The sequence below is a fragment of the Motacilla alba genome, chromosome 2 (assembly GCF_015832195.1).
Source record: "Motacilla alba alba isolate MOTALB_02 chromosome 2, Motacilla_alba_V1.0_pri, whole genome shotgun sequence".
Lineage (NCBI taxonomy): Eukaryota > Metazoa > Chordata > Aves > Passeriformes > Motacillidae > Motacilla > Motacilla alba.
The window spans coordinates 44,554,827-44,843,184 of NC_052017.1; the positions used below are offsets into that span (position 1 = coordinate 44,554,827).

Consider the following 288,358-nt stretch of genomic DNA (forward strand, 5'->3'; position numbering starts at 1 on the left):
TTTGATATTACAGGGGTTTAAAATCATGCTGAAGTCTTCTCGAGAGTGGGAGTAAAAAAAAATAGACCATTTGTTGTCATGCTGCCTAGAAGAAACATTGAATCCTTCCTGTAAGTGTACTATTTTTTTTTTTTTTCAATATTGGTTGAAATGCATCAATGGGTTCAAACCTGTTAAGAGGTGAAAATAGTGGTGAGACAATGAGAAAAAAAAACCACATGAATTCTTTACAGCTTGCTCTAGAGCAAATGCTTTTAAATGTTTTGTTAGAATCAGAATGGTTTGAGTTGGAAGGGACTTCAAAGACCATGTAGTTCCAACCCGCCTCTGTGCCCAACCTTTCACTAAACCAGGTTGCTCAAAGCGCCATCCAACCTGGCCTTGAACAATTCCAGGGATTCACAGCTTCTTTGGGCAACCTGTGACAGTGCCTCACCACCCTCACAGCAAAGATTTTTTTGCCTAATATCGAATCCAAATCTACTTTCTTTCAGTTTGAAGGCCTTTGTCCTGTAACCACAGTTCCAGATGTTGCCCAAAAGAAAAGGGATTTTTCAAGGGTCTTACAAAAACAAAACCAGAAAAGGAAAAAATGGAAAAAAAAAAAAAAAACCAAAAAACAAACACCCCCAGATTCCCAGAGAATGAAAAAAACAAGTGACAACTCCACGCTGTTGTTAAACATAGAAAACGCTTGTTTCAAGGACTAAACTTTGTCACAAGAAAAGAGTCTCTCAATTAGGCTCCTGCAGAAGGCCATGGCAGGGCTGAGGACGCTATCTGCCGTGCTGACTGTGAAGGTTGCGCAGAGCAGCCCCACCAACACCGGCTGCCGGCGGCACCCGACCTTTCCCGATGGACACGGCAGCCCCCGGTGCGCCCCACACCATCACCCGGGAACTGCCCTGCCACCCTCCCCGCTCGCTACCCGGTGGTCCCGCCCTGACGTAGGCGCTCCTGAGCCCAATGGGGCTCCACTCTGCTTCCGGCGTCCGGCGCCGTCTCCGAGATACGGGCGTGGGGTGGCGACCATGCGAGTAGCGTGCGGGGGGTGCGGGGACAAAGCCCGGTGGGATCTGGCGGTGCGTTCCGGCTGGGATAAAGGACAGCAAAACGCTCCGGGGTTCCCGGAGTCACCCTGCCTGCTGAGCCGGTGCCTTTCTCGCTTGTCTGTATTTTGTGGCACGCAGGGACCAGTATCCCGTCCGGACACTGCCACCGGGGCATGGGAAACTCCGTCCCGGAGGCGGGGCTCCGTCGTTTCGGTTGATGGCGGCGGCGTGGCGGTGATCCAGCACTACGGCTGCCGTTCCCATCCTTTCTCGCTGAGTCCATCCCCGGCACAGGTGCGACTGTCGTTCCCATCCTTTCCCGCCGGGTCCATCACCCGCGCAGGTACGGCTGTCGTTCCTTTCCTGCTTTACCGCCGCGTGCATCCCATACACACAGCTTCGGCTCTCGTTCCCATCCTTTCCCACCGGCTCCATCCCCGCACACAGGTACGGCTCTTGTACCTTTCCCCCTTTCCCGCCGGCTCCATCCCCGCACACAGGTACGGCTCTCGTACCTTTCCCCCGGCTCCATCCCCGCACACAGGTACGGCTCCCGTAATTTTCCCCCTTTCCCGCCAGCGTGCATCCCCGCACACAGGTACGGCTCTCGTACCTTTCTCCCTTTCTCCCCGGCTCCATTCCCGCACACAGGTACGGCTCTCGTACCTTTCCCCTTTCCCCCCGGCTCCATCCCCGCACACAGGTACGGCTCTCGTACCTTTCCCCCTTTCCCCCAGCTCCATCCCCGCACACAGGTACGTGTCTCGTACCTTTCCCCCGGCTCCATTCCCGCACACAGGTACGTGTCTCGTACCTTTCCCCCGGCTCCATTCCCGCACACAGGTACGTGTCTCGTACCTTTCCCCCGGCTCCATTCCCGCACACAGGTACGTGTCTCGTACCTTTCCCCCGGCTCCATTCCCGCACACAGGTACGTGTCTCGTACATTTCCCCCGGCTCCATTCCCGCACACAGGTACGTGTCTCGTACCTTTCCCCCGGCTCCATTCCCGCACACAGGTACGTGTCTCGTACCTTTCCCCCGGCTCCATTCCCGCACACAGGTACGTGTCTCGTACCTTTCCCCCTTTCCCGCGCACGTTCGCGGCCGTTAGCCGGCGGAGCGCGCGCGCCCAGCGGCCCCTCACCGCCCCCCCCCCATCCCTCACCGCCCCCCCCCCATCCCTCACCGCCCTCTCGTTCCCTTCGCCGCCGTCCCTCGGTCCGAGGCGCGGGAGCGGACCCGGGGCGGGGCTGGAACCCCCCGCTGGAGCGCTGCCGAGACCCCACGGCCCCCTCCCCTGTGCTGCTAGTGGGTCGGGAGGCGGCTGTGTCTCCGGGGCCGCCGCGCAGCGCCTCAGGCCTGACCGCCCCCCACGGAGGTGGGAGCGCAGGAGATCGCGGGTCGTGCACCGCTCGGAGTGGTTTGGCCATTCCCTCGTAACGAGAGGGAACCGCGTCTCCTTGGTGTGCTGGTCCTGTATCCAACCCAGAGCAAATCGGTTCCCTCGGTGCCTGGAGGCTGCTGCTTTGGGTGCTTCTGTGGGGGCTCACACCTGCTACGTTACAGGTGGTGGCTTGGGAGGCTTCCATGATGGCCTTCTTACCTCATCTTTTCACCTTTTGTATCAGTTTAATTGATCTCTTTTTACTTTATCTCAAAATCCATCTGTTGAAATTCTGTTTTGTGTGTCAGAGCGGCTGTGGGTGTCCCATCCCTGGCAATGTTCAAGGCCTGGTTGAATGGGGCATTGAGTATAGTGTTCTAGTGGCATGTGTTTCTGCCACAGCAGGGGCATTGAAACAAAATGATCTTTAAGGTCCGTTCCAACCCAAGCCATTCTATGATTTTATGATTCTATGCTCTGTTGGTTTATGTGCTGGAATAAAGACATAGCCATTACTCTTGAGAATCAGAGACTATTCTCTTTTCCCTGTAGCCTCTTGCATTTTTACAGATAATACCATTTTGAATTTGTACCTACTAGCCAGTCTATTATCTTTTGAATAAGATTTTTGGAAGTGTAAAATTCACCTTTTCAAAATTTTGATCACATTTCCTGAGAGGAGGTCTTCTGCAAAGCAATTATATTCAATCTTTCTGGACATACGGAATCCTTATTCATGGTAATGGGGAGGGTGACTACTATACGTGAATGGCCATTAAATTTGAAGGCTTCCTCTTTCTCCTCCTTTCTTTAGGTTTGTTTATGAGACTAATGCCATGTTTCCAGTCTGTTGCCTCTGAAGCATCCTAAAGCATGGAGAACTTTGTTTTGTATGAGGAGATTGGAAGAGGAAATACAACAGTTGTTTATAAAGGAAGGAGAAAGGGGACAATTAATTTTGTTGCCATTGTTTGCAGTGATAAATGCAAGAGAGCTGGAGTAGCAAACTGGGTAAGTAATGGGGTTTCTTTTCCTGCTAAATCTAGGAAAAAAATACAGCCCACAAAATTCTGGTTGCACAAGTTATAGAAAAGTGCCATGTGCTTCTTTAGATGGAGTTTGTCACGTTTAGACCAGCTTCTCAAGACTTTAAAAGTTCTTATTCTTTAAATACAATCTTCTTTTAATGTATATATTTCTTCGTGTGATTTTATTGGTTTTTAGATCACATGCATAAACACATGTTTACAGTCTTACTGTTTCTGTGATGTGTTAGTGAACTTGTAAAAATAGTTACATGTGATGGTTTGCTTTATTTTGTTATTAGTTGTGCAAGTCCAGTGGTAAGAGTAACTTCCAGTAAACAATCAATTTCTTGCTTAGCAAGAAGAAATTATTTTTGATGAAAGAATATAATTTAAGCTAAATCAATTCTTGTTTGTAAAACCTTGGCAAAGCTTTAAATATGATACTATCTGGAAAGAAAACTGATACAGTTATACAGTTCAAATATTTTATTTTTCCAGTAGGTACATTTTGTTTCTGTAGTGGGTTAACTTTGGCTAGATGCCAGGTTCCCGCCAAATCCTCTCTATCACTCCCTTCTTCACCTGGACAGAAGTCAGAAAATACAACTAATAGGTCAAGATAAGAGTAGGGAGAGATCACTCACCACTTGCCTTCACAGGCAAAACAGACTTGATTTAGGGAAAGTAATTGAATTTATTGCCAGAGTAGGATAATGGTAAATAAAACCAAGTCTTAAAACACCTTTCTCTCACCCCTCCTTCTTCTTGGGCTCAGCTTTACTCGCAAATTTCTCTCTATCCTCCCTTGCCAGAGATGCAGGGAGATGGGGAGTGGGGTCAGTTCATCAGATGGTGTCTCTGTTGCTCCTCTCTCTTCATGCTCTTCCCCTGCTCCAGCATGGGGTCCCTCCCATGGGAGACAGTCTTCCACAACCTTCTTCAGTGTCGGTCCTTCCCACAGGCTGCATTTCTTCATGCACTGCTCCAACGTAGGTCCTTTCCATGGGGTGCAGTCCCTCAGGAACAGGCTGTTCCAGTGTGAGTTCCCACAGGGATACACATTCTGCCAGCAACCGACATGGGCTCCTCTCTCCATGGGTCTGCAGGTCCTACCAGGAGCCTGCTCCAGCATAGACTTCTGAGACAGTCGCAGCTTCCCTCAGGTTTCCTCCTGCTCTAGAGTGGGGTCCACCACAGGCTGCAGGTGGATCTGTGCTCTGCCATGGACCTCCATGGGCTGCAGAGGGACAGCTTTGCCTCACTGGCCTTCACCAGGGGCTGTAGGGGATCTCTGCTCCAGCTTCTGGAGCACCTTCTGCCCCTTGTTCTGCACTGACCTTGGTGTCTGCAGGGTTGTTTCTGTCACACATTCTCACTCCTCTCCCCTGCTGCTGTTACACAAGAGTGTTTTTCCCCCCTTTTAAATGTTATCCTGGAAGTGCTGCCACCATCACTGATGGGTTGGCATTGGCTGGCAGTGGGTCTGTTTTGGAGCTGGCTGAGATTGGCTCTGTCAGACACAGAGTGAGCTTCCAGCAGCTTCTCACAGAAGCCAGTCCTGTAGACCTCCCCACCTGGATACTGAAACCTTGCCATACAAAATGGATACAGTTTCATATTCCCTCTCATTGTTTCAAAGATCATTTCTTGGGAACTTTTTTGTTCTTAGGAGTGTATTGGCCTACCAAATCTCTTGGGGATGCCTTACATACCACTCTAGCAAGAAACAGGCTTCTGTAGAGATAAGGCCATGTAGGTGTTATAGAAATACAGATTTTCAGGGTCTGTTGAATGGTTTTCTCTGTCTGATAAAATTAAGGATGATGGAAAAGCTTCTTTTCACTTCTTCTTGCTGTATTACCTCCCATTTGTATTCTTATTGAAAAAAAAAAAAAAGTAGGAGTGCAAGTTTGACTCCAAATTCTGATTTCCAGTTTATTATTTAGTGGTGCAGGAAGGCTAAATAATATTTATAATTTTTAGTTGGGAACTTACTAGTTTTTTTTCCTGTATTTTAAAAACAGGTGAGTTAGGCAGGGTTTGTGAGGACAGTTATATTTTCTCAACATACATGCAACACTAAAATATTTGAAGAATAATGTTAGTGCACTAGAAAAGGCAAGAGAACAAGTCGCTAATCTAGAGTAGATTGTATTGTTTCTGGTTCCCATGCCTCAAGTCCATATAAATACATTTATATCTTTCTCCCACTTAAATATGTTAAAAATGTCACTCTAGGTTCGTCTGACTCAGGGACTCACACATAAGAATATAATGACGTTTTATGAATGGTATGAAACAAGCAACCATCTCTGGCTTGTTGTGGAATTATGCACAGGTAAGATAAGCTCAAAGGTAAACATTTATGGAATGAGTATTTATAAGAGATTTCTTGCAGCTTCTCTACAACAAATGCTTAGATCTTTGAAAAAGTGTACTTATCTGATTATTAACTGAGAATCCTATTTATGTATAAAAATGGTTTTGCTCTTGGAAACAAAAATTTTTAGAAATCAATTGAAATGATGCTTCTCCTCTGCTTCACTGTATGCCTCTTTGAAAAGTTAGTTGAGTTACATAATGCTGATTTTTAAGAGCTGAAGAGAGGAGGCCGATCAGGGGACATAAAAGCACATTGTGAATAGTCAGAAGGTAGCTCAGTAAAAATTACTTTAGAAATTTTCTAAGGACTGGCAGCTTTTACATTCTCTTTCAAAAGACATCAAGGAGCAAATCAGTTCCAATGATTTAATATTATTCAAATTAATTTTTATTCAAAGGGCAATTCAGCACCTAAAGAGAATGATTTAAATTTTTTTCCTATTCAGTATAAGTATTTTGATTTCCATGTTAAAATTATAATTTAGAAACTCTGAGAACCCAGAACTGCATTAGGTTGTTCACTTAATTTTGGTAAGTTCTTATCAATCTATTAAAGGAATCTTGTAAAGCTTTCTTTAATTGTGATGGCTGCATGTTTTAAACTTCTGACAGCATGCTTTTCTCCATATGGGAAGGAAAGAAAAGAGAGCCATTGTGCATGTGATGCATGTTAAGATTTTGGAGTTTGTTCAATAGTAAAAGTCCATGTTACACCCAGCCCTTGTATTTATCCAGATTCTGTTTGAAAAATTACTGAAGAAGAGAACTTACAAGTTCTGAGAAAAAAATTCAGATCATTCTTTCAGTGATTAAAAGTGATTTTAATGGCTCATATGGCGGCTTTGGTCTACTTGCTTAGTCTGACTTTGGGGTACCTATTTAAGTTTTTACACAGGCAGCCTTTTATTGTTGAACAATTATCAGGTGTTTTCTCTTGCAGTTTTATAGTTTGCTGCAAGGTGATGTCCTGGAGCTAACTTACGTAGAATAAGATGTAGATTTATTCTTAATTTTGTTGAGACTTGAAAAACACTTTTGAAATATGGGAGATTCTCTCACTTGTCTCAAAGATAAGTTCTGTTTTCAGATGCAAAATATTTTTGTGTTGCTGGTTTCACTGTTTTTTTTTCTTTGTGTATTGACCATATTATGGAAACAATTTAACTGGAAAATGGCCTGCCCTTAGTTTTAGCAATTGTTCCTAGAAGTTGAGAGCCTGCTGTTGGTAATTTATTCTTTTTAACTTGTGCAGCAGGAATCTGGTTAAGGAATTTTAATAAAAGCATGGAGTACTATTATGCTGTGAAGTGACACAGTTTCTGGATTTCTTTTTTCCCTTCTATTTTCTTTGTAAAATAATATGGAAGTAGTTTTGAAGTCATGCAGTCAGTTTTATTTCAGATAAAATTAAGATTTTGTGACAGTATTGAAAATAATTTTTTTCTACATCTTAGATTTTGTAACTATTAGATATCAAGAAATATTTTTAATATCTACTGATACTGGTTTTTGATTGACATCTTTTTGAAGTTTATGTATTTGGTCATTACTTGTGTGATGTCTTCTTTATATGCACTTGCTGACTATGTGTATTTCAGGTGGTTCTCTAGAATCTGTCATTGCTCAGGATGAACGTCTACCAGAAGATGTGGTGAGAGAATTTGGTGTTGAGCTGGTTGCTGGTTTATACCATATTCATAAGCATGGGATTATCTATTGTGAATTGAAGCCTGGAAAGGTGAGGAAGGACACTGGATGTTACTTTTCATGCCATCAGCATTTATTTTATTATTTGTATTTTACCATTTGGAAGTAGCTTACCTCAGTTGCGAGTTTTATAATATGTGTGAAGACAATCAGAGACAAGTGTGTACCTTGAATATTTTATGATATAATTGATTTCTTTACTTGGTATATATTTGATACAATGTGATACAATCCTTTTGATTTGGTGTACTGGTTTCATTTAATGGAAGATTTTAGGTCTCTATCCTTGGAGACATAAATTTGTTATTATTCTATCATGCTGCAGAATATTTTGCAGTCATGGAAAATGCTAATGACAAAGTTAACTAAAGTGTCTTTGTTAAGATCTTTCTATATTGTTTGCACATACCATGGAAATTATCATCTTATTCCTGTATAAAAATACAAGTCTTGAGTAGTTTCTCATTTTGTGTATGTGTGTATTTTATGTAGAGGTTTGCTAAAGTCTGTGTTTGTTTTTAATTCACGTAGTCACCAGAATAGAATTGACTATAATAATTTTTTTTTGCTTAATAGTAATTTTTTTTTTACCTTGATCTATAAATGATAAGTTGCCATTCTCTGAATTTTTGGTAAAATCTTCCACAATTCTACTCAGTTCCTGTCATTTGAGGATGTAAAAGCACTAAAAATGCATACTGTAGATGATTGAGAAGTCTTCCAAAGAAGAATGCTGTTCTTTGGTGCCCTGCCCCCTGCTTCTGCCTGAATGGGCTATTTCTCTAAACAAGGTTTCTGGGATTATGAAGTTTTTAGTTGCAAGAATAGGCAGAATAGGCAGTGACTGGCCATAGAAAACTCTCATCATCATCGGACAAAATCTGTGGAAGTTTCTGCTATGCCTTTTTTTTTTCTCAAACGAAGCCCTGTTTGTATTTACTAGACTTATATTTTCCTATGCAGTTTTACTCTAAGTATCTTTTCTCTAGTAACATCATTGTTTATTTAGATTTAATAATGAGTAAACAAAAGTGTGTATTGAACCTCTTAAGAGTTCTATTGGGGTACTTTTGGTTATAAGAAAAAAGACAGTATTGGCATTGACTTAAAAGAAAAACTTCAGTGTTTTTGGTTATAGTGATCCTCTCTATGTGCTTAAATGGTTTGAGATTGTGATTATTTTTATAATAAATTATTTCATGTTGAAGATTTCAGTTTTAGTATATGATACTAGCATATTGGATTTTGTTTGTTCTAATAGATTCTACTGGAGGGGTCTGGCACTTTGAAATTCAGTAGTTTTTGCTGGGCTAGAGCAGATGGTGAAGACTTGGAAAAAGTTTTTGCTTTAGCTGGAGCTGAAGAAGGTGAAGATATTAATGAAAGCCCTCCGCAAAGATACTTTAAAAATATAGTTCAAGGTATGAGATTTCTGCTAGCCAGAATTAACTTAACACCAAGGAGACAGAATGACAGTTGGAATATCAATGACTATGATAAAGAGAAATTATTTAGAATTAATCCTCTTTTGTTTCAGAAAAAAATTGAGCTATGGAATTATTTATGGACTTTAAAAAAGTTTGTGCTGCAGGTGCAAGTCTGAGAAAGTTACTGTGCTTCAGTTTCAATAGGCAAATCCATACAAATGCAATAGACTGCAAATACTATGTTTTTTTTTCTCATTAAATAAGAATTCAGAAACTTGTTTTTAATCTTCTGAATCTTTTATTAGTCATTATCTTGGAACATCTCATAGGCCTCTATTTCTAAGATAATGATGTCCCATATATCAGTTACTTTTATTAGAAACAACAGAATTCTTCATAATATTTTATGAGAACAAAGAGAGCTCTCCTTGCTGTCTCCTTCTGAAAGTCCACACTGGAAATAGTAAGTCCAAGATCAGGTCTTTATTCAGGAAGAAATACAAATCCAATCTCTTTCCTGTATCTCTTTGGAACTGTTTTGATATGTATGGTAATGACCTTTAGTCACTTAAAAAAATAAAACCCAAGAAGAAAAGAACCCCAAATAAACTTTTTAAGGGACTATGGAGTTGGCACTTTTACTGAGATCATGTAATTTCTTTGGAGATTTTTGAGAGCTGATGGGAATTACTGTAGAAATAGGAATTGTATATTTTATTCCTGTATCAAACAAAAGAGATTTGTGACTAAGCTGCTATAATTTGATATGTGATGTTTTAATAGTTTTTTAGTGATATAAGAACCATAACTGTTTAGATCAGTGACTTCATTAGCTAGCTACCTTGTTTTTTGTAACAGAGTTTACTAAGTTTGTGAAGGTTTGTTTCTTGGGATTGCTTTAAAAAAAAGAAATTCCAAATCTAATGCAATGTAATTATTCCTGTTACTCACATGAGAATGATTTACCATTCTGGTGAAATTGCTTGGCTTTTAAAGCTGTTAAAAAAAATTCTTAAAGCAAATCAAAACATTCTTTGCATTAGTCACTGTGTTTGAAAAGTGCAGCACAAATCAGTTTGGTAATTGAAGTGAAATAAACAAGAAAGTAGTATATATAATCCTACATAATCCAGTGAAAGTATAGCAGAGAAGTTCCTTGGAAACTGCTTACATTTGCTATTTCAGTTTTCCTTTATGTTGGGTGAAGATAATCTGTAGCTCGGTGAAGTTTGGAGACAAAATTTGAAGTGTTGAAAAAGATGAATGCTGAATGAAGACTCCAAGTGCATTAATTATACATTCTGTATTTTCTAGGCTTCCCGCTATACACAGCTCCTGAAGCAATAAAGGGAGACAACTTCTGCAAAGCCAGTGATCTGTGGTCCCTGGGATGTTTACTCTATGAAATGTTCTCAGGTTGTAAGTTTATATATCTATTTAATATCTGTGATAATGGAAACATAGTTTATGGTCCCAGAGTAAATTCTTATGATCTTTCTAGGGAAGTTAGGACATAGAAATACTTGAGACAGGTTTTGAAGATTTCTTGAAGAGCATACTAACTGTGCTTAAAAGACAAAAAAAAGTGTCTTTAGCCAATAATCAGGTGAAACAATACTGTTAAGTGGTCCTGCTGACAACATTACTAACCAACATGTAGGGTTTAAGTACTATTATTTAAAATTGTGTGCAGCCCTCAAATTTTGACAGTATAGTGTTTTTTATCTCCTTGGTATTAAACTCTGTGTGCATGATTTTAACTTTTGAAAGAGATAACTGCCTCACTATTGTAAAACTAGAGTAATTTGGTTCCCTGCATATAAAGTACCCATTGCTTCAGCTAGAAGGAAGCTTCATCACAGAAGAGAATTACACTGCAGCCTTCTTAAACCTTAAGCAAAACACTGATCTGTTGGATCAATACAATAACACAGATATGAAGATTTCTGTCTTTTCCTGTTTTGTGTCTGATTCACACAGGGCTATCATGGTTACTTCCATCAAGTCATCTTTGGTGCCTCTTCTGTCTGTGGTTTCTTTTGCTGTTCATGATGAAAAAATTTAATCGAAGATTTGGAATTTAAATTGACAAGAAAATTTGATAAATCATACTCAGACTGAGGTTGTTTATTTCTTTGGATGCTTTCTCAGGAGAATGAGCTCATGATAAATCATTGTACCCTACAACCATTTTTAAGTTTGCCTAATCTGTGAAATATGCTTCTGTTTGTAGGAAAACCACCATTCCTGTCAGAAAGCCGTTCTGAATTAATTGAAAAGATTTTATCTGAAGATCCATTGCGACCAGGACCAGGTTTCTGTTATTCTTTAATGGATCAAGTCACAGTAATACTTACCAAGTTAAAGCTTTGGTTTGCCCTTTTTCTTCTGAGGCTGGTTGCAGGAATCAAAGTGAATGTTAGCAATGCCTTCCTGTGATAATTCCCTGTTAATGATCAATGCTTGTTTCCCTTTTGACAGTGACATATATAATTTACTTTTAATTGTTAACACTAAATCTACCTACTGGGGTGGTATTTTTGATCTTGGTCATTCTGGGCATCAGTGTTATTCACAGAGATCCTTATACATTAGTGGCTCTTTTTCAATTTCTTAATTTCTTCCTGATGGCTATCTGATAATTGGTGGGTGATTTTTTTTTTAAAGTTACAAATTTTAAAAAAATTTATTCATTTGATGTCTGAGCATTAGTAGTTTGTTTGTTTTGGGGGTTTTTTTGGAGATTCTTTGACATGCAAAGAGTGTATATTAAAGATTCTTTATACATTGAGATTTGTTTTCAGAGATTACTATCAAGAAAGTTTTTTAGCATGATCTGTAGAATAGTGTGGTTTACATTAGTTGATGATTGTTTTTGCTATCCATTACTGATCTAAAGTGCTTCTATTTACAGGTTCTGCTTTTCACAAACCATCTGCTGAGTTCGTAAGTTTGCTTGATGGGTTACTTCAAAAGGATCCTCAGAAAAGGTAAACTGTCTAATCCATGACAACTGTTTATATTGTCACCTCTGGAGAAAATAATTATTATGGTACTGTATGTATAGTATTTTGTAGATGACTATGACTGCAAAAAAAAAAATCATCCGTCATATAAAAGAGCAAACTGTGCTTTTTGTTAGGTGAAGACATATGGAATTAATGTTTTCATTAAGTGCTTTTTTTTTTTTTTGTTTTGTTTTAATACAAAACAAACAAACAAAAAAAGCTAGTGTTAAATAGATAACTTTGTCACAGAATAATAGGCAGTTTGGAATTGGATGGCTTTGCTTTTCCAGAACAATGGGCACTTGTATTACATTAGGCTTTAACTTACACCTGATACAGTTCTATTGTTAAACAATTTAGGGCTATAAGTTGTCGGGTATGTCAGATAATTTACATATGGGAAACTCTGCAGTTTCCTTCATTCTCATACTTCTATTGTGTGAATTTTCCATTCTGATTTAGGGCAAAAGTTTGTCCTGTAAGAAAACCTGCTTGTTGTCCAAATAAAAGCAAACAACAGGATTAACTGTTCTGTAGTGTCACTGTGTTCAAAACCTACTCTGGTGTGTCTCTGTGGAGCTGTACTTAGCCACTGTTTTTACAGTTTGTTTCTTGCTTTTCTAAAGGCTGAATTGGACAGACCTATTGCAGCATCCATTCTGGAAAGGATCCCTTAGCCATTGTGGTGGTGGTTCTACAGACAGACAGGGCCCAAGCTTGAGGTACTGAAAGTTCAAGGAAGATTTCTTTTAGTAAATATAAGCAAAGATAAAAAACATTTTATTGTCTGTATATTTTATAACTTTTGAATTTTTCCAACAATTTTCATTAAATAATGAATGGAGTTTTGCACCATTCTGTAGGTGGTTTTTGGCGTTTAGGAATTGTATTATCCTATTAGTGTATTGCACTGTCCATTCACTTTCAACTGAGTCCTTCCTGCTGGCTGTAGAATGTGTTGAAATTCACTTCTAAGCTAAATGCTCTCATTTTTATTTATATATTATATAATATTGTTGTATGAATCTGACTTAAAATTTTTTAACGCTTTTGTAGAATCTTATAAATATGGATCTGTTTTATCTTTAGTAAGTTTTTTGTTTGTTTTTATGCATTAGGCTTAGAGCCTCACAAAGCCTATCAGTGCATCTTAGAGCTGTGGTTCAGCCTTATAATCTTGCAAATGCAGCTGACCCATATTCTTTGCTTATGACATGATGCATTAATCTAATAGTAGAGATTTTTTTTCTAAATATTTAATACTCTACACTGCTACATATGCAGAAATGCCAAAATCTGTTGTGCAAATGGTTTTTATGTAAATAAAAGGTTAGTTTTTTCTTCTAGACTCCTGTTACCTTACTGGTTTTTGTGTTTCTAATTTTGAATTAGGATATTTAGCATTGTTTTTTATGTTACATTGTTACAAATGTTTGAAAGATACTTCAGGTTCCAATCTGGGGATCTAATGTCAAGATAGTTTTAGAATGCTAAGTGTTTTTTGTTATATCTGCTTCAAAATTTTCTCTCATGTTGTTTAATACCTATTTCTGGTACCAGTGCTGCAATATTTTTGTTATTAATGTTTCTTGTAGTTTGAGATACAGCTGTCTTCTAATTTTATTACTACTTTCACCTGCAAAAAAAATTTACTATTTAAAGTTTATACTGTGAACTAAGATTTTATTCAAGATTTTAGCAAGACTTATGTCAACATCCTGATAGTGCTAATTTTGGGGAATTTTCGGAGAACCAGAGGAACCTTAATCCCCTACAGAATACTGGGCTATTTAGCCATATTCTTGAGGTTTTTCTAAGGCCTCTGAAATATCTGCTGATGTGTGCACTAACTGACAAATATGACAAATGTAAAACATTGGCTTGACATGCAAAGGAAGCTCAATACTCTCTCTTTCCCAACTGTGAGGCCTGTGTATCTATTTTCTTCACAGTGTGGGTTGAATTAATATTTGATATCCTGGAGAGCCTTCATTAAGGTTTTATGACCCACTTCCATGTGAATAATATAAGGACATGTTAAAAAATGCCCAAACAACCAAAATCAATAAAATTGCATTCAAGTGTGACAGTGAATCATTACACACCCAAAAACGGGGTTTTAATCTTGGCTACAGATTTCATTATAGGAGATAGGTTTCTTGTGACGTTTTCCTGTGAGGGTTAAAATGTCTGTAATGCTTTTAGTATTTCTTTAGTATCTCTTGTATTATGGGGTAATAATTTAACTTTTTTAATGTCTTTCATTTAAGTTCCAATGATAGAATTTTTAATATTCTCCAAGTTACTTGCTGTAAACTTATTTTTCATCATTGCCATGACCAATATAAAAAGTATGTGCAACACATATTTAAAGAGTGTATTGTTCTAGAGAATGACAGTTAAACTGTATGCTAACAATTGCAACAGATAATGGATATAATATTTTTTTTATTATATAATCAATCCTCTTTTTTAAAAATCTGTAATTAATATCATTTTTTAAACAGCAGAGAAGACACAGAGTCATCAGTTTCTTGTAGTGCCAAAGAGTCAGTGGGTGATCATGAAAATCTAGATAACCTGTCATCCTCAAGGGCAGGTCTTAAATCACCAAGAAATTCTTTCAAAATAGGTAATATTGCTCATTATGTTATTTTTAGTTATTTTATCAATCCTACCAACATATTTACTCCCTATGTTTTGTTTGATTTTAACCTCTGAATGCAAGTTCATATTCTCTCTTCGGTAGAAACTCAGACTGAATTGCGGCCCAAAAGTGTGGTTGATGGTAAATCAAATGAATCCATATTTCTTCTCAGGTATGAAAACCTTCTTGTAATCCTGTATCTTTGGTGTTGGTTTTTGTCTCTTCAAACATTTTATTATTATGACTGTAATGCTGTGCCTGTGTTGCCTTTTAAATTTTCTATTACCAGTTAATAAGTAGTAAAATACATTTGAAGAGCTGTGAAAACAGTGTGTGCAGTTAAAGCTTGTATGACTTTATTACTCTCATTCTTGAAAGTAAACTTTTGATTATTTAACTGTCTGTCTAAACAGAAAGCTAAAATTTGTTTAGATCTCCCTTTCCCTCTCCTTTTCCCTCTCTCTCTCTTTCTCTCTCTTTCTCTTCTTTCTCTTGGAGTACGGTTGCTTTAAATACATAAGAATGAGCATTCAGTGAATGATCTGTTAATAAATTCTTCCTGCAGCTTTTCATTGCAAGGTATTGGTAAGAGTCTTTAAAGTACTACATGTGTATTAAGTAAAAAAATAACGATTGATTTAACAGTGATTTGTTTTAGTTGAGGCCTGATTCTGAAACTTTGTACTAGCTTTTAAACCAAGAAGATTGTCTAGTGAAATACTTTCCTTGTCAACATCAAGCAGAAATATTCAAGTTTGAGAATACTCTTTTAAGCTTCTGGCATAACCTCAAATAGGGCTTTTGTACACCATACTGTATATTAAAGTTATTTTCGTTGGTTTTAATAAAGTACTAATTATCATCTCACTTATATTTTTTATCATCACAGCTAAACATATATTTTTAGTAATTTCAAGTAGCATTTGATTTGGCAAGCTGCTCAGAAGAAAGGCTACAATGGTATTAAAAATGGAATCCAAATAATATCTTTTTAGCAATGTAATTTATATATAAGTACATTGAATACAAAATTAGAAATGTAATGCAAACAACTAAAAAAATCTGTTCTGAAATTCTCTTTGCATCAATGATATAACTTCTGAAAACAGTGTATGTGATGTCTAGTAAAGTATTAAAGCATTGAAGTGAAAGAAACTTGCTTACCTGGCACTTGGCATCAGAATTTAATTAGCTGCTGGAGTGGTTAATCAGCTTTTTACAGCAGTGGCTTCTTCTACTTGTGCAAATGGAATAGATCTCATTCATTTTAACTAGTTTAATTCAGCAATCTCTTGTCTTGTTTTAAACTGAGAAAACTTTTGAGAACTGAAAAAATAGGTACTATTATCTGTATCTCAAACATAAATGAAAGCAAATCAGTTGAATTGATTGAAAAAAATATATTTAACAAATCTACATGTTTGGAATAATTTGTCCAGCCTTCTAGCTAGAAATCATGGAATTTTTTGGTTTAGGAACTAAAATTCCAGGCACATTCTGATACTTTTTTTTAACCATAAATGTCATATGTTTATCAAATATTTCATATTTCATGTAGGTAATATTTTGGCATTCCTTCATTGTGCCCTTTAAATTTAAATTTCTGTTGAAAATAGGTGGAAGATGAGAACAGTTATGTTAATCATTTGATCACTGATTTCCTGAGTGTCTTCAATTTTGTTTGGTGTTTGTATTTTTAGTTTAGTTGTTTTTTCTAATAAATCTGATTTGCAACTTAATGTGCTTATTACTTTCTGCTAATCAAGAAATCATGTTCATTCAAAATTGTTGATTTAACTAGTTTCCTGGCCTGCCAATCATGATAATTCTAAAGTTGATTTAAAATGTTTTAATTTAAGTTATTGTGTACTATAAACTCCAAGTTCACTAGAAGCATTATGACAATTGCAACATGGCAGTATTCTAGTCTCTCTTTTCTTCATTTTCTAATTAGCTGACAGGATTTTAAAAAGGAAAAACAAAAGGTAAACCCAGTTCACAGTGATACACAAAAATTAGGAAGTTTTAATTTCCATTACTTAGCCAAAACTTGGGTGTCAGAAGAGAATGACATGAAATAAATTGCAATTTTTTGTTAAGTTAATTTGCTTTGTATGTTTCTTTTATTAGGACTTAAGATAATAATGGTTTAGCCTCCAGTTTGTAGAGTCATTTTGGGTGAGAAAGTAATCAAATTACATTCATTTAATAACTACAACAAAATATCGTCCTCCCTTTTCTAGCCAGCAAAGAAATCCTAACTTTGTCAGAACATTTAAAGACAGAAAAGTCATGTTTAGTTAACATGGATCAGGCAGAACATAGTGCAAGTTATGTTAGTCAGCTTTGAAAATTTGCTGTATGACATGAAAGTTTCAAAAGAGAAACAAAAAAGTTGTCTGCAATGAAGCTTAATCTGTAGTCTTTATTGGATTTTAATTATTTTTCTATTTCTTTTGCTGAAGTTCTCGTCCCACGCCTAGAACTAACTCTGCAGTAGAAGTACATGATGCTACTACTGTCCCAATCAAAAATTCTTCACAAGGAGATTCATGGTCGAAAAAAGTGAGTAGAAAGTTTATATTGAGGGATGATAGTCTTTCTAGTTAGAATTTAAGCCTAAAGTCTGTGACAAAGTTAACTTTCTTTTGCATCCTTCCATAATTAAGTGTGCAAGTTGATTGAAAAAAATACTTGCAGAACTTCAGTTGTAGGAGTTAAGAAGTATTCTTAGTCTCCTTTTTCTTTGCCCTAGTGCATAAAAGGCAAGTTGTCTTCTTTCTTCTCAATCTACATTTTGACCTAATGCTTTTTCTTCCAATATGTTTCTTTTACCATAATTTGTAGTTGGTCCTATCTGCTACTATGTAATTAAAAAGCAAGTTAGAATATGTTTCCATGGCCAGACTGCTAGGGATAATGTTGAAATGAAATATTTTGTGAATAAACATGATTAACTCTTTTTTGGTAGAAAACAGTTTTCATAAAAACCTTATTCTTGTTCTAGGCTGAAAATGTGTGCTCAAGTCAGCAGGATATGGAGTCAAAATTGAAAGAGCTCATTTACACTGAATCTGATCTTGTCGTGACACCAATCATTGACAATCCGAAGGTATAGCAAAATAAAATATAAGATTCAGGAACTTGTGGTTGAGACTATTTTTGCAGATTAATTTTTAATCAGGGTGCAACTCCTTTCCTGTACTTTATAATTCTCATTTTAAAGCAGTTCCACCCAATTATTTGGCAAGGTCTCATGCAATTTTTTGGCAGTCTTTATAATCCTATTGTGTTGCTTATTTGGAGGAATGAGTTATTTTGGGATCGAATAATAGTGTTAAATAACATCTTACAAGAAATAGACGCTACTAAATGCTGTGTTCAATGCTTTTGTAGATTTGTTTTCTGATAACTTGCTTTGATATCTGTTATTTAAATGAACACAAAACTTTCATTTGTTATACTCTAAACAAAGCTATCTATGAAGCCTTCTAGATTAGGAGTTAGACAATTACAGAATAACATGGGTTACTCTTTAGTGTGATAATGTTTCTATTCAACATAAATTTATTTTCCCTCCTAAAGAACACCTGAGGTTGCAAGAAATGTCCATGCTATTTCTGTTGTATGGATTCTAATGTGCTAACAGTTTGTAACAAGTCTCCTGAGCAGGGAATCCACACTTAAGTTTGACTGTAAAGAGCAAATAATAAAAGAATCAGTGCTCTCCACTGCAATGACAATGTAATGTGCATTTATAGGCAGATGTATTGGTAGAAAGAATGATACGCAAGAGCCCCTTTATTCTTCCTTTTGTTTCTGTGCCAGAAAAAATTTAGCAAAAAAAAAAAAAAATTAAGCCAGAAAAAAATAGCAACTTTACTCAGTAAATTGCTGCTGTGGGGAATGCAAGATTTTTCCTTGGAAGTGTGCATCTAAACTCATTAGGAATGTCTTACAGCTTTTAGTTGCTGTATTGCTTTAGTATTAACAATTCTTTTGGTTTGTTTCTTAACACTTTACAGTTTCAAAAACTAAAAATCTTACACAGCTAGATAAGTAACTACCAAATAATACTCTTTTAATATGTTTGGGGTGAGAGACATCCTTCCTAGTGGAGACTTGCAAAGGTAATTATATGTTTGAATGCTACCACTGTTAATTTCTCAGTTCTGTCTCAGGACTCTGACACAAAGCCTTAGTCCTTCACTGCTTCTCTTCTTACTACAAGTATAAGAGATGAGATTAGGGGTAGGTGCACATACTGATGTGCACATGTAGACTAATCTCCTTACCATGCAATGCCAGACTCAGAATTAATGCAAAATAGCCCGCTAAGTTCCAGGGACATGTAATCAGAGTCACTGCCTGCTTGGTGATGACTCTGTAGTCTCCTTTTCAGACTTAAGGATGATACTGACACCTGGTAAATCTGAAGAGCTTGCAATTTAATCTCCGGGAAAGGGATTTGCTAGATGCTGGCAGAATTTTAAAAGCTGAAATGTCAGCTTAAATTGTAAAATTTCCCTGTGTTCTGCAGATCTGTGGAATTGAAGACCTTTTTAAGAAAATAACTCTCTATTTAAGCTTAAACTTCTTCTGTCAAAGGCTAAATTCCATTACAGAATTGCCTTTTTAAAAGTTCTTTATTTACTGATAATCACACTCAAATGCTCAGTTACTGAGCAGTCATCCAATTTCATGATCTACAAGAAAATGATGGTTTTGCAGGGAAAAAAGTCCCTATACCTTATTAATGATTAGCTGTTGATAATATTTTTCTATTCAGGAGTGGTCTAGTGTATACATGTATTTACTGTATGGCAATGAATGGCTATACCATTTTGTGAGCTGTCACCTGCATAATTCCTTTCAGTAGCTTTTGAAACCCAAATGCAAGTATTTTTCTGCATACAAGTAAGATAAAAATGTAAACTGAAAAAAATCCTGTGATTTTGTAATCCCATTAAAAAATCACTCAAATGGAAATACCAGCAATATAATTATATAAAAAACATAGAGTTAAATCTCAGATATTTGCTTGGAAGAAATACATACCAGAAAACAATGGAAAATTCCTCAGTAGTGAGCAGTAGCATGTACACCCATCCTGTACAAATTTTGCATCTTTGTATTCTCACATTCAACTACTTAGAGATTTTCTAGGAAAGTATTAAAACTAGCTATAATGTGTCTTTTTTTTTCCAGATAATGAAGCAAGTACCGGTTAGATTTGACCCGAAAACTTTACATATGCCAGCATATTCAGGTATGGATCTGCTGAATATTCCAACAGGTTCTGCATGTGCTGCTGTAACTCACTGTTGTAAGACCTGTAGCCACCCCTTGCAGATTATACATGATGACAGTTTCAGAACTCTTAATTATTCTGAAACTATTGTTGTGTATGCAACATTTTTACCTAGACCAATTTTGACTAGCCTTTTCAAGTACAAACACTTAAATGATATTCCTTTCTCTTCTTCTTTCTTGAGTTACAAACCCCTGCTCAAAAATTTTGCCATCAGGCAGTCATCAGTGTTTAGTGTGGGAAAACCAGCCTATTTTTTTCCAACTGAGAGATTTAAACTGAAATAACCAAATATATTACAATTTGACAAATGGAGGCAAGAAAGTGGCAGCAAGATCTTAAAATGTTCAGTGTTGATCAGCCACAATACTAGGCAGCCTTGCCAGTCCCACCTTTAATTTTGAAATGTTATGGCACTCATGTCCAAAAAGGGAATATGAAGTTGTCTGGGGTTTGGTTTTTTGTTGTTAATTTTCAATGTCTGGAAATATTTCTGAAAACGAAAGTCAGCTCATTGTCATGAGCGTAACAATTCTTCCCGTGGAACATTTGCTGTAGTCTTTTTAAGGAAAATACTGGACTGTGCTTGAAGAGGGATGTCAGCCAGATATGTAGTCCTTCTAGAATTCACATAGCACTTCTTCCTAGGCATAAGTTCATCTTTCCTTTCTACAAAGTATGTATTTTGAAGACTTAATTTGTAGAAGAAATTCTGTATTTGGAAAGAACACAACTCAATCTCCCAGTCAAGACTGTAACCAAAAATATTTTTAAGTTTATTCATCCAGAAATGATCAGATTCCACAGCATGAGGGAAATAGTATGTTTCATATTACATTTAAGTAGTTATCACACTGATGTTCTGATATGTCTAACTCTTGTCAGTATTTATTTATTATGGGACAGTGTTTCTTATGGTTGTGATGCTTTCAGAGTTGTAGCTTTCTTCTCAACAACTTTCTGATTGTTTTTGAAGATACTGAATTTGACTGCTTGTCAGTAAGGATTAAAGATAATATGGAAGAATTAAAATGAATACCTGAAAGCCAAACCTGTTTTCACCTCTGCTAATGTATATTTGCCTGCATTATAAGGTGTCATTACTTAGGTGTAAATTGGGCTAAAAGACAGAAAACATGCTTTTAAATAGTCTATACTGGAGCATATCAGGGTGGCAGATAAGTTATTATTAAATAACTACCAAAACAGAGGGAATGTGTGGCTGCTAGATTGAAATTAACTGTTGAGACTGATAAGGAAGTCTGAAAAAAATCACAATTCCTATGCAGTGGTCAATGAATCAAACCACAAGATATATGTTAATTGTCCATGTGACTTGATTTCTTTGTGCTCTTTCAGAAGTCATCCATGTCCTGATTTGCTAAGGCTTAGCTAGGCAGATACCTACCTGTAGGACTGATTATACATGTTTTCAGTTTATTTATTGTGAGCAGATTTCACTGATTTTTGTTAGGTTTTGCCTCAAATTTACTTACAGGAAACTGCACTTATTTATTAAGAATTAGTAATGATGAAGGACAGCTGCTACCTTTCCTAAATATAATGCCAATATATGTTTCCCTAAGGGAAGGACTTAGCAGGTTTGCACTTTCAAAAATGTTTTGAGGCTTCCATTGCTGAATTTTTATCCTTTTTTTCCTTCTTGCTTCCTTTTTGATTTCTGTTACCTTCAGACATGAATTCTAACATGCTTCTTTAGCATTTCAAGTTCTAAAATTAGATTTAAATTTTGGAACTTACTTATTCATGGTGATCTTACTTATCAGTGTGTTAAAGCTCTATTAAAGATCCATTATCTTAAACTATTTGTTTTCCTCTCATGGTTAGTTGAGAAGTTGTCCTCTATGAAAGATGTGGACTGGAATAACTTTGTGAAAAGAGTGTGTTCCCTGCTTGAATCCAGTGAGAAGAATACAGGAGCAGCACGTTCTAAACTGAACTTACTGTACTATCTGTGTACTTTGGTTGTCCACAAGGAGATTGCAAACAGGCTAATTAGCTCTCAGCTGGTAAGTAATAAAGCTTTGAAGGAATCAACATGGTTTACATATTTGCCGTTGTATCAAAAATTAGCTGCTTTTAGTTGTACTTGAAAAAATCAATGGTGTACTGGCAAAAATATGATGTTGATTAAAGTAAAAAAAAAAACCCCAAAAAATCATTAAATTCCATGTTATGTGTTTTCAAAGAGCTTAGGAAAAACTAATTCTTTGTCTTAGATTTCAAATGCATTTACAAATAGTTTTGTTGTATTAGGGAAAATGTTGGAGTAAAAACTAACCTTTATGAAGAGTGTAAAATAATTTATGATGAAAAGTTAGTCTTTGTAAATCATTAAGTGGCAGAGGATACTGTAAAGAGTTCATGTATGAATTAATAAATTAATTTTATTTGGTCATATGTCTGTAAAGCATAGTAAGAAAGCTTTTTAAAGAACTGGCAGTAAAACTTTAATTAAACAGGCCTTCAACGAGTGACCATGTTCTCTGAAGAATCTGTTTTGGGTGTCATGTTTCAAAAACCATTTTCTACCAGACAAACAATTTTACTAGTATGCTTTATAGTGATTTAATATATTTCTTCAAGTCTTGCATGTGCAGAAGAGAAATAGGCTTGTTTCCCCCTCCCCCTTATATGAAGACATTACAGAAGCTATTCTAAGATGAGCACTTTTTATTTTATTTAATGGGAAGTAAACTACTTTGCTCTCCTACATTTGTAATAAGGTACCTAAGTTAAAAGCTGAGATGTGTTATTGTTGAGTATAAGATACTAAAGGGAAAATTGCACTACCAAAAAACTGGATGAAGATCATTTAGGTTGGAAGCAGTGATAGGTCTTAGGCCATAACATTCTTGTGAAAACCAGAAACAGAATTGCTGGAAGGTGCATTCTATTATCATTGGAGAATTTGGAGCCAGGGGCAAAATAATCCAGTAACTGAATAGCAATTAACAGAACATTTTAGAAATTAGTTCGTAATTATGCAGTTTGGTTCTTAAATGAAAGAATCAGACCTTTTTTCTTTAAATAATGTTATTCAGAATGAAAAAAATCTGACATTCAGATATATGTTTAGTAGTTTAGTTTAAGGCAAAAATTTAGAAAAATATTAATATTTTTCCATTCAGGCTTTTTTATTTTTATTTCTTTACTCACTGTTTGCACAATATCTGCAGTATTTGTCCGTGATAATTCTCTTAGCAAATGTTACCCAAATACATTTTTATGAAATTACTGATATTTTGATTTCTTGTTTATTATTTGGAGCTATCAGATCACTGAAATTCACTGATGTTTATTTGTCTTCTTTAAACTATAGTTTCCCACATTGATACAGCAGTTGCGTGCAGCTGCCAACTGGGATATGTAAGTAATACCTATTGTAAATTAATATGTTCAAATACAGACTTGTCACGGAATTTTATTAAAGATATTTGTTAACAGGTTATTTGAGGAGTTTTTTACCCTGTCAGACTGCTGTTGTATCTGATTGGGAGTATGATATAAAATGGAATTTTTTCAGCATTGAATTAATATATTAATTCTATAGGACCAAAGATGATAGAAAAACTCTAAAATTTTATGTAGATAACATAGAACTTAGTGCATCAAATAGAATCACTTAAAATCACTGAATAAAATAACTCCATGCCACAATAGAGTAAAATAATGGCAACTCTCTTTTCCCCAATACCTCTCAGGAGTAGTTCAATGTGATAGTGCCCTCTGCTGTTTCTTTCATAGACGTTGATTTTATTGTTCCAATTTTTTATTTTAATGCAACATTAGAAACTGATTTGCTGATACAGATTTAATTTCTCTTTCGTCAGCTCTCCTGAAAAGTCTAAATTATCTGTAGGGGTTTTCTGTATTATATAAAAACTGAACATGAGCATGACTATTAGTAATCCTAACAAACTAAAGAACTCTCACACTTCAGAGTGAGAGGAAAGAATTGTCTTTATGCATATATTTACTGCTAAATTGGGCTGAAATACTGAAATAACTTGTTGATACAAAGAAATGAGAAGAAAATCTGAGCTGTAAATAGGACATCAAATTTTTCTGCCCTTAACAACCTGTATAGAATATAAACAAGATATAATTGTTTTTGTAGTATTTTGTAAATATATTTCCTGAACCTACAAAATATTTATTTGATACACAGACGTGCAAACATTGCTCGAGTGATTGGTTTACTGGCGTTACACACATCTGAACTTGAAGAAAATGTACCTGTTTCTGAGGTAACTTCCTTTCTTTTTTTCCCAGCAGGGAGTTTTTTAATGCTTTTACTATTCATGTCAGAAGCTTTCACAGAATTTTTTGTCTTGACCCCTGCTTTATTTTTAACTCATATGTGTAAAGTGTAATATAATCAATTAATTAAATCTATAAATTTATGGGCTTATTCTGTGTAGTTGTAGTTCTGGTCTTTACTAACCTGTGGCCAGCAATGATAAAACTAGCATTTTTCTCTCCTTTTCATAAAATCAAGTAGTCACTGTCATACTTGTTGTGCATGTAGAAGAAGAAACTGTTGACACATTTGGTTATCCTGAAATTTAATTTAATTTTGTAATTAGTATAAAATAGTACAACTGTGTCTTAGATAATTTTTTTCAAAAAATAATATATTGAGATGGGAAAATTTGTTGAGAATTCTTAAAAAATAATTTTTTAATTTGAGGCTTCTCACAGTTCTTGAAGTATGTGTGTAATGAAGAGCAAGTAATTGTCTTTGGAGAAGAATTTCTTGTTTAATATTACATGGTCAGTAGTTGACTTAAACAGGAGACTGATTAGATTGTCTTTCTGTCCTTCTCTTGCACGTGACACATGCACACAGATTGTGAAATCTTGACAGAATGTGCTATTTAATGTCTGTTTCAAGTGTGAATGTGGCATCATTTCTTCTTCATGAGGTGAAGCCAGAACTTCAATTTAGTGGGTGTTTGAATGTAAGACCCAACTGCTAAACACAAGCTGTAAACAGGCCTGCGTGCTGTGCAGATCTGGTGTAGGAAGATACAATTAGTGGTTAATACCTGACTCTTTTGGAAATGTAGCTAAGGAGGTTTTTGCTGGTTTAGGTACCTCTGGTTTCTTCTTAATGAATATTGGAAGTGATTGTGATTATCTTGCTATGTTGCCATTAACGTTGCTGTTAACATTGCCACTCTGTAGTGAAAGCTGAACTCAAAACATTATTGTTGTTACCTAGTGTTTGCTGTTTGTTTTGTGAAGTTCCAAAGTGAGGCAGAAGTCCTTATAGTTACAGTCACTGAAGTTTGGTAACAGTCTCAATACTGACAGTTTCACAGCAATTGAGTTCCAGGTTACAATTTAAGTATGCTCTTTTATGTGGCAGATTTTTTTCTGATATTTAACTTTTTAAAGTTAAAATATTCAAAAGTTTTTTTGAGATGTCCACATGGCTTTTGGCTTCAGGTGTTTGTTCAGGAGGTTAGCAGTAATATATTTAGCAACAGCTAAACACAACAATGGCTAAACATATTTCCCTAGCTTCCTATTTTACATCAAGAAACACATATCAGAGTCAGCTTTTGTATTTAAAAGCAATAGATTGAAGTAGTTATATGTTGCTGCAGGCCCTCAGCCAGGTGATAATTAGCATTGACTCCATGATTCGCAGAAGGCTGATCAATCACTTTATTATTCTATACTTATTAAGAAACTCATCACCCTTACAGACAGTCATGATGCAGGTGGACCCAATTGGTCCTTCCATCCAAACACCATCACCATTGGCCAATTAAGAAACCACCCTTTGGTAAACAAATCTCCATAACACATTCCACATGTTCACAACAACAGGTGCAGCAAGAGAAGATATGAATTGTTTATCATTCTTTTTCTCTGATCTTCTCACAGCCTTCCCCAGGACAATGCCTGGGAAAGTTGTGCATTGCTTTCTGTGGCCAGAGAGCTGCTGCCACAGGGCGAGCTGGTTATGAATTTCCTATTTGCACAATTAGGAGAGAGACCTGTGGCCAGAGAGCTACTGCCACAGTTATAAATTGACCTGTAATATTATTTTGTTCAAAATGTTTACAGTGCTTTTTTTTTTATTTGAATTTATGAGTATGAGTAATTCACAAATGGAATTTAGCATTTTTAGAAGTATCCATATATGTCAGGAACCAAGTTAGGTCCAAGACCAGTGATATTTAAACTGAAGAACTAGAATGGAAAATTAACTTTCATTTTAACTTTCTGGCCCTATCCTTATGTTAAAATTAGTTTTTATGTACATTCATTGAGAAAATAAGGAATTTTTAAAAAATTAACAGGTCTGAGCTAAAATTGTATCTACTGTGCTTTATTTAATGATATTAATTCCAAATTTTTTTCTCTCAAAGTAATATCTCTGAACTAAAAAATATTTTAGTGCTTAAATGAAATTAGAATGATGACAAAAACCATCGAATTCTAATATTTTCATGTGTTCAAATTTATTTTTGCATATATAATGTAAAATCAAATAACTGTAGGCAGTACACAAAACTCAATAGTTAATTTATAGGAAAAATAGGAAGGAGTAATTTAGGAATGTCTCATCTAGAGATGTATTCCCCTCTGCTCCCTTCAGAGAATCTGTGGGTTGGTTGAACATTCTTGTTAACTGTCAGCTATTTTATGTTGTATGATGCTTAAAAAACCCCACCACAAAGCAAACCTCTTTATCAGCATTATATACAGAATTAAATATAATGCTGTAATTTATCCTCTCATATGAACCACCTGATGCTCCAGGTAAAGTTTATTAGTGGCTGTTGTGATTTAGGAAATGTCAGAATCAAGTGTCTTGAGCTGAACAGCATAATCTAAAATGACATTCTGTGATCCAGGTCTTACAGTCTGAAGATATAGATCTGTCTCTTGGTAGGGTTTTTTGTGTTTTCCTTCCTCTTCCATTCCTAGTACCTTCTAATTTGATTTGATATGAAATTTGTGTGAAAAGTGTGAAAAGTCATCTGAGAACTTGTGAACATGTGATTCTGGAATTATTTTTGGCCCATATGTGTACTGTGCTATTTATATCAAGTTTTCTTTCCAGTTGTTATCAGTCTGTCAAGGCCTCTTTGCAGTTTTTTTGTTACCTCACTATAGAGTCATCACTTATTTGTGATTTTTTTGTGCTTTCAAAGTAGCACAGGACCTGGTACAGACTCGTGCTGGTTGCCACTGCTGGCCCTTACATATTAAAAAGCTAACTCTTTATTTCTACCCCCTACTGCCTTCTACCCACTTAGAGGAACTATCCTTAAATAAATGTCTATCCTTGAGGTTGAATCTGTACCATTACGTGTTTGTTGCTGTTGTTGTTAAAATGGTTTTATAAATAGTAGTAGCATTAATCCCTCAAGAGGCAGAAAACTTTAGAAAAGAAAGAAGCCCCAACCTAATTTTACAGGATAAAGTAAACTTTCACATAATGCATGCCAAAAGCCTTTAATTTATTTGTCTTTGAAAAATTAATGTTTTGGAGTTTTTTAAAGTTTTTTTTTTTTTTTTCAAGCAAGCAGGGAACAGCAGTTTCCTTTGAATATAACCACCAGAGGTCACTAAAACACAAAATAAAATGCTAGTAAACTACTATTTTACAGGCTGGAGAAGCATGGAACTGTGTACTATCTTTATTCTGCTGATGTATTCGAGTATGTAGGTCATATTAGAAAAAATTAGAATAAATGAATATTTATATCTGTAAATTCAATTGCGGTTGATCTATTTCTGGTTAAGTATTTTTAAGAAGTATATTGCATTGATTAGAAAAAAATGACACTGATCTTAGAATACAATAGGGGAATTGATCTCTTGTATAACTGCAGATGAAGATGTTTTATGTGCAATTTCTTCTATTGTGCAGCTGCAATAAAAAGATTTTAATAGGTCATATGTTTTTTCCTGACTTAATATAATTTTTTCCCTCATAGAATTGCCCTTTATAAATCTGAAACATAATTTCCTCCTATTTATTGCTAGTTATCTTAGGAAAACATCTAAACTTTAAAGTTTTATTTTTGTATTTAGATTTTGAAACTGGTTAATAAAATTCAGTGGAAAAAAACCCCCCATTCTTTCCAGGATTCTGTTCTTCATCTAACAGGAAAAAAAATTCTTCCATAGTTAGGAGGGCTTGTTTTGACGCATATCTAATTTGGTGTATTTATTAACAGAAGCTGTTGTCCTTTCCTTTCTGTGAATATACGGGGCCCTCTGCCACCTAGGATGCAGCCACTCTGATGTGACATTTCAGACTCAGTCTATTATTTTACTAAGAGATGATAGAGTAACTTAACAGTTTGCCTCCATGTCAGGGAGCAGCGTCCTTTTCTGTCTGGAAGGACACCACCCTGGAGTTATTCCCTGTCTTGCCTTTTTGGTGGCAAAATCTAATCCTTTTCCTTACCTTTCTGAAATTTGCTAAATGGGAATAACGATCTCACCCTATGGCCTAGGCAGTTGTGCCTGTTTTTTAACAGACCTTGATCCACTGCTCTGCTGAGTATTTAAAGGGTTCAGAGAACCTGGTGCAGCCTTCACACTGCGAGCTTCTTTGCAAAGCCTTTGGCTTAATGTATTCCATGGCCAAGTTAATAAATTACATAGCCCATGAAGGATGACAGCATATGAGAATATCTTCATAATACTGAGCTTTGATTCCTTTGTCAGAGTGGTGAAATATCCAGATTTTTGTTTCCATCCAAACTGAAACGCCATATAATTTGAGCCTTTTAATTTCTGTAAACTACAATTTAGTGGCTGTTTTCCACAGCTGGAAAGCAGCTGTATTATTACAGGTGTAGTCTTATGACCTGTAACTCTTATATATACTCTAGCCAGCTCAGTGTGTCTACATTGCTCAAGGTCTACAGTTTGTTGTCATTCAAATTCTTACAGAATGCCAATTTTAAGTCAATTTCCTAGCTTACCTCTCTGATAAGTCCTGTTTCTAGGCCTGTCATGTCTGCTCATGTTGTAGTGATTTCAAATAAAAATTGTTTGATTCAGCCATTTATTCTGCACCTATTTAGTTTTAATGTTGTTTTATTGTAAAATGACTTTATAAGTCTTCTCAAAAATTATTATAATTTCAGTGTATCCTTGTTTTCTCCAAGGGCCTTTTCCTTGTTTTGATCTGATATGTCTCACATGGAAAAAAAAACAACATGGAACAAAACCCACCCAAATTTAAAAAATCTGTAGTTAGGAGATAGAATCTGTAGGAGAGTGTGTGTGAGTATTTACACATGTTCATATACACACATATTTTGTAACTTGCTTAAAACCTTACAGTTTTCTTTCTGACATAATCAGGATTGTCACTTAATACTTTGGTAACAATGAGAAGGGTTCAATTTAAGTTTTTTGAGTGACTTCTAGTAAACTTTCAACCTATATAATAAATTTATTCAGTTTATTTTCAACAACCTGGTTATTGAATTATAACTTGCATACTTGCCTGGGGCACGTGGCAGGAAAACAAATGAAAAATTGACATTTCTCAGGTAAATTAACAGAAACTCATGGTGTGTTTGAGAAGTTCTTCTGAATTAATAAACAGAAAATGGAAATATAATTAAATTAACAGTGAATATATCAAGCATGGCAATTCTGGATTATTGAAGAAAATATTAAGACTTTTTATCATAACTGAAGATCCTTCTTTCTCCTCTCTCAAAAAATTATTTTTATCAATCCAATTAATTTGGCTTGCTTTATGTTTGAAGTCCTAAGCAGGCTGGTAGTAGAAAACAAGGAAATTTTCACCTAGGAAGGAGAAAACATACATTGCTGATTGCAGGATTAAATCACTTTTTGCAATTTTCTTAAATTAATTGCCTGACTGAAGCAAATACTCTACCATTCTAAAAGATATTTAATTGACACTGTTTTCATAGTCCATTAAATTTACTCTATTTTCTTTGATAGGTGAAATAGTACATTTTTCTATTAAAATTATATCAGTGGTGCTGCCACTAGATACGTTTGTAGTTGTTTTCAATTTAGTTCTTATGTTAGTAAAACTGCTGTGTTGTTTTTAGTTTTTTCTACAATTCTGTTATTTTTGGGATGATGATCTGTGCCTCCAGGATCCTTTCTTTCTGCAAATAAATATTTATGTATCTGGAAGTTATACATACATATATATATATATATATATGTATATATATATATATATATATATATATATATATATATATATATATATATATATAACTTCCAGATACATAAATATTTATTTGCAGAAATGTATGTATGTCATGTATGTATGTCATATTTGTCATATACACTGAAAATACGTTTAGGGCGTGAAAGGCTAAATGAACTAGATGGAACAGAGTTTCTGTAGTTAAAATAACTTAGCAGGAACATTTTTCTTTTTCTGTGGAAGACGTGAAATATTTGCTTTCCTTACATTGCTACAGTGTCAGCAGAAGCATCAAATACTAACAGGAAGAGAAATGTGCAGTTGTCATTCTGTCCATGAGCAAGAGAGACCACATGGAAAAAAATTTTGTGCCTCAGCTTCTTGACATGAAACATATTATTTTTTCCATTAGCTTTGAAAGACACATGTCTGTGTAAGGCCCTAAATATGTCCTGACATTATTCTGATATTGTTTATGTGATGTTTACAAAGTCACATCATATAATATTGCAATTCTTTGTAGTATGCTGTAAGTTTTTTTTTTTTTTTAGTTTTTTTTTTTTTTTTTGTTAGATTTTGACATAGCTGAGAATTTGGCTTTAATATATTTTTGGTACTTTAATTTTTTTACACAAAGCAACTTTGTGGCTATGGAAGTTGTTGTACAATTTGCACACTGAACTGTGCAGTTCTTACAACCAAGTGCATACGCTAAAGAATTAACCTGAAAGAGAGCCCTTGTTCCACCTCCGTTTGTCTTGCACTTGTGAATTGATCCTATCATAGGCTAGGAACTGAAGAAAATAATCCAGCCTTTTCCTCTAAAGTGCTTACTTGATTGACACTATTAGGCTACAGCATGTTTTTGTGATAGAGTACACTGGTAGTAGCTGGAAAGCCTAATTTCCTACTGCCTTCTATTCTTGCACTAAAAGACACTCAAACCAGGCTCATTGTCAGGCAAGATCACTTGTATATTAGTTGTAGTCCTAGCTTTTCTTCTAAGTACCAGACCTTTTAGCTATCATCTGTGGGGGAAAAAAGTTATTTTAGTATGAATCACATTTAAAAAAGAATTATTTAGGGAAAAACTGTTGTTTTGTCCAGTTCACATCTTCATTGAGCAGAACAAAATAATTTGCAGTACGCAAATTGAACTAATTTCAAAGTAAATTTGTGGAAAACCCCCTTTTTTTTTTAATATGAGATATTCTATGTAGAAATAATCAATCTAAAATATTCTACATGTATATTTTGTCAGTGGGTATTGGTCTTTGAGTGTTGTCAGCAGGGCTTCTAAAAAGTGGATAAAAGGCCTACTGCTTGGAAAAAGATGACTTAGAGTAACTTCAAATCAGTTTATGAATAGAGTAAAAACAAGGAAGGGAGGAATAAAAAAAAAAGAAAAATATCATTGCCTAGGATGGTCCTGCTAACCCTTATTCTGTGGAGACTGATTTCCAGTTTCAGTTTGCATTTTTAGATGTGAACCATCTTCAGTTGGTTGCCTCTGACTTGAGTTTTGAAGGGAAAAATCTTTGCTTTTTGGGCTCCTAAGCAATCCTTTTCTTTGCTTGCCTTTGACAAAGTAAAAACAGAATGTCTTTGCTGTTAGGGGCAAATATTTTTACCTAGTCCTTCCTATGATTAAAAAGCTTCAAACTTAAGGGCTGGGGTAGAAATCAGATGTATTCATGAACATCTGCTACTGAGCTCATGCGATCGATCCTATGACTGTCTTGATGGGCTGGGAGAAGTAATAACATTTTTCTTCCTTAAAAATAAAACCCAGCACCCAAACAAACAAACTCCAAAGCTTGTTAAAAGTACTTTTATGTCTGTTTTTTATTTGTTAGTAAACATACCTGATTTATAAGTTAATTGCTTTTATTTGTTTCTGATTTTATCCCTTTGGGACCTTGAATTGATTCCAAAGTAAGCTGAATCTCCTTTTGAGTTCATGACATCTGATTTGACTACTCATTTACTAAGACCTCTTCCTCCAGCAGTTACAGAAAATTTGAAAAGATAAGAGTTTTTATAATGAGTCAATTTTGCATTGTATCCACCTGGAAAATGTTACACTTCTGCCTTCTTTTTTTTCCCTAGAGGAGTTCTACAGGAGTTGCAATATGTTGTTCTTGGGGTTTTTTGTTTGGTTTTTGGTTGTTTGTTTGTTTGGGTTTTTTTCTCCCTACATTCTGGACAGCATTAATGCCACATCCATAGTCTGGCAGTCAGTTTTCTCTTCAGTCCTCCTTACTTCATGACCCACTTTGAGTCAAGATGTTCAGAGAAAGCTGGCAGGTTTTTTTTTCATATACCCTTTTAAAGATGAGTACTTGAATACTACTCTAGATTCTGTTCTGGATAGTGGCACTAAAACCATGGCATAGTTTCTCAACCTGGTGAGAGTGCTTTTCTCAGAGGAAAGTCAGATTGCTTTGCCATTATTTGCCCACATTACATTATGCATGTGTACTCACAAAAAAATGAACTAAAATATAATTTCCATTATGCTTGAGACATAGACAGCTTTTATCACTGTAAGGGTTTGCAGAATTACAGAGATATTTTAATTTCCACTAATACTTGCAGACAATCCTATTAATAGATCAAAGATGTAGTAATGTTGGAAATCTGTACATTGCCACTCTACTACTTAAGTATAAAATACCTTCTTTTTTGAATATGCTGTAATTTTCACTTCTGCACTCTTGAAACAGCAGGGAAACTTCTGGATACAGCTTGAAATAGATTGAGAATCTGCCACAGATAATAGATCAATTCCACACACTATTGTTGTAAATTAAGGCAATGACTGTCCAGATATAACATTTTCTTCTTTCTTTTCTTTTTATGGCTATACTATATCCACTCAGTTTGACAGTTAGGGTAAAAGGTGTAAGTAATTTATTAAATTTAAGATGCTTTTAATAGACAGTGTAGGACTTGCAGTTCATTACTATTTACTTCTATCAAAGGGAAAGTGTAGGCTGGTTGAAAAGAATGTACTCTAGTTAAGAAGGAGACTTTGTCAGTCTGTAGTTAAAATAAATTTGATTTTTCTGTTGTGCATTTTCCCACATAAACTTTGGTACTTTCTTTACCTAAAATTTATACCACCCTTTAATACTGCATCAAAGTGTCCAAGCAGAATTTTTTTTCAGGTCTTATACTTTTTCTTTATTAAAGGATGAAAGAATATTTTAAATCTTGTGCAAATCAGTCTTATCGAGATTAAAAGTGTCCTGTCAAGAGCAAGAAACAGTTTTGTCTTCCTCGTTTTAGTTCATTTAAAATGTGTTTGTGAAATTATGAACACTTTATATTATATAACATTAAATTTATTTTTTAAAAATATTTGTGTTTCCGTATAAATGTGCTTATAATGTAGATAATGAATTACAGCTTCCTGTTCCATAGCTTCCATTGCAGAGGACACAAGAAGATCTTAAATAGGTTATTGGCACAGACACTCTGCCAGTTCAGAATGTGACATAGTCAGTGAACCCCATTTCCTGCACTTGTAAAATATTTGATTATTTAATTGTGTTCAGTGAAGAGAGGGAAATCACAGGGCAATTCTGTACTCTGTGTGCTCTCTAGAGAAAATGGGGCCATTATCTGAGTGTGGTAAATAAAGTCTTGTATATAAGACATTATGAGTGTCATCTGTAATGTGTGGTGACTATTTCATGTTCAGTGCCTTCTGCCGTAGTACTTAACTCTTCTTATGGATCTTCTTACAGTTACCAAAATTAACCCTTAATGGAGAAATTTATTATAATATATGAAGATAAGAATGATAGGATTTCATGCTACTTCTGTTTCTCTTTAACAAAGATGTAACAATTTTAGTACAAGTCAGTTACTAATAGCTCAGATTTCTTAAGACATATTTTCCCTCTTTTTCAATAAAAGTTTTTTGTCAAATAAAAACTTGAATTTATTGCAGTGTTGTCTAGATTTTTGGCAAGTTTTTTTCTTAGTGCACAGCAAGAAAAAATACTTTTTAATTTTAATTTTGTTAACTCAGTTTTACCTCTTTTTTCATTCATATTTGAGGAAAGAGTAGGAATTGGATTATGATTACTTCCTTATCACTTTAGAATAAAAATAATAACTAGAATCTCTTCAGAATAAGAATAACTTGTCCTAGAGTCTTGAAAGAGAGTGAGAAACAATGATTTCTGTTCACCAATATGAGATATTGTTCTTGGATTTAATCTTCATTCATTTAAAATCTTAAATTCCTAATTTTAATGGTAAACAAACAAAAAAAAAACCCAAAACAGAAGATGGATAATCTATCCAGTATATTTAATGTTAATGACTGTTTTGTTAAACTTTGATTGAGCAGTAAGGCAGCCAAACAGAACTTAGAACAAGTGAATATAGTGAATATATAATTTACTACATATAAAGGTTAATTCATGGTTCTATTTAATAGAATATAAGATTTAGAAAATTGTAGAACTGCACACATAAATGTATTTAGATAATGTGTCATCAAAATTTTCAAATACATTAACCATGCTTTGAGAAAACAAATATTGCAGGTGCAAACCAATATTTGTATTGATATAGGGTTGTCTGCTGGTTGAGATTTATCATTAAAACTGATAATTTTCAGCAGACTGTCTTGATCCTCGACAGCAGATGTACAAATTGATTTGTATTTTCTTCAAGTTCTGCCTGCAGACAAACAAGTGTAAATTAGGTGTCATGATGATTTGATGTCCCAGGCTAGTGCCTAGCTGGAAATATTGTCAGCAGCTTGTGTTATCATACAGTTCATCAGTTTTGTGTAGTTAAATACTGTCTCATGGTAGGTTCACCCTCAGTCTAAAGAGGCGAAGTTGAGGGATGTTAACTGGGTATGTGTAATCTCTGTAATGCCACTGTGACAAGGTATTTTTGATGGTATTGATTCCACGGTCAAAATAGTTCTCAAAATATATTTCATTGCAAAAGCAAGAGTAATTCTGCATAGCTGTAGAAAGGAAATGTAATAAAGGTGAAAATGCTGTCATTATGTGTTCATCATTTGGTGCAGAATTGCACTTGAATCAACTTGACTACTACTTTCTCAAGCAGACATATTAGAATCTTTGAAACCTACTGATATGTTTGTTTCTTAAATATTAAAGTAAAGCTCTCTCTGGAATGGCAGGCTAATTAAAGTTCCTGAATAAAATTTGTAGAAATGCTCTGAAAGCAGTTTAAAAAAACCAGTTAATGAGCATAGCACTACTTTAAAAAATGGAGAGAAGGTCAAAGTTTGTTTAGTAGATCTTTTTGCTTTGATTTGGAGACTGCATTTCCAGTTTTGATATGATTTTGCTGTACAAAGATTGGAGTTATGAAGCTGCTGAGGTCAGAAGGTGAAGTAAAACAAGGGAAGTTGAGGATAAAAACTCCATGGTGCTCCTAAGAAGAAAAAGTGCTTTACTACCAAATACTTTTGCATGGGAAAGTATTTTCTTAAATGGGTCACCTACATAAGATGAATCAAATTTTCTAATTTCCTTCCACCTCATCTTTATGAATAACATATCTATCGATCTATCTATCTACATATATATATGCACACACACACGTGTATATGTATAAATGCTTTGCATACAGAAGTTCATGAAATATGAAAAACTAAAATTATGTGTCCAGTTCTAACACAGTAAGTCACCTGTAAGCTTAGAAGACAAAACTTAAATAGTTCTTATCCTTTGATGTGGTATCTACACAAAGGACATCATTAGAGGTTTCTTGTTGTTTGTTCTTTTTGTAACCTGATGGTGAGAACTCCCAGATCTTCTGACAGAAATAAAGGAACTGCAAGGAGGCTTTTATTTTCCTGGAAGATCTATTTCTGTTGTCCTGAGGGAAATGAAAGAACAGATAATTTGTCACCTTGACTAATTCCTTATTGCATTTTTCTCCATATTGCATATATAATGTTTTGTAATAATTATTTTTTCTTTCCTTCAATGCTTACTAAATCCCTTGCAAATGGCTCTTCAGCATAAGTGAAGAGTGAATAAGTAAGATGATGTTTGAGATAAAGCTTTTTACCTTTAGCAGTATGTTTTGCTTGACAAAATACATGAGTTGATCTATTGATTGATTTTTTTAATTTAGGCAATTACACTTTTAACTGAGCTAATCAGAGAGAACTTCAGAAACAGCAAATTGAAGCAATGCTTTCTACCAGCACTTGGGGAGCTGCTTTTTCTCATAGCCAGCAAGGTAAGACTGCAAGTGATCCTTACAAGTTTGGCAAATGTGAAAAAATTTGCCATGGAAAACTAGACCAAAAATCAAATTAGTTAGTCATTTATGTAGTCAACGGTTTCTTGTCCTGTCTTCTCTAATAGTTATTCTGCTTTAAGAAACATGCTAATCCAATAATTTATTTCATCTGAGATTAATTAAACAACATTCTTCATGTGTAGAATTTTAACTTCATAAAAGGATTTAATCAACCACCATAAACACTGCTGGCGTCTAAGTGACAGATCTAAGGGTTCAAACATCTAAGCTAGAGATGTTGATTAAATAGGATGTATGAGGACAGTCTATAATATCAATAAATTAATGTATTAGTGTATGTACATATCTGTAGATATATATATCTATATATCAGTGTATCTATATGTCCACATTAAATCTTATTGTAGCATGGTTGGATTTGCAGCACAGTGGAAAAGGAAATGAATTTATCCGGACTAATTTCAAATGGACTTGTGTTTATTCCTGATTAAAACTGATTTAAACCTTCAGTCTAGAAATAGTAGATTTTCATTCAAAGTAGTCAGAGGTTATTTGTAGAAAATAAATACTGTCAATATTAGGAATTGGAGTTGACAGATCCTTTAAACCATCACATTTGTTTTTCCTTATTCTAAGAATCAAATACTTTTTTACTTAACAGAAACAAAAGTGTCTTCAAGCAGAAAAAGTCTGACCTTGGCTTCTCTGAAGCCTTTGTATTGTCTGCATCATCTAATAGCTCTGAATGCTGGCACGTTAGTTTAACTAGTTTAAGGCAGTTGGTAGTGGAGCAAATGTGGCAAATGAGTGGCTTAGTTATGACTTTCTGCTGAATTTCCAGGTTTTATTTTCTTTATCCTCTAGCTGCTTTGCATGTTCCACAAGATGTAGTGGTTGCCTTGGTTTTTGTAGAATAACAAGCATTGTCCTATTTTTGTTGGACAATTGCCAAAGTATTTGTCAAATACGTGCTCACAGAACTTATAATGTGAAATTATGTTCTGAAAAATGCATCCACAGTCACAGTTTATATGTTTTAGTACTTGCTCTGTTTCCTCAGGAGGAAGGACTTGTACCTGCTATCATCAAACAAATGAACTTAAAACTCCAACTTGAAAATTGTATTTGGCAGAAATATTTTGCATGCCTTGATTTTATTTTGAAATTAAACTCTGATAGCTTAAACAATTCTGTTAACACTGGTTGTATAACACCAGAATGATTTTCACAGATTTTTTCCATCTGAAAATGTGACCTGACAAATTTTTCAGTCTGTGTATGAATTTCACAATGTTTGAAACATTACAACTTGCATATATGTGGCAACTCTGTCACTTTTCAAGGTTGGTTATATATATATATACACACACACAAATATTAATGAGTTGTATTATGTTATAGCTAAGAAATGAATAGAGTGTAGGAACAAGTATTTGGACATATATGAGCTCAAGACACCATGTCTTGGTAAAATTTCAAAAATATCCATGTGATTTGTATGCTTGAAAATACTAACCATTCAATTTTTTTAAGAAAAGCACTTTTCATTTTTCTATTCTCTATGTATTTAACATCAGAATACTGTAGTGTTGTAGGCATTTTGTTGCTTATTAAACTGATGTACAGTAATGCTGAATAACCTTGCCAAGATCATATAGCAAGTCAGAGGTAATATAATAAATGAAACCAAAAAGTTTATTGCCAAGTTATATCTTTAAACAGCAAAGACTTATGACTTGGCTAATAAAGAAAAATAAGTAATAACTGCATCTAATTCATTAAGGACTATACATTTGGGTTTTTTTGTTTCTATCCATTTTGTGCTTTCTTTGGTCTGCTTGATTTTTTTATCAAACTGCTAAATATTTTCATTTGAGCTGTACGTTTTTGAAGGCATGTCTGATTTTTTTATTCGTTTATTCCCTCTGGGGTTTTTTGAAGTGTTTCTAGGTCCAGCCACAATTTTTATATGAAATAATAATAAAGATTATTTCTTTTTCATGTGAACATTTGGTAAATCATAAATTATCAAATACTTCAAATCAAGTTCAGCTGTTTAGGTGCAGGATGATTAATGAAGTAAAATACATTATCACTGTTTACACTTCCATGGCTTAGAAAATACTGGGAAATGTCCAGATAATCATAAAGGTCCTGTGCATTCCTAAACTCTGATATTGTGTGTGTACTTGCTTATGAGATCTCATAAGCAAGATCTTACACTACATCTCTGCATTTTTATTCCAAACAGAAGCCAAGAGCAATTTACAAGTAGCATGAGCAGACTCCAAGGAGCATGTTTTCATACTCTTGAGTGGATTGCCTTGGGGGAAAACTTTCAAATTCTATGTAATATTTTTATTAATTTTGGGTTGTTTGTGTTATTAGGGTGCAGAACCTAAAGTTTAATCAAAACCAACATGGGCGGTGAGCAAAAAGTAGGAAGATTCCCCAGTGTTTGGTGATATTTAGGTTTACTATGTGTCAAATGCTGTACATTTTGTTTATGTAATTAAGAACGGTACTAAGGTTCATACTCCATTTGCCTTTTTAAATTTCTGAATAGAGAGTAAACCTTGCAGAAAGTCTTTCATCAGTTTGAAGAATGAAGAACTATTAATGTTTTAGGATTGCGCAATTTCTTAAGTCTTTTTATTTTATATCACATTTAATATGTATGGTTGCAAAAGACCTTGAAAGAATTTCTGGTTAAATTAGGTGAATACAATGAGAAACAGACCCATGGTAGTTCCACCATAGCTTGTCATTTTGACTCTGTTTTGACTTTTAGTCTTGTCCTGCTTCTTTCAGGTAGAAAAGATTCCGGTTTTGCCTGTTTGAAAGTAACCTACTTTTACTTTCTTGAAACTTGGGCTGTGTTTTATTAAATTTATATACACAACGCCTTGGAAGGCAAATGGTGATTACTTGTCAGCGCGTTCTTTCTCAGAAAAGATGGAGGAGATAGAATGAAGTGGATTTGATGTGTCTGTTCGATGTCCAACCACTCTTGTTATTACTGTTTATATTGTCCCATACATCCTAATACAAAGTTAGTAGAAGAAAAGCTTACAAATGGGACATTTAACAGACTCATTTTCTCTACGGCTATATGTGGCAAATAAAGTTTTGTTTTCTATAAAGAAGGAAAATTAATTTTACTAGACAATTCAGTAATTGTCTTCCATAGTAATGTGCCATGCTTTAATTAAAGGCCTGAAATGCTCATATCGTATATATGTTGAATTATTGTAAGCCAAGCAGAAATCAGCAAATTTAGAAAGTGTAATTTATTTCTGCATCATTAACCCCCACTTTGCCTATCCTATCCCTTTTATTAAAACCAGTTTATTAGAATGCTAAAAATAATTTGAGAATATAATTAATAGAGTTCAAAAATTGTGTAATTTCTGAAGAAATTACTGTTTGTCATCCTTTGTCTACTTACTAAAACAAGTTTCTCATGATTTCATGGCCTGTCACCTTCACACCATCTAATACCAATTATTTCTTACTTTATTTCCCAAAAGACGTTATATTTTTTCCTCTTTCTAATAGCTCTGTGTTACTAGCCTGGATATGGGAGTTGTTGCAGTTAAATCTCAGTGATATCCAAGTGTTCCATTTTTAATTTAAAATTTTACCATAGGCTAGGGACAGGGGGATGTGAAGTTCACTTGTAGTGAAAGAATTAAGCCCTTATTCAACTAGTAGTGAATTAGCCTAGCAGAGTGATTTCAAGGAAATATACAGTAAGATCTTCAAACAGTGTTTATATGTACTGAAGGCTATACCATACAGTGAATTTTCTTAAACACTTGGTATCTCTTTGTATGACTTTGAACATTTTTTTCAAAAGAAGGTTGACTTTTTTCTTTTTACCTACCAAAAAAATGAATTTTGATTTTAAAGACAAGCATTTTTGCGCTTAATAGTCAGTTATCACTCTGAAGTACTCAAAATGGTTGAGAGGAATGAAAGAACAGACACTTTTTTGTGTCTGTATGAATTAGAATGAATTGATGAAATGCAGAAATATTAGGACAAACTCTGTTATGGATTTTGGAAACTACCTAAATAAGCTAATAAAATATTGATCTCTGTGCTGCACATGAAATAATATTAAATAGTAATAATGTCCTGAAATTTAATATATTTGATTGCATATGTTAATTTGAAATGTGTGTAATATGAGCCTTATTAAGAACATGCTACCCATTTTTTATGTGACTGAGATTGTTGTGATTTTTTTGATTTAATTAGTTGTGCCGTTGGCTTCATTTCAGGAGGAAAAAGGGGAGCACCCCAGGGAATGCTGGGCTGTTCCCTCAGCTGCTTACACTGTGCTAATGAGGTGTCTTCGGGAAGGGGTAAGGCTCTTTCATGGTCCTCAGTAGAATTTCTCCCCAGTAATAACCCTTTAGGCATTGTGTGAGGATTGTAGCCTGCAGCATTGCAGTACCTTGTCAACCAAGCATTGCTCTTGAATTTAAATAATCATAAGACTATGACCTAAGCAGGAGATTAATGCAGTGTTGTTCTCTGTACATTCAACATTTATGTATTGCTGCTTGTGTTGGGGGAAATGGGATAGTAAATATAAATTACTGTTAATAAATGTGAAATTTATTAATGAAGTAGGCATCTTTTGAGAAATGTTTTGACAGTTTGTGCTGTCCTCTTGCAATTTGATTTTCATACATCTTTGTAAATTGTTGAGCAAGATTTAAGTTTCTTTCTTGAAGTGGATGATACACAGTTTTTTAAAACTGCATTGTTATCCTACTGACTTGTCAGCATTCTTTTGGAGGCAAAAAAGTAGTAATTAGGTTTATTCTCATGCATGTGCTTTACTATGTTCTTCATTGGTTTTGGTGATGGCTTAGCTGTGCTAGAAGAAAGGAAGAAAAATATGCATATAGTTCCATTTTGAAAATGAAAAAGAATTGAGTGGAGGGTTTACATTCACTGTTTGTATGAGACCACGTTACTTTATTTTTGCCCAAGGCAAAGCTCAAGGCAGAAAACATGTCAGAGGTTGCTAGAAGGTGGAAAGCAAAAGGAAATATCTTTTTTCCTTCCTTTTTGAGCTCTTTATTGCCTACAGATTGTGATTAATAAAGGAAGAGCCTAGATGCATTTTAATATCTTCAAACCTTCATGTGACCAAGAACACAAAACTGAGTTTGTATTGTGCACAATTTCCAGCTCATAATTAGAGTAAGATGTCACTGTAAGGCATGCAGTGAAATGCTATTTAATTATAAATTTAGTAATGGAAGACTTGCTGTTTCTGAATATACAGTGTGCAGAAACTAAATCAAGACACCCATAAGACACTAATTTATTCCTATTAAAAAAACCCACTTCTTAGTCCTGAAACATGTCAAATTTTTCTTCATAATTTATCTTGATTTATTTTTTGCTGAAAAAATGACACAAAATAGAAGTACATTTGCCATACAATAGTTCAAATTAAATTTAATTGAGCATAAATTGAAAATTATGTCTAGACTAGCCAGCTACATCTGTGCACTTCTATACTTTCTGCTTGTGAGTATGCTCATTTTTAATGTAGATATATATATATTAAAAATATGTTTGAAGCTGTAAAACTATGCAAGACTTGAGGATGGCATGGACCTCTGGAGGTCATCTAATCCAACCTGCTGTTCACAGTAGGTCTAAATACATCAGCTTGCTCAGGAACATGTCTATTTATGTCTTGAATATCCCTAATAACTCTGGTCCCACAATCTCTGTCAGCAGTGCCTGCATGTCCTTCACTGGAAAAAGTTTTTACTTGTTTATGCTTGGAGTTTTCACTCATGGCCACTGCCTCTTGTCCTGTGGCTATGCAGCTCTGAAAACATTTGTTACCAGCTTTTCTCTATTAAAAGTATGTAAGTTTTTCATTCTTATATTAATAATTTTTTTAAAATTATACATAACTACATAATGAATTAATTGTAATTGTTCTAAGCCCAGTTGTGAGTTAAGAAAATTTTACATCAGGATGTTGTCTGAGGTGATTATGGACACATTGTCTCAGTATTTATGAAAATGGCAAACAAACTTTTTGTAATAAAGTCTGAACTACCACAGTGCATTGTATATGCATTATAAATACTCATTTCTAGTTTTAATTTCCACTTAAGAAGCTTTATTTTATGTATTTAATAAAAATTCAAGAAAATAAAACCAGTTTATATCATTCAGTACTATGGTTTGTATAGTTTTGATTTTTGTAAGCTAAGTTCACTGTTTTGAGTTTTATTATGAACTACTCTGAAGTGTTCTTGGACTTCTGAAGTTTTATAAGATTTGTCATTATCAAAGCGGAACTGCCCTCTGAAACAGAACAGTAGAACAGGAAGAAATTTGAAATGTGTGTGTCCCTTTTATTTGCCTATAAAGGAACAAAATGTTCAGAAAATGCAGGTAGTGTCATTTTCACATACCTTCTGTGCCTGAAAATCTAACAATGATAAAAAAGTGTATGGGTCAGTGAAAGGAGTTTTAGGGTGATGGAAGTAGAAGATTGGGAAAGTCTTTTATCTGTAGGGGAACACAAGTTCAGATTTCCTGCATTTCAGTATTGTTAACTTGAGACAAAAGCTGCTTTTCAACTCAGTCAAAGAACAGTTGAGTTCAATTATGTGTCAAAATAAGGGGATTGGTACACTCATAAATAAGTAAATTATAAGCTTGATTTGACATGTTTAGTCTGGTATAATGTTGTGGTCTATCAGAATGGATGTAGTAAGCATTCCAATATTTATTTGCTAATCTTTTCCAACATCTGTTTCCAACAGTGAAACAAAATGCCTCTTCCAGGCATCTGTATTTGTTTAAGTTCAACTTCTAAATGTTTGTGTGCCATCTCTATGATAGGAAGGTTCTGATTTCTTCTGCTAAAGTGTGTAACTGTTAGAGTTCCTATGTTATCCAGTCATGGAAGATACTTTCTGTTTCAGAAAGGATATTCCTATTTAATATTGAGTACCTAATGCTAATGTGAAAACCATTTTCCTTTACATAAAAGTAAATTATATTGCTTCATTTATTGAAAACTGCTTCATTTACTTAAAACTCTGTCCATACATCCAGGGTTGTCCCAACCCAGGTGCAGAATCTAGGATTTGCCCTTCTCAAACTTCATATGGTTGGTGATTACTCAGACCTCTTAATTTGTCAAGGTCTCTCTGCAGGGCCTCTCTGCCTTCAATGGGGTCAACAGCTGCTTGTAACTTAGTTCCATCAGTAAACTTACTTTAAAAGGATCATAAAATATTTTATCCTAACTTCTAATAAAATGAAGTTATGCTGGTTTTTGGTAGCATGTTTGTTATCATGGTCACTGTAACTTCAGTGCTTCCAAAATTTTTGCTGCACTGTTAAATTTATAACAGTCAGTAAAAATATCCAGTAGATTCAGTTATTTCAAAAACATGCAAGAAGATATTTTTTATTATTATGTTGATTTCCCCCCAATTAAAATGTAAAGACTTGATTAAAAGGAGTTTCTTTTCAGTAGTTTGCAACTTTTTATCCTTCTGGTGTTTGCATTTTCACTCAGGGTTCTTTTTCATTAAGCATCCCTGACTTCACTGGAAACAGATATATCTGCAAATGTTCAACAAGACTGAAAATTAATAGCTTTAAGTGTTCTTTATAAAACTAGTTGAAACCTAAACCCATTGAAAATAAAGTATGTGCTTCTTCTTTTATTCAGTTCTATTCATAGTTTTAGATTTCATGCAGTTCATGATGTGGACAGGGAGTTACTGATACATGGAACTGCTTTACTCATATCTTCAATATCCATTTCTGTTCATTAAAATAGCTTATTTGTTGGTAAGATCACTGGATGACTCCTTTAGTTAAGAGGCCAAATATTAGTTTACATCAGGCTTCCCTTGCAGACAGCTAATAAAGCGGAACATGGTACAAATCTTGTTGCTTAGATAGTGCTCAGGAACAGATACCAGAGGAGCTGAAATGGAAGGTCTCAGATGGCAGCAAATAGAATTACTTTGGCAGCATTGTGGAGCTTTTAGAGCACAGTGAAAATGCATGACCATTTTCTAGTCAAAGTTGCAGGACGATCTGGAACAGGGTATAACCCATCCCATCAGTGGTTGAAAGGAAATAAAGCACGTCTTCAGGACCGAATTTTGCAAAGAAAAGCTGTAATTGTATCTGGAAATTTGTTAACATTAATAATCCACTAAATATTGCTTTGATTATGATTAAAGAATGGGATTATAGTTCATTTATTAAGTGTTTATGCCCGCTTAAATTATGAGTGGAGTCCCAGTTGGTAGTCTAAATAATCATTTCATATGTAAGAGAGACTTAACTTGGCAATTATTTTTCAGTTATGGATTTGATTGTTAAATGCATCAATTTAGTCAATTTGATAAATGCATGTATTTTTACCCTAACTGTACCCCCCCAAAAAAAGACTGAAATGCAGAAGTATAATTCACAGAAAAAAAGATTAAAACTGGACATTATTTATAAAATGTTTTAAGAATTTAAATTTTAGTAAATGTATATGAGTATCTGTGTATTTAGGTTTTTAGTAGGTCAAAATAATGCAATGTTTTGCAGTAATCAAAACTGTAAAAACAAGAAGCCTAAATTCTCTTTGGTTTTATGGCTGCAAATAAGAAGGAAGACCATAGAGTTCAGTGGATTTTTTATATTAGAGTGTAACCACTTTAGATGGAAATTGACTTTGGTATTTCTGTTAAATATTTTGAGTAGAGCTGCGGTTCTTTGGAAGAACAGGAAGGATTATAATGAAAATGATGAATACAACCTTTTTTTTTTTTGACAGCATTATACTAAGTTTTCAAATATTTCTACATCTAAAATCTGTATTTTAGAACTACTAAGTCAGTAGAAGAAAAAGTGGATATTGAATATATTTTAATGAAGCATAAGTTCTTCCCTTCTGCAAGTTCTCCCCTTTTGTACTACTTTCTGAAAGGTTTCATTATCTTGCTCACAGTTGTTGGTGGTTCTGATTGTAAAGATAACTCTCAGAAATCCAAAGCTTAGTAGACTAAAATAGCGATCAGTTTAGGAAAGAAATCAATTAGATATTACGATGAATTATTTGTGAAGCCAGACTATAAGCACGAATTGAATTATAAAAGTTATATTAAAGTTCATTCTTGATAAATTCAAGATGTTATTAAAGACATTGTTGAAAGACTTCACTTTTTTTGTAGTTCAAGACTGAGGTGAAGTGAGGCAATGCACAGCCAAAATAACATCAGCGATGTATCTGCCAGTTAAAGACTCTGATTTTAAGAGGAAATTATTGGGTTAGTACTAAAAATATGAAGGATTCAGAATCTCACATGGGAATTTAGGACTTCTTGTAGTAAATAGGACCTAATAATTTCTCTTAAGCAGTGGTCAGGATTGTCTGCTTAGAAGGGACTTATGGAAAATCTTAATTTGCAAGAAGTCTTATTTCAAAGGAGTCAACAAATCCTGGGATAAAGACAAGAGGGTTCAATGTAGTTTTTTTTTCGCAATGTAACTGAATATCTCATAATTGTACTATTTAGAGCATGTTCTAGTAATGAGTGTTGACACAAATTTGTTTGTTTATAAAGCACTGATCATGGAACACCTTTTACATAACAAAAGCTTTGTAATGACTACGTTTAATTTGGGGTGATTATTTGGAGATTAAAGGTTTTGTATTAAATTATGCTTGTATTAAATTGTCTTTGTAGTAGAACAGAAAGTGGGGGGAAGTAGGATCTGTGAACGTTGTCATCAGGTGAGGTTTTTTGAAAACTTACTTTTTCAAGTATCAAAAAGAATTAAGAACCACACCAAGACAATATACATTGAATAAGATGTGGACATAGGCAGTAATTTACAAAGAAATTAGAAACATTTGCAAATGTGTTTTTCTTCTCCTTCCTCTAGGAAGAGCGGGTAGTGAACCATATAGCAGCAAAGATAATTGAAAATGTTTGTACCACTCGTTCATGCCATGCACAAGGATTTATTACAGGAGAAATTGGACCTGTTTTGTGGTACCTGTTCACACATTCTACAGGAGATTCTTTGAAGATAACTCCTATTTCGGTAAGGAATTTCCTTTTGTGGTAGCATAATGCTTTGGCCTTTAGTCTGAAAAACCTTCTGGATTGGAACTGAAATGTATTTGAGCATGTTTGTGGTAGGTTTGTCATTTTTATATTTCAGACTACATTAAAATGTATTTGAAAAAATTCTGAAATTGAAAAATGCATTTATTACAGTTCAGTGCTTATGAATAGCTCTTGTGATTCATCATTTTCCAGAACATATATTTCCTTATGCTGGTAATAATGAGTTATGTTTGAAAAGTTTAACCTTTCAAAGAATCTATTAAATTCTTGCAAAATTGAAATTTCTCTTTTTTGATGATGTTTCAAATGAGAATCGTTTATTCTCTTTATCAGACTTGTTTAGAAGACTTAGTTGAATTAATCAAATTTCTTTTTATATAACTGTCAGGGCCTAGTCTTTGCCCTGAATTTTTAAGGCAATATAGAATGATAACAAGACAAATGGAGTGATGACATGCAAGGAGAATGTTTGGAACAGAAGGATTTATGAGGTAGAAAATACTTAGCAGGACTGTGAGTTTAACCCAAGAGCATCTAGTGACAGGATATGGGAGAATGGATTCAAACAAAAAGTAAATAGATTTAGATTAGATATTGGGAAAAAATTCTTTATTGTGAGGGTGGTAAGGCATTGGCACAGTGCCAGTGTTCCCCAGAAAAGTTGTGGCTGCCCCATTCCCTGGCAGTGTTTACAGCCAGGTTGGATGGAGCTCTCGCTTTCCAAATGGAAAATGGTAGTGTCACAGTGGCAGCAGTATGCACATAGACACATGTAGCATAAAGGTAATAAAAGAGAGAGAAATAAAAATTCATTTGAAGTGTAGTGGAAGAGGTAAGTGGTTTAATAAATTTATGATTTAAAAAAATATATCTTTTTTTTTTTTTGTCTTAGTGTATATTTGTGGCAGAGTCTTGCCTGCAATATAAACTGCTCAAATATTGGGAAAATGTCTTGACATTTTAGAACAGGAAACCTATTTAGTAAAATAAAAACCTTTGCTCTGTAACATCTGAAATTCTTGGCAAAAACAGTCTTACAACTTTCATGGCTACAGACTAGTCTGTCTCTAAATATGTAAAGTATATGTGTGTGTCTGGCTATTAGGCTGCTTTTTTAGAAAGGGTCTTTTTGAGACTTGACCCATTTGATCTGTGAGTTTTATGCTTAGATCACAACTGCATGTATGGGAAAAGACTGGAGATAACAGTTATGACTTCCTTTACTTTCTGAGCTTTGACTTCCTTTACTTTCTGAGTTTTTAAAGTAGCCTGCTCGATCCTCTCTCCTATCACTACTTTTTGCTACAAGGGTTGTTTGGTATCATGTACTTTCTATTCTTGCCAATCATTAGACTGGGCAGTTGTTATTTGTTTGCTACTAGGTCATAGTATTTTATTTTTTTTAATCTCTTTCAACTCATGCGAAAAATTCTGTCTTGTTTTTCTCCTATCTACTTGGAGGACTTTGCTTTGTCACTTACCATTCCCTTGATTCCTACAGCAGACTCCCAGGGCCTGCTCCATTTATAGGGGCCAGTTGGCCAGTTATGCCTGCCTTGTGTACCACAGCAATCAGCAAATTCTGGAGAACCTGTCTTGATGGCATTCAGACACTGAGCTAAAAGACATCACAGGAGGAACTATCAGTGGCCTTTTTCTTTTTTTTTTTTCTTTTCCCCTCCTGAAAACTCAATTTCTTCTTGGACAATACCATATGCTTGAGGTGGGCAGAGCTTTTTTTCCCTGCTCAATAATATGCAGAATTTATGTATCTGATCATCAAGGATGAACTTGTTATCAGTGGAGATTCACTATGGCTTTCTGTAGCTCTGGGCTCAGAGGTTACTGTCATCAATACCATATGGTTTGCTCATCTTGCCCTTGGATGAGTATCAAGAGACTATGAGAGGAGTGGGTTGTTTTTGTTTGTCCTTCTGCATCCTTTGCTTCTTTTGAGAACCCAGGTCACTGGATCCTCCCAGGTTCAGGTGAACCACTAAGAAGCCTTTTCTTTGTCATAGTGTTTATGCTATGGGCATTTAGCCTCTTTTAAGCACTACTGATGAGAAGAAAATTTTCCTGCTGGAAAAACTGGAAGGTTGCAGAAAAATGTGTAAGGGGAAGCTAAAACATGAAGAGCTTGTTGTAACCTAGTTCACTCCCTTTTTTGTCCTTTTTTTTTTTTTTTTTGTGTGTGTGTCCATTGATAGCTACCACTATGTACTAGTCCAGTGAGGCTTTATTAATTTTTCAGTGCAGTTGGACAGTGCTGGTGTTTGTGTGATCTCTTCCACAAACAGTATCACAGATTGTGAGTTCCTCAGCTGCTTCGCCTCTTGTTCCTGTAGATGTGATACAGCAGCCTGATCGTTATGGGCTTCTTGTTCAGCCAGGCCTGTTAAGTGCACTGAGTTTTACTGAAATATTTATACTCCTAAGTTGAATCATCTAGCAGTCATAGTTTGACACTGGGACTTGGAATGACATTGGTTTTGCCAAGCTCTTAATTCCTGATTCTTTTTCTTGTATTTGAAATCTTTGTATTATAAAACTTATTAGTCTTCAGAAGCTATTCTAGAAGCCTTCTTACCGATGGCATTTGTTAGGATGAAGCAGTGTGTTTTAGGAGATCATGATAGCTGCAATTACCAGAATTTCCTAGAGAAACTCAGATGATTTGTGGGACATCCTTTCAATGGCAATTGACAATCTAAGTAAGAAAGATGGTTTTTATTATTCTGTTACCTTTTCTTTCTCAAAGTTGCTTAGCAATGTGTGCTTGGGTGTTGAGGCTAGCATTTTAAAAAGACAGCCAAGTTGAGTGTGCACACTGAGATCTGCTAAGGTAAAAAATTCTTCAACATTTTATGCATATCTGTGGTATAAATGTACATAAGGACAATAGAAATAAATAACTGTTCCCAACTAATGTTTGTTTCCTGTGAAGGCAATAGGCTTACTGGAGATCATACTTTTCTCTTGTGTACTTACTGAAGTTTCAGTCATGCTGAGGTAGGGCTTGTTCCAAATTCACATATTGGAGAGCTTTGAATGAAAGCAGCTGTGAGGAGAGTTGCAAGAGTAAGACACATTTATTGTTTTATATCCTTGGTGAAACTGCTTTCTTCTAGTTTTTCTGGTCCTCATGGAAATTATTGCTATCCATGTAGCTGAATCCATCTCCTTTTTTCAGTTAGATCATTTTACACAAGTGTTCTTGGGTCTGACTGGGCTCCTGGATTTTCCCCTCCAATGTTTTGGGGATTGTTTCCTTTATCATAAGACTGAAGTTTAATACTTTTATATGAAGTGAATTGAACAAGGAAGCTTCTAAAGTAGGATGCACTAAGGTGATACTTTAAGCCTTTTGCTGCTTTGTAGTGAAACACTAAAGTAAGAAGTAGATAAACTTATTACTCAATGCCTGGCATCAATCATGGTTTATGTATTAATGCTGCTGTGGCATTTGGACATATAATCTTAACTTTATCTGATAATAATCAATTGATATTGAAATCTAGTGCAGGAAGACCTTTTCCCAGCTAAAGTTTATGGAGATTTTAGTGGTATGCTAATTTAAAAAATGAAATACTAATGTATTCTCCAGTTATAGTGTGCTGTATAATTTCTACATTCATTAAATTGTTGCTACAGATATGAAGACATTATTTCCTGCTTGACCACAAAACCTGACATCATCAGTGTCCTATTTCATTTTCTTATGCAGTCATTCCTGCCTTATTTGAATGTATCCTGAAGAATTTATTCTTAACTGACATCTGTATTAGAATGCAAAAGTACATTTCTGTTAAGAAATACGTGTGTCATATCTTTACTTAGACTTAGCAGTCTGTCTGCAAAGTGTATCAGCAGTAAAGGACTATGGAATTCTACTTATGATTATTTCAATCAATAATAAAAATATATCAAGAAGATTCTCTGTCTTTAGTCTCTGGAGTCAAGAAATGATACTTCGCTTTGTCCTGTCTATCAGAGGTGGCAAATGGGGATTGTGTCTCTGTATTTTTTTCTCACTTTGGAGTCCAACATGCCTCAGGTAAATATCATAGATTTTGCCTGTAGGAAAGCTGTGTCTTTTTATCATTTTTCTAGACTCAGAAAAAAAAAAGTCTGTAAGATGTCACAGCGATATTCTGACAAGCTCAGCAGCAGGAAGAATATTTTGTTCCAGTATGCTGAAAGTTTTTTAATTTTTAAAAAAATAACTTACAATTTTGTTTCTAGGAGATAACTTTTTCTGCTGGAAGAGAAGTAACAAGACATAAGCCACTTAAATAGAAATTAATTTGGGAAAGCTCACACAGTCTTTTTTAGGGATTTTGTTCCTTTGTTATGTTTTGTAATTGGTATTGAACAGTTTCTTTCAGAGACTTGTGTATTGCAGATACTTTAGTGCATTAATTCTCAAACTTGAGAGTCATGGAAGATATCATGAAAGGGTGAATGTTACCCAGTCACATGTAGCCTATAAGAATAGAAGGATATGGCAGTGATGATTATATAACCCTGGAGTATCTCTAGTTGGAAGTGACCAATAAGAATCATGAGGCAAAGGTTGGAGCTGCTGAGAGAAGAGGCGCTGGTTAAGGCTCCAGCAGAGAGCAGGGGTGGAGAAGCTAGTTCCAGGAGAAGTTCTACTGAAACCTTACTGTCATTAAGAACATTTCATGTTCCAAGACTGCTGCCTGGAATTCATGGTGTGAGCTCTACTCTTAATCTGTCATATCCGTTTTCAGTTCCTGCTCCACCACCTTTTGACCCATTTCCATCTGTTTTCTCTCAATATTGGATCTACTGAAGTGATTTAGAGTGCTTTGTACTCTATTCCACTTTTAAATTCTGTCTTCTGCTTTTCTGCTGAAGTGTTATGTTCATTCATACAACAGAGCATTCTGTGATGTACTAACTAATGGGAATTTAAAGCTTCTCCCCTTGGGTATTGGTGGGCTGGAGCTTTTCTGCCACCTCCAAAACTGCAGTATTATACTAGAAGACAGCCTATGATGTCTTTCCTATGAGGTTTGCCTGGAAGTAATGTGATGGCCACCCTTGTTTGGCAAGGTGTGTAGCAGAGATCTAAGGCAGTGGAAAATCTGCTAACGCCATGTTAGCACACCAAGTTAGCTCCATGTTGCTTTGGCACAGCCTGTCCATAGGTCCCAGCAGTTCATTGGTAGTATGACCCTCAAGGATGTTTTTAGTGGATACACATGCCTCTTGCCCACTCATTTTGAAAACTCTAAATAGAGGTGAAGAGCTGGATTGTATCCTGGGGGTAATTGAGCATACTGTACTTAGGAACTGAGATTGAGTGTCTGTGTTTAAAAAGAGAGCAAAAAAAATAACGAAAGAAGAAGAGTAAAAGGCTGTAATCAATGTGGTTCCTGGACCAGAAAGGACAAGGAGGAACAGAAGCAGAGTAGATGAACAGCATCAATAAAATGTCTGTCAAGTTTATGATTTACTGTCTTTTATGACTTTTTTTCTTCTTTTTCCTTCTTTTTTAGTTCGTTTTGAGTAATGTTTCTAAGGGCACTGGTGAACTGGACAGTTTCTGGTGTCCTTACATGGAAAGCTTTTCTCTGGTGGTAGTATTCTGTGTAATTGATTATAGTTTCTCTTAAATGAGACCTTACTGTTGAGTGCACACCAAGTAAACAACAATTTCTAAATATAGCTGGTCTGAAGGCAACAAAGAAATCATAAATATTACTTATATTTCACAAAAAGGAGTCACCTTCATAGTTTTTCCTGAATACGAATTCAGATTTTCATGTGAATCTAATATTTGACATCAGCTTTCTTCTATGGTAACAGTATATTCAGGCCAAAGAAAAAGAAATTTATAAAGAGTCTTATTTTCTTTATCTGGAGAGAACAAATGCACTTATAGTATCTTGAAGGTTGCCTCTTTACAGGTATCAAAAGGAGATTGATTTGGAGATGAGGCCACCCTGAAGATTGTTTGGTAATGTTTGCTAGGAAATAGCCAAGTTAGTAGAGACTGAACAGGTTTGTGCTCACTTTACTGGAGCATGGTCAGTATCTACATTTTCTATTAAAATTATTTTAATCACTGATACTTGAAAATCAACTATTTGGACAATAGTTTGCAAGTTTATTATACTAATCATTCCTTCCGAATAAGTACCTAGATCTGAAGTAGTATCTAGAGCTAAGGATAGACTTTAGACACTGAAATACTACATACCTCATTATTGTCCATGAGCAGGGAGAGAGAAGATGCCCACCTTTATGGGTGCCCATAAATTCTGTGGCATGTGCTATGTCTATATTTTCTCTCCCTGGACTCCTTTCTAGTACAGTGTCTGATGATGTTTATATTCCGTACTTGACAAAAGACTCAAGCATGGGCTGTGATGCTCCATCATTATTGTTCTTTAGAGGAAAAAAGTAATGTGACTTTTTGATATGGATGTTGGTGTATGAAATATTTGAATTTCAGCTGCACAGAGTGTATAGCAATGTATTCAGAAGAACTCCAGGTGTCTAAAAATAAGTGGTCTTTCCCCCTAATACTTGTCTTAAAAATGAATCTGTATGCATTTTTTATGTTCCTGAATTATTGGAAAACTCACCACATGCTTTTGTTTTCCAGTATTTTTCTTAAGATAATAGTCTCATTAATTTTTTTTTTTCCACTTTTGTAGGCTTTGTGCAGAATTACTCGTTCCTCACCTAATGCTTTCCAGAGTGTCATTGAAAAAGTGGGATTAACAGCTGTACTAAATTCCTTGGCAAATGGAATGTGCAAAATTCAGCAGTACATGCTCACGATGTTTTCAGCAATGTTGTCATGTGGGATTCATCTACAGAGGCTAATTCAAGAAAAGGTTTGAGTTCAGAATAATATTTCGCTGGCATGGAATTTAATGAAAGGAAAAGTTAAAATTGACACTGCGAGTGGTTTTGGGTTTTCAAAATACGTCTCAGTGACATTTGCATATCTGAATAGCAGGAAATGAGGAATGTGTTTCTTTTATATTTCTATTTGCTTGAAATCTAAATTATAAGGTGTATAGTTTTTCTTTCTCTCATGGATGTTCGAGAAATGGTACTAATGGGTGTATAAATTGTTCCTGCAGCCAGGATTCAATCAATCCAGAATACCCTAGCCTGACCATAACTGATAATGGGCCCTAAGGAAAATCAGTAATGAATCAGTATGGACAGCTATTTGACATAGCTCTCTTAGACATTTAAAAGATAAAATAAGGAGTGTCCTGATTAAATCTGAAACTGTACTTTATGCTCTCCTTAAAGGACGTTAAGTCAATTTGTAAGTGAAATATCTTGCAGGAATTAGCATTTTAATACCTTAGGTTTTTCTTTTTAGTGTCACTGAATAAAACAACTGGTTTTGGTTTATGTGTAATATATTTTTTGGTAGAAGTGGTTAAAAGTTTTATATTTTGATCCCCAAGTTATTTTGTATTTAGAGAAAAAGTGTTTCTTTTCAGCAGTATATCTGCATTGTTCATAAATGAAAGTAATAATCTCCCTCTGTTTGGAAAGGATAAAAGCCACAAAGAAAGAAGGAACTATAGTTCTTGTTTTCCTCAGATACTCTGTTGTAATGTATGTTGTAATCTGACAACCATCTTGGCTATAATAATCTGTTGGGCATTCGTTGAGAGAGTTTTATTTACCTACTTATTGTTTTAACAATTATATTCAAATTAAAACATAATCCCACCCATGTGGCCTGAAATCACTAATTCTCTTCCTAAAATTAATTTCTGTACCATGTCAGAATTGTCAGTGTGTTTTTGTGAGTGCATGTCAGCTGGCCTTAAACTTTCCAGATCCCACAACAACAGCACTAACGGGGCAAATAGTCCTGTAATGCTGCACTAACAATTACTGTGAGTTGATGGTATAGTCAGAGGAGCATGGTCAAAAATCATTCACATGAGCATTCAGCAAAATAATCCAATGTGCAGCTAGCCTATGGCTACAGCATGATGTTTTCTGTGAAAAATTTCTTGTTTATATAGAACATACATTGCTAAAAGAACTCCCATACTGATTCTGAATTTCTTATGGACAATGGCTAGAATTCCCTTTCTGATACTGCAGTTCTTATGATCAATTCTAATCAAATTTTACGGATTAGAAAATTGAAATACAGACAAATGTAGACATTCTTTTAATAGCACATATGAAACTAATGATAGAAGTGGGAATAGTGCCCAAAGTTGTAAGTAAAAAACACTCTACTGTAAAAAGTGATAAAGTAGGTCTGGTTCTACTGCGTGTGCCCACATTTGGTGACTGTACCTGCATTACAGCTCAGAAAAACTTAAATCTCATAGAATGGGGGTTGTTTTGAATTGAGATTAGCGCAGTTGGTTAGAGCTTTGTGGTAATAATACCGAGGTTGTTGGTTCAATCCCTGTGTGAGCCATTCACTTAGGAGTTGGACTTGATGATTGCTTCCAACTCAGAGTGTTCTGTGATCTGGAAATTAGATTGTAGGATTTTGGAAGCTGAAACTAAATTTCTATTTTTCTTGAATAGAATCTAAAAATACAAACATGCTCCTGTATTGAACTGCCAGGTGCTATCACATGGAGTGATATTATTTTAGCTCTGAAAATGAAATTTAATAGTCCATGCACTTTTCCATATTTCATGCTCATGATGCACAAGTCCACCTTAATGAGAGAAGGGAAGAGTGAGTAGTGTTGGCCTACAGATTATTTTGTGTTCTGTAAAATTCTTGTGTAGCTTAAGAGGCAGAAGGACCTCAGTGTCACGCAGAAGGTAGTGACGAAGAAGCAACTCTCTGTTTAATATAGGTGCAAGCAACATATTAAAAGATACTTAAAGATATAAATTCAAGATGGAGATAATTTAGCTTTGTTTTTGTTATCTGGAAACACTCTTAGCTTGTAAGAATTAGGACTGCCCTTGTTTTCTTCAGTCTTCAAGAACAGTAGTAAAAACCAGGTACAAAACAAAAGCCAGAATTGCAGTTCTTTGATCATCTACACTAATACAAAACGTTAGAGAACTACAATAGCCAGAAGGGACTGGGTTTTATCCCTCTCTGATACAGAGACTTTCTGTTTGAGTATCCTGTTTTGGAAACAAAATAGTTGAAATTATATTTTTAAAATGAAGCATGGAAAAAGAACTCAAAATCAAGAATCTTGAATGCATTATAGCAGTAGATTAAAAAACCCCACTGCTAATTACTTTCATCTGGCTGTCAAGATTCACCTTTGGATTAGTGAAAATCAATCACAGCATTTTGAATGCAATTAGGTTCTTCCAAAGGTCAGATAATGTAGTAGGGTATTTTTTATTTGGTGTCTTTCTTCCTCAACTAGTCAAAAGTAAAATTATTCAAATACTTACAGCAATATATTGTCACAACTGCATTGTAAATACATGATAAGCATTATCTTCATATTTCAGGAACTATTTTCAATTCTTTGTCTCTTGCCTGAATGTGGACAAGTAACTACCACTGTAGAGGATAGTTTTGTCAATATCAGTATGAATGAGTAAAAAGATAAAAATATCTTTAGCAAAATCTTTGTAACTCTAAACTTATAATATGGAGATATTTGCAAAGCGTAGAAGGGAAATTTGAAAATATGTAACAATGCAACAAGGGTTTGCTATTGTAATTTCTGTTCTTGTATAGTGAGATAGTGGTCGAGCTGTTTTCCTCTTGTGTAGCCAATTCAAAAACATCATTGCTTTTGTTTTATACTTGCTTTGCAGTATTACTCAGTGTATCCAATATAAAGTCATAATCTTGTTGCAGTGTGTTCACTTGAAATGAAAAGACTGTCCTATCCTGCAGACTCTCCATGGATACATCAAACATTTGCAGGGGAGGGAAGAAATATAGAACAGAGAAATTATAAATAATGTATTAGACAGTATTTGAGTGATTTTTGGCTTTTCTGATACACTAAGTCCTGCAGGTCAGCAAAGATGTGCTTGAGATTTTTCTTTGGATAAACTGTTGCTGTTTTGCAGTCCTCAAACCAGCCAGAAAAGCAAATTCTAACAGGTCACATTTATTAAATAAAAGCAGATTATTAGAACATTCACAGATAAGCCTGATGTAACTAATTTTAGTTGTCTGAACCCATGTTAACCCCCACATGTAGCATTGAGATTGCTTTCTAGAGTATGAGGACTAAAAATAGATGTGCTTTGGCTTGTAGTTGCATGTGTCTTTGTCATGGTGTCCTTGTGCATGGTCTATCAAGTCTGTTTATGTTAGCACAGTCAGTGTTGCATTATATGAACTCTTTGACTATGTCTGAGGTTTTATGGGATTTCTGAACATAAAAACTTTGTTGTTGTTGTTGCTTTGGTTTTTTAACTAAAAAAACCCTTGAAAAACCAGATCATAATTAAAATTCAACCTTTGCATTTATTAGATTGTAATTTAAGAACTTGACTGCTGCAAGTTCATACTGGAGGAGCTATAAGTCATGCTCTGTGAGCTGTTGAAGTATTTAAAGCAGTAAACTTTTAAATCCCAAGACTGAGAAATTCTTCCATTTATGAAATAAGTTATTGATGTACAGCAGGATAGTTCTAGAATAGTTAATAACAGTTTGTTTTTCTGGGATTTCTGTAGTTCCTGAATGACAAATGCTTTTGAAGACAGTGTTAAAGTGGTGTCAGAATAAAATCTAATGGTTACTTGGCTAACTCTTATACTCCTGCTCTTTTTCCATTCTTGGTAAAGATGTATAGTTAATTGTTGCCAAGGATGTCTCTAATAAATTAAAATCGGTGTTGATTTGCAGTTATTTTGCCAGTAATGAGGAATTTGAATAGTAATATGTATGTTAAATGTTCATCACACAGCGGGATTTTTAACTTTGTACGTAACATGCATACACTACTCATCTATCCTATAGTGTCACTCCCTTGAGAATCCAGCTCAACTGTTTGAAGGCAGGTTCTATTGATGAGGCCATTTGTGCTCAGCCTAATTTTTGCATAGAGGCAGTTGACACAGTTTGTAAATTCCAATTCATTTTTTAGTTCTGATTTTGTTTATCCTTCTTCTTTCTTTTCAAGTTCTAATTTAATTTCTTCCTTGAAAAAATGTTGTTCACTTTCTGAATTCAAAATAAGACTAGATTAGATGAGAACAATCAGAGAAGGCGGAAACAATTTTACCATCTATTTGGAGTATCTGATATATAATTTGGTATCTGACGTAGATAAGATTTTATCCAACTAAGGTGTAGTTTTTAATATTCCTGCATATAAGGGAATGAATAGCTGAAAATTTAATCAATTTAATTTAATTAATATTTGTGCTTAAATATGTATGTATTCTGAAAATATTTCAGCTTTTAAAAAAATAAATATATTAAAATATCCTATGTTTATGCTTAAGGTAGGCCCTTTAAAAATATAAGTTTTATCATCTTTTGTAATTTATTTCATACTATTTTGGATGTAGTACATTAAATAGTGTTTACTTTTTACTGCTTCTGAAGGTGTTCAAGGCAGCTTTACGCTGGGCCAGTTAGTCTTGAACAGAATTTATTTTTTAGTGTTCTGTGGATTTTTTTTCCTGTGAGTGACATGAAAATGAGCAAACTTTAAGTGTTTACAGTCTTATAATACAGAGTGAGTAACCTTCATGTGTTTGTGTTTACTTCCACTAAGGATTTTGTGACTACAATTACTCGTCTACTTGAAAGTCCTTCAACTTTTATTCGAGCAAAAGCCTTTCTGGTCTTGCTACAAGTTTTAATTAATAACAGGGAGATGTTGCTCCTCAGTTGTCAAACAAGGTAAGGTGATAGTGGAAGATAATCAAAGATATAGTCTTTAAAGTTATGCCTGAAATACTTGAAAATGTGTGGTAGTTTTGAGATAGTGTTTTAGAAGTTAATAGTTTTGTGTGTAATAGTAGTCCTTTTATTCATGAGAATATTTTGTCTGGGATCAACAGGTGACAATTATTCACAAGGGTAAACCACTGTCTTGCTAGGAAAACATCTTTTAAATTAACTTGTGGTCCCAGTGAGCATTTGCATTTTTGGGTAGGGCAAAAGATATACTGCAACAGCGAGTCGTTGGTATGGTGGGAAAGCAAAATAAAAGGTTCTGTTATGTACCTTCCTCATCTTGGGGTTTGGTATAGTCCATAGTCTCTTCCAGATAATCACTTTCAAGGTAAAAAAATATTTTTTAATTATATGTATTGTGGGAATGATTTACATAATGACCAATAAATTCCTGTGACTTTTACATGAAGTATTTAATTCTTCTATGTTTTAGAACACTTTGCAATAAATTACTGAATCACCAGGGAACTGTTATTTGAAATTTTTTGTCTTCTGTTGGGACAGAAGCATTCCTGTATCAAAGAGGAGCAAATTAGACTGTGTTAGAATATGAATTGTCACCATGTTTTGAAGTGATTGGAGAATTAAGATGAAAGAAATTTTAGTTGGGATTTATATCTTCTACTGTTCTGTAAGAAGAATATTAAAATGAAGTTTAAACATAGTTTTTACAATATTGAAATGGAGCAGGTTTGGAACTGAAAGTAAAAATGGATGAGGCTTGTGAGTAGCTGTAAATCTAACTATATGGCAAATATAACATTATATTTTATATTCATGTTTGAGAAGAATTAGGATGTATACATTAGGGTTAAAGGAAGGGGCAGATGAGTTACACCATGAAGCCACTGTGAGAGACCACCTTGTGGGGTAATAGCATTATATATATTCTTCCACTTGCAAAGCTGTAGGCATCCCAATATTTGTAGAATCACAAACAGTAAGTACTGAATCCAAGGGGCTTTTTCATGTGTACCTTTTTAGACTTCCAGCAACGTTCTATCAGATTATGTGTTCTGGTTAGTGAAAAATGCCTCTAACGATTTGTAAGTGCCTTTTTGAATGGCTACATTTTTAGTAACTCCTGCTATTCATGTGCCTATTACACCACATAGGACTCTCCTGTGTGTTTGGAGAAAAGTCTGACAGAAATCCTGCACAGTTACTGTTTGTTTATATATATACCTAAGATATTATGTGAAGGAGAATAATAATAATTTTATCAACAATTTAATTGATTTATAATGCTTTCCAACCAGCTGTCTTTTTGAAGAGCATGTGTTGTGAATTTGGAATATGATTTTGTATTATGACTTTTGGCTTTATCCTTCTGTTTCATTGTCATGCTCCAGACAGGGCTGATTAGAGACCAATACATAATGTAATACATCAGGTAAAACAATAGGCAAGCCTTATAGCAGCTTTATTGAGCTGATAAACTGTTTTTCTTCATTTGCTGAGTTTTCTTTATAATTGTTCATTAGTGAGCAGCATATCTCTTGACAGAATAGATCATCTAAAACCTTTCTCTTACATCCAGAAGGTAAGATAGCTACAGAGAGGAGAAGTGCCCCATTAAATCTGGAGACAGTTGCATTCATAATATCACTATATAACTCTGGAATAATCTTAAACACAGCAGAGATACTGGATACTCATTGACTTATAGTGTGGAATTTAGATGTCTTCAGTTGTCTGACAGAAAAGTTTCTTCAAAATTAAGACTCAAAAATTCTAAATTGCTAGTAGAGGAAGCAGAAATCAGTTGAATAACTATTGAAAATATTTTATATCCTTAAATTCTCCTTCTGGAGGTGTTTGATTTGAGAAATATAAAGAGCCTGTAGTAAAATGTACATAATTCCTGGTTAACAGTTTGTCTTCAGCAGCTGCAGCTAAAGCCTGTAATAGGATTTATATTGCTTTAGATGATAAAATTTGTTTATGATAATGATAATCAATATAAGGCAATTTTTCAGTGTGCATCACTTAAGGGATGATGCAGATGATAAAACAATAATAACTGTTTCATGGCAACACTGCACTGAAAAATGCTTTTGTTTACTTTGGTAATTATGCTGGTTTTGGCTGGGTTAGTGTTATTTTTCTTCATGGCAGTTACTATAAGGCTGTTTGTGCTGAAAACAGCCCCCTGGGCCTCATGAGCATGGGGACTGCCTCGGGGCCAGCATCCCAAAGGCCTTGCTCTGGAGAGCAGTTCTTCCTTTGTTTGTCAGCAAAGTTGGGGCAGGGTCTGGAGTGCAAGTCTTATGAGGAGGAGCTGAGAGAACTGAGGTTGTTTAGCCTGGAGGAAAGGAGGCTCGGGGGTGACCTTATCACTCTTTGTAACCACCTGAAAGGAGGCTGTAGCAAGGCAGATGTTGGTCTTTTTTTTCCCAAGTAATGAGTGATAGGACAAGAGGAAATGGTCTTAAGTTAGGACATTCGAGATTTAGATTTTATATCAGGAAAAATTTTTTCGTTGATAATTCAGACAATAAAATCCTGTTCCCACTGGTAATCTTTGTGATTTCTATCCTTGGAAGTGGTTTTGGAGCTGAAAAAACTGTGGCATGTGAGGAAAATAACAGTTTAATCTATTTTCATTCATCTCATTGGGAGGAAAGGGTATGGGACAGGGAAAGGAGGGGAGAGAAAAGAGAAGTGGAAGGAGGAGTAAGGAAAGAGGAAGTGCAAAGGAAGGGTAATGACAAGCTTATTTTAGCTCTGCTGGTGTTACCAAAATGGATTTCCTTGTGTTTTTCTTCCAGTTTGTGCACAGGTACCAAGAAATAAAAGGCAGCAGAAGTAGGCACTTGCTAAAACCCCTTTTTATTGCCAGCAATAATGATGCCTCTGGGCTGGGATCATGAGAAGTATCTAGTGTTACCAGTCTTGATTCCTGGAATGCAATCTTGAGACTATCTGCCTATTTTTTTTACTGTTTACAGAACTTATTGGCTTTGGCCATGATAGCAGCAGTTGCCATTCACTTTTGGAGTATTTGTACACACAGTCCCTCATGCCTGTCTCTGTAATGCCTATTGATTAGCTGAGTTTACATAATCTGGTTGCAAGTTTCTTTTTGTCCCTCTTTTCAAAAGTCTCTTACTTACTCAAAGAGTATGGAAACACTTCCACACCATGTGGCCTCAGGGAGGGAAAGAAGAAAGGAATGGCAGGGAAGACATTAGGAGTGATGGCACTTGTCACTTGTCTTCCCAAGTAACCATTACATGTGATGGAGCCCTTTTTTCCTGGAGATGGCTGAATACCTGTCTGCCTATGGGAAATGGTGAATTAATTCCTTGTTTTGCTTTGCTTGTGCTGATTTTGAGTTCTGTGGATGAAAAGTACTGGTACATAATAAGAAATGTAATTTTGAAGTGAATTCTTTGTTCCACAACATTGAGACAATTCACCTGTTACTCTTTTTTCCTACCTGTTCCATGGTAGTTGATTACATACCTTTGGTTCTTCCACATGTGATACAGCTAGAGAAGATTTGAGATCCTTTAGGCTGAAGTAGCACTTGTTTACTTACACTGTGCAAATTAATTTATTTTGCTAATTACACTGAGTTTTCTAGTCTCCTTCATTCGTTCTTGATTTGCAGAGGCAGGCTACCTGTTCTTCAGGGGAGGGACACCTCCTGAAGTTTAATTGAGACTTTCCATTTCACCCTTTTCTGAGCTAGCAGTAATTTCTGATTAGTCTCACTGAATTGTTCTTTTTGTATTTAGATGGTTTCAGAGAATTTCCTAGGTAAACAGAGACTAACTTAGAGATTGAACTTCTCCTCCCAAAAGAATTTATTCAAACCTCTTTTTTATACTGTCTGCAGAGATGGACACTTGTAGAAGTGTTCATCATCCACAGGGTAGTATTCTTGACTCATTTCACTCTGCAGAAATGCAACTATGCACAATGGCATAACCTCTGAGCAAAATCTTCCTGTTTCCTGTGGCCACCTCCCATATTTATTAAATTTTCAAATCTTATATGTGCCCTGAAAGGAAAAGCTTTGCCTAGAAACTTACTACAGTCTCACATCTAGCATAGTGTGTTTGCTTTATGGATCTTAATATTGATCTAGAAAAGTAGTGAGGAAAAGAACTGAAAAGCTTGGTGCTCAGTCAGATGGGAAAACATGGAAATGGAGGACGGGAGGGAACAATGATGTAAGTCAGTGATTTCAGGAAAAAAACCCCAGCAACCTGGTATCAAATTAAAAAATAGAAAAAAGTGATGGAAGGCAAGAAGTAGAGATTGACCCTCCTATTAGCATGGTATGCCATCTGATGTTACGTCTCTCTGAAATAAACACTATATCTATATTAAGTATCCTTTAAAAATCTTTCTCATTTTCTGTTAGCAGAGATTGGTTAATAACAATAATAAATAATAATAAAACTAAGAAATAGTCCTTGTTTTTTTGGGGTAAATGGAGTGTATATGTCCTCAGAGTATGCACAACCTTCTTTAGTTTCATGAAGGTCTGTCATTCTCTGTGAACTTGGTCTCTTTCTTCATATTGATTATTCTGTTAAAAAAACAGTTCTCATTATTTTAAGTAGTAGATCTCATTCCTGTTCCTATCACTCCAGACTGTTAAATGTGGAATTTTCTCTTTTTTGCTCCACTCTTTCACATTTTTTTGGCAGAAAACTTCGGTTGTTTTGCTTTTTTAGTATAAAAGCTCACTGACAGCTATACCTTGCAATACAGATACTTGAATTTATTTTTTTTAAGCAAACCTATGCTTCATAGACAATGGTTTACTCCTCATCATATTTAGCTTATTTATACTAACATCTACATATTTTATCATGTATTGTTGAGTGCAAGACAAACATGCCACTAAATGAATTGAATAAATGTATTTCCATAGGCCTGGTTTTGGCCACTAGAGAGAACACTGAGATTCATCAGGGAATAAAAGTAACTGATGAATTGTTCTACATATGACTGAGGAATTTGTCAAAGGAAAATAGAGATGCTAATGCTTTACTGGCTGCAGAATTTATATCTGTACGGTTTTCTCAAGACAGTGTTTAGTTGAACTGAACTATCAGGGAGAAAATAGTTGTGCATATTTTTAGAAAATCTATGTGAAAGACAATTTTGTGAATGGAAGAACAACATAAAAGAGAGAACTCATTTATCTTTCCTTTCTCAGAATAAATATACCTACTTTGTATCTTTCTCAAATGTGATTATCAATAGAACATGCTTTTATAAGATAAAAGAACCTCCTTCACCCAAAGAAATGAAACCACTCATGTTGAAGTCTATTTGGCCCATTTTAAGTGAAACTCAAACAGATCTAAGTGTATTTCCATATAGAATCAGATGATTGTTAAATTGTGGAAGAGTTTTCTTAAAAAAAATTCAAGCTCTGATTTTTTTGTCATTTTTTTAGCTAAATTTTTTTGGAATAAAAATTGCTTGGTTTCTAATTACTTGGAAAGGCTAGAAGGCCATTTTATTTAAAACATTCAAATTTTTATATTAAGAAGTGTTAAGCTTATAAAAGTAAAATTCAATTTGTAGCACAATGTCAGATTTTTTAGTTATTTTCTAACAGACAAATCAAAATTCCTGTAAAATAATGCAATTTCCAAACATTACAAGAATTAAAGATGACCTCATGGTCTCTGAGAAGTGCAGCTGGATATGTTGTATCTGGGCTGTTGCACAAGTGAAAAGTAGTTATTCAGTGGGTCTTTTGATTTCTCTCTTTGTCTCTGTAAGATAGGTTAGGAAGGATAAGAGTGTAGTAGTATTCAATCATAATCATGTATTGTTTAGACACATAATCCTGTAAAAGATATTCTTAGGTAGTTTTTACTTTGTTGAGTAAATAATCTTTTGGATAGAAAGATGCGTTTCCTAGTAGTTTTGTTATGAACTCTTGAGGTAAATAAGTAATTTTCGTAGTTCTGTAAAAGGGCATTGATTATCAGAAGGGTATTTAAAAAGATAGTATTGAAGTACATACTTAAAATCCAGATCATGGATTTCCCTCACCAGTGATTGATGGTTCTTCGCACAGGACCCGGAGGGAGTTCGAATGTGAAACAAAGATGTCAATAGTATGGCCCTAAAGGGAAGTCTGGCCCTTCTGTCTATTCAAATAAGCATTTTAAAATTTTGCCTGAAGCATTCTGTTACTGGTGTATTATTAAAGCAATGTCTTGTAAGTTAGCCAGTGGCTAATAAATCAGTTACCATTTCACTATGAGAAATGTCATTCTTCAGAATGGCACAGCCACAGAGCACTTACCAGCTGGAATGCATGCACTGAGTTTGTATTTAGAAATTGTGAACACCAGATTTCTAGTGAAAGGATGTAAGACTAGTTTGGGCCTTTATCTCTTTCAACATGGCCGTTCCAACTAGTGCTAACATTTTAATAGGCTGCAGTGTGATCTATGTAGTATGATTTTTCTGGACTGAAAGATTGTTCTCTTATTACATTGACTTCAATTATCCTTGCTTTTGGAATTCTTATGAGTTGAAAATTAGTGTCTGTAGTCTTGCACTTATATTACACATATCAGTTACATATTTCAAAATAAATTTAATTGTAAAATTAATCTCTTTCTAAGTTTGCAGAAAGATTCACTCCTTATGTTAACATCACATATTCATTTAAACTAGTGGAGTTGTGCTTACTTAAAGTAGCTTAAGGGTTTCTTTCCTTGACTCAGTAATTTGTGTTGGGTTTAGAATTGATTAAAAGAAAATTCTAAAATTTCAACAAAATTACTGAGCCAAAAGTAATGTATCATCTTCATTGTAACCACAGATAAAGAAATGTCTGGTTCTATTTTTTTTGAGATATAGTGTTATTTTCTTTGGTATGAGAATTAATGTTTTGCACCTGTTTAAATGTAGACTCATGATGTATATTGAAAGAGACAGCAGAAAGACCATGCCAGGAAAAGAGCAGCAAGGTGGCAGTGAATACCTGTCAAAATGTCTGGATCTTCTCATCTATCACATTGTGCAGGAGCTGCCAGGAATTCTAGGTAAATTCAAGTTTGTTAACCAAACAGATCTTACCTTTGCTCACTCTGTCAAGAAACAGGTATCTCCTTATGTATACAGGTGGAAAGACTGTATTTTCTGATTGCATAAAGTTTGCATGATATCAGCTTCCTGAAATTGTTTAGATATGTCATGATCAGATATTTTGTATTGGAATGCATGATTCCCTATCTGAATGTTTTGTGTTTGTGGAATGGTAAGCCTCACCAGCTCAGTCAGGAATGAAGCCCAGAGGTACAAGAAGTCATGTCAATGTTCTAAAGATCTTGTAAAATCTATAAACATTTTATAATCTAAGAGCAAATTTGACCCATAAAGCAGAGGCCTGGGAGAGATGCAACAGGGCGTATCTCTGAGTACACGTTAATTCCTTATGCTGAAATTTATATATTGAATATTTGCTACAGGCAATATTTCTGGAAAATTTCAGCTTAGATACTTCAGTTGTTTTAGGTGTCTGAAACCGATTTGCTCATGCACATGAGGTTTATTTTCATAAAATTATTTTCTGATGAGATGATACCTGATGTATTTTTCATCTTTTCTACATTATCACTAGGATATTGAAAATGTAATGGTAGCATTGCAAAGGTTAGTAGACTTAAATGTCATGCTGCTATTTTAGAAGAAACTTTACTTCCTCTGCTAATGCAAATTTTTGCCTTGTTGCAAACACCTGATCCCTTTTTCCTAACTAAATATCAGGTTTGCATATTGGCTATATTACAGGATGGAAGTCTCAGGCTATAAATGTTTGAAGCACAAATTCACCTCCTACTGTTTATATGTACTATATGCAACTGACATGGTAGGCTCTGATATTTCCTTAGAATCTGAAAGTTTCAAATACATAGTTGCTATCATGATACATAGTACCTCAGTTGCTTAGACATATAATTACTACTGATTTATAATTAGAATGCATTTTTGAGAACTGATATCAATCGTAATTTCTACACTTTGTTTTCTTTTCCAAGCTGGATCTGTGTGTTGATTGTTTTCTGTAACCTGAAGTTATCTCCCTGTATTTGTCCATATTTGTCAGAAGTCTTTTTCTTTTCATTGCTGTGTGATGAAGGAGCATGTACTGCTCGAGGAGGTGAAAGCTATGGGCACCTAAGAATAATAATCAGATTTGAAAATTGGGACAGTGAAAAGCAGTTTAACTGTTCATTTAGAATTAATCCTACGTGGCTTTTTTAATATGCATTTGTGTAAGCTCCTTACTGATCCCATCTTCTTCCACCAGATGTAGCTATAAACCAAATAGATTAACAAGTTGTAGAAATTGACCTTAAAGATACATTTGAACAAAAGAAATAAATTGTTAATCTTCTGGTTAATTCAAGAAGTTTTTGATTGTTGTAAATAAGAAATTAATTCTATTTCTGCATTTATAATACTGAATCTATTTTTAGGAAGTAGATATAAATTGTTTAGATCATGCTAAAATTAAAGATAACTATATCTATTTATCAAATGCAAAATTACCAAATGTGATGGTTATGTATTCTTTAAAATATAAAAAGAGAGATTGTTCACTAAATCGGTCACTAAACAAAGAGAGGCCTTGTTGAATTACAAAATTGTGTGTAATTCAAAACAAAAAGGTATTAATGAAAAAAATGTTGTGTTTTATGCATTTGAAGAGTTTTAAGCAACACTTTCTTTTCTTTACCAGTGAATGAGTCAAATCTTTAAGGCCTACTTTATTGCCAGGTTCTGCCATTTATGCTTATATTGAAAACTGAACTCCATGGGAACAGAAGAAAAGCATTGGTATTATTCAACATGATTAAATTCTGACTTACTGTGAAAGGAAAGGCCTTTTCTGGCATGAAAAATCATATAAAATATGGAGTCCTATTCTTTATTTGCTTAACATATATTTGAATTCCCTTTTACAGTTTTGAGCAGCTATCTTTTTAGGGGAAAAAATATAACAGCTGCTCTTTCGAGACAGCATTTGGCTTCTGGTATTTTCAGGTTATAGGGACAGAATTTTCCTTCTTTTCATATGAGCTAACTTTTCTCATGCCACTTCTGTTCTTTATGCCGTGGAGAAGAGGTCTTGGCTTTTTGTAGACCATAGGAAGCATAACACAAAGTTAGCATAATGTTCCTTGATTTTTATTTGTCTCTTCTGAGTCTGAAGTATAGTTTTCACTATTGCCATTAAAATTTTGTTAGCTTATGTCTGAGGTTTGTAATGGAGGCCACTAAGTTCTCTCACTGATCTGTTGCTATCTCTTTTATGAGAATTCCTGTAGCTTTAGGTCACTGGTGTCACAGTTAAATCAGTGCATGAGAACGTGTGTGTGCATGGTTGATGGAAGGATCTCTTTTTTTTGGAGGGGAAGGATGTTTGGAGTTTTTTTTTCCTGCTGAACTGTACTGCAGGGGAAACATACTGCTTCAGCATTGTGTCACCCGCTAATCATAGTTCATTTAGTTCTTAGTTAACTGAAAGCTGTGAGAATTTCACTTTTTACTTCACTGGAAATATAACTTCATCCACATAATTTAGCCAGTATAAGTCCACTCTGCCAAGAAGGGGTAATTCCACCTTTACTTCAACAGTCACCTTATACTTCTATCCTCACTGTTTTGCCAGAGGTCACCTTTGCCTGTCCCTGTAGCCAGAGTAGGAAATTGATCTGGTTGAAGACAAAGCTAGGAAAGAAGTGCTGGATTCATCATGAACACTACTGGCAGACAGAGAAGACAGGAGTGAGCAGAGGCTACTGGAACAGAGATGTTTTATATGTCATGTGCTGTTGTTTAGGGATGTTTTTATGTTGGATCAGCCTGAAATGCTGTTTTCTGTAGGTGACATTCTCAGTGCCCTAACTAATGTCTCTGGACGTAAACACCCATCAACAGTTCAGGCCAAACAGCTGAAGATGTGCCTTCCTATGATGCCTGTAGTGCTTCATCTTGTGACATCCCAGGTAGATTCTTTTTCCCCCAAAATTTGATACACAGAGAACAAACTCTTACAGTTTTCCAAAATCTAATTTCTGTCAATCATGATCAGAATGAGTAAAATAGAGATTTTTTTAATGCATAGATATGTTGATGAGTATTCCAGCTGTGAAGCAGCATTTGGTAAATGTGCATTCTGTAACAATGGTAATGACAGAAACAAATGCATATTTTGTCCTCTTTTTTTGTTTTTTAACATGTGAAATATTTTTTTTACTTTTTCTGGTCATAAGATATGCATTTAATGTAATTGTTTTTCTTTGGCTAATTTCAAATAGGTATTTCGTCCCCAGATAGTCACAAAGGAGTTCCTTTTCAATTATGGCATCTTACTTGTGAGTATAAAATACAAGATAAATATTTTTACAAGATATAACTATGCATAAAATTTTGGAAGTTACTTTAATGAAATAAAATTATATTAAATTTCTAAATTGGAGAGAGAAGTTTATTCTGAATGTATATTTTAAGCTTTGGTCATATTCAAAACTTTCTATATAATCAGAAAATATTTTCTGTAGTAATCTATTTATTCAAAGGGAAACTCTGTACATATTTGATAAACTGAGAATTTCCTGTGTGCTTTATTTCTGAATAACAAAGTTTAGTTCTAAATTACATAGAATATTCTCTCTGGAATTTCCTACTTGTATTTTATGAGCAGAAATGAAAGAGAAATTATAATTTACCTGTATTTAATGTATTGTTTCTTCTTGTCACCTTTTTCTTCTTGCCATTACTTCTAAACTGTGTTTAGTTTATGGAAATCTGTGGAGCTAAGATACTGAACTCACGTTGACATTTACAACCTACTTCTAACATTACCCATAGTAAATGAACTTTTTAGCTGTGCCTTTGGATAGTACAGGAGAAATGAAGTAGTATAGTTCTAACGTAATTTCCTCATATGAAAACAATTGTTTATATTAAATGAGAAAAAAAGGGATATTCTAAATTGCATATAAGAGTTAAGCCAATTCTTTTAAGAGCATGAGTTCATAAATGACAGCTAGGTATTTATCTCCAAATAGCATGAAGAAATGGTTTGCTACAAACAATTAAATTCAAGTTATGTGTTCAGATTCACTTCTCTTTCTCCTTTGACTCTTTATTCCAAGAAAATGGGGTTTAATTTAGCTCTACTAAAATATTTGTGTAAAAATTAGCATTAGAATGATGAAAAAAATTGAAACTGTGGATGTTGAATTACAAAGCTCTTTCTCCCTTTGAAGCATTTCTAACTAGGCAGTAGATTTATTAGTAGTTTTCAATCAACCTTCTAGAAGGTGAAATTCTTCTGTCAACAATATAGGTACAATGAAAGTTTTCTTTTGATGTTACTCCAGGTTGATTGAACTGCTGACTGAGGAAGTCAGGCTAGTTTTAGTAGCACAGCTTTCCTCTGAAATCAAGGAGGAGCACATTACTCAGTGTTTCCTACATCTTGTCCTGTCTCCATTGAAAAAGGCAATTCAGGAACTTACATACACTGTTTAAATTTACACATGAAAAATGGAGGGAAAGTACTATATCCAAAAAATTAATATCAAATTTTAATCCATTTTATGTAACTGTGTTATGATATAACTAATATAATTACATCTGCAAGAGTAACTAACCATTCTATCAGGCACTAATCTACTCTGGAAATTTGAGCTTAGCAACATTCTCACTGACACCTATTAAGGGACATACAATCATCACCCTGTACTTTTTCAAAATACTCTGCTATAACTGAGGCCTCTAAGACATTAGCCAGGCAGTCTTTTTGTTTGTTTTGTTCTTTTTTTTTCCTGATTTATTCAATAGTCTTGTTCTTAACAGTAAGAAATTATGCGGAGTGGAAAGATGTGTGTTTGGGATCTGGATGGAAAAGAAGAGTTATTTTCCTGTAGTGGTTGTTCATTGAGAATTTTTTTTTCCTGCTGCTTTGAAGTTACTTCCATCATCACTGTAATTTTCAGTAGTGTTGAGCAAAGAAATAGAGGGAGTCGGGACTGTCCTTTCATGTTTTCTGCTGTGAACAGAAGTACACGGAGGACGCGCCATGCCCCAAAGGCACAGCTAATAGCAGGCTCCTGGTGGTGTGCACAGGGCATAGACTCACCTGTAGCAAAATGCACATATACCATTTCTCTCCATTGCTTGAAAAACCCCAGATAGTTGCATTTTTTTGAATCACACATCTTTTCCCTGTGTTTCTGGTATACAATTAATAAGCATTAGTAGCCAGAACAATTTTTGCACCAGCTATTTTGATGTTTTTAAATCAATCTTGAAACTATGGTTGTGTGAAACTCTAAAAATGAGCAAACAAAATACTTTGCTCTCTTCCAAATCAAGTTAATTAGATAATGCCTAGAAATTTTCCTCAAATGGTCAGTAAGATAACTTTTTTAATAGGAGCACTTGTTTTTTATGACTCTTTCTGAGGTGCTTTTAAATAATGAAATATATAATTGGTTTCTAACTCTATTTTTAATTAGAGAAGAATCCTGCAGATGTTTCTTACATATTGTGAAAAATATAACCCATGTAAAAACTTCTTTCATTTTAATATGTAATAAGGAAAATTTAATTGGTAGTGAAATATAAAAGAATGCCATTTTCCTAAATACTACATTAGTAAAAAAGAGCATAGTACACATTCTGCTGACAATTTTCCTTCCTTAGCAAGTATTAATAGCATCTTTTGCATCCCAATGAAATAAAAAACTATGCATAGAAATGAAAGCAGAAGAACAGTGGGTCTAATTGTACAATATTCACTTAATCCAGATTATTAATATTTTATTGACCCTGTTCCTTAGTATGATGACTAATTTAGGTGATTTTTAATAGAAAGTTATATATGCATTTTTGCATGTTCTCCTGAGTGTAACTGCATCCATAGTGTGTATAGTATGCATGGAGATCAAAACGATGTTGAATAACAATTGAAAAACAATAACAGAAGATTGCATTTTCTGAGGGGTCTTTGGTCATTTTAGTGAGTTATTCTGAAGTAGCCACATCCAAGGTACTTCAAAGTCTTCTAAGAAATTACAGTTTTCAGTTAACACTGAAAACATTTAATTACTGTCTATTTAGCTAGAAATGTTGTGATTTCTGATACTAGTCAGAACAATGATCCTTACTGTACTCCACTTCATTCAAGGTTCCAAGAGCATTACAGACTTGTAAAATTATAACAGCTAGTTTATTGGTACTTCCAGTTTTAGTTAATTATTATGAAAGTTTATCCTAATGTAGGTGCAATAATATTTTGTATTTACACAGTTTTTCAAATAACTGCTTCTTGTAATTATTCAGTGATTATGCTTTTAATATTTTTTCCCAAAGTGTTTTAACATAAATACTGCTTCTTTTGCAGGAGTTCATCAGATCAATAGATTCAGGAGAAACAATCTTGGATAGAGCAATAGGTGGGGTAACCTATGATATTGCAGTACTTTTAGACACAGATATTCTAACTATTGAATTTTAGGAAAGAATATGGTTACTTTTACCAACAGGGCAAGCTGCATCAGAAGAATTGATTAAAACTACTTTATTGACCTTTGAAGCAGTAACAGAGCATCCCAGCTTGCTGATGACGCATCGCTTGACTGTAAGTCTGACAGTAATTTAAATAGTTGCAGTCTGATAGGCCTAATTCCATTTATAAATAGAAAGTTTAGAAACCATTTAAAATATGGTTTAAAATATGTTGTGGTTATATTTGACAGGAAAAATACTTATTGTTTATAGAGAATTTTCAAAGAAGCAGCAAGACATTCAGTTCACTGTAGTTAGTTGAGAAATTAGTGGGAGAATGAGAAGGACTTAGAATTTAGAAATAGTGATTCTTGATTCTGTAAGTGTTTCTTCAGCTTCAATGCAAATATGTTGCTATATATTAGTGAAACTACCACCGCTATTTCTGCTTTTTACATAAACATATGCTTTTAAAAACACCACCACCTCTGAGGATTGATCCCATTCTATCATATGAGAGGGGTAGTAGATACCAGTAGATATCATATCATATAATCATATCATATCTACTGATGAGGTCATCAGGAGCAGTTATGGTGTTGGGGTTCTTCTTTTGTTGTTTGCTTACTTGCTTTTTTAGGTCTAACAGATTTCTTACTTAAAAATTTCATTAGAATTACCAAACATACTGTAAGCTTCTTACATCACTGTGTTTTGTTTTCTTTGAAATTCTTGCTTAAAACATTCTACTGTGAGCTAAGCTAGTTGAAGGCAGAACAATTAAGTTGTGAAACGGTTGTCAGCAAGTCCGGAGGTCTGAATGGTTGAATCAGTGTTTTACAAATCATCATATCCTGTACCAATGCATTTTTGTGCATGAACTTTCACCAAATTACAATCCACCATACTCGCTGAGATGACCATTTGATTAAAATTGAATCTTATATGTTTGTATTGGAATTAAGTTAAGCGCATGCACTCAATATAGCACTTACATCAAGAAAGACATCAGCAAATAAATAAGAATGAGGGATGTTGGGGATTGTGCTAGATAAGAATGGGTGATCTTAGAAATCAAGTGTTTTTAGAAGTTGAATCCTAATTGGTGTGTGTGTTATTTGAGGATTTAGATTATAAAGTCTTAATAAGTGAAAATAGTTAAATGAATCCAAAATATGATTTGGAATTTTAAAAAGTTTAATAGGATTTTTTTTCATGAATGCTCACAAGAGTGGTAATCAAGAAAATGATCCTTATGCAAAAAAACCTAACCAATTAGTAGTCAAAAGAGAAAAAGTACTGTACAATTTATTTTAATATGGCAACAATGTCCTAGAAACGAAATGTTAAGTGTAGGTGAAGTATGAATGCCTGCTGATATCTCCCTACATGCCTGTCAACCTGCTTCTCTGCATCGGTATCCTTCTAGAATCACCTCAGTTTTAAAAAATAATTGCTTTACTTTTGTGAGTTACCAATGTGTCTTATATTGACAGATATATGTACCATTTTTTATGGAGGGTCCATCAGCGCTGACTGAAATTGTGATACCTTGTGTCAGCACATGAAATGAAATTCCTCTACCTGTTTCAACTTTAATGGTCTGGGGATTTTCTCTGGAAGAGACAATTTCTCTTTACAACTCTTCTTCCCCTGTGCCCATCTCCACATTTAGCAGAACTTTTTCCTGAAGCCAGAGACTGACTATCCTAGTCTCTGTTAAGTAACCCATGGGTCACAGTAAGGGAGTCTTAAAGTATCTAGATTTCTGGGGAGCAGTTTACTCTAGATTTCTGGGGAGCCGTTTACTTCAGTTCATGTGTAGGAAGTTTTAGATGTTTATTTAAAATCCATCTCTACATATCAGTTATGTAGTTAGAGATAAAACTTCCTTCCTGACCAGTGATTGTCCAGTAATTCTGACACATACCACTTTTGTAGTTTCCCTGGTTTAGGTATAAAAATGTATCCTTGTCAATGAACAACTTTTACAGCTTTTTTTTTTTCTTTTTTCTCTTTTTTGTTTCTAAGAAAATCTGTTACTTCATTCACTGATTTTCATAAATAGCAGTTCTTGCTAATTTAAAAGAGCCCTCTTGACACTCAGAAAATAGTCATTCAGACATAAAATAAAGTGGAGAAATTGCCTTGCATTTTGTATGTTAAATTCAAGAAATTGTCCATTGTAATTAATAATCTCTAACCACATCTGCCACTAGTGGTGCAAACAGTAATTAGTTTAATACTATTTACGAAGTCTAGTGTGCTAATTATACTTGAATGTACAGCATACATTACTTTAGAGGAAAGTAGTACTTCATCTTCTGTGATGCATACAGACTATTTTTGGAATTGCTGTTGCTCGAGGGATATCTTCTAATTGCTGCTGGCTGAGCATGACTGGAATCTATGAATATAAATTCCAGCACATAGCAGACTGTTGTGCTTTTTTAAAATGTTGAAGCAAGACATGTTCATGGTTCCAGATCAATATTTAAGTAATACAGTGGTTAATAGGACACACTTTTACTGGAGAGAAATTGAAATCCTAGGCTGAGCTCAGAGGGATGAGCCTGGATTGCTCATTTAGGCCAAGTTGTTTACAAGCAGGATTTTAGGGAGTGAGGCTGGGTGAAGGCCAAAACCTTCTTGAGAGGATGCAATTTTTCCTACTCTAACTGTGACATTGCTTTAAAGTCTCTAATCAGAAATTAAATGCATTTCTAATAAAGTTTAATTAATGTAATAAAAAATGGGGCTGTATTGAACAAGCAGAACGAGAAAGTTTTTCATTTGAATTCTGGTTTTAGTTTAACTGAAGTGAAAATAGCTTAAACTAATAGGAATTTAAGAGCAACATCTCAGTTTCATTCCACTTTGACAAGAATTATTTGTTCTGGGTTTTAGTTCATGTTTGATTTACTTTCGTATTCATACTTTTAACAAAGAAAATAAAATAAATTGTGGGTTTCTGTGGTTAAATTTCTGATTACCATCAACCTGAAGTCAATTATTGAGGAGATTAATTTCTGTGGAGACTGACTGTATTAGATATTGCAAAGTGTGATAAAGTCAATGGAAATTGACAGTGCTTAAATGAAAGCCAGCAGTGAGCAGGAATTTCATTTTGCATGCAGGTGTGTGCATTTCTACAACATGTAAAGTAAATAATAACAGTGAATATGACTTGCTAAATTTTTACAAAACCAGATTTTCAGGTATGCAAATATGATGTTGAAGATCATTAAGAAGAGTCTTTATAGACTGGAGTGAAATATTAACTTCAGTTTCTCGAACTGGTACAAGTCCAACTACTTGTTACTTCCACCTATCTAAAATGTGAACATACTTACTAAATTCAGACACTAAGTGTTATAATAATATTGATTTTCCAATTTTGGTTAAGATTTAGATATAATTAACTGGAAGAATTCGTGCTGACTATAATTTGCATTTCTATATTTTGGGTTAAGTATATTTATTTGCCTGAAAAAAGTACATGTGCAAATTCAGAGCACTTAAAACAGTGAAGAAGCTCATGATGGCAGACAGTTCCTGGGGGAGTCCTTTCTATACTTCAACTAGCTCCCAGAAATGATCTGTGTACTACATGTATAATCTTCTACCTTAAACATTAAAGTTGTTCTCTGGTTAAGGCCAAAGTTGTCAGCAGTGACTGTCTTCCTCAAGGTTTTAAAACTTACTTTTAAAAATCAGACTAAAATGAAAGCACCTAGAACATGATGAGTTGCTTAATGGGAAGTCAAGGGGAAAGTCATATGACAGGAAAACCTGCTGTTTGACAATAGGAGAGTTATTAGTTTCAAAAAAGATGACAACACAAGGGTTAGAAACTTCTGCAAGTGCTTTTTTCTTGATTCAGCATCAGTGTTCTTCATCCACAGGCTATTCTAATTTAACCACTGACATCTTAATTTTGTCAGTGTAGGATGTGACTATATGAACATATTGTACAGCAGTTTTTCAATCACATTCCCTTTTTCCCTTTTCAAGTAGATTAAACTACTACACTGCATGTGGCTTTCTGTCTATTAAGCTAATCCAGATGACATGAGACTTCTTCATGAAACTAGTTCTCTACTAATTGGCATATTGAGTCAGTCAATCAGTGCTGTCTCTTCCCAGAAATAAGAAAAAAGCCAAATCCTCAATGAAGATTCTGAAGACTTTCTGTAAAAATTACAGAAGTGTCATGTTTCTTCCCAACCCATTCTAACATGCATTAGGTTATTTTTTCTGTTACATTCTGAGAGATTACTGATGATATTAAAACATTGAGGAGTATGCTGTGCTTTGAGCAAATGGTTTGAGAAGTTTGAAGGCATGAAGAAAGATGATTTGGGGTTTGTGCATATCTCTCATGAGGAAAGGCTGAGGGAGTTGGACCTGTTCAGCCTGGAGAAGACAATTGAGATGAGACCTCATTAATGAGTATAAATATCTAAAGGGGGGGGGGGGGGGGGGGGGGGGGGTCAAGCAGATGGAGCCAGGCTCTTCTCAGTGATACTCATACCTCACTAGTCAAATTTTCTCTGCAGAAATTACTCAACACTATGGAGACAGATGTTCTGGTTCTGGATAGAATACTTGTATTTCCAGAATCATTTTGACAAAGTCATGCACCAAAGACTTCAAATTCATTAGTGGTCTTGCCCTCTTACCCACAGACTAATGAACTTCTAACTAGTTAAAATTTACTAAGTGGGTGATAGAGATCAGTCTTTTAAAATTTAGATATTTTAAGAGTGGTGTCTTAGAAAGGTCTGTTGCAAAATGTGCAACTAATCCAGAAAAGGAAATTAATAGAAAGGTGACAGAACTGACTGATGACACTAAATTATTCACAGTAGTGAAAATTAAAACTGACAGAGAAGTTGCAGAAGGGTTTTAGATTTGACTGAAAGGAAAATAATGATATGCAATTCAATACTGATAAATGACAAGTAATGGACATGGGGAAAGTAATTTCTACTGTAAATATGCAGTGTCAAACTCTAAATAACTTGTAACTTCTGGAAGTCTTTCAGCATTATTTTTCAATGGAAATGATAGTTTTATACTAAGCAGTAAACAGAAAGACAACTAGATTATTAGAAATGACTAGTGAATAATCAGACAAAAATGTTGTGCCATGGTGCATTCAGGTCTCAAATACTGAATGCAGTTGTGGTCATTAAGTCTCAAAGGGAATGAAATTTATCAAGAAAAAGTATAGCTCAATCATGCAAGAAGGTTCTGTGTAGAAAAGAACATCTTGGAAACAAAATACTCTGTATTGTTTGGCATGGGAAAGATGAATTGAAAATAATAATTCATGTTTTTTTGTAAAGTAATAATATTTGGGTATCAAGTTAGCTGCTTTTAAAATAAGCAAGGATATGTCTTCATAAGGCATAATTGAAGTGTAAAACACAGTGCTGTAAGTATTGCACATGCTAACAGTATAAATACATTTAAGATAGGATGGGACAAATATGTTGTCACCTTAGCATAAAAGCTTCATACTCTTGTCTCCTTCTTAGAAAAGTTTTGTTCCTTCTCGGTGTTTCCTCGTGGGCTGCTCCTCAGAGCACTGACTCTTCTTTACCCAGTAGCCAGCTGACTCCAATTTCTTTCCCACTTCAGAGTGTTCCTTCTTAACCAACCAACGCACTCTTTTATAGCTCTCTTCTTCTCATTAGTTACATCTGTGTCCTGTTAAAGTCAGGCCTATTCCTAATCTTTAGTAATTGGCCCAGCTGCAACTCCTTAGGGGTAAGATTGCTTTCTACAGTATCTTGTTTCTATCCCCCCCCCCAAATATATGGGAGAAAAGGCTAAATTGAAAAATATGGATACAACATTAGCTTAGAAATTTCTTAATTCAAGAGGTACTTTTCTAGAAACTAGATGTGTGTTTTGTACTTGGTTTATTTCTCATACTCTTCTTCTATTCCATTCCAGCTGTTAGAAACAGGATTGCCAGGTTTGAGCTATGGTTTTTTTTTTAGTCCTGTACACATATATTATAGTTGAGAAATGTGAATGTAGTGTATATGGAAGTTTCTAGAATTTCATTGCTGTTTTGGGTAGATAACAGCACAGTTAATGTCAGCACCGCCTTGAAATGCTATCATTACAGAATTATGCAGTGGTGGTTTTGTGCCTCTAGGGATGTATCATGAACTGAATGTCAGGCTATTTAAAAGGTGGTAGGAAGTCATCTAGACCTATAATCATGTTCAACCTATTTAGTTTGTTTAGGTGGAAAGAAGAATAATTTCCTTTTTTTGTTAAGCAATCTTAGTGATAAAGACTGAGACAAAAAAAAAACAAAAAACAAAAAAACAAACAAAAAAAACCCCAAACAAAACAAAACAAAAAACCCAACCCTGTATCTGATTTATCTTTGTGTGTATATGGAGATTTGATTCCACACTGATATCAGCAGCCATTCAAAAGAGGAAGAAATAAATCCTTGTTTGAATATTCTTCTAGTTATTTCAGTGCCAAAATACTAGTACCATTCTTCTCTATAGATAAATGACAAACACATTTGCAATTTACTGGTGAATTTGTTAAAAATATTTTATGTACTGTTGCACTTCAGTTTATTTTACCTCAATAATCTTGTGCAAAGTTCATAACTTGTTTACAAATTTATATACACATTAGTGAAAAACAGTGACCCAAATGGCATGGAGAGAAGATTAGGGTTGTGGAGTTAGGAAGTATCTTATTCAAGATTCATATAAAATTTAATATATGCTTCAACCTTCAGCATATGCTTTCTGATATGCCTTTACATAATAAAATAATTTTCCATAGGATTAGTGCTTCATTCAGTTGATCTCCCCAGCACACTGAACTGAGGCAAACACCTTCTATGGAGAATTCCTTTCTAAACAGTTTATTAAAACTGAGGTTTGTGTTAGAAAAAGTTCAGAATAAGCTGCTACAGTCATTTAAGACCTAAAGAGTCTTCTTTACAATGACAGTTGAAAATATATTTATCTTAGAAAAGACTTACGACTGTCTTAACTACATTCACTAATGTGGAAATACTACTGTTAATGCTAGATTAAAGTGATAGAAGATTTTAAGTTTTAGAAATTGAAATTGCATTGTACTGTTGTGTATTGTCATCTTAGTCAGTATAAGTCTGAGTCAACGCTCCTGCTGTTGAGTGATTCATAATATCCAGGTTGGTTCAGATAGTCGAGAGTTGCTTCTTTTCCTCTTTTCTGTTTCACACACTTAATTTACCACTTACATATGCTTCTTCATTTGAGAAGCTTTGCAGTAGTTGAACTGGTTTCTTGGACTGAACGGTCTCAAGTACACACAATTTTTTTCCTACCTCACTGGTGTGTTATAGCTGATAAATTACCATTTGTAGAACAGCTTAGAAACCTGCAATAATGGAGTTGTTGAAATGCAGTGCAGTTTTATTATTTAACCAAAAAGACAATGAAAGATTTCAAAATTATGAAGTGTTACAAAAGTCACCATATCTATGATGTATAGCATTATCTATATAGATATAAAGGCTATTTGTACTTGCAAGAGTAGTTTGGCTTCCACACCTCAAGCAGAATCCTTTTACTTCTTTTATTGAAAGTCGTAAAAAAAGCATTTTGTAGTAGATTTTTTTCCGAAATTAAAAAAAGATAAAAAGTAAATGAGTACCTTATGTCAGAGATTGATTTAACAGAGACCACCAACCAGCAGTGAGTTGCTAACTGCAGTTATTGCTGGCTAGAGGCTACCTTCAGTTAGTGACCCTTTTCATACGTACTTCTATACTTCCGTAGATGTTTTTTATTAGCAGCTGCATGTATCTAGGGAAATTTTATCTTCTCATATTAATTACTGAAACAAAACACACGGGAGATTATAACGCAGTCTTGTTATGCCAAATCCTGTCCATGGTGCAGTGAGAATCTACACAGCAATTTTCTTTGTAGAAGTAAATCCTAGGACAAGGTATGCATCCATGATACATGCTTAAAAATTGTAGGACTGTCCATCCATCCTCTTCTCAAAACCCAGCCATGACCTGTCTATTTTATATTTATTTAAATTATATTTTAACAGTTGTTTAAGAATTAAAAACTCTCTTATAGAGAAGGCTAATAATACACTATTTTTGTAACTGAGCCGTAGCCTAGTTTATCATCAGTTGATTTCAAATGGAGCTAAGCGGACTAGTCCTGTGGCAGATGATAGATTTGTAACAATACCCTTATGGACAATAAAAAGTTGACTGGATTATATTTTTCATCATGCAAGTCTTTTGTAATGTAAATTAACATGTTAGTGGAAGACTGTGTATTACCAGAAGAGAAGAAGTTAAAATATTTTCAGTACTCTATATTAAGCTTAGAGATATTTCCTTAGAGTTAATTCATCTTTTCTGATGTATTTTAATTCTGTGCCATACTATTTTTCATCTGAACTCTATTGAATGATTAGTTTATGGATTAAAACATCAGGATTAAGGTACTCTAATACTCTTTTTTCTTAATATCTTACATCTGCACTGAATTCTGTACTTTAAAAGCCCCTGTCAATGAATTATACCAAAGTTACTGTTTTTTTCTAAATAAAAGTATATTAATGTCTGTAATTTTATGGCAGTTTACCAGAGAAAAATTAACTGGGTGGCTTTATAAGAGTAATTATGGCTGCATTTCTGTGATTATTCAACTCTTTGTTTAAGGGCTCTAGCAGCAAAATAAACATAGATGACAGTGTATCTCTGGTCTATCTTTTTCCTCTGTGAATGATCTAAGCCACATCTTTCTAATTCTCTGTTTTAGGTTGAAGACTCTATCGTCCCACCACTTGTTTCTTTGGTCCACAGTCAGAATGGTAAGTATACAGACACATCAGCTACAGTTTCCATGAATTCCACAGTTTGTTTTAATTATATTTCAGTGTGGTCACATTCTTGGCACCTTTATTTTCAAGTGGAATGGAGACTCTTCAGCTTGCGGTTGCTCTCAGAAACCACATCAGTGCTTTTAAGCCACGAAGTCATGGATGAGGAGAAAGGGGAGAGCCTCAACTCAAACAACAAGCTTCTGTCTCTCATTAGAGACTTACTGCTGCCTCAGTAAGTATAATACTGCTCCAGTAATGGGGAATAACTCGATATGCAAACCATTTTGACAGCGTATTTGTTTTAGCCATCTTTTCTATGTTTAAATGACTAAGTCAGAAGGGGAATAGCAATTAACTGCTGCCAGAGTTCTTTGTCCAACATCTCTTCCTAGGTTTATTTATTATTTTTTCATATGCAAGACAAACACAACTTCTGTGTGACACTGATTTATGATACTGTGTCTCTGGCTACTTTTGGAGCAAAACAGGATTCCCTCTAGCTTTTGGGCAGCGATTTAAATACTTCTTTTTGTTCTTCTAATAAAGTCAGAACATTCTAACTACATATTCTTTGTCTATTCTGGATATTGTAGCTTTATTTAAGATGTTCTGAAAGCATATGGAATGACATAGATACTTTTTTTCAAGGAACAGTACATCATGGATTAATCCTTCATGGTCCACCCAGAGGTTATTGCCTCTAAATTGCTATCCTTTCCTGCTGCCCCAAGTAGCGGAAAAAACCCTACAGCAGAGTAGATGAAACTACAGCCTGTAGGCAAGATGTGGTCTGGAACTTCATTTATGTGGTTTATGGTCAAATGAGGCCTCTTATTTCATGCTAACTTGCAGGTGAGCATAAAGAGAGCTCTCTCTGTTATGCACACATTGACTGTGTAACATCTAGTAACATCTGTGAGTAGAAGGAAGGAACATGAGACAAATACAGTTGTGATGAGTCATCAGTTGTATTTTACATTATTCTAATAATGCTGCAGTGTATTTTCCTATGTGATCCTCAAAAGTTAATAATGGTCAATACTTAGCTGCCCTAAGTGAGACAATTATTCACCACCCCTACATTAAATAAGTGGAAAAAGGCTGGAGGAATGAATGCTGGATTATGATCAGAAACCCAGTGTCTTTTTCAAATATGAGACTTTCTCTGCTAATTGAGTAATGTTCTTACAGTTCGAGGACCAAAGTTTTATCCATGTAAGGTGTGTAAACTTTTCTCTCTGACAGAGAATTGGATGGAAATCTTACAGTTCTGTAGAGAAACTTACTTTAACACCTTTCTTCAAATTTTTTCCTCTGGGCAATGTAGTACAAATCAAGTACAAATCAGTACAAATTAAAATGACAACTGGAAATATTATTTTTGAAATAGAATATATTTTATTATTAAAAGCATTATTAAAAGCTGTCAGATAGTTTTCTTCAGATAGGGGAAGAGACCTGAAGTCAAAGGAGACAGAGTTCTGTGCTTGCTCTGAAGCTTGCCCCTTGTGGACACGTCCATCTTACACAATGTTTCTCATTGAACAGGGGGACGTGTCTTTGGAGGGATGAGTCATGCTAATTACAAACTAGAAGGAAAACAGCCAATTTTTTGTCTCCAAGCTTACTAGCTCAGTGGAGTGAAAGGGCTTGTTGGCCTGAAACTAAACATGATCCTATGTTGGGGACTTAAGTTGTGCCATCTTAGCCTGCGCTGTGTGGCTGATGTATGAAAAGGTCTTACAGCAGCTCAGGACCTTGAATCCAGGGTTTAAGTAATTACTGAATCAGTTTCCCCATCTCATTAGTAGAGATGAGAAGGGAGGGGTTCAAAGAGTCAGAGTAATCTACTTGCGAAGATAATGTAAAGCTCTATCCCAAGAAATATGGGTTACTTGAAAACTTGAAATCTCTTGAAACTGAGATGGAACATTGGAGGCTGAAGAGCTTTTTGCTGATACTGTTTAGTCTTTCTATTGCTGGGTAAGGGATGGGAAAGAATCCAACTCAGCTGGAGGACAGTCAAAAGAGGGGAGGTATGTGATGGTCATTTGTTCATGGGCAGTCTGTGGAGGGAAGCAGATATTTCCACCCATTTTGAATCTACTGAGAGCTGTTGAATATGGAAGGGAGTGACATCCAGTTTTAATATGGGAATATTTATTTAATCTTCCCTTCTTTTTAGGGAAGATTGTAATCTTACACATTTATGTGTATATTTTATTCCTATAAATATGCTTCTCAAATTAATTTGTTTAAATGTAAAACTGACCCTTGAAATAGAATGTGGGTCACTATGCATAAAATATAAGCAGACTTCATTTTGAGATAAATGCAGGAGTGCAGCAATTACTACTTTTTTCTCATCTTCTGCATCATCAATAAAATGGTAATTCCATTACATATTTGTGCATTTATAGATCACAAAGTTAGCTTCCTCATAGAGTTTTGATTGAATTGAATGAAACAGTGTCATTAAATTTCAGTTCATTGAAAGATTATTTTCCTGAACGTTTCATAACCAAAATGAATCCTGCAGCTATAGACAGTGAATAGATTGCAAATGCTTTAGATCCAGATTTTTTAATCAAAAATTGAAACATCAGATCTATTTCATTTTAATTTCTAATATTCATAGTTATCTGTCATTAAAAATTGAGCCAGAATCAGCAGAAAGAGAGAACTGTGTACATAAAGTTATATTTCATTTGAAGGTTTGTGTAGCTTGTTCTCAGTAGACTACCAAGCCAGGTCTGCAAGTATGAAATCCAGGATACTTGACATAATATTCTTTTTTTTAAGAGCTTAAGAAAGTCTACATCCCTAAATCTTTAGTTCCTTTTATCAAAATTGTTTATAGAAAAGATTGACAAAATAACTAATTACAATGTTGTACCTGAATTTCACAAAACCCTTATAAAATGCCCTCTACAGCTACTGTTACTAAACTGTTCTGTGTTAAGTGGCAGTGAAATCATTTGATGACTTATTCATTTAAGAAAGTATCTCAAGCATGGCATATTTTCCCTTCTGAGAAGATTCATATATTCACAGCTCCTAATGGCCTTTATTTAGTCAATGTGTTTATATTAATTGCTAAGACATTGACTCCAGTTATCTGCGTTTTTTCATGTGGTATTTGGTTTGATGGATCACTGCACCTTCCCTTAGAAATATCCTTTCCTAGTATTGTCTTGGGGGAGGAGAGAAGAGAGTTTCAAGGAAAAGGAAGTGAAGTGAGACTCTTTTATTGAACCTCAAGAAATTAGGATGCTAAGTGTGCTAAGTAATAACAGTGTCTCTCAAGTGTAATACATAGAAAGCTTAAAACTGTTAAGGTGGACCCTGTTTAGGGATCTTATTGATGTGTTTATATAAACAAGTATATTGCCAAGTGTCAGATTTTTAAGCTAGCATGGCTGATTCATTTGTTACTGCTGTTAGGAATTACAGTTTTGGAGACTTAAATCCACATCTTATGCAGTGAAGGATGACTTTTGGCATCTGAGTCACCTGATAACATCTTTGGTTGCCTCAGAAGATTAGTTAGGGATTCTGAAAAAAAATAAAATTGCAAGTCCCATTGTGTTTGGTAGGAATATATATTGCTCATATGTAGGGCACTTGGAATCAGTGTCTACTAATGTGTTACAGTATTTTCTTCTTTTATTAAGAGACTTTTTACTGACCAGTGAGAAAGGGTTTTCTTTGGGGAACTGGACTCTGTTCTTTGTGAAAGAGAGAGTTTAATCACTGAAGACCTGAAGCCAACATTGACTTCTAACTGATAATTTTGTAGATACTCTAATGTGGTTTGCAACCCTACACATTGCCCATAGGCTGTGTGCTGTGTAGGAGTGTTAGCCCTTGTGAGCAACTCCCACAGGCTACATCAAGACTGCATGGCTGGTGTGCTTGTCCCTCCTTGTCATAGGCAAGCAAACATGTCCTTCTAGATTTCCTTCCTGCACATGCCAGAGTGCTGAGGTGTGGTGCCTACAGAGAGGGAAAGAGCTAACACATGGTAGGTACATGCTAGCATGAAGGTGGTGGGAAGTGATCCAGATTCCTCAGTTCAGACAGCACTAGGGATCTCAAGATGTGAAGTAAAATTTTCAGTGATTTTGCATGATTCCCCCTTCCTTATACCAGAACACTACAGTTTTTTTCCTTCTATGAAGGCATTTTGTTGCTCGTAACATGGTAATATACCATGTTTTCTTACAATTAATCCTTTCATTTGTTCTTGATTTATTCTTCATGGGGTTTTTTGCAAATGAAGAGATTCACCCTTCCTGTTCTATTACTTCCATGTATTTGGAGTAGGACTAGTTGAAATCAAAGACTGTGTTTTGATATAGCTTAGTCTGTGGTTTTCTATGCTTGCATCTTTCTCACTTCCATTATTGTATCCTACTGCCATCCACATACATTTTTGTTTAAATACAGTAAAATCAACCCCATGTGTTGGGTGGGCATCACTAGAATGTTAGTAGGAACAGCAAAGTTCATTTTATTTTTCAGCAGCCTATTTTCCCCTACCAAGATTTCCATAAGGGGATACGTGGAAATGTTTTGAGGAGGTTTTTCTTGGTTTATTTTCTACCACAGCTCTCAAGAAACATTGGTTTGGAGTACTTTTATATTCTTCTGGTGTATATGACTTGGAGAATGAAAGTATGCTGCAGTGAAAGCAATATTTTTTGAAATTTGAGATAAAATATAAACCTCAATGTGAGTTTCTCTCAATTTTGAGAAAAATGACTATGTATACAGAATATAGAGCTTAATCATATATAATTTGGTTGATCATGTTCCTAAGCACTCAATAAATCTTCTACCTGATATCTTGAGGTTCATTTACTACTTGTCTCTTGAAGAATAGATTTTTTTTATGTATAAAATAGTATAGATCAATAAATAAGTCTTGCACCTCTAGACAAGGTGAATATTTTATAAATATATTTTACTATAATTTATAGTTATAAAACATGAATGTTTTATATCTATAGCCTGAAAATCTATACATGCACACATATATATACAGAAGCTTGTATATACATATTTTATAATCTCTCTCTCTAAAATTGTATTCTCTTATTAATGCTGTTTTTAAATTTAATCTGATGCTGGTTTTAAAGTACTGTTTCTAAGTGAGTCTTGCTTGTTGCTTTGTACAATTTGAAACAACCTCGTATTTCCATTGTAGGTATAACATTTGGAAATGGGAAATGATGGATTTTTAATATCAATTTTTGATGTGTATCTCTTGACTTTTTTTCCCCCCACTGTTTCTGCCCTTTCCCACCTTGCCTTTCAGGTATGAGCACATTCTGCTGGCTCCAGACCCAGTACCAATGTATGCTCTGAAACTGCTGGTGGCCCTGACTGAGCGCAGCCCCGCTTCTGTGAGGTGATACAACTACACATTCTCTGTTGATCTGGATTCCTTCTGTTTCAATTTCTCCTTTCCTATTAGAGATCAGTAATAACAGACCTCACTATTGTACTTCTTTGACTAGCACTATTATTTAGAAAAATCATTGGAGAATTTTTGTTATAGAACACATCTGACATCTTTTGTGCCAATTTTATATGATCCTGGTTATTTTTATCTGGATTTAGCCAATGAAATGCTAGAGACAAAATCTGAAGAATTTTAGCATTAAAATGATCTTTAAAAATGTAAAAGCCAAACCGAACCTAAAATATTATCAAAATTGTTGTTCAACTAAACATATTTGTGACTAGGACAAAGGTGGTGTGTTTGTTAAATGTTTACACAGTCAATTCACTTGAAAACTGGTCAGTTCACCTGCAAATATATCTACCCTTAAAAATTCCTAAATACAAATTTTAATTTTAGGTATAGGTAGACTCAGTATGTTTAGAAGTATCTTAATATCTCTTCCTTCTTGTTCCAAAATTTAGACTGTAATGGACAGAAAAAAAAAAACCCAAACAAGTTTTTTCAAGTTGTGTCATAGAACTTAAACTGTGTGAGTTGGTAGTAATAAGGAAGGATGTCTCTATCTTCCTGGATATGCCCAAAAAAATGTGGTTATTCTTGTCATTGGCCCTTGCCTGTTTGTGATGTCTGGCAGTGTTATGGCTCAGAGGTTGCTAAGCATTGTACTGTCTTGCTTTGATTGATTGAAATGACACAAGAAGGAAAAAACAAGGAAATTTAATTTGTTTTCCCACTTTTTATTTTAAAAGATGAAACATTCTCTTTTAATCTTTTATGATGCTATTGGGAATGGTGCTTTAATATACTAGTAGACTTCAAATTAACTAGGAAATAGGGAGGCTTGAGATTTAAAATGTTTTGAATTGTATAAAACAGTTTTCATTGTAAAGAAGCTGCTTATGCTACTGTAGGATTTTATGTATTCTAGAAACAAGTAGAAAAGCTTTTCATTTTTGGATTTAACCCACAGATATTCTAATACTTTAAGAGTTATGAAGAATACTTCTGTAACCAGAATGCTGGTTATGTTAGCAGCACATTTCCTCTCCCTACTGAATTTGCTTTATTTGAGAAATCATACGTACTTGCTGTTACGTACAGCACAATCTACCAATGTAGGTAGATTGTGGATGCACACTCATCCTCATGGTCATCTGGCATCACACAGGAATTTTTTTCTTAATATTATTAAAGAGCAGCTGTGGTCATTCAATGAACTATTAATAATTTGAAATACCAGTATGTCCAACACTCTTATTTAAGGACTGGCTATCAGATTCCAGATTTTAACCCATCTGTAATTGTGTTTCTCAAATACTTTACAGGTCCTCTTTTACTTTCACTAAATCATGTATTTGGCTGTGTTTCTAAAGGAGCACAGTTTAGGCAATTCCCTTGGTCTATCTTTTTTCTTATTCTTTGGCTTCCCAACAAATTTTGCAGGAAGTAGCCAATGCTTCAAAAGCACAAGAGAGGTGAATAATATATTAATATTCATACAAATTGCTGGTGAACAGAATGGAAACCAAGTACATGCTTTAGTGAACGCTATATGACAATTGGTTCTGTTTTGGTTCAATGAGTAATTAATCAGTATTCACGAAGCTCAAAATTACTCAACGCATATGCTCTCCTTTGCTCCTTTCATTAGACAGATGGAAAGTATCTGCAAAAATTGTGATGGGGAGTAAATAAATAACACTGGACACAAATCCCGGAGGACTTTATTTGTTTTTGGTGGAAAAGCTCTACTGCATTTTAGTAGTGATGAGAATGATGTGAGTCACTGCATTGACTATCTGTGGCTTCTTCAAACTTACATTTTATCCACAATGCCTGGCTTTTAAGGATGGATGCTTTCTCCTGCAGTTTTAAATGAATGAAAGCAGTAGTAGCAAAAAGATTGAAAAATGACAAAATGTTAAATTAGTGTTTACCGTGCTGTTGCAATGTCTTTTGAAAATAGTTATTAATATTATTTTGAAGTAAAGAGTGAACTGGGAGGAGGACAAGGGCTAGTGTGCTTTTGTTTAGTTTGTTCCATATGATAGCTTGTTCTCAGATATGTTCATCTAACAGATTCTTGCTTTCTTGTTCTCTCTTTATTAATTCTACCAATTCTCTTGCATCCTTCTCTTCTTACCATCAGCTCAGGTTTTACCTGTGTGCTCCCTGATAGAGGCATCTGCATTTGAGTAGTTCTTATTTTAGCACTTGAAAGAAGACAGATTACTCAATTTTTTTTGTTTCCTTTTTTTCATAGCTGATACTATAAATTAGCTAAATTGTGATATCAGAGGAAAGACATTTCATTTTCTTGCTGCTATTTTTGGACATTTGTTTTCTATAACAGGTTGTTCGTTATATATGGCATAGACACAGATATTCAAATACAGTTATGTTTTTGATGTTTTTTAAGCTTATGATAAAATACTGTAGTAACAATACATGTTTTGAATTTCATTAATTAGCATTTTATAAGAATACAAAAAATACTTTGTGCTCTTTGCCATTGCTCCACTGTTGAGGTAATTTTTAACATTCTCTGTTGTGGGAGCTCTTCCACTCCATTGCTTTTCAATTTAGCACTGAAAAACTCTAGTGATATCCCATTAGTGTGTAGCAGAATTAGATCTCTCACCAACATAAGCTCTCTCTTGTGTAAAATGGTAGCTGTAAAAGACCCCAACTTTAATGTGTTTCTGTGGACACTTTTAATTATTTGGGCATCTGATCATATAAGCTTCCACAGGAAGAAAATCTACTTTCAGAAATGGATGAGTGTTTTCTTGTCTGTTTTGACCTGAATAGGTTAGAGTATAATTGAATCAGGTACCTTTTTGTACCTGCTTTTACACCACACAACAATTGCTGTCTGATACAACCTCACTTAAGGGTTTGCTTTCTAAGAAAATAGTAGATATTGGAAGAGTGAGCTTTGAACCGAATTTGTCCATCAGTTGCCTGTTTTATACTTGGCTCAAAGCAAATAGTCTGGCTTTAAAACTTCTATTAATATTCTGTTGTGGCTCTCCTAAATACCTATTGCCTTGTCTTCAAGAATTTTTAATGTTTTGTGACAAGAAAAATTGTGAACATTAAAACCAGTGTGACAATTAATAGCAGAGTTCATATTTAGCTATATTGAGACTGCTGATTTCAAAAGAAATCACTGATATGAAGCATAGTTAAGGAAAGTTAAGCTTTAGTTAATGATTAATTTCTGGACTACTGTAAATTTGCATTAGATTTTTTTCCCTTTGCATTAATTGCTCTTGATGAATTGTACCTGTGTGTAAAGAGTTTTTGGAGGAATAGAACTTCTCACAGTGGGAGCAAATGTCTGCAGCAGGCTGAGGTGTGATTTAACTATGTAAAGTCTGCATTCAGAAAGGACAGTATCATAGGTAGCTTGTCCTTTTGTGTGTTTACCAACTTTATGTATAGGTTATATGCATGGATAGGAAGTCAGACATAATACACACACACACACACACACACATGTATATATATATATATATATATATATATATATGTAAAATGGGTTAGGGTTTTCTTGGATCCTGCTTTGAGTCTTCTATGCTCTTTGCTGTGGTCTGTATGGATCAGATTGCTAGGTTTTTTCCTAGTAGTGTGGAGTTTATGTGAATTTCTTTGTTTCTCTTAAAACTATGATATGCCTATACCTATATGATCTACCAATTCACTGCTCTTAAATGTCTTGACTGTTGTAATAGAATCTATACTGTGCTTCTTCAGGAAACTTTTAGTGGATCATGATTCTTAAGTTGCCTTTTTGCCTTACAAAGAACCTTACGAAATGTCGCTGTGTGCTCTCTCAGGCAGCTACTTGGCCTACCTTTAGTCAGAAACTCATAGCATTTGGTGACATTAATGTATCTGAAAGCTAAACCTTCTGAACTATGGAGTTTGAATTTTAGGGGTTGCTAAAATAGACAATTTTGGTTTCAAGGAAGACAGACAGAAAAGGTAATAGAATAGAAGTGGAGGGAATGTCAGATATTGCATCAGATAATGATCATGGAAGTGGACACATTCCAATATTGTATTAAGGGCATTTCCTGAGGGAGAAACACCTAACTGAAAACTAATAGTAAGGCACCCTTCTTAGATGTATGATGAAGGACAGGGGACAAAATTAAGTAACCTTTTCACCTCCTGTCTTTAAAAAGAAATCTTCCAGACAAACATTAGGCTTCACTAAAAAAGAGGGAAAGGCATCAGAAACCAAACCAGGAAGGTCCTGAAGAGCAACGACCAAAAAAAATCTGCTGCTTTTAAACACCATAGATCTAGTACCTGTGAAGATAGATGGATCAACCTCATATGTTGCAGCATATTGTCCTGACTAATCAAAGTAACTGTCGTAGTGTCTTTGGAATCATCCAAGAATTGTCCAGCTTTCAAACTTTCTTTATACTACTTTTTGTGCCTATGCATTATCTGTCAAAGACCATTAAAGGCACATTTTAGGGTTACTGTTAGGAATGAGTTGATAGTCTTTTCATACACTGTTATGATCTACATCAGTGGATCAATTTAGCTACATTCCACTATATTCTGAAATGGTTTAAAATATTTGCCCTTGATTTCCCTAAACAAACAGTAAAAATCCCCAAGCAAACCAAAACTAAACTCTTTGGAGTTCAGTGGGGTGTTTTTAATAGTTTGTTGGTGTTGTGCATAGATTGTCTTTGAACTTGATGTAGTTTCTTTGCCATTATACTAGAGATCTAGTGCTTTAGTGCTTTCCTTGATTAATATGGGCTTATGTTAATTGCTTTAAAAAACTTTGCTCTTCTCATTAATCATTTTAATTTCCTAGTTGAGGGTTGAAATGCTCACTTTAAGAAGTAGGTCTATTTTCTTTTATATTACTTCTCTGTTTTTATGTGCTGTTTTACTTTCTATAATGAAAATGAATAAAAATAAAATGGAGTAGTTCTGATAACAGGTAAGCCTTAGGGCCTAGTCCAGCTGAATTGAGCAGTAGAACTACCTGTAAGAGCTGTACAACACAGTGAGAAAATCGCAATCCAGATGGATTCAGAGAGATTGCCAGAGGATTAAACTGTTTTATTAGAACTTTAGGGAATGTTTATGCATATTTAGGACCCGATTTTGGTTTTGATTATACTAGTTTCATGTCTATGGAAATTGAGTTGTAAAAACCCAGATTTTCCTTTTAGAGAGGTAATGCTAATATAAAACAGCAGAGAATTTTTATGAATTTGCTGTTCCTATTGTTTGGTGTAATGTTTGCATATATGCTACTTTATCGAAAAACATCAAGCAGGAAGACTTGCCCAGAAACAGACTCTTGAAATGTTAAGTTTTGTGTCAGCTAATAACACTGTTGTCAAGTTGCACATCATTGTAATTCATATCAAAGGCAGTGGTCAGAGTTCATTATTGCAAGGGAGTTCTCATAGTCTAGTCATGTACAGACTGTAATACTAATCACCATTTTTAATGTAAAACACAACTCCTTAGTGTTACATTTTATAAAAGCTCCCCTTTAGTAAAGAAATAAGCTATTAACCTTAAACCTGTAATTTTGTTTCCTCTTTCGTGTTGCTATCAATTACTGAATGTCTAACTTGTAAAAATGTGAGAGAAATATTTGATGTTACTGTTAAATGAATTTTTGAAAAGAGTCATGTTGGATGGTTCAAATGATGTAAAGCATTAAAAAGAAGCAAATACCATTCATTCTTGGTTTTTTTTACTTTCAATAGTGAATTTTTTGCTTTGTAAATATAAGTACCATATGAGAGAGTCAGCTGGTTGGTTTGCTACAGCTGGAGCTGCAGACTTGAGTGAATTCAGTTCTGCCATGAATCATCTGTTCAGCCTAAAACAAATCTAAACCACTGTCCAGTCCATTCTCTTGTGTTCAATAGTAGGTGCCCAGAGAAGACTACTGAAAGGAGTCAAGTGTGTGGGAATACTTTCTGGAGGTTTTGTCACCCACCTCTGAGGGTTTTTTCCAGAACCCATGTAAGATGATGTTGTGTTCTGTAGATGGTAGCTATTGAGGAGTAATCTTAATTTAATTTATGTGGACTAAAAGAGATGTTTCACGAGTCACTTTCAGCATAAATAGTTATTCTATAACATAACCACATGTATATAAAGATTTATCATCTTCAGGAATTTTCTTTGTATTTCTTTGTCTGATCTGATCACTTGCCATTTAATTTTATGCCATCATCTTACAGTTAAGAAGAAGCACACTACTTCATAAATTTCTGGAATATTTTCTCCTTTAGCTGTCTCCCCCAGCCTTTGCAATGTGAACAGTCATGCTTATTTTTTAAGAGCCCTTAGTAGGGTTCAAAAATCTATCATGGATTTGACATTTCATCCCTTTAAAATTAATGTCTTGGTTCTCGCTTTGTGCATGTCCACCAGTTCTGTTCTGCAGAATAATTTCTACTAATTTGTTCAGCTTAGAATGTCTGTAACACCCAGATTTCCATGCCCTCCCATCCAACTTTTCTCTAAAGACTCCCTCTGATAACAACACATTTTCTACCTTTTTAAGGTATCAAACCTGTAACAAAAAGCCTTTTGTGTTTAGTGTCCTGGAGTAGGTTTTCTTTTGCAAGAAAATAATTTAGGATTTCTTAGAAAAAACAGATCTCGCATATTGTTGGAAAGCAAAATTGGAGGCACAATCTCATTCTGAAAATTGTTAGTATATTAAAAATTCAGATTGTACTGATAGCAAGTCTTTTGAAATCAGATCACCAGTTCTTTTGAACCAGCACTGTTGATTTATATATAGTTTTAAATGAGATGGAAATAGTTAGTGGTTTTATTTAGTATTATGATTTGTATATGTATATCGTGATGATTCTATGTTTTCCAAACTGGGTAGGACCTAATTTGATATAAATTATGTAACAGTCTATGAAGAACCAAGATACTTCTGCTTTAGAATAACATTCTATGAAATAAATCCCATAGCTAAACTTCTCTTTCACCAGCTTTAAAACAATTCCTCTGTAAAACTATGTAAGACAGCAATGAAGAGTGTGATAAAGTCATTCTCTCACTTGAGCACATATATGCAAAGTTGGGATAAATCAGCTTTAAGCTTTGTCTTAATGCAATGCTTGATGTGACTCTATGCTTTAGCTAAGTTATGTGTATAATTTTCTTTCAAGGCTGCAGCTTTTTTATTGTTTCAATCATAAAGGTTGGCAGGTGACCTTTAAGAACAGACCGATTTGCTCTAGTTTTGTCTTAGCTTATCTCAGCAGAAAGTATAGCTGACTTTGTAGTGCTGTAACAATTGGGAGCACTTCTACTGTTTGAAAACAATTGTTTCATAATTTACCCTCTACCACAAAAGCATTTTTCTAGGTTCTGCCTAAACTAGGATTGCTTAGCTATTCTTGGTATTTGATTGTATTTTACTGCTAATGTGTTCACGGTTTAAATGCTGCTCATGAAGCGAAGTGAGCAGCTTTTGCTGGGGTAAGTAGTTCAAATAAGCTCTAAGCATAAGTAGGCTTGTGCTGGCAACACTTCATTTTGTCAGTGTGATTGCTGTTACAGTAGCTGCTCTTTTTGGGAGTCTGTGGTGTTTAAATGACTTTCTTTACATTCAGTATTGTTATATCTACATCAGCAAAATTCTGTTTTGCAGGCATGGACTAGGCTTTTAATTTAACTGGTAGATTTGGCTCTGGAAATGAACCTCAAATATAATAAGTCTTCCTATCTGTAATCCCGGGACTCTCTTACAACCTGGCTGTGTCCGAGCTGCCATAACTGTCTATTTAAGGGTTCTTAGATGGCCCAGTGGAGATTAGCTTTCATGTTCTCCTGACCTATTAATTTGTTTCCATTGCATATGGAAAAAAATTTCCTTCAATTTAATAAGAAGAGAAAATGTCCTTAAATTTAAGCTTCTAAACTTAGAAATAATGAGTTTCTTTCCTTACCTAAACTCTTCCCTCTGTTGGGTATAGCATTTCTGTATGCAAGAAAAAATGAACACATTTGTTTGAACAAGGCTATTACTTAGTTTTTTTAAATGTCTATATGTGGGTGCATAAAAGGATACTGTTTTTTTATGTTTTGAACAGTTTAGTGAATGTGTTTTACTTGTCTCCAGGTCTACATGCCAGTACAATGCAACAGATCTTCTTCTTCTTCCCACCCTTAACTCATAGATTCTATGTCGTAAAATCATTATTACATTTAGGTGAAGGCAAGGATCAAAGAAATAGAAAAACAGTATGAAAAAGTAAGCCATTATTCATACATAAGGCATATATCTGCATTACTTAGAAGTAATTCTGAGTTATTCATAGATATTGTTGTTCTCTAAGCATGGCTTTTGTTCCTTATATTTCCTTTACAAGATGGGATTCCAGCAAATATGAACAACAGGGCTCTTACAGGTGACATTAATCTAAATGAAGAATTTCTTTTATAACCTTTGGATGTCTGTTCTAGCCCCCTCTGATTTTTTTTTTCATTAAGTTCATAGAGGAGAATGTGAAATTCCTTTTAGCTGCTTCAGTTCACAGTCTAGTATTTTACCTTATACTGTCCATAACAGCTTCTCCTCTTATCTTATTGGGCATGAATAAAAACTCTTAAATGGAACTATGTGATTCTAGGTACATATGAGTTCTTTCTAACAAATAACTTACCAAACAGAATTAAACTGATTATTGTTTTACCAGAAGCCAATATAGAGTTTTACGCAGTAAAGCTTCAAACATGAAATTAAATACTTGTTTTAGTAAAATATAACTGCTATTTATTCACAGTGAACTATGTAATATAACTTGGTATTTTTAACTGACATACTACTGGCAAGACAATTTTGTAGAGTGCTGTACACTAAGATCCCAGACGTGCTCTCTGTGTTTGAGTTCTTCATTTATCACATGGGCTTCTTAATGCAGTCTTATCTTTGCTATGTCACAAAGCCAAACCTACCAATTGTTTATGAAGCACTTCCATGACATTATGGTGACACAAGAAAAAAATTTTGAGACACACAATTGGGTGTTCTCTGCAGTGTTTTGTGAATAGGCATTTAGTATAGTGTGTAAGAAAAGGTGACACTCATTCTTCCAATTAGACACTATAATACAGTAAAAAGCAGTAAAATATAATGCAGTTAATCATATGTCATCGTAGTATGTGAGACACACATGCTTTACTAGTAGAGTATTTTGTGCTCCAACCATAGAAAACATTGCATTAAGGTAAAATATTACTGATTTTTGAGAATATTTTTTTCTTTAAGCATATATATGCAGGGTTTTGTCTGATTTTTGAAATGCAGAAGACTGCATAGACTTCTTTTGGGCCATTACTGCTCAGCGTTGTCAAGTATCTGACAAATGTATCATATACAAGTATGTTAAACCCAAGAAGTTAGTTAACATGGCATTCTTTAAAAAAACACAGTATATTTATAATTTCATTACATGTGCTAAGTCTATTAATTCAAACAGTTAATGGTGCACTCTTTCATAGTATGTATAGTGGTATAGTTACAGCATTTTATTAATTACTGCCATTAAAAAAATGCTAAATTAATTACTGTTTTACTCACTTGAATTGCATCAGTGAAGCAGACCTAGAAGTAATTTCCAAAGCAGTGTGTAACATTGCAGTTTCTGTTTAATATCTGAAATGGAGGTCATTTTTGTTGAGAGCTAGTCAAAGGCTAGGGTTCTGGGTCATGGATCTTGGCAACAGCTATTCTACTGCTCTGTTCTCTCATGAGTTTAGTGTGTTAAATAAGAATTCACTTCCTCTGTTATTAAATAAATCTTGAAATATGTTTTACAGCCTCATGGAAGAAATCAATCTTTTTCCAGTTCTTTTCCAAGTCATCTTGGTAAGTGTAATTTTTAATATAGATATATATTCTAATAGATAGATATCCTATCTCCCAAATGATATCTAACTAGTAACTTTGATTAGCAATGTTGATAAAATGATATTTGCAAAATCAAATGGAACAGTCTAACAAAACAAAAGAATCTAGAATAAGCCGACATTTAGGGAGTTCCCGCCCATTAGTCCACCTGTATAAGAAGTTTCTTCAGGAGGAGGACTTTTCCCCTAAAAATAGAATTAATGAGCTTGATTCCTAATTAGAGCTATATATTTGCCATGGGCATACAAGAAATGCTGAGGAAGTAGCATTTTATTTAATAACATCAAATTAAATTTTGATACGGTGGGCATGGTAGTCTCAAATCCCACTATTTGCTTTTAGAATTTATTTCAATATAAAGTATCAAGGATATGATTTTGGGGTAGTCTCATGTGGAACTTCCATCACTAAATAGAATCTGCCACTTATAAAGGTCATGAAAAATGTTGGTTTTGTTTCTCTGAAATGTTGCAAAACGAATATGTTAATGAAGAAGAGAGATCTTTAGGCTAGTCTGGAAGCTGGCTACTATGCTATTCATTAGTCTTCTCATTGTTAAATTCCAATCTCTTGTTATTTTTTTAAATTTCTAAGTTCATTAAGTTGTATCAGGTAAGTGTCCTGTCTTGTAAATGTATTCCTGATGAATACTAAATATGCTTTATGAGTAAATACACATAATTTATGTAGTGCAGGCAGATTCCATACTTGCTTTTGTATCATTCTTGGAATTCAGTCTATTCAGGGTAGATGAGGTTTATAAATGGGATTCTGAATTAACTTTGATATTCCTTTCTTAAGTTTCAATATTTTAATCTTCACTCTTCCTTTGCAGTGGTTTATTTTACTATCATTTTGAATCTCTTTAATACTGCATACCTAGATAAGCCATTTTTTATTAAAGTAACCTTGTTAGTAATGATGGATTTTTTCCAGCAGCATACAGAACACAGGCTTTATGATATTTTTGTATATATAGCTGCAAATCTATTTTTGTGATAAGTATTGAGAATAAAACCATACATTTTACTGTAGTTCATAGATAGTTTTGACCTAGGATGAGTACAAATTTTAGGTATTAATAAAAGAACAACTCAGTAAAATATGAAAGTCAAATGTTTCATCTTAATATCCTTAAATATTTAGTTAATATTTGAAATGTCTTCAGGTGCTAGAATATTGAAATATATATATATATTTTTATATATATATATATGTGGGTGTGTGTGTTTGTGTCCTAAACCCTAAACCAAGATAATGTGTTAGTCTATGGCTATGAGTATTTGAACATGGTTATGATCTCTCAAAATATTCCCAGGTATTGAAAATTTTTGTATCATGTATGTGTAGTCATGGAATTTAAAATGTGTTTATGTCATACCATGTAAGTAGGACAAGCTGTAGTCAGTCATAAATGCTCCCTCCTTACCTCCCCACATACAGTTTGACCTCAGGAGTTCTAGAAATAGTTCTGTAGTTTTTTAGGGAGTAAAGCAGTTTAGATCTAAATTGTCTGCATGACTAGTGGTGTCTCAAGGTTTCACAGCTCTCTTAACCCTCTATGGGTGTCTTTGAGCCTGTGGTTGGAGCTGAGGAAAAATCGTGTAGCTTTTAGGGAGAAAAAAAATTCCCCTTTCAACATGCTTTGTTCAGAGAGGGAACCTGTAGTTGCTTCAGTTACCATATACAGCATTTGAGCTTTAACAGTGCACTGGCTGTGAGCTGTGGTCTTGTTTGAATCAAGGGATTTGAGATGTAACACCAGAAACAGCAAAGGACGGTGGCAACCTGTTCCTCTGGTTTCCCTACAGAAAACTGAATTCAGCAAAGGAGTGGTAGGCAGTTGGGAAAACTCAGGAGCCAGGACTAAATCAGACTGGAAGGATTAATCATTTGTCTGCTTTTCTTTTGAACAGAATAGATTGAATAGGACAGATTACCAAACTTCTTCATCACAGGTTTCTGAAATAATTTTCAGTCATATGGGTGAAGGGAGTTGCATATAATTTGATTCCCATTATTCTCCATAAACTAATTTTTGTTACTACTGGTTTATTACGTGTTTTTTGTTACTACATGGTTTATTACTACTACTTAATAATTTCTATGCCAAGAATTAATATCCAATGTGTATTTTCTATGTATTATTAAATATAGTTCATGTTATTTTCTGCAATGCAATTGACAGTACATTGGCTCTCTGTTACACTCTGAAGGGAAATACTGTGGGCTTAAAATTGAAAAGCATTTCCACAAGCAGTCTTTGTTTCTAGGCTGTGCTGCAGTCCAAGTGGGATTGAATGTACCAGCTTTAATCTAGCTAGTGCAGTAGCAAGGACATGATGGCTTGTAGATACTGAGCAGTTCATAAGAAATAAGTTTTAATATGACTGCTTTTCACCGCTCATCAGTGTAGAGTTATATTACCTCTTATATTGCACACTACCCAATGTTGTGGTTTAAGCAGTAACACTGATATTTGGCAAGTTTTTTAATCCTCTATCATCTTTCTGGACCAGTTAGATCTCTGAATTCAGTCAAAGCATGCGAAAAGTATACTTTCATGTCACTCATGACTACAATTTTGTAAATGTTATAGTTGCCAAGCAAAAGAACTGGATCAGTGAAAAAAATCTGTTACTGTCTGCCTAAAAAGTTGTTCTAAGAGAATAGCCATAATTTATCTTCACCTGAACTAGGGTTTAGTCACTGAGTTAATTAGTAAGAGGCTTTAAATAGAGTTCCAGTTCCCCTGGAAACCTTCTGCACTCGTTCATCTCTCAACACTCAGTTGCATTTAGGAAGTGCACATTAATGATGTGGTTTGTGAGTATGTGAAAAACCTGAATACAGTTCTTCATTACAGAACTTCAGGGTGAATTTCATGGTTTACCTGAATGCAAATTAATTTCATAGTGCCATGATCCCAGATCCTGGTTGTAGAGGTTACGTAGATTATAAGTAGTCCTACAAAGCAATGTGAAGGTGTGACTGCAATACGAGTAGACATCAATCTTGCAATAATGTCTAATGTGGTCAGTGAAAATGTAGTGATGTGTGTCTGTGGAAAAATGGAGACATATTGACAATTTACAAGTACTTTCAGGACAGTAAGGGACTGAAAAGCAGAAGGAAAGCTGACATCATAATGTGAAAAAATTAAAAGGTGCAAACTCCCCTTGGTAGCAAGATTAAATATAATGAGCTAAATTCCATGGTAATATTGGTTATAATGCCAAAACTTGGGTTGATATAAGGTATAAATATGAAATGCTGCTGTTGATTAAGAAGGGGTTGTAGCAGGAAAAGTTACTGTAGGATATATTTAATGTAGTTTCTTGCTGCCTTTTACTGCTACATCCTTAGTACTTTGTTTCTAGTATATTTTGCAATGTCAAACCTATGCCATCTGTCTTCAATATCAATTTATAATTTACAAGGTATTGATTTTGATTATTATGTTATACTGCTGAATGCGGTTGATAAAGGATTTTGAAGTGTTTACAAAAAGTGCCATTTTTGTAGATTATGGTTATTTGTATTTTACACTGCTACCAAAATTTTGCTGAGTAGCAAGCAATGAAGTTGACATAAGTGTTATTTTCTGTTTTATGTTACTTTTAAAAAGGTAACATCATAAATATTACCTGGTCTTCATTTAGTGTTACCTGAATATAAGCTGTTGCATAGAAAAGAAATTCTGTGTAGTTGGTGAAATTCTATTTTTCTGCTGCTAAGTTTTAAAACTAAAGTTAATGATGCTTGTGATTAGGACTTCAGTGCTACTCTGTTTTTAAAGCTCAGTAGTCAATTCTGTGCTTATCCTATTAAAATTTCTGGTGTAGCTTTTAGTCACTCCAGCATATTATCACAGCTATCAGTTTTTGCTGTATTTTTTTTTGCAAATTTCTGTATCTTAGCAGCCAGTTAAAGTTTAAGTCATATTCTTTCAATAAAAATTACTTTATAGTAAGATTGAAAATTACAGTTTAAAAATGATATCTTCTTATTAAATATGATCTGTAGTAGATAGTGTGTTCATTTCTAAACTGCACGGGCTATTCAAATACAGTGGTTGTTTTACCTATATTGTTATTCTATTCTTAACACAAGCAAGTCCACCTCTTCTGTTTGCATTAGTGAAATAATTAAAATTAATTTGAAAATTACTTATTTTAAATTATTTTCCTTCAAATACAGTAGAAAGCTCTTAGTATGAAAATACAAAATAGATTTTCCTTTCTGGTCCTGTTCATGTAGTTTTGTTTATTTTTCCTAGTTGTGTAGAGGGTTTAAAGTTTTATGCTGTCCCTGTGTATCTTGGTATGGTTGTATTGGACATCTTAAATTAGAGGATCATATAGTACTTATATTTTTGATAGATTGTAGTCAACCTATGCTTGGGCACGCAAAAAATGCTTCAAAATTGTGTTATGGTGGCAGACACTGGTCCTTTTAGAAGGCATGCTTTGCTCACTTTGTTGTAATTGCAGTTGAAAATAGAGTTCAATGTTATCACTAAGGGAGAGAATATGAGCTAAGCATAATTAAAAGAAAAATTTTAATAGTTACATAAGAAATAGATAACTATGCACTTGAAAAGAAGAAACAGGCCATGCCAGTTTTCTTGTGTAACACCTTCTTTTCAAGAAAGCTAACAATATTGTGGAAATTTTGTCTGAATAAAGGATACATAGCCGTGTATAACTAGATTCCTTTGGTATAGTTAGAGTGCCTATTTTTTTTTTTTTTTGCATTTAAAATAATTCTAACCAAAGTACTTCAAGAAAAAAAAAAAAAAAGTTGTGAAAAAGAAGTTGTATAGCATCCAAGTGGAAGCAATGGTTGGATTCTATATTTCATTTTTAATCTTAATATGAGAAAAAAGCCACAGAAAATGGTTATGGTCAGAGATGCCACTCCTTGTGATTAAATTAAAGTAACAAAGCCATCCACTTAGAATGTTTTAAAAATAATATGTTTTATGACCAATCTAACCTGTGAAAATACTATAAAAATGGAGAAAAAGAACACTGGAAAGGAAAAAGAAGACCCTCATCATTCCTATTTTGCTTGGTTTCTATTTTCTGGGGAGAGATTATAGTCATATATCATATGAAGGAAGAGGTAGAGGTATTTTGCTGTCTAGCAGCCACATGGATGGTAAGTATAGAAGAATGTGGATCAGAGGTTATTGCAGCATTTGAAGCATTAGTTTATTTGTGTCTGTTAAGGAAAGCATCTCCTAGTCCAGTGTGGTGCACATCTTGTTGGTCGTCTGAAAGAATGGGAAGAATATTTCAAACTTTTGCAAGTACTCATAAGCCATCCAGGAAGAGTACTTAAAACAAAAGACTAGGAGACTCTTTCTCTTATATTCTGTAAAGAGTACAAGTTTATGCTGTGGAACTCATCTGCTGGAGAAAATTAGGATAGTAAATTTGGCAAATAATAAAAGCTTAACATTTAGTGTGAATGGGCCCTTGGTCTTCTATGCTGTAAATGAGCTTTGACCTAAAGTCAGCTCAGTGCTTGCATGAGAAGATTGATGCTGATTGATTGCTCTGGACATCTCGCTCCAGGCTGTAGGCATACTCAATCCTTAATTTAGAACCAGCTCTGTAGTAGAAAAATCAACACAAAGGTATCTGCTAATGCTTAGTCTACATGTGTTTTAAAGAACAGGAAATACTATTTATTTTAATACCTTCGTATGGGGTGTTCCTATTCCTCTCTGTATTTTTGATGCTGTTACAAAAGTGTTCAATGCAATGGCTCTTTTTGGTATATTTCACCAGTTTATTACTGCTGTTAGGGAAAACCTGCATTTAGAAGGTAACGGAAATTAGATTCTAGGAGTGATTTTTATGGCTTCTACAGGATGGATATTAGTTAAAAACCTTAAATGTATCCATAATGAATATCCATATTTTTTTTCTTTCTCAAAGTAGATTTCCTCAAATCTACTATATTTAATAGTCAAATTGTATGCTGTGGCATACAATTGCTATGTATTTAAAACTGCTGTGACAGATTAGGAGTGTAATCTATGACGACTTCTGAAAGTGAAAATGCCAAAACCCTATTTTAATGGGTAGTTTATAAAGCAAAATAATTGCTAGTTTTTGAAAGGTATTTAATATTCAAAGATGGGTTTAGGAGAAAGTAGTGAAAAAGTGTTGAACTATCTTATAATTTATGTATTTGGAATAAAAAAAATTAGAAGATATCATTTAAAGAAGATAAATGTAATGCAAGTGTAAAATTTACTATGAGAAGAGCACTGCACCAATGAGAATGGTTTAAATCCTTTCCAAACTGACAAATTTCTTACCAATGCATTGAAGTCTTGTGTCAACATTCAGTAAGGTATTATATTTATTCTCTTTTTAATGTAGAATCAAATTAATAGGAGTGCTTCTATACACCAAAGAACATACTGTAAAAGGCACTGTAAAAGTACAGTATGTTAATTTCCAATTTTCCAGGAATAAAATATGGCTCCTTTGGTAGGAATGTTAGGATTTTTCATTACATTGTTAAGTTTTTTAAACACTTTCAGTTTTAGGATGAGATTCCTGAGTGTACTTATCTCTTTTAAGTTGCTGATGAAAAATAGTTTATACTTAAAAGGGATAAGCCTGCACATCTGAGTTTGTACTCCTGGAAATAAACATTTCTATGTGGAGCTCTCCTGAGAATTTTTTTAGCAGGAAGAGGAATCCTGCTGATAGAAAGTTTTATTTTCAGAAGCAGATTTTTTTTCTTTTGTTTTAGAGATCTTTAAGTCAGGAGTTTCTGAAGGTGTGTGTGTGTGTGTATATATATATATATATATATATATATATATATATATATATATATATATATTTTGAATTGGGTTGTTAATCTGTTATGGTCAACTGATCTCTCCAATTATTAACACTGTTCATGGAATGAATTCTTAACAGTTATTCATGTGTAACTATTGTGTTCTTAACAGATGACAAAAAATTATTAGAAGCCAAAATGCTTGGTATAAACACAATTTCTGATTCTGATTAATAACAAGAATCCATGACATCTGATTTCTTTCCCCGGATGTTATGTGATGTGTGGTGATTTTGCAAATGGATAGGGCAATCACAGAACTATAGACTGTCTGCAGTTGGAAGGGACTAGTAAGGATCATAGTGTCCAACTGTTGCTACATTCAGAACTACCTTAGTCATCATATAACTAAGTATTGTCCAGATGCTCCTTCTACTATGTCAGGTGTTGTGCTGCAACCACTTCCCTGGGGAGCTTCTTCCAGTGCCCAGCCACCCTCTCAGTGAAGAATCTTTTCCTAATGTCCAATCTGAGCTTCCCCTGATGCAGCTCCATTCCATTTCCTCCTGTCTTATTGATGGTGACCAGAGAGAGATCAGCATCTCACCTCTGCTGCCTCACTTGAGGAAGTTATAGACTGTGATGACGTCTCCCCTCAGCCTTTTCTCCTCCAAGCTGAACAAGCTAAGTGACCTCATCTGCTCATTGCAGGTCTTCTCTTGAGACCTTGCACCATCTTATTCACCCTTCTCTGGACACACTCTAATAGTTTGATGTCCTCTTACATTGTAGCGCCCAAACCTGCCCCCAGCACTTGAGGTGAGGCCGCCCCAGAGCAGAGCAGGACAGTCCCCTCCCTTGCCCGGCTGGTGATGCTGTCCCTGATGCCCCCCAGGACACGGTGGCCCTCCTGGCTGCCAGGGCACTGCTGACTCATGTTCAGCTTGCCATCAGCCAGGACCCCAGGTCCCTTTCCATAGCACTGGTCTCTAGCCCTTTGTTCCCCAGTGATAAGGTCAACAAAAGTTCCCTTTTGCAGAGGTATTTTCCTGCCAACAGTGGAAGAAACATTTTGCTTTTTCAATATCATTGTGCTGTATGCTAGAATTTCAGTATTTGCTACAACCACTGTGCTTAAGAGTTGTCTGTGCTGCAGTCTGTGTGGCAGCAATTCATGAAGATGTCTCCACCTAACTTTGAGCTAACAGCTGCCAGCTTTAAACAGAGCTGGAATTATTTACTTTCCATCCATCACATTGTGATAATTATTGTTATTGGGGTTTGATATTGGTTTTTTTGAATGGTATTAATAGGCTGTTTTTCAGCCTTTCTTGTACAGTTGCTTGAGTTAAATAATTTTGGCTGTCTTTAATTCAACTTTCTTTTTGAAGTAGTTAAATGTGTATTTGTTACAAATATTTTAGAACAGGTTAATAAAAAAAATGAAAACTTGAAGTACATGATTTTTGGGATGAAAAATAGGCTTGTTGAGAGAGTACTGAGAGAATTGAGAGAACTGCTTCCTATTCCTGCTGCTGATCCAAATTTATTCTTGACTGGGAAAATTGTATGACCCCTCTTTTTCACCATATGCTTGTTATGCTTCTGTCCTTTGGGTGTCCAATGAACACCTTTATTCTGAGAAAACTCAGCAATTGGTTCTCATCATTCTGAAACGAAGCTTGTTTAAGGTCCCACCTGGACCTTATTCAAACAAAATTCTTCAATGATTTTTTCTTATGGTAAGGTAATGTATAAGCTATAAATGTACATCACAAGAACAGAGGGAAGATGAATTCATTAATATTTAGAAGGTATTCAGTTTTTTTTATGAGAAGCACTAAGTAAATATGGACAGCCTATTTTATGGCTGTATGTCTGAGCAGATCTATCCCCAGTAAGATTGCTGATGGAGAAAGAAGTGAGAGGAAGCAGAGCGATCCTTTAAATAATTTTAATGGTATAAATTGATATTATGCATAATAAAATGGATTTTAAAAAAAGGAGAAGTATTGATAAAGCATATCCTTCTATCATTCTATTTCTTATCTGAAAAATTACTTTGAACCAGTGCTCCTGTTAGGGGAGGGAATAAAATTATTTACTGAATCACCTGGAGCTCCACTTCTGAGAGAAAAATTGAGTACACAGCATTTGTGACAACATTATGTTCCTGTATAGGAAGAAAATTCAGCTATTTACATCTTGAAGGAATTGCTTTCTGATGCTAGACACTAATATTTTAGTGTGTATGCTATCCAGCTATTTTTTTTCTATTTTATATGCAATGCTAAGGGACATAAGAAAACTCATGTATAAACAATATTCTTATGTGTTTGTTAGTAGTTATTTATTTATCCTGTCCTAAAAGTTGAAAATTGTACAGATAATAAATAGGAATCTAAAAGACTGTAGCAAAATTTTAAAGCTAGCTATAACATAGTGAGTCAGAAAATCACAAATAGGTAGTGAAGTGCATAGGTATCTGTGCTTTGCAAAAACAGTGACCATGATTACTGCTGATAGTAGAACACATTTCTGAATTTTGTGATGTTGTGACTATTTTCAGTTTCTTTGATCCCACTCTTCATGTTATGTATTACTGGTCTTCAATATGCAGGCAGACATACTGGTTTTATGAAGGTGGTTTTTTTCATAACTGTTTCTGCAGTAGTCCACAGTGGATAGTTATTTTGTATATTGTGGTATAATATCTTACAAGTTGTCTTTTGAAAGAAAATATATTCACAATTTCAAAGTAAAAGCTGTTACAAAGTAATGATCACTGTTGTTCCTTGCATGGCAGATCCATGCATTTATCACATCATTGCTCTGACCATCCCAAGAACATTCCACAGTGCTGCTCCAAAGTGACCTAGAGCTCAGCTGGGGTCTCTGGTCTTTTTGGATCTTCTCTTGATTGGGACAAACAGGGTGCTGCAGGCACACATGGTGATGATGCAGTTTAAGCTCTGTTCAAAGCAATTAATGAGTAACTATAGCTCTAATATTTATCCAGAGTTATGGTATGAAGTATGGAATGATCCCTTCAGGGATGACTTAACATCCAGCACAACAGTTGTTTTAGAGGTGCAGAGCTCTGCACCTACAAAGGCTAGAGCTTCTGCTTGTTACTGTGTGCTGGCCCTTGGCTGTTCATAATCCACTGGGCTTGTCCTGTATTTAGAGGATTGCCTGTTGTCCTTTGGACCTTGCTGGATGCTGGTAGTTGGCACTTCCCTTAAACCCCTCCAGTTAAAAATGCAGTAATAGTGGTTATTTGAACAACTCTTAAAAGTTAGTTTTTCTTGGAAGGCTAAACTTGTTTGGAATATCTGGTTTTCTAATACTGTGTTCAAATACTGTTCATATTGTAAAAGATGTAACAGTGCTTACCCTGAACCTTTGCCATCTTGGAGCAAGCCCACCTTGATGATTAGGGGTTCTAGAGCACATGGCACACATGGAGAGGATGAGACAGCAAGCTTCATACAATTTTCAAAGAAATCTTGGGGGGGTCTTTTTCCTGCCTGTAGATGCCTCATTAGACAGTACAGAGAAGATGCAGCCAGACATGACTCAGCAGTCATGGGACGACAGGATGAATACAAGCTGGAAGATGGGAAATTCCAGCTTGATATAGAAAGAATTTTTTTGCTGTGGGGATGGTGGTCAAACACTGGAATGAGAGGTGGGAGAGGTTATAACATCTCCATGCTTGGAGACTCTATGCAGCCTGAGCCAACTGGTGAGCTAGACTGGAGAGCTCAGAGGCACCTTCAACCATATGTTATTCTGTGATTCAATTGTCCCAGTCCAGTCCACCTTCCTAAAAATCAACCAACTGGAAAAAAAATTACCCCACAGGTTATCACCTAGCATTGTATCCACCATACACCGAGCCTTATTGAACTTAGAGACATTAACTCCTCTAGACTAGGATCCAGGTCAGTAGTCTTTCAGGTGAGTTTGGATTTCTAAGCTCTTCATCTTTTCCTGCTTCCTAATAACTTGTATGGTTTGACCTTTAAGTAAGCAAAGTGGATGGACTGAAGTGGCAATGCTTATTCAGCTAGCTTGGCTTCCCTCCCATTTCTTCTTTATCTGAGCTATCTACATTTTATACTGCAGGAGGGTGGTGTTTTATGAACCAAATCCAAGGCAGACTGTAGGTCAGGGTTGAATGGATGGGTGTATAAAGTCGCTGAGTGTTTCTCCCAACTTGTTTTGTCTCTCAATACACTCGGACATTTATGCAAGGTTACCTGAAATATGAGTCTTGTGGTTTTTTAACAGTGTTTTAAACAGTTTTTTTTTTAATTTTGGGATTGAGTAGTTTGAATATTATTGTGGAGAATTTTTCCTAGTGATTATATTTTTACTTACAAACAGTGCAGCTCTGACCTTTAAGGGAACAAGCTAACTTCAGCTTTACACATGACAGATAAAGCTGATACTGGATTTTATTTATTGGAAAACAAGTTTACTTAAATGTTAACTAAGAACTTTTTTTTTAAAATCAATGAGCTTTAGGACAGTTAAAATTTGTAGAATATTTGAATTACGTAGTAAGAAGACTTTTATAGTATTTAGGTGAAGAAATATGTATGAAAAATCCCCCAGACTTCTAAAATTATGGAAAATACATAACTTTTTGCACTGATAGGGAAACCATTTTTTCTTTTTGTCACTTTATATTGACAGAAAACTTTAATAAAAATTCTTCAGTCCTTCATTTTATAGTACTTTTTTCTGTCTAGCCCTTTCTATCAGGAATGATTCTGTTATTGTTCCCCTAGTCCAGCCTGAAGGAAGAGTTTATAACCTTTTTCCATGCTCACAGAACATTTCATCAGGAATTTCATTTTAGGTGACAGATCGGTCTGTCAGTCTTGGGAATTTAAGGCAGAAGGGTATTGAGCTTATGTTCCTTAGTGATGGATTTCACCAACAGCACCATGAGTGAGAGGTCTGGACTGACCATCACTACAGGCAGCCCTAAGGCTTGGATAGAAACACAATTGGTGCTCATGTTCTCTCCCTCTCACTTCAGCAAGCACAGTCTTTTAAGAACTTACCAAGTTCACAGTGCAGAGGTTCTAAAGCAGGGTTTTCTCCCTCTTAAACAGTATTTGGTTTGGTTTAGGTTTTTTTTTGTTGTCTAGGTTTTTTTGTTGTCATAAACCTGTTCAGCATTGACATATTGTTTTATCACACTTGATTTGTGCCTTTTTTGATAGAAGTTTTGTGGGTAACCTCCAGGATCTTGTGATTATTCATGTAATTAAAATCCTCTCAAGTTTTTTTGACACCTAATACTACTCACTTTCAGTTTCATTTACACCCCTTTTCAAAGCAGATACGAAACCTGTATGTGTTCTGAAGTATTGCGCTAAATGAGACTGCTGTCTAGGGTCACAGCTCTACATATACAGTGATACAAGACGTGTTGCCATTATCACTCAGAAATGAGATCTTGTGGTTAGATAAAAACATCTGTTTAATCCTTTGTCCTGGTCTGGAAAACACACTGAATGTTACACATTGTAAGATGAAGTATTGCAATGGTAGGCAGAGAAACATTGTGTATGCTACTCCATGTGTGGATTTTGGGTTCCCCATCTCAAAACATTTACAGTAGAACTGCAAATAGTGTTAAGAAAAAAAACAGAGATGGTTAAGATCTGGAATGGCCACTGTGAAAGAGATTATCCTTCTGTATGCTTTAATTGGAAAGGTGGTGGTTGATATATATGTACCATAGTCCGGTGAATAGGTAGCAGTATTGCTGTTCACTGTCTCCACTCACACAGGATCTGTATTATAGGAACTAAAGAAAACTTGCAGTTGAGATCTGAAAAATTGACAAAAGGTCAATTTCTTTTTCCTGTAGGGTTATGTTCAGCTTTCAGCTCTGCTCCATGGCATCCTCAGTTTACTTGAATTAAAAAATAGACCGTACAAATTAATGGACCAGAAATACATTGAGAGCTTTTATGTGTATAAACTCTGCTTCTGGCTCAAAGTCCTTGGGCGGTGAATTCCTGGAGACTAAGGAAAGTGTTCAGTATACCTGTCATGTAGGGCTTCTTCTCCTGTTGAGTGTTTTAGATCTGTTGTTAGGGTGGGTAGACCTTCTATTTGAACTGAGTCAGATTCTGCTTTATATACTAAAAATGAATGCATAGGAACCTTTCTGTATTGTGAGATTTTAGTTACTAGCTGTGGAAATTTGTCTTAAAACTCCCATTTTTATATAAGGAACCAGTTTAATTTTTTATGACTTAAACATATTGACTTGTTTTCTGAAGCAAGTTGTTTCTTAGAGAAATTAGCTAATTAAAAATGCACAGCTTTGAGTTATGAGGTTCATTTTCAGTCTGTGCTCTTTATTTGGCTGACTGTGGAATTAAAAATTAACACTAATTTGGGGAATTCACAAAGAAGTTTGGAATTTCTTTAAGAAATAGTATTTAGCTATTGTTTATTAACAAGTTTCAGAGTTGTCTTGTTTAATGTAACACATTTTTGCAGAATTTTTATTACATCATAACATCACTCAGTCATTATAATTAGATGATTTTCCCACTTAGGGAAAAAATATTTGGGAGGTTGTTTGGGATGGGTAAAGAGATAATTGTTCTCTTTTTTAATTAGAGATTTAACTGGCATCATCATCTTCAGAACCCATCTTACTTCTGTCAGACCCTTTTCCTCCTAAAGTTCATAGCATTTACTACCTTTCTCTTACATTTTTATTTAAGCAATGCAACTAAAGTAGTTAATCTTCTAGATTGGTGACTGGTTCTGCTGTGAATAAGATTAAGCAAATTAAATTCTTTATCTTTCGTTGTTCATCCTACCCTACTTTTGTCAGTAACTGATAAATCTCACTTCCCATTCTTTAAGCTTTTTTCCTATTCTCACTGTCTTGCAGTGCCCACACCTTGGACACATTTAATTATTTCATTTTATTTATTTAATTCTTTTCCCACAGTCAGATTGTTATTTTGTAATATTTATATATTTGTGTGTGCATGAGTGTGATAAATAAAATATGACTATATATACATATGTGTGTGGCAATTTCAAATTATTTCTATTAGCGGTCTCGAAGTCTTTGTGACCTTGTAAGTGTTCTTCATACTGTATTGTGTGATGTAAAAAAAGAAGAAATGTTCCTGGTCCCAAGAGTTCTGTGACAGTTGATTGTGAGCAGCAGAAGAGGGAGCAGGAGAACAGCTTGGGGAAGCTGGCAGGGCTGCTTTTGTTTGTAATTTCTGGCTGGAGTGCAGCCCTGCAGCATTCCCTCACACCCACCCCACTCCTGCAGCATTCCCTCACACCCACCCCACTCCTGGGTCATGGCTGGAGCTGAAGGGCACGTGGAGACCTATGGAAGAGAAGGGGCTGTAGTACCATGATGTAAATGTGTGAAAGGCAGATGCTGCCAAAAGGCAGATTATTTCTAACATGAGACTTCACAAGTCTAATACCAAAGTGTGTCCTCTATGACCTTTAACTAGCAAGTTAGAGGGAGAAATCATGACCTTACCATAGTTTCTTTGAATTTTATGAAAAATTTTAAATGGATGATACAGAAAGGAATCACCATCAATGTTCACCCAAGGAGATTAATGCCTACATTTAATTTTTTTTTTTTTCTGTAGAAGCAGTATTAGTGCAAAATCTCACTTCTTCCACACTTCATGTTTGTTAGGCTGATTAAGTGCAAATTGCTAATTTATTGTTCCTACTAATGTAAATGTCAAGGCAAAGATAAGGCATTTAAGGAAAAATATATATTGAAGTAAATCTTGGATGCATATTTTTCAGAGTAAGATTTATTGATCTTGTGACCAGAATTTTACTGTGACATTATCACAGTTCTGTCAAGCAGCTGAGGTAGATCTCTTAGTCTTATCTAAATAAATATTGGCATAGGAATGTGGCAGTTGCTGACTGTACCTTTATTGACCAGCTGCATTCTGATGAGTAAGGTACAGAGCTATTGTGTGCTTCACAATAGAGTTTGTAAAAGAATATTGAATGTCCGTGAATGGTTTCTGGCTGGCAGAGGTTTCCGCATTATGCATCTGAACTCTGATCATTTATCTAGAAATTTGTCTGGTTTGGCCTCAGTCTTGTATTCTTTATGCATTCCTTGTGTTAATGTCTTCCCGAAGAGTTTATATTGCAGGGTGATAATTAGATTTTAGTATGTCAGTCTTCCACAAAGCAAAACAATTTAAATCTTAATATTGTACTTTTTACTTTCTGTTTTTACCTGTAGTCATTTACTCGTTGTAGTAAATGTTTAGGTTCGAAATATATTTTGTTTTGTAAAATGGTTTCACAGGCAAGCTTAAAAATCATTGCTTTGCTAAGGTAGATTCATTAGCCATATGTATGCAAAAAGATTAAGCCTACCATGACACAACCTTAGTTTACCCACTGAACTTTCTAATTACAATTATAATAGAGCATCATCTCAAAGACTCCGCTGAAATTTTGGTAATTTTTTTTTTTCTTTCCTCTCAGATTTCTCTTTTGAGTCCCCTGTTTATATTACAAGGTTCAGTTTCTGCCCATTGGATGTTTTGATCAAGTATTTCTTTACTGATCCTATGGGTACCAGAAGCAAAGTTGTGCCCTCTTTTTCTTTCTATTTCATATACTGGGTTCCTTTCAAATTCCTGACTACCAAATAAGATAATAATCTGTTCAAACATTATGATGCTAAATATGGTGACTGACAGTTTACATTCTGCAGTTTAACTGCGAGCCCCAAATTGATCCCTGTGGCAGATACTTAAGCACTGTTTGGTGGGTGACATTGCTTTTAATTTTCTGTTGCTGTCATGTTATTTGATATGAAGTTTAGCAATAATTAAAGTCTTTATGAAGGAAAATCAGATTTCTTTCAGTTACCTATTGGAGTCAAGTGCAATATTTCTCCTTGGCGCATATTTCATTCATTTGACTAAAGCAGAAAGGATGTGTATGAGGGCTGATAGTTCCTTTCACTGCTACAGAGAGCCAGGGATTATTTTGTAAACAATCCATTTCTGACTGCACATTCTTAAGTTCTACATTTGCTTGCCCTGTGTCAAGTTCTGGAGCAGGATTTAAATTCCCTGCACGTAGCTATCTTTAGGGCTCACATCTGGATGGCACTGCAGGAGCATATTGCTGAGAGCAAACAGACCAGCAGTTCTGATGGTAACAATGGAGTCTGAGAAAATACTGCATGCATGTATAAGGTTCCATTAAAAAGCAGGGAGTGAGAGGGATGTCTAATGTAGTCCATTTAATGCAGAACTCTCCAGAGAGTGAAGTGGGGATTATGCCTGCTCCTGTGCTTTTTAAGGACTAGTATAGAGGGTGCTTGTTGGGCGAATGGTATCTCCATAACAGACGCTCTGATACTCATGAATACATTTCTAATTATATCCTAATGATCTCAGCCACAAATAGGAAAACAAAAATCTTTGTCTCCCTGAGTGGTTACCTTAGTGGCTGCAGGATTGGCAAGGTTTAGATTTTCCATCTCCTCTCACTGATCCCAGGGGGCTTCATTGTGAGAAATGAGACTTGTTTATGATGGTGAATTAGATTGCTGTAAAAGGTTATTTCAACAGACAGTTGGGAAATCATAATAGAATAATTTAGTAAAAATGGGAGCTAAAGTATGCTTAATGAAACATGATTAGATTTAATTTTCTTGCTATTTCAATCATTAAAGGTACATTATGCTTTCTCAGACCTCATTTGGGCTCTTTGCCATGGACCCACTCTTAGTAACAGACTAAAACTTGCATGTTCCATTAGGATATGAAAATGGCTAATGATACTCTGGTCTCCTCTCCCTGGCTTTTGTAAAATTTCTGTTACCAGCTTTTCAGATATATTTTAGCTGTTTTCCTCTTTGATCCTTTTATTCCCTCACATCTATTGTACACATTTTTCAGTATGAATAACTGAACAGTGAGTATAGATTGAATGGAATGAAGTAAAAGACTAATATAGCTACGTAATGATTGTGAGGTGGCTTATTATGAATAATTAAAAATCATTAATTTAGTTATTACTAAGATTCTGTGTTCTAACAAAGTTCATATTTCAATTTCTTCATATAAAACATGTTTCTATGCTGTCTTAATCCAGTGGTACAATTCTTGGGGTTTTTGTGGACTTTTTTTGGTTTGGTTTTTGGGGGAATTTTTACTTGGATATTGGTTTCTTTTTTATTATTTTTCTTTATTCTTTCCTTTTACACTGCAATGAGACACTGTGTGCCACCACATAAGGGCTAAAATTTCTGTCTAGCCTCTAGTGTTATTAAATTTAGTTCTCGATATTTTATGACTCTCTCTTAGCATCAAAATGCTACTTTGATCTAAAAATATCCAACTCCTTTTCAGGCTCTCAATTCATATGAGAATAAAGCCGCTCTTTGCTGATAGATAACTTGGGTAGAGCAGCAGAACCTTGCTGTTCAGCTCAGTGGGTAAGAGCACTAAGGTTGTGGGGCTGAACCCTATATGGGCCATTCACTTCAGAGTTGGACTCAATGATCCTTATGGGTCCTTTCCACCTCAGAATATTCTGTGATTCTGTGATCATGGCCCATTTCTTTTCAGGATTCCAGTCTGTTGTTTGGGGGAGGAAATATAGGGGTTATTTCAGGATTTCATTATGTTATTCTAAGTTGGCTGCATGTTTCACTGAGAAAGGCTTCTTTTGTTCAGGATGAATTTTCTGCCCACAGTTGCATGAGGGGTAGAGGAGAAGGGCAGATCTCAGGGTAGCCAGTGGCATGTCAATCAGGAATACTTTAGGGGAAGGGCCCACATGCAGATCCAAGTTCAAAATCACCCTAGAGGAAACAGCTAACTCTGGGTTTCTGAAGCTCAAAATAAATATTTTGACTACTAAGCAAGATGTTTTGCTAACATCTTTCACCATCTCCTACTGAAACTGCTTCAGTTTTTATATATTAAATTTTCCTTGTCACAGAGCCTACTGATGATGTAGACTTTCACTAAAAGTGAGGAGAAATGAAAGAACTGAAGTCCTCTACATTTCTTGTAAGATAGCAAACTATTGTGGGATACGGGTGGTGTGATAACCTGGTGAGTGTGTCAGTGCATGCTGGGAATTTTTGTTTCGAGTCTTAAATATTTAAGGAAATTGAAAGTCTAGCTCCATTCTGAAACAGCATAGAGTCTCAAGTCATCGATTTTTCAGCATTGCTAGAATAGTTTTATTTGAATTTCATATGTCATAGTTGAAATACTTTATAAGAAAATGTGTGTGTTTGTTCATGTGTCTGTAAATACATATTTAATGGATCCTGTCCTCCTTATAAAGCAATAGATATAAGTTCCCAAATAATTATTTAGTGCCTGTTTACCACTGAAATGAAGGTATATGAAGGACAAAAAGCAAGCCTTCACTCTTTAGGGGGTTGAAGGCACTTTGTTACACTCTGAAGGCACTGGAATCTCCTATGTTTCCAGGCAGTAATTGCCTAACAAGTGAGGAAAATCAGGAAGATTTGAATTGAACCTATGCCCTACATATTGATGTCTGAAATATATCTCTGTCGTTAAGTGGAATCTATTTTCATAAACTATAGCAATTTTCAAACCTGTATTCCTGAAGTTGATTTCTTGAATCAATATGTGGGTATTTAAATAGAAATTACTTTGAGAAAGAGATGGGGTGAGACCATGAAGAAAACTACACTAAATTATTTGAAGATTACCCTGGAAAGATGTGCAAAAAAAAAACAACAACTGTTCAATATATTCTTGATAATTGTAATAACAAAATGCAGTATAACTTCCTGTGTCTTTGAGAAAGAATGAGGACTTGCTTAGGAGAGCCTCCTATTTTGCTGAACTTAGCCATTTCTGATTTTGTCTTTGAACCATCAGTTAATATCTGATGAAAATGGAATACATTAAATGTGGTATCATATTTAGCAGGAAGAGGTATACTTTTTTCAAGTCATAGCATCTGATGCTGTTTTACAAATGCTCATGAGAAGAAGAATTGGTTTCCTTTCCTTGTGTTCTTCTAGATGTGAGTTACACTTTTAAATTGTAAGTTGTGCCATTGCTCTTCTTTGCAATGTAAGAATTGACTTTAGAACAGGTGAGAGTAAGAATTTTCAGAAGTGGTGCTTGGTTTGTGCCAGGCAAGTGCACAGAGTGCTTCAAGGAGTATCAGTGGGGTATCAGGTGGCCCTGTAGTGCTGAGTGAATGTAAATTTTTCAAGCTGTCTACTGCCTATTGCTATTTAGACTGCCACCATGGGAGCAAGGCTCAGGGTAGTCCAAAATTCATTTTGCTATATTCTTGTTTATATACTCAGTGGAGCAATTACTATTTTTTGTCTTTTCTTCTCAGTTTAATATTCTGAGTGGTAAGAACTAAATCAAAGAACCATAGAATAGTTTGGGTTGGAAGGAATCTTTAACTATCATCTAGTTCCAACCCCCCTGCCCTGGGCAGGGATGTCATTCACTGAACCAATTTGCTCAAAACCCTGTCCAGCCAGGCCTGGAACAGTTAGAGGGATGGAGCTTCTACAATTTTTCTAGGAAGCCTGTGCCAGTGTCTCAGCACCCTTGTTGCAAATAATTTCTTCTTTATATGCAATCTGTATCTATTCTCTTTTACTTAGATCCCATCTCAAATTCACAAGAATAATAATCTATTAGCACATAAAAATTTATTATAAAACTCATATTGCAAGTATATTTTGAGTAATAATAATTACTATTTTTGCTATTCTTGTTAGCTGTCATTTCTTTCTCCTTTTTACTTCTTTCTCATCAGTTCTCTTTCAGATGCTGTTCTGTGGTCTAGCATCATCAGACTGTTTCTGGCTAAGGGAGCAATTGTCTTTCAATATCACTGAATTCCAGTGGCTGGAGGATATTAATTCCTGTGCCTGACATTGCATTTATGCTGTTAGTATTTTATAGAGCTAAAATGGAGCTGTCACTTCATATGTGTATTTCTGAAATGTATGTACGTGAAATCTGACCTACTAAAGTGAACTTTGTGTTCACTTTTTCTAGGGTCACAGGTACAGATAAAATAAGAATTAAATGCAAAGTGGGAAGAAAACAAATAAAAGAATAAAAATCACAATGTAATGAAAAAATGCTATTTTTGTCCCCGACCAACATAACCAAGATACATATGCTGTCTTTGGTTCTGGTACCACAGGCATAGCTAATAAAAAAGCAAACTCTGTAGAGTCTGGAAACTGCAGCAATATCCTGGAAAAATTTAAGCAAGGAGAAAGTGTTGTCATTTAACCTTGAAATCCTCTCTTTCTAGTCTCTAGATTCATTTATGTGTTCTTTTTAGTTTTCCATCTTGACTACATCCTGTTCCTTCTGGTAAACAGTAATAAAGCAAAATTATGTTAATCATGCACAGAATTTAATTAGGGAATGGGGTTGGTGGCTTGTTTGTTGGACACCAAGTGAAGCTCATCAGTGGCTTGTATGTCTGTGGGAGATTTTTGGATAACAGTAAATTTCCTTCCTGTTGTGTCTACAAAAGACAGAGTGTTTCTAGTATTTACATAGAATCAGAAACTGTACCTCCTTTTGCTATCTTTTTTTTTTTTATTATCATTATTGTTAGTTCCAGTTGAGAAGTTCTCTGGCTGTGAATACAAGTACCCAAACATGTACCCAAATGTACCCAAACATGGTTCTTAATACCAGATTCATTTCCTATCTCCTCTGAAAGCAATGAAGATTTTGATGGCTATATAAACACTGTCTTTTTAAGGCCTGGATTGTAAAAATGCCTATGTTTGTAAACTGACATTAAGAGAGGTAGAAAATGCTTCAAGTCTTATTTAGCTTAAATATGTATATCAAATCCACTCAGGAGAGTTTTAATCACTGTGTTGCACACGCAGAGTTAACTGCTCTGAATTGTAACCTTGCTCTACTATCATAGTTCAGTTCTGTTCAGACCATTGAATCCACCTCAGCTCCTTTTATTCTTGGAATTCATATCCACAGCCTGGCACAAGAAGAAAATACATTAATCTTCAAGTTCTTGAATAAATGCCAAGATAACACTGTGATGCATGGGGTATGAAAGTGTGTTTGTGTAATACACATACTGTTTATCAGGAACATTAACTTCTGAGAGAATTGAGAATAAAGATTATATACTCCTAATTGATGGAAGAAGAAACTTTATAGAGGTAGTTTGCCCATAATCTCCATTCCTCTAGTTCACAAAGATACTATAACATACTAAAAATGTTTTTTGTTTTCTGGGTTTGTAAGTGTTTAATAATGTGATTATGGTAAAGATTTGTTCGTGCCCATGGTCCTTAATTAACTGATCAAAAAACCCCAAACCAACAAACCTAACGCATACATTAGTCTACTATGCATTCTACTTTTTTTTTCAGTGTTTATTCATCTGATGCCGTGGTCATCAGGGCAGCCAGGACTTGGTGAAGGGAAGGAGAAATCTTGACTCCATGTTTCAGAAGGCTGGTTTATTATATTATGATATATATTATATAAAAAAGACCACACTATAACTATACTACAAAGAACAGAGAGAAAGATTCATCAGAAGACGAGACTGGAATAGAAAGGAATGAATAATAAAGTTCTGTGACTCCCAGAGAGTCCGAGAGCTGCTGCCCCCTTGATTGGTCAGCAAGTAGAAACATCTCACATCGACCAATCAAGAAAGCACCTGCTGCATACTACAGTAGCAGGTAACAAATTGTTTACACTTGAAGCTGAGGCCCTCTCAGCTTGTCAGGAGAAGAAAATCCTAGCAAAGGGATTTTCATAAAATATCCTAACTACAGTCATCTGGAAACAAAAATGCTGAAATGGAGAAGATACCCAATTGTGTAATCTTCTGTCCCTTCTCTGTCGGAAGGGACAAAACTAGTGATTTGAAAGTTGTTGAAATTTAAGTGTTGAATCAATCATGAATTGTCTCATCCTGACCATGGGTATTAATCACAGAAAAATCATGCCAAGTAAAATCTCCCTGTAATATTTCTTTACAGTACACGTGAATTTCACTACTAAGCAAACAAACTTACTGTTTAAGAGATAATATTTATTTGGTATAGCACCACAAAAAACCACTGCAGTCCTTAATATACTTATTTAATAATTTTTTTACACCTAATAAACACAGTGTTTTGCAATGTAGAGTTTTCATTTGCAGCAATTAGTTCACAGTTTCTCTTGCCTTGACTGCGTAGTGTCCTGGTAGGAATATAGTTTATGTGGAGCATAATTGCTTGTCTGTCTAAGCCCAGGACAGAAACATGAAAGAAATGCCCTCTCTCTCATGGGATAATAATGCTGGCTGTGTTACTTTCCAGTATTTCTGCCAGTCTGTTCACTGAGGAATATTGTTTGTGCTCCCCTGTTTTCTGCCACGTGGTTTGGTGCCTTGGTATCAACTAACAGATGTAGCTACTCTAGGAGTACCTTGAGTGGGGAAAGACTGGAAGATGAGTTTCCTAGGACATCCATGCACAATAGGATGTGTACTTTGAGCTGAGTAGATTAATAGCTGGTAGAGCCTGGTTGTTGAGTATGCTTGTTTTCGAAATGCATGTGTCTTGGGAACATGCAAAATCTCTATGAATAGGTGTCTACAAATGAGATGTACAGACTGACTTTAAAAAAAAGGATAAAATATAAAGAGAATTTCCTAGTGTCTTTCAGACTAGTAATCAGCTACTTAAATAATCCCTAAAATAAGTAATAATAGAGATTGAGGAATGATGTATTTTGAAGGTGCCAAATGTAATCAGACTATACCATGATTCTTGCAACAGAAGATTCAGCAGATGTTTCCTTTTGATTTAATAGCCATTCATTTTTTTGAAGTTTAATGTAACTTGAATAAACTAGTTATCAACTTTCTCTGCTGCAATTACAGATTGAGTAAATGTGAAGGTATGGAAAAAAATAATGTTTTTCAAAAGAAATCATTTTTTGAGGGTTGAAGACATAAAGCAAGGCGTAAAGTCAAAAATATTAAACATGTAAATGTGTTTTTCCTGCCCCTTTTGACAGCTTGAATATATCTCTCAACCCAACTAAACTGTGGTGGAGAAAAGCATCCTTTCCTCATTCAGACAGGTTCAATTTCCCTGTACTTCTCTGTCAGCCTGTAGCTTCTTATTCAACATCTTATTCACCAACACTGCTGGATTTTAAGGAAGTCTGTGAGTACAAAGAATAAAACATTCAATTTGAGATTAAGAGGGACAATGGATATTTTTTTTCTATCCCTTTTACTTCCTTGTAAAAGCATAGCTTTTCGTCTGTTATTTTTTTTGGTCAGGATTTTTTTTTCAGTATGGAAAATGTCAGGAAGGGCTTTTCAATCCTGATCTTGCACCCCTCAGTAGGCAGCGGAAACTGAGTCAGTATCAGTTTTTGCTTTTAAATACTGCTTTAGCAACTAGCTAGCTATGGATATGGGAGCAGGTTCTGAGGGAGAGGAGACAGAGACACATTTCTTAACAGCTGATGATGGATTGATGAACAGAGTATAGGAGACTTCTTTCCTTGTGGTGGCAAAATGTCTTTTGCATCAGAGAAAAATCCATGCAGAAAAAAGATGTCCACTGATTGTTCTCTGTCATTCTGAGTTCTTGAAGAATTAGCTTTTCATGAATGCTGGAAATTCAAGTCTGATAAGTGAATATTTTGTTATGGTAATTTGTGGCATAATGTTTGATTGCAGCACCCAAGTGAGTTTGCAGTTCAAATGCTTCATTGCTACTTGAGACTCTCCATAGCATCTCCAGATTTATGAGTCTAAATATGAAGTTACTGCTGTGTACAGTTTCATTGCTTCAGAGCATATCAGCATGAATTCTTCCAGAATACTGGAATTCTCCAGAGTGAGATATCTGTGTAGATTTTTTTCCCATACTGTCTGTTCAGTTGTATGCAAATTTTTCTTTTTAGGAAATCTCAGTGTTAATCAGAATGAATAGCTTTAATCCTCAGAAAGCTAATTTGTTTGGCTACTTTTTTCTAGGTAATGGGAAAGTTTGTTTTTATATGAAATTGCTTCTGAATGTCCTTTCTGTGAAGAAGCCTGACTCTGCTTGAGAGAGGAGCCTACTCAGACTCCCTCTGTTGACAGTAAAGAAAATTTTCCATGAGAATTGAGTTATTTCATTAAGGTTTTTAGGTGCAAAAAGATAAGCTTTAAGGCTTCATTGCTGCTAGAAATTTAGGTGCAATTTTTTAGAAAGAGGAAATGTTATCTATTCTAAAAGCTGCTGCTGAATTGCTTTGCAATTCATCCGTAACAGTGAATGTAAGATTATGAAATTTTGCATTGCCTGCTGCAGTGGGCATTAGAACAAAATGTAAGACTAATTCTACTGTTTTCTCTTGGTTGATGCTTGACATTCTAGGTTTTTATTAATGATTTCCTTTCTCCTTAGTTAATCCTTCAAAATCACTATTTTTCCTCTATAATCAATTGACATTGTCTAAGCACATATTGACTAAAAATGCAGATGCTCTTTATTTTTCAATATTCCAGCAGGAATTTCTGTGAAAGTCGCAAGACTAAAATCTTTGTATGTGAACTGAATATGCCACCATTGTGATACATCTGAAAAGCATGATCATTCTAGAAATTGGTTGTCAGATTAGTTGCTCTTTTTTGTGTGACCATACCCAGAGGGAAATATTTGGAAATATTAGTTCTGCTTTTGAAAAAGTCTGATTTTTGAAAAGCAGACTAGCAAGAGATATGACTGTTCTTACTTCTGATTTGGATAATTAACAAAGAAAATAGAATTACCCTAATGTTAGAGATCCATATTTATATGCTTTCAGTTTGTGCATAACTGGTCTTATGAATCAAAAGCCACAAAAATGTTAGAGATTAAATTAACCAAAGTTTCTGATTCTCTGTTTCATAAAGTAATAGCAAATCAAAATAAGCTAGATTGAAGGCAATCTTAAACTATGTTCCTGTAAATAGGTCTTTGTTAGCATCAATAATTTGGTTTATTTCATCTCAACTATACTGTGACAAAGAATCATCAGATAAGAATGGCATATTTTAATAACTTTAATTTGAATATGGTTAATTTCTATTAATTTTCTTCTTTCAATGGATTTAGTATATGAAAAGTCAAGTCTCTATATTTTTATGTCCCCTTACTTACCTAACTTGTGTTTCATAGATCATATATAAGCTTGGGAAGGAGAGTGTAAAGTTTAATCACTCCAATTATATTGAATGAGCAGGAGTACTGTAGTATGTAAGGTAAGATTTAATTACAGCACATCTGTAAATGTAGCATTTAGGGCTTTCTCTTTTGGGTTCTTAGATACATAAGTAGCCGACATGTATGTGAGGTCTCCCAAATTGCAAACCTCTTATCACAAGAGCAATCTCTTTTGTTATCTAAAATGTAATTAAAATACTGTAGTTTTCCTAGAACTGTTCTAAGTTCTAATCCCCTTAAAGGAAGAGAAAAGGCAGCTTTAGCCATAGTATCTAGGATCCCTCTTTGCTAATTCACACCCTTTTACCTAACTGGTTTAAATAAATACTTGAACTGATTTCTTTTGTGAAAGTACAACCCTTCCAAATGAGAATGAAAAGTTTAATGGCCTAAATACAGTTCAGTCCAATTAGAAAAGCTTGATTTATCTTCTGTGGTTTCCTTTTTTTTTTTTTTAATACTAGTATTTCCTTGTTATGCCCTTGGTATTTCATAGCTGTCCTTTTTAAGCACTGAAGCAATTATTTTTGAGAAGGCTGATTCTTCAGGGTCCAGTGCTTTCCTGCCTTTCATTCGCCGAAGCTGTACATTTTAATGAAGTTGTTTCATCTGTGTTGCCAAACACTAGAATTTTACTGCTTCAATTCTAATTATCTCTGCTGGCAAATGCTATGTTTTATTAAAGCTGTCAAGTGCACTGTTCATTAAATGTCCACAGTCAGTGGTGCTGTGCACACAAATTAGATCAGCTTTACTCCTTGATAGATTATGAAGTTAAATATTTTTATATAAACCTCTAAAATTGAGTCTAACGGCAACCACTGATGGCTTAGATAAGTAAAGCATACCTGTAGCTTCTTAGAACCTAATATCTTGTCAAAACCCATCATGGAACATACCTAAAATCACTAGTAATATAGCTGAGTATACCATTTGTATGATTATTTAGTTCATTAGGATACCGTTTTCCTTCCTCAAGATATCTACATTGCATCTTGAATTCTAATTTGTATGTATTTAGGGTAAGATAAGTTTTGTTAGTTATGCTTTGATGTAAGTAGAAAACATCAGCGCTGGTCGTTCAGCAGAGAGTTGCAAAGTGCAATTTATGTCCATTAAAAGCAAAAATGGCTTCATTGGAATGTTACTAACCTGGTGAATGTGAAAGATTGTTATCATAAACAACTAACAGCTTCTCTTCTAACTGCATGTCTGAAAGGGGACTTTTACTAGAAGATGTTCACTTCAAATATATGAAGCAGTAATAGAAATACTGTATCTGCAAAGAAAATATTTGAGTCTGATCTTGTTTTGACATCTGGGGTTTTTTTTTGCTTTTGTTAATTTTATGTTTTTAGTGTATGTATCACTATCTTCAGTAGTGGAAATAGTAATTCTTGCTATGTAATGTATTGTTTTCTAGGGGTTCTTTAGGAGAATTAATAAGATATTGTGATGATAGACTACCAGATAAACACATTATCTTTTGAAAATAATGTTTTTCTTATGTTTCAGATAGCTGTAGGAAAATAAATTCAAATTTACTTTTACTACCGTGGCTTTATGGTGTCTGTTTCCTGTATTGGTTACCTTAGCTTTGAGGAATCTGATGTTTACACTTTCCAACTTTGCTTTTGAATTTATCAGGCTGTATTTCAAACCTTCAGAGGAACAGATATTTATTGTGTTCTTTATGGAAATCATAAATAACGTCTCAAAATGCTATGTAAAGTAAATAGAATTTAAGAGGTCTTGGATATATATTTTTAAGGCTTGGGTAAGAAACTACAGTCATTCAAAAGGCTGTGAAGTATTCTTCCTTGTCTCTTCTTATGGTCTATTTTAAAAGCACTTTATTGTGAATAGAAAGAATGTTTATGTATTTAATTTTCTGTTAATGTATTATACCTTAATACATATATTTCATGGTATTTGTAGGAAATAATGCATTTTATTTTTTCAGTGCAGAAACAGAAGGTATTCCTTTGACTGTATTCAAGAACTGAAGTGATTTTTACCAGCTGAAATGCTTAACTTCAGACAAGTTTAATCATGTTCAACTTCAATTTTTTTCAATTGTCAGACAGGAGATGGACCTTAATAAATGGTGTATTTTGTGGCAGTGAAGTAGTTGAGCAATACCAATATACTGAGAGATTTGGTGGGAAAGGGATGCATGGAAGGTACCTAAGTGCATGGGAGAAACCTATGACACATGAAACATGACAGTTTTTTCTTAGTTGTTATTTTCACTTTGGATGTATGTATCTATTTGGCTTTGAGTCTGAAAATTGGACAAAATATTTCCTGAACCTTCTAGAGAGATTTGAAAAGTACTTAGGCTTATATTTACATCTAAACTCAGATTTGTCAAGGCTTTTCCTGTTTTGGCTTCTTGGAAGTTATCTGAGTTATTACTGTCCCTCGTGTGTATATTAAGCACATATTGGTTCCATTGCCTTATCCACTCTTTTCAGGCTGAATGTGCAAGTGTAGTGAATATAACAGAAGAAAATAAATTTCTTTGTAAACATTGCTGCCTTCCTCTTCTCACTGTAGTCTCAACAATTGTGAAAAGTCACTGAAGCAATCTTCAAACACAAGAAAGACATTTAAAAAGTGATGCAACTCAATACAGTCAGAGGTCTTGAATGTGTCTGTGAAATTATGAATGTATACAAAGAAAAAAAACAAATAGACTTATGGTGGGATTACCAACCTGAGACTGAAAAGAGTAACAATGTCATTAATAAAAGAAATATACAAAGGGAAATATTTCTGGTTCTGAATATATAGAGATGAGGTTGATAAAGTTCTATGCCAGTTTAAAAAGTCCTCACATTTTAGACCTAGATAAGAATTAGTTTAGTTTAAAAGAACATAGGAAAAGTTTTGGGCTAATGTTGTAGAACTGGGTCCCTGAAATTAATGTTATCTACTAAGATATTTGGCTGGTTTTACAGTTTTTTAAATGTTGACTTTTAAGGTATTGAGAAAGTACTGCTTTTGTATTACCACATTTTTAAGGTAATAGTCTTCTAGCCTTGCAAAAAGAATAGTAGATTTTTTTTTTACTGTTTTGTTTTGTTTTTGCAGAGATACAAGGACAGTATACTTGGAAATACAATGCAAACTGTAATTGCCTTACTGAATAATATTGTTGCTAACAAAAGTATGAACATGATGACACTCTTTCAAGAAGGTATGCCATCTTTATTCTCCTTTATTCTCTGACCAATTTCCAAGTGTGTAGTATCTGGCACTGTGTGAAACTACTATCTATTTAGATTTTGTAGTGGTTGTTAGATAATCACACTATAGCTGATGTCCTCCTCATCACTTCCTCCTCCTTCCTTACCGATTTGATTACAAATTTAACTTTGAGAAAGTTGTTCTTCCAAGAAAGTGGGCTTATAAAAGAATTACTAACTGAAAATTACATTATGCCTGTAAAGAATGGCTTGGGAAGGAAGTAATGGACTAGAGTACTGACCATAACAGTGAAGAGTGTAGAGACTTCTGTAGAGAGACTTCTTCCTTTTCTCACTGGTTAAACCTGTAAAAGGATAAGTTGTGCAGTATTTGTGCACACTTTTAAGAAATAGCTTCTGTTCCAGTCCAATGATGTAGACTACTGGGGTGGAACCCAAGCTGACTATAAAGTCTTAGTCTACAAATCATTGCATATTTTCATGAAATGTTTACCACCTAAGTTGGGTAATAAAACACTGGCACAAGTTGCCTGGAGAGTGGTTGGATGCCCTGTCCTTGAGAGCATTCAAGGTCACGTTGGACAGGGCTTGGAGCACCCTAATTGAGCTGAAGATGTCCCTGCTCATTACAAGAGGTTTGGACTAGATGACATTTCAAGGTCCTTTCCAACCCAAACTGTTCTATGATTCTATGATTCATTTCACTGCATTTTATTATCTACGCTCCTTTTATTTAGAAATTGGTTCTGAAGAAAAGGTTTCTGCTATTGGAAATCTATATAAATTACAAACTTGTTTAGAGATGTACATTTTGATAGCATTTCTTGTGTTTATCATGAATGGGTGAGTGACATCTAGCAATACAGGTCTGTGCTACCATTTGTACTATTTTTTGGTACACATACCAGCCTATGAATCCATCAAGGTGGGTAGTAGGAATCACGTCCTCATTTTCATTATCGGCATAATAGTTTAAACACTGACCCAGAAAGCAAGACAGCTGAATTCCTGAATCTTTCTAGTCTTAAGGCATTGAATGGGCAATGCCATTATTCAAGAGACAAACTGGAACTTGACATTGTTGTTAAATAACATGTTCCTCTCTTCTTGTTGCAAACAGATCCACTCTGAAGTTAGTGGTGTGTTAGTGGAGAGCAGAGCCAGGGAAAAAAAAAAATGGAACAGTATGACTAATTTGGAAAGGGCTGGTTCATAGGGTTCTGATTCTTTGGTTATTTCTCACCAAACTGCCTATCACACTTAAAACTGCTTGGGGTTTATTGCGATTTAGATGTATGTGTGCTTTTACTATCTTTAGGCACATCTGCTCTCTGTCAGGCAAAAACCTAAGTTGGCATTGACCTGAGTTGCAGGAGGGTAACTTGTTAAAACTGCATAATGCAAAGAAGTTTGTTCAAGTCCCACAAGCGCTATAACCACATAATTGGCATGCCTTGCTTAAAGTAATATGCCTCTGCCTTTCTGTGTGGCAAATTACGTGCAAAACTGTTTAACAGCATGGCAGAAATGCCTCCATTCCCTAAATATCTCTCCTTTACTGTCCTACAGAGCAAACTCCTGTGTGCTTTTTATGCTGCTGGTAGTATGTCTGTGCTCTTTCACTTCTCATCTGCTCCAAAAATAAAACACATCTCTTCAGTCATGATAGTTTCCAAATTAAGGAAACAGGATAGAAATATTATTAAAGTCTTTTACTTGTGCTATGACCTAATGACTCCAATAATATTTTCAGGCTAATACTGATTAGATAACACTAACTTGGGCTCAGTGAACTTCAGCAACCACACTGGAGAAAGCAGAACAGCAGCCAAAAATAGTTTATTTCAAGTCAAATGTCCCCATCTTCTCTCATCCCTTTTCCCCACTGGCTAATCTTCAGAGTACTGGAAACCTGGATTTTGGCCAGTGCTTTATTGATTTAGGGCCTAATTGTCAAGTAAAGAACTTCTAAAATTTGGTTTGCTAAGGATGTTATGAGAGTATGGATCTTGTAATTGCAGACTGTTAGATTTTCTTTGAATTGAAAGGGGAGAGAAGTTATTCTGTATAAACTAGAGGGCTTTTATATCCTTTGTATTGCCATCTGAAAATATATAGTGTTCACATCAGGAAAATACCTTAAACTTTTGCTGCCATATCTTTGGCATTTAACTTCTCATTTTTGAATGACTTTTGTGTGATGGAGAAGAATGCAATCTAGTAAAATGAAAACTGAGCTTCCTCTTGCAGAAAAATATCCTGGAGCCAAGTAGAAAAGCTGAACATGAGTCAGTAGTGTGCATTTGCAGCCATCAAGGCAAAAGAGGTCTGCAAGGAGAAAGAAAAACAAAAAGGTTAAGGAAAATGATTATTCTTCTCCATTCCAGTGAATGGAGTGTCTTGCTTTGAGCTCCAATCTATAAGAAAGACATTGACAAGCAGGAGCAAGTTCAGAGAAGGGCAACCAAGATGTTTAGCAGAGTGGACCACATGATGTGTGTATTTTCAGACTCTGCCTGTACTATTACATGAATGTATTCCTTCCCAAGAGCAGAGCTTTCTATTTGCCTTTGTTAAACTTTAAAAGGTTTCTGGCAGCCCTTTTTTTTGAGCTCTTCAGCTTCTTGAGTTCTTTCTGAATCCCTCAATCCTTCATCACATCAGCTGCTTTCTTCACTTCAATGTCATCTCTAAACTTGCTGAACATGCATGTTAATACATCCTATTAACACTGTGTCTGTGCTGTTAATGAAGGTATTCAACATTCATGAGCTATTCTCCTGTGTTAAAGAAAAAAGGCTGAAGACAGAGTATTATGGTCAATTTCATAATTTCATTACTTCCCCTTATTTCCCCTTTACAGTGTGATAATTAATTCATATATATGGGGCTTCAGAAATTAAAAACCTTAGATACTTGCTGAATATTAGAAGGAACTCAGGTTAGGTGGTCAGTCCTGTCAAGATTTTTGTAACTAAGCATCACAGCATTAACAATGACGTTTTCTTTCCAATTTTGTGCATGCCTTTCTTCAGCTGCCAAGAAGCTGTTTTTTTGCAGACAGATCATTTAGAGACCCACGTCACTGTTTCTTTTTGTGCCTGTTAGTCTTCAGAACTTTCACTTGCTCAAAGGAGTTAAATGAGGTGATAGATTTTTTTTAAGGGCTGTAGCTTACATGTTGAACTTTCCCCTTTCTCAAGGAAATCTTGTATGATGGCACTTTCTGCATTACTGCTTCTGTGATTTCCTGTTATTAAAAATGATATGGTTGTGTATTTCAGCAACTCTCATAGAAGGTGGATTGCCTAGTATTAATTTCTTTCTTCCCTGAACTGTGTCCTTTTGTGTTAAAATGCATCAGACATGTACTGATAACCACTTAAAATATTTAAAGGTGAAATGGAGAATAACATATGCAACTGAAGTCACAGAGGGAATTTAAAATGGCCTGTACTTGTGTTATCAGCTGTTAAACATTTGTTCTGTTAACATTAATGACAATTTCTACTTAATAATCAGAGGGGAATAATATGATTCAGTTTAATTACTGAGACTAGAATTCAATAAGGAGAGTAGGATTAATATAGGGTCCCTTGTGAATAGTTAGGGAAAGATATTAAAAAACCAAGACAATTGTGGTCATTTTCAGGAAGGTCTTCTAAGAGAGTGACACTTACCCTCTCTTCCTCTGTCTTGGCTTCAGCTGCCAATCTTTCTTTCTTCCCTTTCCCCATCTTTTCCCATCAGGCAATTTTAAGTTCACTTGAGAGAGCACAGAGGTCCAAATATGTATTCAATCTATAATAATCAGTATCTGATGACAGAGACCCAAGTTAATGCCATAATTTAGAGAAAGACAAAAGCCTTATCAATTAAATGTTCTGTACTAGCACACAGCAAATAGAATAGTGCTATACATGACATGTACAAAATATAGATATATACTTCTGCATTATGTACTGTAAAGATCTGTTAATCAATACATCTCTGTGGCCTTTTCAGTATTCACTTCCCATTTTCTTTCTAGAATGCCTGCAGTATCTGTTTTGGGTTTGTAACCACTGAGTTTAATGGTGTGTTGGTCAATGCCTGAGGAGGGTACCTATGAAATGACTCCACAGGCTCAGTCAGTGCAAGGGAGCAACTCACACTGGAGGGTGTGCTTATAGTTGGGTGACATAGGACAAAGCAGCACCAAGGTTCATAAATAGGGGCAGGAAGTCATCAGTGAGGAGGATGGTGACTTAACTGGCACAGAGGTAGGCAGAGATATAGGATGCAGATCTGTAGGAAGATAGGTAATTTTTAGTTCTACTCGTCATGAAAAAACTAGCCATACATTACTTTGTGCCTGTCGTGTTAAAAGGGTTGACATTTGTTGACTCTAAAATGAAAACCCTGTTCTAGATGCTAAGGTTATGAGTTCCTAAGCAGGTGTTGTAGGAGTACAGTGGTTGATCATCTGTTTCTGTAGGCAGGCACTAGAGCAGTCTACTGAAAAGACATATTGTCTCTCTTAGATGTGTGTGTAGTGATAAGCACTGACATACTGACAAATTTATACGTAAGACAAACCACAAAGTCAGGGTTGGCTGCTTGAAAAGTGAGTGCTGTGAGTGTGCAAGGCTGCTTCATTATGTGGATGAGATGATTAATAAATAGCCAAGTGTAGCACAGCACTTAGTGTAATTATATTCTTGTACTCAAGTACAATTAACAGATGTATTAACTTTTTATTTTGCTCTCAGTTCAGTCTCTTTGTTGCTTTTCTTTCTTTACTTGTGATTTTTGGGGGATTTTTGTTTGTTTTTCACATAGTTTGTACAAATTAAAACCAGAAAAAGTTGAATTGTTGTCTAGTTAGCAATGCTTTCCAACTCTGAGTATGGTTTGTCCATGGGTAATATTCAAAGGCAAGAACTGTCTTCATTCTAACTGTTGCATCATTTTGTTTATAGGAGGAGTTTGGGTATATCATGTTAGATTGTAGAGAAATGTCTTTCAAAGACTTTAACTGCTTTGCAAGGATCTTCATTCTGAAGAAATGAACAAAACATCTTGTTAGAAAATAGATCTTGTAGGCTGCGGTGGATAACTTCTGATAGTCTGTCTGCAGCTATTTATTCCTGATAATGCATCACATTTATTATGTTTATATAAAAAGCTATTTTCAGCATGTTTAAAAAGTAATTCCAAGTTTCCACTGTTATTCAAGGCTGATTAGTAAACTGTTTTCAGCCCAGTGTTGCTTATGAGTGAGTTTACATTTTTAGTTTTTCTGAATCCTGTTGTACTCCATAAATCAGTCACCAATTTTTTTATGATGAAGGAGATGATTTATATATAAAGTTCAATACAGTCATGTTGAATAGAATTGCCTTTCCCCAGACTGTAGTGCTGTGATCTTGTGTTTGGCTACCATACTGAAGTAACCACCACTAGCAGTATAATCAGAGATGTTTGTCTGATTGTTAAAAACAAGTTTCCATTATATGGTGAGCAAATCCTAAACTTTATGTCTTAATGATGTTGAATCTCAGAAACTAAAGGGGAATTATGGGGTTTAGTACAATAAAAATAGTCTTTGAGTTGTGTGAAAATGTGACTGCTATTAGTAGTACTGGAACTTTAAGCAGTTTTTGTAAAACCTGAAGTTCCTAAGGACCTTTGGTGGAAGTGTATAATGTCAGCTACAGCAGTCATAATATTCAATATCATACTAAGAAAGCATGCTAGGTGCTTAAAGCAGGGAACAGTTATTAAAAAGAACAGATCTGCAATAAAGTTTGTAGTCAGATGATCTTAACTCATTTGCACCTCATGAAAGAAAGATCAGTTTTCATACTGAAGTATCCTTATTCATCTTGTGGTCCATTTCTTTGACTTTTAGTCAAATGTCAAGGGATTAATTAGATTTCAAATGTCTTTGTGTGTTGTATTGTTAAAGTCTGTTAAATACCTGCAGATCCAAAAAATGACACTCATGAGACCAACATCCAATTTCAACCTATTTCTTGAAAAATAAAGGAAAGAAAATGTCTTTTAAATACACAGATCTTTACAAAGTAATTGTTATTACTACCGCAATGATGGCTATGAATTCTGAGCTCTAGATAGACCCCAAACTTTTTTTAACTTACCTAAACCGTAGGAGGATATTCTTCTACCTTTCATTTCCTCAGGGATAATTTGATTTCAGCTTCAGTCTCTGAAAGACATTTGATCATGGTGCCCATAGCACACTTTTAAAGAACAGTTTGTAGCTTCTTAGCCAGATCTTGTCATGTGCTATATGACCAGTGTCCGTGAAATTAGACAATAGACTGCAGTAAGTTGATAACCCAGATCTTCTTCCCTGCTGCATCCACCTAAACTGTAGTCTGAACTACAGTGCAACACTGAGAAGACATTGGTGTGTCATTACACATGACTTGGATTTTAGGGGTAAAACTTGTAAAAAAAGTTTTTGGAGTAGCTGGCTTCAAAGTTCGCAGCATTTTCTTCCAAGGTGGAAGAATTTAACTATCTCTTAAGATGGTGATCAAGAAGAGGAACCTGGATTAGTCATACAGAAGAAGTCTGCTTGCAAAGAAAAGGCAGTAGTTAAAAAATTCTATAGAATACATTGCTTAAACTAATATGCCCTTTAAAAAAAAAGCAACAACAAATAAAACCCACAGACTTAGTCTGTGAAGAAATCAGATACGCATTCAGACTGGTTCTGAAGTAATTTACTCATTCCTGACTAGCTTCTGTTTTTTCCTAGGAGTCTCCTGCAGAAGTTTTACAGGCTACAATATAGAGCTATTGTAGGTACACAGTTTGTGTAATTGGGTAATTGGGAGTGGGGCTATGGCTGAGCCTCATCCCCAGTGGGCTACAGCTGTGTAGGTCAGCTGAACAGTATTGAAAGCAATGAGCCATGGAGTGCCCAGGTGCACTGACCAATCACAAAAGGGTACAGAGGGCACACAGCTGCAATGCAGGAACAATGAGGGGTGTAAAAGGTTCTGCTGAAGAACAAGAAAGAGCAGATGCTTGAAGCATTCTGAAGTGATGTTGCTCCATATGGGCAGATGCTTGAAACCTTCTGATATGGTATGTATTTACCCTGTTTGGGTGAATGCTTAAAGCCTTCTGAAGCTGTATGGTGATATTCTGTGTAATATGACTTTCTCACCTGTGACATGTGCTGGAACAAAGTATTTGTTTAGTGACTGAATATAGAAAAGGTGTTTTATGGTAGTGCTTTATATCTGCTTGCTGTAAAACTTAGCTCATATGTAATTTATTGTGATTTGGAATAGAGAGATTGACAGGGAGAATAAATCAGGAAAATCGGTAAGAGTGAAAACCTAAAAGCAAATTTTCTGTATTTAGTCAATGTTTAGAAACAAAATGCTCTTAATTAAATCAATGTAAAATAAGAAATATTTTTAAAATAGAAAAAATAAATGTATAGTCTTGTCTGAGTAGTTCCAGTAGTACACCTTGCAGCCTCTGCTATGCAGGATGTAAATTCTTCAGAGCTCCTTGCCAGTGCTGTATTAGTTAGTTCAGGTCTTGAGCACAGAAGTGCCTCTGTGAACATCTAAAAATAGTAGTCCTGTGTTGTGTGTCTTGTGTTCATTTGAGTTACAGTCTATATGAGATTTCAATGGGGGTTGACCTGAAGAAGTTGCTTCTGTGATGTCATGAAGCTCAGAATGCTTTTTAGCAGTATTAAGATGTATATTTTTCTGACCCAAAATGCCAATCACTCAGAAGTGTGTAACATCGCATAGGTAAACTTAGAAGACTAGTATCATAAAAGATACGTGGGAATCATGTCGAAATAGCATGGTAGTAGTGAAGTCTTTGAGGAAAAAATAACCTGTGTCATCCTGTCATATTCATCAATGCAGCCATCTGAAAAGGATGAAAATAGAAATGGTAATTGCTGCAAGGAACAGTTATGCCATTCAAGTAGAACCAAGTCTGTTGTTGTTGAGAGTCATACCCATAAGGCACAAAATGTCACAGCATGCTTGCTAGAACTTCAAAGGATAAAAAAAAGTGAGTAAGGGCTCAACAAGTTGTTTCATCTTGTCTCTCTAGCGCTGTACTGCAAAAGAGAACTGGTATTTCTTTGGCTGGGGTAGGTGTCCTGATACTTTCTCTACCTGTGGCCAGCCAAGCAGATCATCTTGCAGAATAGCTGTCTGCTTGCACTACCTAACATGTCTCATTTTAACACCTAATTGATGGAAAAGAACGGAATAATAACAAAAAAATACTAAAAGTCCTGGAATTCCAGTGTATTCTCATCTGAGAGGCATTATGGAGATGTCTGATTGTGCAACTGATCAGCTTAGTTTAACAATGGGAGGTTAGTTCAATAAATATAGCAATGTCAAAGCCTAGACTGTCTTTAAATTCTAAGGTGCCCACCATAATAGACATTTTCTATACCTGTCCAACACCTAGACAAATTTAATATTTAAGGTTTTGACTGAGTAAATACTCTGATTGCTACTACTTGGAGAAAGAAACCAAAATGGAGAAAATAAAATTTTTTGTTAAAATGAAAAGGCACGGATTTCCCATCGGGTTGAGGTTGTAGGTATCCAAAGGTTTCCTGATAATGAACTCAGGACTATAAACCAGGAAAGTCTTCAAAGCCTTATGCTCCTTCTCATCCTTAATCATGAAAATGACATTTTTTTTCTTCCTCTCTAAAGTCTGTGGTCTTTGCATTTACTCTAGGTGCTGCTTTTCCTGCAGTTTGATTCAGGCATTGTCATTTGACATTATCCTAGTATTCCCATGAACTGCAATTCAAATAATATATATTAGCACTAGTGGATTGGGTTAGTTTGAGGAAAAACTAATAACTAGGTAAGCATGTACCAATCATATTAGCTACAGGTTAAATATTGATGATGCCAATTGCTTGTTACAGAAAATAAATCTAATTATGATGACACACCTGTGTATCTTGTCAGATATAATTAGTAAGCTAAAAGGTCATTTTAGGAGATGAAATTAAAAATATAATTGTATATTTGAAAAGAGACGCATTTTAAATACAGTTACTGTATTACTACAGCCATAGGTTGTAGAGCTATCGCATATGTTCTGTTCTAGCAGTTAGAACAGTCTCAGTATGAAAGCAATGTACCACTGCCAATTTGAGGTAAGTGTAAAGTCACAAAAGTACAAAGTACTATACAGAAAATTAAACTACATCATAGGGAAAAGGCTTCTTCAGATACACTTGTATGATCCTACTGAAAGAAGTTATTTTTGGCAGAACCAGATCTATCTAGTGGACAAATAAATGAAATCTGAGGTTTTTCACTGCTTTGAAGAATGGTTTGGGGTTTTTATTTGTTTTGTTTTAAGTGTCTTCAATGATTATCATAGCTCCCATGCAGCCAGATGTTTTTGTCTTCTAAGTTATTTTCAGGAAAGCTGTGTACTTAATAGAGATATTTAAGCCATTTGTGGACAATTAACTTAAAAATCATTTCCCCTTTAAATCAGAAAGGGAATTGCATCATAATGGACAAACTGAAGTTATTTATATTTTTTAAAGCCTTTTGAAATTCCCAATTTTTACACAAATATAAAGCAGTAGCCTATATTACTTGAGACTTTTCCTGTGATGTTCTTCCTCTTCCACAAAAATAGTTTTTATTTTTCAGACTTTTGCCTAAAATAACATTTAGGTGTACTCTTTTTAGGATGAAGTTTTCTTTTCCTCTTCAGGATCTAATTTTATAATATTGTTTTAGCTTAGCTTTTTGAAACATTTTAAGTTACATTTTAATGTGCATTTTATATTCAGTAACTCATTTCTATAGTTAAATTTCTTTTGAAGTCTTTACATATGGATTTTACACCATCTTAAGGCAGTATATATTCAGGTGAGTGTTTGTGTTCTCATACAAGTTATTTAGACAAGCTACCACTCTGTAACTGGTAGGTTTTTCCTGTGGCATTTGATCAATGCCTTGTAAATCTGATAGGGTGACTAATTTTGTGTGTAGTTACACATGATCATTTACATTTTATAGCATTGCACATGATCATTTACATTTTATAGCAATGTATGTGCATGTAGTCAGTTTTTGTAAGTCAGCTGATGAGGGAACCTGTTTGAGGTGCAGTTGAAACCCCCAGCTGAGGAACAGTGGTTATTTAAACTGCTGTGACAAAAATGTAGATGCTTACCTGATTATTTATTTTTTAAATAAAATACATTGCATAAATGTAATCCAACCTTATCTATCCAGGCTTAATAAAAAAAAAAAAATCTCATCTTTGTTTAAGCTTTTTCCTGATTGAACCAAGATGGTATTTATGTAAGATAGATTTATGAAGACAAATGTGTCTGCAAAGGCATGTGTTTGAGGACATGTCATGGGTTTCTGATCTAATCTTCAAGCAAATCAATTTTACTTTTATCTTAAAGAGGCCCTAACTTGATAAACATTGGGAAGTTTTGTTTTATAAATAAGGTTTAAATGTTTCCATAGATGTCTCCATGTTCTTAGAAGATATTGCATCAGCTAGTTGTTCCTTTGTTTTGGTTGAGGAAAGCACTGTGTTTCCCTTTGAATTTTTCAGATTAATAGGAGAAGAAATAGGATAATTATATGAATTATAAAGCTGTCTTCTGTCTTTTAAGAGAATGGAAAAACTGAGAAGATTTTTTCCCTCTACCACCCACCTTTGAAAAAGATAAGAAACTTCTTGTTCACTTGCATCCATCCAGTTTCAACTTGTCTAGTCTTTCCCGAGGGCCATTCTTTCCTTACTTATTGTATTTCAGATTGCTTAGTCAAAAACCTCTAATCCCTATTCCACTGAGTCGTGGAAAAAATCCAGTAAAGTGTTGTTAATGGATTTATTCACATTTTTAAAAGATCATATTTCCTAGCTAACATGTCCATATTGTGACATACAGTTTTTAGCTGATGATGTATCTGTGAAATACAACTTATTTCCCTGGATGACAGCTGAACTAATGCTACTATATGTATTATGTGAAGACTGAAAGAACAGTAAAATTATCCATGATGGCTGAACAGGCTTTCCAATACATATTTTTGCTGAATAAGCACAGACAGATATCATGTATTTTGATCCCATCACTCAGCCCAGAATGACATGAATTGTGGGTTTATGCCATTATTTATCTTACTAGAAGAAAAAATCTCAAACTGTTACTTACTAGGCATTTTCTTCTGGAATTACATTGAATGTTGTTAAGAAAACATGTGGTTCAAACAGCAACACTAGAAGATGAATTTAGAGGTAGCATTTTGTCTATACTGTGAGCAAAAGTCATAAGCAAGATAAGGAAAAGGTAGATAGAATACCCAAAGGCACAGAATTTCAAGGCAGGCTTACAGGTTTTGACAGAAGACATAGGAAGAACATCATTGCTTACAGAATTTTGCTTGCCTAGGCTATGGGTCAGGCAGTCGCTGAGACCAAGTCTGTGCGTTATGGGATCAGTCTGGATGCAGAGATTCCCAGTCTGGGCTGAGTGCAAGAACTGACTAGGGTGTTCTGTTGTGCGCCCTGAAAGAAAACCTGTGTTCATGAAAGGTGTGCATGCAGTCCTGCACAGAATGCAGTGCTACAGCAACACATCCAGAAAGCCTCAAAATGACAACTCCTTGCAGTAAATTCCTCATTTGTTTCTATGGACCTGGCCAGTGTGAGTGTTCCCTGTGACATCCAGGATCCCAAGCTGAATTGTAGTCACTCTCCCAGTTTGGTGCAGTATTCTAACAGGCCAGATGGTGCAAAATGTTTGAACTCTATGTGCCCTGGAATTGCTTGTCCTGAAAATTTAACTACCTATGCCTCTCATTTCTGGTGTTTACTTGCTGCACCTTCTCTCCAGTTCTCACATGATTAGTTGACAGTCCAGTTCCAGAGAGTTCTCCAGTTTTCCCAACAGAGCTGCATTTACTTGACTTAAATCTAGATTCACTAGGTCCACGGTTTACTTTTCTAGCCTACTTCTTAAGTCCCTCTCCCTAAAAGCACAGAGCATGTGTATTAAGGCTAGTCAGTTCTCTCTTTCTAAAAATGTTGATGAACAAAGGCAAAGGACAAGCTAGTTTCAACAGAGCAGAGTGAAAATTTTGAGTATGTCTCATCTATTTACTGGTAGGAACTGCATATTGGTTCCATCTGGAAAAGTGTGCTTTCCTGTAATGAAACACATTGGGCATCCCTATATCTGTTTGACATGCTGTCTCTCTGAAACACAAGTCTTTCTTCACATGAAGTGTATTAAATGTGCCATGATACCCTATTCTATAGGATATCTATTACAATCCTGAAACCTGGATGGAAGCAGTGACCTCTGAGTTTGTTGCAGAGTATAATGTCTTAGAAAATGCTGTGGATATTACTTCATTCTTTCAAGCTACAGTTAAATTTTATCATCCTTAGTGTTTGTCTCTTCACTTGGGATAACATGGGAGGTAGAAACAAAGGAACATGAGTCCTTCATTGCAAGCTCCCCTTTTCTCCCCACCCCCATTATCTTGTTAAGCTGAATTTCTTTGTCTGAACTTGCTTTCTAGAATCAGTGGTCTGGTCATAAGCAGGCTGAAAGAGAAATATATGTGTGTAGTGAGATGTAGGTGCATAGTGGTACTGCCCAGTGCACATAAGTGAAACATGAAGCACAATCTGGGGCAGCATGGTGAAAGCTCCTTGTGTTGAAGCAACTTGGTAAACCTCCTGTGATCCTGTAAGTATGTTAATGCCTAAAAATCACCTGTGCCCAGCAGAGCAGGCATTGTAGAGAAAAAGCAAAAGGTACTATCAGGGTTTGGCCATGGCTGGTGACTGAGCACCACACAGCCTCTCAATCAGCTCTCACCCAGTGAGGGGAGAGAATTGTTGGCATAAAAATGTGAGAAAAAAACTTGTGGGTTCACATTAAAGTAGTTTAATAATTAAAAAGATATCTTAAGAAGAATTAAAAAAATTCTAAGGAAAAGAGAGAGAAAGAAAAACCCAAACAAACTGGGGAGAGAGAAAAATAAATGCAAGAAGAACAAGTGATACAAATGAAAACAACTCCTCAACACCAACTAAACAGTGCCCAGAGTGTCCAGGAACAGTGTCCACCCTGCCAACCTCTCCTCCTCAGTTCTATTGCTGAGCATGATGCCATATGGTGTGGAATATCCCTCTGGTCAGCTGTGTCCCCTCCCAGCTACTGTGCACCTTCAACCTGTTTGTTAATGGGTGAGGTGAGGAGTAGAATAGCCCTCCACTCTGTGTAAGTGCTGCTCAACAATAACCAAAACATCCCTGTGTTATCAACACTATTCAGCACAAAACCAAACCAGAGCCCCATGTGGGCTAATGTGAAGAAATTTAACTCTATCCAAGCTGAAACCAGTGCTTGCATACACAGTTTCTCCTGCTATTCTGTTGCACATCTTCACAAGGCATGCACATAGATCCTGGCTGTCTAATTCACATTTTTCTATGGCCGTCTCTCTCACTGTAGTTTTATCAATGTTCTTAACTTCTTTTTCACTTGTGATGAAATTGGTTGCCCTCAAACAAACCCGTGTCCAGATTCTCAATTAAAGCATTGGATTAGCAGCAGGATTCATTTCGGTTTGTTGCTGGGGAGGGCAGTATAGCTCACTATTTTTGTTTTACAGCTGGGTGGTTTGGACCAACACAGCCTAATAGGCCAAACCTTTCTGTGTGATCTCTTTCCAGAGTTTATGTGGAATTTTTGCCAGGAGTCTGAGCCAGTCCGTTAACATACGGACACAGGCTTCATTACTCCCAGCAACAGCTACCCGCATGAAAAAGTTATGGGTCATCCACAACACAGTGTCATTACAGCCATGCGTGGATACACATTGTGTGGATTCTCTTGAAATAGGGGAAAGAGGTATGGAGCACAGAAATCAAACACATGCAGGCTTGCAGTGCTTTCAGAGCCAAGACTGCCTCCTACAGTTCTTTTAGAGCCTCTTGATTAAGTAAACTGAGCTCTGGTACCAGCTGACCTAACTCAATGTAATCTTTTGAAGTGAAGACAGTTGGGATCAGGTAGCTGTGCTGACAGAAAATCAAGGATCTACTGATCTAGGTTATATTAATATCAAATATTAGGTAGGGCACTTCTGGTATAACTAGTGACAGCATGATCACAGTGTGATGGGTTCCAGCTCAAAGATCCTAGCGGTAAGATTGAAAATCATGGATAGGTCAGAGTAGAAAAAGCATACCATGCAAACAATACAAGCTGTATGTCTGAGCCAGTTAACAAGAAGAATAGCATAATCTGAAATGAATAGTCAGTGATTGGATTTTAGAGATTTAATCAGGTGTGTCACTATTAGTGTGGTGACATGATAGCAAATAAGGGGGTCTGCTTATCAAAGTTACCCCAAGACTTATTTGGAAAACAGTTGATGGAAAAGAGTAGACTTAAAGCAAATGTAATTTGGGGCTACAAAATATAATTTGGTCATAAGGGCTGAAGCAGGTTTGCTATCATGTAACATCCTGACCTCTGTTTAAGCCCTTTGATAATTAAAGTGCAAATACACAAAGGCTACCTTGGACAGTTGCAATTACTAGTTGTCTGCTTTCATTTCTGTTGAAAATGTAATTGATGAATAACACAGGATGTTACAGGAAACAGTGGCATAGATTCAGTCCTGTTGTAAGAACCACCAGCAAATCCACTTAGGGGATATTCTAGCCTTTGTTCATGTTCTTTTTTGCAATAACAGTAAAAGGCTCACTTAAAAATCCAAGTACTTCTACTCTATGTGTTCATCTTATGGCAGACTGATGTAAATAGACCAATAGGAATATAAATAAATATTTAATATCTTTTCTTAAAGAGCATGACTTTTCAATAGAGAAATGTGTAGAGCTTTTACCCTTATCCTTTGCTGAGTATATGTAGGAACAGTATTCAACCAGGGGTTATTTCTGCAACTTAGAACTGAAAACTTCAGAGAATTTTCTGAAGCCAAGGTTCATTGGTCCTTATCACTCCCAGCCCAGGGCCTGATGAAGGCCAAGCTAGAGCAATTAAAGCCATTGAGTGCTGTCAGTTTGTGACAACAGTTTGGGGTTGTATCTGTATTCTGAAGCTGTTCGCATCTGGTCTGTATGGGTTTTGTTGAAAAGACAGCTCTCTAAGTTTGAATTTGGTCTCTCAAGGATTTTGGTAGAAGAGAAAGTTGATGTCAAAGCAGAAGTGGGTTAAGATATTTGAAAGAGATAAACAGGGTTTAATCTTGTGTGACAGGAAGTCTATTATTACAATAGAAATATCTTTAGAAGAGTTTCTAGTTAAAAATTAAGCCCAGGGTATAAATTCTTCTGTATTTTATCACATGGTAATTGTTATAGACGTGATCTTTCAGAGCAGTAACTCAAAAGTCTATACTGAATCTTTACTGACTTCAAATCTGGCTGAATGCACAGCATTCCTATTTTTACACAAATAACACATTTAACTTAGTGAAGAACTTTGCCTAGCTTTTGCCACTAATTTCAGGACCTCGTGCAGTCTTTGTTTTTCTAAAAAATATACACTATATATAAACTCATAATGTGCAAGCAGAAATTCTTCTATGTTGGTGTGAAGCAGCAGCTGGTAATATCTCAAGACAGGCTTTAAAGGAGATTTTAAAGACCGTTGTCTCTCAAAGAGTCAAGTGTCCTGTTAGATATTCTTGTTCCTCATGCAGATAATTAAAACCTGCTGTTTGGAAAATCTTCTAAGCATCCTCTATCTTCTGTCTGACAAAACCAAGGGACCTTATTTTAGTTGACACCTTGAAGTAATGAAATAGGCTGTATTGGGTTTTGACTTAAGTATATCATACTGTGGAATTATTGGGCTTTATAAAATGAGCCACAAGGTCTAATGTGTCTCTGACATATGGGGAGACATCTAACTGAAAAGTTGCTATTAAGTTTGCTTAATAACAGCAATGATAGATAAAATCATGTTGCTTGGATTGACTTACTGAAGTCTTGGTTTATTTAATTTTTAGTACTTTATGATGCAAGATTGTGCTTGCAAATACTGCACAACTGACAAATTAAAAAACTCTAGCAACAGAAGTACTTAAATCCACATGAAAAGAATGTAAATTAGGTGTTTAATATATGCACAGTTGGTGACAGAAGCATTTTAAACATATACCCTGGGAAGCCACTGTATTACCTCCACCTCTATTCCTCCTCAGGTTATCCAACTAAAAGGGTCGTTTGGGTGTGTGAATTTGCTTCAGGCAAACCTGGGTGCCAGCAGCATGGCATCCAAACAAATCAAAATTGGCTGTTCACATAGGGCACTCTTAATGTCTTATCAACTCTGTGAATAGATCCCCTCAATATTATTACAGTCTATAGTTATGAATTATTCACTCATAAAAATTGTAGAAAATATTTGTATTAGTTCTGTTGTAACTAGAAAGCATTTGAATGTTCTTATATTATTTTCCAAGGGAAGTTACTTTCTGATCTTTCATTCCGTCCTTGTTGAACAAGTTCATGTTCAATGAAGTGTATGTACTCCTAGGAATGAGGACTGTCTTGGGAAGTCTTGACTAGAACAAAGCCCCCACCTTCAGAACTTTGGGGCTATGTACCCATATGTCTGTGAACTGAATTTCAAACATGTTGGATAACTTTTCTGAATGAATTATATAATGGTTGAGTCAATCTGACACAAAACCCTGAATTCAATTGAAATTTTGTCACAGATGGGAAACTCTTTTTTTTTTTTTCTTTTTTAAAATTTTTTTCATTTTCAAAAGCAGCAACAAATCAGGAACATTCAAGGTATCAGTGATTATGCTTTCAGAAATATTCTTTCTCTCTGTATGTCATTCTAACCAATTTTTTTCTACAGAGAGAAACCACAGTCTAGCCTTATTTAACTACTTTCTTATATTCTATTATTTTTATATTGCCCAATAAAGCACATTCAACAGTAGGTGATTTTATTATTTCTAAATTGTTCAAGTTGCATTTTCACTATCCTTTATTACCCTTGGATACTTATGAGAGAATCCCCCTGGTTTTCTATATTTTAGTTGGCTAATCTATACACCTGCTGGTCTTAATCAAATACGTGTTTGATCCATAGATTCAATTATAGAAAAAAAGCAGATTTCTGTGTTGGCGGGATTCTCTTAGGTTCAGAAGAGTTTGACTCACTGTGGAGTTTCCAATTGTGCAGTCTTTTTTCACAAGAGAAAGTTCCCACCTTTAAACTACCTTCTAACAATAACAGCTAAACACTGCCAGCTCAGGAAAAAGTAAAATAGAGTTATGTTATGCTTTGACTTGAAGCAGAACCATATTGTTTCTGAGAATGTCTGGTCTTTATTCCTCTCAGGCAGTCACACTCAAGAGAACATAGAACTTCCCAGTCTGCTTTCAACCTAGCTGTAGTGAAGGTGATAACTGGCCTTTCTTCCCTGGTAGTCATAATCCTTTCCACGTCTATTTTCTTGTGTATGAGGGAAGGACTGCCTGCTTGGGCACCATTGGTGACTGCCCTACATTCCATGTGTGTAGAAAAAGCTAAGCCACTCCTCCCACAAAGGGAGAAGGCTTTGGAGACCCTTGACCACTTCAATATGATAAATTTAAATGAGGTTTTTGTCCCTTAAAAACCTAGTGGTTGTTTCTTCAGTCATAAAATGTCCAGTCATTCTACCAGGGCTAGGAATAGACTAGCAAAAAAAGATAGTCTATTTTGCAAATAGACTATTTGCAAAATTTTCTTCTTTAGATACTATTCATTTTTAAGATCAGAATATAAAATAATTTTCAGGGCAGGAGTCATGCAATTGATCTGCTCAACAGCCAAATAATTGTTTTTTCACTTGATGTAACATTCATAACTCACCAAATTTTGAAAACATTGGTGATCTAATTTTTTATCCTAGCTTATTCTTACCTCAATATTATTGTAGTACTAACACAAATAGTTCCTAAAACATAAACGGTAACAAATAAGAACATTAAAATCAATGAACCTTTTTTAAAAAGGCCATTACCCTAAAAATACCATTTGCTTTATGTCACCTATTTTCAGTTCTTCAAAACAGAAAACTTAGGTAGTAAGGCTGTGATGCAAAGAATACAAACTGAGTCCCAGATTTATGTAGGTAAATAAGGTTTTATGAAGAATCTTTATGTCATCATGGAGTATCTTAACTGCTCAGGTACATTCACTCATTCCTGTGTGAAAGAATCAGTCCTGTGTTTCTACTTGGCAGTATTTTTGAGTGTCAGCATCAAAATTTAAAATATTATAAAATATGGTTTCTATTTAATCTGTCATTATTGTTGGTCTGCTCTGTAAATAAAATAAGGAAGAAAGGTCTAATGCATGTGCATTTGGTAATACCCATGGGGAGTCAGTTGAGTGTGTGTGGTACTAATGGGAAAAGAGGCTCTCCAGAGAGCAATGTGCAGAGAGGAACAAAGAGAAAGCTTTTTGCTGGACTGAGGGTTTTGCTGCTGGCTGCTTGGCTGCACGGTAGCATTGTTCGGAGGAAGTGCACCTGCTCTAACATTTTCTTCAGCTGGAAGCAGACAGGTTTGTTGAATGCTCTAATTGCTGGTAGGCATGAAAGGATTGCCTAGAAGATTGCTTCCTAGACTGTGCTTTGATGTTTCGTATGATTTGGAAGTGAAGATTTCTTTTCCTTTATCCATTTTACTAATAGGTGAGAATAAAAAATCTCCTTTCAGCTTTCATTCCAGAGGGTATCATGGCACATTCAGTGGGATTAGCTGTATCATGGGCCAAAAGACTCCTTTTATCTTTTGAAAGGTGTGTAAAACACAAGCATAGTCATCACAGTCCACATTCATAAAGCACTATTAGCTACATGTTCAGTTCTTTGCAGGGGTCTCTGGGCAGGAGAAATACTCTGCTGTGAATACCAGGTTTATCAAGTGCTGTAAATCCATGACTAGAAATTTTGGATACAATCCTTTTTATATAAATCTTGGACCACAGTTAGAAAAGATTCCTTGTAAAATTCCTATCATGTTCATTTCTAAACACAATAATTCAAATACAAAGTGAAACTTTTGCCTTATTTTTAAGCAAAATTTGAATAGCAGAGAACTGCAGTGAGGCTTGATAATTTGAATGTCCTCCTTTTACAGATAAATACAAGGCATGACTAATGCCCTATGAAGTCTTGTACTAAATTCAGATTATAACTAAAGCTACAAACAGTACAGTGTTTGCAGAAATATGCAAATTAATATAGTAACTAAAAAACTCTGTCATAGGTTAAATTATAAGGTTTTATTTAATTCTCTTACTAGGAAATACCTAGCTGAAAGAGATCATGGTGCATTATTTTCACCCATATAAACTGTCACTAACAGCTTTCTCTTGAGAGGGTGAGCTATTGCCAACATACTTGGAAGCACCAGAATACTTGAATGTCGGTTGCTTGCCCAAGTAGAACAACCTTCCTCAATTGGATTTGGTTTAAGTCTCCTCTATGATACAGATTTTGTATTCTGATCCATCACTTGCAAAATTCAGGAGTGCATGAAGTGTGGGCCTTTTCAATCAGAGCCTGTTTCACTTTCCAATCAAAAGTTGAGAATTTATGCATAAGAAACCTATGTCTGTTATATATGACTCTGAAATATAGTGTCTGAAATTTTTAAAGATGCATACTGGTTTAGGCTTTATTTAGGAAATTAAGTTGCTGTTCTTTAATCTGTTGTGAAATGTGGGAGAAAACCATCAAGGTATCTTCTGAAACTTTGAGATGTGTATGTGATTTTTGTATTATGATTTACTGAATTATGAATTCCATTTCCTTTTTATAAAATTGCGTATCTTTTTTTCCAAACTATCTGTTTTGCAATTCAATTTTTTGAATGCTGAACATGTCAGTCTTTATCTTTATAGCTGCCTTTTGAGCAAACTGGTTAGTGTCAGTGGTCAAGGCCATTAGACTTCTATGGAGTTTTGTCATGGTCTCTGTAAATTACACCAGCTTCCCAAATTTCTCTTCTGAGTACAAAGTGTGTGTATTTTGTTTTGTGGTGTAAGCAAAGAATATATTTATATGTCTACAACTGTGGCCTCTAATTTTCATTTTGTGACATGAAGTACTTTAAAGAGTATGCCTGGAACTTTATTTTATTTGGCCAAGATGTCAGTCTGTTACTTTTATCTGTGGAACCAAGTGTTTATCAGGTTTCTGTATGAATCACACAGCACATTAGGCACACATTGGTCCTAGACATCTTTATAATAAAGTTTGGATGTGCTAAATTTTCCAAAAGTATTTTAAGTCCAAGAAATTTTTACCCCACAAAATTTTCAAATTTGGCTTGCATATCTTTTTACATATAGCTCTGTGTTAGCATGTATCTACCTAAATGAAATTCATTAGTTCTGATGTTTTAGTTAACTAGGTAAACATGAATATCTCAGGTGTTTAGAGGCCGGGGTTGCTAATACACATACCCTTAGGATGTAAGCATCTCAAGAAAATAAAATCTAGGTGATTATATTATTCATATCTCAGTGGATGGAGAGAAAGTTGAGTGCTTCACCTCCTTATTCACCAAACAACAGAAATGAGTCAGTTCTGAGACTCAAGCTGGTACAGCCAAGGGAATAAGCAAATGGTTCTGTTCAAAGCTGGAAGTGAAAGGATTGCAGATCACAGTCATGGATCCTGGTGTGTTTGTTCACTACTAGTCAACCCCATTGTTCACTCCCGAGTCAACCCTACTAGTGTTGTGAGTGACTACCACCTAAAAAATTCTTAGTGATGATCCATGCAATGTAATGCTTGCTTGTGAAAGTGGCCTTCTCAGCAGTCATCTCCAAGTCACTGTCCTACGGGTTATTTGTAAGCCATCTGGAAAGAATGGGCTGACTCATTCATTTTGATGTGGCTATGGGTTTTGTGGCCATAGACAGAGAGAAACAATGTGTACTTGGTTATATCCCTGCAGGCAATTTTTCAGACTTCACTTTGATAGGGACCAAGTCTTACTGGACTGTTTCCTTAAGATAATTCTGATTTAGTCTGTTGACAAGAGTCATAGACTAACCACAAGTTTTGTGTTGGGTAGACATGTCTTTTTTTCTTCTTTGTGGGTATTGGTGACATCACTTAAATGTGTCACTGTCAGATGTGGGCTATCTGATTTTTGTATGAGGTGTTCAGAACTGCAGCAAAAATTTCACTCTAAAAAAGAAGGAGGAAATTAAATGTGTGAGATTAGAATTATTTCATTTTGAGAGCTTGGTTTATTTAGACAAAACTCCAGGAAATTCAAAGCTTGTCCTGAGCTGTCATCCATCAATAACCTGTTGTGAAAGAATAATGGTAGTAATCATAAAATTACAGAAGATGTGAGATAGAAGCAGAGTAAGAGTCTTAATGATCTGGAACTATAACTGTATTCTAAATGAAATGTATTTAATTTCCTGAGGAAATACTAACAGTGAGGAGAAGAAAATATTTTGTAGGAAGTTTAGTTAATTGATAGAGTATCTTTCAAAAATAAAGTAGTTCAGATCCCAAAAAATTTGACTGTTCTCAAAAACTGAATGATGTAAGCACATAATGTGTTCTACAGTGTCTCATATCAATCATGGGTTGATGTTCGTAGAAATATATACAATGACTTTTAAAAAGAGAACTTGTATAAGAACACTTTTTACTTCATTGAAGTCAATGACATACTTAAGTCTTTTTTTGACATCGTGGAGACTAGAAGCTAATATACTGTTACACTGCAGTGTTACTACGTATGTGCAGTCAAGTGAATTGCAAGTTTAAAAGATGGTTTGCAAAGATATTATGGTTTTGTTAAAAAACAAAGTATGTTTCATGCCTTATGAAAATCTGAAAGAAATAGCCTAAGATAACATCTAATGAACTCAGTCACTTTATATTTGAAACTAAGAAAGATTCTGAATTGAATTGTTACTGCCTTGAATTGGATTATATTTTTCTGCCATGTCAATTGATTTGCGGTTAGGCAAGCTACAGGGGCTGATGCTATTGAATTCCAAAGGAGCTTAAAAAACTCCTTCAAAACAAGGAGATGTTTTCAGGAAAGTTTTTACTACCATCAGTAAAACAAATCTTAAAATCATTTTAATGTAGTATGCAGTATTTCATTTATAATGCTCTTCTGAATGTATTCTTTGTTAAGCACAGCACTGTTCGATTCTATCATTAAAGCATATGGGTACAGTTCTAATTTATAGACCAGTGAAGAAACTTTAGGCTCAGTTAAGAAGCTCTAGGTTCCATCTTTAAGTGTCACCTTGTAACAGCCTGGAGATATTGCTAAATTCTTCTGACTAGGGGTGTTGTGAAAGATGCTTGTGACCATGCTACAGAAAAGTTTAGGATTCAAAGTAGGTTTTAATTTAAGGAATCCACACAGTTAGCAAATTTGATATATCAATTTTACTCTCTTTATGAGCCGGTCCAAACAGAATAGGAGAGGAGGTAATTATAGTAATGGAAAAAAAGAGGAAATTGGTAAGTATTCATAAAGTATGTAAAATTTGTTTTTATCATAATCTATTTTATCTAGGTCACCTTCCACACTGTTCTTGTCCTGATAGCCTATTTTTTTCTCTTTTTTTTTTTTTTCTCACTTTCTACATAGGACTGACTCATCACGTCTGTAATCTCCTAACAGAAGCTGTGGCCCTGTACTTGGAGGCAGATGATAAAAGGAGCACTAAGACAGCAAATGTGCTGCTTCTGTCCTTACTTGACATTTTGCAATACATGCTGACATATACAGCAAACATTGTGCGCCAGACTTTGCAGGTATGGGATTTACTCATGGGATCTTGACTGTCTTAAACAATTTTTTAGATTACTTCCTATTATCCTTAATAATGAGACTCCCACTATTGTGATTTCATGGAACTTTTTGGTGTTGTGAAAACTCAATTTGTCTTCCAAGACAAGTCATGTATTGGTGGGACTTCCTCTTCCAACAAAGACATCTTCCTCCTTAAAAATGGAGCACAAAATAGAATTTAAAGAAATTTCACATAACCCTCTTAGTAACATCTGAATGAAAAGCATTAGTAATTTTTAGACATTATGTAAATCTACCAAATATTGCTTTTATTTTTAGATTATCTGCCAAATTTTTAAGTTAGTCAAGTGGAAGTAACTTCTGTATTTACACTGCAAACAGCAACACGTAGTCTTCATGTTAGGTTGTTTTATGTTCTTGGTATTATTCACTGAAGAACAAATATTTATCAGGTGAAATATATCTAAAGGACTGAGATTCAAAAGATTGCAGATAGGTTGTAATACCTTGCAGGATATGGCTTCTTTAATCCCTAGAGTCCCTCCTCTGTGGGTTGGTTGTTTTGGGGTTTTTTTTTTTGTTTTGGTTCTGTGTTTTTTGGTTTGCAGGGTTTTATGGTTGGGGGATTGGGTTTTTGGGTTTTTTAGGGGGTGGTTTATTAAGTAGACTTAATGTAAGAAGTTGGTGTTAAAAATTGAGCTTTTTTCTACATTGATTTACACAAGCAGCTGTGTTATCAACAACATTTCACTGAGAGGTTTTTGATTTGGTTTAGATGTGTGATGGTACAATACCTTGACTTTTTTAAGTCCTCTATTAGCAAGTTCTGTAATGATATTTCCATCTAAGAATCACTTCATAGATCAAATTTTGTAAGCTAATTGCTTGTTGTCATATTTTTGGCATCAGTCTGTGTAATCATAGAGAGCTGAATTCTGTATTTATGCTCCATACAGCAGTGATGAGGCAAATTATTCTGGAGGACACATGAGGAGAGGATCTTGCCACATGGATTGTTAGTATTGAATTGATGGGTTTTATTTAGATTTAAAATTAAATCTATTTGCTCAAAGCCAAATTCTGTCCTGGCTTTACTTGAATACAACAGTTGATTGATGCACTGAAACTCCAGCTCTAGTTTTGTTTATCTCTTGTCACAGTAGTCTGCTTTGCTCTTGAAGTCTAATGAGTAACAGGGAGCAGCTGGAAAACAGTTTTGAAGCACAGGTCTGTCCTGTGCCCATGTATTTTACAGTGGTGTTTCTTGTCTTGGCTTACGTATCTTGACAGTACTTATCACAAGATCCCTAAAAGCTCTACATCAGTACACATACTGTATTGAATGGTGGTCATTAGTTATTGACTGCATAGTATTCCACTATTCATGTGTCACTAAATGCATTACAAATATTATTCTTGGACTGTTTTTATAGAGATCTTTTGAATAAGATACCATTTAAATCTGAACTTGTAAAACATAATCAATTCTTCTTGTATTATCCATTTCTGATGCTTAAATTGTCTTTTACAGATGGTAGTACCTTCAATTGAATCCTTTTTAATTTAACATTTTATGTGTAAAGTGATAACCTTATCCAGCTGCATAGGCAACACATATCACCACTTTTCCATTGCGCTGCAGTACTTCATGCTGGATGGTGCTGATAACTGTATCCAGGTTCAGCAGAAGAATTCACTCTTTGTGGTCCAAGTACTTTCATATTAATTTGTATGTCTGTTTTGGAGAAGTTTTGTCATATGTCCCAGAGGTGATCCACATTAGCTGAAAAGAATTTGAAGTTTCCATTTGATGTATGGACTCTATTTTGTGACTCTGGCACAGGTTGCCCAGAGAGGCTGTGGATGCCCCAGCTCTGGCAGTGTTCAAAGCTAGGTTAGATAAGACCAGGAACAACTTGGTCCAGTGGGATGTGTCTCCTCCTGGGGGTGGGTCTGGGTGTGACTAGATGATCATAAAGATCCATTTGAACCCTTTAACATTCTGTGATTATATGATTCTACAACTTAAAGTAGGTTTAACAATGGTGTAGTGTGTATCTCTCGTATAAATATGTAATTTCTTCAGTGCTGTTGTTCATTCTCTTTCCAAAGACACTAATATATAAAAGTTAAAGAAAGTAGTCAAAGATTCCTGATGGAAGGTGTCTATCTTCTCATCCATGTACTAATTAGAAAAAGCTGTTTTAAATTTTGCTGAGTGAAGGTGGCTTACTTCCTTAAAATAAACATTCAATTTTTTGTTTTCTCTGCACTTTCTGTCCTTGAACTTTAGCATTCCAGGTCATTGTGATGAGTCTCAGAGATGGACATACCAATGTGACTTATTGCCTGGAGAAACAGCTTTTCAGTTCTCTTTTATTTAGAAATCCTTCCCAGAAAAAGGCATTATCTTTTCAACTCATACGTATCAACAGTGGAGTTTGGGCAGTAGTGGCACCTGTCTTAGGGAACTTGCTCTTCTGTTCACTTAACCAAATGAAAACCTCCAAGAATTACACTTGGACAGTGATTTTTAGGATTGAGCTATAAATGAAACACAATAAAATTATTTTAAAATTTATTCTTTAGACAAAATGTTTGTTTTTCCTCTAGAGGATTGACTGTATAGGGTAATGGTCCAAAGCTGGTGCAAGGTTAAATGAAAAATCCTGTAAGCCGACCTTTCAGGAGCCCTGGGGTCATAAATAGCACTGCCCAGGATAATAGTATGTCTTGATGATGTGGGGATGACAGTGGTCAGGATTACAAGTAGTAACTGATCTTATTGCTTGAAAACATTATCCCTACTTCAGAAATAATTTAAATTATGAATATTTTGTGAATATTTCAGGATACAGAGTAAGGCAGGCAAAATTGGACAATATTGCTGAGAATTCTAAATTTTCAGTCACCTTGAGTGTCTTGGTTTGAGGTATATTTTGCACATAGATTTTATTGCATTTTGCTGAAGAAATGTCATACAGGTCAGTATATTCAGCCTGTACAGAATGGCACAACAGCATGGGTCCCTTTGCTTTGTGCTTATTGTCACAGAGGGAGCTTAACTGCTCGTTGGGAGCCCAGGCATGCTTAACTAGAAAAGATGCGTAAGTTCCCTTCAAACTTCTATTCACACTTCGACCACTTAATGGACCTAATTTGTTCTTCATAACAGAACAATCACCAGGGTTGCTTTTGATTTCTTTTCTCTCTTGTTAAGGCACAGAAATCTGGGTCAGGAGGGGACACACAGGCTGCTGAAGACCTTCTGCTAATCAATAAACCTCTGACGGACCTGATTAGCCAGCTTATTCAACTGGTGAGAGTTTGCTTGTTTGTAACCTTATGGAATGTTGCTGAAGTTGGAATTATGCAATTGAATTGAACGTATTAGAGCTCTCTTTTCTAGTTTTTAATTGTTTACAAGCTCTCACCTAGTACTCTAGCACTTTGTAAGAAGTTACAGGTCACAGTGACTTGAAGGTTGCCAGTGATATCAAAGTCTGTTTGTCTGGAGCATAGAAGTGGGATGAGGGGCATACTGCAGGTTCTCAGTTTGGATACATATATGTAGCCAACTTTTGTCCTTCAAAATGTACTAGTCACCACTGCATAGGAAAGGATGGCATTCAAAATTTGAAACTGATAGTACTGTTTCCTTTAGAGAAGTCAGTTAAATGCAAAATTGGTTTGTAGCAAGTGATGCATTTTAATGTTCTAGGTTTGAGCCTTCTGAGTTTTCTCCAGGGTTTTATTTCACCATGATCCCTCAGGATCATGGTGATTTATGGGTGGGAGTGGTCCCTGTGATCTGTAAACATCTTTGAAGTGTGTCTCTTTAAAGGCAGTTCCTTCCAGGGTTTACTAGATGTACAGCACTGCATTGAAATCTCCACAGAGGGCTGCATTGTGGCCCTAATGCATCCCATCAGCTCAACCTCTGTCATACAGAGATCTGTATTTACTCTGTGTGTTGTAATGGTTTGTAGTAGAATGCTTCTTGAGCTGGACAGTGCTTTTAGAGGCTGCATCAGCCTGTAAGTCAGCATAAAGCCATTAAAATGGTATGTGAGAATTTTGGTGTATCATGGTATCCTTTCTGGGATATTTCACTTAGAAGAGTTTCAGATTGACTCTGTTCTCTTCCAGACCCTTTTTTTCTTCATTTAAATAGAGGATTTCAGTTTTTTTGTGATATCAGTTCTGCAATCCTTCTACTATCTTTAGCACTGTCTGTCATCTATTTTAGGGAAGTGTGTGATTCCTTTTTTATTAGTTTTTGGCATTATACTTGCTGCTAAGTCCTCCTTTGATGGATTTATTTAAACCAGCTTTTGACAAAGGCTTTTTGGAAATGTTCTCTGAATGACCTAAAACAAAATGACTGAATTTAAACTATTTAATATTTCAATTTTATAAATTCTTTTAATTTATTTTTATGTATTTTTAAAAACTGCTATATATGATAAATAGTATGACATGAAGATATGCAAATGTTATTTAAAATGAAACTAGTCATCAGTTTAAATTATATTAACTTTTTAAAGAACAGAAAATTAGAGGCCAAGCTTTAACTCAGCCTATACCACCTGGAAGTCTTTTGTAAGTTTTTAATTAAAGGATAGGATAATTGTATAGTTAGCGTGTACTGATTAGATTGTGACTTATCCTTGTATTTCAGAAGCATGCCTGTAAATTACCAGTAGGTTTTGCTTTGTTCTGTACTTCTGCAGATTCTGGTTTGTTTCAAATGCTTATTCTAAATCTTCTCATTTTAATGTACAGGTAAAAGATAATGACCACCACTGCCACTTCTTTAGATAGGTAGACAGAGACATGCATACACATTGTATTGTTTTGTTTTGGTTTCAGTTTTGTAAAGATTCTGTGAGTGAGGGATTTTTCTCTTGTTTGGATCTGTGAAAGTTACTTCAGCTAGGTTTGTTAAATTTGATTTTTCAAATATTTTTTCCCAGTGCTCTATTAAACATTTCCTGTTAAGCTTGGAAGAGTTTGAGCAATGGAATAATCATTTTAGCATTTAAGAATCACTTGTTTAATATGATTTATGCTCTAATCTCTTTAAATAGAAATAGATTATTTGTGGAGTCTAGAGCATGTCTCAATATGTGTGTGCTCCCTACTTTTCAAATGCCTCAGGCCCACCTGAACTGAAATTCGGTGAAGCTGCCAGTGGTTGTTCTCTGTATTCATTGAACTGTGTGGGTACATAACCCCTTGTTGCTGTTTTGAGGCATTCAGTTCTTTGTGAACTTGATTTTTCTGGAGATAACGGAGGACTTAAATTTTGAGCTAACAATTACTTTAAAATATTGAGTTAAAATTATTTTCTCTGCTTTGCTATTTCTGCCTATCTTAGCATATTTATAGTTTCTTATAGTCACTTACACAGTTTCCTAGTCACATTGTTTCCTAGTTCCTAGTTTCCTAGACACATTGAGTAATTGTTTTCCCTCATTGAAATGTATATCCCTCAAGTAGATTATTATTCTGTGTCTCATTTACTTGTCTTTTTATTTTGCTCAAATTCTACAAGTTTTTCTCTCTCAATAGTCCCTCAAAAAATCAATGCGAATTAAACTTCAAAATGTCAGAAACTTTGAATCAGTTTTTCCCTTGTGTGGTTGTGATTTAGTCTGTCACTGAAGGCACAGCAAAGCAAGTTTTGGAAACCTAGATTGCATTTAAATGAAACTTCAGCGATTTAACAATGCAAAAAATAAATATTTACAAACTCCGTCATGCAGGAAACACTGCAAATATGGAGAATTCAGTATTTAATCCCAAGATCATTATGACCATAATTGATCAATAAGAGGAAAAAAAAATTGAGCATTTAGTCTGCTTGGCAGTTCTGTGTTTAAAAGTTAATTAAGCTTAGCTTCATTGGGTAATGTTTCTTTGCTTAACGTAAATTTAATTTGAATATTATTCTGAAACCTGCAGTAATTGTAGAGCATACACAACACCTTCTAATTTTTGATGTACTCATTATACTGAAAAAATTACTTTTGAAATCACTTCAATGTGGATTTTCACAAAGTTTCAGAAACCGTGCCAGTACCTATAAAAAAGAATTTTGTTTTCTGTAGGTCCTAGATTCAGTTCCTAGGTGCAAATCTTCCAGTCATTTCTGGAGCCTACTAAACTCTTTTGACTTCTAGTGGGAGACTTTCTCATTGTAATATTACTGGGAAAATTTGCACTTCATTACTGTGCTCCATGTGTTACCGTTGAACCGTTAGTCATGTCCAGACATGAAGAGGACAAATATGAAGCCTCAGTGCACATGGATGATTGAGATGATCTTTTCTAGGCATTTTTTGTCTCTGTATTGCATTGGTGCTAAGGCTGTGCCCAGAATTCATTTTCAGAGTGCATGAAGTTATTTGCTAATGAGTAATGAAGATAACTGCAGAAGAATGATTACTGTAGAATTTTATTTCACATGTCTTTCTCTAGGAATACAGGCTGTTTTTTGATCAGAGTGGAGAGACATATGTTTATGTCATATATTTGAAGTATTCTCTTATACAGAGCTATCTCAAAACCCAAAAATTTCCTAACAAACACACCAGAAGAAAGAATAAAATGTTGTTACATGCACAGAATTTCAAAATGGGGGTTTAGTTTCTCAACAATTAGCCTAGATTAAAATGAAGTGAATATATATATTTTTTTCCCTTAGGTAGGAGAATGCTGCTAAGTAAAAATGTAAATTTTTTTTAATTTTAAAACTGTGCATATTTACTAATAAGAATAGTGTAGTAAAGCTAGCAGATTAATAGTGATGTTTTGCTTTTACATTCTGTAAAATGTTGGCAAAATCATCTTCCCTATAGATCCCCGTGGTGCTTCCTTTACAGCATGTTCTGTAATCATATTAGTGATCTAATGAATATCTATCTCTTATCATAATAAACTCTCTATGTGTGTAACCTCATTAATGCACCGAAATAGTGTCCCCTCCGGGTAATCCAGGCAGTTTCATTGTCGCTCTAAAATTAGATGCTGTAACAATTCCAACGGTGTGAAAACTGCCACTTCAGCTCAAATGATCACACGTTTCTTGCAGTGGTTTGCAATTCATGAACACACTGCAACTCAGTTTAGAATGATGGAAGTTTTGAGAACAGACTGCAGAAATATAGATGTGCAACAATCTGCTCTTTACCACATTAACTCTAAAATACACAAAACAGATTCCATCTAGAAAGCAAAAGAAAACAGAATTTTGTGTTATAAGCTTGTTTATAGGAAGTTATAACATGTCCATAAAAATTGAGTGAAGGCTAATACGTTGCTTTCATTGCACAGAAGTCTTGTCATGAGGCATTATTTTAAAGTAAGTGAAAAATAGATCTACAGTTTTCAGTTAGAGAATGGCAGAATTTATGACCTTAGCTCTTCAGTAATTTATTTTAAGGTGCTGGATTCTCTTCAAGCTATGCACTAGCCAAGAATATTAACAGCAGCAAGAGAAGTACTGGTGACTTTTCTACCTTGCTGAAGGGCTGAATCCATAATCCCCTCTAAGACTGAGAAATGAAAAGGAAGCTTCATGCAATTATGAAATATTAAGGGGCAGATACTCTTTAAAAGTGTTAGAATTAGTTTCTTCATGGGTTTCTACTCTCCTGAAAGAACAAAAACTTTAAATGCATTTCAAGCAAATGGTCTTAATACCAAATTGAATTGTTCTGATTAGAAAAATAATCAGAATGCTGTTCCATCTAATTAGGAGATGAACCACCCATCTACATTCATTGTTGAACAATGTTATTATGTTTTTCCTGTTCTTATTAAATGTGAGATATTTACTTGAAAGCTGTGTTTTCATTCTTGGTTTTCTCTATGTACAGATATTTATTATATTTTCAGCCATTGGTTTTGTTTTATAATGTTCTTCAGATCCCCTACTCTTTATAACCAGTACTAACACTGACTGGCAGCCAGTGCTAAATTTCAGGTTACCAGCTTACAACTTTTGACATCTAAATCACTACTTGTCAGAAGTAAAATGGCAAAATAGTGAGAGTTACAGAGCAAAATGCTGATGTGGACATACTTAAATAAGGATATTGCTGAGAGTTCCTCTTCCACCTTAATTATTGATGACTGTAGGCCAATGATTCTCATTCCCTTCAGAGTAAATATGGCCTGTCCTATTCCAAGCTTGTTTTTCTCTTCATACAAGACCAGTCCTGCTATTGTTTTGCCCTGAATTTTCCCAGGGTAACAGCAACTTGCTCCCCAAAGTCTAGCTGACATCGAAGCTCAAAGGGACTCTGGGAAAGCAGAGCAGCAGATGGACCTGAAGTACAACAGGAGGTGAAAGACTTCATTGGCATTGGTGATTGAGTAATGTGATGTCATAACTGGCAGGTGTTGGGAACTGTGGAGTGATGCTTGGAGCATGGTTGCTGAAAGCCTCTGAGGGCCGAGACTACATGATGTCAAGACAGATTGGATGGAAAGTTTCCTTTCATTGGGTTGAAAGGGTTTTTCTTTCTCTTGTGGGGGACAAAGGATAACAACAATGATAAAAAAGTTGGTCATGCCGGGAGGTGAGAATTAAGGCCCAAGCAAGGCCATTGGTCCAAGCAAAGCTCTTCCTCCTACGGCAAAGTGTTCTGCTTTCTCACTAACTGGGTGTTCCTGCTGCAATAAGCCTCCCTTGGGAATAATGCTAACCAGCTGGACTTGCTTGTGTGCTTCCTTGACAGTCATGTTGTTGAGAACCACTGAGGTTTATGGTGCTTTATGGATTTCTTCACACACGTTTGTTGTATGAGAAGTCCTCTATGGAGACTGACAACTTTCCACTGCTCTGATATTTAGTGAATATCTTGGAAGAGAAACCTTGGGATCAGTCTCACTTCCAAGTATAGCTATTGTGATACTGACTAAACATGAGATTTTTGTGCCTGTGAAGCCCAGGGAATTAGCCTCCACTGCAGTACCCAGGCAAAGATCTATCAATGACCAAAATTTTCACTAATTTTTCATTTTTTACCTTGTTTAGCCAACAAACATTTGAAAATTGAATGTAATCCTTGTTCTGTGATTTTCTTCAGGAGGTTGTTGATGTAGCTGCCTACACTGATCTAGTAAAAAATTACCTGGAAATGCTGTTTTAGAAGGTGTGAGAGACACATTAAAAAATAAAAAGTAGTTGTCCTTCCTTTCTCTAATGGCATTTTATTTCAATGAAGGAAATAGAAGTTGTCTCAAAGCCCTAAGCAAAATCAGCAGATTTTTTTTTCAATTAGTTAAGGATTGAAGGTATAAATGGAGTTATAAATCTTGTTACTATTTGTAGCTTTTCCTGCTTTTTTGGTTTTACTAATTGCACTGATGATGTTATTAGAAAAGGAAATAATCAAGTAAGTGGCATTTAGATTGGAATGAAAAAAAAAAAACATATAGCAAAACTGAGGAAGAAATAGCTGTTGTGGTCCTGTCACTTGCATAGCATTAGGTCAAATAGAATGTGATATGTCTTGGGGCTATATATTCAGAGATTTCATCTCAGTTCAGTCTGTTTTAAACAGCAACTCTATGAAGCTAGTAGAAAACAGGATTGTATTTGCATGCAGATCCCTTGGGAATTGCTGCTTGAATATTTGAGAGATGTCTGTCTGATGATATGTTCAGATTGCTTTAAAGTAACTGTGTGGGTTCTCCTCAACTTGAAAAAATTTAGGAATTTCATACTGCAGATTAAATAAGTAATCATTATTGAAATGATTTGGCATATTACATAAGTTTTTGGACAAATTGGGTTTTTTTGCCTTTTATTGTCTGTAAGGGTAGTCTGTTTATTGTACTTTTATCTGTCTTATTTGATGTGAATAATACTTTTTGAATGAAAAAAATGAATGGGCGTGATGAGTTGTTTTTACAATTCTATACCTAATTGGTTAAGACTACCACTGACATTTTCTTCAGGTCACAGATTATAAGGTGAGAAAAAACTATTACAATGATTTTATTGAGGGATCTGTATAGACAGGACTTTCCTAAATTAATTCCTTATTAGAGTAAATGGTTTTGTTATTTTTTTAGGAAAAAATAATATTCTTGTGATATTTGAATTGTCTTTGATGGAGAATCTATCTCAGTTCTAAGGAAGTTGTTTCAGCAGTTAATTGTTGTTATTAAAGAGAGAAAGAGAAAAAAGGAAATTGAAGTGTTATCTTTCTTCTAATCTGAATTGCTTTGTCTAAAGTTTTGAGCTATCATCTCTTATCAGTCCTTTTTCAGGTAAAGGAATTAACCTATCCTCAGCCTGCATTTCCCCACATTTGATTGAGAGGATATGATCGAATCCACTCTAACCCCCCTTCTGATATGCTATAGACGCTAAATTCCTTCAGTCCTTGGCTATTACATTTTCCAATCTGTCATCCTCTTGCCTGTTCCCAAGAAACCTCTATGATTTTTTTTCACTAGTGTTTGTGAACTCTCTGTGCTGACACTAGGCATTGCATTCCTGTTGTCATTCCAAAATGTCACTGTCAGTGCCAAATACAGGCCTAATAATATCTCTACTTGTTATTTCCGGATTGTACTTTCAGGAAAGACATAAATCATTTTGATAATGGTGTCATATTATCAGAAGTTCAATTAATGATCTCTAGTCAAGTCCCTAAATCTTTTTTGTAATTTTGCTTCCCAGGAAATAATTTTCCATCCTTTGCTAGGGCCTCCTGCAGTGTCTGATCTTCAAAGGAGTGTAGAAAAGTTAGAATTCAGGAAAATATTTAAAATCTTCAAAATGTACCTCCTAATGTGACTACTTAAAATCCATTAAATAACTAGATAGCTGTGCTCTACCTCAAGAGGCTTGCTTTAGTAATAATTAAAATAAATTTTATGTTGTGCATGATGTAGAAGATTAGACATCATGGCTGTAATGATGCTTTTTCCTGTTACTGCTTCTGTTTAAAGGAGAATAAAATAACATACTTGAGAGCAACATTTCTGGCGCTGTTATGATGTTGCTCTAGATAGACCACTTGACAGAATCAGAGTGCAGATATAGTTCTACTGCTGCTTAAGAGTAAATATATTTTAATAATGTTTTCATCACTTTGGTATGCTTATTTTAGTGGAATTTTGAGTCAATCAACTAGAAATTATTATTTCCTGTCACAATGCAAATGTAAATACTCTTTCAAATCCCCAGTGAAAAGCAACTTTTCTGAAATTGGAATTTAATTTTTGTTTATTTATTTTTCATTCATTTTTAGCTTCCCAGTGAAGATACTGAAATATTTTTGAGTGCCTCACAGAGCTTATTATTGCTGGTTCAGTTGTATGGAGGGAGCAATCAGGAGAGTATGTCTCCAGAAAACATGGACAGCTTTGCTGAAGTACTGAAGTCCAAAGAAGATCCACGAGAACTTAAGCTTTTGTTGAAAATTGTTAAGAGACTGGTGAGTTGACATCTAACCTTTTCCAAAGTCTGCGTGTTTCTTTTACATAATTTGATAGTTTTTTGGGCTGAAAACCTCTTATGAAAATGATGCTGGAATTCTCCTATTTCAGTTAGTCATTCAGCAGTGCAAATGACTCATGCTATTTTTACACTTGTTTAGTCATTCAGCTCTATAAGGTATTGAAACTATTTTCTGAATGCCTTCTGAAAGAGCTAACCTTGTAGCATTATATATCTGTTCAGACACACAGTGGTTTATTTCACAGTGAATAAAAGACTATTTTATACTTGGAATAGGTTTGTGCATGGGTTGTTGAGTCTTCATTCTCACTGAGCTATAGGGACCACTTGTGCTGGAGTGGCTGTAATGTAGAGAGCCAGGCAGTGGCAATCATGCAGGGGCTTCTGGTGATAATGTTGACATGTAGAAGGTTCGCTTCTGTCCTGCACCAACACAGTGGAATGACAGCAGCTGATGTCTTTCAGGTAGCTTAGGAAGGAAATATTTTGGTATCTGTAGCATTCTCTCAGATAATACAATAGGCTTTTATGCTGAAGTGTCTTATTAAGAAGCTTTGCCTGCATTGTCAACAGCCTTGCATTGTTTGAGTACTTCATCCTTTACTCTCCAAAAGCAGGAGCTTTCAGTTAAAATAGGATAATTGCCCCAGTGTAAGAGGCAGGAGTTCCTTCAATTTTGCAAGTGCAGTGCTGACTACTAGAGTAAGACCATAATCCATGGCAGCAGGAATTAAAAGGGAGCAACTCCCTTGTAGAGATTGCAGAGATCGTGTCCTCTTTCTCCTGCCTGCTGTACTTACATCACAGGAAAGTAAACACCATACTCTTCTTCCCTGTTTTGCCCAGCCCTATCTTGCCATGAAAGAAGCATGAATACATAAAATTAAAGTTGATATGATGTTTAAAATTCTAGAGATATTTTCTATTGATTTTAGCTTGTACCTCTGCTACTCTTTCCGAATAATTGTTGTGACGCATAGAACCGGCTTTTGCTGTTCTCCAAAAGCAATATGAGTAAAAAGACAACAAAGTGAGAGAGAAGAGAAATGAGGCTGCAATATACATAGCTAGATTATTTCATTTTAAAATAGATACAGACTCATTTATTTGTCTCCATTTTGAAGCCTAGGGTTCGAAAGTTAACCTAGTGTGCAGGATACTTAACACGGAAACTTCTATTGACTATTTCAAGAGAACAAAGCTCTGCAGTCACCTTTTGAACCTTGCAAGTTCCTGTACTTTAGGTTCCAGTTCTCTCCTTTGTATACCTGGTACTTGTTATTTATAACATCAGGCATAGATTTTCAGTAATTATTGTAATGAGATCATGCAATTTCTTTTGAAAGCAGCGTTCATAGATAATTTGACAGATTATTTAATAAATCATATGTTATTTCTCTAAACCTTAAAAAGTCCTGTTCAGAGGAGATTATTATCTTGTCAAAATTGTCGTAATCACAAAAGACATTGAAATATAATCATATCCATTTAAGAAGGATTCAGCCTACATCAGCTGAATTTTGAAGCTTAGAGCAGTGTTTTTCTTTTTATATATCTGAGCAATATTTTAATAGAGAGATGAGTATGTGCACCAATTTTCATTGTTGCAAATCAGTGCTTATACAGAGCAGCTTTTCAGTTTGTGGTTAAATTAACTTTGGTGGTACAGGCACAGGTATTGGTTATGTAAGACAGGAATGTACAAAAAGAGCTCCATGTTATGCTACAGATGCCTTCATGGCATGTATTGCTGGAAATATGGAAGGGCATAGCAGTGTGACTACTTAACCTTGATTCAAGTGTTTTACGTGACTGCAGCAAGCCATTGGAGGCAGATATAACAATTTCAGAGCCTTCAGTTTAAGGCATATCAGAGGATTTGTTGAGGTACAAGATGACCTTACCTTGATGAAATGGAATCTCATATCTATATGTTGTTATAACTTAATGATTAAACCACTGTGTTTTATCTCCAGTGGGTGGAAGGTTTTTTGAAAAAAGTCAGAAATTTGAGTTTGTTATATTGTTTTGTTCAGTTTTTTTAATCATTGTCAAAAATGACCAGCAAATTGACTGCAGGGCAACACAAACTTCTTGCAGCACTTTCTTCACTAATTGTTTTTCTACAATTTTGTTGCATGCATTTCTAAAACAGAAATAAAGATATAGGCCAGACTTTGTACAGACTTAATACTGAAATCACTATGAACACACCTTTTTATAAGCTTTTTTTTGCTGTAAAAAGGAATCATTAGGAGAGAAAATATGCTTTGAGCTAACTTCAGTAACTGCGTAAGTAAAGATCACCTAAAAGGTCTAAAAGAGGCAGCATTGATTGTCTTCTTTCTGTTTTCTTTGTAATTACCACTTAGATTTCAAAGCTTTGGGCTCTGTCAAGCACAGGTTAACCCATTTTTTCACAAGAATGTTCTCTCACTGCCACGGATAAAATGAACAGAAACTGCATAAAATTATTGAATTGAGGAAGAGGATTTGGAGGTTTTTTCCCCTTCAACTTTTGCACTAACTCTCTTGTTCTGATTGCTTCATCTTGGGTTAGACAATGCTGCTATTCAGATATTCTTCATCTTTTTTAGAAGCATTTTTGTAACTGATTGATGACATCAGAAGAGTGATCTCTAGCTTTTTAAGTTCTGGAAACCTCTCCTGCCACTTGTCATGGAAATCACTATCTCATCATTCCATCTCTTCTGTGAAGATAAAGTGCATCTTATTATGAGTCCAGGAAATTACCTAGATAAAAATATATATTTTTTTTTTAAACAGAAGAAATTTTCATTTGGGAAGCAAGTAGTTGAGGATTGCCTGCTTTGCTGAGAAGTTTTTAATTTCTTTTTTTTCCCCAGAGGGAAAAAATTTCCCTGCCATCCCAATTTATCATCTAGTATGTAATGGGAAGGCATTTTTTATAGAACTAGCCAGTATATTTCTACTGGACATAAAATCACTGTGGGATTACAGCTCGGTACTCACAAATAAATTATTTCAGCTTTCAGACCAAGAGAACACTCTTTTTATTTACTTCCATGTAGTAATAAGGAAAAATTCCTCTGAGAAAAATGAGTAAATGTTAGACTTTCTGCACTCACAGTGAGTGAAGAGGGAACTTTTGTTCTGTGACTTTTCCCTTATATACTTGTCAGAAAGGATATTGAGTTCTACCTTTTTAATCCCACCTTTTTCTTCTGATTGTCTTTCTAGAATCTCATTTTCACTAATTTGTGTTTCATAAGTGTCAAAAAGTTTTTCCTTTTTTTTTTTTTTGTGAGCAGCTAAGACATTTAGGATGTCATCTGCATGTCCTATACCCCATGGGGAATATGTATAAGGACTTCTCAAATAATTTTAGACTGTGTTATGAAGACATTAAGGCTAGAATGATAATACATAAACTATGGCAACATTCCATAACATTCGTTAACTTCATTGTAGGACTATTGAACTCTAATTTCATCTCCCTGCCAATCTGAGTCACAGCAAGAGCATCACTATCTACCTGCAGGCAAATTTACTACCCTGTTTCAAATGTGCCAAAGCCTGGGGAACCACTGATCACTATGTCTAAGATGTCATTCAAATCATGCAGTCCTTAAGTGTTTCTGTCATGTAGATTAGCAATTATATCATCCTCAGTTTTATACAAAGATCTGCTCCATTTGCTTCTCTTGAATAGACAGCTCAGTGTTTGTATGTAAAAATATATGTGTATATTTTTACTGCCATAGGTCCCAGATTAGATCCTTGTTACATTAATCCCTGATTATGCATTATGAGGACATTTAGAGCTTGGAGAGATACACAGTCCAAGCATACAAATGTTTGATTCAGAGTAGCTGTTCTGCAATCCCTCAGTAAGTTGAACTTCTTGCTGGAGGTTTGCTCCTCAGTAGATTGCCACTAGTACATATATAGGGAACTTCCCTCCAAGAAGGTGAAGCAAAATCCCAAGAGTTTCTCAGATAGAATCCCTTTTGCAGCTTCAGCTCCGAGGACTTAGTGCCAGAAGGAGGGGCTTGTGCAACAATTCCCAGAGGTCTGTTTTCCCATGGTCTTAAAAGGCTACAGAAACCTGTTGGCATATCTCCTGCTGAGGGAGCACAGCACTCAAGTAATCTCAAATTAGCTGGAGAAAACTTTTTATACATCTTACTCCTGATCTGAATCTTTTAAGTGGCTCATGATCAATTTCATTAGTTGCTAAGTTAATCCGTAATATTCCATTGCTTGAAGGAATAATTTTATGACAGCTATGGTTGTTAGACTGTGAACACAATACTCACTTGTGGGTTGCTGACATGTATAGGCATACTCACAATAAACAAACAAGTTTATCTAAAATCATACATATTTTTCAAATTTGGGTTACTCTTACAAGAACAAGTCCTATCCTTCATTAGTGTTAATCTCTTGTTTTCAAGTTGTTACCAAACCTGCATCCCTTCTTTACAGACCATCTTTTGTTGACTTCAGTCTACAAGAGTAATGTCCTTAAGACATTACTTTTGTGTATATGTTAAAAGGGAGCATTTCATTAGCTGCAAACAACTTAGATCCTCCCAAACAGGGAGAAGCTAATCAGCATTGGTATACATTATGCAGATGATAACAGGACGTGTTGCTCAAAATCCTTTGAAAAAAATACATGGGAAGGGAAATGCACCTTCACCCTTCCCACTGTGTGGCAAAACTCCTTCTATTTGCACACTCAGGCAGGATTTTTTTTTTTTTAGAAGTTTAAATGAAATTGGAGAGGGTCTCCAGAGATGAGGGATGGGGAGGCCTTCAGCTCCCACTGTGATTTGGCAGCCTTTTGCCATGGTGATTTGAGGCCTTGCCATACCCTGACACAGGGGTAACAAGCAGAGTGGGGAAATTGCCCTGTCTCCAGGGGCAAGAGAGACTGTTCTCCCCTCCTCCTCCTCTGGGTTTTCATCTAGTTGTAAAGTAAGCTTCTAAGTATGGCTTTTTGAGTTTTGCCTATGGTTTAACCAAAATACAATCTAATAACATTTTAAATAAAAAATGCTACAGTGTTCCTGATGAATATGAATAGTCGGCAGAGATATTTGTGAGTTAGATTGCTGGGCCAGGCCATTGCCATTGTTCAGGAAGCAGTACATTCAATTTTACAGCAAAGATTTAAAAAAAAAAAGGTTTAAATTACACAGAAGATGAATGCAGCTAATCACAACTACTCTAATAAAATTTAAGCAACAAATAAACAATTACTTAAATAGAATGAGAATAACTAGTATAATTTAAAGAAATTCATTGTTTAATGGGCATAGTTCCCTTGTGGCACAGCCCCCATGCAGCACTTCATTGTTTACCAGAATGAAAATTGAACCAATATTGATCAAGTTATCTGAATAATTTGGATTTTTTTGTTGTGCAAGTCTTATTGAAGCTTTGAACTTTTTGTTCGTGGAAGTGAAATATTGTACTTCCACTAATAAAACCTGATAGATGGGGTTTTTGTTGTTGTTGTTGTTGGGGTTTTTTGGTTTTTTTTGGTTTTTTTTTTTTTTAAGTTTAGTAAAGCATTTTCAGTAGCTGGGAAGGAAAACAATCAGTGTGATTTTTGTATACTCAAAACTTAATAATATTCCAGTTTGTTGTCATGCATTCTACAAGCAATACCAGGTCCTAAGATATGTATTATTTGATCTATAATTATATACTTGCTATTAAGCATAACATAACTTTTCAAAAAGCACTTTTTAAAGTTCTGTGTGAAAATAGTATTTGTGTGTGTAATAATACTTAAGATATCCAGATATGAGAGGTATCCTGAAGCTGATTTACATTTGAGATCCCATGGCATTCTTTATAGTACTATACGTGGTTAATTTTACCTGGCCTAACTAGATTCTGAGTATTGAAATCCCAGATACAGTTTTTCACTATAGGTCTGATAAGAATTTTCATTTTTAATCTGAGTTTATAAGCTACTTATAAACCTTACTTACTTATACTTAAATCACCTTAGGGACATGTGCATATTTCATCTGTGTGCCTGGCTTATGGAGTTTGTGAAGGGCTAAATTCAGGCTCACTTATACTTTGAGAAACTCATGGAGTGTTTTCAGGAGGCTGAGTAGTAGGACAATATGTTAGCAGTGTCCTTGACTTACTCTTTTTTTGACATTTGCTTTCTATGCTTTCTACTGGTGTAGAAGGAAGAACAGTTTGATATTTAGATTTACACATTTGGTTAGAGCACTGATATAATTTTAATAGGCCTTTTCTATTTCTGATGTCCTTCTTTTTAGTTTACCTTTTTGATTTTTACAATAACCTTCTTTCAGTTGACCAGAGTTCTTAAGCACAGCATTTTAAAATTAAATACTTATGGGATTTTTCCAGTGTGTATCTTTCTGTCTTATGGAATGAAACAGAATGAGCATCCATGAATAAGTCTCAGTGACTGATGCAGTCCCTGGAATTCTTAACTTCTTCCATCTTGTCACTTTGGATCCTGTCCAGAAGCTCTGTAGCTCTTACCAGATTGAAGAAAACTTTGCTATTTCTTGACCCAAAGCAGTAGATGGTATAGGAATGCTCTTCTTTTTGTTTGTTGTTTTGGTGTTTTTTTTTTTCTCCTCATACTAAAAGCAAATATTTAAATCTTGATAAGATTTTCCAGAGTTATGGGATCACTTATTTCTGCCTACATCATAATCCTGTTCTGCTGAGTGAATTTGGTACATCTCTGACTACGATTACTGCATCTAACAAGATGTAGGATAATATCAGTTCCGTGGCTTGGAAGGCTGGGATGGTGAATGGTAGGAATGGTAGGGCTACTAAGGCTACTAATTTACTTCATGTGATATGGTTTATATCCCTGTGTATCTCTAACTACAAACAAAATGTATCTTCTTTTTTGTTTGTGTCTTGGGATACTCTTAAAGTGTTGAGAAACTTTTAGCAACTGTGAAAATCAAAATCTTATTTTAATTGGATCAAATGTGAGAGATTTTTTTTAACTGCTGATTATTGGTGCCCCAAAGCCTGTTGTATCAAAAATACTAGGCTTCATGGAACCTCCACTAAAATCATGCATGGTCCTCACATAACATTTTGCTGAAGAGAATCTATTAACACCAATCAAATAGGACTGAATTATTGAAAATCTTCCCTCAGCTTGAATTTTAATACAAAATTGCACATATTTCCGTGTTCTGTAGCATAAATGGGAGCATATGAGCTGTAGGTGCTGCTTTCATTATTACTATAACTGAATTTCATTAGTCTGTAGACTGGGACCTCATTGTGATTATCTCAATCCAAGCATAGTAAAAAATAATTTCTTGCTCCAAAGAACAATCCAGCTTGTTTCCAGTATTCAAAATAGGATCAAGAAACGGCCTGAAAGTGACTCTTTCTAATAGGAAATATTTTGACTCAAAATCACCATTCTGGGTAAAAGAGATCATTGAGCAATGATTAGTTCTGTGCAAGCAAGTATGAATGCTAGACTAGTTCATTACTAACATAAAAGATTCTTCATTTTATTAAAAATTTAAATTCTTATGGTCACAGGAATATTTTAAAATCCTTAGTCTTCATGTGAAGTTATTACCAGAAATTAAAAGAGCTTTTGTTGCCAGTGTTGAAGATGAGATACAGTTACATGTAAAATGGTTTCCTGTTACTTTTTGCAAACTTATATTGCAAACCCTTCAACAAGACCTCCCTTTTTCATTACATCCATTCTTTTGCTCCATCTTCTTGCTGGCAAGTTTACTGAAGGTGAAATAGTCTGTTTTCATTGTGTCAGGAAATTTTTAACTACAGTGTACCAAAATGAAATCTAATGTAGGAATTAGATTCCCTACTGAAAAGGAGTGCTCCTTCCTTTGACTTCTGAATCACCTAGTAGTGGACAATCAGAGTAAAAGGTCTTGACATAACCTCTTTGTTAATCCTCATTGCTCCCTTATTTTCCTTGCTAATGTTTCTTTCTACTGAAGAAAACTATTAAAATAATAAAACTGTTGGAAAAAATATGTTGATTTTTAAAATGTATTTCAACTTATGCATTTTTGCAAGGCATCCAACAAACATTAGCTGTGTTTCACTTGTCTGTGTCCTTGCTCTCTTCATCTTATAAGGCTGGAGCATTTCTGAAAAGCTGGTGCTTTCCAAAATCTTGCCATGAGCAAATTTGCAGGTCATACAGAGCTTGATTTTTAAAAGCAATGTGTGTATGCAGCTAAACAGGGGATGTATTTGGAGTGTTTTTATTGGAGAGGGAGACAGTCCTTGGCCATCAGGCTGTGAAGATACAGCACTCTGAGGCACATAAATTAGACAAAGGAGACAAAAAGCCTGACTGGGAATTTCAGATATAGGTTATCTGTCTGATGGAAATTGTGAGTAAAAATACAGAAGTAGAACAAAGGTATGCTGGTTGTAGCAATGAGACCTAGCAATATGACCATTTAGAGCAAAATGAAGGCACTGTTTAAGAAGTTAGAGATTGTTGGAAAGATCAAAGATGAAAATTACTTTAGAAGTATCGATCAAAACATAAGGACAATGGAAGAAAGCAAAATTATTTTTTTTTCCTGGATATCTCATGCATCTAATGGTTGGTTAAGGCATTTTTTAACAACAAATACCTACTTCTAAGGTTCCCCAGCAGAGAGCCCATGCTCACAGGCTTATTCCTGGCAATGATAATTGTTTCTGCACTTTATGAATGTGGTGCTGCACAATTTCAGATGATTGTGGTCCATGTAAGTGAAGCAAGGTTGTGTTTAAAAATAGCATTTGTGTGCAGTGAGATGAGGTTTTTAGTAGATTTCTACAACAACTGACCCTCCTCTCCAAGTTCAAAGTGTTTCAATCCAGCATCTTCAGTGATGTAACATCAGCATTTTAAATTATGAAGACTCTACTAGTTAAACATTTATAAAGTGCCCAATGCTGTCATTCTTTAAACTATTAAAATGTAATGTTTTTATATGAACATCATTATAAATTTATAACAAATGTAATTTGTGGTGATGCAGTGTTCTCTGGGCTGCGAATTACTGTCCTAAATTTCATACAGCAGATGCTTTCTCTGCTGCACTGGGTGCGGTGCATAGTTGATGAGTTCATATGATGCAGCATAAGAATATCTCACTATTTGCATTCCAGCACTACTCTGCTTATACAGCTTGCTTTTTTAGACTCAGGGGTCATTTTGAGAGTGTTGAAGTTGACACACAATTCCCAGTCTTGTCAAAAGCTTATGATTGCCTAAATTCTTTAATATCAGTAAAAGAGTACTTCTTCCAGAAATATGGAGTGTTCATGAGTAATGAGTCAACAGGTGCATGTAATTTCATATCATCCAATAGTTCCAATGATTTAAAACAATTTTTTAAAGGAATTATATTGGTGTACTTAATTGCAAGAGAACTGCTGTATGTTCTATAGTGCATATTTTACCTCATGGATGAAAATCTGATTTTTGTACTGTAAATCCTTGGAAATTGTAATGTATAGAGTTACTGCATATTAGAATCACATCAGAAAAAGATAATTTAAAGCAAAATCTGCCCTGCCTGTGCTAAACAAAATGCACATTAAAAAAATCTGTCATGTATACAGGATGTGATTTATATGTATGTGATGTGAGGGGGATATGCTAAACAGTGGAATCTACCAGACTAATAATTTAAACAAAAACCCCCATTATTTGTAACTGCAATTTACTGTTGTCCCATTTAATCACTTAAAAATAGAAGAAAGAGTCAAGGTAGAATCTCTTTGCTCATTCTGACTGAGTGCTTCCTTTGTGGCTTTTCATGCAAGAGGGCAGTGTTCCCAGGGAAGTGCCAGGGCTCTTGATGTGTGCTCTGGGCAGAGGTTTCCCTGCAATGGGCTTGGGAAGATGGAAAGGCAGAATTTCCCAAGGGATCTTGGGCACAGTGCTGCTTGTCCTGAGTGCTGGAGCAGAAAAGCTCTGCAGAGCTTACTAGTAAAGCAGCATTTTGTCAGCTGTAAAATTTTAAGTAAGAGTCCTTACTGAGTAGCTATGTGTCGCTTATTTTCATTAGAGCAACAGTTTGCACAAAGCAGGTTAGAGTTAAAATCAATGTAACATTAATATTTTACAATCAAATAATTCCCATAGGAATGAGCTTATTAACTCATCCTCATACTGCTACTTTTCTGCAAGGCACTACCAGTATTTAAATGCTTTAAAAGGTAATTTTTAGCATATGTGATAAAACAACAGGTGTGCATAAAGCATAAAAGGAATTGTGGTTAAGAAAGATCAGGGCTCTTGTTTAATGGCTCTCTTTAAGCCATTAGTACAATTTAGTATTTGCAATATGAATGGGAAGGTATTCACAAAATGGCACACAATATTTATTTTCAAAGTCCATGACTCTAAGACAGCTAGGAGTAGTTTGTGCAACACATATCTGTCAGTTATGTGAGACCTTGACTCTGCTAATATAGCAATATTTCTTTTCCTTTGGTGAGGAAAATTCTTATTGCTGAAAAAGAAATTACATGTTATTGAAAGACCTAAATAATCTGCCCTCAGAATTGCTGGAGTGGACTGCTGCTCCACTGAGAAGCTTTGATGGCATTGGAGAGATGCTCATGCAATTCATTCATGTAATTGTAGTTCCAAGATGAAATATATATTACATTTTGGAAGTGATGTTATTTATTTATGATTGATTTTATTGAATCCTCTAGTCTCTATATCACCATTATGTTTGATAGGATCTTTTTCCTGACATGTCTTATTCTACATTTACACCTCTAGTTATATGGTTTTGATTCTTCACTCTATTCCTAAACTCCAGATGCTCCTGGGTTTTTTTTTTCTTGAAACTTACTGGTTTTTGTCTTTTTTTTTTTTTTTTTAATGAAGCTGAAAGCAATGGATGTTGGAGATTGGAGGACCAATTTTAGTGTTAAAATGCCTTCTCTCATCTAACATTTTGACCACTGCAGATTTCAACAAAATCTTATTTTCCCTCTTGCAGCTTCATACTTCAGTTTTGCATAGCTATTTATGATCTCAAGAGCACATAATTGCATTAGCATACTGTTATGGGCTTGTGTGTGTGTGCATCTATTAGGCTTATATACTCTTCTGTAATTCTTTTAAATTTTCTCATTAAATTATAATTTATCCTGGTTTTCAGTATTTCCATCTACATAATGGCTAAAAGTTTAAAAAATTGCAAGGATTTAAAATAGCTTAATTTTCCAAATTTTGTTACAGAGATTCCTAAAGAAATTTAATTTTCTGGAAGTACTATTTACTTACTTACGAATGTCAGACGTACAGAAGTTTCTCTGATTTGGCTGCCACAATCATTAGGTTTTCTAAGTCCTAGTCCTTTATTTCTCTTATAAAAGGATTGAAAGAAGAGACCAAAGAACTGATGAGGAACCAGAAATACCATGGGATATGAAGCATTTTGTTTAACAATTTAAATTATATTACAGTTCCCACAATTGTACATTTCAAGAAGATTAAATATTATGAAGTAGGATGCTGTGATATGAGACTAAATTATGTGGGAAGCCTGATACTCTTCCTAAAAACAAAACTATAATCAGTCAACTTTTGAGTTGTGAAGCTCGTATGTCTTTTTCCCTCATTTCCCTTTTAACAAATTATATTAAATGGGAGGTGAACCCAGTAACAATGTAATCAAGCTTTTGACCTATTAAGTTCAAATAGCTTTGAAATGAGGTGAACCAGATTTTGTCTATCCCTACTAGAAAATGAAAGCAGCTGAACATCAATCTGCCAAGATTGTTTTATTCAACTTTTGCCTAATACCTTGTAGAGTACTTCAAGAACTTTAAAAATTAGGGTACTTCTACTTGAACTTGGATGAGACGGTGGAATATGAATGTAATCACTCTGACAGTGATTTAGTGACCCTGGAACATCTGGGAGTAAAGCCAGGTGCAGAGAACAGTGGCAGGATGTGGACTGGAATGTGAAAGGAGCAGAACTGACTACTGCTTAACACCTGTAAGTGAGAAAGAAAAATAATGATGTCTTGAAATGGTTAGAGGTGAGAAATAAAAAGGAGTGATGAACACTTCTTAATATCTTGGCAGCGCTGCAGTTCTGAATGTAATTTCCAAACAATATGGAGCACATTAGATTCTGAGACTACTGAATATGATTTTAGTGTGATAAGAATCTCATGTCCTGTGTTGTACAGCCTGTCCCCTCTGTAGTGCTGCTTTGATCCGGCTCCCCACCCAGCCTACTGGGGTTCAGCTTGCAGCCTTTCTTTTCCAGAAGAAAGGAAGAAAAGAGGTTGGAAGTTGTGGTAATTCTCATGCAGCTTTCTTTTCTCCCCTCTGATGAACAGGGATGCATCTCCCATTCCTCTGCAAAGAAAATGGATCAGAGCTGGACTTTTATGTTATGTCCAAAGTGGGGAATGCACTTCAGTGAAGCAGTGTGTATTCAGAAACATTGTAAGGAATGGGAAGGGGCATCAAAACCACCATGAATTATAGTGTCATCACTGGAAGATGTGTTCTAGGGATGTTTTCTATCCATGATCCCATTAATAGTGAGAATAGCAAGTTGCTTGAACCCTGATCCAAAAGACTGAATAATACAATATTTAAGGGTATCATGCTAATGTCATGTGGGGCACAGATGCTATAGCCCATCAATTTGTTTTAAGGAAAGCAAAAGGAGTGTTTCTGTTTCAAACAGAAACCAAACCAATGTACATTAAACAGCTGGACAGCTGTTGGTCCTGCACTAATAAAGAAGCTGTAGGTGCAGAGAACTCTGCACCCCACAGTCTTCCCCGAGCCCAACGACTCTGCAAGGCTGCCATTGCAGGTGCACTCACCCATTCAGTGTGCTCCAGCACCCAGGTTCCTCCGTGCAGGAGGGGCTGAGCTCCAGCCAGACTGAGACCACACTTGCAGTACAGAAAGTATGTGTGTCTGCTCTAGGGACCACTGCAGAATGCAAGCATCACCTTTTTATCTCAAGCTGTGGTCTTGGTTTTGTCTGGAAACTTAAGACATGTAACTAGGAGGATCAATCTGATAAAAAAGGGAGTTTGCATCACTTGGTTGGCTCAAAGTGCTCTTTATTTTTAATTGTTCCCTGGACAACCATTCCTTATTGATGCTCTATCTTACCTTTAGTCAGAGCTAAATAATTTGTCAGACTAGTACAAGTTATTTCAGACCAAACAAACATATTTCCTAATACCAAGTGCAGAAAAAAGGCCAGGAGAAAAGGGAAACTTGTCCATACTTAATTATGTATTTCCAGGTGTAAGAAAGACCAGCCCTTAAATTCAGTAGTGGTACTGAAGATGCAAATTTTGGCTTTCAGTTCACCACTACAAGAAACCTGAGGAAAAATCCAGGGAAACAGGTTATATATTTCTTCCATAATTAATATATTGCTACATGTAATGTTTGAAATATTGAGGTAATTTGTGTGAGAGTTGTCACAGCTTTCACATAAAAATAGGAAAATCAAATCAACAAAACTATAATATTTACTGCCACTCAAATGGCTTGCAAAGCTCATTATTTTTGTGTTATTTTCCTGACATTATTCCTTTCACTAAAATTATGTGGTTGAAAATAGAGGGATAATTAGCATTAGCCCATTTATGAGAAACTGCTAGTGACAGAAACTTATTTATTGTTGTGTACAATTAAAATATGATGTGAACACATGATAATTTACATTAAAAGAAGATTGCAGCTTGTCAGCAGTTTCCTTTGTTCAGCTGTGTGTTTATTAGGCTACAGCTGCTCACCTACTTTTATATGACTTTATAGTAATAGCAACATGTTAATTATTGGAGATGTCTAAACCAGTTTGATTACACAATATACAAAGCAAAAATATATCTGATATAATCTTTGTTAAAGAATTAGATCTGGAAGTAAGATTATATACCAACAAGAAAAAAGTACATTCTTGTTTCATCTCTTTATTGTTTTGGCTTTGTTTGGGTTTGTTTTTTGGTTTTTTTTTTGATTCCTTGCAGCAAGTGTTTTTTATACATAGCACCTAGGGTGATTTATGTAGATTATTTTGCTGGTTTATTTGCACAACTTCAGTACATCTGCAAATAAACAACTTGAAACCTGTCAGAAAAAAGGCAGACACATTTTTTTCCTAATTCTGTCATTATACAAAGTGATTTCTGCAGTATAACAGTTGCTATTAGTTTATGTACTTTAGGATTTTTAGGACTTGTAGTCCCATTATTGGGAGTTTCAGCATTATGTTCCTTGGCATAGATGAGCCGTAGTGGGAGGTCACAGCAAAAGACACTTTTCCAGCTCCTGTAACTGGATGGGTGGTATTTCAGAGTCTACAAAATGGAAAGCAAAAGTTTAGTCTGCCATTAGTACCCTACTGAAACACAACATCCTGAAGGAAAGCAAAGCAAGATGCTTCTTTCTTTTTGGCCAGGAGGAGATGTGATCAAGCATAGAGGAGCTGTTAGCAGGTCCCAGTAAGAAGTTTTAAAACCAAGTTCTAGGAACCTTTTTATGCTGAAAAGTTTTGTGCTTTTGGGAGCAATATAGGGCAATCATGTCTTCAGTGTACCTAGGGGCTGATATACCAGCATTATTAACTTGTGCTCAAAGGTTCACGCTGTTCTCCAGTCAGAGAAAATATTGGTCCCATTAATTTCACAGGTTTTTTTTCTGTCACTATGTGCAAATCTAGTTGCTGTATGAACTTTCTGAGAAGATAGATACCAACTTGCTCAGCTTTCATGCTTGCTCCGTGTCTCTTGTAGCTGTCAATATTATTTCTGTTTAGAGGATTTGATCTCTCATACTTAGAACTATGTATAGACACAAAGTCATAGTCCGTGGCTTTGACCAGAATCTTCTGGAGCAGAAGCAGGATGAATAAATGAACAAGCACTTTGGTCACTTACAAAATTCAGACTTTAAGCATATACTTCAAGGTCATAATGCAAACAGAAAGAACTGTGCTTAAGTATTTTCTTCTGACTTTTCTTATGGGAAGCACATTTCCTCTCTTCAGCTTGTTACTATCTTTTAAAAGTTTCTTTGCATCCCTACCACCTCATTTGTTACTTTTGCTTCAGGTGGAAAAGTAGCAAACTCTTACTTGTCTGGGAAGTGTTCAGATACTGCTAGAGTAATGGTAGTAGGCAGCCCAGCATGTTCTGCAGTTGAATACTTCCTGCTGCTTCAGGATGCACTGCTTCAATTAATAGTATTTTTTTTGGGGGGGGGGGGAGTTTCTGAGGAAAGCATTTTATCTTTCCTTTCTGTTACTTCTGCTGTGATTTCCTTTGGAGAAAATTTTCCCAACTCCCATGAAGTCACACTGCCCTGTATTAACTTTTAAATTCAGTTTAAATGCCAAGCAACATTTACAACTGTGGTCTAGATTTGCTTCTGATTTTAATGTCATATTTCTGCTATTTCTTTTTATCTAAATGTAAAATCATTGACATTGGTTTAAATGGATTATGTTCTCATAAATTATTGTTTCATTTACATAAAATAATTTATGAAAGAATATCTTGGTATTCTAATGCAAAAATTATGGTGCTTCTAGTTAACTAATTAGAGGTGTCAGTTATTTTCTAGGATTGTACCACTTACCACATAATAATCTCCTTACAGTACTTTCCTAATTCCAGTCTCAAAACCATTGAGCTGAATATGTGGTCAGACTCTTCTGTATGACACTTTAATGGTGTTTTTACCATCGCAGCTTTAGCTCAAATCTGATTATTAATTTTAAAATGTGGAGCAGCTTATAATGATCATTACGCACTCCTGTGAAGTCCCAGAGTAAAAAAAATCCACAAATATTTTCATGTTCTTATGTTTGAAAACTGAGGTTTATAAAACCCATAGTTTTAACATTGTAGAAATCACCACTTGTGAATGTTTAATCATAGATTTAAAACTGACTGTGATCTATAGCAAAGAAGGAAAGAAGAGGAGGTGCAAGATAGAAGTATCCCTGTACAAGAGCATCTGAGCTTAACCTTGAATAGCAGAATTTCTAGGCAGGGATTTGTACTATTCCTTCTGCATACAGAAATGAGATAGGTATGATACTCAAAAAGTATAGTCATATCCTGCAGTTTTCAAAAAAGAAAATAATTTTGATAGTGTCATTGAACCCTGGAAGAATTAGATGTAGTTCTTGGAAGCCTGAATTTTAAATAGTGTTAATTAAAATGTGATCTACTATCTTTTACTTCTAAGTTGAATTCATATTTTTTCTTTCATGTTCTTATTTTATCACAGGGATTTTAATTTTTTTTAACTCCTCAAAATCCATTTCTCCTCAATGTATTGGTATTGATTGGTGTGCTTCCACTCAAATGGCCCAGAAATGCAGATAAGAGAGCAATATAAGATGGTGTTGTGAGAAGTTTAATGTATGTATCTCAAGAAATGCATCCTCCACTTACATGCATGCTTGCAGCCTCACTGAGGAGGGAGTCTCATAGTTTTAATCCTTTTGATTTCTTACTTTTTCAATCTGGATGAACAATTATATCAAAGTAAAATGTTTTGGCTTATTGAAGATGCAGAAAAATAGATTTGGTTAAAACTTGGGAACTGGTAACAAAACTCAAAGCCAATGTTAATTTTCTTGCAATGCTTGTGAAAACAGCAGTGAATATTGATAGGATACAATGCGAGTCAAATTAATCTTTTGCAGTGGCCATTAATAAAACAATATTTCTCTTTACTGGAGCTGATGTCTGTTCGGCAGGATGTTTTCATGCAAGTAAAAAAAGTTTGAAGAAAGAAATGAATGTTTTTGTCACAGCTTACGTTTTCAGCAATTAGATTTCTTTTTAATTTTGAATGGCAGAATAGTAGTTTTAGTACTTAAAAAATATTTAAGACCACATACATTCCCTTTACATACCTAATATAGGTGCTTCTCCTCTGAAGTTTTCAGCCTTGATGTACCTTTAGAGCTGAACACAATTTTTTGGGAAATAAATATTTAGTGTACATATTTGAATTTTACAAGTCTGCCTTTCTGACCCTGATTTTTATGTATGTTTAACCAGTATTGGTTGATTGAAGAAAAGGACTGGGGAGGGAAGGGGATCAAGCCAAATGAAATATAATTAGAGGGAAAAAGTTTTAGCATAAAAGAGAAGGTTTTAATCCTAAATGAAAGCTTTGTTTTGTTTTTATATTCACTTTAAATACATGTCCTTTATGAAATTCATTCAAATTTTAAACAAAAGTTGGTTTTATAAATGGTATGCTGAGACACCTCATAAAGAGATTGCAATGCAAATGACTTTGAGGCTTTCAAAGTTCAATTTTGTACCATTAGTATTATTGTGGTTCTTGTATTGAGGAGGTAGCACATTTTACCATTTAATCTGTACTAACAATTATATGGATCTGTGGTAATAATTGCATGGATTTTCAATAACTTTCAAACTATTTCTATCATTAGTCAAATGAAGGCTACTTGTTTCTGTATGACCATTTTTGGCCTTCAACTTGTGGATTCTAAGCCAAATGTATTATTGTGTATGTGTGGGTATTACTGCAGGTAGAAACCGGAGAAGTCATTGGGTTTCTGATAGGATGAAAACCATACAATTTTCCCCATGGAAACCAAACAGTGGTTTGCCCATGAAAACAATTCATCTGAAAATATATCAGAGAACCATCTCTGTAAAATATCTGTTTTTACTTGACGTAACCATTTGAAACTACCTGTCTGTTCATTTAGCTGTTTCATCCTTTTGTACATCAGTAAAGAAGGTTTCTTCTTGCCTTTTAACGTAAGGTACTGAAGTATTTATTGTAGCCTTAAGCCTCTTCCAGCTCCTGCATAAGAGCTGACTAATCTGAACGACAGAGGGCGATCCATGGTTCATTGTGCAAGGAATGGGCCTCACTCTCCTCCAGGGCCATCAGCTTCCACATGATGTTTTTGGTGAAGTGATGCATTCAAGCTGGGCTACAGTTGCTGCAAAACTTTTTTTTCAGACTGCTACAACTTGCATATTCACTGCATAAAATTCTAGAGGAATTAAGCTGGCCAGAGTACTACTGTGAGCACTCTGAGCAGCAACTGCACTTTATGGCAAATGCTAAATCGTGTCACCCTTGAGGAAAGAAAAAGGAACTATTCTAGAGTTGGTCAAGGCAATTGTAACAGGAATATGTGAGCCACTTCTAGCCTCTGCCTGTGAACACAGGCTGTGAGAACAGCACATCTTTGAGAACAGAGGCAATTGAATTGTGTGTATCAGTATCTCACTGCTCATTCAACATGCACACATGAGAAAACTTGCCTTCAGTTGCGCAGCTTTTCCTTAGGCTTCCTATTTTTGATACAGACATTACTTGTACAATTCTGAATCTGACCACAATCCTAAGGAAATACTCCAATCCGGATGCTTAGATTTCCAATGCCATAGTATTGGGTTGTTACTGGCACACAATGAGGCAGCTTGATTAGTGTATGGAGAGGACAGAAAATAGTGGTTGCCTGCTGATTCACCCTGTATTGCTTCTGGGTGACAGCTGGAGTCTTATTCAAGATTTTTGATTTTTATTTGTAAGATTTCAGATTGAGTAAGTCCCAAACCATCATTGACTTCTAACCCATCTAAGGACCCATTCTTCTTTGTTGGAAACAGTCAGTCTTGTCTAGTGAAAACATACTAATCTGAAAGGTCATTTTTGTTCTTGATTACTTTAACTTGCTCAATTTTCCATTCAGAAAAGTGAAACTAATTTTGATTCTGTTTATCTCACTTCTAAGCTTTTTTTCCTTTATCCCTACTTTTGGAGGTTTTGTTTTTCAAAAGACACCACCAATTTCAAGCAACAAAATCATTTAAACTAATATTTCATACTGAAGCTTCTGTAAATTGTTTTGATAGTCTTTAATTTTTGGTTGCATTAGGCAAGGTGACTATTGATAGAATCAGAAATAAAATTCCTGATTCTCAGTCCTATAATGTGACCGCAGAAAATAATGCTATATTAAACAGAAATTTAGAGCAATTTAGAATAAGGGGAGGAGGGGAAAAGCATATAAAACTGGTGTTAAACTTCTGGATATAGAGTACTAATCTTTACAGATGCTGTTGGACAGTAAGTGTTCTCCATTCAGTTATTGGAAGAATTGGCATGCAAGCAGATGAAACTTAGCAGAACTGAATTTTTGTTTACTTTCAATAGGAAATTACAAATAATCATTGAGATCAAACACACATATTGATCCAAAGTGTCATTATCTCAAGCAAAATTGAAATAATGTGTTTTCAATAAACCTGAAAAGATCAGCAAATATTAACACAGTCCTCCATATTCTCTTATGTTTATACCATTGTGGTATCTTTTTGCAAAACAGTATGAGTGTTACAGTGAAGAAATTTTAATGCATATTCTGGTGGGATGAAGATTTAAAAACTGTTCCAGTGAAGACATTCATCAAATTATGTGCACTGCAGAACAATAATATTGTATCTCTGACAAACAGATTTCATGCTGAGATACCTTCATCTTAGTCTGACAATTGAGATGCAAACTAGAGATTAATTTGTATTTTGAGAGGTTGTTGCATAAATATGAGAAAATTGTTCCTTTTTTTTTTTTTTGGTAGCACAGCTCTGTTGGGTTTTTGTACAATTAACCGCTTAATAATCTTCCAAGGCAGAGATGCTGCACAAAATAGGCTCTCTTATTTATTTAAGTACTTTCCGTGTTCACTAGATTAAGGCTGAACCTGTATAAACAGTTAGCAACACAGCAGAGCTGCCCCAGCTTGTACAAGCTAAAAGGTTCTGCTGTATTAGTCAAAAAATTCCAGCAGTGGGGGACTTCTACATCCTGCTGAAGCTAGTCGACTTTGAGCTTGCTTACTGCCTTGCCTGATGAGGCCCACAACTTCAGTGTTCTTGTTTTCAGATATACAGACCAACTGCTACTTTGTGATAATGAGAGAAAGCTCTGGCTGCAAATATAGAGGTGCCAGTAGAGTTGGCTGTGTTTAGAGGTGTGTTGTGACTTTCCATCTACTTCTCATTTTTCTTTATCATGGATTTGTAAATTGAAAATATGCAGTAGGTCTACAACAGGGTTTTAAATATAAAAGGCTTTTAACAGCCGTTGCACTACTGTGGTTGATAAAGCAAATGGGAATTACAGAAGCCAAACATTTTGGTCAATATATCTAAGCTGCACGCTAATAATGGATTACATTAGCAGAGATGTGTTCAGAAGACCAATCTGAATATTGCCCACATTGGCTTGTGAGGCCCCCTGCTATTCCCATGGAGAGAATATAATCACTTGGAGAGGTGAGAAGGTTGGGACTGAGGCCAGGGAGACCAGCTGGAATATGCATGGGCTGAATCAAATATTGTCAGACTTAAGAAGCAATGTTTCTTCATTTGCACAGTGATGTGTTTACAAACAGTAGTTAGTTCCATTTTTATTGAATGTGAAATATTCTTCTTCTTAACCGTGCTCTTAGAAAAACAAAACCTTTTTTTTTTTTTTACAAGAATTAATTCCTCCTTGTGTCAGTCCCTTCCACCCACACACCCTGCAAATGTGCACAGTAATTTAACATGACATTCAGAAAGAAGAAACAAACACCATTTACAATCAAGACATCAACCTATGTTTTAAAATTCAGATTATACAAGTTCAGTGCCTGAATTTGCATAGAAAATGTCTGGTTTGCATAATAACTTGAAAACTATTTTCCTTCTCTACTATTTGGTTTTAAACTCTATTTAGTCATAAAGCTGGAAGCTGCCAAAGCATTAATTCTTAATTCTGCTATTTTTTAATTCTGGTCAAAATATTTGGTTTGGTTATTTTTCCATTCTCTGGGATTGCAGTCTGGGATTGCATCTCTGGGATTTTTGCAGGCCTCTGGCATCCGAAAGCTTTTCCCCTGCTCTTGCCTTTTTTTTAACTGATTATTTAGGTCTTTCTGGTGGAGGTAATAATGGAGATTAGGAACTAAGTTTGAATCTGGGATTGTGCCAAGTACTTTCTTTAGACCAGAAAATTAACTTTGGGGTTTTTTATTCGAGGACTTATTTTGTAAGGATTTTTTCCAGCCTGTCATAATAGCATTACTATGTACTTTTGTTCAGTCAGCAAGGATTTTGTATGTATGACACACTGTAGCCAAACTGTACTCTTCTCAGAAACATGTAATTAAAGATGTCAGGAAATTGTAGGTTAGTGTTTGTAAGAAGTCCGGCGCATGGAAGTAACTCTGACAAGGCCTGTTGGTACTTAGGATTTTCTTTCTCTCCATAGATAATGATTAGCTATGTAATTACCTGCTTTGGAGTAATAAATGATTTTTGTTCCTTTCCCTTCAGTATTTGTTCTTGACTTAGTGCTTCAGTGAACAATGTTTTTTATGCAAGACAACAAAACTGTAACTTCAGAAGGGAGGTACTTGCATGTCTATGAACAACCTAATCCAAATACAGTACTGCAGGCTTTCCTGCACCAATACAAATGACAGAGTGTGAATTAGGGGAGGTAGTGCCTGCATCCTGGTTTTCCTACTACAGAGATGCATTATAAGACCAGAATGATTCAGACCCAAGGATTTTAGTTACTTGAAAGATCTATGAGGACTGTATTCCTTAGGAAAGAGTAGACTAAGAGACCATACTGATTTATTTTGTATCCTGAGAAGATAAGAAAGGATGAGCTATCAGGTTATTTAATGAAAGTAAGACTAGTACAGGGAAATGTATTTATTTCTCTGAAAGGACATGGGGACCAAAGAAACACATGTAGGTTTCATTTCACTTGGAAAATAGCTGAAATATTTACCAATGTGTCAGGTGTAGCAATCCATAAAGTTACTTGTTAGTAGTAGTTAAAAGTAATGATGAGGTAATGATCCAGACTTATTAAAGCTGAATTTTAAATTAAGTTTGGAGTGGGGTTCAGATGTAAATACTCAGATTTTCAACAGCTTTTCTTAGGAGAAGTCATCTGCCAGAACCAGAAACAGGTTACAATTTTGTATTTGTAACAGATCAGATTTCATTAACTCTATTATTTGTTTATCACTGCAGATATTTCTGCAAATTGGATCTGAAGTTTCTGTGTAATGTCTTTACTAATAGGTTTTTATCAGAACAGGTCAGAAAATTGTTATGAGTTACCAAGAGCCAAAGATACGAGTATGTTTGAATAGAAATATTGGAAAATATCCCTCTGTCCCACAAGCATAATTCATGTCAGAGCAGAGTATAAAAATCACTGCTCTGAGTGTAAAAATCACTGCTCTTGTCATGCCACACTTACAAATGTTCCACTGTATCTGGGTTGGCAGAGTTGTGGTCCAAACCCCCCAAGTACTGATGTAGCATATGCTGAGAGAAAAACCTGGTTTTGTTGGCAAAGGTAGCAGCGGCCTCAAATCTCTGAGTGACATAAGCCGCCTGACAAATGCACTCTTATCTCAGTCTAGCTGTAACATAAAGCATAAGGATCCAAATAACCTGCTCCATTGAAAAACAAGCAAACAACCAACCCAGAAGTCCCACCCAAGAGAGACAAATGTTTTGAAACAGCAGCTAGTGGAAGTTAAAAATGAATCAGCATTTAGAAAGATGCTGGCTTAAAAAGACAAATGGTGCTGTATACCTAGCAGAATATTGGTGTGCTGCCATGCCTTTGAGGGGACCTATCTGCAGAGTTGGAAGTAAAGGTTTCCTATCCATCTGATATCTCCAAAAATTATTTTCAGATTACAACCAGAATTTCCTCCTCTGCTTAATATAACCTGCTTTTGAGGGTAATTTGAACTTGCTCTGCTGATTTTGTACTGCAGTGAATGAAGAACAGTCATGATTAAATCATCAGGCTGGGAGAACAGTAACACACAGTCTGGTGTACAGCAGTATCTCAAATCACTGCATCTATTTTTGCAGTGACTGTTAGACTGAATATTACATTAAATTAAAATTGGGATTTAAAAAGAAACACAGTTTTAGCTTCTACACAAGTCAACAAGTTTATAAAAAGACATTGAAGGAACAGTTGCTTCACAGTTATCTGTTAGCAGGAGTAGAGAAATAAGAGGGTTTTTTTAATGCTAGGAGTTTTCATAAGCCAGGGTGTGATTTCACAAGATTTCAGCTATCACAGCAGCTGAAAAGGGAGTGGGCTGTCTCTTCTCTCTGGCTCTTCTCTTCCTTCCTGCCCTTGCCATGCAGTTCTGTCTTTGCCTTGCATCAGCTTCTGTGCTCATGGACCAGAAGATGTGCCAGTTCCATTTGCTGACCTGGCAAAGAACAGCTGCCACCCTAGGTAGTTTTCTGCCACTTTAGCAAGCTTATTGAGTTTAATGTGAAATTGCGTGACTACTAAAACCCATCTCTTTTTGTAATAGCAAAGTCATAATTTATATCAGCAATTTAGTAAAGCTGGACCCTTAGGGTGAGATTTCACAGGGTGCCTGAGCCGTTTTTGCAGCTTGCTGCTGTCAAAAAGAAGAATCCCCCAGGTACACGTTTCCTTCTGCTTTCACTGTGTTTGGTGCTGCCCCCTTTTTCAGCTGGCTCAGCTCACTCAATTGGCAGAAAATGAACCCAGCAAAAGTGTGAACAGCTTTATGTCAGTTCAGTGAACTGAACTGGGAGGTATCAGACAAGTGCCAGAGCCAGCATGGCTATGGACTGGCACTGGGTAGACTCAGCGGGGAAGAGGAGAGGAGGGAAACCTCTTTCAGCAGCAGAGGAATGCAGGGTTGGCTCAGCTGGCTTGTGGAACTATGTAACTTCACACAGTAACGCAGCCATTTTTTGATTGCGAGGATGCACTCTGGTATGGAATCCATTTTGAAGAGTAAAAAAAAAAGAAAAATATCTTCTGTCATTCTAAGATACTAAGAAAATATATGCATTCCCCCTCCCCCCTCCCCCCCAATTACATGGTCCTAAATCAAAGGTGAAAGAGAATAAATAGAATAGGGATTTGGAGGTATTGGGAGCCACAGACTATCTACACCGTGTGCCGAGTAAAGGAATCTTTGTTTGTTAAATTTTTTATGCAGTCTAACACTTCTGCAAGGAATGCTGAGCCTCCCTGTGTTTTTTCCTTGAAATGGAAGAAAAAAAAAAAAAAGTGTTTCTGTAGCTATTAACACCCTAATTAACACCTTACTCTTCTTTCAAATGAGTTGGTAGGAGAGTTGATGGAGCTGTAGCAGCTGCAGGCAAAACTTTCTTGGCGAGTAAGCTTGCAGCATGAAAGTGGGGAGGGGGGAAAATCATAAAGAAAGAGCTTGGTTAATGTCGTGAAAAGAGAAAGTGTAAGATATTGAAATAGGGCAATGAATAAAAATCAATATTAAAATAGCAGCGGCTGGATTACTGCTGCTATCAGTTGGCGTGCGTTTGTTGGAGGCAGTACTGCCGCACTGCAGGCTGCAAGGAGGTTTGCCAGCAGAGCTCCTTGGGGGAGCCTCCTCTTCAGCCCACAGCAGCGAGCCGCCTTAACTCCATGTTCAAATGGAAACAGTCACTGGGGCAAGGCAACTTTTTTGTAGGCACAACTGTGTCTGTGGGAAAGTTCTTGCCAACATTGTTAACGATACAGTTTCACGATTGCTTTAAGCCAGCCTGTGTGTGGGCTGGCGTCAAAAAGGGAGGTCCCAGCCATGTGTTTCTGCCGCCTCTCTGGTGCCAGTGTGAGCGTGAGTGGTAAACTGTAAAACTAACCTAGGGAAAAAAGCATGGGAGGGGTTGGCCAGATCGCATCCCTGATTTCTCACCATCTGATTGCACAAATGCCAGCGCTGGCACTGGGGAGGTTGGCTGGGGGGCGGAGGAGAGAGAGGCCCTTCAGCTGCAGCGCTGGCTCGGGCTGTTTGACAGCGATGGAGAGAGCACAGTCTGAGGCAGGAGGTGGGGATTTTTTAAATTGTTGTTATTCTAAATGAGTCATATCATTGTAGCACATTTCAGGATAGAGATTCTGCCTGGGAGGCGTTCGGTGCTTCGGAGGCTGGCCTGGCTCTGGCTCCATGTAGGTCAGTGAGGAGTGCGGTCTCTTGTTCCCAGCATATCAGTACAGCTACTGCCAGCAGGAACGCGGGGTTTCTTAATTAATTTTGCTCCGCGTAATACAGCACACACCTAAGCCTCTGATGGAGCACAGCCATAGTTTCCAGTTTAACAGGCGTGTCATTAATACACAGTTACATATGCTAAGTCCTGTCTTATGTAAGCAATAACACACAACAAGGTGTGTTTTAGTCAGCCGGTGTGCATACATCTTGGATGTACTGGGGCAGCAGTGTTGCTGAGGGCTATAACACACCCAGGGTGTGGGTGTATTAGCTGACTAATCCACATTTTGTAGTGTTACTGTGCTTATTAAATACATTGAAGGGAAAATTTTAAAAGTAAATTAGTACTGAATTATGAAGAATCAACTCACTGCATAAATGAAGTGAGCAAAAATCTCAAAGAAGTAACCGAAACTGTAGGGCTACTTCTCTCTTTGAAAATTCCCTTTTTGTTTGTCTTCTTCGCAGGTAGTAGCCAGGGGTTGTGGTTGATTTGGCTGTGGAAACAGCCAGTCCATGTCTACAGAGCCATTACTCCCTCAGATGCTGCCATTAATCTTGGTGAAGTTGTCCTGGTCTGAGTCTCAGCTCTTCAATTGCAACCTATATATATAAGGGGAAGAGGTTAATGGAAACTTATTTTCTGTATATTCTATCTGCTATCTATTTTTCTAGTTTTTTTCCATGTATCTCAGGAAAGAAACATTTTCGCCTTCATGTTTGGACCTTGAAATTTCAGAATGATCAATTAATTTTAAATTGAATTAGTAGTTACCTGCATCATGTGCAGCTGATTTTGCTAGATTAGGTCTTAATGATGAGCTATTTTCAGTTCATTGAAGGAGAGGTCTAAACTGTGAGTGACAGATGCACAGAAAGTGACACAGTTCTGTTGGGCTTAGTGCTCTCAGCTTTTTGGGAGCCTGCACTTTTATCTCAGATGTTTCTGCAGTGTATTTTTCAGCATGCCCATAGAGAGCATTCAGTTTCCATCTCTGCAATGTTTCCTTCTCTGAGCGAGAATTAACCTTTTATTGGCTTAATTTTAAAAAGTATCTTTTATTTTAAAAAGTACTGGGTTTGTTGGGTTTTCAGTCCTTTTGTATCTTAAGGTTTTTCATTCTTAAAGCTAATGTTGGTAATCTTATAGAAACACCTGCTTTCCTTCAACTCTTACTGGAGAATTTTCTTTGGCTCAAAGAACACCTATTGGACATTCACTGTTGACCTGATGCTTAAAATGATTGCTATCTCTGTTAGCTACCCAGTTCTAAATGTATCAAGGATGCCTGGTTATATTAATTCCACTGTTAATATTAACTTAGAAATTAAATAACCCAAACAATAACCTTCCATTCCCCCATAATCATCATAAAAGTTCTCCCAAAACTTTATTTATCTATTTATTAAAACAAATTGCTGATGAAACTTCAAAACATATTGTTATATAGATTTTGTCCCTCCTTTGACTAGAGAAAACTGATGATTATTCTGCTGATGTCAAAGCTGATATCAGGATAGTCAGGAATATACTTTTCCAGTGAAAGTGCCCAGGTGCAATCAGGTATTGTATCTTGTGTGGTAACGATATGCCTGTGCACAAAAACAAAAGAAGTTTCACCACCATGTAAGGCACAATGTTTAATCTTCCTTAGTTTACCTCTGCAGCTGACAATTCAAACATGTTCTTAGCCTAATTACTGTACTATTTTGATACAGTTAACCCAACGTTTTGCTTCTCCTCTCCATTGCTGGTTGGTTCAGTATTTGTTTTTCCCCTCCGTACCTTGGGCCGTGTCTAGGTTCTACAGAACTTGCCAGACCTACACTTGGCCTTGCACGCTTTGGCCTAGTTCTTAGTTCTTGTAAGCTTGACCTTTGACCACTGTTCAGAGTTCAAATAAATAATATAAGTGACGGTTATATCTGTGAATCATAGCATCATTTAGGTTGGAAAAAAACATTGAGATAATCAAGTCCAACCATGAGCCCAAGACTACCAAGTCCACCAGTAAACCATGACCCTAACCATCTGCCCATTTTCTGCTTCTACTAATGCAAGATTTAGCTGGTTTGGTTGCACAGTAATTTTTTTCTTTCCCAGTTGCCTTAAGTATGATAATAGGTAAGCTGTTTTCTTACTGTGAACCTGGTGCTTTAGAAAACACCACCTTTACTACTTACAGCAGGAGGTTGTAGTATGGGAAGGTGTTTGGTGTTTTAGAAGTCTTCCTGGAAACCACAGTTAGAGAAAAATTTATCTTTCAGAATGTTGTGTTTTATGATCTGTCATCCTTAGTTAAGAGTACTTAACAGGACAAAAAATAAAAGCTTAGCATCCAATGAATGAATAATTTCCCTAAGCAATTTGATAGCAGTGTTAGAAGCAATCCATTTTGGTAAGTCACAAAAACTGTATTTCAGTGACAGAAGGTGGAAGTGATCTTAATTATTTATCTTCAGCCATGGTGAAATTATTGTAAGCAGATATAAAAGAGGAGTAGTTAGCATCTACCTCTGTAGCTTAGAACTGGAAAATAAATTACAGCCTATGTTAATTTGAGCTCATTTAAACATGGTGCAGAATGCCATTATCTGTGTGGTATGACACTATGGTTCAAAATCAAAATTTACTTAAAAGAGGTTATAAAATTTTCCCCCAAGAATTATAGTTCAGCTCCTTCATTTATCTTGATAAATTAGAAAGTTGGTGTTTAGGAGAAGGAATGAATGACTAAAAAAACCTGCTTGCTGTTATTAGGGTAATTCACATAGTATAGAACAAGCCCCTGACATGGGTATAATTTTCCTGCCTAGTGTAGGTGTGAATCCTCAACCAAAGTTATTACATGTTGTAATCAGTTCTCCTGTATATGATAGTAATATTAATGAATATGATTTCACAGAAAAAAATCATTTATATTGACTTGATGAGATCCCTGTGGTTTTAATTTTATCTCTAAACATAAGTAAATCTGCAGAAAGTTTCTGTATTAATTCCAGCTTATTCCACAACCTTTAGAAGTTATCTAATATCCCAAAAACTGTAGTAACTACATTTTGTTTAAAATTACTTTGATGAGGCAGCTATTAACAACATGAGTAACTTGATCCAAAGGAAAATAATTTCATTTGGGAAATTTGTGAAGGCCAAACCTCATATGTCTGAGTTTTGCTTGGACAGATAGATGAGGGATAGCCACTCATCAGTGACAGGCTCTTCTGCTCCTTAGTCCCAGCTAAGGCGAGGCTACGATAGAGAAATTCTTAACTCTCAGTAGCATTATATCAGCAAATCAAATCAGCACAGGCTCATCGTGGAAAGTTGAAATGAAGAGGTGTGAGTGGGTTTGAGACTGTATCTGTAGAATATTTTTTTGCATTGGAGATGTTGTGTCACATATAGCTGGGAATTTATTATGAGAAAACTTAGAATCTACATTTTTATTGTATTCTGTTTTTATTACTATAAGTATTCCATAACTGATTCAATATTGCTTGAGAGTATGAAACAGTGTACTTGGGCAATACTCCCATCACAACCTTGCAAATTATGCTGATTTTTATTTATCTGAATTTCCTACAAGAGAAGTAAAGTTGTAAGTCCAGGAGAACCATTGTTCAACTGGAATAGAAAAAAGGGAACATTTCTGGGTGTGTCCTCTGGGTCTGCTCAGTGCATCTGAGTAGGCTGAATGGTAGTGGGCAGGAGGTGCTTTATAGCCTTTGTGTACTGCTATTGAAACTGTGGTAGCAACAGACATATTTAAACATCTGTCATCAGTCTTATTCTAGTTTGATTTCTAAAATAATAGAGGGACAGGGAAGACAAACAGCTGTGCTAGGAAGTCTTTGCAGCAGCACAATGCTTAGGAGAAACATTGTGGTGATACTATTGAGACAGAGCATGCTTAAAAGCATGTTAGCCACAAAGACAGCAAAATAGTATTTTTTCTTTTGTTTTGTGACATAGGGATTATTATGGCATGGGTGGTTGCTTATTGTTGGGATTTTCTGACTTTTTCTGTTGTGTAATAGTTGCCTGTAACTTTAGGATGTTTCAGCTGTGATTTTTCATAAAAGGTGTTGTCTTCAGGTTGAAACTTTCATAAGCTATTCTTGATGAAATTTTCAGTCTTCTGGAAGATTACAAAGAGGTATTATTTTGTTATTATTATCTGGTTGTAGTTTTAAAAATTCTAGTGCCTTTTGTTTAACTCTGCTTTTCTGAGAGCTTGCTGCCTGTGGCAAGAATTTGACTTCTGTTTTGGCACTGTTGGGTTTGCCATCCCTTGAAATCTTTCCCTATTTGAAATGTTTTAAAAGCTTGAAACCCTTAAAAAAAAGTATCCGCTTCTTACGTGCTCATTAAAGATTTCTTCCATATTAGAAGCAAGTATCTGGAAGTTCTGTTCTCCCTGAGTATGTTAAAGTTTCCTGTAGTAAGCAGCTGGTTGTACGGTCCCCCAACAGCTGCTACTTCCATTTAAACACTGTGCATCATCCCAGTCTGAGCCTGCACCTTATCTTCACCACTCCTCAGTGTAGTAAGATTGTAAGTGTGCCATACCTAAAAATAAATATGTTCCAGTATAGGGCAAGGGAGTGAATCAAGAGCCTGCACTTCATGATTCTTGCTTTGGGCTAAAGTGAAACAGAGCTACAGAACTGACAGTAGAACTTGAAATTTCCCAGTATATTCTGGGTCACAAGAGCCAATGGTCTGGAAAATGTAAATTTAATGCCTGAGCTAATGTTTTCATGCCTGTTGATTTATTGTGATCTAATGTTTGAATTCCCACTGGTTGGTCTTCTTCTTGGTCTCATGGAATCAAAGCAACAACTGGAGCAAAGTCTGTGTTTTAGCCAGCCCTTTATAATGAGCATTTCGTTTCTTATATGTGTATTTTCTGTGCTTGGTTTCAAAGTCTGTAGCTGCAAACTTTTCTTAATAACAGTCTTAAAAACAGATTTCTTACTGAAAGGCTATAAAAAATTATATCTGATTGATCTTTCAGGTATTGTAGATGGGATGCTGTGGTTGTATGCATTGCTGTTAAGCATAGCTCATATTTGTTTAGTGCCTGAGTCTTACAGATATTCGGGAGCTGAGGGGTGCAGCCTTGGACAGCTGAAGAAATTTCAGTGAAAGTGACGGCAGCTGAGCAGTATGGCAGGATTGAACCAGTTTTCTCAATGGAAGAGAAGTAGAACATTTCAAGTTTATGGCATGAAAGTCTTAATCATAAGGCCTTCTGAATGTTCATGTTAACAGTGGGTTTTTTTTTTTGTTTGTTTGTTTAGAGGTTTTTGAGGGGGTTTTGGATTTAGTTTGGGGGTTTTCTTCCAAATCTACAACTCATGAAAATAATTTTCAGCCATTTTACACACGCCACTATAAAATCCACTTGTGAATTTGGCATGTGACTTACCTTCATGCATAGCTTTCCTTTCTAGGAAAAACATTTATTGGTTTGAGCATATACTAGGTGCCTCAGGTAGTCCCTCTGTGATTTTGCAATTCTGAAACACGGGTTAAATATGAACATAATTTTTAATTAGGTTTCCGCTGTGCTGAACTTGGTGCATTCTGGTCTGTTCTCCATTACTTTGCTGGTCAGAAGTTGTTGACCTTTAGATTATGCTGCAAAATCCATCTGTTGCTGCAGGCTTCTGTAAAGAGAGATGTAAAGAAATATTATCTCCTGTCAGTCAGCCATGTAAACAACTTGAACACAGGCAGTGGCTCAATTTCCAAGATCTGAGTTCATTCGAAATAAGGAGGGAGAGGAGAAGCTGTGAGCCAGTGCTCCCTATTCACTGGAGAATCCTTTCTCAGCTGTTATGCCCTACTAAAATGCCATTGTCCTATTTTCAAATCCCTCTGCTCTCCATGGGAGAAGCTGCTCTGTGGATAACCCTAACCACTAATTAAATCCTCTCCTGTGATCTAGGAAGAGAAAGGCCATAACCTCCATTTGCTTATCTCTCTGTGCCCTCCCCAGTTGCCAGCTTCCAGCTTGTTCTTATGGCAGTCTCACCCAGGAGACTTCCTTGTTAGCAATCTGATATTTGCACTTTTTGTTATGTACCCATCAGCTATCTATTTCCATACCCTAACCACTCTTTGACATTTCCCCTAATTTAATGTTTTCTGTACCACAGCCTTTAAGACTGTTTAGAGAACTTACCCTTATTTTTTCCCCCAATGTTGGTTGGTGATGTACTCAAGTCTTTGGTTAACTGATGAACTACAAGTTAGCAGCCCTAATGTGTTTTAAATGTGGTCATTCCAGTAACTTTTACTTATATAAATGCCACTGATGTGTCTGAAGCACCTGAGTCAAATTTAAAGTGAGACTGGTAAATAGTTCTCCTAATTATAACGCAATAAGGTTTTGCTCCTTCACTTGCATTACGTTAATTGTCAATGCCTTTTAATTATGCAAATTTCCCCCCCCCCATTAATCTGGTAAGCACACTCAAGACTATTTTGGTTATGTTCTCAGATATATTTGCAACATTTTCTGATTTTAGCTTCCTATATTTTATTACTCTCTCAACTCTAAACCTGTGATTTCTGTTTCTCATTGAAGAGCTATCATATTCTACTTTTACTGCACTGGCATGTCCTATGGCAATAATATTCTTTAATCTGTTGTCTTTATTAGAAGTTTTTATTTCATTTAGAAAATGAAGAAAGGTTCTCCTTTTCTTGGCTCTGAGCATCCATTCAGAGAACTCCCACAGTATATACCCATTACAAAATTATCCTCTTCTCATAGTTTTGTGTATTTTAGTCCTTTCCACTGCCTTATTATCCTTTCAAAAAGTGCTTCCCAGTGGTGCTCACATTAAACAAGAGCAAATACAGCCATAATTTGTTCTCAGAGTCAAAAGCTAGATATGCTGTTATATTTGTGTCCTTGTAATATATATGCTAGAAATACATGGGAACATGCTCTTCAAAAACATCTCTCATTTCTGTTTACCTGAGCAAATTCAGAAATGGCCCCATACAAGAAATGTCACTCTGAGTGTCAGTTTTGAGGAGAGTCCCTGTGGTGTATGAAATTTTTGGATAGAAATGTGTTAAAGGACGGACACAATTAGAAGGTGTCTTATCTCCAGGAGCTTTATCCAGGAAACGTTTCAAAGGAAATGATAAGAAATAATTTCAAGCTGATTAAATAGCCTTCCTTCATATGGAGTGTCCATCAGAGGACCATTGCAGACTATTGTCTGCAATCTTCTATCTGTCTTAAAATGTTTACATCCATAAATATTGAGGTGCTAAAATTTTTTTGTTGGAAATGTATGGTGGTAATTTAGATTATTGTCTGTGTTGTTCTACCAAGTTGATTAGTATGTGTTATTTAGCAAAGTCTGTCATCCAGGTTATACTCTGAGGTGTGTACTTCTCAAAAATTTGTCTCATGAGAGACCAAGATGCCACTCTTCATGTTTAGGGGTAGTTCTCAATAATCGCTCAAATGTTCACCAAATGAACATACATCATCTGCAATTGCGGTAGTAATTTATCACTGTTTACAAAGATTTTGCGAAATTACTGTAACTTTGCATAAGAATTCACTTTCTAGACTGACACAAGAAGTATTCTTCTGAAGAAGAGGGAAAGTCTTGGACTCATACCACAAAGATCACTTTTCAGACTTCTGATTTTTGTCTGTCACACAGTTTGATCATCTCAATCTGGTTTTTCAGTATATAGAATTGTCTAAAATTGTCTGAAAAAAATTAAGGTGTTACAAAAAGATATTTTAGAGCAATTTGACTAATTGAGTAATAACAGGTCAGCTCGTCCCAATGGTAATTGTCCAAGAAATTGTTGAGCCTATATTTCTGATGTGCAGCCTATCAGGTAAACCATTATCTAGACTAACATTTTTTAAAGGGCTCCAGGGATCATTCTGGCAATTAACTCTGACTTCTGTAAGGCTGAACTATTAGGCATGGTAATAGGGAAGTCATGGGTAAACAGAAAGATAAATACAGTGGATTACATAAGAGTCAATATGATGTCTGTGGAGGGAAGTCATATTTATCCAGTTCCTCCAAATGAGTCAATAGTGTGTGAAGAATTGTAACCCATTTGATATAGTGGACTGGGAATTTGAAAAGGCATTTCTTAAAGCTTTTGACTAAAACTTACAAAAGCAGCTGTGAGAAGCCATGAGACTGAGAAGTTCTTCTCACAGTTTAATAGTAGCTTAAAGAGTAGAAAATAATAAATGGCCAGTATTGCACCATAAATGTTGGTTTATGGTGGACTTATTTTCATAAGCCCACCAGGATCTTTGCTCTGCAGTGCATTCATAAATTACCTGGAGAAAGAGATGTGGAGTGATATGACAAAGATTTTTTGATGATACAGAATTATTCCAAACTAAGGCTGATGGTGAAGTGTTGCAGACAAATCAGAATATTGATTGAATGGGTGACAGAATTGCGGTAACATTTGGTAATGATAAATACTGCATAATGTATCTAGAGAAAAATCCTCCTAACTATTATACAGACCTTGAGGCTTGCTGAAGATTGATTCAAGAAAAATGTCCATGAAGCCAGAAATGATTAAGGAGCTCCCCTGCAGCTGGTTGGGCCCTTTTGTGGACTGCTGCTAGGTGTAATGAGCACAAGCTCCTAATTTTGGCTAAGGTCAGCCTTCAGTCATTATTACAATAGCCAGTCAGATGAGATAGGCTTTGTATAGGCTTGTTGGAAGTTTGGGCTTGATAGGAAGGAAATATCTTTTCTTCATAGTGCAGGTGCTGGGATGTAGAGAAGGTATGTGCCAGTCCTTGTGCTGCAGCAACAGGAAAAGGACCACTTGGTGGAGGGCTCTGGCAAGTTGTCATCTAGTGCCTAAAATTGTTGTCCAGGGGCCTAAAGGCACTTGCCTTATCCATCCTTGAGTGATAGGAGAGTGTAAAGTCTGGGTCCAGGAAGACCACTGGGCTGAGGCACATTGATGACAAATCCAACTTCTTTGGGAGGAGATTGGAGCATGTGCCTACATTTACTCCTTGAGAAAGTAAAGGAGTACCAGGAAGTTTCTTAGCAGCCTCCTGGCAGAGAATTACATGCCTCCAACAGTTCCACAGGCAATGCAAGGAGAAAGGGCTCTCTATGTACACGTTTTCTCTCTGAATCCAGTTCATTCTGGCTCTTGCCAAGCCTTATGGGATTGACCACAAATGGAGACTGGGAACAGCTGGAGCTGTAAGAGAAGGTTTAGGCAGGGAAGATAACACTGATACTGGCGTCATTTCAGCATCTAAGTGAATACCTAATTGGAAGGCAGGGAATCTTTCCTTCCTCAGATGACAGAAATCAGACCCAAGACCTTGATTTTATTGAAAGGTGGTAACCTAGTACTTGTATGGATTTTTTTCTGGCATCTTCTAAGGTGGTCTTTTCCTTCTCACCAAATGTATTCCAGAGGACCATATCCAGGGCTTTCTCAAGGACTCAAGAGTGCTTATGTTGGTGATTGTTACCTTCTTATATCATTGTCTCTACACATAGGCGATGAGTACAGCAGTGACCTCCTCTAATGATGTGAAGGAATCTGCCCCTGTCATGAATTAAATTTGCTGATTTTGTTCCCTAGGACAAATTTCCAGCATCAGCTCATAGGTATCTGTGGAAGGATGGCTGGGAAAACTGGATGGGGAATGATCAGGATATATAAGGCAAAAGGGGAAGAAAGTAGGAAAGGATTAGCAGGAGAGGAAATGGTATCTTCTCTCAAGATGTCCCTCTTTATCCTTGCTAAGGAATGTTCCTTGTGTTTGGTGGCTTTGGCCAGCTGTAAGCTTACCTGCTGTAAGCAACACCTTAGAACCTACTGGAGCTTTTTGATGGTACTGTGGAGGGAAACTTCTTTGGATAGTCAGCAACTTCCAATATTTAGAAGAACCAAATTCCTTCTTCCTCGTCCAAAGGAGAATCTCTTTTGATTTGTCCTGGGACTAGCACAGGAAGAAGCTGTTTTCCCTAGTAAAACCTGAACTTTATAGAGGGATCATTTGAAAAACATAACAAAGAACTTACCTAGTCTTCTCCATTCCATGCAGTACCCACCAGCACATGGCTGGGTCTTGCTCTGATAACTGGTTGGTTCCCCTTGTGCATGTGGGTGGTGAGGAAAGTTCTTGCAGGGAGAAGGAGCTTGGATTATGGGGGGAAAAGAGCGCTTTTGGGGACGAAGGAAAGAGGGAAGAAGGCTGTATGGGTGGAACAGGTTGTCATCGTGTTGTGTCAATTATTGCGTGCCCAACCCACTGATTCATATGGAGGTAAGATCAGTCCATCTGCCTGTACAGGCTGTGGGCTTGGTTTGCATGGTATCCATTTGAGATTGAAAGTCCTGTCATGTACCAAGAGCAAAGAACCTGAGGCCAAGGAGGTGGAGACTCAATCTGACCCAGCAGTCAGCACAGAGAAAAGGTAATATGTCATACAGCTGATCTGTCACAAATCCAATTAGTAAACCAAGAATCACAGTAATAAGAGTTGCAAATAGTTCATAGGCTAAAGTATGTTCACACAAACAAAATGTCTGTAGAACAGCTATGACTAGTTAGTTAATTAAAATGATAGATTTACTCTAATTTATGAGTGAATGAAACCAGATTCTAAATTCACTGAGTACGTAAATTATTAGAAATGATTAATTGGCTTTTATTAAATGAGAGGGAGGACTAGAGAGTGCTATGTTCTGAGCAACTGACATGTGATAATGACTGCTCCTGCAGAAAAGCATAATAGAAAGTCATCTGAGTCACTCATTAACATCCACCACTGCCCTTTCTGTAAATTGTAAGTCATTAAAGCCCAATATAGCTATTCTGGAATTTAAATAATAATTTTTGCCTTACTAAAATGTTTTATTTGATTTTACTATAGTAGTCTTAGAGGCCGAAACTTATTTTGAGCAGGTTGGGGAAAGTAAACCTGATCCAAAAAGCCAAAGCCTTGTCTTATGTTACTGTATTGAGGGATAAAAATTATTTTAAAGTGTTTAATTGTCAATTTGCTTCTTGGTTTCACTGCAAGGAGTGATGATTTTCCTGGCAGTTCAACATGTATTTTCTAAGAATAGAATGAGAAGATCACCTCTTTTTTTTACAGATCATCAGATGTCCACCAGTTGGGGGAACTTTCTGTTGGGTTGAATTTAAATCAGCAGTTTAGATGTGAAAGACTCAATATCTCATTAGCAATCCCTTGATCCACCCAGTTCCCCTGGGTGCTGTTTTAGAATGATAATCCAAATCATTCTTCAAATCTTTATAAGCAATCAGTTTTAAGTACAACTCTCAGAAGATAAGACTTCTTGCTAGTTAGTTTTACAAAAAAAAAAAAAACAAACAACAAAAACAAAAAAAAAAACAAAAAACCCCAGAACATCCCAAACAAACAAAAAAAAAAGCAACACAGGTGAGCTAGGGGCTTTGATCAGACAGGTATTCTTTTTAAGTCAGATTTAGTCATTTTAGATTTTGTTTCTACATGTCTTATACTATGCTAGGCAGTCATCCAAATATAGCAATAAAAAAAGGTTACAGAGCTTCAAAATGAACCTCTTAGCCGCTTTAGATTGGTTTGAGTGCTTGAAAAAGTGCAATAAATCTATTTTTTAATGTACAAAATTATTTTTATCCTGACATAAAGGTAATCTCCAGGTACCTTAAACTTACCAAAAAGGATCACGGACTTGGTTGAATCAACTATCCTTCAAAATCTCCTCTAAAATCCTGACAAAATTCTCTGACAAAGCACTGAGACTTTCTTTAAAAGTCTCATTGTCACTATCTTGCTTACGATAATAGTTTCCTTAATAGAGTGCCACTCATGTTACTTGTTCTCTCTGTTAAGTGGTCAGAGCCTTTGTGGGTCTTTGCTGAAAGTTGGATTTGCTGATGTCAACAGGAATAGAGTTTATTCCTTTTCCAGGAACAGTAATGAGATCATCACATCAGCTTTGTGTTGTGACGTGATTGAGTTTGCACTGTGACTCAGTTACCTTGTCCTGGAGAACAAAGTTGTAAGATTGGTGGGCATAGGAGCAAAAGGCACGATCTTGTGGCAGGCATCCAGATGCTCATTCTGCATCTAAAACCATTGTGTTTTTAAAAGAATACAGTGTACGAGTATGCAATGACTTCTTGTTTGACAAGAATCTCTCTGCCTGCATTTCTGTAACTGTTTATATTCAAATTATTGACCTAACCAGGTCAAGTGTAAGGGCTGCAACATCTAATTTTAAGGCACACCTTGTTAGGAGTAATTGTGCAAGGGCAAATGCAAAACACTGGTGTAATTAGCTGCACATCAGCAAAAATGTCAGGAATTTTCACTTGAAACCTCTAAAAGAAAACAAATTGCTGTATTAAGTTAGAAATGCTTTATTTGTAACCTGTGCATATTTATTATGAATACCTTCATGTGATAATAGTGCTTTGTGATTTTTTTTTTCCATAGTCAAAGTGAAAATCAGAGGGAAAAATACCCAGTTCACAGCCTGATTAGATCATAGCTGGATTGTGGGTAGCTGGTTTTTACACAGTTCAATAGGACTGTCTTTTCAGCTGAAGCCAAGACTGCCGAAGTGACGGTGCCGTATGCCGTAAGCCCAGGTGTGAGGTTCACAGCCCGATCTGCGTGGGCAAAGTTTGTCAGAACCTTTGCATTCAACAGGGTTGCCTTTGGTCAGTGCTATCCATTCCTTGAGCACTACAATCACCCATGAAATAAAAGTGTTTAAAATAAGAAAATGTTTGTTCCTCTGCTCATACTGATATAGAGCGTATTTTGAGATAACAAAGTTTTCCCCCCGAAAGACATAATCATGTAATTCAAGATTGAAATTTAACTTGTCTCAGCAAGCATTTCATGGCAAAATAAACACAGCATCACAAACCTGGTTAACATTCAGCCACAGCTGCTGGCCTCATATTTATTAATTTATTTCCCTAGGACTTGCTCTGCACTTTTAGAGAAAAGGCACTTCTCTAATTTTTTCTCAGTAGACATTGACTTCTAGGCTGTTTGTTCAAGATAAGCATCAAAATGAGAATGCAAAGGTTAATCTCTGCTGTATTAGACAGTTACAAAGAGAAATGGTCAGTTTGTCTTCCAGAGAATGCTTTCCAATCCAAATTAAATTACTTCCTATAGGATAAGGGTTTTCTTTGGAAATTCAGCAGATTTTGTGTTTACAGGACTGACAGTACTGCCTTTACTGTGTACTTTGCGGAAAGTTTTCTTTTCATCTTTCTACCTCTTTATCTCCACCTTTTAATGACAAAGTCTGTGAGCTCATGCTTAAGGCTCTGAGATGGTGGCAGCAGTGGAGTTTGCCCTGCATGTTCCACCACCACCTCTGCTTTGCTGTCCTGCTTCTCTGCTGTCCCTACTCTGCAGACCTGGAAACCTTTCTCAGGCCAGCATTTGTGCAGTCACACCTTCAATGGCTGTTCCAGCTAAATTGGGAACCAGAGCAAGTGAGATTAAAACAGGGATCTTATTCTCCCCTTCCTGCTTTGGGGACAGGAACCACTGACAAAAAAAATGAAGGAGACAGTTGGAACAGGGATTTAATTTTTTTTTTTTTTTTTTTTTACTGTAGCAACTAAATCAAGCAAAACCCCTTTGGACGACATAACTGATTTTAATTGAGACTAGTTATGTCATATGTTTTATATAAATAAGGATGCATTAAAAAATAATCCATCATGGTGCCATCAGGGCAAAGGAGTTGAAGAAGCTGTTGCTTGCTCAGTTGGAAATTAATGCTACGTTTGCTGAGACAACACAGCCACCTGTATGGGCTCCCCCCCATCTTTTGCAGCACAGACTAAAATAGATCACTGTAAATCACCACAGAGGTGGTTCAAGCCAGCCCACTTAACACTGCCATATAGTGAGTGCATATATACACAGGTTTCACATTCTAGCTAAGTAGTTGCTTTAGTTGAAATGCTTGTGATTGCTTGACTCTTTACTTAATTGCACTATTTAGCTTAAATTTGTTTAGCTACACAATGGAGGAGATAAGCTAGAGTATCTGCAATAACAGTGCCAGACAGAGCTTTCTATGTGGAGAGGATGAACAATTTAAACAGATATTTTATAACTTCTACACTCATTTCTTGACACTGTGGTATATTCCTCCTTGCCTTCTCCCACTTTGGCAGTCGCAGCTGGGCATTTGCACTGGGACAAAATGGTCTTTGCCATGGCCACGGCCTGCACAGCCAGCCAATCTTTGTCCCTCCATTCCATCTTCTGTCAAGTATTATGCAGAATTGTCATGCATCGTCATTCTTCTTATACTGCCGGGGATGAGTTACCAGCTACTTGAGTTTCCTTCTTAAATAAAATGAGTGTTGGTCTTCCCTGACTTCTATAATTAACAGTAAAGCATTATGTTGGCATTCATGGCAGTAGTTAGAGACATCATGTTGGACTCATGGCCTTTGTGTCTTTTTCTTCTATTGTTGACAGAAGACTGCCAGGTTAAAGACTGTGATCCTAACATAATAAAAGCATTTTATGCATGTGTGGGAATGGTAGTTGATAAGAAAAGATGAAGGTGACTGCACAGCACTGTGCTGAAAGAAAAGGGTGATTTATCTTCTTTTTGCAAGTTTCTGCTGGAAATCATTTAACCTTGTCTTAAAGCCCATTTATTTGTGCAGTCGCGGCAAAGAAACTCCACTGTGTTTATATTCATCTCTATTTTGAAATATAATTATGAAGGACAATAGAATGGTATTATGTTGGAGATATCTTCAAGAATTTCTCTTATGCACAGGAGCTAAATCTCAACAAATTGAGAAAAGCTAAGAAAGCTCCCCCAGGAACCTTTTCCTGCCAGTCCTTGATGAAACTGACAGTCAGCCAAGAGTGAGTTGAGGCATAGAAGAAAATTGATGTGAACTCGTTAAATCGGTTGTTTCTTGATGTCACTAAAACAGCAGGGCTCATAAACGATGAAGTGCATGGAGTCCAAACACAACTTAATGAACAGGCAAGTGTTGACAAAACCCAAAACCCAAATGTACTGACGACTTGTGGTTATCTGCCATGTGAGGCACAGTGAGGGAGGATGACCTCTGAAGTAGCTGTGAATGCTTACTCACAACTTGGCCTACTGAACCATTCATTCTGTGTTAAGTATTATTATGTTTATTTGGAATAAGTAGTGTAAGTCTGTAAGTATATGTGTGTCTGTGTTAAATACACATTTGGACTGGCATTTTGGTTGATGGTTGTTTTCACAACTGACATTTTTAAGTCAGTTTGCAACAGATGCTCTTTAATGACACTGATGGGGATGGGAAAATCAAAAATGGGATCTGTTCTTAATTTTGGAGAGCACAAAGAATGAGAAGTCTTTATTCCAGTGACTGGCATATTGCAGACTGAAGTCCTTAGAGGAAGCTACTTACCCATTTGTTCAGAACATGTTCACTTTCTGAGATACCCCTGCAGGAATTATCACTGTGCTCATTTGGGTACTGGGAGCCCAGTATGGTTATGAATAGGTACAGGAGCTATCTGAAAAGCAATACTGCCATGGTCAGCAATGAGAAATACAATCTTTTCACACAGACAGCTGTTTGGCTTTGGGTTGTGTAGTGAAACTGGCAGTTCTGAAACCTGCAACCTGTTTATTCAATTCAAGATTCAAGGCCAGTGTAATTCTCAATGACTATCACTGTTGTTTCATTATGGAGTCCTAATTCATTGTTTCTGTGGGCACAAAAGTATTGCTGGACTCATTTGGTGTTTCAGCGCACTATAATTTTACATAGTGCAATACTGTTGAGATTGCCAAGCTGTGTCATCTGTTGGGCTCATCACTATTACTTCCTTTTGACCTCCTCTGTGTAATTACACATGGATGACTGACTTGCTGCTGTAAAGATACATAAATGCAACTGGACTTGTTAAATGAAAAACAGACTAAAATTATTCTCTCCGAGGCCAGTGCGAGCCAACAAGGTAGCTGTTTGCTCTCTGCCAGGCAGCCAGAGCCATCTGTCACATGACAATAAGCAAGCATCAATTTTAGAAGTCCATTTGTTTTTGTGACAGTTTTTACAATTTTATGGAAATGGAACCATTATATAAAGCATAATTTTCTGCAGAAACTGGAGTTTTATAGACTTACATCACTGTTCGGTCATTTACATTCCTAGTTGCATTTTACATGAAGCATGAATACACTGATCCTTTTTTCTCCCAAAAACAAAAATCTTCAGAGCATTTTTCTGGATTTTGGAAGGGGGAGGGGTGGTTTGTTTTTATCCTGTATATGCAAGACTGTCCGTGTTTGGTACTTAAGAAAAACCTCAAGGTGTCTGGGTTTTACATGTCCCTGGAAATCAAGTCTGTAGGGACTACAAAGGAACTAATGTTTGGTGCTTTAATATTTAGCTCAAAATCATAGTTCAGAATGATTTTTCTAACATGATTTTGCTACTCTTTTTATTATTTACAAAGAAGTTTTTCATAATCTGTGTTAATTCTTAATTTACCTCGTCCTATTCCTGCTCTTCTTGGAATAATAAATCTAACTTATCAAGCCAAGTTGTAGAGATGTGTAATTGTTGGAGTCTTGTGTTCAAGTCCAGATTATGACAAATGTGATCATGAGCCATCTAATTTCATCCTCCATGGAAGTTGATCAATGCTATATCAAGCTTCTGCTTAGGGCCAGTCAGAGATTTCACATACTAGATCAGACTTTAATTGCACAGACAACTTGGCCAGTTCTGTTCACATCACTCTGCCTTCATCAAGGCATAGTAGGCTTTTTTCTTTATAAGGAGCATTTTAAAGCAGGACAATGAACAATGCCAGGTTGTAGGTATCATTTTTGGAGGCTGTATGCATTAAACTTCAGATTCCTAACTGAGACTTCTTGGCTGTTCCTAGGGGTTTGCCCAGTTCACCTGAGCATCACTGCATGGCTGTTCAAGGCTTTGTGTCCTTAGACATAATAGCATTTATTAAATTGGTCATTGCTTGCATACTTCTCCTGTATGGTAATTGCCATTTAAAGGTCAGCACTTTCCAATATGTCACTGGTTCTCCTAATAGCAAGATGAGTTATCAGTGGTAATGATTCTTACGCTTGCAAGAGTGTAAATGCTTGAAATTATTTGAATTGTCAAAGCATGTGTCGTGGGCTGACCTTGGTTGGATGCCAGGTGCCCACCATGCTGCTTTATCACTCTCCAGCTGGACAGGGGAGAGAAAATAAGATGGAAAACCAGTCAGAGTTTGAGATAAGATAGTTCACTGGAGCAAAAGCGAAGGCTTGCATGCATATGAGTGTGTGAGTGAAAGATTTTGATTTAGCTGTACTAGATGGACATGAAAAGAACATGTATGTGAAAGTAAAGAAGGTCATCCCTAACCCATGGAGCATGTCAATGAAAGTTTGATAGAACTCCAAAAAACCTTTGCAGTTAGACTATTTCATGATTTTACAGGGAGACATAAGGGTTGACAGATGTTGAAATTTGAGGATCTTATCCACAGATTGAATTATTAGGCCATAAAAGACAGTATCACTGGAAAAAGAGTTATGGAAATCAACATTTAGGAAGTATTGGAAGTTACTTGTCAGAAGCTATTTTAGGAGAAAATCTGAGTAGAGAAAGACTGTGAAGGATATTTGAAAATGAGAGATTCAGAGAATGATTAACTTGAGGGGAAATCTAGATGTGCAGTGAATCTGTGTGTTGTTTTAGTGTTTGTTCATAACTATTTTTAGTTTGCTTTGCTCCCTGACAACCAGAAGCTTCTATAACAGCTCCTAAAAGAGCATAAATATAGGATCTGAACTGCAAAAATGAAAAATTCTTCCAGTGGATTTCCCTGTTTCTTTTATAAGGAGGAAGTTACAGAGACTACCAGGGTAAGGTGTACCTGGGAGGTGGTGGTCTCACCTTTTCCAGCAAGGTGAGGACAGGGAGCTGCTGGGAAGTTGCAAGAAGAGGGATCAAGGGCTTGCTAGTTCTGTGTAAGCTTAGTATGTGGCCCAATTTGGCTAAAGCTGATATTTGAGGTGGCTGGGATCATTGTTTGGACAGAGTGAAACTGGTCTGAAGTAGTACCTCAGGGAGTCGTTGGCATGCAGGTGACAGATGAACCTGTGTTTGCAGATGAGATCACCAGCAACAGGATGGCAAGTGCTTATTTCCAATGCCATATAGATGTTGGGCTGGCTTCTGAGCATGCATAACTTATCAACACTGCAGCCCTGTGTGGAAGTCTCCTGTAGCACCTTTGAGCCATGTTTTGCTGGACAGAACTGCAGTTTACTTTTCCTAATAAAGCTGTTGTGGTGAGCTGGTTGTATAATGGATGTAAAGAGGTTGCCCTATCCAGTTCTGTTAAGTCAAATATTTTAAACTCACTCATTAAAAAGGGTGGAAACTGCAATAATGGATATTTTCTGGGTTATAGAGACATTTCTGAAAGCGAGCTGAGAACAGCACTTGCAATAAAATCAAACTTTAAAAATCAAACAAGACAGAGCGTACCTTCTATTCAATAATTACCCTGCAGTTTTATGAATCTTCTCTTATGTTCAGACAATGCCCCTTAGAGTTGGTAACTTTACAACAATCAGAGAGCATGCCTCTGTGTGCAAATGTATGTGCTGAAGGGCAGAGAATAGCCTCAAAGTGAATAGGTGTCAAGAAACATCCAAAATCAATTAACAATTATCTACCGTGTGGGAGACATTCCTTGTCTGTCTGTGAATAGTCCTCGAGCCAGTGTGGCGCTCAGACTGCCGGGAAACTGGGACGCTTCCAAGTTACCCTCAGGAATGGCTTTGAACTTAGAATAAACCTCCACACACATATACAAATTAGAAGAAAACAAAACACCTCGAATGAAATCGTGGCCTTATCAAAATCAAAAGGTGTTTGTTGACTTCAGTGGTACAAGAATTTTATCCATAAAGAGAAAAAAAACATTCTTGAACTCTAAAATCAGAGCTAAGCTGTCTGATGTAGTGTGGGGTTGGTTTTTTTTTGGTCACAGATACCTGCTTGTTTTCACATGTATTTGCAGGATCTGAAGGCCACAAAGTCTTTGTAATTGTGTGTCTGCAATCCCTGACTGTAATATGCTTGCCAAAGCACACCTGGAACACTCATGCTTTTGTAAGTTTCATTTCTTGTTTTTATGGTCCAGCAGCATTGCTCAGGCCTGTTCGAGTGACTTGGCAATTAGTAACATAAATATAACTTGTCCGACTTGATTTGTTCTTCCCACACACACATTCTGTGTCTCTCTCCAGCTGGAACCATGTGTAGAGAGAAGAGTAGCAAGGAAGCAATGCTATGAAGGTTTTTATCCTTTTAGAATGAACTCTCCTACACTATGGAGACCAAAAATAACTTGTGGCCCTCCTAGTGAGTGTATGATATCCCTATAAGCACACTGCCTTTGGATGTTCCTCTGTTACACCAGTGCATCCTGACTAAAGTTAGCATTTATTTTCATTAAACACCTGTAAATTGGCTGCACTTAGTGCTTTAGAGGGTCCTCTCCCACAGACCTGCTGGGAACACGTGCAACTAGCGTCAGATTAAACACCTCACAAAAGACCACTGTATATATCTGGGATTTTCGTTGCTAGTTTTAGTTGGTTTGCTTTTGTATTTTAGAAAATTACTGCCGCAGATGTAAAATTGCCCCAATAACTAGAGTGCTTCCCTGGTAAATGAGTTCATTTTTTAACTTCTCCTACCTGGAGAGCCATGTTGCCAATTGCCTCTCTGGCAAGTCCCCATGTTATTCATTCCCTGTGTGGGAGCCATCCAAATCTCCCTGCCTCTTCCCATCCAGTGGAAACCCTGCTGCAGCAACACAATGTGATACTCACTTGCTTAGAAAAGGGGAGAGGACTACAGGAGAGTCCGGGACCCCATAGCCTGCTGTGGGGGCACTGAGAAAAGGTATTGTGGTCTGTGCTGTCTGGATGGGGAGCTTTCACTGGCTATGTTAGCAACCTGAGCTCCAGAGAGGAGAGTGAATTTGGGTAACTTCATTCTCAACACGAGGTTTCCATGCCCTTTGGAAGCAGCACTCCACGTGCACTGTGCAGGTATCTGGGTCCTTGCTTGGGATTCCTCTTTGGGGGCTGATAATTAAATGTCATCATCACAGCCTCCATTTGATAGGCTCCAAATGCTTTATTGGGTCTGGCACTTCAGTACACACAGGTAAGGCTATGTTACTTTGTAAGAGTGTGCAGACCTCCAGAAGTGAGAGATCCACCTGATCCATCATAGGAAATGATGAGTTCATTTATTGTAATTCCTCTGGACACTGCCAGCTTAGTGTGCATGTTTGGAGAGCAATTTATAATTAAATGAATGCTTATATTTAATAAGTCCACAGCCAATGGATCTGTTAGTTTTAGTTCACCTGCATGTGTCTCTGGTTGCAGTATTTGCTGGGTTATTGTGCTCCTTTGTTGTGAAGGAATGGCTGCATATTTCTGGCCACATCATCATGAGTTGTGAATAATAAACCAAGTGACATGATTTATCTGATTACTGCAGTGCTTTTGAATAGTTCAGCATTGACAGCCTGGGAGGAAAAGTACCATTGAATGCCCTGGGATAGGCATAAGATGGGTCACAGCACTAGGTTTTCCCCTCCAGCCCAGGCATTGTGCTCATTTCTGAAGTTACTATCCCATTGACTTATTTGCTGGGCTGTCACATCAGTTATAGCAATGTTTTTAACACCACTATATTTCTTGACATTTGTTTCTTAAAAAATGGGAATAAGGTCACACTAAGCAGCTGTGAATAGCCATCAACTTTCAGTCACCACCAGCTTGGATGACATTTGAAACAGTAGCTTTGGTTGGGGATGAAAGGCTCTGTGTCCTACTGACAGTGCCTTCAGCCAGTCAAAGATGGAAGCAGGACTGAGAAGTCTAAGATGCATATTTAAAATTGCAGGAACAGCACTTACTATGAAGACATTATTTGAAAGACTATCTAGAGGGCAATAGGAGTGTTCTCAATTCTTTAATGTTTTTTAGTCTGGAAACTTATTTTTTAGTATATTTCATGTCCTACATAAGGTCCCAGTTAGTCCATAAAAAAATGTATTGCTGATTGTTTTTACTGCAGTATTAGCTGAAGGTACAAGTTCCATTCACAGAAAAGCTTCCATCAAGGGATAAATGATACTTTATTCACAGCAGGTGTCAATATCCAGGTGATGCTGACATTGGACCTGTGAGTATTTGGTAGTTCTGATAAACCAGCCCACAGCAGCTTCTGCCTTACCCATGTGGCTGCTCTCAGCCCATGCCAGTAAACTTGAGCAAGAACTGAGTACCTGTAATTAGATAAATTATAATGAATTTTGATGAAAATGTATCAAAGCATCGCTTTGTGAGGTTAAAATATGTGTGTTTGGGAAAGAGAAAGAAACAGTTTGTGAGAAAGAGATATGTTTTGAGGTGTCTTGCTTGTGTCTGTGTATACAGGCAAGGTAGTAGCTTTTTGAGCAAATGGTGAACATCCCCAGCAGTTGTTTCTTTAAGAAGATGATACTTGAAGCTGAATATGCTTCCAAGACCTTTAAGCAAGAAAAAGTTTCAAATATAAAGCTTCTTATTTTTGCATTATTTTCCAGTTTACTTCACAGACATCAAGTTTGTGGTTCACTTGAAACCTCAGCAAAGAAGAGTTTCTTTCTCTTAAAAATGGTGAGAGTAGTTTACTGCTGAGGTAATTTCTCTCCATTGTAAATTGCAAAATGTGACTTACGACTAATCAGAGAAAGCAGTTCTGCATTATGAAACCATCCTTAACATAAGTTGCCCTTAAGTTTCTACACTTTCTTGAACTTTGAATTGCAAAAATCCCTCCATTTATTAGTGAAGTAGATATTCCAATGGATATGTTTTATATTATAACTTTTCCTGCACTCATCTTTAGCAGCACCATAATGTCTGAATAGTTTTCTGGAATTTTTTGGAAATATCAATTGTTACGTATCAACCATGATATCCCTTATGGCTACCATTTTTTAACAGGATAGAGGAGAGGAGAGCTGCTGAATGGTTGTGGGCATAATAAAGAAAAGTAATTTTGAAATTCTTGTTAAATTGCAGTGAGTGTACAGCTAAACAGAGATTTAATTACATTTTTAATTAAAGGAATAACTATTGATTATGTCATTGAATCTGTGTTGCAGCCAGCCTAACAAACAGCAATATTACAAGAGATCATTAGACTAGTTGTTAAAATTCCAAATGAATGAGAACTAGAACTGGTGTGGATAAAAGGTGCAGCAATGGTGGGTAGAAGAAAAAGATAACCAAGGGAAAAATACATTAATTTCTCAAATTTTGGTGAATGGTGGTTTTGTGTCCTGTCGTAATTTATTATAACCTATGGAACAAAAGGAAGATAAACTGGAACAGTTTTGAAGTAAGAAACATGAGTAGTTTTATCTTGAAAGTGAACAGTGATTCAGATACTATTTCTCACAAGCTCCTGTGAAGCAGGATGTAATCTGTCGTGTGCAAGAGACCTTCAAATTGCTCAGGGAACAATCAGATCTACTCAGACTGAGATAAAGAGCAAATAAGAGCCAGTGATCAGAGCATGGGAGTGCTGACAAAACCCATAGGCAGCTGTGGCTGAGCTGGCTCCTGGGTGCTGGCAGCTCACCCTGTATTCAACCTGCAGTTTTCCTGCTAGCACAGAGTTTGTCTCCTCCCAGGCCGATGGAGTGGGTGCCTGGTGGTGAATAGGAAGCATTTTTGTGGGCACTGGTGAGGAAGAGCTGGGGAAGCCCCAGCCGCCCACGTAAATCTGTGCAACCCTGTTTGGTCTAGGCGAGTTCTCTGTGGGCATCGGTGGCACTGCCGACTGGACAGGTTGGTTCCTCACCAGCACCCCTTTGCTTGGGTGAAGGTCGTATTTGGCACTCTCAAGAAAATGTGTTGTAAATTTGGGTTATACTTAAATGGACAGGAGGCAGCTCATGCTGATCCTTTCCTTCCTTGTGCTTCCACTTTTACTGCTGAAAGGTCTTACTGAAGCGTTTTGTTAGGTCAGGGAGTAGCCCCTGTGGATGGATACCATGGGAGCCCATTGCTCGTGGCTGAAAGTTGCTCTGCACAGTGATGTCTAACAGAGAGGTGATGAGATGATCTCATGGGTGTTTCTGTTTCATCTTTTACAATTTCTGTGCATATAAAGCCATTTTAATCCTTTCTATTCAAATGCATTGTATGCACAGAAATGTGTTCTTAATAGTGACACAAGGCATGCTGCAGCATGGGCAGGATTATAGTCAGACCCTGTGACTCAAGTGGACTAAGTTATTGCTTGAAATAGATAATTTTAGAAATAAACCTCTTTCTTCTTTTATAGTTGAGCATATTTTGAATGTTCTCTGTATGATGTTGTTGGCTGTTTTGTGAAGAGACCATGAAGGTTGTACAAATGTCAGCACCCAAAAGTTAAGATGTAGTAGAATGAGAGATATCTGTAACCTTTATTTGACCTGGTAGTTTTATGGAGCAAGATTCAGTCCTAGTGACCTTCCTTCCCTGTGACCTCTTGGCTTTTTAAAGTGTGCAGGATAAACAAGGGGCATGAATGTGCAAAGTGCAAGGAATGTGGCAGTAGCTGGTGAGCTGCAGGAGTTGCAGGGAAATGTTTGGTTGAGGCATAACCATTCTTTAGGAACAGAAAGCAATGTCTTGTGGTGAAAGTACTTTTCTCCCTGTGTTGCTCCTATTATATGTGGTGGTGTTCTCACATTCAGAACCCAGATTCCAAAACATTTTGTGTGTCTAGCAGGTAACATATGGAGAAGACTGGATTTCTGAAATACAAACTGAGACAATCAGATATCAAGAGAGTAAAAATCAAGAGAGTAAAAAAGGTTTAACTCTCTGTAATCAGGATTTACCAATGATTTGTACTTAGGTAATGGCATCACTGTTTTTTTTTTCCAACACACAGGATATGTTTTGGTTTATTTCAGGCAGGTCCCTGTAAGTGCTAAACTACAGGATGTTACGATTATAGATGTAGTGACACTGTTGTTGCAGAATCACTGCTGATAAATTATGGTGGGATGGTAGCTGTAAATATAGCTTCTGTTGTGATTTAAGAGGGAGATGTGAGGGCGTGTTGCCCAGATGCTGGATCAATGGTAAATAGGGCCAGCCACAGCACACTAAAGCTTACAAGTCCTTGCCAGATTTTGGGATTAGAAGTCATCATTTCTAGTGTTAACTCCTCCAGTATCAAAATAATCAGCTGGTCTGGTCCTCCCCTTTTCCTTTCTCTTCAGCCAAGATTTATTTACCTTTGCAAGCAGGAACTGACACGCAAACCAGGTTTTTTTAGTAATTTGATTGAGATACAAGAGCATTTCAGCAAGTTGCCAAGTATTCAGTGTCGGTTCAAGCTATAGTGCATGAGGCTTCATGTTGTGTTCCCTGTGGCCTTCCTGTTCACCTGCTTAACCACCAGGAAACGTGTGGCTGTCTTGAGCTGTGTAGTTGTACTACTTAAGGAGGGAGAAACAATAAACCAGTCTTTGTGGATTCATATAATAAACCACACCAGCAGCAAAATCAGCTATAATCAGGATTCATTTGACACAAAAGGGCAAATAGCTTTGGTCACTCCACTCCCTGCTCTGTAGTTGACAGTCCTGTGCAGGTAACACTCCTAATGACTGATGAGGGGTGAGAAAAATTTCCATATGCAGTTGCCAGCTTTGCAGTGGTGTTAATCTGGTTTCTCTCAGAGAAACCCCACACGTCCTGATCTGAAGCTTGGTGACTTTTTCCCTGAAGTGAGAAATGAAAATAACTGTCTCCTCAAGATATCCCTGGGATTCAGACTAAATGGGGCTTGTATTTGCTTTGATACTGAGGATGAAATCAGGATTGTCAAATTGTGATATGTGAATTTGCACACATACAGGGACTTAGAACGTGGGTGAATATTGTTAATTAAGCCAAGATATTTTAGATGGTCTTTGCCTAAAATTCAGTAAAAGAGACCTCATTGATCTCTTTAATGTCACATTCCATTTACAATTGTAATAAATGCTGTAACTTGTTTCCTTCTCTCTTATCCCACAAAAATGACAGAGAAGAATCTTTTGCTAAGCCTTTGGTAAAGGTCCTTTCTTTTTGTTCCAGATAACTTCAAACAAGAAGCACTTGGAGAGCCTGAAGAATGATGGCGATGCTCTTATCCAGGCTCTGGAGAGCCTGGTCCAAACTGCCAGGTGAGTTCCCTCAGGCTTTCAGGAATTTCCAGAGCTGAGAGCGCTTGCCGCCTCTTTTGTCTGCAACGGTCTTCTGTAATTCTGTGCAGTAAGAGCTTCTCAGATTTCTGTCCCTGGCCCCCCTCCCTGCACTGCTCTCCTCCAAAGTCCTCTCTGTCAGAGCCTGCGGCACACTTTGATCCCCAGCTGCTGCACAGTCCATCTCTGTGTGTGTGTCGATTCTGTGGATTCTTTATTTTCTTAATTTATTATTTTATTCCAAACCTTGGTCCCTCTGTCAGGGGTTCTTGGCAGAGTGGGCTGCATGCACAATGCAACATTTGTGCCCCATGTTGAGGTAGCTGTGGTTGAAGTACTTGAAATCTGATTCCTTTCAAATGTTCGACTGAAGAACAGAACTGCTTTTGTTTAAGAATACCTGTAGCTTCTGCAGAAGGCACAAGACTTAGGGAAATGCTATGGCCTTCTCTGCAAGAACAGAGGTGCTAGTGCCAACAAATGGGCCAAAGCTTAGCTCATCTCCCATAGACTTTCCCTTATCTAATCCCCCTTGGACATACAAATGAATGAATGAATGGCTGTTCTTAGCCTCTCAAAACAAATTTTATGCTTATGCTGTGGGCTGTTGGGCTTCATTTCACTTCTGGATGAACTAAAATTTGTAGAAAAATTGTATTTCCAAGATGAGTTTTTGAAACACTAAGATAATCTTTGCAGTGCTCTTTGCCTCCCAAATGCAGGCTTTTGGGAAAACTGGCTCCTCAGTGTTATGGCAGAGTACCGTGTGTTGGAAGGAAGGAGGGATGTGGGCAGACATAGAGAGGAAATGCTGGGATGTGGCAAGTACAAGGAGATGCACACCGAGGACCAGCCAAACCTGTAGAGAGCAGTCAGCATCCCTCTCGCACACTCAGCCGCTGACTCACAGGGTTTTGTATGACACATTAAATTATCTCACTAAAATAAAATGTTAGCTCTCCCAAAGGGAGACACAGGCACCACCACTGAAAATGAGAGTGGGGGAAGACAGTTTTCCTCTGTTAGAAACAACTTTTACTCTGTTTGTAGCATTTCAGCGTTAGATGCACCAGACAGCCCAGTCATTGTCTTTGAGTTCTGCTTTTCTGGCTTCCTCAGTAGTCTGTTACAGTCTGTATGTTTCTGTATGCAGAAAAACACATGCTACAGAGCCTAAATCAAGAGCACTCACCCTAATTTAACACAAGATGCTCAGTAGATCAAATTCCAGCTGATGCCATTGAGGACTGTTGTGATATAGTAAGGTGAGCCAGGTTCCTCTGCTGTGCCAACCTCCTGCACTTTAACAGCAACATGAGAGCCGCTGAGAACTCATGGATTTTTATTTCCCCTCCTCCCCTTCTTTAGGGAACACATATCCCTATCCATTTGCCTGCAGAGCAGACTGAGAGGGACTCAGCCTGGTTCTTGGGGCTGTAATGGACTCAGACATGCATAAATTTGCAATAGGCAGGAAGAGGAAGCCTGGAGTTAGGAAGCTTTACCAGACTTAGCCGAATGGGCATTTATTTATGGAAGGTGTAGATATTCTGCCTTCTCCTCACATTTCCTTATATGGCATTTTTCCCAAAATATTCCTTGTGACCTAATAAACTTGGTCTCCTCACCTGTGCTTTGAACCTGGTTAAGGAGCCTCTCTGTATCTCCTGCAGAAGTGGAAATATTTTAGAGGCAGCTACAGCCGAGATCCTGGATTTAAGCCATCCTCGGGGTGGTCTAAACTCCCCAGCCCTTCCACACACATATTACCACTGGTTTGAATTTTTGGGGGAGTGGTTTTGCTTTGCTCATTTCTTACAGACAGGTTTCTAATCTCTCCCTCTTCCTGTGTGTCAGAAGGGAAGTGTGTCCAGCCAAGCAGTTGAGTGCTAAGAGAAGGGCACTGGTTGGATTGAAAGCTGCTTTCAGTGCTCCCCTGCGGCCCTGTAGCAGCCATGGATTGCCAAACTCTGTGAGGCTTCCTGAGCTCGTTGGAACAGGCAGTTTTAAGAATGACATGACCAACCCATTTTGTTTAGTAGCAAATACTTTACTACTTTAAAATGTGGGATTGTGGACATTTATTTTTCAGTAAAGGCAGTTGCTAAGATGAATTTGTTTCAGATTAGTGATTTAAACTAATGCTTATTACAACACTGGCTTATGTAATGTGAACTGATCATTTGGATTTCCTGGCTAGCTCTGTATTCCCAAAGCGTGGAGTACCGATAGATATTGTCATTAGCAGCAATAAAGGAAGATGCAGATTGATCTGCTGATGTCCTTTCTGAGCGATAGATGAGGGATGGGAGTCCATAAAAAAACAAAAAAAAAACCCTAAAAAGACTTGATTCTGTGGAGGAGGAGTAATGTATTAGAGCCTCTGTTCCAATGCTAAGAAAAAAATGTGTTTCCAGGAGAAAAAAATAGGCAAAATATATATACTAAAACCTCGGGTGAGAAAGCAAAGGGCCTCAGTGCAGCGCTGTGGTTGGAGGGGCAGTCGCTCCTCCTTGCAGGAGGTGGGCAGCACCTGGAGTGGAAGTGCCTGCCTGTGCAGAGCAGCGCTGCAGGCAGAGGGCTCTGTGTGTGTGTGTGAAAATACATCTTTCTGCCAAGCTGGAAGTGTGTGTGTGAGGAGTCACAGGGTGCATGATAAATTCTATCTGACTTTTTTTACAGAGGAGGTTGAGTGAGGTAGCAGTTCCTGGGAGTTTGAGCTGAGATTCATTTCTATCTAAGATTTGCTACAGGGCAGAATCACTGGTTAAATGTTACTGCTTAACAGAAAAGCAGGTAGAGAGTGCAGTTAATGGCTACTCAGAATTTTCTAGCATAGATAAAAGGCAAATGTGGAATTTAAAGAAAACTTTTTTTTCTCCTGAGGACGTCTAATAAATGTTACTGTTTTTAAATCCTAGCTCTCGCGTTGACATTGCTGTGGCTTCCTTGGCATTTGAAATTCTGAGAGCGGTAGGACATGAAAATATCAAGACTCCCAAGTGAACAATTTTTGACCAGCCTTCTGAAATGTGCAGGTTGTGTACCCTGCTCAGCACCTCGGTCCTGCAGGAACACCTTCAGATGAGCTGAGCATTTGGGAATCTGAGCTGCAGCATATGCAGAATTTGGGCTGGCTCAGGAAGGGAGGGAAGCTGGTTCAGGGGCGGGGAGGGGGTGGTTTTTTTTAAAACCCCTGTAAGAATGAATTTTTGGTTACTACTTTGCTTTGCTGGCATTACATGATATAGCTCAAGTTTTTGATAGTTTGAAAGTGTAAATTAAATAAATAGTAGAGTTACTTCACAATATAAAGTGTCTCACTATTTCAAGCAAGTTAGAAATGCTCATTTAACTTTTGGACGAGGTGGCTGCCTTGGCTGTTCATCTTAAGGGGTCACCTCATGCTTGTGACTGGCACTAGAAAATACCTTTTTATCAAGACAGACAATATTGTTCACCTCAAGAAACCAGTACCAATACCTCTGTGATCACAGAGGCTGTGTGTGTGGCATGCAAGGATGTTACCCAGGTTTCTCCTCGAAGCCTTTTGTGTGCCCCTCCTTTGCCTTGCACTGCACAGCTTAAGCTACAAGGGTGGAGTGTTCTCAGCTGCCAATGCTCCTGGCTGCAGTTCTTTGAGAACAGGTGTGATGATGACCCTGGCAGTTTGTCGTACCCCCAGTAAAAGCTGATACCCTAGAAAAGGTCCTCTAGAGCTTGCAGATCCCACAGTGTGTGTAGAGTTAAATTATTCTCTGCATGTGCTGTGGTTGATGTTTGTCAGTGTCAGCGCACCCACCCAGCACAGGTGCCTGTGACAGCTGCTGCTACACCCCTGCTCTCGGACAGCCCAGTTACCCAGAGTATGTGGACGCAAGCAAACAGCCCCAGGTAAACAGCCTTCACCTTGTGTCTTACAGGAATTGTTTTCTTGCTATCTTTCAGCTGGAGTTACTAGAAAGAGGGAAGAGTGAAGTGCTGCTATTATTTGGTGTAGTGTTTTACAGTAAGAGTCGAATTGCCAAGTGTGGCTGAGAGGAACAAAGCTGAATTCCTTGTGTGAGCCCTCTCCCTCTGCAGCAGAAGGGGAAGCAGGCTGGTGTGGCTCCCTTCAGCATCTTGAGCCAGGAGCCTCTGCAGCAAAGCCTGCTCTGATCTCCTGTTGGCAAACTGCTGCCTGCAGTGCATGTGCCTGGAGTGCTGCTCCCACAGAGCTGGTGACAGCTGCACGGTGCACACGTGCAGTCTGCGGCTGAGCCGGCAGTCTCAGAACCACTTTGCCCCCTTGCAGTCACACAGGTGCTGCCTCAAGGGAAGCCACTCACACACAGGATTCGTCTTGCACAGCAGTTGAACACTGAGGGACACCTGAAAAGGGCTTTGAACCAGCTGAGAGCTTGTGGGCAAAGCTCTCAAAAAACAAAAAAATCTTTCCCTGTCCCTTAGCGCTGAGAGGAGCTGAGGGTGCTCACCTTTTGTGGATCCCAGAGATATGAGGGGCTGGCAGGCCTGGCACCATGTGGCGTTGCCTCACATCTGGCTAGACCTGCCCTATGCTAAGGACCCTGCCAAAGCAAAGCAGGGGCAGACTGGTGCCTTGGAGGACAGCAGCAGGAAACCTCCAGGCTATGAAGGGTAACTATGCCAGAGTGGAATCAAAGAGGTAAATTATTGTTGTCTCCCTACACTGAATTGGTTGTGCAAGTCCAGGACTATTTCTTAACACACAAATATATTTTGTGATCTGAAATAATTTGACACAGAATGAATTAAAAGTTTACTTTAATTTTGAACCATTTTATAACTGCATTTTTCTCATGAAGCATCTGTATCACAGCAGGCTACAATAACTTTGGGATAAAAGGCAACTGGTAAACTGTCCAATACAAGGTTCCAAATAAACAGTTTTTACTGGCCCCTACCCAGACATATCCCAGATAAAGTTTTTGATCAAAAACATGAAATAGATCCACCTGCTTATTTTAAGCATATTAAAAAGGAAACTAATTGGACCATTTCTATTTGTCTAGTTTTTTATACAAAAAGGCTACACAATGTTACACTTTATTCAGAATACAGTTAGAGCGATTATGAATTAGTGTTCTACACCTTTACTCAATCCTTAAAAATTAGAAACTGCTGTAGCATATTCACTATAACTTAATACTACGAGAGACTTTAAAAAAAACTAACAACAATTACTGCAAAAAGAAAGGCTACTTCCAAAGCAAGCAAGGTCAGTACCATTACAGAGATTTAAAAAAAATAATAAATTTTTAACAAGCAAGGCTAGGGTTTGATAAATTCCATCTTGCAATTCATTCTTGTGCATTCTTCGTTTCTTGAATCACTCCCAAAATCCATTTGTATTATTACTCCTCGACCAAAAAGGACCAGAACAAAAAGTTTACTTCAATTGTTCCCATAGGAAACTCAGCTTGGTTAGTGTGTCAGGCACTTTCTGAGATACTAGCCCACCCCTCGAGCCCTCTCAGCAACTCTACAGGCCAATCAATGCAAGTTCACTCAGATGATACAGCTGCAAAGAGAAAAAACACAGGTGTCAGCACTCCTGACTTGTAAAGAGCTGTTGTAACACATCAAGACTGCATGAAGCCAGTGCACAAGGCGTTACAGTTAATTACTTCCACACTTCACGGCAGAAGTCAGTTTGGAGTGTGCTCATTGTGTGTTTCCAGAGCATTTATTCATTATTGTGGCACACCAGGACCCAGTCGAGCCAATCCCTCCCTGCCAACCAAGTCCTCGGTCCAGTCAGCCGTTTTTCTCTTTTTGTTTTGTTTTTAAATTCAAGGTTGGAGCTTCTTACCTAAAGGATGATTTACAGGTCAGTATCGAACCAGGCCAACTGATTACTGTCACCTGGAGGCAGCCCATCCATAAGGTCCTGGGCATGGCCAAGATCTGGCAGACCATCAACTGGGTAGTCAGCACCAGGGTGGTGGCCACCCATTTCATGTTCCATCATAGGGTCCATACCCAAGGCATCCTGACCGTATCCGCCAGAGTGGAAAGAACGGTAGCTAGGATCTAAGAAAGTTAAAGGTGGCAGAGGGAAAAAAAGCATAATGTTAACAGATGTTAGATGCATCAGAAGCTGCAAGTATCAGTGTGTGAGGAGACCGTGTAGCCATCTAATTGTTTTCTAGTTCAGCCAAGTTCAACACAATCTGGTGCCTGCCCTTAACAGCTATTCCATTGTTCGGAAAAGCCTTCCAGTAGGATTCTGCAGACAAAGCACACTGCAGTCAGAAGCACGAGCAGATTCCAGCCAAGCCATTAGTCTGCACAATCAACAGTACTAAAATTCAACAATACTGCAGCAAAACCAGGCTCCAAGACTGTAGACTTGCTTCTGAAAGACTAGTCAAAAATAGCTCAGAATCCTTAGGGATAGGCTTGTGTTCAAATCTATAGACACTCACAGACTAACGCATTCAATACCAGCTTTGTTGTTTTAAAGAAAAACTGCACTATTGGAATTGTCAAGTCCATTTGTAAGGAATGGAAAAGATTTCTGGAAACAACAGCTCAGCAGGAGGTGTTCCCACAGGACTCAAACAAGAGACACTGGTTTTGCATGTTCATACGGCTCCCATTTCAGTGCTGCCAGTGGTGCTGCAGAAACGGGTTATTTGAACTGGCAGTTCCCCATCTGCCTGTCAGTTTGCAATACCTTGCTGAAGAGTAAATTCACTCTTCACTCATTTGCAGTTCTCCTTTAAAACCTATGACTTGACTTCATCCAATTGAAAGTTTAGTCAAGGGGAACAGAAGACACGTACCATCTGGGCGGTATCCAAGAGGCTCTCCCTGGGCACCGATATCCAGTCCAAGATCCGCTGTCTATGTGTACACAAAGAATTACAAAACAGTTTTAACATCGGGTCTTTTAGCCAGCACCAGTAATTCTGAGTTTAAAAAGTTGTAAAGCTTGCCCCAAATCCCTTTGAACAACTCCTCTGCAGTGAGCGCTGCAGCACTGCTGTCAACATAAAATGTCTTTTTAGCTAAGTATTTGCGTCCAACATGTAATAGCCAGATTTAGGAATCCACGGATCACTGGAAGGAGGGTTCCTTGAGTGAAAAAGATGGGGTAGGTCTAGGAACACTCCTCAGGTACATCTGTCCAGATCCTGCATGTCAGATATTCCCAAGCCAGCAACAGAGCTTTTAAGAGTTCTGAAGGAACCTCTCCCATTTGTTAATTACAGAAGTAATTACCTGCCTGCAGAGCAACTGTCTAACTCCAGTCTCAAAGAGATATTCCATTTTAGCTTCTACCCCATCCATTCTTGTGGTAGATAGAGATTTTAGGAAAACAGAAAAGTAAGCACTGAAATCGTACAAATTAAAGGCTATTGGCCCTTGAGTAGCAGATACATACAAGACAAGCTAGGCTCCTGAATCTTAAGAATTTGTGGGAAGACAAACAGTGAGTGAAGCCTTCCCTGTATCCCATGCACACAGACTGACTTCAGTCTCAATTTACTGTGTAGTCCATTAAAAATGAAAAAATGCCATGTGTGATAATGAGCCTGCAAACGTATTCAAGTCTGAAATCTCAGTTCTCAGTACAAGCTGAATTCCCAGCCCAAGATTACTAATCCTGCATTGTTGGCTTGATAGAAGCCTCACAGGATATGTTTTATATTTATGCTCCCCTCATATCACTCATGTTTCTATTTTTGCATCCAGAGTTCATCAGGTTTTGACAAGCAACACAGAAAAGTACCATGTTCTCGTATACAGCCAGCTTTGCACACTAGCAAGCATAACAAGCATTACACACTTCAGCAGCAGCAGCACAGAACAGACTCTTCTGTCTGCCAGGGAAAAAGCAGCTTGAAGGCTGCTTACTGCAAGTTCACTGCACCTGAACATAGAGAACAAGTAAAGAAGGTACAGCCACCACACAGCTGTGTAAAGCTGGGCGTGTATCACTGATGGCATCTACACTTCACTGGTGGAAGGAGGGAGAACACAGAAGTGAGCTCTCCCTGGGGAACTGTTAACACAGATCACAGAACTCACCTCGTTCCAAGCCATTGGCTCGGTCCGGAACAGGGAGCTTGTCAACTCAACAGAAAGTCTCTTCTTGTAGTCCTGTGGTTTGTCCTCAGACATTCTGAACAGCACTGCAGCTGCATAGGTTGCTGCCAAAAGGAAGAGTGATTTTAGCAGAGGTCAAGACTTCTATCAACTCTTGTAACACAAGTATGAAACCAGCCATAAGTTCACTTACCGACACCCTCATTCCTAGAATGAAGCAGTTCTGTTAAAGGAGCAGTCGCACCTTCGGCTTCGATTGCTTCAGCTGCCTCCTTGTCTTGAGCCAGTTCACAAAGTACACCAGCAGCTACTCTCTGGATATTCTCAATGGGAGAGTACAACAACTGCAACCAAAACACAAGGGTTCTTTTAGCTCTTCCACTTGAAATGAGTTCTTCAGCACACTCTGACTTAGCAGCTCTATTGAGGAAGTCCAAGAGCTGTTTTATTTCTTTTCCTAATATGTATTACAGTGCTGTCTTGAGCTCTCACTTACCTGCACAAATAGTGGAATGGTATTTAGACCCCTGATTACAATTCGATTATGAACATCACGTGCAAGAATGTGCAGGGCTCCAGTGCAGCCCTCAACAATTTCTTCCATACGCACACCCTCCTGGTTAGGGAGAGAAAAGGCATTTTTAAATTTGAGATATTGTATACTCTCTTCTTAAGTGACTATGAAAAAGCCAAGCAGCAGTTCCAACTAATCATTTAAACTCATCCCCTGCATTTACCCCCTTCCCATAAGTGCTGGCCTTCCAACTTAACATCCCTGTTACAAGCCAACCCGGTGCACCCACCCAAATTCAGTGGCGAAGCATCCCAGTGGGATGCCTCAGTGGCTTTTATTATGAACTTCCCCTCTGATAACACCATCTTGTTTTCTACAACCTGGATTAGCCCAGCAGTTACGAAGCTGGAACAGCAGTTACCAGTAGCAAAGAGGTCCCTTCTTGCCTCTGCATGAATTAACTACACTCCTGTACTAGTAGATGCTGCTTCCATTTGCTGTGCTAAGCAAACCCCTCCTTTGTTAATATGTTGACAGGATAAAAAAAATCCAATTGAGACTGATCTTGTCACACTGACCTGGAAGCCAAAGAGATAACAATTATGGAGCCTGCACAACTTCTCAGTACTTTTACAGGTCTAAGCACCCTTGCAAATATGCAATAAACTGTGACAGCATTCTTAAACCCATTCTTCTGAGAAGGAGGAGCGACTTCTAGTTTCTTGGTAGACAATTACTTGCATTGCCAGAGCAGGCAGTACTAGAATTTCTGTGAGCTCTAACATTCAGAATTAAGTGCTCAAGAGGTTATTCAAATAAGAACCAAGGTTTGTTTTGGCATCCTGATTTAAGAAAAATCTCAGGTCTGCCAAGACACAGCTATCAGCACACAGATAAAAATGTGAACTAGAGCAAATGAGACAGCAGTTCTTTAGTCCAAGCACTACAGGGCGGAGGGGCACTGACAAATGAGGAGTTGGAGAGAACTTTGAGAGATGCAGTGTCGGGGAGGGCACTCACCACAAACTGCTGTTGTGTCCCGCCCATGGAAGTGCGTCGCTGGGTATCCTGGTGTGCTCTAACCAGCAACTGCACTAGCCTTGGAATAGCACCTTGCTCACGCAGCGGGGCGTGGTTTGCAGGACACAGAGCCAGGTTGCGGATCAAGCCAACAGTAGCCTGCAGGTAAGGAACAGGTGGGGAATAAAAGAGCAGGAGAGGTGGGCTTGCTGTTAGTGACTTCTTTTTTTAATCAGTTCATCTCAAATGTTTAAATCCCTAAGAGAAAACACTATGTTGCTCAACTGGAGCAACTTCTCCAGCAAACAAATTATATCCCCAACACCATGGAAACAAAGAATTTTTCACTTTTAAAGTTACATTTTAAAGAGCAACAGTTTTCAGTTTCAGCTCTGGCAGCTTTTAACTATCATTTACCTTGATCAAAGGCCAGTGTGAAGGTGGGTGCAACAGCTTTACCACCACTGGGAGTCCGTAATGGAGACGAACTGCGTTTTGAGCCATCTCAGCTTCTTGGTGTCTGCTGGTGAGGTGACGGAGCGCACAAATCGCAGGTTCCGTGATGTCTTCCCTGTCTCCAGCCCGGAGGACTGTGCGCACCAGAGCCTCGATGCCACCAACCTGGCACACCATCATCTTGTTCTTGTAATTGTTGCAGGTAAGGTTAGAAAGGATGCCAGCGGCACAAGTCACAACATTAATATCATCTGATCCTAAAAGCTGAACTAGAGTTCCTAGAAGGCCTTCCATGCCCTCCTGCAGAAAAAGAGGGAAGAAAAAGTTAAGTCTTCTTTTTCACTATGTTGACTTTTGCTCTTGATCCCTCAAAAAAGCCCTTTACCTGCTTTGTTGCAGCATCTGACAGATTTCTCAGAGTCCAGAGACAGTTCTGGACAAGACGCTGACTTGGATCTGTGAGGTGGAGCCCCAAAGCTTGCATCCCACCTGGAAGATGATACAGATTTGACACCATTACTCAGAGTTTACACCATACTCTGATGCTCACCTTGTGAGCAGTGAGGTCCTTCTCTTCCTTGACATTTAAGTGCAAAATCTCACAAGCTTTGGATCCTTCTTGTCAACATCACAATACGGCTGGGGCCCTAGCCCTTCTTCACACAGGAAAATAACAACCCCCTGAAATTCCCTGTGTGACACTGGGCCTTTTAAATGTGTGCATATTCTCATGGATGCTTCCTGACAACACTCAGGCACTAACACCACCCAGCTAACAGCACAGTGGAGTTACTAAAAACAGCCACCCTTTTATACTTCTGTACCTTAAAGGGCTCCAAACCTGGTTATGGACTTAAGGACCAACCCAAGTTCCTTTTTTGATGCTGGCAGTTTCTGTTCTTGGTGGAATGAACTGAGCCCAAAGCACTATGTAGATTTTTAAGTTGGAATGAGTACAATGTACTTACCAGCCTCAACAATAGCAGGTTTGTTGCTGGAGCAGACTGACAACACCTTCAGCACCCTACTTGTGGTCCACAATAGTTTCTCATAAGTATAGGTCCTCATTATGTTTACTAAAGCCTGGGGTCCGCCACTTGCCAGAATAATCAGCTGAAAGACAGCAAAAATAATATTTGTCTGTCACTTCCTACACATCTCAGCAGGTAGTAAACATTGCTAGCTTACACCCCTTGTGGTTACAGTTCCCTAAAAAAACATTCCCATCTGCTTATGTAGACCATAAGTTTTATAGTCTCACTATAAGCACAGCAGCATTTCTGCAAGATCATTCCTGTATCCCTCCCCTCTTGCAAGGTCAGGAATGACTGGCAAAAGCCAGCGGCATGTGGCTGAAGATTCAGAGTCAGGAGGTCAGTACACAAGAACTGTCAGGCCACTCATCACCAGCTTGCTCATTTTAACTACTTCAGCACCAGAGGCACCTACCTTACTTTCTTGATTGCCATATGCTAAAATCTGAAGGCAGTCTGTTGTGATGGCCAAGAATTTGACGTTTGTCTTGTTGAGCAAGGCCACCATTTTCTGCAGCCCACCAGCGAGACGGACAGCCATCTTGGCTCCTTCCTGATGTAACAGGAGATTGTGAAGAGTTGTAATGGCATAGAACAGCACAGAGTCCACTGGGGACCTGAAAAGGGAAAATCCTCATGAGTGCCTGCTCCTAGCAGACCCAACTGCAAAACACAAGTACTGCCTCAGTAGTGCACATACCCCAGCATTTTAACCAAAGCAGGGATGCCTCCTGATTTGAAGATTGCCAACAAGCCTTCACGGTGATGTGAGAGGTTGTGTAGTGTCCCTGCAGTACACCGGGCTGTCTCCACATCATTTGTGTTTTGCATGGTACGTACGATGGCAGACACCATCTGAGGAGATCTCATAATGGCGTGGCGAGATGCTTCCTTTTTGGACAGCTGATGAACCATAACTGCAGCCTTGTTCACCACCACCTACCACAAGTGTTTGAATAAAGCTTTTAGTCTTATGGTCATTGAAGGTGCCCCCAAAAGCAAGCTTTACCCAGGCAAAAAAAATACTTACCTGGTCCTCATCATTCAACAGTTTGGTCAGTTCTGGGATTGCACGAGTTGCAAGTTCAGCATCATCTTGGTAGTTTATCAAATTAACAACAGCATGTTTTAACATCTGGGATGGCTCAGCCAGGCGTTGCACGTTAGTTGGATGAGCTGCATCAAACTGCGTGGATGGGATCTGCATTCCTTCATCCAGGGTTTCAGGGAACATAGCTGCACGCACCCTCTGAGCTCTAGTCATTGCATACTGGCCATCAATATCTGAAAACAAGGCAAGTCACAATAATCTCAAACTAGGAATAAAAAGCTCATCATCCAGACTGGCAGTAATTGAGTAGTTAGGTTTCTGTATTATTAAACTGCTTGTCCAAGCAAACCGGTGTAACAGGACTTACCCGCAACTTGCTCCTGGGTGAAGGACTGAGAGAATCCCTGTTCCCACTCATACAGCACTTGTGTTGTGTCCACATCTTCTTCTTCAGGATTTCCCTTGCCACTCAAGGAGGGAGCAGTTGTTGTGGCACCAGAATGGATACCAGAGTCCAGATATGATTGCTGCTGCCAGTGACTGACTGCTGCTTTTCTGTCTGGCTCCATTGCCATATCCAGTTCCATCAAGTCAGCTGTAAGAAATCATTGGTGAACAATTAAGTTTAGTTCAACTGATCCAGCATGTATTAATCCTACAAGAAATGACAGAGATTTTAAATTAAAATAAGCTGTTATAAACAACTTCCTCAACCCAGCACTGCAAGTGAGCAGCAACTTTAAACTGAGACAAATGTTGGACCAAGGCAGACATGTAAACAGGCAGAGCAATCACTGCTATTGTGGCTGTCCTCACCTTACAACAAACTTGTCTGAAGGTTTGATTTCCAGTGTAAGGTATTAATTACTGTCATAGAGCAGATGTTATTCAACCTAAGTGACTTTGAAAAGTTAAAAAGAGAGGGATAAGGAGTCTTCTAGATTCTAGTAACAGAAATTGTAATGCATTATGTACCTTGAGTTGCCATGTTCCTTGTTATGCTCCCAGAACTCTTTCTTGCGCCCTTTCAGAGATCCTAAAAAAGAGCAAGGTTAGAACTTATTAAACACTAATCAGAGCTAGTAAGACAGGATTTCAGTGTTAGAACACTGGAATTGCAAACTAAGACTGGGCACATCTTGCCATTTCATTACTACAGTGAGTATACTCAAATGCTAATTAGCAAACCCCCATGGACAGATATGCAAAAGAACACAATGTATCACCCAGACTGCTTCTGTCAGGTTATGTGTAAGATATTCTCTCAGAGCTGCAAGAGAACAAGAACTGAAGACTGACCATGATAGAGCTATTTTTTCACTCCTCTATCTTTACATAAGATGAAGTCCAGACATTAAATTCCAGAGTTTGGAAATGCCACAAAGACAATGGCTAAATGTCACACTTCCTCATTTCCCTCAAAGAAAAACTACTTAGAAGATACTAGAAAATCTGTCCAATACCGGGCTACAACATGAATTTTCATGGGGAAAGCTGAAATGACGATGTAAGGCAAGTTGCACAAAGACTACCTAAAGAGTTATAACTGCACCTCCTCCATTATTCCCTCCCTGTGCCATAAGAATAAAGATTTCCTCCTACAAAAAACCCTCTTCCTTGAAGTTAAAACTAAAAATTGAACCAGCCTTATTAAAAAAAAAAAGCTGTCCTTCAGTTGAACACACCCACTGAGTCCCCAAACTCATTTTTATTGTTTGCACAGAACACCAAGATAACTGGGGGAAAGGAGGCTGAAATATGATCAAATGCCCTATATAAATTTTCACTATGAACCTCCATTCCATATCACCAAGCAGTTTGGAAGTATTTGCACCATAAATCTGTACCTGTCTCTTCACTAACCTAGAAAGAGAAATTCGAGGCCACAGCTCCACAACAGGTCACTTTTATTGCATTTGCTCCCCTTCCCCCCACAGTCCCACGCTGTTTCCAGCACAGACACAGAGCTGGTGACAGCCTATTCTGGGAGCCAGCCAAGCAGAGGCATTTGTAGTGGGAGCTTGTGCAGGGAGCAAAACCATCTCTTGCAGCAATCAGCTTTCACTGTGCTGTTAGGTGTTAGAGTGGTGCCGATCCAAACATTCCTGCACAATGAAGTAAAGGCAGTACACTAATCCCTGAAAGGACAGGTCTGCTGCTGCATTGGGAGAACAAAGTCCACCTGACTTTGCTGGATTTGTGTAAAGACATATTTCCCAGTTTAAGAGTGTCCTTCAGGAGCACCTTTCTGAAAATTAAACAGAGGGCAGGCCTGAAGTTTTAAAAGTCTCACCGGATAGGTAGGACAAAGTTACATTTCACCGACTCTGAGCCAGCTGCAAGGTACTCCAGCAGCTCCTGAGCAATCTTGTTGCTTGGCTGTACAAATGCCAGTGCTGTTTGTCCTGACTGCATTCCCACAACTTTTGGCAGCAACCCTTCCCTGGCTCTTTTAAAATGGGCAGTAGATCTGCATCTGCAGCAGATAAACAGCATTAAGCTGATATAAGACATTACACAACATACAATAAGCACCCTGCTGTGCGGCTGGAAACTCTAAACTGGTCCTTCTCCACAGCCTGGATGAGACTGGCCAACTCAGAGCCTGCTCTTGACAATGGGCATGGAGGATGTGCTGAAAATACAGACACTTTTCCCAGGCTCTTACCCATGGATTCTTCCCAACATGCTGTAAGGAGTTTGAGAGTAGTAGTGGCAAGGGGAAAGAAAAACTTAAGTCTCCCTGTCAGTTCACCATTGATTAAACAATTCTAATGAGTAGCGAAGTTGAGAAAAGTGCCTATACAAAAGCTTGAGAGCTCTTTGCAGGTCTTCTGCATTACTACTTTTTGAGTTCCATTAACACCTTCCAAACAAAAAGGGAATAGCAGTAACAGTAAAATTTGTATCTTTGCTCCCTGTCGACCTCACTCTAGGTCAGATGTGACACTTCCAATAAAAAATTTGGCATGTTCTAGCTGCTATATGAAATGTTCAATACACTTAACACAAAAAAAAGATTTTTACCAAAAGCTTTCCCATCTCCTCCCATCAGGACTATGCTAAAAAATGGATCACCAAACTGGTTTTGAAGTTGACTGTTTCATCTACCACTATGTTAAGAGTAGTGACTATGCTTTGAGACATTTACTACCACTTTTTACTACCACAGATTTCCATACACAATAAGGGGCGTGGGAAGAACATTTATAATTTTCTCCACTGCTGAATTCTGCATCAATGAAGGCAACTGGCCTATAACACCTGCACTCTGAAACTGCTGTTTCAAATTCAGCAGCCTGAAGAGATCAGAAGGCAGCTCTACCATTAGGTAAAATCCAGCAGACCAGAGTAGCCGCTGAACAGCAGCACTGTTCCAAAACAACACTGAAGAACATCTGCAAAATAGCAATGAAGAAAACAAAGTGCTCAGAAAGGCACTACCAGTCAGACATTCAGTCTTTGGAATGCTGACCCTAGATCAGCCTACTAGCTGCATCTGCAAGTTCCAACATCCTGATCAGCATTTCACACACCTGTCGCCCCCAGCAATTCCCAGTAGCTTTTTTTTCTTATTATTTAGATGGGGAATTGGGTTTAATACCTAAAGTTCAAAACGGCCAAAAGAAGTAGCCAGGGCTTGGTTCAGGTTTTCTGCATTTAAACATTATCATCTTTTCCTTCAAATCCTTTTTTAATTTTACAAAGGGGTAAATTGAGTCCAGGCAAGCAGCTCACTTCATCTTCCTGTTTGTCACTCTCAAGGTTAACCAACAGATTTACAAAGGGAGCAACACCACCAGGCTCGCTACAAACACTCATGCTGCTCGTTTTCTTGACAAAATGGATCAGTAGGTCAGCCAAGCACATCTCAACCATCAGGAAGAGACAGAAGGCCAGTATACTTTACAAACAAACTTCAGCATAGCTGCAAGCTTTGCAATTTTGAAGGCTAGCGGGCACTCTGAAGTGAGAATTCTGATAAAAATTACGTTATACAGTTCACATGAATATACTGCTGGAGTTATGGGACTCTTCTCAAAAAGCTCTTCCTGCCCCACGAGACCATCCAGTTGCATAGCAAGCATCATCAGCTTTGTGTTTAAAAGAAGGCTGGCGTTTTTTAGACTATGTATTAAACTACACGTGAAGATCAATTCAAGACCCTGCACTAGGCTGTATTGCACGGCCTCTGCAAGCTTAGAAGGCACATGAGCTAATAATTTCGAACTACTACAGAAGACAATTCAATTCTCCTGATTCTCAAAAGGAATGAAAGAAGTATTAGGTATTATTTCTGACCATGCATTTTTATTAGATATTGATTTCTGATTCTGGAGAACAGTTAGGCATATGCCAGTGAAGTCAACAAGCCTACAGTAGTTCTGAAATCTGAACAATTCTCTTCTTTAGGACTGACTCAAATTACACCTGACTGATTTGAGAAGCAGTTCCATCCCCACCCCTGGCACTTTTTAAAGCAAGTCAAAGTCTGCAAGTCTGCCATAAATCCTTTGATTGAGAGCAGTATGTCACTAAAACTTGCACGAGAAACCCAGACTGATCCATCCAAACACCATGAATTGTTGCACACAAACACCCCTCCTGACCATATTACCCTGCTGTTTGCCTCTGTCTCACGTGGGACAGGCCAAGCAACTGCACCTTCAAACTACCCACCAGTTCTGAATGATACATTTGCTTACACAGAACAAGCTGACCATCTTTTGACAGGCACAGCAGTTAAAAATGTGTATCACCTACACAAGGTAAGAGAAGCATCTGTACTGAAAAACAGTTTTGCTCCAAGTACTCTGAAGCCATTGCAACCATTCCCAAGGTGTTACTGTAAGCATCCTTCAGGCCTGATTTTATAACTGGTCTTTGCTGCTTGCCAGTGGTGTTACCTGTTACCTGCTTTACAAAAATCCATAGCCAAATATACAGGCGACAGCAGTTCCACAGCTGGTAGCACCAGAGAGCACTCATTTCTATGACCCAAGTCCTCGTATTTCAGTTCTTAATGTAGCAGAAGCTTCCTAATTAACCTTAGTTTTCAAGCTGGGAATTTGAAAAATACATCTAATTAAGGAATTAAAAAACAAATCAAAACAAAACAACCCTTTTTAATCTTCCCGTGGAAGTTGTTAGCCCGTTTTCTAGAAAACAAAATGTGGGGGAGGAGGAATTACCCAAGCAAGACAATACTGACATGAGGAAAGAAGCTTTCATGGTATAAAGGCACTTTAGGCAGGAGGGGCTGAACTGTCTCTAAACAATTTTTTGGTCTAACCTAAGCCCCAGATAGAAACACACTTGCAACAGACAGACCTACTTCTATTGATCTTCGTCTTATGAAGACATGATCCAAACTGCTGTAAACTTCTAATTATTCCTTATCCAAATGTGGATAAAGTTCTCTCCTCCCATATCCACCCAGAGGTTCTAAAGAAAACAGAGTTTTTATCTGGCTGTTTTTATTGAGCTCTGGTAAAAATACCTTTGCAGATAATTTTGAAGGTACTTCATGTACCAGATGCTTCTGTAAGACTGGTAAGAATACCTGGAAGTACAGTTTTGGTGTTGTGTGTTTTAAGGAATGTTAGAAGTTTGTGGTAGGAATGACAGCTGAGGTTTACAAATTTTTGAAAAAGAAGAACAGAAAACACTTTATTTGAAAATAGGTACAGAATGTGCTTGAATTTTATTCTGAAGATTGTGTTTTTAAAAGATTTATTTTTCTTGTACAAAGATACCACAGAGGATTACAAACAACAGTTTTCCTTGAATGTTTTTCCATATCCAGTAAACAAATACTGAAGAGCATCCCCATATTCTGTCTCCAATAGTAGCATTTGCAGTCCTCAGCCACCTTGTCCCCTCTAAAAGAAAGGGCCACATACAGCGAGTGTAGATTACTTTGAAGTTAGTTACATGCAAGTATTAGAAGGCCCTGACTATTGGGAAATTAGTCACCCACCAATACTGACTTTTGCACACCAGTGCTTTAAGGACTTGAATGGACAAAAGCTACCATGAAACTCACTGCAAAGTGGCTTCTGAATAATGGTTACGGGCTGTAAATTATCACATTAAACAAAGCAATGCACTACTTGGATATTTTTAGAGAGAGAAAAATTAAGGTTTACCTTATTATCAGTACTAGGAACAGGAGTATAAAACTTCCTGTACTTTATATTAATGTCAGACTACCTTCTGCTTTTAACAGGGTGATTTTTAATACTATGTAAAAATGTCTTCAGGTGGCTTATGACAAAACACCTTAACCTAGTGGAAGAAACTTGGACAGTATGTAATATCAAAAGGAAACAAGTCAAACCATGCAGTCTTTTTCCTCTAACAAGGAAAAAAAACTATAGGCTTTCCTAGCTTTAAAACTTTTCTATTTTTTTTTTTTTGGGGGTTACATGGTAGAAACATTGATCTATAGCCTTCACTACTACTTCAGAAGAAATGCCACGGGAGGAGATGAAGCAGTATTGCTACATTTAAGTGTTGTGCCAAGACATAGCAACTTGAACTGTTTCAGAAGTTCCACTGAAAACTAAGAGCTACCAGGGATCGTGACCTGAATGCCACGGCACGTGCCCACACTGAAATCCATCTTACTGATCCTAGACTGCAACAGAACGAACTCATTTATTAACTGTACCTTGTGGCAAAACTGCTCTGGTGGTTCCTCCAAGCAACATTTGTTAGTTAGCATCATTCCCTCCAACCACTAAGCTATTCTTGCTTAGTGAAGTTCTTTTTCTCTTCTTTCCAGTGATAAACTCAGTATCCTGGGTAATCAATCCAGCTCAAATTTATCCAAGCAGGAATACTTCAGACAACACATTCTACTGATGCCTGCAGAAAGTTAGAATGTATTGCTGCTTGCAAGGCATCTTCTATTTTAGATTCAGCTAATCATATCATGATAAATTAGACTGAACCCAAACCATGCAATAGTGTTAAAATGGTCTTTAAATTCTCTCATTATTAAGATTGAAAGTCTCACGTTTGTTTTTCCTAACAAACTTCAGGAAATTAAGAAATCTGAGTATCTGCTTTACTGACCTCAATGGTTAAAAGGTTCCAATTTCTCAGCCTTCAGCATCCTTAGACATGCTGGAAGAGGCAACAAACTAGCTCAGATAATCCACAGATTTAAAGCGGGAGAGGGGTGCAAATCTGCCAGCACTCACTGCAAGTCACCTCTATTTCAGCCACTCTTCTTGGCTGCTTCATTTCCAATTCATTATTGCCTTTTTCCTTCAGGCATCCCAGACTGCTATTACATCAATTGTCCTGGCTTCCCAGCCTTTGTCTTCTGCCTTAGAAATGATCTAAAAATTCCTTTCTGTAACAAAGGCAGAAAAACCTCCCTACACGAGCTTTTGAAAGGGATTTTTTTTAATAAGAGTTCACTTCATGCCACACACAAAATAAGTGAAAATAGAGAGGCAACACATTATGTCAGCAATCTACGACCAAGAGTACAGAGTTTCTATTCACATGCCCATTGGCTAAACAACATGTAAATATTTCCTTCTTGCTAGACTTCTCCAAGTTGACTAAAACTGCTTGATGGAACTGAAATGCAGGCAGTCTGGTAGCCTTGACTAGACTTAAAGACTGGGTTAGCTGTATTTAAAGGCAGAACATGTTCCTCAAAAAATGTCTAGTGAAGGAAAGACTTGGGTTAAAAGTTCCAAAAAACTCAAGGCTTGGTTTGGTGTCAACACAGTCTTAAGCAAATGTGATAGAGGGAAAGGGGCCACAAGAACTTTACAACAGCTGTAAAGTTCCAGTCTGCCAGACCTCTCCTCTGGAGCATTACAGAGTGTTCTGGTATGACAGGACACTCACCTGTTTTACCTTTCCCTTCCTCCTAAGAGAGAAAGCAGGCTAGTAAAGCATCATGCATCCTACCTAGCTGCAAGGTTCAACAACTCCTAAGTTTCAAGTGCACTTGAGACTATAATGCAAGGGTAGCAAGAGCCACATTTTGTTTTGCTCACCTAAAGTACAGAGAGCCACCCACAATGTGGGCAGGTTTAACCAACTGCTACAGAGCAACTTGGCACGGACCGGCAGTTCAGGTAACAAAAGGTATCAGAAGCGGAGGTCAGAGATTTCACTGGCAGATGGGTCTCTTGCAGCTGCAGCCCTGTCCGTGCTATGCTCTGAACAACTAACACAGCATGAAGGCACTAACAGCTTGTGCAATTCATCAGGGTCTTCACAAGGCACTAAGGTTTAAGTACCCTTTTAAAAACAACCCATTAGAATTCCCAGTAAAGCAAGAGCTTACAGTGGTCTGAGAGCCACCGCCAGCCAACACATACCTCAGATAACTAAGGTACAAAATGATGAGAACTTGGAAGGGAATTCAGAACAAGCACATCAGGAAAGTTACTAAAAAAGAAATAAAAGTTCATCCTGGCACCAATCTGCACTATCATTCCAGAAGATGAACTTTGAAACTGTAGAACCTGCTAGGAAGCCTCTCCAAACATGAAGCTGGCAATATCATATAAACATTTTCCTTTTGAAAGAAAGGAGATGCACAGTACTTCACTCTTTAGGACAGACATTCTAGAGAAAGTTTGGTAGAATTTCAGACTGATGAGACACACAGGTATGTCTAAATGGACTTGGCAGAAGTTACCTACCACCATAATTTCTTATCAGCAGTCCCCTTCATAATTTTGCTTGATGCTGGCCAGACGCACAAGGCTGGGCATCCTGTGCAACGTAAAGAAAGCACCTCTTCACACAGTCACATACTCTGAATTAAAGTCATACTGCAGGAGCTGCAGTTTCACAGCACTGGATTTTGTCACTTCGGAAATTGGGTGTTTGGATCCACAGCACAGTTATTTCGCCCTTTACCTAAGGAACATTCAGGAGATACAAGAGGTCTGTCAACCCAACCCTTTACATTCAAAATCACGGGCAACTATACCAGGAGCTTCTAACAGGATCTGCAAACAAAACACTCTCTGTCCTAGGTATTTATTTGTCCTTTCTAGAAACTTCTGGATGCTTCTAAGCGCTATAAGCAGCAGCTGCATTCAAGTTGACAAATCATCAGGTCATGTTTGAAGTTATGATTTAAGAGAGCCTTTCACCAGCAAGTATAACACAGCACTAGCAAAAACTTTCACTTTATTGGTTGGCAAAATAGACCTCAAGCACCTAAGTACCTTCCTGCCTGTCCAAGACAGAAGCCGATCATAATCTTAAATGTTATGATGTGAAAACTGATTCAGATACAACTCTGGCGTTACACATCCAACTTGAGAACAAAGTAATTAACTTCCTCACATAACGTACATATCAATCCCCTGACAGCAGTTTGTAGCTCAGTATTAGAGGACTGGTATGACAGTTTCAAGTTTATGAACTTGCATTAAGTCATAACAAGATTATCAACACAAATACTCTCATGTCTTAATTATTTTGACCAACTAAGTACCAGCACCACAAACAACCTCAATATAACCTCAATATTAACCACAAAACAGTTACTAATCACTTCTGTTCAGCAATGGATTTGGGATCTCTGGGTCACTAGCACACACTTCCCACTAGGGCTTTGCGCAGCATTTCACTAAGTTTGAGTATCCTCGTGGCTGGTCAAAACATTGAGAGGAGTTTTATTATCACAGCTTAGAGAGCTCCCACCTTTATTTGCAAGACACAGATATGTACGTTATGCATACTCCCTTCTTCCTCCGTTAGGGATGAGCCAGTGTTTCTATCCAAGGTTTAGTCTGCCAGCAGGACTCAAGTAATAAATATGCAGTGGTTTACAGCTTTTGGTCCATGTACCCGTACTTATCACTGAGTAAGGTGGCTGTAGTAGAGAGCTGGCAGTAGATAGGATCAAAATTCATTCTTTAGTCTTACCTAGTCACATTAAAAAAAAAAAAAAAAGTTGCCATTGTGATCATTTAGAGGCAACGTATGATAATTCAGACAAGTATTATACCACATTTCATTTAACACTCAAAGTTCAGGAACAAAACCACTGCCAGCCCTCAAGTTTCCCTGCCCACGTGGTTTTGTGTATCAAAAAGACAATGGTTCTGCAGTCATTTAACACAATCATGTGCACCACTAACAACAGATACTGTTACAGAAAGACCTTTCCGGCCTGTTTGTGCCTAGCTTGAAACACTCACTCCCACACCAACACAGGAACAACTCAGGAAACCATCTCTCTTCCAAATGAGGAAGTATCTAGCCATAATCCAGTTTCTTCTTAGACTGCAACCACACAGTCAGCCCTGAACTTGGGCGTTAAACATTAATCTCTACAGTTTAAAAAAGAGCGATTAGTCATAATTACACTGACGAAGTACTTATGAATCTGAAAGTGGCTGTCTTTGCTTGTCTGTCAGAATAACTCTGTATTTACAATAAGCCACACCAACAATCCAAAAAGGACTGTTTAAACAATAAACATGCTAATGAAGTCTGACACTAAAAGATGTTTCTTCAGCTCTCTCTTAATTAAGGCAAACTGATAAGGGAGCTGCATTTAGCTGCACCTTTAGGATGTTAAGATTTCTGGCCACTGGAGGGCACCTGAATTGTTGCCAGGACAATACAGAACTACTTGCTACAGTTGCTGCAGAGTTGGCAAACTTCTCCAATTTATACAAGTCTATTTAGTGCAGTAAGTCAGCCCAGAAATGCTGGTTCCAGCAAACACACGTACAGTGCCCACGGTGCACTTGCCAACTCCAGCAAAATCCAGCTACCTCATACTGTTTTTTAAAAGCAGCAACACAGAATATGAGATTAACTCTTTCACCCTTCTACATCAGTCCTCAAACAAGGCTCCAAAATTAATTTAGTATTAAGTAACAGAGTAAGCACTCCACTTCTGCAATACCAATCCAGCCAATGTACATTGTTTCTCAAAGTCAGCTTGGAACAGGAACAAAAAGTTCTGTTGTAAAGTAACATGTGCACCGCAATTTCCCAAGGACACGAAAGCACAGGATGAATTTGCTTTCACATCAGAGTAAACAGACTCAGGAGGTCAGGCTGAGCTACAGGAATGTTTCACCTGCTCACCTCATCTACTGGGTATTCCACAAAAAAAATGCCAGAATTAGACTTCGTTCTCTCCCTTGCACTTGAAGTTACGCCTGTGAAAAAAGAAAAGCACAAAACTCCAAAAACTGAAACAACTTTTCTGGCTCCTTTGTTCTCGTGGGAGGCAGCACAGGCTACACAGTGCCAGTGCAGTTTAACACATTACCCTCCTGGGCTAAAGCCCGATCAGAGACTACAGTAAGTTTTACCTTGGAATCAAGTGCCAGAAATGGATATTGAAAGTTAACCACTGTCAGGCTGTCTTATGTTGGCAAGTCTAGCCAATTCAATCGGTGCTTAACTGGAAAATCAGAAATACTGCCCTTCCAGAAAAACAATTGTATCTAAAGAAACAAGAAGAATCACACACACAATACTTTCTGCCAAGTTTACCATTTCTAGGTTCCCACCCAGTCAGCCAGCAAGGCACTGGGTTCAGAGTTTGCAAGTGCACGTTCTGAGGACACAAGAGCGAGTCACAGCAGCCTGCACAGTTTCTCACAGGTTTTATCAGGCTTTGTGAAGTACGATGTTCAAGATAAGGTCAGTCCTGATTTTCCTGCCATGGTATGCAGGCTACCACAGTCACAGAACAAGTTTTGCTGCAGGCAGGCAACTGCATGATAACCGCAACCCCAGCATTACCAGTTTAACTATGAATTAAGGTAAGTGATTTTGATTACTGCTGTATTTGCACACTAGTCTGCCTACTAGACAATACTCTGCAGAAACATCCTAATCCGGGAGTTTCAGACAGCACATTCAGACTTCAGTTTCTGAGACAGAAGCCTCCAGCAGCCATATTTCCTGCTCCATTCTTTCCACTTCCCTTTCCACCCCTGAAAACACTGCAAAATCAGAACACCACTAGTACTCTTGCCTTAGCATCCCCAAAACCTCAAGTTTAACTCTTCGGCACACAGTATTTCAGGATGCTAATTCATATGTAGAGTCACTATAGACAGACAAATGTTTCAGAAAAAAAAATATGTCTGAAGGACAACCAGACTTCACAGCCAAGATCTGGTAAGCCACTTACTGACACACCACAGTCAGAGCAAAATGCTGGTGTCCAGAGTAGACATACACCATGCAAAGAGCCCACTCTATTTATAGCTTAGGCAAGAAAAAGGAAGCTTGAGTTGATAAGGCTAACACAGTTGATAACACAGCATTTGAAGAACTGGTATTGCCAATCAATCTTTACTTTGCATTAAATCCTTGCTCCTAGAAGGTTATCATGCATGGCATTGTCCTTTCCAACATGGTGTTTTTACTTATTTCTTCCCTAGACCTTATGAAATGACCAGCCAAATGTGATGATGATACAGACCAAAATGAACATTCTCCTGCATTTCAGTTTACACCTAAATAGAAAATATCTGAACGAAGAGATGAGCAACTGTAACATCTCTTCAGAACAATCAGACAGTGTAATTTTGAACTGAACAGCTGAATTTAGAGAGCCTCAAACTCTTGCCTGAATACCTAAGCAGCCTCATTTGCAACAGCACCAGCCATTAGACAAACGACACAGCAGTCACATACCTGCAGCTGTCAGCACCTTTTTATCAAAAGTGCAAGATCAACATTAGCTTCCTGGACTGTTAGGTACTGAAACTCACATTACAACTTGGGCCAATACACACCACTAAGTTTTGCCGCTTAGGCTTTTTTTTTTTTTTTTTTGAGCCTTGCAGTAGTACCTTTTTGTCATTCAGAAGCAAAATCATAACTTGGAAGTTGCTGATTGGTGTGTCTGAACTTAGAGCAAGAAAACACCGACACTCTTTCGTCTTCGTCTTTACTGTAGCCTCAGCACATAAAGATCCTGTTTTACTAAAACCCCTCCTTGATTTCCGTCCGTCGACCTCAGCATACCAGCCCAGCCTCTTTCCATTCACCACTTGCATACTTTGGGGGATGGGAGGACCACAGATGTCTGGAATATACAGAGTGTCAGAACAATGGCTGCTCCATGAGAAAGAGATCAAGAAGTAGCTGATTACAAAGATCAACACTGCTATTCCTAAAGTCACAAGTAAGTTGCCCGTGGTACCTTCACACACTCTGTCCTTTCTTTCCAGTTAGGATAATTTTCAAAGAAGGTTTTTGGAAAGAGACACAAAAAGAAACGGCCCAACGTCCTACATCGAGTTTTAACTAGGGAAAAATGCAAGGTTTTGCTAAACTCAAGAAAACTTGCTGCTCTAAGAGCAGCTAACCATGCACAATAGAGATGAACTAAGCTTTGTTTAAAAAAAACCCAAATAAACAGAAACAAACTAAACCAAACAACAAACCACAAGACAACACACCGGGAGACCCTGTTCCTAGAGAAGTGAGTGCCCTAGATAGTTCTGGGAGTAACCGCGAGTTGATCCCCGCACCTCAGGAACGCGGTACTTCGGGAGGCTGGAGCCGCCAGGGTCCCCCCAGCCGGCGCTTCACCTCGCAGCGTGGGAGCCCCCACACCGCCCGCAGCCCAACACCCCGGCAAGGTGGGTGTTAAAAAACTTAATTTGATCGCTCCCAGCTCCAGGGAAAGATTCATTTCGGCGACAACCAGAAGCAGCGGCAGCACAGCCTCTCCAGCAAATATGCAATGCCACTAAAAGCGAAACCCCACAAGGCAACAGATTAGTTATCACCCGCTGACTGCAGTGACCGTGATTAATTATATTCCGTACAAATAAATCCGTACCCTGCTCTCTTCCCCCTCCTATCGCCAAAGGGCATCTGCAGCCCACCGGCGAGTTAGTAGTCCCCTAAAAAGGGAGGGGAAAGAACCTCTAAAATAATAATAAAAAAAGAGTCATTAGAGTACTCCGGGCTCTGCTGCAAACGAGAGCAGAGCCGGGCGCGTGGACTCGCCTTCTCCCGCAGACCAGGGCAGCCACCCCCTCGCCCCAGGACGAGCTTCCCAAGAGACACCTCGGGAGCCACAGCTGCCGCTCCTGCAGGCACGCAGCTGTCCGGACCTCCCAAAAACAAGAGCCCTCTCTCTCTCTTCCTTTCCTGCCCCCCCCCCCACCTCTATCCCACCCCCGCTCCCCCCCCTCCCCCAGCCCCGTCCTTCCCGCCGGGCACACCCTGGACCCCCTCACGGCCGCGGGGGTGCCCGGCCCGGGTTTGCCCCAAGTTCCCGCCGGAGAAAGCAGCACTAACGTTTAAGGAAGGGAGAGTGCAGGGTTCCCCCGGGCTCCGGCGGCGGCGGCTGCTGCTGCTGCTGCCCGGGCGATCTCGGTCCGGTCCGTCTTTCCTTCCTTGCCCCCCCGCCTCCTCCTCAGTCACGGCGGTGCCCCCGCCGCTGGCTCCCGGGTGGCGACCGTACGGGGCGGCGGTGTTTGTGTCCCCCGAGCGCCGCCGCCGCCGCTGCTCCCAGCGCCGAACCAAGCGAGAGGCTTAAAATGGCGTCGCTCACAAGGAGGTTCTTATAGCGAGCGCCGGGCCCGGCTGTGTATCCTGCCGCCGCGGCCGGGCCCCGCGCGCGGCATTCCATAGGCGCCCGGCGCTCAGGGCAGGCAGAGGGAGGAGGAGAAATAGTGCCCGGCTCCCAGGGCGGAGGGAGACAGGGAGCGGGGAAGCGGCACGAGAGGGGGAAGGCCGGGCCAGGCGGCGCTGGGCAGGGCTGGGCTGGGCAGGGCTGGGCTGGCTGGGGCAGGGGGAGCGCGGCGGAGACACCTTATTCCGGAGATGGGAAGGAAGGATCAGAGTTCCCGGCTTGGGAACGAAGTTGCTGCTGCCCTGAGGGGTGTAGAGGCGTCGGGGGAGGGGATGCGACTGTGGGGATTAGCCCCCGGGGTTCCGCTTTGGGAAGGGAATGGGGGGGAGGCGTGAGGGGGCAAAAGGCGAGTGTGACTGTCTCTCTCCCCAACTCCCTCCCACCCCCCCACCCCCCCGTTTAATTTTGGAGTTTCGTTGCCTGGGGTTTTTAATTTTTTTTTTTTTTTTTTTTTTTTTTTTTTTTTTTTTTTTTTTTTTTTTTTTTTTTTTTTTTTTTTTTTTTTTTAATGCACGGCACCAACTGTAGCCAAACTCCGTCTTCCCAAACGCCCGCGTCGCCAGGACCGGGAGGCGCTCGGGCAGCTGCGGGAAATCGGCCCCGGCGCTGAGACGGGGCAGCCGCCGAGCCCGGCCCGGGCTCATCCCCGCGCCCGGGGCAGCCCGGGAAGGTGGCGGCGGGCCCCGCTCACGTCGGCGGAAACGCGCTCCCGCTCTGCCCTTGTAAATATTTGTCAGGAAGCAGTTGCCAAAGAAAGTATCTCGTTATGCAATTTTTTTTTTTTTTTTTTTTTTTAATGGGAGAAGCGAACTTCCCTCCCCCCCCCCCAACACCTCCTGCTCCCCGCCTTCCCCTCGCTTCTTTAGCGATTCGTAAAAAACAGGAAAATACGAATTGCTCAAGGTTTTTTTCGCGGCGTGTGAAGGCACGTCCGCGGCGGCCTCTTCTCGGCGTGCTCGGGCTTGCACAGCAGAATGTTTTACAGACTTTTTTGCGTGCACCGTCTTGCAATGGCAAAGTCTGTGTTTAACATACCGGGAGGGAAAAATACATTCACACCTCCCTCCACATGAAACAAGGACCGTATATACGACGTGCTTATGGAAAACATCCGTTGCCAGAGCGAAAGATAGATATTATTTTGTTCCCCCCGCAGTATAAATTTGCTTTGGCACGGGATGATGTGGGAGATTGAATTCTTGTTTTGCTTCTTCCAGCCTCTTGTCCCCCACCAGCCTCCAGTTTCTGCAGTTCTGCAGCTGGGAGATGCGCCGTTCACAGAGGGGCTACTTTATGCCTGTTTTTTTTCCACTGATAATTCCGTTTTAAACAGGCTCTAAGTTTCTGCTTAGAAAGTTGCAATTAAAGATTTGGGGTTTTTTTCCCCTGTTGATTTATTCAGTCAGATGTAGTGTTAGACTAAAGGAACTTCTTTCACAGTGCTGTTTGATTTTCATGTAATCTGCTTTCTTTTGAATTTGGAGCTTTTTAAAACGGGATTTCTCCTGGGCTGGGGGTTTGTTGGGAGGATAATGTAAGGCTTGCTGCGTACAAGAGACAAGGTGGAACTGGCATGGGTGACAAGGGGGTCACAATCCAGTGGGGCAAGTGCAGGAGAGGGGTTCCAAGGGTGGGTTAGCTGTCACTACTCATATGTCGTTGGAAAGGCAGTGGTGATAAAAAACAAAAATCCTGTTTTCCTCCCCACTACCCCTGCCAGGCATAGCAGTGATTTACCCCCAAGCCTTCCTCTGCTATAGGCAACCTTTGGTGCCCACTAGTAAGGAAAAGAAATGCTACCTGGACAACCCTGAAGTGGGAGAATCGAGAAATGCAGCTTTCCTGTTTTCTCTTAGGACAGTTGCCCATTTTGACAATACTGATCAAAAGAGGGGCAAGAATGAGGGCAGCTGTTGGCAAGAGCTGGCAAAGAAAATTCTGCCAGATTGGGCCAGTGGACTGTGAGTGTTCATCACCTTCCTGGGGAGTTATTTGGTGCAGCTATGAGCAGAAGGACCTTGTTCTTGACATCAGAAATTTGATTCCAATTTAAGATAAGAACCAGAGAAAGTATTCTTGAAGATTGTCTTAGGCAATAAAAAAAGAGAAAAGGGTGCGGGGGGAAAAGTTAATTTCTTTGTCCACCTTCCTTTCTCAGCTGCCTTCTTCTACAACCTTGAGAAAATCTGCTCTGCCTCGGTTTCACCCTCTGTAAAATGGGAATAGTAATACTGACAAACCCCTCCTTTTAGATCCCTGGATCAAAGGTACTATATAAGTTCAAAGTGCTGTTTCTATAGGGCATTATTGCCAAATTCACTATAAGCAATTCCATTGGGTACTTGATAACAACAGTAGAATCAGTCAAACGCCCTTGATGCATTGCATGGTCCCAGATACCTTTCAGAGCCTCTTTGTGTGCCATCCCACCCCCCGAGGTTCTGCAGGGATGGGGCTTTTGGAGCCTGGATTTTGCAGGAGCAGGAGGGGTACAGTCCATGTCTCTGCTTCTGGCCCCTGAACTGTGGACTGCTTTTCTTTTTGACCTGACGAGGACAACTGGAACTAGACCTTTTAAAACAGGTTTAAAACATACAACTTATATATATATATATATAAATTTTGTAAGGCCTTTAGTACCTAATGATTAACTCTTGTTGATTTTTGGATGCTTTACTTCTGCATGGGTTATTGTAATTTTAATCTCTATTTGTTTCACTGCAAAGGGGTTAGGATACTTTTTGCATCTAGACACATTGCTTATAGAAATTTGGTTCGTATCACCTTTGCAATTTTTAGCTATTAGGTGGCTAAACATTTTCTAAAATTGTATCTTATAAAAATTCGCAAACCCCTACTTCAGAAAAACAAGTATCTTAATAGCCAAATTGAAATTACGATTAACTTGTCGGTGTTCTCTCAATTATAAAAATGTTTGTAAAATACATTCAATATTCCTAATTTTTCTAAAATACAGTGTGTCAAGTTCCACTATCAAAACAAGAAGAGTAAATGTTATATGGAATGTTACAGTGTGGGGCTTCATCAGTAAATTCACGAACAGTCCAGTTATTCTTCCTCTTCTACTTTTTTTTCCTTTCCTCCCCAAGAAGCACTGAGTGTGTCTGTGCAGCTTCAGAAGTTTCCTCTGAGCTCTTTTATACTTTAATAGGTTTGTTTTGGTGGCAGTTTACTAGAAGAATATGCTGCAGACATATTTTTTTTAAGGTCAAGCAGTCTCCTAACATGTCCATTGTGTATCCTTGCAGTAAGAAATTCTCAGTGCAAAGGAGGGCTTCATGGTTGAATTTTAAAAGATAATGATTTAAATCTTTTTGTTAACTCTTTTTTTTTTCTTATCCTTAGCACTTTTTTTGGAGAGTCAACTTTTAGTAAGGCAAAAAGTAGGAAGCTCCTTAATTAAAAATAAGAAACAGTTAAATGTAAACTTAGTTGGTCATCTTTCCTTCTGAAATACTGGTGTTTAACTATGTTTGTAAGGAACATAGTAACAAATGAGTAGCCATGGTACTAATATGAGGACAAAGCAAAATTACCAGTTACAGAAATATCTAGGGCTCTGGGCCTGAATCTTTGATTTCCCATATGGATCTTAAAAATGTATGCATAATTGGCTTCTAACTGTGCATGCTCCAGGAACGTATTCAAGAATCAACTACAGATATTTTTTTTCAGACACTGACTAAATATATATTCACTTATCAGCAAAAAGATACATCATTCTGAACCTCTTAACCGGAAAGAAAAAAGTAAAAAGAGTTTTCTTCCAGCAAAGTGAGGTTGTAGTGTATTAAAAAAGTCACGTAGTCTCACTTTCACCCAGGAGCGAAGGGGAAAAGAGAGGGGGGATGCTTGCGATATTTAAGCACTCTTTGAGACACAGGACTAATCAGTGTAATTTCTGCCTCATACTTGAGACCTACGTTTTAATACACATCAAGGTCTTTACTCTGCTAAAGTAAATAGCTATGCCATTCAGGATCAGTTTCAGGGGTAAAAATTGTTCTTTATTCACAAAGAAAAATAGAATTATTCAAAATAAAAATAATGGTGAGATTTTACTTTTCTCAAAAATTATGGGGAAAAAAATGTGTGTGTGTATCTTGGTGATTTTGAAGGAAAAAAAGACCCTACAAATTAGTAATAAATTAGTACAGAAGATATTGATCAAAAAATCTTATTAACTGGTTCAAATGACATAAATTGGAGTAGTCTGTAAATGTTGCTGCAAGCATCAGAAATAGAATTGTCATTGGCCACCAATTTGATTTTTAAACAAAAGTTGTTCTTTCTCTTCCTGTTCATTTTGGATAAATGCAATATGCCTTAAAACTTCCTTCTTTAATTCAGTACACATGAATTCCTACAACAGTTTATTTATCATGTATGTGTCAGAAACTAAGATTAACATCTCCAGCTGATTTGGTAGCTGAGGCATTGCTCATCAGAATATCTGATTACTGGCATATTAAGCAATGGAACAGACTAAACATGAAGCATTGCATCTCCCAGTACGTGTATTTTAATTGCTACTAGCCAAACAAATATCAAGATGGCTTTATATTCAAAATGTAATGCATGATCATTTGAGCGAAAAATCCACAATACTGATCAAAACGTTGTCATCATCGCATCTGTGGCAGCACCTAAGTTTTCCTTTAAAATTTCTGTTTGCCTGTCTCTTAATGGTTATGGGTCACACACTCCTCATTTAAAACAATTGCAATGGTTGTGTTGAGGTACCCTGGCAGAAAAGACGTCCAAAATCACAGGAAAAAGCAATGCCAGTTGCAGAGGTGTGACACCGACCTCCTGCTTCCCTAATCAAACTCTGTCCACATGAAACCCCTGGTTTCCGAGAGTTGTAACCCTTTAATTGTCAATGCTCTAAATACATAGCTGTACGCATATAGGAAGCTGTCTTTAAGAAGGTAGCTGATCTATAATTTTGCCTTTTTCTTTCAGTAGCTTTAGGCCAGATTCCCTTATTTCGAGTAATTGGCGCTAATATATAATCTTAAAATATAAGATAGTAAATCATTAAGACACGATTTTTCTGTTCAGACCACTCTTTCTTAATTACCGTGCAGTCTGAAAATATGAGACGATCAGAGTAGTAGTTTCATTTCAACAAGGCTGTGCATGGATTAGGGCTTCAGAATTTCTTTATGCCGCAGAAAAATTCCCTCTCCCTCTCCAGCTGAAAGCCCCGAGCAGCTGTAAACACCTCATGCTTTCTAGAGGCTTGGCTCCCCTAACGCAGCCTGGTCATCTTATGAATCCACTGGTCAAATGAATTTCAATGACCGGTAATCAAAAATTTCCATAAAGCCTGCAGCATGGAGGTTGGGGTTGTAACATTTGTACAGTTATGGCAAGGAAGCGCTGCGTTTCTGAGCACCTTGGTTCTCGATTTCTCACCCGCGTGAGATATGGGTGACACCATACTCCAGGCTTATTTACGGACACCGTTGGAGAAAGGGTAGGAGCGATGGAGACAACAGCTAGAAACTCCAACGCCACAACGCGATTACAGTATGTTTTCCTTTCCTTGCTCTTTCAATTTGCAGTAAGTTTCATTCCAGCTCTTAGAAATCATCATTCTTTCCCCCTTTTTATTTCAAAATGGTTGCATATTTTTCATTCACGAAAAGGTTAAAGGCGTTTCCCCATCGCAGGAGGGATTATCTTACCAGAGGATTCTGGGACTGCAGATGTATACTGCGGCAAAATCCTAAATTCATCGGCAAAAAAAAAATCATTTCCAGACCCCAGCTGCTAAAAATAATAGAATTATAGTAAATCATTGATAAGATTAAAACATAAAGCCATTTTTACATTCCAAAGTGCTCTAAAACATGAGTCTTTTCTCTTAATTCATTTCTTAAATAATGCAAATTTTAAAGTAGCTTTTCTATCCCAAGCACGCAGCGCCATGAAATCGATAATTTTTGATCTTTTGGTTAGTAGGCAACATGGTGAGCTATTGCAGTGACTGCAGGCAGCAGACATGTTCTTGTCAGCTAAAAATTTTCATATTGTTTTTGAGTCCATGGAGATTTGCGGATGGGATACAGCCAGTTATAGCTTCAGCTTGCACTTTGCTGGGGGGACGTAAACCAGCACTGTTTTAGATGCGTGTATAGATATAGATATATGTTTTAAAAACAAGAAGCATTACTGGATTTTAAACAAAAAATTATGTAAAAAGAATGGCTGGTGTGATTATAATCGCATCATGCAGGGTCCACGGTTTCCATTTAGTGAAATTTCGCAGAGGGCAACTTCTTAAGAACATCCCTGCTGTGCAGAGTGAAAAGCATGAACAAACCAAAGACAGAATTCATCTGTGTTTATATTTTACAGACAATGAAAAACCTACTCTTTGTATGCCTTTTTTTCCACCTTATTATTTCACGAAAACTGCAGCATTTTCCCCGCCCCCACCCGAACACTCACCACCCCAGCACTGCGGTGTTCGGTCTTTCTTTCTTTCTTTCTTTTTTTCCATCTCTTCTTCTTTTTTGCTTTCACAAATTCTGCACGCGCCATCTTTGTCTATTGTTACTCTTTTCTAATTTCTCTTGCCCATTCTCTTTCAAATCAGCTAATAAACAGAAGGCTAAATGCCTGATCAATGCTTATGTGTTATATTCTCCCCATCTTTTTTCTTTCTGAGAAATAAAATTTTAAAAAAGACCAAACCAACACCCCACGCCCCAAAATTTCTCTATTACCATAACCTGTTGTATACAGTGATGATAAAAAACATTATTAACATAATAGCAACAGCTGCAGCCTAAATAGAAGCTATGAGATAATAAATGTGCTACAACAAATTAATTTGCTGCAGGTGCTTGTGCTCTGAACTGCGTAACCCAAGCCATTTCAAGTCTGAATACAATTATTATTCCCCCCACATGCTAAAACAAAGTGCGGAGCAAAATGTCCTGTTATTATAAATATCTTGTCCTGTCCCCCGAACATTTTTACCATCAGCAAAGAGTAAAGAAAGGGTTTTAAAACCTTAGTAGAAAGCTGTGGCATTTAAAAATATTTAACGAGTCTTCAAGTCATGTCCAGGCTTGAAGAGATAATGTCTGTTTAGACATTAATTTGCACCTATTGTCTCTTAACCAGAGCTCTATAGGTAAGGACGCAGCGAGGTATTACATACGTGCAATTGGCAAGGCAGGGGCTGTAAACATCTCATTAGTAACAGATGCATATTTGTGTGTGTTGGCTCTTCCATTTACTTCATTGCAGAGAAAAAAGAAATCTCTTTGCAATTTGGCTTGTATAATGAGCAGTGAACTAAGCAGGGATTTTTACTGTTTTTTTCTTCTGGTAAATGTAGTGTTTATGGAAGCCAGTTACCAGTTACCTCACAGGCATGCACCAGTAGCGTGTTGCAGCATTCTTCAAACTGCGAAGATGGGAAGTTAGATGAAGCCAAGTGGTCTCTTTTCATTTGGGCACTGTGTTGTAAAAATTAACCACGTGCTTCTTTATATTTCCCCCCCTTTTTTTTACTGTTCATAGACCTAATTGTCTGAAACTGGGTGAAAAGACAAAATTAGGGGCTCAGCTGTGCTGACTTTACTAGCTTTTTTCATTGCCACAGCTCACGCGCCGCTTTTTTTTTTTTCTTGTTTTCTTTGCAAATGTAATTAGGGAACTTGTGTGTTTTAAAAAGATTGATTATTCTCACAGAGTAACCTTGAAACGTTCTTTCTACGGTCGTGAAGGAAAAGTATCGTGCGTATCCTAAGAGAGCTAATCAAACTAATGCCTCACCCAGGACGCTTCTCCCCCGCGCTCCGGCGCGGCATTGTGATGCTCAGCGGAGCCGGAGGAAGCCGCGGTGCCGAAGCGGGGCGGGCGCGGTGCTGCCCGGCAGGGTGGTGCCGATGCAGAAATGCTCCGAAACCCCGCAGCGGTGGTGAGGAGCGCCTGCTCGCATGAGGCGGCCTGGGGAGGTCAATGGGATTACTCATGAGCAAATGTGACGTTACGCAACTCATCCCTAAGCTAGAATTTGCATGTCTCAAATCCCTTTTGCCCAATGAAGAGAACGTATAATCAGTTAAGCAAAGATGTATATGCCACGCTAGTGAAAATGGTTCTGGTTTTGAGGCTGCTTTTGTATCAAACTCCTGTTTAATTTCCTGCAGCTTCTTCACGTCTACTCCAGAGATCTGATTTTTAAGTTATTAGTTGGGCTCTGCTTCCATCTATGTCCGTAGCAATTTTCTACGAGTAACAGCTGGGATATGAATTCCTAAAATTGAGGCATTCATCTCCATAATAGTTCATGCTAATGTGTCTCCCAGTCATCATCCAAGTAAGTAAATAGTATAGCATTTCTGCATATGAAGCACAGGGTGAAAATGCGCTTTCGCAAACTTCCTTGCAGGTATTTCCACAGCCCAGTCAGCGTCTCCTTTCTCCTAAGTCAAGCTGGTGCCACAAATGAGTGGTTCTTTAGGCTCTCTCCCTCTGATTCCTGGTATTTTGCTTTTAAGAGTCACGGTGTTATTCATGTTCTCAAAGGATGTCCATATTTTGCTGGTAGGTGATTTCAGTGGGGGAATTGGATCAATATTTCATAACTTGTGCATCCATCTAACTGCTTCATGCTGCTGGAAGTACCCAAGCACTGCCTGCCTGAGGTTATCAGTACCACATCACACAGGGTAGGAAAATACAAATCAAAACTGGAGGTCTGAAGCAGGACTGAGAGATGGGTTTTTGGGTTATTTAGGCAGCTAGTGGAGTACTCCATACCCTCCCTTGCTCCAGCTAGCAGGTGCTTTTGCAAATTTGCTGTCTGCCAAGTAAGACGGCTTGCTTGGCATTCAGCAGGAAAACTCAGAGAGTATGGTTGATCTAGGCCTATCCAGCAGAAATGCAAGTGTTGGAGAACAACTTTGCATAACAAAACACCGCACAGTGGAAATCATGGCTGGCTTCATTAAGAAAGCGCATGCAACCTGAAATGGAGGGGGAGAGAAGGTACAACAAGCTGTTGATTTTCCATCACAAACCATTCCTCCCGCGGCAAAGAACAAAAATGAAGAAGAGGAGAAACGCAGGTAGTTAATTGTAGGGTAACCTGTACAATGCAGGTAGTGTGACTGTCAACTTTGTATTGCTGTATATATGACTGTAACAAAGTAGAGATTATTTTTTGTTCATGAGCTAATGTGACTCAAGATTAAGCTTTACTGTGAATGTTGAGTGTAAGCCTAATCCTTGCTGATGCTGAGCACCCAATCAAGAGAGCATTTGTTGAGAGTTAAGGAATGCCAGCAGGAGTAGCCTCATTAAAAACTAACAAACAAGCCCCAAACTGAGCAATTGTATTAGTGCTTTATTATATCTGGTAATATCTGCCCTCCTGCATAATTATAAATTACTTTTTTTTTAAATTTACCTCCTCTAAGTTTCTGCAACCTGTGCTTACACAGGTTCCATTTCTGCAAGCGTATTTAGCAGTAGAAATATGAACATAAATGCATGAGTCTGAAGTCCTTTCCTGCGCTATACTCATCCACAGATTCACCTGTTCACTGTTTGAGTTTGTAAAATCATGTTTTGTTATTGTTTTGAGTCAATATTTGCTACTGAGCTGGCTCTGCCTTTTTTCTTCCACCCACCTTTCTCGCTGTGCACTGCCAGAGGAGTGTGATTTGAATGAAGCCATTCCCAGAGATATTGTCGTTTACAGCAGCATCCCTGGCTATAATTTGTCAGGCAGCATCCACAGGGCTGGAGGGGAGACAGCATGTGGAGGTACTGCTATATGTGCCCAGGGGTCCCTGCAACCCATCCTGAGCCAGTTCACTTGCCAGTCCGGAGAGGGCTGTGCCACATCTCAGGCCATGGGTTCTCTATGGCTGGAGGGTTTTTAGCTGGGACATTGCTTTACAGTTTCTGAGCTCTTCTTTCGCCCTTCTACAGGACTGGACAAGTTGGGATCTCTTGTCTCTCGGATTTCCTGTAGTACAGAGGGATGGCTTGGAAAGTGTCTTTGGGTGAAGCTTTTAGCTCTGGGCAGCAAAACCTCTAGAGCAGGAATGGGGAAAGGGCTCTGCCAACTTTGCCAACAGATTTATCCCTGGCGCATGTGAAATCTTGTGGGACAGAGACAAATGTTCTATGGTTTCTGGGAAGCCCTAAGTCAAAAGGCTAGGTTAGTAGCTATTTCCACCTCATAAGCTTCTTTCTTTGTCTTCCCAGTCTTGCTCTGTTTACCTTTGCCTTTCAGGTTCTTGTTCCCATTTAGAAGCCACACAACTCCTCAAATTATTATTTTTTTGAAGCTGGTTAATATGACTGCACAGTGGAGCCATTCTGCCACGCAAACAACATGGTGAGGCTTCCTGATGTGGTGCATGCTGCTAAGAGACTCGAATATGGCTGAGCTTGTGCTATGGAAAGAAGAAGGAGCTGATCAGGAGGTCTGTTGTGGGAGAGATCCACAGTGTGAAAGGGAAAAGCCCATCAAGGGGAGGGGGGGACATCATCTGCTGGCACATCTCCTGTGAAGATCTCCATAACTCGAGGGAGGATCAGGTTGCCAGCAAACTCTCTCTTACCAAAACATCCTGCCCCTAGGATAAGGAAAGTGTAACACGAATCACTAAGAGCCTTTTGTAGTCAACCCCTCACCCTGCGAATCTCTCATCCTGCCACTGCCACCATGGAAGGTCCTTTAACAGGGCAACAATCCCTTTTAAGGCTCTGCTGTAGCTGAACTGAGGGGCAAGGGCTCATTCCCCATTTATATAACTGACTAAATTGCTTGTTGCATTTAGGATCCAAAGCATTTTTTGGTGGTGCTGGAAATAGCTAACACCCGAGGATTTTTTTGCTTTCAAACCCATTTCTTTCTAACAAATTGACGCACCAGGTGACTAGCAAATTTCACCCACGTGTTGCTTTGTAAACTCTTGGGTTGCATAATTCAGTAAGTGACTGTACAAATTATATGGTCAAAGACAGGAGAGGGTATGATGTTCTAAACAGGTGAAAATGGGTGAAAAAAGAGTAAAAATAATGATTTTTTTGGCATGAATTTTCAAAATAATGGAGGCTTGAGCAAGAAAAAATAAGATAAGTTTTTGGCATTGGCACAGATAAATATGAGTTTCACGTTTTTGGAAAGTACAGATGATGTGAATCTATTCATTATTTGAAATTCATATCTGGTCCTGTGCAAGAAGTGTAAAAACTGATACTGACTTTTAGGGATGTCCCTCCAGACCTTTATACACCTACATTCTGTTGCTTTCCCTTTCATCCTCTTGTCAGTCAATATTTAACCCTTTTGGATTCTGACCTTTTGGTAGTGTGAGGGCTCGGTATGGAGCTGATCAGATAGTTAAAAGGATATTCTTGCATATTTTCACAAATCAAAGCACCACATTTGATTTACTGTGACTTGTGAGTTATATTATTACAAATACACAGGAGCTTGTTCACTGAGGCACTAAGTCTCTCAAAATCTTCCCTAATTTGCTTCACAAATCCCTATTTATTTGAAAATTCATCCCATATATGTATTTTTTTCTTTCTTGAACGTTTGTCAGATGTTTAAAAAGCACCCTGTATCAAATCAGCAAGTATAGATGTTTCAATGTGATTTGCATTCAAAGTCCCCCTAAACAGAGCAAACAAATTACAAGGTTCCTGTGTAAGATAATTATCTGATAAAATTTTTAAAAACCCTCTAACCCAAATGGTGGTAAATGTATAAAATAACAACCAAACAAAAATATGTAACCATCTCTTTACATCTAAAACATTTCTTAGTATGTACCAGTTTCAGGCTCATAGTATGATCCTTGACTGTCGCCTAGTTTCAGAAGTATAAGGAAATTGTTACGGAAAAGGTGACAATAATACGTCTTGTTGGAGCTGAGAAACAAAATGAAGCCGCTGTACATCAGAGAGAAAATCTGAACCAAGAGACTGATAATGAGTGTGGCAAGTATTTTTTCTTGCTTATGGGTGGAAAAGCCAGCGAAGTCTCCGTTTGAAGACAAAGCACAGAGTAATGTGATCATAAAAATCTCCTAATGGGGACTATGTGATGTTCCGTAAATGTATTCCTTTCAATACATCTACACACAGTCTTTCAAGGTTGCCTGAAACGGTACAGGGGACATGATAGCATCAGCGTAGCTGGATGTGCACAGAGCTGATACTCCTGTTTTGTTATTATTGCTATTATTTGTGCTGTTATTGTTTAATTTTTGCGGCGGCTTTTGAGAAGCTCAGATAAAAAACATCACCCCATTTTTGCAAGGCAGTGTGCAGACATTGCCGAGGCACTGTCTGTGCTCTGAGAAGCCTGCAATTGATGGAAACGAGTGACATTCAGAGGGTGGGGAGACAAGTACCATAATTATGGGTGGGGCTGGTAGTATTACCTGTTATTAAGGGCTTGCCTGACACTTCCCATTTTAAGACCTGTTTTTGGTGGTTTGTAACTGCTTAGTAAACTTTAACCATTTGTCTTTCACTAGACTTCCGACCTTGGCTGCCAGTGCAGCTCAGTCATTATTAACAGACTGATTTATTTCGTTTAGGCTTGGAGGATGGCAGGGTTGGGGCTGACAGAGGAAGCAGCGGCTTTTAAAAAATGCAAAAAAAATTTTGTCATTGTGCCTGTCACTGTTTATCTGAAGTAAGGACTCAAATATTATAATGTCACTGTTTCCTTCTATTTCCCCACCTGTCTGTCTGCATCCATCTCTGAGCTCTTGGCTTGGATTTATCTTTCTGTTCTGCATTTATACAGTACCTTACTCAGCTGAGTACCAGTCCATGACTGGTACACCTATAAGCAGCAGAAGTCCCCAAAACCACTCTGGTTTAGCAAAGAAAAAATGCTATTGGGAGGGACAGAAATATTTCCTGTACAGCAATCCTTCACCGTCTCTTCCTTATTGATTGTGACTCTCGAATAACTTACCTTTCCCCTCATATTTCCAGTGCTGGAAATGTTTAATATTCAAATATGAGTGACTTTTCTTGTCAACAACAGCTCATTTTAGTAAATGTTTTTTCTAAAAATAAGGAGGCTGGTTTTTAGGTCTCTGTTTAAACAGAGACATGTTGCTGTTGGGGGATCAAGCTGAGCAAAAGCTGATCCCTTCTACCTGTATTTTTGGAATCAGCACAGAGAGGAAGGGAATGAGCCACTGAGTTCATATTTCCACTGGAAGTGCAAAACAGAGGGCCAAGATTCATCAAGATTGTTATACTAAGTCAATATGACCTTTCTCTTTGTATTTTGCTTCCTTCAATTGACTTGAAATTGGACTAAGCAGCAAGCACTGTGTTCAGGACTTGTGAATTTCTTCAGCAAAGGTCAGTATTTTCAACTGTGAGGGGATCATTGTTTCAGTAGTGATTTTTGTATTACCTATAAAGCCTCACAGGCCATTTCATTCACCTCCTTTATAGTCAGTATTTTTCACCCTCCTTTAACTAAAGTGTTGACAAAATCTGACATGATTTGGTCTTTTAGAATAAATGTAAAAATTACTGGATTTTTTTTTTTTTGCACCAAGTTTTCAACAGTGTGTTTTTCATACCTAAAGCAAAATCCTGCAAACTTTCAGCTTCTGTTTCAAGTACTTTTGCTTCACTTTTTAATTTAATTATGAGCAATTTTGTTCCCCTGTGAACTACCCCTGACATTTGCAGGAATTGTCCCTGCATTTAACCAAGTCAATAATGCAAAAGTTTGTAGGCTGAATGTCTGAAGCTGCTCCTGTTGGGATTAAAGATGTTTTCCTAAATGCAGACCTGTGTTCTCTCCTTGTACCCTGGTTAAGGACCATGTAATCTATGGCACACTTTTAGAGTGTAATCATACGGAAAAGTCCTTGACCAAAAAAAGCAACCAAACAACACAAGGGCTCAACAAGCCACAAATGTGCTTTGAAATTGGAGTGTGGGCAGACCCAGGAGCAGGCAGTGCATCATGCAGACAACAAGTTTCTGTTGATTTTAAAAAACAAACAAAACCCAAAAGAAACCACTACACCCTCTAACAAATCTGATTTTACCCAAGGACTTCATATGGCTGTGACTTGTAATTAATTTATTCTTTCCTTGTTAGGTAGCCTCTATTAGCTTTCAGTGATGTAGTAAAATACAGCCCTTCTACCCCAGTCTTTTAAAGGCAGCCCCATCTTTGCTCACAGGTTTGCCAGCTGAAAAGGCAAAATTGACTGGTTTTCATTTTTTGGACCATACTTTGCACACATGCACATGCACAAAACTCCTGCAGGGGTCAATGGGAGTATGTTCTGCAGGGATTGAGAAGAGAATACACCCTGGCTTGTTGGTATTTTTCCTAGGATCAGGTGGAGAGGTGGTCTTTGCTGACACCATGCCAGGCTCACACCAGGTGCTGTAAGTGCATAGAATCACAGAATTGTTTCGGTTCGAAAAAATGGTCATAAACCTATTTCTATGCAAAAGAGCTTGTTGCTAATAATTTCTGTCAGCTTCTAACCACTGGTGTGTGACTTTTTAAAAATCAGATGTTTACAAGAAGTTGTTTTTTGTTTTTTTTTTTTCTATTTCAGTATTTTAATGGAGTGCTAATGGTCATCGGCTCCATCTGACTCATCCAGCTCAGAATCAAACATATGCCCTTTTCTAATGATAGAAGCTAAAGTAAAAGATAAAATAAAGCATATTTTCCTGAACAGCTTGGTTTTTTCCTCCTAGCTGGAATTAATGTGAAAACATTTCACAGTAAGACACAGAATCTGCAAAGAGCCAGGCTGGAACCATTTAGGTTCTAGTTGTGTGCTGCTGGGAGGGGACACTCAAATGCTGAGTGAACCTGCTAGGATTTCGATTAAGCATCAAGTCAAATTCTTTAGAAACCACCAGTCCTAAAGTGATGATCTCACCATCCGATGCATAGAGGCACATTTGAAGAGACGTATTTTGCTGAAATATCTCCCTTGAGTCCTTCCAGTGAGATACAGCAACTACAGGTGTGGTGGAAGGTCCTGTAAATGTCCCTGGGAGCATTAGACAATCTCAGACAAATTGTGTGCTACAGCAGTTTTTTGGAGTTTTTTTTTAAGAATAAGAAGGAAAATAAGGAAAAATAAATGAGTGGCTGGTAACATATATCTGTATCACAAAGGAGGCATCCTAGTTGGCTCAGACCATTGAAGGGCCCTGAGGGCTAAATTGTTCATAAAAACCAAAACTTACCAGGAGCTGGTCTTTCCTCCATGGCAAGGCTGAGTGGGAGGAAGAACCTGAATTTCTTGCTCCTCCTTTGTGTGGCTAGACAGGTCTTCACCAGCAATTGTATTTGTTTCATGAGCTTGAAACCCGCACTAACATTTTAAAATAACAAGCAATAACTGTGTAAGCTTCCAAGCTTTCCAAAAGCCTATTTATAGCCTCATATAGTCATATACAACATATAGGCAACTAAATTCTTATATACACTAACATTCCCAGCTGATTTTATTAGGTGGGCCTCTGTTGGATCCCCAGCCCCAAATGACATTTCCCATTCTAGAGGGGCCCTCAGATAGTTGCATGTTTACACTCTTGCTCTCATCCAAAAAATATTTGCAAAATACATATCTTTGTTCAAGTGGGAAGTGCCAGGTTTAATCCTGGTCTGTGTGAAGGAAGAAAGCTGGCTTGATTTCTCCATTCAGGCCTGCCTGAAACCCTTATCATGCCCAGCAATATAGCATCACATGGGAGTTGAATTCCTTTGTCACCTCACCTAGCATAGTCTATGACTGTCTCCTGAAACATCCGCTTGGAAAGAGAGTCAACAAAATCACCTCTGATGCTCCTATGGGGTGCCCCCTCTAAAACAAATTTTCTGGAATGGAGGAAGAGAAAGGAAAAATCAGGGAGGGATTCATCAAATTGTGGACTAGGAATCCAAAGATATTGCTGTGCTTAGCATATCTGACGCTCTTCTAAAAGGAATCTAATCTCAAATTTAAAAATTGCTAGGGCCAGGGAACCCAGCAAAACATTTGGGAGGTTCTTCTAGTCAAATATCAGCACTTCCAAAGTCTAGTCTGAACTTGCCCAGTTTCAACTTGCAGCTTCTGGGTGGTGTCAACCTCCATCTTCTGTACCATGGAGCCCAGTGTGAAGTTCTGTTCTTACAGGCTGATCAAATACAATCCTTCATTTTCCCTGTGATAAAGTGTTAGCCTTCTACTACATGAGGAAAATTTCCTGCACCTACTCTGCTTTACAGTTTATTAACACCCTTCTAGTCCACAGAGACCAGGATGGGGGGAACTGGCTGCATCTAGACCGTGCCTGAAGCATTTACAAGTTGATGTGGTGGGCTAAAGTTGTTTGGTTTATTGAACAGACTCACACATCCGCATGGCAGCATCTGGGACACCACAGGATGGAAGGCTGGTGTTCCTCACTGGGAGCCCACATTCTGGAAGCCCTTGAGTGCCCTTGCAAATCCCAGGAGACAACCTCCATATCCCAGAGTTCTCTCACCCATGAGTTAAAGACTTGATCTTTTGGCCACTACAACTCCTCAGGGTTTGGGTGTTCTCCATGATCAGTCTGTCCTTGCTTTCCAGGACAGAGTCATGTTCTATAATGACCTACTACAGTCACAGCTGCTTTGCATCTTTATATTGGGGTGGATTAGAAATTGTGCTGTTTGCTTACTAATAGCTCGGCCTGCATCAGTGACCTTTCTTCTTTCTTAACCCCCAGTCTCTGTGTCATCTGCCAAATTTCTTAGCAAGGATTTTATGTTTTTTTCCAGGTCACTGATAAAAATGCAAAGTAAATCAGCTGTTTTTGTTGGCAGAAAGGGCCCGTGGGATTGTCCCTTGCAACTTGTGGGTTCTTAAAAAAATGGGTTTCTTATTATATCAACCACAAACTTCCCCCAAAGGTAAACTGCCTAGGAAATTACTCCTATCAGTATCCCACTGGTATTCCAGAGCACAGCTCTACTGCACAGGGAGAAGAGATTTACACATATTGAATTCACTGTTACTACTTTGACAAATAGTGTAATCCCTCAGAGCTAGTTCCTGCATAATCACTTCTGTGTGTTTTTTACTGACCTTAGAAACAGAACTAGAGATAAGAATAGTTGAGAAGATGGAAGGCAGCTTACCAGACCCTTCTTTGCTCCGGGCTGAAACACACTGCCTGGAAACTGTTAAAAGATGTGCTCCAACTTCCAGTGTTTCCTTCAGTTTTGCAGTGACAAGGACACCCTTTTAAGGGCTTGGGTTAAAAGAGGGATGTGTTTCGAAGGTATGCAAAAGGAAGAAATGGTGGGGGTTTTTTTGTGAAACACTCTGAACAGATATCTCTCTGTGTGTTTTAATCATGATACAGCCAGAACTGACTCTGTGATGCTTTCATGCATCAATTTCTATTCAGAGGGAGTCAGGCAGGGCTGCAACCCCAAACAGATGGAATAAGTTTAATGATCAACTGAAATGGGAGGCAACATTATCTGGTTTAAGGCTTTTTAATGCCTTATCTCCAAGAGATTGAATTAAGGTTGCGATGACTCCATGTTGCCTGCTCCTTTTGAATAAGCATTTTGCAGAACTATGTTCATGTTGTGATTACACATCTGCAAGTATCTGTGACTTTTGCTCCCCAGCATGTTCTCAAGAAGCATATGTCTTAATGTATTGAAGTGCTATCAAACCAAAGTTTGTAGAAATAATTATTCTTTATTTGCCTGGGTTCTTCCCCTCCCACTTCTTTCAAATATAAGATTTTCATTTGTCTGTATTTTTGAATTGTCAGAGACAGCAAAGTCAAATAGATGAGATCTGTGGTTTTCCTCTAAAGGTGAGGGTTTTAAAATAGTGAAATTTTAGCTAATGAAATGGTGATAATGTCAAATGCTTTTCATGTCTGTCTTTGAGAGGAATATAATGGAGTTGACTGAAGGCTCTGCAGATGGTAAAGGCCGTTCATGTGTTAGCAATATGGATTCTGTGTGCTGCTGTGTCTTCAGACTTACTGTTGTAAAAGTGTTTGTAACATTTTCAAGGGTTACAGCATGAAGAAATCTGAGCAATTGCCTTTACCAGAGTCTGTCAACAAGTTATCTTAAAAGCAAGAACTGAGGTCTCAGATCAGATTGATTTATTTTTTAGCAGAGCACATTATATGCCGATATTATATACAGGGCACACACTTAGATATTTTCTGCTAAAAATGAGATCCAGTCACAACATATACTTTATTTTTCATGCTCCAGCAAGTGTGCACCAGCATGCAATTTTAACATTTTGAGAGAGAAATGAAAGCTGAATAACATGTTTAACTTGATTTCAGTTTTTCAAATATCCATATGTGCTTCTACCCAGTACTTACTGTGTCTGTTTCAATACCTTAATGCTGGCAGACATGGAGAAACAATTGGGATATCTTGTGCTCCCCACAAAAAACCCCCACAACTAATTCAACCCCACTGCTGATTCATACTCTTCAGAGACCACCCAGTATCTCCAGGGCTGTCATGTACTACAGCTGTTATTTTATGCAACATATATGCAAGTGCATTAAGACAGAGTAAAACTGAACTGAAATTGTTGAAGACCACACACAAGAATATTTGTATTGTTTTGTTTATTAGCTAAAAGAGATCCCAGCCTGAAGAAACATTAAAATTTTTTCCAGTGGATTGGCCATCACTAGTGCCTCACTGAGGTTCTACAATAATTTAATTCATTATAAGCAATGTCATTTTATCAGTAGCACGCCACATGTATTGCCTGCGCATTTTCTTAAAGTCTAATTAACCTTCAATATCGTATGGGTTAGTTAGTGTTGAAGGCTTGAGTGTTGGGGTTGTTTTAGCTTGTGTTTTCTTTTAACACCGACCTTTTCAAATTCTCTCCTAGATAATGGGATATGACTTTTAAATGGAAGATATAGCTTTCAAAATGATTCAACATAATAAGAGATAAAACAACTGAGGAACTGAAAAAGCAAATAGTGCCTCTGACTTAAAAGGAAAACAACTATCAGTGCCCCTAGTGATTGTCTAATTTGGAGACATTTGAAAAAGACAGGTCTTAAGAGGGAAAAAAACCCTTAAACTGAACATCACTGCTTCAGAGTTGTGAATTTCATCTGGCATAAATTAAGAAGGATGCTGATAAACGGTATCTGATGTAAAGCTTCTCAGCATGGAATTAACCCACCAGCAAACTTCAGCAGGAGGAATGAGCTCAGGCTGGACCAACTTTCTGTGTGGCAGCTTTGGTCCTACATTACCAATCTGAACATCATGAATTGTCTTATACTGGGAGAAGAATGATTCTGATTGCAAAAGAAAGCTGGGGTGTGCCCTACTCTGAGTTGCTGTGCTCTGGCCACATCAGCTCTTGGGTTAAAACAACTCAAAAAAACCCACAGTTCCTGTGGCAAAATCTGAGCTCTACACCAAGATGCTGTACTTTCAAAAATGTCTGGAGGATCCAGACTGAGGTGGTGATGGACATTTATAATTCTCTGGAGTCATCTCTGGGATCTGAAAGCAAGATCTGCTTTTAGGTTAGAGTAGGGTGGGGAGATCACTTAATAAAAAGAGCAGCCTTCAGCATGTGCCAGAAATAGGTATAATCTCGGCATTGTTTTGAGAATGCTCCAGATTTTATCTACAGTATTAAGAGCTGTTTGCTTACTACTGCCCTTCCCCCTCCCGCCTCCCCCACCCCCACCTCTTTTTTTGAGGAAAGAAATCTAAATCTTCTAGTGTTAGAAATACCTAGACACTATTTCCTTAGCATACTCCAAAGGCTCAGAAGATGAATATAAGAAACACAAGTTTATTTTTTTGGAGGTTTTAATCTTATGCATTTAAAGCAAATTTCCTGGTCCTTTGAAAACTCAGTCATGATCTGTGAAGGCTCAGGGTTGCCAATACTATTAGCATACCCACTGAAGAGTTTCAGCTGATAAAGTTGTGAGTGGTGTGCTCTCTGGTGTGCTCTCTCAAGGGAAAGTCAGGCTCGGGAGATGAGGTTTGACTTCATTTGCTCCATGTGACCTCAGACTGCTGCTTAAAACAGTCTGCTCTTTGTTTCTCCAGCTGTCAAATGAAGATAATGATTCTTCCCCATTCTTAGGACAGCACTTTGAAATTTATAAATGAAAATATTATTTATATTCAAGAGGTTCCCAGACAAGGAAAATGAATGATTTCCATAAATGCAATATATTTCTTCCTTGCGTCATTCCAGTCTGGAATGTCATGTCTACTTTCTGGCACTCACACACATTGAGGACTGTGTGAGAGACAAGTACTTATAATGATTTTATACATATACAGTCCCTCTCTATAGCAGGCCTTTGTATCTAATTTTCTTTATATACTCATATATATATGTGTGTGTACGTGTGTGTGTAATGGGCACACAGAACACCACTTGAAGTGAATGTGAACCATTTCATGTTCATGGGGCTGACTGCCTTTGTAGCACTCAGATAGCAAAGCTGGTAAATATTTTGAGTGACTTTAAAAGGCCAAAATCTTTATCAGTCTGTTGCCTAGCAAAAGATATACATTAAAAATATTGCTGGTTAAAGAGATGATGTAATGTTTGTCACAGGAGGATGACAATGCACTTACCTAATACAATATTAAACTAAGGTCCAGTCTGCATAATTTTGGTTTCTAAATGATGAAAAATCCCAGTGGGCCTCTCTGAAAGGGTGATCAGCTGCCCGAGGAGCTCCAGGGAAAAGCTCTTTCTATTTCAAGATCAGACCATTGCACTGGGCAAGCGCCTCTCTGAGAGTCTTATACCCAAGATAACAAGAGATCTGTTGCCACCTGCAACATGGCAACTGCACCTCCTTCCCCAACCAATGCACCAGAGTGGAAGCTCACCTCTGCCTTGTGCTTTAGTTAGCTCTGCTGTTGTGTGGGGGCTGGACTAGAGTAATGTGAGAAGTGTACACTGAAAATCGCTGCTAAATGCACCAGATGGGGAGCCAAAGCAGCTCACATCCCTGATCAGTAATTTATAACAAAGTCTGCACAGCGTGGAGAACCAATTGCTTGAAATCGATAGAGATTTAATGATCTATGAAGGTAAAACAAACCATTCTGCCAAAAAGCAGAAGGTGCTAACAAAGCCTTCTGAGTGCTGGAGGAGAGAGGGGTATCTGGGGGAGGTGATGAGCGTCCTGCAGTGCGCGCACTGGGGCTGCTGGGGCTCGGTGCAGGAGCACTCTTTGACCAGCACCTACTGCTGAGGGTCTGCAGTGTCAGGGGGTGCCATGTCTGTCTGCCAGCCAGAGGATCTGAACTTCTTCTCCTGACTGAAGTGGTGATGATCTACCTCCTAATGGAAGTCCTGGGCCTGGATAAGGAGGAAGGGGGAGATGCTACATGAGGAGGGCATGGCAGGGAAACTCTCTGAAAGCAGCAGTTCCAAGGAGTAGACTTAAACCCTGCACAAAACTGATCTAAACACCATTTCTAGCAGATCCAAGTAGTCTCCCCAACACTACAATTAGAGACTGCAGTGTAGGAATACTGACTGATTTCTTGTTTACACTGTGTAATGTTTCACTGCTCCAGCCAGGCAGAGGTGAGACTGTGAGATATTTAGCACTAGAGTCATTATGGGGCCCTGAGGTGTGCTTCAGCAATTATCTGGGCTTTGGCCAAATACTGCATTAGACAGTGGGGCATATTTATTACTAAGTGTCTTGTAACACCCTATCTCTTGTTAAGATTTCTAAGTCAGTGCAAGTAGAAAGAGACAGACCCACTAAGCCATCCAGTCCATCTTCTATCCAGAGCAGGATTGCTCTCTTGAGTGCAATCACTTCTGCTCTGCAAGCATAGTTTTAAATGTATCAAGATATGCATCATTTAATTTATGAGAGTAATCAATACCCTAAAAGACCTGTCAATAAATTTTCATTCTTTTTTTAAATTTTTGTCATTACAAATATCATCCTGTTGCAAGTTATGCCCACTGGTGTTACTAACCCTTCTGACATACACAGATGTCTATCCCATTCATTTCTTAGCCAATACTTACACCTTTAGGGCCAGACTTTTACACACTTGCCCATAATATTTTGCTTTGTAGGTAGGCCTGTTAAAATGTAGGGGAAAAGGATGGAATAAAAATTAAAGTGCTACTCCATGGAATAAAAGATGCCCCAATCCACCCCTAAACTATTTTAATCTTTCCATAAAGTCAGCCCAGACAATCCCTTAGACACTATTGTTGCTCTCCACTGAACCTGCCCTTTTAGATGCTAATAAGGTACCCAGGAGTGAATTTAGTATTCCTAGTGTGGTCACACCAAAGCCATATGGAGTGGAATCTTTTCTTCCCTATTCTAAGAGGTGGTGTCTTTGAATTTGCAGCCAAAAATTTCCCTTTCTCTTTTTTTGCTCAGTCACATTTAATACACTCTCTACTATCACCCTCAGGCTTCTTTCAGCATTACTTTCCTCATTTTCCCTTCTGAGGAATAACTGAGTTTTGGATTATTTTCCCTAGATGTCTAGGCTCAAATTTCTTCAAGTTGAGAGTCCTTCTGTTTTTTTTTTCTTCCCATCGGTCATATCATATGTCATCAGCTATTAAGTACAATTCTAAATGTGGATGATAAGTTATGGATTTCATTTTCATTGATTTTCAAGGGGGAGGAAGGAATTTAAAATTACCAACATGTCTGAATTTAAATTCCATCTCTCTCATCAGCAGCAGGAATAATGGCAATTTTATTCATTACAGTTTAATGTATAACATGTTATTTAAGATCAAATATTTTCACAAATATACAGCCAAGAAATTGAAAATCTTCTCCTTAGTAATCCAGAAAGTAAATACTTTAAACTTTTATTCATAGCCAAATGAGAATTAGAATATGGCATATTTAGCATGTACAATAATTAAGTCTCAAGGAAAACAACTATGGGAGTACTCTGTAAGATGGGTGTAGGATTGACTGGGAGAAAACTTCAATTTAGTAATTACAATTCATTCTCAACTCAGAATGCTTTATTTGGCTATATGTAAATTATTTTAAACTAAATTTGCCACTGATGTAAACTAAAAAATTAATCCAATTGAACTATACATTTTCTAATGGGTGGAGCAATTCTGTCCTGTTCTTGAAAAAGTTAAAATAACGTACAAAGATGCTGTCAGTTACAAAAGTGCTGCAGAAAAAGAAAGTGTCTGTTACACATGGAAAAATTCTCCACTCAGTTGTACCTAGAGGGAAAATTCATTAAAGTTGTCCTTGTGAAGTTGAACACAGTTTGTTGCTTTGCCTGGATATATTGAAACACAAATAATCCACATTTCAGCTCTGTTTTAGAAGGCAGAGGAGTTCCTGGCATCAAAATTTCCTCTACTTCAGATTAATTCATCAGATTGGATTGCATTTTCTAATGTAATCAAACTGATATGTGTCCTAAGCTCTTATGCAAAGGCATTACATGAAGATGGAAGGGTGTAAATTCACTTGAAAGAGGCTACAAAATTAACTGTGTATCAGCAGGCAAATCACACCGTGACTGTTTATAATCTCTGCGTGCACATCGCTTGGTATGGCGCATTTCCCAGCATTAAGAATCAAATATATGTGTGTGGAAGGGAAAAAAAAAAGCTAGAAAAGCTATGGAATATTTGAAATGGTTAATTGATGTCAGTACTGCTTGAGCATTTTGTGAAATAAACATTTATACTTTGGATGTGGATGGTGGTGCTGTTAATTGCTTGGCATTCCTATGCAGAGATAACTAAAATAAATCCAGAATTTACAAGGAAATTGCACAATTACACTTAGATCATGCTAGACCTTGGTAAATTTGTGGTACAAACTTTTTTGCCAAAAAACGTGGGTTTGCACTAAATGATTTTAAACTGCCAGTCTTTATGGATCCTTTTCTTCTACAGAAAGCAAAACTGATACAATATCTGAATGATTCCAAAAGTGGCTCCTCAAGAAGTTGATTCAAGTCCAAATGTTCCTCTATAGCCATAGTGAATGGACAGAATTGGGCACAAATTTTCTCAGAACAGTTCTTTGTAACTTCATCAGCTGTGACGGGGATTTCAGAGAGCCACTCTCTCTCCATGGCATGAAGACCCATCCCTTTCTTCTTCAGCTGTTGCTAAAGTTCATATTCCCCAGACAGACAGAGAGATTTGGTTTTAAGAGTTTACACTGTTCCAGATAAATCTACTTTCTGGGTTGATCCAGCACATCTCACACCCCCATCTTTACAAAAGCTCAAGATATAACATGTAAGATTTCCTCAGACTTGGTTTCCTTTGTATTAAGAGTCTTCAGCATTTCATGGGCTATCCCTGTATTCTCAGCCAAGTGCCCTGCTGTGGTCCATTCTACCATGACAATGTTGTGTTTGTGAGGACCTGGTGTGCCCTTGGCACAACCAAATCCATTCAAATCCAAACTCAAATCCATTCCAGGCCCAAGTGGGGTGGTAAGGCGAGAGTTGTTCCTTTGCCCCAGCTACCCTGGGCAGGTGTCCTGTGCGACTGCATTGGGGACCACCACGGTAGGGATGGAGGCACCTCACTGGCCATGGAAGGACACACAGGTGGCTGTTGTCTACAGCACTCGTGACACTGCCCTTTATCTTTCTTCCAGGGGAGTTACTTGACATGTGCTGAAAAGTATGGACTATCAACAGGTATTTTTTCCTAAGATTCCCATCAAAGGTCTTCCTCCTTCCCCAGATCTTTCTGTTGAGGAGGCCTCACACAGAGGACTGGGTGAAGACTTAGATCAGACCCAGTTTCAAAAGTGAATTTAGTTTTCTTTTTCTGTAAGCACAGCCAGAGTCTGAGACGATGATACTGCTCCAAAAATTGCAGTTCCTGACTTAATTAGCTCACATGGCTTGAGATATGTAACACTGACCATTACAGAAAGCCTGATAACAAAGGGTAATGGTACAACACAAACACTGTAAATTAACTCAAGCTATGCAGGAACAGAATCACTAGGATGCTGTGTCTCAGTTTTAAGGAAATTCTCCCAGAGACGGGAGGTACTAGAGTCTGTCCTTTAATTTGCCCTGCTTTGTCTGATTCTTCCTCTTTCATATGTTAACTTCCATTCCTTTCCAGGAATATAGACAATTTTGCATATTCAAAACTTTTGGAAAAGTATCCAAAACCCTTTTGATATTTATCCAGACCAGATCTAACACAGAAGTTTCCAAGTAGTGATTAACCTAGTAGCCAATACAGCAAAGTAATAGTGAACAAGAATAATTTAAAAATATATAATAATAATAAAACTAAAATAATAAAATAAAACTCCAAACTTGAGCTAGGAAAATGTAAAGAACATTTAAAATCCAAATGTGGGTTTTGTAATAAGAATCCTCTAAGCCACTCTTTAGTAATGGCTCCAGAAAGTGTGGCATCACACAAAACTCTGTAGAACTTTGTCTGAGTTTATATTTTTTAAAGCAATTGGCAGAAGTCTCCTTGAAGGGCAAGCCTTGGGCCTGGAAACAGGGGTGAGTGCTACCGTGGATGTCGTGGGTGGGTGAGCATGGGAGAAAGGCCTGATGGGAACAGACACATCTGGAATGGAGGGATTTGGGGTAAAATAGCAGCAGTGGGTGGGACCATGCAGAGCAGGGATAGCAGCCTCTGGGTGCAGACTCCACTGCTGGGGCAAGTTTGGCTGTGCCTTCAGCAGCTGGTGCTGTGGCTGGTAGCAGAGCTCTACTGGGAGCCCACAGGCGCTTGTTCCACTGGTGTGGGCTGGGCTGGGTACCCAGCAGGGAGGAGTGGGAGGGTACTTACTGGGAGCTGTGGTAGGGCCCACAATCACGCTTGCATTTATTTATCTGAGTGGAAGCGGCTGGGAATGGCAGCACTGAACTCTTCCAGTTGCCTTTAAAACGTATTTGTTCCCCTACATAAGAAGAGGACTTTGGCATCAATTATCTTCTGGGACAGAACTAATAGTGGGTAGGCTGTACCCACCCCTCAGCCACACCAGGCTGTGCCTCATTGTCTATTCAGCTCAAGTCACCAAGCAGGGAGGGTTCATGCTAAGGTGCCAGACTGTGCAGTGGCTAAATTAGAATGGCTGAGGCTCAGACACCAGCTCCCTCCTGTCGACTTTGTTGTCAGGAGATGGTAGCCTGGCAGATGGGTGGTAACATACAGCTGGAAGGTAATAACAACATTTACTCAATGAATGAGAATAAGAACCCTATTTTATTTAAGGTTACTCTCTGCTGGCATCAATACAATGCCATAACACAGTGAATCCTGTGTTGGTTTCAGCCCTGATCTGAGGAAGAGGAGTTTGCACAGTCCATACTGAAATATCATTAGGGTTTAGCATTTTGCTTGGATGGGGCAACTTACATGTTGGAGGACATGTAGGGACCCTGACTCTCATCAACTGCATTCTTCATTTTTCTCATCAACCCATCTATCTTGGGGTCATGAGTTACTCAAAATGTCAGCTGACAAAAAGGAATACCATGATTTAGTTCATCAGTTAAAACAAATTAGTGAAAGGCTTTTTGATCTACCAAAATTTTTAGAGTTGTGTAGAAGACCTGTTACATGAGTGCAGCTCTCTGGCCACTTTCCCTGTCAATACTTTAACCTTGAAAAATGCAATAGTGCAAAGGGTTTTAAGCACATACTCGAATTTCAAGGGAGCTAAGACAGTGCTTAAATGTTGCTGTAAAAACACGGTCTGGCATCGTTCTACAGCCTCAGCTTTATTCACACAGTGTGATGGGAAGCAGATTGATTTTGTCCTTCTGCCACATTCATGAAAAAAGTCTTAATTTTGAAAATACAGTAGTAGCAGTATGAATGGAGTCCCAGGGCTACCCAGAGACAGGTACAAACAAATTGAACACATTGAAAATAATTTCTGTGACAATCGACTGCCCTTCAGAGTGGAAGACTTTGGTATTAAAAGACATGGAAGCTGGCAGTAACAGAAAATAGCTATACATGCATATATGTATATATATAGCACAGCCATGAGCCGCATAACTTGTAGCCTGATGCTTGGAAAGATTTGGATGTTCAGCCCAGAGACTTTGGAGTGACTCCTTGGCATATCAGTGAAGCATATTCCTTGATGCCATGTCAGTGTTTGGCCATCTCTTGAGTTTAGGCCCAGCAAATACTTAGGGATAGACCATATACTTACAGGGACAGGATGAGGCTTTCTGCTCACAGAGAAGAAGCCAAGCCATTTTATATCTCATGAAACCTTAAGAATCCCTTTGGGAGGAATGAGAGAGAAAGAAAAAATTCAGATAGGCAACTTGGTTTTAGAGAGGCCTTCTTTCCTAGCTGCGCCAGCCACTGCCTCCTGCAGCACCAGTGTCACGGTACTGCCACCAGAGAAGTTTTTGTGCAAGTTTAGTGCTGCCTGCACTTTTCCAGCAAGCAAAGTGTTTTTTCCGGCTGCATGGTAAATACAGATTGGAAGTATACCAGGTGAAGATGTGTGTATCTCCAGAAAGATTATTTGTAAGCCTACAACAGATCTTCATTTTGACTAGCCTCTGTAAATTTAAGTGTGTAAGTACTGAAGTACTGAAATATTCTATTTTCCCCAATAATGCAAGTCCGTTAAAATAGTTCAGTGTGTTTGTCTTCCTTTAACCAGCTACAAGCTTCAAGAAGAAAACAACTGATATTCCCCTGGATGCAAAATCACTTCATGTAATTTAGTGGCTAAGTACTGATATGTGTTTATTAGATTAAGAACCTATTTCTTGTTGCTTTTTTTTTTTTTTTTTTGCCTTAATATCTAGAGGTATCTAAAACCTTCCTTGACATTTCTCCATTTTGTGCAACCAGCTGAATCAAGCAGGGGTGAAGTTGCCCTGTGCACATCTCTATTAGGTTGGCAAAAGTGCCCTAAGCAACCACTCTTTTTTTTCTGGCTCGTGTTTCCTTCCCTTCCTGAGCTGACCTTATGGAGATGTCTGTTTAAGTGAACCTGAGCCAACGAAACACCAGGCAGCAGACTGAAAATCTTGGTTTAATTGAGTCGTCATGCCAAGCGCGCGGGAAGCCTGGTGACACTGACTGAGCGCTGTGCAGGGTTTTGGAGGGTTGGCTGCTTCACCAGCTCCAGACAGGCTGGGCCCAGATGAACTCACTGACCCTGAGGTTTGGAGCCACCCCGTATGTGAGCAATAAGATGTGGAGGTTCTGCTGTGTGAGAGGCATCCAGGCATCTGCCGCATGCCCGACGCATCCCACAGCCCTGTGACTGCTCACAGGCAACAGCTGTGTGCCTGTGAAGCAGAAATCTTCCAAGAGTAGTACCCCCTGCCTGAAACTGAGTGTGTGTTTGGGACAGGGGCAGTAGATTCATATTAAATGGGAGTGTGTATCGCTCAAACACAGAGGCTTGGCAGATCTCCAGGGGCAGAGTCTCAGAAGTTACAAACCAAGCTCTGCCAGAGCCCTGGGGGAGCTCTTTTTGAGAAAACAGTGAACAATCAGGCCCAAATCCCAGGAAGACTGTTATCCCCTCTGGAAGCAAACCAAAGAAAATGTTCACACCAGCTCTTCTACATAAAACCAGGGTTTTGGTGTTATTCTCCTGCCAGTGTAGTCGGTTGCTTGCCTGGAAAAGTTGATGAAGAAGGAGCTCGGCATCTTTGCTTTCTCATGTAAGTTTTGTTTCCAGAGTTGTGGTGATAATGGGAACATCTTCAAAATCTCTTCTGAAACCAAGGGCCATATGGGCAGAAATCAAGCACAGCTGTGCCTAGTAAACAGTATTTAGGAAGACTCCATGAAGAGGGATCTTTTTATAAGTGATGCTGCAGTCATATATGGGACTCATTTGGAGAACAAGATGCAGGCCATGTGTGGCTGCCCAGCAGTCACTATTGACATGGTAGATTTTGTGATCTCCTGTACATTCCTGATATTTCTTTTCCTTGCCTTAGGCTTCCCCCATTTGCTCACTACATATGCAAACATAGCCTCCTAGGCCAAAGCGCCGTCTCTCCTGGTTACTGGCAATTTTGCCAATGACTTTTGTGGGACTGAGATTTAATAATAGCTGCATGAAATATTTTCCTGCCTGGTGTATAAAATAATTCCATACTCTGTGGACTCTCTTGCTTTGATATATTGGAAAATGAGCAACATTTACCGTCTCTGACAATTAGGAGTGCCACATTTTCTAGGTATGGTCTAGAGTGAGCATGCAGGCTATAATTAAAAAAACTGCATGATGCACAGATCACCAAAGAGGCATTTGTTTATTCTGCCTACAGTGCAAGTTGGCCATTACAATATAGGTCTATCTATAATTACATTAATATAAATAAAGCTGCAGTGTCTGTGCTTTACCCAGCTGAGGGCTACACTTGAGTTTTAGCAGAGCCAGAGGGATGAATCTAATTTGTTTAACAGATCAGCCAGATTGCAACTGGCCTTGTGAAACAAAGGTGATAACCAGAGAGGCCAAAAAGAACCAGCCACCTACGGACTTGGATCAAATGGGACCTTCTACGTGGGGCCCTGCGGAGCACTGGTGACACCCGCACTTCAAAGGCAGCCCACAGAAGAAAAGTGAGCCCATGACCTTTGGTTCTTCACAACAAAGAAAGAACTTACTGCTTTCTCAAAGAACAAACTGCTTTCTTAACTCCATTTGATATTTTACTAGGAATATGCAAGCCATTAAGTCCTGCACTGGTTGGATTTGCTGTTTATCTGTTTTGTCTAGAAGCCCTCCTGAAGGAATCATTCTGGATTTAGAGTTCCTCACCTGCTCAGAAGAGCTAGGTGTGTTTGGGAAGGGCACATGCATTCAGCAGCAGTGCAGTTCTGGACCTGTGCACAAGTGAAACAAGTTGGGCCAGTAAAGCACAGCCCTGTCTGGCCCTGGAGCATCGGGCATGGACGGAGGCTGGTTCTCTGACCGGTTTCATGTCCCCGATGGACATTGCTGAGTCAGTGGAGCTCTGCTGGGTGGACCTGGCCAAAGTAATTTCGCCGTTCTCCTGGAAGGCATTTGAGTTACACAGCTAATGACAAAATCAAAAAAGCAGCAAATGTGAACACTCTGATTAAGAAATCCCTGTTCCTATGTTCACTGCACTTGCCTACATGTGTCTCGGTGACATTGTAATACTGCCAGTGCTCTGGTGTCCACTGAGTATTTTGGGGAGCAGAAGTGGTAAGACTGTGGAAAGCTTCTAATACAAGTATAAGAGGAGAGAAATTTATAAATATGTCTGAACTAAAAAATTATAAATTATAAATGGGAAAATAGGCAAAAGCCTATTGCAATTTTTCTCCTCTAGCATCTTTAACAGTACCAGGGGAGAAGAGCTGTACTGCATGCTGGGACCATCCACGCTGTGGGCACCAATGCAGACCCCAGTTGTACCTCAGTTTTGTTCTGGCCTAGGCAAGGTGCCAGTTCTGCCTGTCTGCAGGAGAGGCTGTATTTCTATTTGCAGTACCATCCTCCTTGCTCACACACTGCTCATGCTCCTTGTCTTCCACTTTTCCTTCAGCTGCTCAACTGCTGCAGTACCCCAGCCCTGGGCAGGAGTTGGTCCTGGAGAACTCACTCCATTAGCAGTAAAGCAGTGAGGAAAAGCACAAGGAAGAAAGATATTCACAGCCTGAGTCAGCAAATCCTTCTTGCTTGCTGTCCACTGCACAAACCATTGCTGAAGGATGATGCAGGGGTAGTGCTCAGCAAGGACAAGGGGGGGTAGGGCTGCTGAGGATACAGCCCAGCAAAGAAATCCAGAAGAAGCTGCAGCCTCAGCTCTCTCAGAGAGGAGCATGTAAGGGCACACAGTCACGCCAACCAGGAGCGCTGCTCGTTTCCACATGAGCAGCCAGTTTTGGGGTCAGTTTTCTCATAGTTTTCCCTATAGCAATAGCAGCAAATGCATCCTTAGTGCCAAGGAACTGCGGCATTAGTTGCTGTCTCTTTCTTGATGAAAATACTAATGTGTGACCTGCATGTTATGGAGGAATTGGCAATTTTAGATTATTACTGGGGAAAAAATATGGCAAAGATTAACTTGTCTCACCGTAGCGCTGGTGTCTCCTGCAGCAGAGAAGGAAGAAAAGGTTTGACACCACACTGAATCCACTTTTGTCTTAGCAGGGTACTGGCTGCATCTGTTTGAAAGGCTTGTATTGTATCACTGCTCTTTGTTATCAGGTTTCCCATGGTGGTCAGTGTTACACATATCTTACATTGTTTGAGCTAATTAAGCCGGGGAATCAGGGAAAGCACATTTCCGGCGGGGATTTATTGCCAAAAGATATTTCAGCTGAAGGGGGGAAAAAGGAAATCTCCCTTTATGTCCAGCATTCCTGAGCTGTTTCATAATATTCAGTGTTCAGCTTTATGGAAATAAACGGACAATAACATCAATAACTTTGAACTTGAGCAGTTTTCTTCTGTATTGTTGAATTTAAAAGCACCGTAGAAAGAAAACTAGGGATCTGTGTAGCCACAAACATAAAAATACTTGGATCGCCTTGGCTGGAAACATGTTTGTTAATAATTTACAGACAAATGACTGTTTGCTCTCCAGGTGCTTTGTGCCAAAAAAATAGAGTATTATTTGCACCTGCTTTTATGCTTCTTTACTAGACAAGTGCAAGTGGCAGCAGTTTACATCTTCACTGGCATCCATTTGTAGGATGCCAGCAGAGGCAGAGGGACCTGGCTCCCTCCTGCCTGCACCCAGCACCGAAGGGGTGCTCAGAGCACCTGGCAGTAGGAGGGCCGAGCCCTGCCTATGTGCCTGGCACCTTTTACAGCACCTTCAGCTGCCCAGCAAGTGCTGCCCGTGGGGCAGAGCCTGGGCTGCAGCGTGGTTGTCGGCCCAGGAGAAAGGGGAAGCTCTGCTCTTACGTATGGGATGTCGCACACAGGTTCATTGTTAGGAAATCCTGTGCACGAACAAAGCCCTGCTTTTCTTCCAGATGGCATTAATAATCACTGTCAGTGGGACTGGTGATGATGACAGTTTGTTCGTTTTCACCAGTAGGTCTAAAAGGCTTTGCTGAAAGAAGTGAGGATGATGATCCTCTGCCTGCCAAGGTACACCATCAGCAACCAGGGATCGCTATGGATTATTAAAGGCATACAGTGTTTTGGATGAGAAGGTCTTGTTTTTAGTTTTGTGTAACTTTTGTTAAGCTTTGAGTGTTCAGCATGTCTTCTGAAGCATGGTTTCTTGGCTGTTTTGTTTGTTTGGTTTGGTTCTGGTTTTTTATTTGTTTTGTTGTCGCTGTTGGGGTTTGTTTTGTTTGTTTGGGTATTTTTTGGTTTTTTCTTGTATTGGTAGTTTCAGCTGAAACATTTCAGTTCTCCCAAGCATAATGAAAGAAAAGGATTTTCACCCACGGGAAAAGAAAAAGCTGGCAACTTTATCTTTGGAAAGCATTGGCAGTGCCCCTCATTTGAAGCAGGAGCTGAAAGCCTGGTACCATTATATTGTCAGTGAAAGAAAAATTTACTTTAAATTTACTAAAATTTGACTTCTAGCATTTGCTAGTTTGCACATGATCACCACAGAGGAGAGTATTTTAGCCAAACTCCCCTGATATTTGGCCTGCAGTGAGCAGGCGAGAATGTGACCTGTCATTGCAGCCAGTTAATCCTTTAGGTCAAGTGAGAACAGTCTTGAATAGAAGAGATTCCAACTTCTGATGGCACATATAGGTGTCAGTGAAGCTGAAGATAACACTTCAATCTTCCCTAAATTTTTTTAAACAGAAAATTACATGCCAAAACTGTTAAAACTATTTTGTTGAGATTGAAAGTTCAGAGACACAAAGTCAAATAGGAAGAATTTCACAATTAAGATTTTCTTCATAATCCCACACCAGTCCCTTTGAGAAGATTTTATTATTATGATCCATCTTTAATTAAATGATGATGCTAATTTTTTCCCCAAGTCCCCATGCTCATGTAGTGCAGAGGGTGTCTGTGCTGTTAAAATTAATGAAGACTGTATTGTAAAGAAAGTCCTTGGCTGTAGGGTCCTCACCCCAAGTGTTCCTGCAGCTGGAAAACCAAAACGTTCAGCCCATGAGGCAGCAGGTTACAAGAAGGGAGAGGATTACATGGTGCCTTAGGAGTCTGACTATGGGATGGCACGTTTGCTTCGCTGCTGCATCTGGATGTGGCGCTAAGTTACTTAAAGCAGGTTTTCCCCTGGTGGATGTTAAACACAAAGCTGTCACTTCCAGGGTGCCTACTTTTGCTCTTCCCAGGCAAGACACTGGGCAAGCAGCCCCGAGAGAGAGGATCCTCACCAGCAGGGCAGAGCTCAGTGCTCAGTTTCCCTATGTTTTTTCCTGAAAGCAAATGAGCTGGACCAAAGTGCAGAGCACATCGATACCAAGCTCGCGTTCAGATAAGCGGGGCAGGTCTAACACGCCTTGGTGGGGAGAAACCTGCTCTGGTGCACGCAGTAAGCCCTGGGAGGAAAGGAGGTGAGGAAAACCTGGCGTGGAGCTTCCTGCAAAGCTTCATTCTACTGTTGCACCAATACAGCGATCACACAGATAGGCCCTTCGAGTGACCTGCTGAGCTCATGGGAAATAGAAGGAAAAGCCCTCTGAAATTGTCCCTGGAGGTCAGAAGGACTATGAGTGCTATGTAAGCAACACAAAATCAGAAATCAAGCCTCTAAAAAAGCATCTCTGAGTGGCTCATCTTCTCTCACCTCTCTTCCACTATGACGAAAAACAAACAAGAGGAAGGAAACAGAGGGAAAGAACATTGAATATTTTCTTTGTTCCACAGAAGCTCAGGTGCTGAACTTGTTGCAAATTTTCTTATGTGCAAAAAGGAGCACCTAATGTTTTGGGGCTGTTTCTCCCCTCAATCTCCAGTCCCCAGTCCTATTATATTTGAGTCCACTGAGACTCTGGTCACAGGTGCTGGACACCTGGAGAATGAGCAGCAGAGGCAGTAAGGTCACTCTCTCTCATCAGCATGAGGATGAGCAAGAAAATAGGGTCCTTATTGACCCTCCACTGCAGCCATCTGAGTGCCCAGAGCAGAGCAATCTCCTGGGCTGACAGCAGACAAGGAGCAGCAGCAGCAGAGCATTTTCCTGAGGCCATGGATTGAGATGGAGCTGCTGCCACTTAATAGACACTGCAACAGCCATGGCAAACGTGACCTGCTCTATTATTGAATTGTGTGCTGCTGTTTTGCTTTTCCTTTAATATTGATAATTATGCAATTTCTAGACAACTTCCCTGTCATAACCAGGGCAGCAATGCTGACAAAACAAGCTTTAAATAAGCACTTGTCAAAGTAACAGCTATTTTTGCTTGCCCTATTTAGCACTGTGTTTAAGGTCTACAGTGGAAATCTCAGACAATTTTAAATACATGGTGCAGTTACTTTATCACTGCATCACAATATTAAAAATCCCTAAAGCCTGAAAAACAAAAGTGTTTTGACAGCACCTTTTGGTGGTTCCTGCCTTCATGGGAAGGTCAAAGCTTTTGCAGGATCTGTTTGAGAGCCATGAAGCACAGAAAAACTTAGGGTACACGAGCCCTTCTTTCAGGCTCTAAGGATTATTGGGCAGAGAAGAATCAATATCCTGCTTTTTCCCATCTCTGAGACCTCTCGAGGGCTCTCTAGAGGAAAAGAAAGAACAAAACCGACACCACAGTCCTGCTCTTCCTCAGGTCAGAAGGAAACAGGAAGTACTCTCAAAGCCTTTTTGCCCAAAATTAAGAAAACACAAGAAATCCTTCATCCTTGCCTTCCTGAGCCCTGTCTGAGGCGATGGACTCCAGACTCCTCAGGCACTGGGCTACCTTGTTTGCCCAATGCTGGAGCAGAGGGCAGAGGTACAACCTCAGCACACAGCAGGTGCTGCGAAGGGGCATCTGCAGGGCCCCTCCAGCCGTGCAGCGGAGCAGGGACGTGCACAACCCAAAATACACAGAAGCTCACTCTTCAGGTAGGGAAAGGGAGGTTAGACAGGCAGTGACACAAGTGTGACAGTCATGGAGGAGTGTTTCCTTTAGGGAATAAAGTCACCAGCTGAGCAGAAAAGGATTGCACAGTATCACACGGAAGCAATTGCATATTGGTTTATTTAGGCTATTCTCCATTTATTGCCCCTCTGTCTCCAGACTATGGACTTCCTAGCCTGTGTGTTCCTGGGAAGTTTGTGATGCATTTCCAGAGAGTTTCTAGAGCTCTGATGGGACAGCTGTCACACAGTTACCTTAAAAAACTTTGAGGAGGAGGAAAAGTGTTTAGAAAGATTTTTGCTGCACTTATGAAGGGGACAACAGGAGCAAAAACAGGAGCAAAGAAGTTTGGGGGTCCTGTGTTTTGAGCAACACCCTTGCTTTCCTCTCATTCTCATCTCTAGCAGCGGATGCCAGAGACAGCCAAAGCAAACATAACACATGGGAAATGTAAACCCAAAACAAAAGAGGTTTTCTTTTATCAGCTGTTTCCTGTTGTCAAAAATAAATATTATTCAATAGCAGTGTATTTATTAGTGCACTATGCATAGAAAAAGGTAAATTATTTAACTTTTTGAGAAGAATTTAATTTGTTAAAATCATCCTGGTATTAAAATGGTATCTTCTACATCTATTTATCCCCATTGCATTCACTCTCTGGTGCAGAGAGGAAAAGAAAAATAGTAACTTGGCAGGTTAGGCAAAAAATGCTTTAAATTATCGTGATTTAATGGCACCTGCCTTATTCGAGGGCGCCTGCTCTGCTGTGCTGCAGGAAGCATGCAGAGAGGCGGCTGCGGATGCAGGCTGACCCCGCGTTCCCAGAAATCCCCGGCTGCTCTGCTGTGCCTCTCTATCTCCCGACTCCTAAATGAGCTCCTGCGGCACCGGTCACCCACTGTTCCACAGGGTGAGCTAAGAAGCCGAAAATAGCCTCTTTTCCGATAATACAGGGCTCCGCTCATAAAGGCGGCATTCTGGCATCCCAGATAAGATGCACACAGCCTCCTTTGGTTGCGTTTGCAGCCTCCCGAGCCTTTCCCCGCCTGACAGAAGGGCTCACGCCGCGCTTTTCCTTAGTCGCTGGTGCCGCTGGAAGCGCCGTGCCAGGAGATGCTGCCCGTGGGGTCTGAGGGGCCGGGGAAGCTGCGGCCGGGGCTGGGGCTGCCTTGCTCAGAGCAGCGCTGGCAGGAGGGACCAGGACTGCGTTAGGGAACACTTCAGAGCTACGAGGGGTGGGAAGGCAAGGATGTTTCCAAGCGGCGGGGTAGGGCCGTGGGAAACACTTCCCGCTGCCCCACCGGCCAGCGCAGACTTCTTGGCATCTGTGAGAGAGCTTTGAGAGGAGGGAATAGCCCCCTAAAAGTGTGGGAGTGATGGGCTCGCTGGGCTGATGATCCCTGGCCCAGGGAGGCAAACGTGATCTCTGAGATGTGATAATCATGCTATCTGACAAGCATTAAGATGTATTCAGCCTGGCTGAACCGCTGGCTGCAGACACATCTCGAGCAGGAATTTGGGGCGCTCGTAGGGGTGTGTTTCCTAAGCAGAGCGGTGCTCCCCTGCGGCATCTGTATTCGTATTTATATCAAACATTGATATTTGTGCACAGACACCCCATCAAACATCAGCTGGGCAGAAGCGCTTCTCTGAGCCCCAGCTGGTTCATTTCTGAGTCACAAATACGGAGCCTGATTATGCCAGTGTGTGATAAATATATTCCAGAGCAGGGAAAAGAGCGGCCAACCAGGATTAGACAATGTCTCTCTTCAGTAATCAGTTCACTCCTGCATCCTGGGATTAGGTTCTCTGCCTCCAGAAATGGTGCTAATTAGGAGCCACTTGGAAAAGTGGAATTTCCTGCTACTCTGGCAGCTCCTCCTCATGCCTCCAGAACTTCTGCACTTCACCCGGCCTGCTGAAAGTGGGCACAAGCACAGCCTGTCCCCTCCATTTTGCCTTTATGGGAGAAAGAAGCCTGGAAGGTGTGCTGTGGTGATCTCTGGGGAAACCTGCTGCAGCTGTGTGAAGCACAGGTCACCTGTGCCGCCTCAGCACTCGGCTCTCCCAGGTCAGAAGCTGTCCCTGGCACCGTCATGCAGGTAAAGTGCTGCAGAATATTCCCGACAGGATGAAGGTGTTTTAATGTATGCTGACGCCTGGTTTTTAGCCGGGGAGTTTGCATATATGATTTCAAATTCTAGGGTAAATAAGGCATAGATATGAGCTGATAACCATGTTCTAGGATAAAATATGACTAGAAACACTGGTTGTTTTAAGATTTGATAATCACGTAGTCTGGCAAGGGTGAATTTGGACATAGCTAGTCCGCCTAAAATATTAGCAGCAGTTTTATCTTGAACAGACACTTATTTTGGAGTATTTATACATATGTGAGCTATTTTTGTGGGGCAACATCATCTTGGCTGTGAAAACCATGCACCCAAATCTGATTTTTAGAATGTGTTATCCTGTAATTCCCATCAGAATAGCCCAAGCTAAACGGTCTGCCAGAACTCACATTAGCTGTGCCAGATGCTTCCCTGCCTCAAAGGATGGTTCATCCAAGGGTTTTTGCCTGAAATTTCAGGAGGGGTGGATTGGGTCAATGGAACACCAGTGTGATGCTGTTTTGTGGGGGTAGGGGCAGGCTTAGTAGGGCCATGGCCACAGGTGCTGTGTTCATGGGAGTTGAACTAATGCTATGTGTGCCTACAGTGTCACTAAATAAGCAGGCCTAGAGACAGTGGAAACCATTTTGCTTCTTGTGAGTTTGCTCTGTGTGTTTTTGGTTTAGAGAGGCTTCTGTTTCTCTCTGTTTGTATCAGCCTATGAGCACAAATAAGAGATAAAAGTCTAAATGCTCTGTTGGGTCTGAGCATGTAATACCTGTCAGATGTGCATTTTGGATATTGTTTCTTTTGCTTTTTATTGATTTTCATTTTTTTCTCCTAGGATTTCTTTGGAGATGGGATCTTCTCAAATCCTGTGTGTGCTGTGCTTGGGAGGGAAGGGTTTTTCAGATGCTGCCTCCAATGGGAATGGTGGGAAAGGACTCAACATTTCCCTTCTACCTCCTTGCAAAGGTGTTGATCTGGCCAGCAAAGTTAATGGAAATTCCTACACCTTCAAGAAAATGACCATGATTTTTTTTTAACCAAAATCTGAGTCTGCGGTTTCCTATGGCTCACATGGGCCCCACCAACCTGAAAACTTGTAATCTCAATGCTTCTCACCAGCAGTATGGTACTGTGCATCAATGTGTGGGTACTGTGCATCGATGATCAAGGAGAAGAGGTGTTTTCACTACATCAGCTAAATAAAAATTTTTCTGCTCTTTCCCTAACTCACATCTGAAACTTTTTTCTTCTCCTGCTTCTGCCTGAAATCCCCTTGTCTTATCACAAGTGAAAAGGGAGCCCCCTGTAAAGCAGTTATAGACTTTGTAAATATTATCTTAAGTTTTTCCCAGGAGGCATGTCTTCAAATGCATGGACCTTTGCAAACCTCTGAGGGAACAGAAGGTTAAGGGAGGTAGTGAGTCTTGAGATATTTGGCACTTATTTCTTGTACTTATCACTTCACAGCTCAGAGAGGAAATGCTAAGTAAAAAATCTGATTTTTAATAAGGGAATGTCTTTAGTAAGACTCCATTCTTTCTAGTCTTGAATCAAATAATATTGTGTCAGCTACTTGCTCTTGGGAGAAAAGTCTTCCCCTGAAATATCATATTTCTAGCTCTGCTCTTAAAAAACAGTAGGCCACGAGTCACTGAACAAGCCCAGGTGTTATGGTTTTAACTGGGGATCCTTTCAATTGAATGAGAATGTGCCAGGATTTGTGGTTCCCCCAAGGAGCAAGATGTCAGGATAATGATCTGCTCAGGACTGCCCAGACTGGGATGGAGAGCTCGGGAGACTTGTGAAGATGGAAAACAAAAGCTAGAATCTTTCTCCTTTCCTCTTGAGCCATTTTTTAATTCCAAAAGCAGTTTTCTATCCTTTCTTGACTGGGGGTTTCGTGTCTGGTTTGAAACAATTATTACTATTATTCACATGAAGCACTTTATTTCACATTTAAGATTGTGTAGCAATAGTGATTGAGAATTCATGTCTCCCAGGCATGGGGTAAATGAGTGCAAACAAAACATCTCACTACTGCTGTTCAAAGGTCTTTTATGTATTTTCACAAGGGTAAGAGTGTCACGTTGTTTTTTAATGTGTCTTTTTCTTTTGAGGTTACTGTGTGCAAAATTCAGGGCTAAGATCAGCCCTAACACTGCAGTGAACTGGTGGATCAGCTGCCACAAAACTCTTTCACTTAGCCAAAGTGTATGTGCTACTGGCAGCATGTAAAGGATTGCTCTCTAGACTCCATTCTGAGCAAGGTCAGCCTGATAAATGAACAGATTCTCCTTTTGTGTTAAATACTAATCAGAAAGAAGGGAAATAAATATTACAGCCCCTCTTAGGCATGATACGCAAAATTTAATACACTAGGCAAAACCCTGAGGTATCAATTCCTGAGCTGTAGTGGAGAGCTAATTGGGAAGCCTTGCAAGCTTGTCACACTTCCTTTCTGCCAGGCTGGCAATGTGGCACACGTGGTGTGAGGCAGAGCAACCTGAAGGCTTGGAGCTGATGCTCCCTGCTACCGAGGTGTGCAGCCGGTGGGTCCCTCCCCTGCAGCACGGCTCTGCTGTGCCCCCCAAAACACCCACTGCACTGAGCACCTCCACAGGGAAAAGGCAGCCTCGGGGCTCTGCTTCCTGCCCCCTTCCTCATCCACACAGCAGTGCTCCTGCAGACATTGCCATCCAGTTCTTCCTCCCTTCTGGGCTGTGGCTGCAGGGAGGAAGCAAGGCAGGAACTGTGGCACTCTGCCACAAAATATTTTCCTTAGGTTTCCTTCCTTTCTGTAGTGGGATCTTTTCAGTCTAATGAACTGCCACAAAAGGTGGCTGTTGAAAGCGTGGAGGGGAAAAAAACTGATGGTATGTTAGCTCTGGGGCCAAAAATAAGTATTTTGTAATAGCCGCCTAGGTACTTCCAAAGGGCAAATATGTGTTTCACTGAAAATCTTGTCTTTCCCTCCACTGCATTTACTGACCAGCCAAAAATTTCATGGATCTTAAACATGGACACTTGGCAAGAGGAAAGTTCAGCTCACTTAGTGCTTTCTACAAGCCGTCTTGATTTCTTGATGATATCAGAAGAAGATGGTTATAGGTGGAAGCTTCTTTAAGCATACAGAAGATAGGACTGCAGGGGCGAGTCCTTTTCTTTCCAGCGACTGGTGATTTTTGCCAGAGGATGTATTGCTTGTGTCTCAGTCCCATGCTGTGGCTTTTTATTTTTAGTTTGGATGTTGGCTATTGGCAATCATGATTGCAGTCTCTTGGAGCCCTGCTTCGGGTGACATTCATCTGGAGAATGTTGAAACATAGGGGAAAGAATTATAAGCAGCAGCTGCAAGACATTTTTCACCCCAAAGGATACAGAAAAAAAGCCAGCACAACTTTGAACCATGAGAGTTCAGCTGAGGATAGGAGCCAACCCTTTCATCAAGCTAGCACAAATCCCACAAGCAGACAGATCTGTGCAGCGTGGTGATTTCTGAGTAGGGTTAGTCTTAATCTGCTATCTCAACAGTGGATTTGGACTGGGATCAACTCCCAGCTCCTGACAACAGGCCAGGTGTGTTTCCCCTGCCAAACTGCCCTCTGCAGCTGGAGCAGCACCATGGCCTCCCAAAGCCGTGGTGGCTCTCCTGGTCTCATAGCCTGGACTCGGCACAGATGGCAGCTAGTGAAGCTTCAGTTTTGCCTGAAATTTTCTTTACTCTTTTTCCATCCACGTGGACTCTGATGGCAGGGAAGAGAGCTGGCCTGAGCTGTTCAAGAGTCTCCTCGTATCAGGAGTATTCCTTCCTTGCAAATTGGATGTTAATTCTCTGCTGAGTCACAGGTATCCCACCATGACTCAAAATTCGCAGGGCACATTCCATGTTGGGATTGAGAGGTGCCACAAATGTCTACTTATTTGAACATAGCGCTGGTGAATAGCTGAGGTCAGAAAGGACCTTCTTGTCCAGTTCTATCTTCAGAGTGAGATCACGTCTGAACAGATATTGTCAGGATGCAAGGGCTGTTGCTGACCTGCCTGTGAACTGTGGAGGGCACAGTCTGGATACTGAGAACAGGAACAGGATGTGTTCAGGTTCACCCTTGAAAAATATGTGTTAATGTGGATACCACAGAGACCAGAAAAAGACATTGCCCAGCCTATCCTGGCTCTTGCATTGACATTGGTTCCTCTTTACCTAGCTACCATTCAAAGCATCCCCACCAAATCTTTGTGGTTGCTGCTCAGGTTAAAGCCAGATAACGGAGGACCAAGCTGCCCAATTGACCCACCATATCCCCCTGCTCTGCTGGGAGAGTTGAGACCTGCAGAGCAGGATTTGGGGCCACGCGCTCTGTGAAAAGGAAACCTGATGGAACCTGAGATGGCTGCAGCCCTCCCAGAGTACTTAGGGGTTTACAAGTCAAGCTGGTGTTAAAAGATGAGTGTAGCTTAAAGGCTTTTCTTTTGTCTTTTCTTTACAGTTCAAGGATGTATATAGCTAACTAGTTAGTCAGCTATCCATCCGGCCATCCTAGGCTGTTCTTTTTCACAAAGACCCAAACATCTATATTTATACAAATACATACATACACCTGTCAATGTTTTTTGTAACCTAGCATTTATAGGATGCAAGACACTTCCCAAAGCTAAATTCAGCATACTAACAATCTATACATTCAGAAACATTCATGGTACACATTAGAATCAAGGCTTTTGCTATTTCTGCTGTTGAAAGCTACGTTCAGTCCACATTAGTCTGATCACACTGTTTTGCACTTGCCCGTGGGCGTCTGTGCTGCACACCCTTTGCTCTGAACTGCTGGAGGGTTCTTTTCCTCTCGTTGCTATCAACTGCAGGAGAGCCTGGTGCTCTGGGGTGAGTGGGGGAATTGTGGGCAAAGGCACTGAAGCTTTACTGACGCTCAGGCAATCTCATCCCTGGCTCCCCTAAAGCAATCAGGTCCCAGCTTGGGCTAAAGCACAGCCGTGCAAGCAAGCACAGGTTCAAAGTGCAAATAAATACATGCTCGAGGGCTCCCTGTAGGGATGGAAGGTGAGCAAAAACAAAGGTAGAGACATGGTAAACATACCCAGCCTGTCTGGAAGGAAGAACAGGTTTGCATAGGATGGGGAGCTGGGAGAACATACGGTGCTTTCTGAACTCTGGCAAGTCGTCTGATGCTTCTCACAGACAGAAAGCACGTATTTAATTGAGAGTGGAGGGAGGTTTATATCGCCAATACTCGTTAAGTGTTTTGACTTGGACATAGACTAATTTAGTAATCTCCAAGGCTTTCAGCAAGGTATTGGAGGCAAACTGGGCTAATGTCAGTGGATGAGAAACCACCACTCTCACATCAAATCTAGACTCTTCCTCTGAATCTTATGTGTGGTCTGTACGTGTACACTTCCCCCCTCACCCCCTGCCTCTAATGTGTGTATCTGTGGTCTCCTAACAACAGGCACATGGCATCAAAAGGACAGTGAACAAACTGGGACGAGTGATGCTGTTGTTGTGGGTAAATCAAAACTTCCACGAGGTGAAGATGAATATTTTCAGTTTTCCCAGATGTACAGTCATTCAAAAAAGCACAAAAGAAGAGCACTGATTTGAGAGGAACGTGTTTCTCTATAGAGACAGATGGGTCTTGTTACACAATTCCCTTTCAAATGGAGGCTCCAGTGTGAGGACATTTTGGGACCCCAGGTCCTTTGACAGGGAAAGAGAGAGTTCCTGATCAGACCAGCGGGGACTCCCTATTGCATTCAAATGTTGGTTGTGGAAAAGTGAAGTGAGTGAAGTTTTGTTTTGCTTGACTGAGCTTTACAGTGCCAGTTATTGTTTTGAAAAGTGAAGAGATACCTACTACATCTCCCGGGAAAATGAGCAGCAGCTTGCCTTGGAAGAGGCTGCTATTATGGTGAAGTTCTCAGCTTAGCTCTCTATTTTTGGCTTTATGTATTCATGTCTGTATGAATTTCCCCTGCAATAACAGCTTTGTGATTAAATGACTAGAATAAATTGTTTCAGAGCATCTGGGAATAGGCAGAAATGTAATTATTCATTTATTGCTAGATAGTGAGGTAAGTATTGATTTATATAGGATATTAAGTGCTCTGGAGCAGAGGAATGAAATATTCTTAGTATTTTAAAAGAGGAAAATATTGCCACCTTGTTTTCTACTTTCAAGCACCTGTAGGGAGAATACTACTTTGCTAATGTTAGACCATTTGAATGCTTTGAATTATTTAGGGATTTTCAGTATAGGCTGATGCAAGGGTAAAAGCCTGTCTGTGATAAGTTAAATTTGTTAAAAAACCTACGTCTTCTTCCTTATGGTCCTTTATTCTTAGTCACCTGTGGTTCTTGCCGAAAGGAAATACAGCCAACCAGAGAGTTCAATTAAGAAATATATCTGCCTGCCCATATATCTGTTTGTCTCTTTCTCTTCCACTCCATGGATGATATTACAATTGCTAGACATTACATTTTTATAATCTTTATTTCAAACTAGGCTCTCATAAGCATCGCATTTCAGGCGAAATATGTCATTATCCCTGTTACAGTGGAGCACTAGCTTTATAAAGGGAAGGACGAGAAAATTCACTTAATCCGTGAGTGAGTTCCTGTGGAGCAGCAGCAATGAAGCCCAGGAAGGGACTCATCCATTTGAGTTTCTGATGCCTAATAGCAGCCGAGCTCTTGTAGTCGGTCCTGCAGAGGATAAGCAAAGAGGGGCTCTCTTCTCTACATAGTCCTTTATTTTCACAAAACCTGTAGGGATGAGATATTTCTGAAAACTCACCTCTGTGTCAATGTGCCTGAAAACAAAAGGCTTCAAGAGTTACCAGGGAAGGCTCACAGATGGGCACTCAGGCAGGCTATGTGTGAAGGAAAGCACCCTAAAAGTGGATCCATAATCCTTGAACCCTGTGTGCAAAAGCAACGGTAGCACACCCTAGAGGAGAAGGAAGAAGAGGGCTGCCATGGCATGCACTTACCCCATCCCATTCCCAAAGTGCAGCACCACATTTCCTGGTGCGTGGCAAGGTGCCTCTGGCCTCCCCAAGGACATCTTGTGACCCATAGTAGAGGCAAAATCATGGATCTCCAGCCTTTCTCCTCATTACCCTGTCCCCTTTGATCATTCAATGGCCTCAATAAACCCTTCCTCACCCTCCTCCAGGTGTTCCCCTCCAGAGTGCTACCAGTAATTCCCAAATTAATGGTAATTACTTCTGGCAGAGGTTTTCCCCCTTCAGTTCCTATTTTAAGAGTTCCCATATTTTTCCCAGATCTTCCATGGAACAGCAATGGTTCACCACAGAGCTTGCTTTGTTGGCAACCTTTTGCTATGTTTTATCTCATTTGTGGCTGCAAAACAAAATGCTTCTCATACTTGTGTCCTCTGGTGATGAGTAAGTTTCGAATGCATCTCTGACGCACCAGGATTTGTAAAGGGACACATTTCTCTCCTCATGGCATATTAGCATTGACAGATAGGGGCGGTGACTGCCCACCAACATGAGTGTGCCAGAGCTCTCCTTCTGCACAGCATTAATGTTCACTAAGGCCTTCTTTTCATCTCTTTTAGCTTTCTCTTCAGACTTCCAATCAGAGTTGTTCAAACCCTATTTTTTTTTCCCCCAGAAAATGGGCTATCAGGTACATGCAGGTCTCAAAACCCCAAAATGTTTGCCTCTTATAGGCAATATTCAACATTTCTCAAGGGGGGAAGAAAATGTAGGGGCCAGAGCAAGATGAAGTGAGTGCCTCCCAGTTTGAACTAAGAATATATGCACAGCATAAATAAATTTAAGGTCTTAAGGGTCTTAGGGTTTAGAGGTCTGATCTGTGCTTCTATTTCCACCAGCGCTGTCACATCAGTGCTGACATTTCTGCCGACAAACTCTGCTGCTCAGATTGAAGATTGGTGTATTTTCATTCAGCCCAACCCACCCAACCATCAGGCTCATGGCCCAAGTTTTTCTGTGCCAGCCCAGTTGTAGTAACCAATGTGGACCATACAAATGCCAGACAAAAAACGTCTGCTTAAACTTTTTCCATGAATATGCTTTGTTTTGAGACCATCAGCTATGCCTCTTTGCCCTTGAACTGAGGTAGGAGAATCATGACTGCAAGCCAAGTCCCAGGCATCCTAAGTTAACAAGCCTAAGTAAATGGGAAGCATTCAGCCCTTTGGACTGTTTTAAATAAATCTGCCTAACCCCACACCCTTGGGGACTATCTAAGTGAGAAATCTCCTTCACATCCCATGTGTGAAATGATGGGGTAGTTTTGCCTGAGCTGAATAGTGTCCAGCTGCAATGAGCTGAGAGAAGCAAAGCCTCGCAGCACTTTAAGCCACCTCCCACAGGTATGTGGTTTAAATTGGGATAAAGTGGCTGCTGGAGGTCTCTCTCTCTTTGTTGAGAGAACTTAGGTGGTTTCTTCAAACCTCTGTTTCTTTGGCTAAAAATTGCATCACACAGCCAGGAAGCCATACCCAGTGTTGCACAGGAATTCAGGCCCTAAATATTGAATGATCAAATACTCGAGAGAATATGACTCTGAGCAGCTCATGAAGAAAACATGAATTCACAGATATTCATCAAAACTGTGAAACTGGCAACTACAAACCAAAGAATTCAAGGCAATCTTGCGTCAATCATAGATCAGTTGCAACTGAGTTATAGGGCTACAGCAAGGCACAAATTTCCTTGCTCATTCAAACTCCTATGTACAACCTTAATGTTTTTGTCACAACTGACTCAGAAACAGCCATAAACACCATCAGTTTCCCTAGTGTGTTAGCATAAATTAGGATGTATTAGCCTAGATGACTCCTAAAGATTGTCAGAATAAGATGTCTCTACATTTTATCTCAAGATCTGGAAATTTTGGCAAAATTTGAAAAGAAATTGCAGTGAAATACTTTTTCTAACAATAAAGAGTGAAATAATTTTGAAATTATGTTCAAAATGCTCTTGGTGCTGCTTATCCTTTCAGAAGTAGTTTTCCATAAACACTTTCATGGAAGTACTTTTATATCAAAACTCATGGTACCATGCTATTTTTCTTTCAAATTAGTTCAGATAAATATAAAAATATTTTGAGTCACTCCGTAATATTTGATACGTAGTCTCTCTGTCTACCTGGAAACATGAATATCTTCTGCAACTACACTGGATATTCTCTGTACGTTTCTGTGCAAACTTCTCCATCTTGACCTTCCTTTTTGTTTGCAAGTCAGTAGTATTGATACTTTCCACTTTTTCTTTTCCCTTGCTTTAAAGATATGTAAGCAGAAGAGCAATCAGCAGCTCCCTTTAGTATAGCTCCATCTCTGATCCAAGTTCATTAATAAAAAAATGATTGGTGATTATTTCAGATAAGTGCCTGACAAAACCTTGTATGTGCTGCTTTTGAATGTAATTTAAGAATACATTTCTCACATCTTGTTTTTAAAGTTGTAAATAAAGTTCATTTCCCCCCCTTCCCAAAATGTTTTAGAATATACTTTCTTTAGAATATACATAGGCTTTCCCATTTTTTCCTCTATCTTACATTCCCATGACCTAAATACTCTCCAGAAAGACATTATGTCTAAGGTCAGCTAGGCAGGAAAATGAAACCCTGAGAAGAGCCACAGAAGCTGCCTTTACACTCACCACTTCTTCCAGCAGCAATGGTTAAGTTTAGCAGCAATCTATTATTAAAGAGACCAGGACACTTCAGTCTAGGGAGAGATTGTCTGGGGCCAAGGTGGACTACAGCAGCGTGCTCCTATGAAGGCACAAATGGCTGGAGAAGGCATAAACAGAAGGATTATTTACTATTCTTGGCAGTGCAAATGGGATACCCCGTGAATTAAGGAGTGGATTTAAAGCAAAGTGAAAGAAATCACCAGCAGAGCCTTACACTGGTAACTCATCGCCACAGGATATTTAGATGGCAAAGCTCTAAATAGATTTGAAAGTTTATTGCATATATTTGAAAGAGTAAGATTAATTAAACATGAGAAACAGAAATGCAACTATTTATGTCAGAGAGAAGATGAACAAAGAATGGGTATTTACTGTTTCATAGTATTTTATTCTGTGTCCAATAGCTCAGGGTGGGTTTGGTTTTGGGTGACCAGGCAGCAAATTTCTAACAAACACACATAATTAAACGATGAAGCTGATTGCTAGAGGATGCCATGAAGGCCAAAATCAAAATGCAATCAAAAAGTGCTTGGACAGATCGAGATCAGAAAAGACTCGAGGGATGTTAAATACAACAATACAAAGACATCCTTCAGTTTAGCTTGTCAGAGGCTGGAAGCCTATGGCAGAGGCAGGATGAATCTGAATTTGCCCTTTTCTTGCACATTTCCTGAAGCATCTGCTCTCACTGGCTGCCAGAGACAGTTTTCTGGGTGATTTGGTCTGACCCCTCTGGATGTTTTGCAGGTTTGTATCCAAATGATCAGTAGTGAAGTGGCACTTGGATTGTGCTCAAAACAAAAGTGATGCCGAAAGGCATGGAAACAGCAGAGGTAGTTTGCAATCCTCCCGCAGCCTAGGCTTGTTTGTGGGCTCAGAGCCATGACAGCACATCCCTGAGCCAGTGTTGTAAACCTAATGGACCTGGTCACTAAATGCCACAAAAATCTAAGTTTACCTGCTTTTGTTTGCTTTTTAACCAAAAGTCTTGGCTGCAAGAATTAAACAAATGTGGGGGATGTTACAGCTGGGTTAAGCCTTCGTGAGAAAGACAGTCTAGAGGCATCTTTCATTTGACACAGCTGTAAGAGGCATTAAGAATGTGTCACCTCCCCCTCTCCAACTCCCTGCAAAAGGCAGCCCGGGTGTTTTTTAGGGATTTGTCTGCTCTGCACAGCAGTGCCTCAGCCGAGTGTTGTTGCAGGAGTGTGGTGAACATGCTTGTTGCTGTAGGGAAAAAAAATGCTAAAGGTGTAGAGGGAATAACAGAGCTAAAAAAAAAAAAAAAAAAAAAAAAAAAAAAGCAGAAGAAAGTTAGAACAGAGTTCTGATGGTTTTGGCAGAATATTGGCATCAGTTTTGGGTGGAGGTTGTGACAAAAAGAGGTTGAGAAAATAACATTTTTTTGCTGTTATTTTGGCTCCTCCTGTGCTTAAAGAAGCAGGGTTTTGTACAGCCTTCCAAATAAACACAACTGCAGCAGAGATACCTGATTGCATCACCCATCTTTCCTCCTAACTGGAATAAGCTAGAAAAGTTTGAATTTTCATTAACCACTCAGCCTAGAGGGATAATAAGTCATTTTACAGAAACCAGAGAGACGGGCAGGATGGCCTGATTCTGTTTGCAGTGTGATGCAGAGTGTTTCCACTGATCATGAAGAGGTTTAACTTCTTGTTTTTGTGGTGCCTGAGTTTCCAGCGGTGAAAGAGAGACATTTGGGATGGCACCAAGCTGCACCAAGAAATAATCCCTGGGTTGGAAACAGGCTCTGTGAAACAGCATCCATGCATTTTTCAAGAGGACCCTCATGAGGCAAATCAACCTCAAGCAGTTTTTAAAGTGTGGCAGGCAAAGTATTAATTCATGTTATTTTAGGAACTGTTCTGTCCCCAGATCACCCATTTTTTGTGTTCCTGAGTCTGCAGAACAGCTGTGTAGGTTCTGGCTGGTAATGGTGGGTGAGAGTGGGGATGAGGCTGGTTACCCAGCACAGCAAAGCAAATTTGAGTATATCCAAGAGCATCTCACAGACATTATAGAAGGGGTGAATAAAAGAGGTAACCCCTGAAAAGGAGCAGTTCAGGAGCTCTGCCATGTGAGTCATTTTATTCCTGCAAACAGAAAAAGGAAAAAAAATCCCTTCCCAGCTTTGTAGCTGAAACAGAGTAACTGACTCTCCCTCATTTCTTGGTTTTTCTTTTTTTTTTCCCCTTCTAGTACATAATGTGAAAGCATGTTAGGCCCAGGGCTCAGACGTGGGAGTCTGCAAGAGAATGGCAGCTCCAAGATGGTAAGTGGAGGTGACAAGTTCCCAGTAATATTAAACATTAACACTGAATATTTATTTGGTATTTAACTCCATGATGTTTCATGTTACTGAACAGAATCAGAACATCCCCTCTCACCCCCACTGTTTTGTTCCTTACTCCTCTGCTCTGTATTTTCAGAAGGCAGGAATGTGAGATGCCAGCTCCTTCAGGATTGAATGGCTTTATATAAACTAACAGAGAGGGCAAGTTTATGAAGTGGAGACAGGATCTAATTCTGTACTCAGGTGAGACTGACTTGAAGATGAGGAGTACTTTGTGTACGAGGTGGGCATGCTTATGTGTGTGTATATATATGTATGAAGCTGAACACAAGAGGAATCCTGCTCATTTAAAAATCGGATGGTGGCAAGCAGCTGAGGGGGAGAGCTGGAATTTTAAAGTGATCTTTTAAAATGTTTATGTATATTTTGTTGCGGCTGGAAATGTCTGTTTGTACCTCAGGGAGGTTCCTGAACTTCCCACGCTGGGGACCAGCTGGCCCAAAGGGGCAAATTTATTCCTGCTGCATGACAGGAGGAGTTTTATCAGGGAAGCAGCTGCCCTGAAGCACCCACTGCTCTCTACCTCTGCAATCAGAGTGAATGGAGGGTCCAGATCTGCTCCTCACATCCATCCGGGTGCTTCTTGCACTCGCCACCCCCAGCGTGGGTCCTGGCACACAGCAGTCACCAAACCTGCCCTAGCTTTCAGGACCTGCTTAGCGTGCAATTCAGATTGACCGATTCATTTTGGGAATACCTGTTACAGCAGTGGAATTGCTGCCTGGACTGGGAGCCAGCTTAGCCCAATGAGAGAAGAGTTTTCCATCAGCAGCCCTGGCACAGGACGAGGGTGTGGTGGGAGGGACCATGGTGTGGGAGTGCATCCTGCATCCTGTCCCACGTGCCATCTTCTGCTGTGAGCATGCCCTGCTGCACGGGGCAAGGAGGAGCCAGGAGAGGAAACGTTCCCCTCATGTGTCTGAAATGTAAGCAAGGGTATATTTACCAACAGTGCTGCTTCCAAAGGACCAAGCTGTGCTATTTCTACAGGAGAGACGTCCCGAAGGACCAGCTCTGCTGCTGGTGGGGGCTGCTGTGCTTCTGCTGAGCCCAGTTGCTGTTGCCTGATAGCATCTGAAGAGCTGGTTGGTTCTCAGGTGTTGAAAGAGACAGACAGATGCAAATACACACACCCCAGCAGATCTCCACAAACAGACCCCCAAACAGCAAGTTTGGGGGTCAATCAGGATGGCTGGGGGAGAATGGCACTGCTTGCTCACCCAAATGCTCCTGAAGACCCCTTCCTCATCCATTCCCTGATACTGCCAGAAGCTACCCTACCTTCTGTTCATGAATATTTTTTCCTCCAGAATCTACCATCTGTTGATCCCAAGATTTTATATGGGGTGCAAGGTGCCCATACTGGTGGCCTGAGCTCAGCCTTTTGGGGTCAGGAGCATGACAGCCATGAACCAGATCAAGCTCCAGTTTGATGGGTGAGGCTGATTTCTGTTGGACTTTGCAGCACAGGTAAAAAGGAATGCAAACCAGGGTTTACATCAGCCTTCAAGTAAACTCTTTTCTGAGTGCCCACCTCAAAAGGTCAGCTCATGTCCACCTCATAGGATTCTGTGCTGCAATATGTTTCTCCAGAACTTTGTGTGCACTGCCTTTAAGCAAGGGGGCAGAATGAAAGACCCCCATGGGTTCAGGTTATGCAGGAGGAATGCTCTTGCTGTCCCTGAGACAAGTGGAGAGAGGGTGGGGTGAGGGAAGGGGAAGAAACCTGCCAGCACATTGTGCTGTGCAAGATGTGCATATTCATTGTAAACAAAGAACGGCAGGGCCTGAATTTCTATTGCCTCTACCCTGGCAAGGGTGAAGCTCTTAAGCTTGGTAGAGATATCCTGCCACCCCAGGTGAGTGTTACTGCAATCAGGATGCAGCCTGCAGCAAATCATATCCTCTCCAACTTGCCTTCTGTGGTCTCTAATTCACCTTTCAATTTACACTGTAAATCAAGATTAACCCCATTAAGGCAATGGGCACGTATGAGCATAAAAGCTGTGTAAGTGGAAGGTGAATTGGATCCAGTGGTGTTGTGAGGATGTTATCTGATTATTTACTATGCTGTTAAGTAACAAGTGCTATCCATGGCAATACCAAACAGCAATGGGGTGCTGGTGAGATGCACAGCAATTTACTGTTGTTATTTGTACACTCTACATTTTAGAAGAACGATTTAGCCTTTTTTTTTTTTAAGTAACCATGTTTGTGATCTCTCTTGAACACAAAATATCATTGTCATCCCATTCTGTTTCTCACAGATTTTGTTTGTCTTCTAGTTCCTTTTGGGGGATAAGAGCTCTGTTCTGAGGGTGTGCAAACTTTCTGAGAACCACAAGCACAGCAACACTTAGGCCTTGAGAGAGTGCTAAGTTGATTGCCTGTGTCCCACTGGGGACAACAGGTACCTTTCCTGGCATATTTTTGTTGTGGAGCAACATTTGCATTCTGTGGTGGCCGCAGCCTGATTGAAAAGGTGGCAAAGATGCAGGGACACAAGAAATGGGGATTTACAGCTCAGGTTTCCTTCTTTTTCACACTTACCCACACCTCTGTGTCCTGCTATGCTTGTGGCAGCGCATGTTGTGTCACTGGTGGGCAGGGGAGAGGATGTCTCTCTCAGCTGACGGGAAGCAGAACCAGCTCATCGCCAAAGTGCTTCTGGGGGTGACCCCCACAGTGTGGCAACAGGACAGCTGTGAAGGGGTTAGCCACCATCCTCACTGGCTGCAGGGTAAAAGTGCTGGCAGGGACAGAGGATCTAGCCCTGGGAATGGGGTCAGAGCACGGCAGAGCTGAGACTCAGGATTCTCCACATGGGACACAACTGTAAATCAACGGCAGGGGCTTGTGCACCCAT

At 37.7% G+C, this 288,358-nt stretch overlaps 2 protein-coding genes across 5 annotated transcripts; one reads left to right on the forward strand and one right to left on the reverse strand.

Moving 5' to 3' along the window:
* The first annotated feature begins 1,057 nt into the window (after nt 1-1,057).
* ULK4 (unc-51 like kinase 4) lies at nt 1,058-214,915 on the forward strand. Of its 3 annotated transcripts, none has more exons than XM_038126839.1 (37): nt 1,058-1,395; nt 3,254-3,450; nt 5,706-5,805; nt 7,448-7,587; nt 8,818-8,977; nt 10,298-10,399; nt 11,217-11,297; nt 11,898-11,973; nt 12,618-12,713; nt 14,499-14,623; nt 14,741-14,810; nt 17,104-17,203; nt 17,646-17,750; nt 19,847-19,907; nt 21,798-21,979; nt 23,293-23,339; nt 24,142-24,220; nt 36,295-36,402; nt 40,713-40,796; nt 46,384-46,545; nt 53,264-53,446; nt 58,272-58,399; nt 65,357-65,490; nt 68,339-68,460; nt 68,773-68,829; nt 71,868-71,919; nt 72,010-72,104; nt 80,794-80,845; nt 80,945-81,089; nt 86,178-86,270; nt 96,177-96,225; nt 124,472-124,577; nt 147,298-147,464; nt 150,683-150,781; nt 158,739-158,924; nt 209,332-209,420; nt 212,360-214,915. In XM_038126839.1, exons 2-37 carry the CDS (start codon nt 3,313-3,315, stop codon nt 212,442-212,444), a joined length of 3,858 nt encoding a protein of 1,285 aa, XP_037982767.1. In that variant the 5' UTR covers nt 1,058-1,395; nt 3,254-3,312; the 3' UTR covers nt 212,445-214,915. The 3 variants fall into 3 exon arrangements, with proteins under 3 accessions (XP_037982767.1, XP_037982768.1, XP_037982766.1); XM_038126840.1 differs by having other exon boundaries at nt 1,210-1,346; XM_038126838.1 differs by lacking the exon at nt 1,058-1,395 and having other exon boundaries at nt 3,296-3,450; nt 14,502-14,623.
* CTNNB1 (catenin beta 1) lies at nt 214,207-236,267 on the reverse strand. Of its 2 annotated transcripts, XM_038126841.1 has the most exons (16): nt 235,873-236,265; nt 222,565-222,625; nt 221,957-222,184; nt 221,569-221,822; nt 221,239-221,477; nt 220,954-221,155; nt 220,473-220,617; nt 219,890-219,993; nt 219,466-219,804; nt 219,049-219,207; nt 218,011-218,130; nt 217,708-217,858; nt 217,497-217,618; nt 216,248-216,308; nt 215,272-215,492; nt 214,207-214,980 (listed from the first exon to the last, which is right to left on the reverse strand). In XM_038126841.1, exons 2-15 carry the CDS (start codon nt 222,575-222,577, stop codon nt 215,284-215,286), a joined length of 2,346 nt encoding a protein of 781 aa, XP_037982769.1. In that variant the 5' UTR covers nt 222,578-222,625; nt 235,873-236,265; the 3' UTR covers nt 214,207-214,980; nt 215,272-215,283. The 2 variants fall into 2 exon arrangements, with proteins under 2 accessions (XP_037982769.1, XP_037982770.1); XM_038126842.1 differs by lacking the exon at nt 215,272-215,492 and having other exon boundaries at nt 235,873-236,267.
* Between the last annotated feature and the right edge of the window lie 52,091 nt (nt 236,268-288,358).

What these genes read in the sequence shown, in the direction of transcription:
- CTNNB1 (XM_038126841.1), bottom strand. An exon ending in GGACACAACAGCAGTTTGTG is followed by an intron (nt 218,131 to 219,048) that starts GTGAGTGCCCTC and finishes CTCCCTAACCAG; the next exon opens with GAGGGTGTGCGTATGGAAGA. An exon ending in AGCCAATGGCTTGGAACGAG is followed by an intron (nt 216,309 to 217,496) that starts GTGAGTTCTGTG and finishes GTGTACACATAG; the next exon opens with ACAGCGGATCTTGGACTGGA.
- ULK4 (XM_038126839.1), top strand. Translation starts at nt 3,313, where the DNA reads ATGGAGAACTTTGTTTTGTATGAGGAGATTGGAAGAGGAAATACAACA. An exon ending in GAATCCATATTTCTTCTCAG is followed by an intron (nt 14,811 to 17,103) that starts GTATGAAAACCT and finishes CTTTTGCTGAAG; the next exon opens with TTCTCGTCCCACGCCTAGAA. An exon ending in GAGATTCATGGTCGAAAAAA is followed by an intron (nt 17,204 to 17,645) that starts GTGAGTAGAAAG and finishes TTCTTGTTCTAG; the next exon opens with GCTGAAAATGTGTGCTCAAG.